Genomic DNA, 252,255 nt, shown 5'->3' with positions numbered 1-252,255 from the left:
TTCTACCTACCCATTAGTTATTAATTACAAGAGATAAAATAGTCAAAACACACTGGAGAAACTGGACAACACAGTAAGTGATCACAATTCACATCACCAATAAGGGGCAGATGAATTTCACAAACTTTCAGATATGATTTCCCTAATAAGAGTAGCTAACTTATGTATTATTCTAGCCAAATACGCACAAACTAAATCCAGTCACCAGGAAATATTATCAAAACCCACAGTGAAGGACATTCTATAAAATATCTGGTCTGTATTCTTCAAAAGTATTAATGACTAGAAAGATGAAGACAGATTGAGGGACTGTTCCAGAATCAAGGTGACCAAAAAGGCATGACAACCAAGTGAAATACTGATACCCAGATCAATCCTGCATAGGGAAAAAAATTGCTAAGAAGAACATTACTGAGTCAACTGCAAAAATCAGAATGTGTATTATAGATTAGATCAAAGTAATATATCAATGTTAAATTTCTTTAATTTGGGGACACCTGGGTGGTACAGTCAGTTAAGTGTCCAACTCTCTGTTTCAGCTCAGGTTGTGATCTTGGGGTCCTGAGATCAAGCCCCAAGTTAGGCTCGGTGCTGAGTGTGCTGAGTGTGGTGAGTGCGGAGTCTGCTTTCCCTCTCCCTCTCTCCCGCCATGCTGGAGCACACAATGTCGTGCTTTCGCTCTCTCTCTCTGATAGATAAATAAATAAATCTTTTTAAAAATTCCTTCAATTTGATCACCATAGTATGGAACCAGAAGAGCATATCCATATTTAGGAAATACTCTGTAAAGTATTTAGGAGTAAAGGAACATGATGTATGCAACATTCTCTCAAACTGTTTAGAAAAATACTATGTGTATATATATATGTACATATGCATACATATATGCCTATAATATATACATACATAGATAGATGTAGCTGGATACATAGCTATGTATATAATATATACATATATAGATAAATACACAAACTGTGTATTTACGAATTAAGTATTAATTATTTATGAATTAAGTATTAAGTATTCTGAGTTCCTTGCACCATTGTTGCAACTTGAATGTAAGTTTGAAATTTTTTCAAATAAAATGTCTTTCAGACCTCAAAAAATAAGATATAATGGCAAGCCAAGGCCACTGCAAATCCAAGTGGCACAGGAGTAGAACTTAAGGGCCAGCGAGAGGCCTGTGAGCACAGAGATCGCTGTGGGCTCCTTGAGGGGACGTGGAGGCGGGGGCTCTGAGGGAGAGGGGTGCTTGGGCGGGGCAGAGGGCATGGGGACTTCTGAGGCCTGGGCTCCCCCAGCGAGGTTGACCATTTCTGCTTCTTGTGTGGCGAAGCCAGGAGAACCTGGGTTGCGACAATCTGGGAACAACTGTCTTGCTTTCTCTTTAGTTGTTCCCTTTAGTTGCTGGGCTGGACATGGGGTCTCAATCTGGGGCCTGGGCACTTGAATGGGGAAAAAAATCTTTTTCTGATTAGCACCTGAAAATCAGCAGTATCTCCAGCTATAAATGTAGGCAACAAGTCTGATAGAAATCACAGCTTTGTCAGGTCACCTGCAAATATCTAGAAATATCTAGAAATACTTAGGTTCATTGCCCCTTGCAACCAAGGCTTCCGGATCTGAACAGCTCAGAACTGACCCCCTTGAGGGCTTGTGCTGTTTTCTGCTTCATCCCCGGGCACACGGTGTGACACCTGATAGGGGTTCAGAATTGTTTGTTGAAGTGAGTTGATTTCCATACCTCTGTTAATGTCTCACTCTCTGGAAATCCAAAGACCCAAAAAAGATATTTAAAAAACAAAACAACTTTTTGGAAACAGAGGTTATTTTGTTCCTCTCTTGGCTCTCCAGAAAGGCCACCCCTTGACCTCTTCTATCCACCATTGTGTCTCCCCTTGGCTTGCCAAATTCCTGCCAAAGTCAGGTGGGGAGATACCAGTCACTGGGGAAGATGCCCTTCTTTGATGTCAATGTCAGACGTCCTGTTTCCCTGTGACAATTGTCCTTTCAGACAGGTGTTTAATTTTCTAACTTGGGAGCTCATTCCCATGCTGGGCATGCATTCTTAGCAGTCGTGTGGCTGGTGGCCCAAAAAGACAGCTGAGTGGACTCTCTCCCCTGGGGCTGGTGGCCCTAAGCTGGGGACACCTGGAGCAAAGGTCACTAGAAAAATATTTTACTATTACAAGGGAAGAAAATCTCTGGGTAAGTGTAGAGCAAAAGCACTCAATAAAGCGACTTCTGTGGTCAGTGTATGGGTTACCCACCATACAATAAGCCACCCCAAACTCAGTAGCTTCAAACACCAGCAGTTTATTATTTCTCAGTCATTCTGTGGGTTACAAGGGTAGTTCTTAGGCTGGTCTTTCCTGGCACTGCTCCCGCAACTAGATTCTGGCTGGAAGGCACAGGGTGGTTGGGGGGTCGGTTGAGTCAGGTGGAGTATCAGATAGCTGGGCTGGTCTCTCCCCTAGCTCTCCTGTCCTGGGTGTCCTCTCAGCATCATGGCCTCAGGGCAGAATCCCAAGAGGACCAAAGTGAGAGCGGCTAAGTCTCGGGAGCCTGGCTTAGAAGTCACACATCCTCTGCCATGTTCTATTAGCCAAAACAAATAAGAACGCCAGCCTAGATTCAAGGGGTGGAGGAAAAGCCTCCATTTCTTGGCGGGAAGAGCAGAAAGAGTCTGTGGCCATTTTCAATCCACCACAAGATGGGAACAAAGTAGAACCCCCAAACATTATAAAAGAAAGTGTCAGCATTGGGGCGCCTGGGGTTTGGGCTCAAGTCATGATCTCAAGGTGATGGGGCTACACTCAGCATGGAGTCCGCTTCGGACTCTCTTTCTCCCTCTCCCTCTCCTCCCTGCATTCTCTCTCTCTTGTTCAAATAAATAAATAAAATCCTTAAAAAAAAAAAAAGAAAGAAAGAAAATGTCAGTATAGAGATAAAGAATGGGTGGGGACACATATGGATTAAAAGTTGGTTTTGGGTTTTTTTTGGCTGTGGGGCACCTGGGTTATTTTATTTTTCTTTTATTTTTAAATTTTATTTATTTATTTGACACAAAGAGAGCACACAAGGAGGGGAGCAGCAGGCAGAGGGAGAGGGAGAAGCAGACTCCCCGCTGAGCAAAGAGCCCAACCTGGGACTTGATCCCAGGTCCCCAGAATTATGACCCAAGCTGAAGGTAGATGCTTAACCAACTGAGCCACCCAGGTGCCCCTTTATTTCATTTCTTGAAATGAGAAGGTCAAGAGAAGAAACAGGAGGATGTTGGAAAGAGTTCAGAGCATATCACTGAAACACAACAGGAGCAGCTAGGGCTGTTGGTGCTGGAGAAGAGAAGGGGGGTGGGGAATTGATTTAAAATGTCTACAAGACTAGTATGTGTTATTAGACTGGGTTGTGTGTTACCAGAGACTAGAACTAGAACCCATGGGTAGGCATTCCAGGAAAGCAGATTTTCCTTAAATTAAGAGATGGACATGAATAAAACTAACCACCGTGAGACCTAAGAAGCCGCTTTTCTCTGGGGTATGCAGGCAGACATTGATGACCACTGTTCTAGAACGTGGAAGCTATTCATGCATCTGGCAGGGCCTCTGGGATGCCTCTCCTTGTGTTGTTACCTCGGGCTTCTGTGATGTGGGGATTATCAACTGTCAGTCCATTAGACCATTTCCAGAGTCTCCCTTTCCCCAGCCACTCCCTGGGGTCTGCAAAACCCCCAAATGTTAGCTAGGTGGCACAACCCAGTACCTATCCTTCCTGGAAGCCCCTGACACTTTTGTTTTTTCACTTCAGTTGTGTTCTAAGATTTCTTTCTGATCTTTTTCAGGGGGTGGAAAAGATTTGTCTTCCCCTCTCCAGGATGGGTCTGTTTCTTGAGGCCCAGAGACAACAGACAACACTGATTCTTCTGTTCCATTCCATTGTGGGATCATCATTGCCTTGGCAAAGTAGCCCTCTATCCCGCTTCACCTGGTACCTGGCTCACAGTTACCACCAGGAGGACCGCTGACAGCGAACAGTGTCACATGGCCCTTCTACTTTGCTTTCCTTAAGAATGCCCAAGTTCAAAAATTTTTAAGAAAAAAAGAAAGAAAGAAAGAAAGAAAGAAAGAAAGAAAGAAAGAAAGAGAGGAAGGAAGGAAGGAAGGAAGGAAGGAAGGAAGGAAGGAAGGAAGGAGCGGGGGTGCACCTGGGTGGCTCAGTTGTTAAGCGTCTGCCTTTGGCTCAGGTCATGATCTCAGGGACCTTAAATTGAGCCCTGCATTGGGCTTGGTGAGAAGCCTGCTTCTCCCTCTCTCACTCCCCCTGCTTGTGTTCCTTCTCTTGCTGTGTTTTGCTCTGTGAAATAAGTAAATAAAATCTTATTTAAAAAAAAAAAGAAGAATGCCCAAGTTCTTCACCTAGAGACTCATACTGCCACTGAAGCCCAGGGAGAGGAAGGTATGTGCCCTCTGATTCAGGGACCCACTCCCACTGCCCAAACAACACGTTGGCGTTTTCTCTGGGCCAAGGCATCTGTGTATTATCTCACTTAATCTTAATAACACAGTCCCGTGTGGTAGGCACAGAGGAGAAAATGCAGGTGAAGAGAAGTCAGGGAACCCAGCTCAAGATCACAGGTGCCAAGGGGCAGAAGGGAACCCGGACAAGTGCACCCCCTCACCCCATCACCTATTCTGCCCATCCTCCCACCACGTCCATTCTCTACAGTTAGAATCTATTTCTTGGTTTGCCCCCCTCTCTCTCTTTTTGCTTTGGCAGCAGAAAGAGAAATTAAGGTACCCATCCTAATTATAATTGCACCAGAAACAATAAGATACCCAGGAGGAAACTTAACCAAAGAGGTGAAAGCCCTATATTCTGAAAATTTAAAAATGCTGATGAAAGAAATTGAAGTTGACACAAAGAAATGCAAAGACATTCCATGCTTGTGGATTGGAAGAACAAATATTGTTAAAAGGTCTACACTACTCAAAGCGACCTACACATTTAATGTAATCTTTTCTCTCTTCTTAAAACTGGCCTCTGGTTGCCTTCACTGACAATCAAGGACAAGCCAAAAGGATGGTATCTGAGTTCCAGACCCCGACCTTTTTATTTAAAAAAGATTTTAATACATTTATGTATTCATTTATTTAAAGAGAGCATGAGCATGCGAGGGACGCCTGGGTGGCTCAGTCTGTTAAGGGTCTGCCTTTGGCTCAGGTCATGATCCTGGGGTCCTGGGATCAAGCCCCACATCGGGCTCCCTGCTCAGCAGGGAGCTTGCTTCTCCCTCTGCCTGCTCTGCCTGCTGCTCCCCCTGCTGGTCTCTCTCTCTCTCTCTCTCTCCCTTTCTAACAAAGAAATAAAATCTTTTAAAAAATAAATAAATAAAGAGAGCATGCGAGGGAAAGAGCAGAAGGAGGGAGAGAGAGCAGACTCCGAGCTGAGCTCCGAGCCTGACGTGGGGCTCCATCTCATGACCCTGTTTTCATGACCTGAGCCAACATCTAGAGTCGGGTGCTCAACTAACTGAGCCACCCAGGCGCCCCCAGAAACAGACTTCGAAAGGACTGACATCTTGGTCTCTCAGAGCACTGGCTGCCGTACGAGAAATCCAACACCCTGCTGGAAAGACCACACGGGGGCGGGGGGGGGGGGGGCAGCGAACACATGGAAAGAGGGAAGGGCCCAGCTGCGCCCAGCCTTCCAGTTGACTCTTCAATGCACCAGATGTGTACATGAAGCCATCTCGGACCCTTCAGACCCGTGCATTTGCCAGCTGAATACCACCGAGTCACCTCAGGTGATGCCATGTGGACACAAGAATCATCCAGCCAAGTCTGGATTCCCATTTTAGGAAAGCTTGCCATATAATAAAATGGTTGCCACAATGCTTCAAGAGAGTCTGTTACAGAGAAACAGATACCGGGAGTAGTAGCGAGGCTTGGAGATGACCCCACGCCATCTGGTTTCAGAGCACATTCACTTACGTTCCAGGCTACTCAGGTGATGTCAGCGGCCATCCTCAGGCCAACAACACAAATTCAAACCACCCATCGGCATCTTTCATGTTTTTCTCAAATTCCTGAACTGGGCCTACCTTACCAGGCTGACTCTGTGGCTTCTGTTTGGGGGCTCTGCCCACAGCTCTCTCCACAGTTCCAGACATATCTCACAGGTGCCGATACGGGGGAAGCCTTGATGGACTCTAGAACAGCAGCAGGGGACACATAACGCCAGCGAAGATCCAGGGTCAGAGCAGGAGAGAGTCCCTCACAAATGCCCAGAAGGAAAGGGAGCCAAGACATCTGGATGTTAAGCCGCCTCTGCAGAGATCCAACAGATCACACCCCCCAAAAGAACAGGGTCAAGTAGCAAAACACAAAATGTACAGCAGGCCTTGAGCATCCCCACCAAGAGATGACAAGATAAGAGAAAGAGCTGGAGACAGGCAGCCTTGACTAGTTCTGCTGGATCCTGCTGTGCAACCTTAAGAAAGTTACTTAACTTTTCTGACCACCAAGAAATCTGCCTGACATACTGTTGAGGACATAGTAGGAACTCAGTAGGTGTTTGTTTTCCTTGATCCTTACCCAGGGGTTCAGAATATCACTTCATTCTTTTTATTTCTCAAACATTTCATAGTCTCTGATCATTGAGCATTTGTCGTAACTTAAAGGGAGTAGGGGAGAGGGGGAGAGAGAGAAGGGAAAAAGGTGAAATTGGAACCATATCCCTTTTGGCAGCTAAGCAAGGCAACTTACTCCCCGGTGACAGTGACCAGCTGGGCCTCAGACCTTCACAGTTGCCGGCTGGGCTCTGAGGCTACCAGCTCTGCCCAGCCGCCTTCTGGGAGTGCGTGGAGGTAGGTGGAGGCTCACAGCTGCTCCTGCTCGGGCCTCCCATCTCTGGCCACGGTTGCCCTGGACTTGGGTTGAGCAGGCCACTGGGCCGTGCACTCTGTCAGGGGACACCTGCTCTGACGTGGTCTGCTTTGTTGTGCTGCTGCTGTGTCAGAAAGACTCCTAGAGATCGGGGGGGGGGGAGGGGGAGGGGGCTCCTGGCAGCTGCAGGGGAGCCAGGCCCTGACTCGGGTCTGGGCTCTTGCTGCTGCAGCTAACAGCAAATGGCGGCTGTGGGCCCCGCCATCTGTCGGGGCGGGCCGGAAGGAGGAGGGGCCCCGGGAGCTCCTTCCTGTTCCATCTTTTTAAGGGCAAGAATTTGCGAGTGGTTTCCATCGTCTCTTACAAATCGTTGGCTAGAACCTTGTCACAGTTGCCTCTGGCTGCAAAATGCCAGAGGACGTGGGTTTACCTGGGTGACCTCTGTCATTCTGGAGGCAGGGAGGACGGATTTTGGGGGACAGTAAGAGTCTGCTCCTCCGCACTCCCCCCCTTCCTGCTCATGTCTAACATCAAAGCATAAATGTGCAAATTTTTGCTGGCAAAAAACAACAACAAAGTGGTACATGGCAGAGCAGGACTTTAAAAATATAAAGATCGGCTGCTGGGAGTGCCAGAAAGCAAGGAGGTGCTCAGAAAACAGAAGGGTATCAAAGAGACACGGGAACCAACTTGAAAAATCTCCCAGTGGCCAAAGCTGGAACACTCTGTGCAACAAAACAAATGGGTGTGGGTTTGGATTACAATCCAAAATATAGAATACGCTTACGTCCCTATTGATATAAATTAATGATTCAGCAAGTAGATGGAGGACAAAGGACAAATCTTCCTTATAGAAAAATTCTGAATAATATCAGTAGACACTCCACCCTTAGGAGGTAAAGCTGATTTTCCACACCCCACACTACCCCCCCCAACCCCGAGTGTGGGCTGAACTTAGTGACTCACATCCAACAAATACCATATGTAAAGGGAAAAACAGTCACTTCAGAGTGGAGGAACTTGGCAAACAGAACTTAAACCAAATAATCAAGGTTACCATCCCATCAACATCCCATACCTCCAACAGGATGTGATAAAGAGGGCACTTGACCTCTGTGGGATTCTTCCTAAGACTTATAACAACACTCTGAGAAAAACACCAGATGAACCCTCCAAGTCTCTGGGGGGTTTTGTAGATGGAGGGACTGTCTACAAAACACCATATACCAATACTCCTTAAAATTGTCAAGGTCATGAAAAGCAAGGAGAGCCTGAAACTAGCCCAGACCAGAGATGCTAAGGCAACAGGACACCAACATGCAACACAGCATCCTGGGGGCATCCTGGACCTGGAAAACTGCAAAAATGACGGATAGTGATGTACCACTATTGGTTTCTTAGTTTTCACAAATCTGCTGTGGGTAATGCAAGATGCTAACATTGCCGGAAACTGGGCGAGAGGCATATGGGAACTGTCTGTACTTTATCTTTACAACTTTTCTATAAATTGTCTTTTCTAAAATTATTCCCAAATAAAAAGTTGGTCACTGTGTATGTGTACAGCTGACCCTTGAACATGGATTTGAACTGTGTGGCTCTGCTTATAAGAGAATTTTTTTTGGATACATATAGTATATACTGTAAATATATTTTCTCTTCCTTATGATTTTCTTAGTAAGATTTGGTTTTCTCTAGCTGGCTTTATGGTGAGAATACAGTATATAATACATAGGATATATACATATGTGTTAATCAACTATGTTAGTAAGACTTCTAGTCAACCATACACCAGTAGTAGTTAACTTTTAAGTATTTTTGTTATACCTGGATAGGGGTTGGCACCCCTAAACCCTGTGTTGTTGAGGGGTCAACCATATATGTATATTATATAGATTTGTGTGTGTGTGTGTGTGTGTGTGTGTGCGTGTAAAGACGATCCAGGTCCAGATTAAGTAACTTTGCATCAGTGGCTTTCAAACTTTCTGTCTTGGAAACCTAGTGTAAGAAATATTGTGTATGTTATGACTTGATGAATGTACACATATGTATTTGGAACAAATATTTCCCACGATGATACTTACTGGAAGTCTCATAGTGCCCTCTGATGTTTTCCTTCCTGTTGTACTGCATTTTGGTGTTTTACATGTCAATCTCCCCACACTACTGAGCCCAGGGCTCCGCTCACATGACCAGTCCCCAACCTCATTTCCCTCCAAGCCCAGCACTTGGTCACGTGTGTGGTCACTCTTCCCTGGGACACTTTCTTATGCAGATACTGGAACAGTTCAGTCCCTTCTCTGGCTACACTATCTAAAGTCATCTCCCCCCCTAATCCTGCCAGTCTCTCTCCCCCTTCCCTGCTTTCTGTATCTCTGTAGCAGGGATCGTAACCCAGGATCACATCACATCTATTTGCCATGCATTTGCGTGTAGTCTTTCTCCCAGACTAGAAACTCAGTGCCATGAAACAGGCACTCGATCTATTTTGCTCACTGCTGTGTCCTCCTGCCTGATACAGAGCAGCTCCTGAATAAAAATCACTTTGTTGCATTCTCTAGGTTTTTATTTTTATTTTTTTAAAGATTTTATTTATTTCGGAGAGAGAGAAAGAAAGAGAGAACAGAGGGAAAGTGAGAAGCGGACTCCCCGCCTAGTGGAGATCTCAATGCGGGACTCTATCCCAGGACCCTGGGATCATGACCTGAGCCAAAGGCAGACGCTTAACCGACTGAGCCACCCGAGGGCCCACCTAGGTTTTTAGATGCAAACAGAAAAAACACTACGAAGCCTTGGATTTTCTTCTTTCCTCCCTTAACTATGGACTTAAGGCCCATCTGTCTGATCTGGTGCATCAGAGTCCAGCTCCTTGCAGCCCCACTGTGACCAGGCCCTCCAACCCCCCACTGCCTGCTCTGCCTTTATTGAATCCCTGGCCTCTCCTTGCTCCATGAGGCTATCCTTCCAGACTTCTTGGCAATCTTTTCCATCTCTAGCAAGAGTAAGAAAAGAAAGAAAGGAGGAGGAAGAAGACAAGGAGGCAAAGGAGAAGGATCCTCATCACTGTCTCTCTTGCAAATTAAAAAATGCTCATGCTTGACCATCAGGCCTCTCTGGAACTCACTCCCGCATCTTCTGTGTCCTGTAGTCTATGTTGTTTCGGCATAAAATGACTTGAGCTTTTTTTTTTCCTTAAGATTTTACTTATTTGTATGAGAGAGAGAGAGTGAGAGAGAGAGAGCATGAGAGGGGGAAGGTCAGAGGGAGAAGCAGACTCCCTGCCAAGTGGGGAGCATGATGTGGGACCCGATCCCAGGACTCCAGGATCGTGACCAGTCACTCAAGTAACTGAGCCAGACAAGTGCCCTGACTTGGGTTCTTTTTAACTACATTCTGTAGCTCAGTGTTTTCTGACTAGATGGAAACTTCTTCTGCCTCCTGAAGGGCTCTACATGTTTCTCCCTTCTTCGGACCATTTTTGGGGGAGAGCTGCTAGTACTTTCTTCCCAACTATGGGTTTTGAGAAGGAGATTCGGGGCACCTGAGTGACTGACTCAGCTGGACATCTGACTCTTGATTTCAGCTCAGGTTGTGGTCTCAGGGTCCTGAGATAGAGCCCCCCTCCCCCACCCCCGTCGGGCTCCTCACTCAGCAGGGAGTCTGCTTGAGAGTCCCTCTCTCTCTCTGTGTCTGCTCCTCCCCACTCTCTAAAATAAATAAATAAATCTTTTTAAAAAGGAGGATATTCAACTGTTAAGTAGAAAGGACAAGGAACGTGGTGGTGTAAGAAATTAACAGCTATGGAAACGGGAAAGGTGGAGAACATGTATCCAGTTTTGGTTTGTAAATGCAGGTAAGAAATTGATGACACTTGGAAACAGGGAAACGTCTCAGTCATCTATTCCAAGCATTTAATCGCCCAGTTAGTTGTAAGGGATGGGCCCATACAGGTGGACGAGAAGGTAAATTTGCCTTTAGAGAAGCCAGCAGCTTCTCTGAAGCTTTTTAGAGAAGCCGGCAGCAGGCAAAGCCTGTGATGTCATCGGGAGGGAAATTGAAGGGGGTGAATGAAATCGATCTTTGATAGGGCCATTTAAAAACTTTGTAAGCCCCAGGGGCTCCTACTTTTATTATGTCAAATATATTAAAAAGTGCTCATATCCTACAATAAATACAATTTTGCCCTGGAAATTTGAAAGGAGTTTTTATGATTTTGCTTTGGAAATTCTTTGGTTATGAGTAATATTTGATTTGCAATTGGTGACGAGTTCTAAGGAGTCACTGTCTCTACTCAGGTATCCTACCTAAAAAGTGAGAAAATCTAACCCACAAGTCCTTTTCATATAGAATGAATACTTAAAAGGATAAATTTAGCAATTAATGATATTGACATAATGTTATGTTTTACTGACATGTAATTAAGTATTTATTAATTTTGTTTTACTGGGTTTTTTGTTGCTTTTTTTATTTTTTTAAAAGATTTTTATTTATTTATTTATTTGACAGACAGAGATCACAAGTAGGCAGAGAGGCAGGCAGAGAGAGAGAGAGAGAGAGGGAAGCAGGCTCCCTGCGGAGCAGAGAGCCCGATGTGGGGCTCGATCCCAGGACCCTGAGATCATGACCTGAGCCGAAGGCAGCGGCTTAACCCACTGAGCCACCCAGGTGCCCCTGTTTTACTGTTTTCTTTTGGCATTTTGATCCAATGATCTCATGTTACCATTATGCAATGGCCCCGCTGACATGTGTCCCACTCCTGTCTCTCCCGGGGTGAGTGCCTAGGAGCACTTTCTGCTTCCCTCTAATGCCCCAACCTCTCCCCAGCCTTACCCAGGCAACTGTCTTCAGAGGTGCCCCATGCTCAATGCTCTCCTCCTTTATTCATTACCTTTTCCTTTCCTCCCCTCTTTGCCATCAGAAAACATCTCCCATAATACCATGGCTCTGAGATCCTGGCTCTGTTAGTGTGCTAATGCCGTAAGTGGTTAATGACGCACAGAACAAGCAACATGTTTACATTTTGTCATAGATATGTTTTAACTGGGTCTTTTTTGGAGATGCATTTGAATTCAAGTGACTGTCTTTTTTTTTTTTTTTTTAAAGATTTTACTTATTTGTCGGGGCAGAGGGAGAGAGCACAAGCAGGGGGAGCAGCAGGAAGAGGAAGAAGCACACTCCCCGCCAAGCAGGGAGCCCAATCTGGGACTTGATCCTAGGACTCTGGGATCATCACCTGAGCTGAAGGCAGATGCTTAACCAACTGAGCCACTCAGGCATCCCTCAAGAGTCTGTCTTTGTTTTGTTTGTTTGTTTGTTTGTTTGTTTTAAAGATTTTATTTATTTACTTGACAGACACAGATCACAAGTAGGCAGAGAGGCAGGGAGAAAGAGAGAGGAGGAAGCAGACTCCCCATGGAACAGAGAGCCCGATGTGGGGCTCCATCCCAAGACCCTGGGATCATGACCTGAGCCGAAGGCAGAGGCTTTAACCCACTGAGCCACCCAGGCGCCCCCAAGAGTCTGTCTTTAATGGTGTAAATTCAGGGTTTAGTTGTCAGAGACATTTCTGGCAATCACTCCTTTGGGAGTAAACTTCAAAAAAAAAAAAAATCCTTTCCCCATGGGGAAATTAATCAGGGAAATAACATATAAACTGTATAACCATTATATGACATAAGACAGCACCTTACAAACACCTGTCTCTGCAAGATAGACAGGTAGAGAAGTGTAAATTAAGGTCTGGTGAGAGCTTACAGGAAAGAACTTGCTTCTGGCTGCAAGAACCAGGGGAGGCTTCCCAGAGGAGATTGAGTTTAAGTTGGACCCTGAAGGATGAGTAGGATGTGAGTAGAATTCTGGAATCTCCTTTGGCTCCATCCCACCAGACATGAGTCTCTCCAGCAGAGGGCAGGCTGAGCAAAGTTGGGACAGATAGTCTGGACAAATTTCTTGGTCTCCATGCCCTGAACCCTCTAGACAGCTTTCTAGGCTTGCTGTAAACGGTGAGTCCTCTCGGTGTGAGTTTTGAAGTTATTTTCCCCAAGTCTGGGCTCCAGATTTAGACCCTTGGTTTTGCCTGGAATTGATACTGCATTTGCATTTTCCATTAGTTTCCCGGACTTCGGGGCAATTTGAACACTGGCACGACTCCTCCTTGGGCACTAGCAATGTCCTTTCTAGACAACCCAGACCAGGCAGGTTTGGGCAGTTCAGGCTGGGGGCAGGGAGAAGAATGCTTTTCCGGGCTGCCGTGGAAACAGTTCAGCTTTTCTTCCCCACTTCTCACTCTGTCCCGTCTTCCGAAGCACTGTGACCCAGAGTGCAGGTTGCTTTGGTATTTGAATTGTCTCTCTGTTTTTGGTCAGATGGGACAAAGCTTCATGTGCAGGCTCAAACATTATGTCAAGGAGCCCGGTCAAGGACATGTCGTGAAGGTGGGCCTTTCTTGGGACTGTGCAGGGATTTTTCCCTTTTTCACACCTATACCAGGAAGCAGACCCTCGGCATGGACCCAGCTGAGCCTGCTCTGTAATTTGTCTACTTGGTGTAGATCCGACTTCTCCTTAAATGTCGTCATACCCAATCATATAGTTCTGGGTTAATGCTGCCTCAGAGTCGGGCCATGTGTTCATTTAACAAAGTTAATGAGCATCTCTTGTGCACTTTCTTGGGAATATGAAAATGGACATGATAGAGTGGGGTCCTGTCTTCAAGGCGTTTATGGTCCAGCCTCATTACAGAACATTTGGGGACTGGCATGTATAGGATTCTTCCAGGACAACCCATTCCACAGGCAGGCAGGGGAAAGAGAGGATCATGGAGTAAAGATAACAGATGTGTGGGTGAGAAGCTCCTACGTAGGGTCAGCTCTGCCCTTTGAACCCACTGCTGCAGACCCAGAGGGACCTCCTGTGGCTTGCCTGGGGCACTGGAGAGCTGCTTGAGCAAGGCTGCCTTCTGAGAGAAAGAGCAACCAGGAAACATCAATGCTGAGTCCGTGTTTATGCATCAGACATGTATGCGGCAGCTACTGTGAGCCAAGCACGGCTTCAGGCACTTTCTAGATATCAGCCAACCACTACCCCTCGATGCAGCTGGAAGCTCCCAGCTCCCTGATGCCCGGTGCACTGTATGTCTCGGGGAGAGCAGCAGACAGCACTCGCTCTGCCCCCGAAGCCCCTTCCAGATCAAGATTTCCTATTCTCACGTGCCCACCAGCTTAGTCCTCCATGCCAGGCTCACATCATCCTTGGCCTCTCTCTAACTGGTCCCTTTGCATCTGTCCTTAGGGAACCCCTCTCTTTTCAGAATATACTTCCCTATATTCTTTTCTGCACTATTATTTTATTAGAATTATTATATAATTAGAATTATTATTTTCTACTTAATGCTTCTGGCACTTTCTTCCACAGAAGCCGGGCTTTCCCCAGATACCCTGATTCCCAGCTCAGGTAATCACTGAGCCAGGGACAGAATCGGTCTGAAGTCTGAGACAGCAGTGATTCAGATGGAATTGGTCTGAAGTGTGAAGCTAGGGCAGAGATGAAGGGGGAAACAGGGATTCAGCGGCGGGTCACAAGGTCCCAGAGTCACATTTCAGTGGGTGAGGAGAGGTGAGGAACTCTAAGACACATGCCAAGGGATGATGGACCAAGGGGGTGACGGGAGGAATTGCAGGCACTTGGGAAACCCAGAGCCACTGTTAGCCTGTAGGGTATCTTTGTACAAATCTGAAAAAGGTGTTCTTACTCCCGCCCAAACACAGCGGTGTTAGGGCGCAGTTGTGTGCATTAGCGTGGCGAGTGGAGTTCCAACTCGCATTCCCCCTTTCAGTGGGCACCTTCCAGAGCCACAGAGTGGCCCTGGGGAGTCCCAGGGCAGTAGAGGTAGCCCCGTTTCTGTTCTCCTCCCCAGGAGAGACCAGCAGACCCTATGAAGGGGGGGGGCTGGTAAACTTATCTACCCCCAGTACCCCATTCCAGGAGGCAGGGCAGACACAGCAGTAGAATTTAGGCTGCCGTTGTTTTCAGAGTCTGGTGGCCCTCAGAGCAGTGCCCTGCAAGGGTTCTACCAGGAAAGGAAGACCTTGGGGCCACGTCCCAGAACTAGCAAGAATGAAGAAGGTGTAGGGTTCCAGCCTAATGCTGGGGTCCCATGGCTGCTGGGAGCCAAGAATAAGGGAGCCAGGCTGGCAGATCTCCATGTCATTACTTTTGGTCTCCCCCTTCCCCTGCTCAGCCCACCCTCCTTGGGACCTAAGCCCCACACCGCCAGCTCCTCAGATTCTCTTACTCTACAGGCTTTCTGTCTCTCTGGACTCAGCATCGGCTCCGCTCACACCCGGTCAATGTTTATGGATTGAACGCACAGACCCGTTCTCTCTGTGGATGGCATTGCATGATATTTACATACTGCAAAATCAACTATAAATACAGATCACGTACGTCATGTTGTAGTAGAGTAATTTCAAAAGTATTATAAAGCAATAGGGACAGAGATGACCTTAAACTCGTTGAAATGCAGCATCTTCTCTTTCCAGAGAAGGAAACTGATGCCCAAGTAGGGAAGTGTCTTAGCCAGGGTCATGCAGCTGGTGAGCGGCAGAGCTTGGACGGAGAGCTGGGGTGACAGCAAGACGGGGAGTAGAGTCCGGGCCTGGCATGCAGGGAGAAGACGCACTAGTGTTCCATGCCAGGCCCTTGTCCGTGACTCGGGTGACTGAAGTGCAGAAGCACAAGGGACAGCGCTGAGTATGAAATACTAGAGAAAGCATATTGGTTTCTGCCCCCAGTTCTTGGCACAGAGCTCTTAAAACCTTATCATTTCTGGAGCCAGAGAAGCAACTGATACACTTCTCCTAAATCCCTTGGCATTTCCCAGGTGACTGGAGCATGTTTTGTTTCTAATGAGTTGGCTCTGGTGGGTCCTGGAGGGCTCCTGCATGGGGGGTGGTCACCAGAGAGACTGAGCCACGATTAGAAGCTGGGATCTTTCAGCCCCACCCCCATCCTATAGAACGGGGAGTGGGGCTGGAAATGGAGTTAATAATTGATCGTGGCTAAGTGATGAAGCCTCCGTAAAAATCCCCAAAGTACAGGTTCATAGAACTTCCAGGCTGTGAACACATTCATCTCCTGGGAGGGACGCACCCCTCAAATCCATAGGGACATTAGCTGCACATGGCTAATGGACAGGCTCTTCCAGACCTTACCCTGTGGCTGTTCCTTTGTATCCTTCAAAATAAATTGGCTATAGTAAGTAAACTGCTTTCCCGGTTCTAGGAGCTACTCTAGCAAATTATCAAACCTGAAAGAGGAGCTCATGGGAGCCTCTGGTTTATAGCCGAGTTGGACAGAAGTTGTGGGTAACCTGGGGACCCACTACTTGACCAGTGGCATCTGAGGTGTGTGTTGGGAACGGGGGGTTGAGGGCAGTCCTGTGGGACTGAGCCCTTAACCATGGTGTCTGTGCTAACTCCAGGCATTCCGAATTGTTGTTGTGGAAAACCCGCACATCTACTGTCCGGAGCATTGCGACTTTGAATAGAAAAACAGAAGAGCTTTCCCTATTCACCAACATGCTTGGTACTGGCCAGAAAGTAGCCTCTCTTCTCTGTCATGTGAATCTCAAGAGAGAAGGGGGAAGCTGCCCTCCAATAAAATGGTAGGTGGGGTGGGAGGGTGTTCTCTGAAACATGAAGACATCCCTCAGAATCTGGGCACAGATTTTCTAGATTTCAAAATATTTCTTGAGCTTGCCATTGACCTGCACCTGCACTGTGCTCAAACTGCCGGTAAAACGCTGACTGCTATCAGCTTCTCCAGCCTGGAGAAAACTTGTGCTTTTTGGTAAAGTTTCTGTTCAAGTCCTGGGGGCTAATGCAGGATCTGGGATACCCCTACCTGTTTTGAAGGAGGTGATCAGTCTGGTGGTATCACTGAGCCAGAGATCCTGCAGTCCTGCCCACGGAGGCTAAACCATCTCAACTGGACCAAAATCAAGAGGTCCCAAACCATGACCCACACAGCAAATGGGCACGCGCGCCCCCTGCTGGGGGCATATCAGTTGGTATGCTTGGGGAAAGCAGTTGTATCAAGAGTCTTAAAAATTACAAGTGTGCCTGGGGTCTCAGTGGGTTAAGCCTCTGCCTTCAGCTCAGGTCGTGATCTTGGGGTCCTGGGATCGAGCCCCGCGATTGAGCCCCGCATTGGCCTCTCTGCTCGGTGGGGACCGTCCCTCTCTCTCTGCCTACTTGTGATCCCTCTCTGTCAAATAAATAAATAAATAAATAAATAATTTTTAAAATATTTTATTTATTCATTTGACAGAGATCGATCACAAGTAGGCAGAGAGACAGGCAGAGAGATAAGGGGAAGCAGGCTCCCCGCTGAGCAGAGAGGCTGATCCCAGGACACTGAGACCACCACCGCAGCCAAAGGCAGAGGCCTAACCCACTGTGCCACCCAGGCGCCCCAAATAAATAAAATCTTAAAAAAAAAAAAAAAAGAGTCTTACAAATCGCTATACCGTTTAAGCTAATAATTTCCTTTGTCAAATCTATTCTAAACAAATAATGAGACATACAGAAAAAAATATGCAAAAAATGTATGTCACAGCTTTGATAGTATTAGGTAAAAAATTAACAATGTATTTGTCTAGCAGTAGGGAATTGGTTACATAATCATAAATATATCTGTGGTAGGGGATTATCCAGATTATCCACTCATTAACGATGTTTGCACTGACTTTCTCATTATGTAATAGTGGTAAAAACAAAACAAAACAAAAACAAGTTCAAATTGTACATACAGCATGATTTTAGTAGTATGAAAAGAACCATGCTCAGAAAAGACTGGAAGGAGATATATAACAGTGTTAGCAATGGTTCCCTTCAGTGGCAGAGTTATGGATTTATTGAGTTTTTGTCTTTTCGTCCTCGTTCATTTTATCTGTCTTTTCATACTATTGCACTTGATTGTAGTGAGCAGAATCATCAGATGGTCCCTGGGATTCCTGCCCCCGGTATCCACATTTTTGTACAATCCCCTGTCTTTGAGTGTGGGTAGAAGCCGTGAGATTAGGGGCAAGTGATTCTGACCAACGAACTATTGCAAAAGTGAGGGGATGTCACTCTGTGATTATGTGACATTACACAGCGAAGTTTAAGAATTGCTCAGATGTATTTAAAGTTGACTAATCAGTTGGCTTTAAGGTAATCAGAAGGGAAGTTGCTCTGGGTGGGCCTGACCTAATCAGGTGAGCTCTTTCAAAAGAGTTCTAGAGGGACGAGCTGCTTTCCTGCAGAACTTAAAGGCACAGTGCATCATGTTGTAAAGTGCCTGTGGAGATGAGTAGCATCTAGGAGCTGAGGGCCACCGTGAACAGCAAGGGACTCGATTCTCCAAACCATTTGAATGATCTTGGAGGAAGACGATCTTGGAGGAGGAGCTGAGCCTCAGATGGGACAGAAACCTTGACCAACACTCCAGTTACAGCCTGTGGAGGCCCTGGGCAGAGGACCAGATGGCTGTGCCCAGACTCCTGATCCACAGAAACTGAGTTAAGAAACGTTATTTAAGTCACTAAAGTTGTAGTAACTCGTTGCACAGCAATTGTAAGTGAATATATTTATACTCCTATGTGACTTTATCATTTTCTGTACCTTCTAAATATTCGGTACCAGCGTTGTAAAATGGGGCTTTCTGCAATGATGGAAATGCTATCCTCTGTGTTGTCCAGTGCACTCGTTGCTGGCTGCGTATGGCTAGGGAGCACCTGAGAAGTGGGAGGTGTGACTGAGGGACTGAATTTTTAAATTTTTAATTTTAATTACGTTTAAATAGCCGCACATGGCAAATGGACAGCATCTTTGACAATACAGTTCTGTGATTTCCTTTCATGGTATATTTTTAAGATCTGACTCATGAAACAAACTGCAGGTAAAGGTCCACTCTGAAAAGACAGGGTGTGAAATTGTATGGACCTGGGCAGGAGGCAGCAAGGAAAGCATTAGCGGGCCCTAGAGCCCATTCAGAACATTCATTCTCATCTCTAAAAAAGAAAATAGGAATAATTGCTCACAGGAAGCTTTGAGGATCAAATAAGACGCCGTCTGCAAAGAGACTGCTGTGAAGAAGGCTGCTGGGCCGATCGGTTCCCTCTAGTGCAGGACAAGCCGAGTGGAAAAAGAGCTGCTCTCTGGGGAACTCGAACTCTTTCTGACCCAGATGGCCCAAGCAAAGGAGAAAGGAAGGACAGGCTCTGTTCCTGCCGTGGATCCCCAGGGGCTGTTCTTGTGTGCTTCTGCTCATTCCAGCCCAGACACACCTGGGCTTCCCAACCTAAGGAACTGGCAGAAATCCTTTCTGGATTCACTCTTCTGGCTGAGTGTAAGGGAGTTTGGGCCCTTCCCTAAATGGTATCACGCCACTCCAAGGTAGCTCATGGCCCTGGGAACCTGGGGTCCGGGTGGTAAGAATGCCTTCCTATGAATATGCCCAGCCTCCCTGGGTGGGGGGCAAGCAGGGGACAGAATACAGAGTAGAAAAAAACATGTTTAGTATTATGAAATAATTTCATATCTGGATAACAAGCGTCAGTTTAAAAGGCTTAAGAAAGGCTCCTTCAGAGGTTCTGGGTGATAGATCAATGAAGCAGAAAAAGAAAAGTGCTTCAGAGTCACATCTGACACCTAATAGCTGGGCGACATTGGGGAAATTACTAAGCATCTTGGAGCTTCGGTTTCTTTATCTATAAAATAGGAATAATTATCCCTACTATACAGTGCACCCGAAGGTATGTTTCACTTGAAACTGCCTACAGCCCAACAGCATCCATCTACCTCACCCGGCTTTAATTCTCCCATGAGGCCAAGAGCAGGAGGTAGAGGGGAGGGGAGCTGGAGGCAGGAGAGGGCCCTGCTGGGCTTGCACTGTGAGCGTCCACGGGAGCAGGAGCCAAGTGAGACCTGGAGCTGGAGGTTGAAGAGGATGAGGCCCCTTGGTGTTCTCAGAGACATGACAGCCCTTGGCATGTTTGCCCCGTGTGAGGGGAGCCATGGGTGGGGAGAATGAGGTTGGCGGTGTGGGGAGATGTGGTGCTGGAGGAGAAGGGGACGGGCAGGACGAGACCGGAACCAGGTAAATGGACGTGCTGGATCAGTGTGGTCAATGCACATGGATGTGATTTTGAGGGGCACCTGGGTGGCTGCCTTCAGTTCCGGTCATGTTCCCAGTGTCCCGGGGTCAAATCCCAGATTAGGCTCCCTGCTCGGCAAGAAGCCTGCTTCTCTCTCTCCTACTCCCCATGCTTGTGTTCCCTCTCTTGCTGTCTCTCTCTCTGCCAAATAAATAAATAAAATCTTGGGGGAAAAAATGATGTGGATTTCAGCATGAATGTGCTTTGGATTCAGAAAGACCTAGGTCAGAATCCTAGCTCTGCCATCTACAGGTTATACGTCATCAGGCAAATCATTTAACTTTCTTAACCTCAGTTTCCAGACCTGTAAAAAAGGAATAACAATGCTTGCTCAAAGAGCTGTTGTGAGAGTTCAATGAACAGTACATTTAAAGGACTTGGCCCACCATTTGACATATGCTAAGCACTCAAGGTATGATAGCTTCTTACGTTAGGGGATACTTCATGAGCCCAGATGCCTGCTCTACCCATCCCTCCTGCTAGGAGCAACTCCCACTCATGGCCTCTGCTGCCTGCATGACCTTGATATTGCACATCACTGGTCGGACCAGGGTCAGGAATTGGTAGTAGAGGGCAACGTGTTCCATCCTCTTCTTTGGGGAGACATGGGCTTCCAGGTAGGTGCCACCTTGTAACAAACTCTTTTCTTCTGGCACACTGGAAGAGCCAAAGCAACCAGCCAGCTTTGGGAATCCATCGGCAGAGGGTGCCTTGACGCTGGGAGAAAGGGCTCCTTAGCCTGGCTCAGGATGGATAGCCCGGCTCAGCATTGCTGCCCAGAGGGCCCTGGTGGGCCAAGGCCATCAGCACATTGCGGGGGTGCAGCATGCATGGGCACAGCATGTCGGCAGCAGGTGACGGAGGCAGCAGCAGTGGCAGGGTCTCGCTCAGCAGTAGGCATGGCACAGAGAGCTGGAACCAGGGCGTGGGATACAGAGGTTAACACTGAGGTCACCAAGTTCACAAGCAGACAGAACTGGGCTCTGGGACCTTTTAAGAGAGCCTGGAGGTCCTATCATAGCAGGTGGGGGGGGGGCAGGGGACAGTCAGAAAAGTCTCCTCTTATGTCATTCTGGAACCTGATTTTTTTTTAACCTAGACCCAGACCTATGTAACCTGGGACCCACATAACCCAAAGATGCAGCGGGGACTCCCAGTGCTGAGGCCCCAGCCTCATGCTCAGCCTCAGAAGCAGACAACCGCCTCCCACTCACTCTCCTCCCTGCACCGTTCCCTCTGTCTACTCGACTCAGACATCTGTTCCCCACCCACTCCTTCATCACCCCCCTCCCATCGCCCAGCCTCCTCCCAGGTAACGTCGTCTGTCTGAAGCTCGCGCCCTGTCCCTGTGGCAGCATCGTAGGCCCTCGTGTCCACCCTCCCACACCTGCAGCTCTCTTGCACATGGTCCCCCTTCACCAGCGCTGGGCAGCAATCACCATCCCGCCCCGCTACAGCTCCTGGGGCAGTGAGTTTCAGTCTTGGACAGCTTTCCCTCTAAGTCCTATCACTGAGCCCAAATCAGCCTCCTTGGAAGAGAGGTTGTCCTGCTTGTGTCCTCTGAAGCTCAGTCAGGCACATCCTCTTTGTCCCACATGACAGCTTTTCTCTCAGACATGTGACTTTAGAGAGGTGTTCACCCAGCCTGTGTCCCCCTGTCCCCAGTCAGTGATTTCTGTTCCTTGAGTTCATCTCCCTGGTCTGCCCTTCCTCCGTCACCACTGCCCTGGCCCTGGTCTGGAGCCTCAGCGCCTTGGGCCTGGAGCCCTTCCTTGCTGCCAAAGCAAGCAGGATTAAGTCCTCCGCACCACAGCACCACGGGCATTTCCCTCTTGATAGGAAGCCTATAGGAACCCCTCGCTCCTTACCCCAGGCATTTAAGGTCTTCTTGCCTGTGTCTCCAATTTTCCGTACAATTGCTTCGGTACACAAAACCCTTCACTGAAGCAGACCAGCCAAATTCGCTGTCTGCAGAACATTCCATCAGTACTCCTGCCTCTGGGATCCCGTCTACACCCTCTTCTTTCTCTCTTCCATACTGTTCCGTCTTTGGAGGCATCCCTGGCTTCCAAGGCTCTGCAAGGGTGCCTTCCTTGTCCCACAGAACCCATGGTCCTCACCACTGTGCTTTACATGTGCTGCCTTGTTTTCTAGACGGGGCCAATCGTAGGTCCTCTGAGAACTTTTATACCCACACAACCTTCCTAGGACAATGATGAGACAAGCCCAGCTGCCAGTCTCCCCGAGCCTCTTTCCCATGTCTTCCAGTGTCCCTCTCAAGGGCATGCTTTGGGCATCTCTGTTTTCTAGCAGCGTCTGAAGAGGGCACGGTCCTCTCCTTGGGACCGGGTACACGGAAACCACAGCTTGCTTGCACCAAATGCAGGCGGGGGGCTGCAGGAAACTCCACCCAGACGATCTTACCACCAGCAGCTGTTTATGCCAGTTCCTGGTAGAGCTGATCAGTTCCAACCCTTCACATCTTCACAACGCACCCTGTAAACTTTCCTGGGATTGCCCAGGAGTGGTTACAACTGCCCTTGGTCATTCATTTAAAAAAAACTTGTGTCCCTGGCCACGTTGAGGCACTCTAGCCGGAACACTGAGTTCATCTTCTCAACCACCATTTACAAGTGATGTAACTGTTATGTTCTCTAATTTCCTATTTCTCGAATGCTTTTTTCAGTAAGCCTGCTTACTTTTCTGTACTCGTGAAGGTGTGGGTTTTAGACACGGAGCCCATGGACAAGAACCTTCTGCATCTGGCAGAGTGGAAACTGAGGGCACAAGGCTCAAAATCAGCGCTAGAATCATAGAGCCCGAAGTTACTAGAAAACTTTTGATTTTGCCTGGATAGTCGAGACCTGGGCATCTTCTCTTTATCCACTGCATCTATTAAGGAAATTGGGTGATTATAATTCATTCTGTAAGTTCTGAGGGTGGGAGGAGGCATTGGAGACTATGGTAATAATAAAGACATAGCCATTACCCTTAGGGGCTTGGGAACATCCTGGTCACTCTTGTCTCTCCTCTCTGGACCTAGGGAGTTTGTACCCAAACAAGACTGATCAAGCATTTTGATCACTGGGCAAATACTGCAAAACCCCAGATGAAAGGCTCAGGTGGGAGTTGGACTAGAGAACAAGGCTTAGGTTAGGAAGCCCAGTGAAGCCTCTTTCTTCCTAGGAGTTAATACCTATAAAACACCCAGACAAAGGTTACAGTGCTGGGACTCCTTTACCCTTGGTCCCAGGACACCATTCTACCACCAAGCTGCCCAGCCAAGGCCTGGAGGAGCAAGTAGAGAGAGGGCCAGCCTCCCCCTGCTTGGGAATTCATTTGGCCCTCCCCACTGGCCCTATGAAGTAGGTGGCATTATGGCTGCCATTCTGCAGCAAAGAAACTGAGGCACAGATGAAGCAAGTTGCCCAAGGTCACACAGCTCTCAAGGCGGAGCTAGGACTTGAACCCAGGCAGCCTTGTTCCTGGTTTAGCTGTGTGGACACTGCTGCCTGCTAAGAGCCTCGGTCACACCCCCTTAGCCTCCTGCCAGCAGCTCTGTGCTTCCCTCCATCCGTGAGCAGTGGACCAAGGAGACCATGGGGACTGTGCTCAGCTAGGGACATCTGGGGCAGTAGGGAAGAAGGGAGTGGTACACTAACTTGCACTTTTTTTCTTGCAAACATGTGCCTGTGTGTCCTTGTTATGAAACACAACCACGGGGTAAGAGGGGTGAATTTGTGGCCAGGTCTGTAACCTAGGGATCAGCCTCTGGACATCACTAAGATGTCCAACATGTCAATTCCTGTGTCTCCATGGCCCTTGTCTCCTTCTAAGAGGGACTGACAAGTCACAGTCTACGCTGAAGGGACTGCCCTTGACTGCCATACCTTTTACTGCTTGCATTTCATGCCCTCCCGGTTGGCCCAGGCGTGGCTCCAGACTGAGAGACCCCAATCAATAAGCCGGTCAGGGACCTACAATGTGGCTGGCCAAGGGACCAATCACGTTCTCGATCTTGAGAATCCGATTTTGGAACCAGAGAGGCAGTGAGGGTGAATGAATGTAGAGGTGGCTAATGCTGTGGCAGGTCAGGCACAGAGACACTAATGTGGCTGAAGGGCTACGGCGCGGAAGAGCATTTACACCATCAAGGCTGAGGAGCAGCCGGCCGGAAGTGGCTCAGACACTGAAGAGCAGAGTCAGGCCAAGCGGACGAAGCGTTTCAGTGGGTCCTCCACCCTGCCTGTGTGTAAGAACCAACCGGAGACAATGTAACAGATATTAGTGCCCGCACTTGTCCGCAGAGACTTGATTTAGTTGGTGTAGAGTGGGGACCAGGCACCAGCAGGTTCAACATCTCCCCTGAATGAAGCTCTGGTCAAGGCAGGTGGAGAACCACTGACCTTTGGCGAGGTTCTGGCTGCTGCTGTGCCCGGTTCCTGCTGCGCTCAGGGCCGCTGGTTCGGCTGCTCCCGCATCTGCAGCCCACACCTGGGATATTTAATCACTTCTAGCTCCTGCCTTATTCCCTGCTAGCAGAATCCTAGTTCTGTACAAGAATTAGAGCACCAGTACAGTCAGGGAAGATGGCCCACCCCCAAGAACAAAACCTCATTGATCCAAGCCGAACAAGGTCATCCCTTCCTTGTTTCCCCATGTTACAGATGGGAGGTGGCTCAGTTCTCCACTGACATCGCTGGGGTGGGGGTGGGAGGTTCTCTGGGAATCATTTTCCCCTTCAAAAGAAATGCCCTTCTCTCTTCCTGCATTCAGCTGATGTGATGCCCGGAGCTTCTGGAGCCATCTTGTGACAGCTAGGAGGGGAAAACCCAGGGAGCTGCATAAACTGTGACCAGAGTCCTGGAGTCCTGATGTGATGATGGCTGCCGAACTTACTGCTCCAGGAACCCCTCCCTCCAGATGCCTCGTTGCTTAACTGTGTGCTCACTGCATGCCAGGTACCATTCTAAGTACTTTCCACCTATTATTTAATGGGATCCTTCAGAGCCCCGAGGCCAGTCCTCTGGACGTGAGAGTGCTCAGTGCTCCCCCACATCAGAACCAGCCCATGCCCGCATGAACAGCTTTCCCGTCCACTACCGCCAACTAAATACAACCTAAGCATGTTTTTCTGAGACAAAGTGGCATTTCATGTCTACGATCAGGATATTTGAAAAAATAGCCCAAAGATAACAAAAGTCCTCAGAGCTAGTGAGTTCTAGGTCTACAGCCCAGCCGGGCCTAGTTCTCCTTGATAAAATATCCACACTGCGGTCCATGTTCAGGGTGTTTTCGGGTGATGCCTTTCTAGGAACTCCATGAGGCTTGCTGACTGCCTCTCCCTGCGCCCCTGCCTTCCCCCGCTCACTGGCCTCTTCACTCTTACTCCATTCCCTCTCTCTTCCCCTTTTCTCCAACCTTCCAAGAGACAGATTTGGGAAGAAGATAAATAGGCAACCCCCCCCAACCCCGCCAAACCCAAGATACTCCTGGCTGAGCAATTTTTAAAATCTGCCTGCTAGCAGAATCCTAGTTCTGTACAAGAATTAGAGCACCAGTACAGTCAGGGAAGATGGACCCACTCCCTTTTTTAAACTTTAAAACTTATTTTAAAGTTTATTTTTAAGTAATCTCTACATTCAGCATGGGGCTTGAACTCATGACCCTGAGATGAAGCGTCACATGCTCTCCCAACTGAGCCAGCCAGGGGCCCCTGAAATTTGGGCTTCTAGGCAGTAGAGAGTCCTTCAGTGTTAGCAATGGCTCTCAATAGTCTGGTTGTATCTCCAAAATGGGCTCTTTTCCTGCTGTCCTGAACCCCCACCCAGACAGACATCCATGCAGTCCCTCTCTTTGGCAAGGACTGTGCAGCGCAGCACACGTGCCCCTCCCAGGGCCAGCCCAGCGGACAGCCCACTCCTCCTCCCAACTGTCTTCATGACTCCTCTTCACTCTTCTTCCACGTTCTGAAGCTGATCCGCATTGGCTCGGCCCCTTGGTTCAAGCTCAAAAAATACCACAGGTGTGAACAGTTTACACAGACTTTATTTGTCCCCTTGAGCACAGGAAGGTCTGGGCAGGCAGAGGCGCCTCAGTCACCTCCCCTGGTTCGCAGATGCGGACCGTGAGACTCGGTGGCAAGGGAGAGGGTCCTGTTCCTACCACAGATTGCTATGGGATTCTCACAACACGTTTGTTTTCGGTTCTATTTACACCGTGAAGTGTGGAGAGGGTACATTTCTTACACTAAAAATATATATTTTGGAATCTCTAAAACAAAAATATCTCTATCTCTACATGAGACCTACTAGAAAGAAGAACATAGAAAACCAGGGAAATGTACCAGCACCTCAAGCTGCCCCCTTCTGTGGGAAGGTGCTCTGCTCTCCAGCTGACACCTTTAGCTTCGGGCAGCCATAGCTCACCAATCACATAGATGGACACAGATCCACGTGAGGGAGGCTTATCATCTTGGAGGAGTGAATATGGGAGGAAGGAGTGGGGAGGAGGGTTTTGGCCTCTTTTGCAAAAGGAGTAATTGCACATTCAGTTTGGTACTTCTGTCTCCTACATTGTTGCGTGTGTGAGAACCTGCCCGCTGGCGTCAGTCGTGAACCTGCTAAGAGAAGCCCAAGATCTGCTGTCTGTGGGGCGTGAAAGAGTGCCCCGAAGGGGGGGGGGGGGTCTGTCTCTCTCAGGAAATGTCAATGCCATCAGCTAGAAGAAAAAGTTCTGTGTTCTCCAACGCTGAAAGTGGGTTAGGCTTAAGAAAAATGCTATCTTTTCTTTTCAGAAGATCAGAAACCATTCCATTCCCTTTGAGCACAGAATGTCCTAAAGGAATTATGCCTGTGGATGAATCATTCTGCTTTCTGACTTTTCCTGTTGAAGAGATCCACATAACGCTCCTTTCCCTTTCTCATGCTTCACGCAGGGATATGGACCCTTCACACCTCTTTCGGTTATGAAAATTAGCCTCCTTTCCAGTAAAGAAGTGTTAACTGAGTCAACCGCCCATTCTCTACGATTAAGGTACGAGAACAAGGGCACCAAATCAAAAGAACCAAAAAGAACAGGTTTGATAGAAAAAGCACTTTGATTTGCTTTGGGGGTCTCTTTTCCTGTTGACCCTGAAAGATGGATGAGCTGGGGACTAAGTCCCAGCTTATTTCAAGATTTCAATATTTCAGTATTTCAAGAATCCTTAGTCCCTCACACCAAGTCAGGAATAATCACCAAAACGTCCCCTTCCCAAGGAGCCCCAGAACGGTCCATCCTCCTCACCCCTCTCACCACCCCTGACTGGTGGTCATTTTGAGGACCCCTGACCAAGAACAGTCGGCTCTCCGAGGAGAACGTGAAAGGCCAGGCACAAAGGAGAAGAAAGACTGCCGGAGGAAGCTGAGTCAGTAAAAGGGGCGGAACTTGGAGGAGGTCTCATTTGGCCGGTCGGGCCCCGCAGGAAGGATTTTTACGTCATGCAGGTCTGACAGCTGCAACCCAAAGAAAGTCAGGAAGGCCAAGAACATTCAATGCAGGGTTCCTGAATGTCCTGCCAGGATGTGGCTTGGAAACCTGAGAAGTCTGAAGAAAATGCGGTGACAAATAGAAAGATTGCTTTAAAGTCCTAGGAAGAGGTGCAAATACTGTTGCAGAAGAAGATATTTAGAGAAGCTGATACAGTAGCAGAGAGAACAGAGTGGATGGGACTTCTGATGCCAATTAAAAGGAAAGCCAGGAGCCCAGGAGTCACACCTTCTATGTCTCAGGAAAACATAGAGCTCAGGACATGGACAGGGAAGTCGATAGAGAAGATGCAGGGAGAACTGCTGATTCCTCCACTAAGAGGGAAGTCTAGAGATATGAGTAAGTCGAAAATTAAGTAAAAGTGGGAATTATCTTCTTTGGATGACCAGAAAGCACAGATTCCTAAAATCAGAGACCTCTTGAACAGCTGTCATAGCCTGAGATGTCAGCCCCGCCTGAGACTTTTGAGCATTTACCAGATTTTTATCAAACATTTATGACTAGTTTAAAAGCCAGTTGCATCCCAAACAAAGAGAAAGAGCAACTATTCGTGTCATCTTTTGGAATAAATGGTTCCTTACTTCTCTATTCCAAAGGCAAATTTCTATAACTAAGGAGGTGCAGACAGGAGCCGTACACGTAAAGACCAGATCTCCTGATGATCCCATCATCAGAAGTTGGAAATCACATATCATCACAAAGGGCTAGTCTGGGTTTTACGCAACTGAACAGATCTGGCATGTTCATGGCATACCGCTGGTGTCCCCCTTCTCTCTGGACCAAACCTTCCCCTCAAAGTCATGAGCTAGAAGTAACCCAACCACCCCACAACGCCCACTCCTACCACTAGAACCAGGTTTTCACCTACTATCACTTTCTTAACCTCCTGGCCTCCTTCCCTTCCTACCTTGACGCAACCAGCCCGTCAGGGCACTGGCCTGCCAACATTCCCGCAATCTCTACCCCTAAGTCAGTTTCTTCTTAACATTGAGTTTAAACACCTTTTCCTATAGACTAATCTGCCTATATTTGTCGTCAAGCTATTCTATCAGAGAACTCTGAGAAACCCTAGTTAGGAGAACGATGGTATTTTTTAATGTCCCCCCAGCTTAGGTACACAAAGCTACTTAATAGCAGCAAGGACATCTATGGACACACTTGCATTTGTCGATGATCATACATGCACACACACACACACACACACACATATTCACCTCCACTCACAGTTCCCTACCCCAAACACTGCCCAGCTTGCCTCTGCCACCATGGCCACCAGCCGTGAGAAAGGAAGCATTCGGGTAGGACTGGGGTTGAGCATTTGGTGGGAGTTGGGAAAAGAGAGACAAGAAGAGTAGGGAATGGTTTCCACCACAGAGATGCAGCAGAAACGAGGCTCGCTACTGTTTGAGAAAAGACGTAATGGCCTTAACGGTTTGGCACGGGCTTCCAAAGTAAATAACATTCCTACGGCGCAGGAACCTGGAGGGTCTGGTTCTAGAAGGACCAGATGTATACACGTGGTCCAGTGATTGACTGCACACAGTTAACAAGGACAGGTTTTCTGTTCTCGAGAGGCCTAGCGTATATAAGGCATCAGGAGACACCGATCATTAGGAGATTTTTCTGAGTGATGTTGTCACCTAACTTGTTGTACAATAGGCTTTTCTGCGCCACATTCCTCACAGCTGTGCTGAGGCTCGGGGAACAGGAGAAGCAGTCACCAACCTGCCTCTACAGTGATGGCCAGAAATGATAGGAGGAGCAGGTTGGAAGAGGAAAGCAGGAGTGCTCTCAGGGAACAAGGAAGACGAAGAAAGAGGCAAGCTCAAGGAAGCAGCTGAAGAGAGACAGGGCAAGTCAGCAGGAAAGCTTTTCCCACTGACAGGTTGCCTTTTGATTTTTCTACATTAAGTAGGTAAATGGGTACAATCATTACATTTCGCCCAAAGTGATAAAATGTGAAGCTTTGGCTCGCAGAGATTTTAATGCCCATATAGTTCAAAGATGTGTGCCTGTTCCTGTCTGCACCATATAAAGGGAAGCCAAGGCTATCCCTGAAACAGCCTTGTGAGCAGAAATCAGGCAAGCCAGGAACAATACCACAATTTCAAGGGATGTGGTTTTAACGTTTGAAAGCAACATGGCGCCCAGCCCACAGGCAGCGGCTACGCCACACATACCTGCTTGTTTACAGCCGGCATCCGTTCTGAGTGGTTGGCGTCCATCCTGTGCCAGCTGTTCAGTAGTCTGACAATCGTCTGCGTATTGAAATAGGCATGGTTCTGGGGGATGGGACAATGTTAAAGAAATGCAGGATTCCTTCAATTTCAAAGGACTTCAGAGTAAGACTAGACTACACTGATTTATTTTAAGAGTCGAAGGAATGCAAAATTCCACAAAGTTTTGTCACCAACTCTTCACCTACAAAAGGAGAGCAACCCGTAGGAACATACCACTGAACAAAGATTTTCCAAGATGGAAAACTGATGTGATCGAATTCCCTGGGTACCAACACGCTGACTTGTCACATTCTGCGCACAAAAGAAAGGAAAACCTAGACGCACTTGATATTCATCACATTAGAGAAGAGAAAAAACTATAAATATAGTTTTCAACTAAATACCAAAATTAATTTCATCACTCATGGTTCATTTCCCAGTGTGGCTTTTTACATCTGAGAGCCAAAACACTTGTCAATCAAAAGAAATTCACAATGATGAAGAAACCACCCGGTTGAAGGTGGTTTGGGTCCATTGAGTTGAGGATGGTTTGCTACTAAGGCAGCTAAGGAGACATTACGTAAGCATTTGGATCTCTCCTGGAGTAGAATCAGAATGTATCCTTAAGAGACAGCAGCAAAATATGGATGTTTCCACATGTCCAATAAAAACACCGTATCTCCCTTTCTACTCACAAACAACTATTATCGAACCTTTCTCAGATGTCTAGAAAGCAGACACTAGGACAAATCTTCAGGCTAGGAAGCCCTTCCTGGTGTCTAAACCAACTCCTTCTGGAACAACTGAAGCTCGTTCTCTTAGTCCATCCTCAATGAAACCAAGAGAAGCTACTTGTCCTCACTTATCATTGCTGATCTTCCCCCAAGCTTTCTCCTGTCTGAGCTGAACAACTCCAGTGTCCCTCATGGCCCTGTCATCACCCACGGTTCTTGCCGAGTTATGTAGGCTGCTGCTAGGAAGCGACACAGATGTGTCTGGGGCAGAGGCATCTTCTGGCTGTGGTGGTGAGCCCTGCCAATGCCCAGGTCACTGATCCTCCTAGTGGCGGACATCCCTGACAGCCTCTGGGGATGACCAGCCTCCCCCAGAGGAGGCATCAAACGAAGGCCCAGGACTGCCTCAGAGCCTGCGGATTCTATGGGACTGGAGAGCCTTCCCTTTTCTCTCTGCTCTCCTCTGACTCCCCGGCCCCATCCTTCAGGAAGAGGGAGCTCATCGAAGGAATCCTCAGGGGAAGGGTGGATCCATATGGCTCTGCAGGCCAGCAGAGAGTTTCAGAGAAAATGTCTGGAAGATGGGAAGCTGGGTCTTCACGGGTGGCAGTTCTGAAGAGAAAGAGAAAGGAAGAAGAGAAGTACCAGCAAGAGGTGGTCTTCTGCTTCCCCGTTCACCTCTGGTGATGGGCTGCTGGTATGGGGATGGCTGGCTGCCCTCCAGCGCACAGCACGGGTAACTGGATGCTTCAGCATGGCTTTGACATGATGGCGGACAGGCCAGACTTGGTCTTGCTTCTTCTCTGAGAGACTCACCATCTTCTCTGTAACCAGAACTTCCCTGAGGCACCTCACAGCCCAAATCTTCCTTCCCAGCAAAGACTTTTAGTTGAAGAGACTGAATAAAAGTGTTACAATTAGACAAAAAGGGAACACATGATTCATTCCTGCTTTTAACACAATACTTTGAAGATGTCACCACAATTTGGATCTGGCTATATTTTAAGTTCATTTACAAGTAGACTAGTTCTCGACTAAAAATAACCACGTGCGTTATACATTTCGACAGCTGCCTGGATTTTCCTCTGAAGGAAACAAGATTCTATATTTCACTCACATTCAGCACAGATTTATTTTAACCCATTCGATGAAGAAAGAGCCTACCACTACCACCCACTGGTGACTTTTCAAAGTACTTCAGCTCCTCCTCAGAACACTCGTTTGAGTGAGGCAGTCAGTCATTATTATCCCCATTTTAATGCTGAATAAACTGAGTCCCAGAAACAACGGCCTGCCAGTCTATACAAGGAATGAATGGCTAGACCAAGTACCCTAATTTCTAGCCTACTGCTTTTTTTCCTTAACTAGAAAAGTTGCCTTTAGTATAGACCTAAGATTTTGCTTTTAGTTTTCTGACTTCTTAAATTAAAGTGGTGTTTGGACTAAATTATTCAAGTAATTTGGGTGCATAGCCTACCTCCGTGAAGGCAAAGATGCCTCAAGTCCTTCCATTTTCTTCAGTAACCTGATGAAAATTGATCTATCTATTGGCAAGTGATATACAGAATTTCGTTTCTCAAATAAGAAAACTGTGATAATATTTCAAAACCTTTTCTTCACAATAATTCTCATTATGGAACGAGTTAAATGTCTGTATCAATACTATTGACACTCTCTGTACATTTTAGCCATTTTCCAGTTTGCACAGTTCCAGTAACCAGGGAGATTTTGAAATGGGTACTTTTAATGGTTCTTTTCTTTTCTTCTCTTTTCTTTTCTTTGAAAGAGAGAGTACATGCACGAGCTGGGGGACAGGCAGAGGGAGAGGGAGAGAATCAGTCCTAAACAGGTTCTCCGGGCTATGTGGAGCTGACCTCACCACCCTGAGCTCATGACCTGAGCTGAAATCTATAGAGTTGGAAGGTTAGCTTTAACACACTGAGCCACCCAGGTACCCCTGAAATGGGAACTTTTAGAAAGAGGATTAAGGTGACTAAATAGATAAAGCAAATTTACATTCCCAGATAATCCCATCCTGACTTTGGGGCTGTGTAAATGGGCAGCTCCAGACTGCACATCTGTTCAAATAGTTAGAAAACCTGTTTTCCTTTTCTTAGGCTTCTAGCAAGTCTCATGGGGTTAGCAGCAGTCCCAGAAGTGATATTTTTTAGACAATTCAATTTTGCAACTATGATATATTTCACTGTCAACATGATTGCTATTTTTAAAAGCCAGAAATAAATAAAAATCAGCAATTATATTCTTCTTTACCTCTTTTCCTTTGTATTGCCAGAGTTCATACTGAGAGCTTTCCAGACCGTGGTTTTCGGCATCTCATCAGATATGTTAATCTCAGAGGGGTCACATCTGAAATCAATGCTCAGGACAGTAAATGGAGGACATGCAAATATAAGACACATCTCCATCTGTAACGATCACCAGGCCACCGGACGGGAGAGAGTCAGTCTGAGGGACCTCAGCTGACAGCTCTCAGCAATGCCAGGAGCCAGGTGGTTGGAGTGTAGTGAGGTGAGGTGGCCCATGAGGGGCAGCTGAGGATGGGGCTGGGGTGTCAGGTGTGGGCAGCTCTGCCCCCACAATTGTGCCCCTTCAAAGGCCCCTCTGTGGGTGCTGGTGACAGCTTAGGGAGCTACCACCTACTGAGTGTTCCCCAGTGCCAGGCTCACCATGTGCCAGGCATGGTGCTCAGAAGCATTCTTCATGTGTTTTCTCACTTACATGGCCAATGGTTTCCATTTGTAGTTTATTTTTTTTTTTTAAAGATTTTATTTTATTTATTTGACAGAGAGAAATCACAAGTAGTTGGAGAGGCAGGCAGAGAGAGAGAGAGGAGGAAGCAGGCTCCCTGCCAAGCAGAGAGCCCCATGTGGGACTCGATCCCAGGACCCTGAGATCATGACCTGAGCCGAAGGCAGCGGCTTAACCCACTGAGCCACCCAGGCGCCCCTCCATTTGTAGTTTATAAAGAATGCTTACAATCTATTATCTTAACTACCAAATCAGGGGTTATTCACATCCTCATTTTGAAAGGGCAGAACCCAAGGCTCCCAGAGCTAAGTGATCACCAAGGTCAAACCTCAGTAAGTGGAGAGTCACGGCCTTGAATCCAGTCCTTGGTTGGTCTCCTAGCACCCCAGAGGACTGGGAAATTTTCTACCAGCCAGAAAGTCTCACTTTAAAAGGCCGGAAAAGGAGGCAGCATCCCAGTAGAAAGGGAACATTGCTCCTTCTTTGCTGCCAGAGAATTCAAAGCCTGCGGCTACTTCCTTGACAACTTGTAGACAGCTTATTAAGGTCCAAAGATTCCATTTCTTTTTTTTTTTTAAAGATTTTATTTATTTATTTGACAGAGATCACAAGTAGGCAGAGAGGCAGGCAGAGAGAGAGAAAGGGAAGCAGGCTCCCCACTGAGCAGAGAGCCTGATGCGGGGCTTGATCCCAGGACCCTGAGATCATGGCCTGAGCCGAAGGCAGCGGCTTTAACCCACTGAGCCACAGGGCCCCTAAAGATTCCATTTCTTTGGGGTCAGTCACACACAAAAAGTCAAACTCATAGGAACAGAGGCTGGGGGGTGAGGGAAAAGGGGAGATGTGGATCAAAGGTTACAAACTTGTAGTTGTAAGATGAATATGTTCTCAAGATGTATAGACAGCATGACTACAGCTAACAGTAATATATTGTACACTTTAAGTCTGCTAAGAAAGTAGATCTCAAGTGTTCTCACCACACAAAAAAAGAACAGTAGCTATAGGAGGTAACAAATATGGTATTAGTTTGACTGTAACCATCATCTCACAATATGTACCTATATTCAAAACATCACATTGTGCTCCTTAAGTATATATTTTTATTTATAAAAATAAATAAATCTAATTTTTTAAAATACCAAAGATGTCCTTCATCTCCCCCTCAGTATAAACCACTATCGATTCAATGATTCGGCAATAATTATCCAGGATCTAGATGATCCAGACCCCCTCTCTCTTCCTTTTCTCCCCCGTCTCAGCCTCTGGGCTTCTTCCAGCTTATGTGTACTTCTTCCACAGTGGAAACAAAATGCTGGCACCGAAGCCACAGATGGACCAATTCAGCATCCTGTGATCTGTGGTGAGCAGTAACTTTGCCGGAGGTGGCCAAGATCAGTGGCAGAAGTAAGGAATTTGGGGAACCCAAGTTCAGTTCTCACTTGGCTCCTAGGCCCCCAGATGCCATGAAATCAAACTGGAGGGGCTGCCTCGTCCCTTCCCCAAAGTCTGGCCCAAGCATTCGAATTCCACACCCCCAAGCTGAGACCCTCTGGAAACAAAGGCCATACCCTAGTCATCTCTGGAAAATGGCAGAGAAAGGAGAGGGAGTGCTGACCTGAAGAATACAAAGACTAGGGCCAACTCTTAAACTTCCTACTTAGAAGCGTTGTGACCTTGGGCAAATTACCTAAAACCCTTCAAGCCTCAGTTTTCTCATTGTACAAACATGGATAATGAGACTTATATCAGAGAGTTATTGTAAACATTAAAGGATACTACCTAAATCAAGCTTCTAACACCTTCCTAGCACAGAGAAGGCGCTGAGTACATAGGCTGCCTTACCTCTGTTCTTGTGATTCCTGGCACCTGGTGTGGTGCCTGGCTCATAGCAGGTGCTCAGGAAACCATGGAAGGTAAAGGTATTTTCCCAGATTGGAGCCGGAAGGCTGAATGTTAGCTCTTCATGCCAGCAGCTGTGTTTGTGACCACCCCCCACCACAACGCCACATGTTTACAGAATAACCGAAACAGTAATCTCCCTGGTGTGCAGGGAGTTTTTTTACCTGAAGCTGCTGTTCTTTCCAGGACTACTTAGTAACTTCCTGCTCTCCAAGGGGAACTTGTCTCCCCCGATTTCTAACATTTTCTCAGCCTCCTGCAAGAGAAGAACACATTATTCTATCTTAGACCATGTAAAACCGTGAGTCTACACCACCCATCTCTCCCCACAATTTCTACCTAATTCCTCTCACATTTATTTTGAAAGAGTGCACTTATGTTCTTGCATAGGTTTGGCTCATCGCCAAAAAAGACAACCAGATCTTTGTATCTATGGAATAGTATTTTTGTTTTAAAGAAAGAAAATGAATCTGAATAAAACTCTAGAGCCAACTACCAATTTACTAGAAATATAGAGGACAGAAGAACATGTGTTAAGTGACACCAAGGGACACAGTAAAATCTAAATGGTGGAAAATCCTACAGGTCACAGACTTAGTTTCTTCAACAAAAAGAAAAAAAAAAAGATACAAAGGGAACCCTGAAGAGATTTAAGAAACGTATCAACCAGGGTGCCTGGGTGGCTCAGTGGGTTAAAGCCTCTGCCTTCGGATCAGGTCATGATCCCAGGGTCCTGGGATCAAGCCCCACATCAGGCTGTCTCCTGAGCAGAGAGCCTGCTTCCTCCTTTCTCTCTCTGCCTGCCTCTCTGCCTACTTGTGATCTATCAAATAAACAAATAAAAACTCCTAAAAAAAAAAAAAATCAACCATTGTAATATATAGGTCTTACTTGGATCCTGATTCAAACAAACAGATTGTTAAAAATAATGATAATAGGGGCGCCTGGGTGGTTCAGTGGGTTAAAGCCTCTGCCTTCAGCTCAGGTCATGATCCCAGGAGCCTGGGATCGAGTCCTGCATCGGGCTCTCTGCTCAGCAGGGAGCCTGCTTCCTCCTCTCTCTCTCTCTCTCTGCCTGCCTCTCTGCCTGCTTGCGATCTCTGTCTGTCAAATAAATAAATAAAATCTTAAAAAAAAAACTTAAAAAAAATGATAATAATAAGGCAATCAAGGAAATAACTTTCTACATTTGGATATGTTTGAATATTCCATAACAAAATGTTTTTTAAAAAAATTCTCTCGGGCGCCTGGGTGGCTCAGTGGGTTAAGCCGCTGCCTTCGGCTCAGGTCATGATCTCAGGATCCTGGGATCGAGTCCCACATCGGGCTCTCTGCTCAGCAGGGAGCCTGTTTCCTCCTCTCTCTCTCTGCCTGCCTCTCTGCCTACTTGTGATCTCTCTCTGTCAAATAAATAAATAAAATCTTTAAAAAAAAAAAAATTCTCTCAAGTTAAAGAAAACAATTACAGAAAAAAAGAGTATGTACAAAGATGTTTAAAGTAGTATATTAGTAATAAATCCTAAAACAACTATAAATTTTTAAAAGAAAGTTTAAATTAATTATGAGAAAACACTATAGAATATTATGCAGTCATTAAAACAATAAATATGATTTTTTATTATATAGACATATAGAAATACGATAGTGTCGTATGAACTCAAATTGAGGGGGAAAATCAGAAGAAAAATACTTGCCCCTCAAATAAACAATTACTACACTTGTACGAAAACTATGTTAGGGACTTGAAGAGAACATAAAGTAATGAACATAAATATTGGATGCTGATATGAAATTTTGGGGTGAAGTCTTCATTATTTTTCTTTCATTTAGTCTTCAAAATAACTTTATAAAGTAAAACATGTATTCACAAATACATGTTTACTTGAGAAATTCTGGAAAATAAGGAGTATGTTTACCACCCATCCCCAAATTAACATCCAAAAGAGATGCTTTGAGTCTCCTCCCCAAAACTGCTTACTAAACAGCACAACTACTCATCCAATTGTTCACTCCAAAAATCTAAGACTCACCCTTGATTCCTCTCTTTCACCCATGCCCATTCTGCATTAGCAAAACCTGTCTACTTGCTCTTCAGAGGAAGTCTCCGATCCTCTCCCTTAGCCTCGACCACCTCCACCTCTTGCCTAAACCATAGCCACAGACTGCTGACTAGTCTCTCGCCACCTCTCTCCCTTCCAGGCTCTCTGGCTTTCTCATGTTCTTTAACAACACCAAGCTCATTTCTGCTTCAAAACCTTGGCGCTTGCTGTGCCCCAGGCCTGGAATGTCCCGACTCCCAGATAGTCTCATGACTTGCCCTCACTTTATCCAGATTTCGGATGAGATGTCTCCTTCCAGTCATCCCTGGATCACCCTAAATAAAGTAACTCCCTCACTCCTTGTGTTATTCTTCAAACATATCACTACCTAAAATTTTATATAAATCAGTAAATAAATGTATGTATGTATGTATGTGTGTACGAATGTACAGGCATACCTTGGAGACATTACGAGTTTGGTTCCAGACTATCACAATAAGGCAAGTCAAATGAATTTTTTGGCTTCCCAGTGCGTATCAAAGTTCTGTTTACGCTATACTCTAGTCTGTTTAGTGTCTAAAAGAGCATTAGATTTAAAACAATGTACATGCCTTAATTAAAACATGCCCTGGGGCGCCTGGGTGGCTCAGTGGGTTGAGCTGCTGCCTTCGGCTCGGGTCATGATCTCAGGGTCCTGGGATCGAGTCCCGCATCGGGCTCTCTGCTCAGCAGGGAGCCTACTTCCCTCTCTCTCTCTCTGCCTGCCTCTCCATCTACTTGTGATTTCTCTCTGTCAAATAAATAAATAAAACCTTAAAAAAATAATAAAATAAATAAAAATAAAAATAAAACATGCCCTATTGCTAGAAAATGCTATCACCTGAGCTTTCAATGAATCATAAACTCTAATCACAAATCACCATAACAAGTAATAATGAAAAAGCTTGAAATATTGCCAGAGTTGTCAAAGGATGACACAGAGACACAAAGAAAGCCAGTGCTGCTGGGAAAATGGTGCTGACAGATTCACTTGACACAGGGTTGCCACAAATCTTCACTTTGTAAAGGATATAATATTTATGAAGTACAATAAAGGGAAGCACAATCAAATGAAGTATGCTTCTGTGTGCATTCACACACATGCACATATGTATATATGATTTTTAAATTTTGTTTATAGAGTCTTTGGACCCTTGAAAACTTTACATTTTATGTAGTGATTTCTATCAATCTTCTATTTAAAGTTTTCCTCCAATGTTTTTGTGCTTATAATTGTTAAAACTCATTTAATAATAGAAAAAAGACACATGTGACAGACTTAGAAGCCCAGAAATATGCCCAAGCATATATGGTTAACTAATATTTGACAAGGGAGCCAAGAATATTCAGTGGAGAAAGGATAGTCTCTTCAAAAAATGTCGCTGGGAAAACTGGATATTCGCAAGCAAAAGAATGAAACCGGAACTCCATCTGACACCATTCACAAAAATCACCTCGAAATGTTATTAGACGTGAATATAAAACCTGAAACACTAAAACTCTTAGAAGAAAATATAGGGGAAATGTCCTTTGACATTGTTCTTGGCGATGATTTTGTGGATATGACACCAAAACCACAAGCAACAAAAGCAAAAATAAACAAGTGGGATGGTATCAAACTAAAAAGCTTCTGCACAGCAAAAGAAATAAGCAACAAAATGAAAAGGGAAACTATGGAATAGGAGGAAATATCTGTAAACCACATCTCTGGTAAGTAGTTAATATCCAAAATATATAAGCGATCCATATAACTCAACAACAATCATCATCATCATCCAATTTTAAAACAGCCATTTTTCCAAAGAAGATATACAAATGGCTGGAAGATACATGAAAAGGTGTGCAACATCACTAATAATTAGTGAAATTTAAATCAAAACCACAATGAGATAACATCCCACACCTATCAGAGTGGCTATTACCAAAAAGAGAAGAGGTAAGTGCTGGCAAGAATGCAGAGAAAAGGGGAACTCTGTTGTACTCCTGGTGGAAATGCAATTTGGTACAGCCACTCTGGAAAACAACATGGAGGTCTCAAAAAGTTAAAAAACAGAACTACCGTACGATCCAGCCACTGCACTATACTGGGCATATATCCAACGGAAAGTGAAATTACCATCTCAAAGAGCTCTCCACACCCCCATGCTCTCTGCAGCATTAGTTACCATAGCCAAGACATGGAAACAACCTAAGAGTCCATCAGGTGATGAATGGACAAAGAAAAGGTAATATATGTTGTGTGTTTATATATACACAATTGAATTGAATTGAATATCATGTGGCCATAAAAAAGAAGGAAATCTTGCCATTTGCAACAACATGAATGAAACTTAAGACATTAAGCTAAGAGAAATAAGTCTGACAGAGAAAGATAAACACTATGTGATCTCATTTATTTGTGGAACCTAAGAAACATCTGAAGTTCTAGAATCGAGAGAACAGATTGGTTGTTGCTGGGGGTGGGGGAAATGGGTGAAGGTAGTCAAAGGATACAAACTTTCAGTTATAAGATAAATAAATTCTGGGGACGTAATGTTCAGCATGATGACTATAGTTAACAATGCTGTACTGTGTATTTGAAAATTGCTGAGAGAGTAATTTTTAAAATTCTTATCACAAAAAAAATGTGACTATGTGAGGTGATGAATGTGTTAACGAACCTTACTGTGATCATTTCACAATATATACATATAGCAAATCATTATGTCAGTGTTATATAGGTCAATTATATCTCAATAGAACTGGGACAAAATAATACAAGATTTTTAAAAATTCAAGATATTAAGGAAAAACGTCATTTAAAATATATTTCAAAGGATACTATTTCAGGCACTAACTGTATTTGGAAACACTTTCCGGCTCATTCATTTCTTGGTCTGGTATTTTCATTTTGTTACACATCCATTCTTGGCACGCATAGACCATTGATTGAGCGTCCATTGTGCGGACAGCAGATGCTAAGTGCTGAGGGAAATGAGGAAGGACAGAAAGTCCTGTGCAAGTTATCTTTGCATGGTGCCAACCTCGACACCATCTGCAATTAGGTACATAACAAATGATAGGTTTTGTATGGTTGTCAAATTAGGCGTTTTGGGAGAACACGAACCATGAGATCTGATAATAAGAGCAGACTCTATGTTCATATTCTAAGTAGACTGTAGACAAACAAAGGGAAAAAAGACCTGATTATTGGGACCAAAAATAAAGGACAATAGGGACAAGAATCCTTCATCCATTCTCAGCTAAGAACACCTTTGGAGTAATCTTCCCAACTCCTGAATACAACCCTTGGGATTCCTGACATGCTGACTTCTCCTGTGGCCCTTCCTATGTTCTGTAACTTGAGGCTGCCCGAAATGTACAGTTGGTGCAAGAACCATGACCTCTTCCTCCTTGGCCTTCTTTTTGGCATCATCCAACTTCTTCTTTTTACTTTCAGGCATGAGGTCATCTAACCAGCTCAGCTCTCGTTTAGAGAAACAGAGATCCATGACTTTCCTGACAAAGACCAACGCCAATACCTGAAGAAAAATAAAGAAAGGGAATTAAAGGAGTTCATTTCCTTCCTGGAGTTAAACACTAGGACATCTCAAGGAAAAGCAAATGCTGAGTAATCATAATAGTCGCCTATTATGGAGTGCTTTCTTTGTATCAGATACTAAGGAGAGGGCTTTCTGTATAGCATTTTATGTAACTATCGTCATAACAGCCCTACAACTTGGAGAGCAACTGATTTAATTCCTTCATTGAAAAGAGATACCGCTCATCCTCAGAGGGCCCAGAGTTGCCTTTTCCTGTGGTGGGACCAGCAGGAAGGGCTGCAGGGCAGTCCTAGGGGAGAGAGCTTTTGCCAGAGCCCAGCTATGGCAAGACCAGGCACGCCCAGCCCAAGCACACCTCACCATGGCAGGAAGGACTTTGAAGGACCATCAGAATTCCCCCTGATCCTTCACCTTTTACATTTCCCCACAAAATCCTTGCTATATGCCTGCATCATGAATCGCTAGTGTTTTGTGGTTCTGCCCCCTGGACTGGCCCGACACTCTTTTTGTAATTGACGAAACTGAGGCCCAGGGAGAGAAAGTAACTTGCCTAAAACCTGACAGCTAATTTCCTCATCTATACATAGGATAGGCTGCCTCAGCTGCTGCTCCACTTTTTTTTCCCATAAAAGGCCATTTTTGCCAAAGGGGAATTAATAATAACCCAGAATGACCAGCTTGGAGTGACTGGTATTCAGCGGCTATGTCTGGTGGCTGGACAGCAATGAGGCAAATCAGGCTTATGTTCAACCACATTTCTCCCTCATGTCCACAACTACTCTCTCAATAAATCCAAAATAATAGTGTCCCTTCCAAGGGGTTGTCAGGCATTTGCTGTTAATTTAACCAAACAGTCAACCCCTGAATGTAACACCCAAATGCAGAAATCTACATGAACTCGGACAAAACTGAGAGATCTATCAGGAGGTACACGTGTAAGAGAGGAAGGGAGAAGAGCACCACCCCCGACCCCCGTTTTCCTCACCCTTGAATATTCTCCCAAAAAGTCCTGAAATATGCACCAAACATTACCCTCACTGCCTTTTCACCCTAGAGGCCCACCCTTTGGTCACTTTCAAACAGCCCACGGTATGCTCCACAGCCTCATGACCCAGGGTAAGCCAGAGAGGAGAAGGTAACAGGAGGAGATGATGAGATTGGGAGGATGTCTGGTGGCAAGAATTTCGCCCTCAGCCTAGTGGCAGGAAGCCCCTTGTCATCTGCGGTACCACACACAGCTGAGCTTCCCTACTCCCTTTTCCAAAGTCTCTGCTTCCGTTCAAGAGGAGGTGAGGATGTCCCAGTCACTTCTCAGTGCTGGGCCAACTTTGTCCCCTCTCCCAGAGGCTGAAAACAGTGCATTTCCACCACTCCAAGCACTTCTGATCTCAATGAATTCTAAACCGGATCTCTGTTGAAGTAACATGCAAATTATTGCGAACATGAAGAATGCTCTCCGTGTCAGAGTCATGAGACACAGAGAAAAGAAAGGAAGTTAGGAAGGGAGGGAGGGAGGGAAGGAGGGAGACAGACCAATAGACTTGGAAGTATAAAGAGGCTAAGCTGCCTCACATGTGCACCCACACCTCAAGGTCCACAAATAACGCTGCTCCTGCAAAAGCCGACCAGAAGACTCGCCACTGATAAGGGGTTAATATCCAGAATGATAGAGAACTCCTGAAACTCAACACCAACAACCAAAAACAAACAATCTGATTTAAAAATGGGCAAGGGCTTGAACAGACAGGTCTTAAGATATACAGTCAATAAGCACATGAAAATGGGCTCAAGTTCACTAGTCATTAGGGAGATGCAAATCAAAACCACAAGCTTCACACGCTTTAGGGTGGCTGATTGCCAGAAAACAACAAACAAAACTAAAAGGCCCAAAGCAGAAAACAAGTGTTGCCAAAGATGTGGACCAATTGGAACCCCATGTACTTATAACATCGCGCAGCCATTCCTCAAAAAATTAAAAATGGAATCACCATATGATCCAGCAATCCACTTTTAGGTATACACAGCAAAGAACTTAAAGTGGAACACATTTATTTGTACAATTCATGTTTATGGCAGCATTATTCACAATAGCCAAAAAGTGGAAGCAATCCAAGTGTGTACGAGCGAATGTACAGATAACCAAAAGGTGGCACGTGTGTATATATATATATATATAAAAACACACACACAGGAATATTATTCAGTCTTTCATAAGGACATTCTGACACATGTTACAACATAGATGAGCCTCTTGGAGACATTATGCTAATAAATAAAATAAAACCAGATACAAAACACAAATACTTCATGGATCCACTCACATGAGGCACCTGGAGTAGTCAAATTCATGGAGACCAAAATAGAATAGTGGTTGCCAGGGCCTAGGGGAGGGGCAGTAGGGAGTCCTTGTTTAATGGGTACAGAGTTTCAGTTTTGCAAGGTAAAATAGTTCTGGAAATGTATGGTAGCAAGAGTTGTACCACAACACAAAGTGTACCCTTACAAAATGGTTAAGATGATAAACTTTCTGTTATGTACATTTTATCGTGCTTTTAAAAAATAAAACATAATGCTGGAAACTCACCATCATCGGAAAGACAATGGCAGCTGGAGATGCCTTGATGACCCAGAGCAGAACGAGGCAGGTGAGCTGGATGAGGGTGAAGAGGTGCACCTTGCGCAGGGGCACGTGCCGAAGGTAGATGAAGTCCGGCTGGTGCTTTGCAGGCATCCCGAAGAGCTTCAGACGGTCAAAGAACTGGAAGGAGGGAACTGGCATTTATTTCCAGGAGGCTTCTCTGGGTCAGAAGCCTTGTGAGGCCCTTTCAGGTCTCTTACATCACCTGCTCTGATGAGCAGGCAGTAAGTTACCTACTGTCTCCACTGGACAAAAATGGAAATTGAGTCTCAGAGAAACAAAGGTAATTTCCCTAAGGTTGTTATATTACAGAGGCAACATTTAAATCCATCTTTCTTTTCTTTTCTTAAGATTTGTTTCTTTATTTGAGGGAGAGAGATAGAGAGAGTGAGCACGAGCAGGGGGAGCAACAGGCAGAGAGAGAAAGAGAAGCAGTTTCCCCACCGAGCAGAGAGTCCGCTGTGGGGCTGGATCCCAGGACCCCAGGATCATGACCTGAGCTGAAAACAGCCACTTAACTGATTGAGCCACCCAGGTGCCCCTCTTTTCTTTTCCTTTTTTTAAAGATTTTTTTAAAAAGTAATCTCTGTATCCAACACGGCGCTCGAATTCATAACCCCAAGATCAAGAGTCACATGTTCTATCCACTGAGCCAGCCAGGTGCCCCTAAATCCATCTTTTCTAATTCTAGGTTCAAATTTCTTTCTTCTCTCTCACACTGGCTCCTGAGAGATCTTTCTCGGGGATTGTTGAGAACAAAATAAGCCAGTTCCACCTTTCTGCTTATTATCAAAACCTTATCTCTTACTTATTCTTTGAACAGTTTGGAGCTTTTCATTGATTATTTATAGTAAAAAGATAAAACTTCATGACATTCTGGATATAGAACATATAACCATCCTTATATTATAAAAAGGAAAACAGGGGCACCTGGGTGGCTCAGTCAGTTAATTGTCTGCTTTAGGCTCAGGTCATAATCCCAGAGTCCTGGGATCAAATCCCCGAGTCAGGATTCCTGCTCAGCAGGAAGTCTGCTTCTCCCTCTGCCTCTCCCCACTGCTTGTGCTTTCTCTCTCTCATTCCCTCTCTGAAATAAATAAAATATTAATTAACTAATTAATTAAAAATAAATAAAAGGGAAACCAGAGACCCAGAGGGATTCAATACCTGCCCAAGTCACATTAAAACTCAGTGGGTAAGAGTGACCCCTGGATATTCATCTGGGGTGCCCACATGATCTGTGGCATGCTCCTGATTTTCTATGTTCAAAGGACTCAGAAGAATGAGTTGACAGATGGGCAAAGGCAGAGCACGACAGGAAGTAGTACCCGCTGACCCGGAGCAACCCGCACTACAGCCAGTGTCGTCTGCCCGGCTCACACCGTAGCCTGGTGCAACAGCTAGTGTGATGCATGCGTGGAAGCCTGCTATCTGTCTGCTACATAACTAATGAAGGACTGGTACCATGGCATCAAGCCAGGCCACCCCAAAAGTCTCTGTCCTCTCATGCCAGCTTGACTGTCCAAATGACTTGCCCAGTGCCCAAAGAAACATGAGCAGACAGTAGGTGACCTACGGTCTCTACTGGACAAAAATGGAAACTGAGTCTCAGAGAAACACAGGTAATTTCCCTAAGGTTGGTATGTGACAGAGGCAACATTTAAATCCTCAAATAGCTTTAAGCGGCAAGCCTAGGAAAGGGACTCCCACAAGAACGGGTTCATGCACCCCTGGGGGAGCCCTCCATCTCTGGTCAGGATGGATGAGCTCATGGTGCAAAGTCGTTGCCCAGGCCAAACCATGCAATACCTGAATTCCTTGTAGGGAGGAAACTCCCATGTAGAGGAAAACTCCATAGAGTACTGGCATCGGGATAAACTGAGGACAAAAGGACAGGAAGACCAGAAATTAAATTAGCTATCATAAACTTGTAAATCTCCAAGAAGGAAACCAAGTCCCCCAACCATGGCATAAACACCTCATTAGCTCCTGCTGCCTCTGGCATGATTTAGAAGGAGAAGCAAAATCAGAAGCTGACAATGATCAAATATCCTTTCATTCTGAGATGAAATGACTATACATAAGAGTAATCTGGTCCTAGTTAAATCACAGGCCTCACATTTTACCCTTGTCTGGATCTTCCTCCTCCATAGAGATGGGCAGACACACACACACACACACACACACACACACACACATACACACACATCTTTTGACACTAATTACATAATCAATCATCTCAGGGATTTGGTGTGTTTTAACATGGACTAAAAAGTTTCCTTTCTGCTAACCAGAGACTTGAGGGCAGGAATGGGGAGGTATCGGGGAATGATTTGGGGAGAAAAATCAATATCATTCTATTGCACTTGAATATGCATACACACCTATCAGATCACATCTATCAATCTCAGCTATCTTCAGGGCAACTCTATGAGGTAGGGAAATGAGGCCTGCAGAATTAAGGCAAGGGAAGTCTTGTAGCTGAAGACTGAACTTGGCTTGCTTTTATTCTGAAGCTAAAGAAAATTTCCAAACATAATTCCTCTCAGAACTAGAAAATCCCCATGAGATTTTATGTTGTTTCAACTGTAGAGTGAGCAGACATCTCAGTTTGTTGCTAACCTTGCTTGTAGAACTACTGAATGGTGTCCTGAAAGAAGCCTTCTGAGACAGTTCTAGGAAGACCAGGCAATGCCCACTGCCATGCCTTCGTGGTTAGTTTCCTGGAGGAGCAGCAACCTGTGGGCTCCTCCAGATGATGGCTAGACCAGAGGAGGGAGTGGGGGCAAGGCTGGGGACAGAGAGTAGAAGTGGGGAGGAGGCGTGAGGAGAGGTGGACTGGGTGGAAAGTAAGGGGCCAGGAAGATGGTGCCAAGTCCTCTCCCATTTCTCTCAACTATCGCCCTTAAATAGCACTCACAGGGCAGGCTGGGGTGGCTGAAGAGTCACCAAAAAGAGGGGGAAAGGAGGCAAGGGAGCCTCATTTCCAGAATGCTCTGGAGTGTTTGGGACTTGGCAATACAGCCAGAGAACTTTCCTTTTCACCCCATTTTTCCAAAAGCAAGTCTTATACCCACAAAACTAAAAAAATTTTTTTCTCACATTCAAGGCATCTTCTGGCTTTCCAAAAATCCTCTTTAACCCCACATCCCACACCAGCCACTGCCCATTTTCCGTCCCATTTAATATAAAAAATCTCTTGAAAGAGCTGTGTGCCCATGCTCTCCTTGCTTCTCACCTCCTATTTGCTCTTCACTTCCCTGAAATTCAACTTCAGCCTTATCATTCCACTGAATCTGTTCTTGTCGAGGCACGTTAGGCCTCCATGTTGCCAAATCTAATGGCTTGGTTTAGTCTTTATCATTCTAGACAGACAGATTCTAACCAATCCCTCTTTCTGGAAACATTCCCCTTGCTTGGCTTCCCTGATACCACGCCCTCTTGGTTTCCATCCTACCTCTCTGGCAGCTCCTTCTGAGTCTCTGTTGCTATCGCCTCCTCTACCCGACTTCTAAATATTAGAGCTCCTTGGACTCTGTTCCTGCCTCTCGGCCTATTTTTCTGTTATATCTACCTTTCTCCCTGAATGATCTTATCTACTCCCAGGGCTTTCAATACCACTAAGTGCTGTTGACTCCCACATTTATATTTTTAATCCAGAACCTTCCTCTAGCTTCTTCACACAGTTGCCTGCTGAGTGTCTCACCCAAATCTGACCATAGTCCCACCACCTCTCACAAAATCACTCCCTCTGTCACGCAGTCTTCTCCATCTTAAATGTCTCTACTCTCCACCCAGATGGTCAAATCAGAAACCTAGCAGGCATTTTGATTTTTCCATTTTCCACACTTCATCCCACATCCAGTCAACCAACAAGACTTTGGATCTGCTTCCTGCTCAGCGAGGAGTCTGCTTCTTTCTCTCTCTCTCTCTCTCTCTCTCTCTTCCTCTGCCCCTCCCCACTGTTCATTCTCTCTCTCTAATAAATAAAAAAATCTTAAAAATAAAAATACTAAATGGATCATGTCCCTTGCCTGAAATCTAACCCTTCAGAGGTGAACTTTACCAGAGTCCATGAGGCCCTGCATGAGCTGCCTGAGCCTACCTGCTCTTCACTCTCATTTCACTATACTGTTGCCTTGACTCAATGCTCTTGAGCCACATGGCCCTCATATTTCTAAGAACACATATCATCTTTCCCATCTCGGGCCTGACTAGATTGCTATTCTCACTTCCCCCATGCCATCTCTCTTCATCCATGGTACAGCTGGCTCCATCTCATCTTTTCTTTTTTTTAGAAGATTTTATTTATTTATTTGACAGACAGAGATCACAAGTAGACAGAGGCGGGCAGAGAGAGGGGGAAGCAGGCTCCCCGCTGAGCAGGGAGCCCAATGCGGGGCTCGATCCCAGGACCCTGAGATCATGACCTGAGCTGAAGGCAGAGGCTTAACCCACTGAGCCACCAAGGCACCCCTGGCTCCATCTCATCTTAAACACCATCTCCGTAGAAGCCTTCTCTGATCACATGAATGAAAACAGCACTCCCTTCATTCTCTAGCACCATGGAACACTATTTCCTTTTATCATTTTCATATTCTGTATTCATCATGTTTGCTTTCTTCCTTCCTTTTTTTTGTACACTCCTCTCCCTTCTCCTCTTTCTTTTTTTTTTTTAAGTAGGCTCCATGCCCAGAGTAGAGCCCAGTGAGGGGCCTGAATCCAAGATCCCAAGCTGAGATCAGGAGTTGGAAGCTTAACCAACTGTGTCACCCAGGAACCCCTCTTTTTTTTTTTAAGATTTTATTTTTAAGTGATCTCCATACTCATCAACTTGGGGTTGATCACAACCCCAAGATCAAGAGTTGCATGCTCCACTGACAGAGCCAGCTGGGTGCCCCTCATGTTTGTTTTCTTGACTAACGTCTTTAACTACATCTTATCCATCTTACCTGGCTAGAGTAAGCTCTTCCAGGACAGGAATTTGTATGTGTATCTCTTTGGTATATCACTGTATTCCCAGGACCTAACAGAATTTCTGACATAAATCAGGCACTAAATATTTATCTAATGTGGGAATGAATGGTTACCTTTAATATGGCCGTCATGAAGACTGAGCAGCCCATCAGCACAAAGATCATAAGGCCTGTCACTCTCTGTTCTCTGATTCCCAAGAACTTGGGTTGTTCTCCAGGAGCAGAGCACTCAGATTCTAGCTTGAGGCTGTTCACGTGCGTGATGGAGAGGACGGTTGCAGCCACAAACCAAGGCAGGCCCATGATGGAGCAGACACCCAGCATGATGGCCACCATCAGCAGGTCCAGGTGGTAGCCACAGCCTTTCTGTGGGGAAACACAGTCTCTGTCACCACCCATGGGCTTGTGGTAGTGGGGCATAGAACAGTGAGCTAAGAGTCCCAGGCCCAAAGTATGAAGGACTGTATAGGTAAGGAAGAAGGGGTCCAGGGATCCCAGACGAGTCTTCCAGCCCCTCCTGGTTTGGAGGGAACAGAGAAGAAAAATAGGAAACTTTAGCCTGTCCTATATATGCTATATCCATTTTTTATTCAAGCACACCCCAGATCTCACCTGGAGTCTCATCCATTCAAAGATTCACCTCTTCTTGGCAGAGTAACCAGAGACCAAGACACACCTTGACCATCCTAGTGTCTAGATGATCAACAATAGAGGATTTGGAAATTAATGGCTTCTTACAAAAACCCCCAGATTCTTGACAAATATGGATTTGTCTACTCCACATAACAAGAGAACAGAGATGAAGGCATGGAGCCTTTCACTAGTAAATGTGCTAAAATCAACCCTATATCCTTAGAACCTTTGGGCTCAAAGTTCAGTCTGAAAACCCCAGTAATGCACACCATAAGGGAGACTATCTGACTCTAGGAAACAGCACCTCAAGCCCTGAACTGAACCTCAGAAGGATAAGCCTGTATAGGGACTATAAGGAACTGTGCCCACCCCCTTCCCCAAAGGTTTGCGAGGACAATGATGGAGTCCAATCTCCCTTCGCATCTTCCCATCATGCTCTATTCTGGTTTCATCTCCAAACCAATCTTTGTCACTAGTGGAGGGATTGGAAGCCCCTGAAAACCCTTTATGAGCTCCTTCCATGACTGTTTTTGTCCAGGTTCTATAGTTTGTGGTCTAAATGGGCTGATCCTAAAATAAAAAAAATAAAAAAGTAACAGCCTGCTATTTGTTCTTCTAGGTCAGAACTTTTATTACCTTGAGCTTGTGTTCCTTCCTGTTAATGATGACAGCTGTGATCTGTTGGTCCATGAATATTAAGATAGTGCAGAGAAGAGCCGGGATAACCGCAGCTATCACAGTCCACCAGGGATTGGGGCCAATGGGACTAATAATCCACCCTCGATCATCCCTTGTTGGCTGAAAAGGAAAAAAACAAAGTTTTATTCTTTTTTTTTTTTTTTAAGATTTTATTTATTTATTTGACAGAGAGAGATCACAAGTAGGCATAGAGGCAGGCAGAGAGAGAAGAGGAAGCAGGCTCCCTGCTGAGCAGAGAGCCCGATGCGGGACTCGATCCCAGGACCCTGAGATCATGACCTGAGCCGAAGGCAGCGGCTTAACCCACTGAGCCACCCAGGCGCCCCCAAAGTTTTATTCTTGTATTTTAACTGTAGTCATTAGGCCAAAGCAGATCAAAATAAATCAGAATATTCACATTATTCTTAAATGAGAATCCTTAAAAAAAAAAAAAAAAAGTCATGTGGGGCATCTGGGTGGCTCAGTTGGTTAAATGTCTGCCTTCAGCTCAAGTCATGGTCCCAGGGTCCTGGGATCGAGCCCCACATCGGGCTCTCTGCTCAGCAGGCCGTCTGCTTCTCCTTCTTCCTCTACCCCTCTCCCCTGCTCTTGTTCTTTATCTCACTTGCTTTCTCTTTCTCTCAAGTAAATGAATCTTTTAAAAAAAAAAAGTCATAAAATACAGCAACTCCTTAGGAAATCTATGACCTTGTTCCAAATTCCCTTTGAGTCAATCCTCAATTATCAACTTCCTGTGAAATATTCATCAATCCTTCACTTCCTTCTCTTACTCTCCAAACCCACATACAGAGAAAGCAGCTTTATCTGAACATTAACCCAAGTAAAATAACAAAATCCACTGTCAAAAAAGAATTTTAATACAATTATAATTAAGGCAAATATAAATAATTTTTACTATCTACCTCCAGATTTCAGACTCATCCCCCCAGAAGCCATACAATACATGTCACGGCACAAATAAAGGCAAAATAGAGCTCATGGGCTCAGATTGTGTTGGTTCAGAGGCCTTCTCCCATCAGCAGTGAAACTGGAGCCCAAGTACTAGAGACTTGAGAGAAGAACCCAAGACTATTATTAGGTCGAGGACCCTCTCCAATATCCCTGTAAGACCACTACTGTTCATAAATCTTGTTTAGGTGTTTTTGACATACTTAAACTCTCCTAGATCCTCAAACCCCCTCCAGCGTATTCTGGGGAAGAAAAGTTCCCCTTGTCTAGCAAGTAGTAATGGAAGATAAAAGGCCAGGGATACAAACTGGCCCAGAACTGACCCAAACTCAATGAACAAAGCAAAGACTACAGGGTGCCTGGGTGGCTCAGTCATTAAGCATCTGCCTTCGGCTCAGGTCATGATCTCAGGGTCCTGGGATCCAGCCCCACATCGGGCTCCCTGCTCAGCAGGAGGCCTGCTTCTCCCTCTCCCACTCCCCCTGCTTGTGTTCCCTCTCTTGCTGTGTCTCTGTCAAATAAATAAATAATAAAAAAAAAAATCTTCAAAGAAAAGACTGCTACATCCAAAGTAGTTGGGTCCATATGGGTCATGACTATAGGATTCAAATGTTAATCAATAATGCCACCAAATCCCAAATTATGAATAGGTTAAGTTCTGAAAGTTTATAGAATCCATGTCTCCTTAGTAACAATGTTCTAAGTTAAATTCTCAAGTCAGCATAAAAATTCATTAAACTCTGGCTGACATGGGGCGCCTGGGTGGCTTAGTCGATTAAGCATCTGCCTTTGGCTCAGGTCATGATCCTGGGGTCCTGGGATCCAGCCCCATGTCATTGGGCTCCCTGCTCTGCCAGGAGTCTGTTTCTCCCTATCCCCTCTGACCTCCAACCCCTGGTCATGCTCTCACTCGCTTGCACTCACTCTCTCTCAAATAAATAAAATTTTTTTAATCTTAAAAAAATAAACAAAAACAAACCTCTGACTGACATTAACACATTAGTAACAGTACTAGACTTCAGACCAGGTCTTAATCACTAGGGGCCATGTGGCATAATAGAGAAGGAAAGAAGGAAGAAAATTTCTTCTTTGGTTCCTGAAAGGGAGGCCTGCCAATGAGCAACATTTTCCTTGACATTCTCCAATTTTCCCTTCTCATCTCTCTCCTACCTCCCAGAGGCCTTCTTCCCAGATGTCCCAGAAATTCAGTACCTTCTGATTATCTTAAGCCTACCCATCAGGGAACCTTTCCAAGGACTGCTTAATGTTCTCGAATTACTTATTTTTACACCAAATCCATTCCTCCTGGAGGGTTGACCTTAGCTAGGTATTAGAGAGAAAGCTGACTGCACTCATTCAAACATGGTGAGAATGACATATTCTCAGAGGAATTATATTTTTAAAGAGGCTGTTTTTTTAATCCACAAATTTCTAACTGATGGCATTACAGTGCATTTAATAAAGTAAAAATTTTTCAGGCACTATGGAAAAAGATATTTTTACCTAGGTCTATTTCAGGGAGGGAGAGAGAAAGGGAAGACAAAAGCGTGTGGTATAGAGATGTTTGTAAGTCAAGGGGCTGCCTTTATTCCTGTCTTCCTTCTTTCCAGCTTCTCCTGTCTTCTCATTGTATGATTCCTCCTAGGTCACTGAGTACACCAGGGCTTTCCCTCCCCTCCACTTCCCATCCTCTGTGTTACTCAGTGCCCCTAAACAGATCTAGAGTCCCCACATATGATCATTTGTTTGCTTTTTTTGTATACATTTTGGACAAAATATTATAGATTATAGGGAGTTAAACAAAGAAACACTGAAACAGGGCTGAAGAGCTGTGCCAGTAGGAGCGCTACCCTGTGGGAAAGGCCCTCTGGCCCGCTCGCCTCTTCCCATAGCACCATCCTTGAGAACAGGTGCCAAGTCCTAATCCAGCTTCTTAATCCCTCCTAGTGCCCTTAGAGAGTTGATGCTCCATGAAAGCGCTGTTAACAAGACTTGTTCCAGGGACCCCACATTTCCACAGAATGTGGTATGTATTTAAGCAAACATGTGAATTCCATTGTTTTAAATCTTAAGACCTTCCGTTCTCTTAACCACTTTAGGGTTCTGTTCTCGGACTTTTGGGGCTTGAACTCAGCTAACCCTGCAGAGTTTGCTCTTCTAAAAGGTAAGGCATGAGGAGCAAAGTTTAGATGGAAGGCACTGAGGAACACAGGATTCAGGTATGGTACGGCCTTGGGGAGTAACTTATCTGGGAAACCACGCGAGGGCACCAAGTGCCCTGAAAGCTGTTTACCTTGAACACACTGGGAACTTGAAGTTTTGGGGATGGGACTCCAATCAAAAAGTCGATGATCACCATCGTGAAGATAGTGAGGAAGACAGCAAAGTCACTCACCATGGAGCGTACCTGGCGTGAGAAAGGATCGGAAAAGCGTTTTTTTAGGTTAAATGCAGTAGAAAAAGAGCAGTAGAAAAGGATTTAGTATTATACAAGTTTTAAAAGTCCTCAGAAGCATGCTTTCATTTTATAACTGAATTAATATAAGCATATTTCAACAATAGGAATATGTTACTATGCCCAGGCTAACACCCTAAAAGCGTGGATATGATGGGGGAGAAGAAACTATTCACCAAGCTCTCACGTCACCGCCCTGACTGGGAAGAATTTTATTCAGAGGATTTATGCCCAGGCGGAGACAATAGTTCTGAGAACTTGGAATAAGATTTTCTACGACCAATCAAGGTCCCTTTGTGCCGGCCAAGAACCTAGGCAGCAGCTTCGACTCCTCTTCTTCCTTAGTCTAACAGCTCATCTACCTGCACACAAGTCCTATTGGTTCCCCCTTAGAACAGAGCTCGGATCTGAGCACCTGTCTCCACCTCCACTGTTCCTACCCGGATCGACATGACCATTGGCTCTTGTCCCAGTAAGTACAGCAGACCCTTAATCTTGTTCTGCCCTTCTCGAAAGCGGCCAGGCTGATCACTGAAAATAGAAGTTGGAACAGGTCACTCCTCCATGAAAACCCTGAAATGGTGTCTCATTTCACTGAGGCAAATACCCAAAAGGCCTTGGCCACTGAGGCCCCCACAGTCATCACGTCCCTGAGCCCAGCTTCTAGGACTTCCCTGCTCACTCACTCTGCTCTAGTCCCGCAGACCACTGTGTCATTTCTTACTCGGGCCAGACTCACTCCCAGCTCAGGGGCTCTGTGCTTGCTCATGCCTCCACCTGGAATGCTTTTCCTCTGGGTAACCTGTCAGGCAGCTCCCTCACCCACTTTGTGTTCATGCAGGCATCCCCTGCCCCTGGGGGTCTTCACCGATGATGCTACTTGACACTAGTCACCACCCTCTACTCCAGCACCTCCTCTACACCTTTCCTGCTTCATTTTCTCTATAACACTTCTCACCGCTTTGTGCCCCAGAGGGCTTTATAGTTTAGTGTAGCTATAATAAAATAAAATGTCTCGGGGCGCGTGGGTGGCTCAGTGGGTTAAAGCCTCTGCCTGCAGCTCAGGTCATGATCCCGGGGTCCTGGGATGAAACCCAGTCGAGCTCTCTGCTTGGCCGGCAGCCTGCTTCCCTTCCTCTCTCTCTGCCTACTTGTGATCTCTGTCTGTCAAATAAATAAATTAAATTTTTAAAAAATCTGATCTCTAAAAAATAAACAAAATAAAATAAAATAAAACATCTCTAAAGTGCCCAGTGCCTGCCTTAATCTGAACTTCCAACAGAAGTCGAGCAAAATATATCTTGGCCAAAATATATCTTAACCTGACTTTGAAACGTGAACTTTCCAGCTCCCTGCCCCTGGTTGTATTCGTTCTTTTCTGAATGTTACACATATTCTCTGTACCTGTACCTGCCCGTCCTCATAGCAAGCCATCTTGGGTTCATCTGACCAGCCTGGCGTCCAGTGGCCCTTCTCCCCTCTGAATGTCTATGGCCCTGACACCCAACTCTCTATTACTGTCTCATAGGGGCCTGTATGTTTCATATGTTTCCCTTCCCTAGATGATGGCAGAAACCATGTTCTAAACTTCTTTTGGGGCTCCTGGATGGCTTGGTCGATTGTCTGCTTTTGGCTCAGGTCATGATCCCAAGGTCCTGGGATTGTGCCCCACATCGGGCTCCCTGCCCAGCAGGGAGTCTGCTTCTCCCTCTGCCCCTCCCCTGCTCCTGCACTATCTTTCTTTCAAATGAATAAAATCTTAAAAAAAAAAAAATCTTTTTTTTATCCCTGCTAGCACTTAACCCAGGCCTGGGCAAATAGCTAGTAGAGAACCACCACTTACTAACTATTGTCCAGACCAGAAACAGTGACCCGGAGCTTATATGATCTATGTTTCCCTTAACAACTATGTGGTCTTGCTGATACCTAAGAATGTGTTTTAGTCATGCTTGTGTGTACTGTAAATATCTAATCAACTGAGCTCCCCACCCATGTAGACTTCCTGCTCTGCAAATATACCTGATTGAACCCTCCCTTAACAGAAAAACCACCATTTCTCCTGATCTGAACTCCCTTTCGAAGCAAAAGTGGCCCCTTTCAGCCACTCTACACCCAGCCTCTAATTCTGTCCTACTAAAGCTGGTCGCGATCAAACAATGCCATATGCATCAGGAAAGACTGCTGAGCCTTCAAACAGTCACGCTAAACAACTCAGGAGCATTTTGCCTACTGCAGTCAATGTCACCGCTGATTTCACAAGCTGCCACAAGGGCCATCCCTGGGAAGAGACTTTGGGGTCCTTTATATATCCAAAGTGATCATCCCAATTTATTATATTTAGGAGCCATCTCTAAGCTACATGTCCCAACATTCTGGAAATGAAACTTAACAGCATTCTGGAAATGAGAATTACCACCGACACTTTTTTTTTTTTTTTTAAAGTAATCTCTAACCCCAATGTGGGGCTTGAACTCATGGCCCTGAGATCAAGAGTCTCATGCCTGGGGGGCAAGAATTGCTTAGTTTGTTAGATGTCTTACTCTTGATCTCACCTGTAGTCTTGATCTCAGGGTTGTGAGTTCAAACCCTGGGTTGGGCTCCACGTTGAGCGTAGAACCTACTTAATAAAACAAAGAAAGGGTCGCATGTTCTACTGAATGAGCCAGCAAGGTACCTGTCACCTGGCACTTTTAAACAAAATTTTTAAGTATTAATCCCTCATCCCCCACCACATGTTGAGGAAAGGTTGCCAGACACTAAGAGAGGAGAATGTCATAGTGTGGCTTATGGGGACGTGTGGGGCTGGCCACCTGCCGCTCCACTCAGCACACAGAGAATCAACTGTTACATTATAATTCTATCGCAAAAGACATGCGCGAGCATGCTACCTACTCTGGTTGGGAAGTAGCGGCTTGTCTTAAATGTCTTTAAGGTGCTTGAGAGGATGAAGGTGGTGAAGAAGAGAATGCAGGACCAGAAGAGCACATCGGGAGTATAGGGTCCGTGATGGCCACATGCAGATCCCGTGAACTCTCCATGCATCTCCTGGCATTCCTGGAGGGACAAGCATTCTGGGTGATGAGAGGCAGGCACAAGGGAAACGACAGCTCTGGCCTTCAAAGCCTGCCACTCGCTGGCACCACACAGTGGCCAGGGATGCGCGGGGGAGCGCAGGCCACCAGCCACATCTGCCTGACCCCCGGGGGGCTGTGGTGCTCCCACTTCTAGGGGCCCCTTCCAACAACCTCTTGTCCTTAGGCACTTTTGGAAATGAAACCAGGATGATCCCAAGCAAGCACGCAGTTCTGGGAGGGCCTGGCAGTTTGTTTCTATTACAGAGCACTTGCCATTCTGAATGTTCTTCAAGCTTCACCACACTGGGTGTGCCCCCTGCCCTGCCTGGTGTCATGCCCCATATTTCCTTAGAGTGGGCACCGGATATGGGGTGTGTGGGAGAGAAGAGAAAGGCAATCTTCTTTTCCCTTTATAGACAACAGAACTTCTGAAGGGGGAAAGGGTCAGCAAGAATAGTTTAAATAAAAAAGAACTTTCTTTTTGAAAACACCAGACCTTGCTGAAGGGCTGCCGTGCTTCCCCCGTCCACCACCCCCCGGCAGTCACAGTGCCTTAACACAGCTCCCAGACTTACACTAACAGTCAGGTTGGCCCAGTGGACTTCTGTTGCCACAATATTGTGGTCCTTCCAGTACTGTAGGGTATGATTGTTGGGATTCTCTGGGAAAGTACACCTGCAGCTAAGGGGGAAAGAAAAAAGATTCCTGAAGAAAGTAGCCAAGTATTCCATTAAATACTTTTAGCCATGCATGGGCTAACAGTTTTGTCAGAGCCTGCCTTGCTGCTCTTTTGCCCCTTCAGTTCCCTGAGATTGGTCCTGTTGCTTGAGGCCCATTCGTGAGCCCAACCACATCCTTATTTTCCAGTCAGCCATTACTAAAGACAGACACAAATCAGCATGTGGGTCTTGAATTAAATTGTGCCAACAACCAAGCTCGGCACCTCACATGCCCAGAATGAGCCCTGGTGGCTTCCTGCTTAGTTTCTTCCTCTCAGACCCTTCCCATGAAATTCAATCTACAGAGCAGGGAGGACCTGATACCCCAGTCAGTTCTCAACAGTCTCCTCCAAGCCTGGATATCTCCTGCTCCTTATATCCCATCACATTCTTGTCCTAAAAATCAGAGTCTCAGGATGCCTGGGTGGCGCAGTCGGTTGAGCATCTGCCTTCATCTCAGGTCATGATCCCAGAGTCCTTCTCACTCAGTGGGGAGCCTACCTGTCCCCCTGTTTATACTCTTTCTCTGTCAAATAAACAAATAGAATCTTTGGGGAAAAAAAAAAATAAATAAAAATCAGTCTCCTGAAATTGTGATGCAAGCTCTTCCTGACACTGCTTTATTCCCAGAAATATCCCACCACAGCAGCCTCCACTTCCATCTAACTAGACCGGATCTGCCCACCCACTGGTCACCATGTTGCCTCCCAGTCCCAACATGCTTCATGCTTGAACTGGCTCCCAGGATACACAATGAACACAGCCATTCCCACCAACTTTGTATCATCTGTAAATTTAATGAGCATGCCTTCTAAGGATATAGTGTGACAAAATCAAAATACAAAAAGATCTCAACAGACTGTAAGAGGTGGAAACCAACAAAGTGAAAAATAATAGGGAGAGCTATAAAGTCCTATATTTACGTATGAAAAATCAATTCCAGCTGTGCCTGGATGGCACAGTTGATTGAGCATCAGACTCTTGGCTTCTGCTTAGGTTGTCATCTAGGGGTCATGGATCTGCATTCGGAACAGAATCTGCTTGGGACTCTCTCTCTCCCTCTCCCTTTGCTCCCCCACCCCAATCCGCGCACTCCTTCTCTCTCTCTCTCTCTCAAGTAAATAAATAAATCTTCTGAAAAATCAATTCCAGGGGTGCCTGGGTGGCCCACTGGTTTAAAGCCTCTGCCTTCTGCTCAGGTCATGATCTCAGGGTCCTGGGATCAAGCCCTGCATAGGGCTCTCTACTCAGCAGGAAGCCTGTTTCCCTTCCTCTCTCTCTGCCTGCCTCTCTGCCTACTTGTGATCTCTGTCTGTCAAATAAATAAATAAATAAATAAATAAAATCTTATAAAAAATAATAATAAAAATAAATAAAAATTAAAAATCAATTCTAAATTTGGAAGCAACGAAGATGTCCTTCAGTAAATGAATGCAGGAGCTATACTATACCTAGACAATGGACTATTATCCAGCACTAAAAAGAAATAAACTATCAAGGCATTAAAAAGACATAAAAGACCTTTAAGGAGATAATAGTATGTGAACAAAGGCAGTCTGAAAAGACTCTATACTGCATGATTACAACTATGTGACATTGTGGAAAAGACAAAACTATGAAGATGCTAAAAAGACCAGTGATTACCAGGGCTCGGAGTATTAGCAAGGGATAAGTAGGCAGAGCACAGAGGATTTTTTTTTTTTTTTTTTTTTGACAGACAGAGATCACAAGTAGGCAGAGAAGCAGGCAGAGAGAGGGAAGCAGGCTCCCGCCAAGCAGAGAGCCTGACGTGGGGCTCGATCCCAGGACCCTGGGATCATGACCTGAGCCAAAGGCAGAGGCTTTAACCCTCTGAGCCACCCAGGAGCCCCCACAGAGGATTTTTAAAGCAGTGAAACTATTCTGTATGATACTATAACGGGGGGTATATCATCAAAGATTACAGATTACAGATTCATCAAAACTCACAGAATGTGTATTACCAAGAGTGAAACCGAATGTAAACTATGGTTTTTGGGTGATAATGATGTATCAATGTAAATTCACTGCTTCAACAAGCTTAACACTGGTATATGGGATGGTGATAGCAGGGAAACTGCTCATACGTGGGAGTAGAGGGTAGATGGGAACTCACTGTACCTTCTGCTCAATTTTGCTATGAACCTAAACTGCTCTTAACAAATCAGTCCAGGGATGCCTGGGGAACTCAGTCAGTGAAGGATCTGCCTTCAGCTTAGGTCATGATCCCAGGGTCTTTGGGTCAAGCCCCAGGTCAGGCTCCCTGCTCAGCGAGGGGTCTGCTCTCTCTCTCCTTCTGTCCCCTACCCCAGCTTGTGCTCTTTCTCCATCTCCAAGAAATAAATAAATAAAATCTTTTTAAAAATAAAATAAAATAAAAAATAATCAATTAAAAATTTAAAAATCAGTTCCACAAATACCAACATAAAATAATTTAAAGAATTGGAGAGTTCTAGCTGCAAACAATGGAAGACAAATATGGAAAATACCATCTTGAGCTTTATTAACACAGAATTACAGTATCCAGATCCAAAGCCTACTCAATCCAAGACTGGGTACTTTTGTTTGTCTTCTCTCATTAGGATATAAGCCTCATAAAGGTAGATCCTTTATCTGTCATGCCCTATGACAGGGCCTAAAAAAGTACTTGGCACATAGTAGGTGCTCAACAAATTTTGTTAAATGAATATATGATTTTTTAAAAGGTCAAAGAATGAACGTTACCCCAATGCCAATCAGCAATCCACAAGGCTTTAAAGACCATACTTCCTAATGGTTGTTATTTTGTAATTATTAAAATAATTTCATGTTACAGCTTATGTTCCACATATGAGTGAAACCATATGATAACTGTTTCTCTGTTTGACTTATCTCACTTAGCATAATCCCTCCCTCCAGGTACATCCATGCCGATGCAAATGGTGGGTGTTCACCATTTCTGATGGCTGAGTAATATTCCATTGTATATATGGACCACATCTTCTGTATCCATTCATCTGTTGAAGGGCATCTCAGCTCCTACTACAGTTTGGCTATTGTGGACATCACTGCTATGAACATTGGGGTGCATGTGCCCTTTCTTTTCACTACATCTGTATCTTTGGGGTAAATACCTGGTAGTGCAATTGCTGGGTTGTAGGGTAGCTCTGTTCTTAACATCTTGAGGAACCTCCATACTGTTTTCCAAAGTGGCTGCACCAGCTTACATTTCTACCAACAGTGTGAGAGGGTTCCCCTTGCTCTGCATCCTCACCAACACTTGTTGTTTCCTGTTTTGTTAATTTTTGCCATTCTAACTGGTGTAAGTTGATATATCATTGTGGTTTTGATTTGAATTTCCCTGATGGCTAATGATGTCGAGTATTTTTTCATGTATCTCTGAGCCACTTGTAGGTCTTTTTTGGAGAAGTGTCTGTGCCCATTTTTTGACTAGGTTATTAGTTTTTTGAGTGTTGAGTTTGAGAAGTTCTTTATAGATCTTGGATATCAGCCCTTTATCTACAATGTCATTTACAAATATCTTCTCCCTTTCTGTGGGTTGCCTCTTAGCTTTGTTGACTGTTTCCTTTGCTGTGTAGAAGCTTTTTATCTGATGAAATCCCAAACAAGCAATAGCACAAAGAACCATAGGGGAAGGGAGGGAAATGCAAAGGGGGAAAAATCAGAGAGAGAGATGAACCATGAGAGAGTGTGGACCCCGAGAAACAATCGGGTGTTTCAGAGGGGAGGTGGGTGGGAGGAGGGGATAATAGAGTGATAGGTATTGAGGAGGGCATGTGCTGTGAAGAGCATGTTATACCTAACTAATGAATCACTGAACACTCCATCAAAGGCCAATTATTTACTATACAGTAGCTAACTGAACATAAAAAATTTAAAAAGCAAAAAAAAAAAAAGGAGTAATTTCAAAAATCTAACAAATTTTTTATAAATTCAGACCTTTAAAAGGTTAATAAATCCATAAGCAAAATCTATAGAAGTGTATCCATAGCTAGGTGGCAGACACCTCCTGGCAGTGTGCTCTCTCTGCTCAGATACTTTCAGGTTGAAATTGTTTGTTTCACAACCAGACCCACCACATCAGAAAGGTACAGCCAGCAGGGAGTGAACTGGATGGACAGAGCTAAAGGTTGAGGGTCTCTAGTCATAATTTGGAGAATATTATTCCAGATAAGAAATGTTTTATAGGACTAGACTCTCCTAGATGGTTGAGAGCACAGACAAATACTATGCTTCTTTTCCAGCTGATCTGAACTGTCTTAAACATGCAAAGAATAGAGTCTCTTGGGTTGAAATCTAGGTAAGTAAATAGATTATTAGATCTTTAGGAAACAAAGTAAGAGGCTTGTGGATCTCTAAGGAATTATTATTATATCTCTACTTAATGATTCCGAAGAATAGTCTATATATATTTTCAGAAAATCTTGAAAACATGCTCCAAGGACTCTCAAATCCTTGTAAAAAGTTCTTCCCAACAACTAACTTGAATTCCCCCCACCCCACCTTTGCAGCCCATTTTTGTCTCGTGCCTGAACCAAAAGCCATACTCCTGACTGTTCTGCTCTCTTAGTCCATCCTCTCCATCATCACTCCTGACTGTTCTCCTCTCCAGGTCTCCACATCCCCAGCCCTATTTCCCAGCAAGAGGGCCAAGACACTTCCTTATTCCTTAACACAAGCTACAAGTACTCTCTGGTACACTGCATTCAGCCCATAAAGTCAGGTTCCCTGCACAATTTTAAAAAAAGGAAGAAAAAAAGAAAAGACAAGTAGAAACCATACTTACTAATACAGGCTAAGGTGGTCCAGCTGGCTGTGCATGTGGATGGGGTAGGTCTCTGCCAGGTGAATCAGCTTTTCTATGGCTTCATAGATAAAAATAATGCAAATCAGGGAGGCAAATGCTTCTTCTGTGAAGCGGGTAATGTAACAGACAAGGGAACTGGCATCAGTTGCCACAAGGACGATACACAGGAAGGCGGTCCACAGTCCAATACAAGCTCGCAGGGAGAGGTATGAAAGAGCGTAGTCTCTGAAACAAGACCAAGGTTCATCAGAAAGTATGGATGGATGAATTATAAGACAAAGGGTCAGAAATGTAATTAGTTTGTCTCATAGTACCCATTCTGGTATTGCAACCCAGTTTGTCCCTAATTCTAACTGTACTTCCCTCCTCAATGCTGCCCAGGGACAGCTGTGACAAAAGATTTGCTCTGCAAGCTGGTATTTGCCACAGCAAGGACATGGGAAGTGGAGAAGGAGGGAAGAGCCCTCACGCATTCCTGTCATTTTTGGCCAACGTGATTCAGATCTTATTCTTGCAGTTAGGAAAATGGAGCTGGCCCTTGTTCTACATATTCCCACTCCTAATACAAAATGGAGAAAAGATTTTATAGGAAAAGTAGGGAGATAAGGGTTCTGCCAAGTCTCCACACATCACTAGCAACCAGAATATGAAGAGGGTGTATTAGGCCAAATTAAAAGTGAACTTGAAATAAAAATAGAGGAATTTGAATTAGCTAGGAAAGTTTTTTTGTTTGTTTGTTTGTTTGTTTGTTTTAAAGATAAAAAGCCAAGACTTCAATAATGGCTGAGGGCCATTAATAAAGCTCTTTAAGACTGGGAGATGCACTATTTTAAGTACAGTACTACCTGGGGGACAGGACAACAAACCAAATGATATTCGTCCTTCTGGTTTTTACAATCCAGTAAAATTCAGTAATATTTGCCTGCTTACCCTCACCTAGGATCCTGGCATTCAATTCTAAGAGCACAATTAACACATTGAGTTAGAGTTTTCAGAAAACCAAATGTCTTACTTGCAGAATTTGAACAAAATCTTTTCAAACACAAGCACTGGCCCCGTACTTCCTAGGATGGTGAGAGCCTGTCCCGCAAACAAGGAATAGGCAATCCCAGTCATGGAGGCTCCAAACAAGGATTCAATTGCACTCTAAGGGGGGAAAAGAAATCATCAGAGTCCATAACCCGTCTGTAACCAGTAATGTGGGCTTCTGTACATTCCTGACTTAGATCTCTTGTGTGCCCTGACAAGCCATTTGCTTGTGTTTCATCTTAGCAAGAGTGAAGAGTACACACTGTCTAATACCCCTGTAAACGGGTACCACTGTGATGATTCAGGTGCCCAAATCCAACCATGTATGATTCCTTAACTAAGTCCTGTTCTTCGGTGACTCCATTCAGTATATGGAAATATACACAGAAAACACAATGACACCATTCACACAACGAGCCATCACTGAGTCACCTCAAATGTCAAATGACATTGATGTATCATTTTCCATCCTTTGAGCACCAGGTAATTCAACTGGGCCATCAACCACTGAAATTGATATTCAAGTGGAAGAGAGTCTATTCTAAAGGGGAAACTGTGTTGCTTCACTGTATGAAGTCAGAAGACCACAGTAATTCAGTGGAAAGGATTTAATCTCCTTGGTTCTAGCCTGGGAGCTTTCCTCTTCAGCAGACTTGACTGGCAACACAGTACTTTAAGTCTTGTGTAGGGACCCACAGAAGTGGTTAAAAGTCCTTACTATGCGTCCCTCAGTGGCTTCTCCGAGCAATCCCCCAAAGGTGATGACAGGCGACATGCAGGCACAGTACAGGAACAGAAAGGAGGCCAAACACTGTAAGCTGAGTGCATCCCGGTAGTCGCTCCAGTACCAGGGGGCCTTCCGCTTGATGTCCAACACCAAGCCCCCAAAGAGCCTGTGGAAACATGGCAGACAGACCGCTGACATGGTCCCGCTTCCATGAAAGGATCTGAACAGCACCCATTTGAAAAGCCCTTCAGATGTGTTCTGTACTAAGACATACTTTGGCTTCAATTTGACTCCAAGTACAAGAGATCTCTCGGGGGTCAGCACAGATTCTATTTGTAGCTAAGGGTGTGAGTTTGACTGATTATCCCAAGCCTAAAAAGGATGAATTTGGGTATGCATGTTACCCATTCCAAAAAATTAACGTGAAATTAAGTAATAGCTTCAAATTTCAAATCCTGAGCTGTTAGGAAGAAATGTACAAAACCAACTCAAGGTATTAAAGTTGTTAGTTTTAGTATATGTAGTCTACATTAAAAGCCCCATCACATGCACTTTCCTGCTCTGAACAGCCACCCACCTTCCTGTTGAGAAATTAGCATAATAATTCATTCAGGCAGTTGACAAGTAATAGCAGATAACTTCGTGCCAGGCCTTATGCCAGGGGCTAGAGAGGCAGCAGTGAGCAAGACAACACAGCCCTTCTCTCCAGGACCCACAGTCTAGTGCAGGAGATAGGCAGTGCAGTGAGGGTGCCCCCGCAGACAGCATAAGACAGGGAGGGACATTTCAGCAGGGACTCAGAGAACAGATCAGGGGTCAGCCAGATGAGGGAGAGGGGCTAGCACGGGCGCCACCTAGAGGTGAGAGCGCATGGCTGCCCGAACTATGGGGAGAGTGGGGTGGGGGGAGACTGAGGAGCCAATGCCAACAGGCGAGGATGGAAAAGCTGGAGAAGCTGGAGAAGCCAAGTCACGAAGAGCCTTATAAATTGTTTTACAGAATTAGAACCTTATGCTAATGGCATGTCACATCACTGAAGGATTGTAAACAGGAGAACAACATAAACATGAATTCTGGAAGGATCTGTCTGGCAGAGATATAATGAATGGAATGTGGGCAAGACTGGAGGCAGTGGATTGGGACGAGGAGAAGTGGACGGATTCAAGGGCTTAATCGGGAAGTAGAATCAACAGGACTCGGTGGCAGGACTTTGGGGACCCTTCTCCACTTCCCAAGGATGAGACGGATCAAGAGCAAGATATCCCACACCAAGGAGGAGTAGTGTTCTCAAATGGGGTTACTTTTTCTGAGAGTGGAGTCCCTATATCAGAGTGAAAGCTGGTAGGAGAGTCGCAAAAAGAGTCACTCGGCATTCTACAGGACAAATGGCCTGGTCTCCTCTACAAATCAGTGGCACAGAGAAAAAGGAAGGAAAGCTGTTATAAAATAGGATCATAATAACCAAATGCAACTCCTGATTGGATCTTATGTTAAGCAAATAACTCTAAAAAGATGTTGCTAAGACAATCACAAAAAGTTGAATATGAACTGAGCATTAGACAATTTAAAGAATTAGTGTTAATTGCGTTAGATATCTTAATGGCATGAGAGTTGTTTTTTAAAATGTCCTCATCAAACAGAGATACATACTGAAGTAGTTACAGGTAAAATGACATGATACCGGTGATTTGGTTTTAAATAATCTAGAAAACATAAAAATAAAACAATTAAGTGGGGAGAAATAGATGAAACATAATTGGCAAAGTGTTCATCACTCTTGATGGGCACACAGGGGTTCATTGTACCATTCTCTCTTCTGTCTTATGTGGTTGAAATTTTCCATAATAAAAAGCTAAAAACAAAAAATGAGCTATTCTTTCATGAAAGGAGGCTTGGCCAGCTCTTTCTTTCTCTCTGCCTGAGAGCCTGGAGGAGAACCAGGAGGCCTGGAACGTGGGCGCCAGGGGAGAAGGCCCAGCCAGCTCTCGCTCTCTCTCCATGTGAATGCCTTCTCTCCCCTAGCCAGGTGCACTGAGGGCACAGGTAGACACAGGGCAGATGCTATTCTGTCTTGCCCGTTTGCTCTTTTCCTCTGGTTTGGCTGGGTGTAGTTGGGATTTACCATTTTTTTATTTATATCAGTAACATCACAATCTAGGTCTTGGCTTAGGGAAGAGAGGCAAAGATAAGTTTGCTTCTCGTCTATCTGGCAATCTATCTAGCTTAGGTAAGGAGCTATCTATAGGATCTAACTCAGAATGTGAGAATTCCACCTCAGGGTTTGGAACCAAGGCTCCAATTTGTAATAAAGTGTCACTCTGTTTTGCTTTGTCCTCTAGGTAAATAAGACCTTATAGGCAACTGTGACTAGTCTAGGGCACGATATAAGCATTTCTGGGTCTTTACCAACACAGAATCTTGGTTCCGTATAAATATCACCTCTTAATCATTGATGACCTTCCTCGGAAGGGTATTGTTCTGGGAAAATAATCTCCTTCTGCAATAATGAGCCTCACCCCACTAGGCAACGGGAGATGCTGCCATGACTGCTCAGCACCCCCTTGGATGCAGGAGGCACCTTCAGTGAGGAATGTCTGTGAGTAACAGGCAAAGGATTTATGTGAAATGGATTCCTAAGAAGCCAATGGAAAGGGAGGACATCTGTTTGCCTAGTGGTGATTAAAAAGGGAAAGAAGGGGTGCCTGGGTGGCTCAGCTGGTTAAGTGTCTGCCTTTGGCTCATGTCATGGTCTTGGGGTCTTGGGCTTGGGCTCTGTGTGGCACTCCTTGCTCAGCTTTTCCCTCTCCCTCTGCCCCTCACCCCTGCTCCTACACTCTCTCTCTCTCTCAAATATATAATAAAATCTTTTTAAAAAAATAAATAAGAGGCGGGCGCCTGGGTGGCTCAGTCATTAGGTGTCTCCCTTCAGCTCCAATCATGAACACTGCGTCCTGGGATTGAGCCCTGCATTGGACTCCCTGCTCAGCAGGAAGCCTGCTTCTCCCTCTCCCACTCCCCTTGCTTGTGTTCCCTCTCTCGCTGTGTCTTTCTCTGTCAAATAAGTAAAATCTTTAATAAATAAATAATTAAGGACAGAAAAGACCTGAAGCTCTTATTGGTAATATAACTATAAATTAATAATTTCTGAACACTGTTTACAAAGTCAACCTTATATCTCATTCATGCATAAAAATCAGACCATAATCACACATCTACCACAAGATCAGGCACAGGTGCTTCTCGTCACATCTGAGACTTCCTTTCCCTTTCAAAACTACCCTTGATGTTCAAGTTTTGCTGGGATAGGAGGTACACAGGGTTATGAATTTAAGCTTGATGCAAGACAGGACTTACCCGTGTAGAGGGTCACTAGGCTCTGGAGCACTGACTTAAGGAGCCCTTCTCTGGAGGGCTCTAAGGACAGGACAGCCATCCTCTGTCTGGTATGCTTTGGAAGAAACCTGTTTGAAGTGTGGGGGGTGGGGATCATCGAGATAGCAGCTCCTGATTCTTTTTCTTCATTAACCCTTCCCCAAAGCGGCAATACCCCAATAAGGTACATAAATACACCTTGAAAAAGCCATTTCAGAGTATCCTCCTTGTGGTGAGGCTTCTGGCCTAGGAATACTCTAGTCAGACATTTTTTTTTTTTAAGATTTATTTATTTATTTGACAGACAGAGATCACAAGTAGGCAGAGGCAGGCAGAGAGAGATGAAGCAGGCTCCCTGTGAGCAGGGAGTCCAATGTGAGGCTTGATCCCAGGACCCCGAGATCATGACCTGAGCCGAAGGCAGAGGCTTTAACCCACTGAGCCACCCAGGTGCCCCTAGTCAGACTTTCCTCATTACTATGTACGGGAATTCATCAGCATCATTGCCTGCATCAACATCAGGGAGGTCCAAAGACACTGTCTTTAGCCTTGGCACAGTGGGCCATGTAATAAAGAACTCAGACTACTCCTTTCCACCTGTCTCTTTCCCACCTTCTTAGAGTCTACACTCCCCCATATTCATATACCTCACCATCCAACAAGTAGAACATCCCTGAAGTCTCCAAGTGTTGCCCAAGGCCATACAACATGATAGGCATAAAGCAGATTCTCCACCTCAAAGAAACACAACTAACGGTATGAAGAACTCCAAAACCGAGGCTGCTAATGTATTTTTAGTCTGTGTAGTCCAGGCAGGTCCAGAAAGTTCTAGGATGTCCATCTGCGTGGGTGGGTTTATGTTCACTCTTTGAGAGTGATCTCATTACTCTGAGATTGGGAAAGGGGCAAGAGTTGGCACAGAACCATAATTTCTGATGCAGGCATTAAGTCCCCTTGTAGTAGCCACTACAAGTCTACAATGGGAGAAAGGCCATGTGTCTTGAGGTCTTCTACAAAGGGTTCTAAGGAAAACTTTAGTAGGAGTTCAGGAAGAGAAAATATCTCCCTCACCAAGCTGACTAGGCTCTGAGCCTAGATAACTCTTCCTTTCAGTCTCATCAACTCCATAACTTCCTGACAAGACACAAAGAGAGAACTTCCTCAAACCCTATGTGAATTTGTGAGTAAGAGTACTTTGATGCCATGAGAAAGCATGTGATGATTCTGGCTGTATGAGATTTTCTTTTGGGATGTCCGGCACCATTGTCGAGAATCTATAATTGTTGAGATCCGATCTAATGCTCTCCTCAACCCCCACGTGGAATTGATGATAAATGACCCCCTCAAAAAGCCTGAGACTCTAGTTTGTTCTCATCTGACACCAAAAGAACCCTGAAATCTCACTCCTGCATGGATATCATTTGGAGGAAATCCTGTTGCCCTCATTTCCACTACCTTCAAACTTTAAATCCTAGGGTATGGACACCATTTATATTCAAAAAATAAATCACAAGTCTGAAATACTATCAAAGCCATTCCTAAGACTGTTCTCTCCAAAACCACCACCTCTTCCAGAACAGCCTCAATCCTGGAACCTATTCTAAGGACAGATGTTTCCCTTGAACTACCTCTCAAAACCAGGCCTCCCACCCAATTCAGGCTTCTCCCAACTGTAAAGAAAATGTTTAACTCACTTTTGGAGGTTGCTTCCTCATTTTAGTGACTCCCTTCCATCAAAGGACTGTTCCTTTCCTCCATGATCCCTCCCCAGAACCCAATTATCTTTCCCCAACCTCAAATACCTTCCTCCAGCCAGGAAACACACTTCCCCTCTGGAAACTGCTAGTTAGGTGTCTCTTCCGCTGCTTCTCAGTCTCCTTTTCCAGCTCTTCCCTGAATTTCCAAGAATGGAAAAATAGATGACTGTCTATAATTCTAAAAAAAAAACCCTGAGTTTCCACTGCATAGAGTACTGAGGAGAGAAAACTAAGGAAAACAACTTGAAGCAAAGAGGGAAAAAATAAGGTGAAAGTGAGGAAGTAGAGGATGTAACAAAGCTTTTCTCCGTGATCAGAGTCCTGTCCTGAGAATCTCCACCGACGTGTCCTGCTTAGACAATTTACAGAGACAGAACTATGGTCTCAACCCTCTCCCACAATCTGGGGGAAACCCTAGATGTCACTCCAACCCAAAATATCACCCTCTTGGGGCACCTGGGTCGCTCAGTGGGTTAAAGCCTCTGCCTTTGGCTCACGTCATGATCCCAGAGTCCTGGGATCAAGCCCCCGCATCGGGCTCTCTGCTCAGCAGGGATCCTGCTTCCTCTTCTCTCTCTCTCTCTGCCTGTCTCTCTGCCTACTTGTGATCTCTGTCTGTCAAATAAAAAAATAAAATCTTAAAAAAAAAAAATCCTCTTTACCACCTTCTCACCTGACAAATAAAACCAAGTCTGGAGACCTGCTTCCCTAACCTTCCATAGAGAACCTTCTCCTTGGGCATCTGTCCATAGAATCCTGGCCTAGAAGAGTAGGTTGACTATTGAGAAACACACACACCTCTCAAGTACTACCTATATTCCTACTCTAAGGGAGTTTCTTAAGTTCAAATAATTACTCGGTATTTATCTATACTTAGTCCACTCATGCTACAGAACAGGAATCATTCTAAAAGTATTCATTCATAAGTTCTTCAGATATTAAGTGCCTAGTCTGTGCAGGGCACGGTGCTGGGTGCTAGGAATAGAGTGGGCACCCCGTCCTCTAGCGGCAAACGTTCCAGCGGGAAGACAACAAATTAAGCAATGATAATAAAGTATGAGAAGGGCTGGAACCTGGGGCAGGGCGGGGCAGGGCGGGGCAGGGCGGGGGCGGGGTGGGGGCGGGGTGGGGGGCGCAGGGGCCGGGGGAGGGGAGGCGGGTGGCAGACGAATGAAGACAGAACTCAAAGCTGTGGCACCACATAGCGGGAATACCGAACCTCATCTGTAGTCTTAGAAGGCTTTCCAAAGGAAGTGACACCTAAGCCGAGACAAAGGACAAGTGGCAGCCAGGAGATGAGGAAGAGAATGAGTGTTCAAATCGGGGAATAATGTGTGGAAAGGAGGGGAGGGGAGACAAACTTTGGTAGGTAGTTTGAGAAACTTGAATGAATGAATACAATATCTGATATATTTGCAATACTTATTATAGTCAGTGGTTCCATCTGGAAAGTCATTCCCAGGCAGTATACTAGGGAGACGAAAGCTGAAAGCAAAAAGTCCGACTCGTTCCTTTGCACACCTTCAGCCCGGTAAGCAGTACGAGCTGTGAAATGTCCGCGGACTTACCGCCCGGTGCGCTGAAGTTCCGGCCCGCTGTGGCCCCCGTGTGGTTCCGGTTCTATGTGGCAAACATTTCCGTTTGGAACTCCAGGCATTTTCCTTTTCTCCTTTTAACAAAGGACCCCCAGATTAGTAAAGTCAGCCATCTATTCTGTCCTTCCTGCTAACAGGGGGTAGTGGTAAGGAGAGAATCCAAAAGCAGCCCCCAAATACCCAAGGGTTTGTCGTTTTCAAATGCATTTACTGATTTGGGGCAGTTTATTTGATTTTGCTGAAAAACAAACAAGTACACAGAATTTCTCCCCCTCTCTACTAGTACCTGACTCCTAACTCTGCCTTGTCCAGAAACAGAAAAATGGAAGCTTTGGCGTCAGCTCTGTCCTAAGTTCCCTTTTCAAATCTCTCTCTGTGTAATCTTACTTTCCCTTAAAACTTTGAAGATAGTTTTATCTATTTGTAAAACTAAGGATAAAAATACAGATTTGGGGATGCTGCCAGCAAGGCTGAGCTAGGATTTGTAAAGCACCAAGTGCAGTGGCTAATGTGCAGGTGCTCCCTTTCCACTCTAGTCAGGCCACAAGCCTGGGTGACTGGCTGTGACTCTGCGCCTTGCTCCTTTCATTGCATGGCCTCATCTACAATCTCCTCCCAAGAAATGTCCTTCCCTCCCCTCTCTGCCGTTGGGAAGCCTTGGGGATGCTAATGTGCATACATTACCTGGGAGGGGACATTTTTGGGTGGCTCGATTCTAATGGAGGGGTCCCACTCCCCTGGAGGCAGCACAGTGACCTGATCCAGGAACTCATCAATTCCCGCCAGGAGATCATCTCGTTCTTTTGCCTTATATGCCACGTCATGAAAAATCTACAGGGAAGAAAAAATCCTCAGGAAAGTTGAAAATAACTTAAAACAATCACCAGTGACTATGGTGAAGGACAGATACACCCTCATGATTTTTATCTGTCATAGGGATCTGAAATGTGGAAAACTTTAGCATTTAAAAAAATGCAAAAATAAGAGGCCCCTGGGTGGCTCAATTGTTACACATCTGGCTTCAGCTCAGGTCATAATCCCCGGGTCCCGGGATTCTCCCACTCCCCCTGCTTGTGTTCCCTCTCTAGCTGGGTCTCTCTCTGTCAAATAAATAAAATCTTTACAAAAAAAAAAAAAGTAGAGATAAACTGATAAAAAACATAAACCCGAAGATGAGATGGGTCAAGAAGGACTAGCTATGTGTCTGTTAGTACAAGAAGAGATAAGACTCTAACATTGTATCGTTGTCATCCCTCCAAAGAGTGGAACAAAAGGCAAAAGGCATGGGAAAATTTCCTGATCATAATAGTTGGAAAAACTGGATGGAATTACTAATGAAGTTCTCTCCAAGAAATAAGTTTCCCAGTCAAAGAGAGATAAGAAAACACAACCCCCACTTCACTCTACCTGCTAAGACATGCCTTAAAAACATTACACTGAAGCTTACATGAGCAGTGCAGGCCTTACTAAGGTATATAGTGGGGATCCAGCACCATGGCAGCCAAAATATCCAGTTTTCTTGGGACATTCACATTACAGTGCCCAAGTTCATACCCCTGACCTTTATGCAAACTATTCTCGTTTACATGGAATAAGAGTGAGGTTTCTTTATGTAAATAGCCTTTATGTACGGAATTAACCATCCTCTCTAGAAAGTTGTCAGCCTTTGTGTCTTTCTCTCTAGGTATCCTAATTGGCAATAATAATTTTCCCAGAAAAGGAATTCTCTGAATCCTTGATTTCTCAAAAAGGGAGAGATAACATAGGAAGAAATACCTCCAAGAAGGTTTGGTCCTCCTACAAAAGGCATTCAGAGAAGTGACCTGAACTGCTTCCCTGAAGATAATTACCCAGGATGGTAATTATTTTATCTCCAAAAAATAGCATAGGACTTGGCACAGAGTAGATACTCAGTAAGTGTCTGTAGCATGAATGGGAAGAAGTGGCTCATACCTCATCTGTCATGATGGTAGCCATGGATCTGCCAATCTCATGGTACTGCTGACCTTTCCCTACTGGACCCAATAGGATAAACAAAAATCTGGCAAGACATACAGAGGATGAAATTATAAATTATGTCAGTAAACATAAAGAAGTGTCATCATATTCCTCTCTAAACAACAAAACATTTCTCTTTCCTATCAAACAGAAATCACTGTCATAACTTCAATAAAACAAGACAGGCTAATGATGGGGCAATAGAAGTTGCCTTGACCTAAAAGCTCCGCTATGAGCATTGAAAGCTATTTCAATACTCCATTCAATAATATGGTTACCATTCTTAGGGTTTCCATAGACACAATTCCTTACAATAGAAAAAAATGCTTTTTTCAAAACATACCATTGTAGTGCAAACTCAAGGTTTTCTGAATCTCTTTCATTGCTCTAATAAGAAAATCATGGGGAGAGGAGAGGGATAAGGAAGTTGAAATGATGAAGCCCAATAGAGGGGTCTAAACTGTGTTCTGGACATCTGGGTACTCTGTAATTAACGGGGCTCTGAATCACCTGAGTCACCACTTTCAGAGTGCGTGAATAGCCTTATGAAGAAATGTGGACATATTTGCAAACCATTACAAATCCTGCCAGAACTGTGGAAAAAGACATCAATACCTTTGCTCAGAGACATTTCCCCAAGACACAGCTCTGTGGAACTGGGAGACTAAGACTCAGGCTTCCCATCCTAACAAGTGATTAGCCCATGGTCTGCCCTTTGGATGCTCTTCAGTTCTCCATTCCCAAGCCTGTAGGTACTGTATAGTCACAGCCTTAAAACTCTTAAGAGTCCTTCTGCATGGAATTAATCAAATATACCCCCAGTGAGAGCACTGCTGAATTTTAAATAGCATTCCCCAGTTAATCCTAGATTTTGGCATTAGCTACTTTCTTCCACCAGCGCTCACACAAATTTGTACTGGAGTTTTGCAGTCCTTGTCTTTACCTGGTAGGGATGGGCACTTCTGTCAGGCCTGAAAGAAGAACAGCAGGAGACAGCCTCACAAAGGCAACAATGGGGCGGTCCAGAGTATCCACCTCTCCAACCAGGACATTTGAGGCCTCTGCCCCCGTGGGAATTTTTTTCATGAAATGAAGATCCACCTGCAAGTCCAAAAGAACGCTCTGACAACCTAGGAGCATCCCCTCAAACATCATTCACCCTCTCGTACCTGACGTTCATCTGCTATTTTATGATTTAACAAGTGTTTTCTTACACTAGTTCACATAATCCTTACAATAACTCTGTAAAGTGGATAAAACAGGCCTTGTCAGCCCCATTTTTTTATTTTAAAAATGAAGCAGCTGAGACCCAGAGAAGCTGACTTGCCCAGTGGAGCTTTGAAAAGAGGGAATTTAAATCCAGGTGTTCTGATTTGAATCCCATTACCCCACTCTTTCTCAAAGACTGTTGTTGAAGCGCTAGGCCACATTATTTTCCATTTTAAAATACTTGAATGCTTTGTCAGAGATTTCAGCTTTTCTGAATAAAACAGGGAGCCTTACAGGCAGAGGAGCACCATGACACCATGCGTATTCTAGCTCGTGTCAAGAATAGACCCAGCCAGCAAGAGGCTGGAGGCGGGGAGATCGACGCTTATGTCAGCAGCTGCAAGGAGGCACCCAAGTCACAGTCCCGAAGAAGAGTCCCAACTGCCAAGTAGTTTTAGGAGACAAGAGCAAAAATTATCGTCCTAACAAAACCCTTGGAGGTAAGAAGGAGCTGCTGAAGAGCAAGTACCCCCCAAAAATGGTGGAAAAATCAGGAAGTCTGCATCAGTAAGGATTAGCAAGTGCTCCTCTCAGTCCAGCATGCTGAACCTGGTGGAACAGAGTGGGCCCCGCCCAGGCTGGAGAGAAAGGGAGAAGACCTGAGCAGAGGGGCCTCCTCTCCTGCAGAGGGGGTTCTGGTCTTAGACAAAGACCGAGGAAATACCAAAGCTTACCAGCTTCCAGCAAGAGGACTTTCATTTCCACTACGGCTGCACATAGGCCTCTAAGGCAAGTTCCCATGTCTGTGCTCACCTTGCTTAAATCCACAGGACTGTGTTCACAATTCACTCCATTTTTTACTTCAAGACTTGTCGTGGGAACAGACTGAGGAGACACAGTTTGACCTATTCAGAGGAAACAATTCCCTGAGTGTCTGCCCTTTGCCCCTTTGACACACCCCATCCATCACGGGTTGGCTAAGGCCATGTCTCCAGCAAAGCCCATATAGAGAAGTCCAGATGACTATGAAGCTAAGACCCACACATACATATCACCTTACCCACTAGTTAGCGGTAAAGGGAGGACAGACGTCTTACTACTTCTGCACCTTCTTCCTGAACATATTTCTGATCATCTTTCCTTCCTCTAGTAAGGTAGTGACTCTTAACCAGCAGTACACCTCAGAACTTTTCAAGTGTGTGGATTCCCAGGCACATCCCTGAACGCTGGGATTCAGTGTATGCAGGGGCAGGGAGACCTACAGGTTAGGCCCTGCCTGGCCAGAGAAAAGGAAACCAATCAGCAGCTGAAGTTCATTGAGTGTTTATAATCTACCATGCACCTGGTTAAGGGATTTACATGGATTATCGCATTGAAGGCTCACAATAAATTTGCTATTCGATGCTATTATTATCCTTATTCCACAGAGGAGAAAGGGAGACATAAAGAGATTTAGGAGGGTGCCCAAGATCACACACTTTGCAAGTAATGAAGTCTGATTCTCAAGCCTGGAAGTCTGACTCAAGAACCTATGCTACTGTACTTGGCCTCCCTGATCTAAGACCTATCTGCGGTCTTTCTGAGGCTTGCATCCCTAGGTCCACAAGAGATCAATGTCATCAGCCCCAGCCCGCCATCTTCCCTGTCAGCACGGAAGCTTGTTAGGCAATTACAGCCTGTACCCTCTAGTCACTTAGCACCTCCAACTAGTTCTTAAATGTCTAATTAATGAGAAAACAGTCACTCCTGATAATCTTACCGTTCTTATCCATCGAATGTGGATCAGACTGCTTCTTGCCAACCTCAGCAAAGGAGCGAACAATGGGAATGAGGTTATTTCTCTTTTTCTCGTTCTGATGGTGATGCTTTTTGAGCAGAGCTTCTCGCACTTTAACCCTCATGCTGTCATTCAGGTCACTGAACAGTTCTTGCTGGTCCAGGATCAGATCTGGAAAGCAGGCGCTAACATGAACACTCCAACTGACAGTCCGTGAACTCAAAGAGGCCAGCATCAGGTGGGGTGGGGGGTGAAGGGCACAGAGTAGGGGAAAGCAGTTCCATCAGGTACAACTTATGCTTCAGTGCCCCAAAGAGTTATCTGAGGACAGCAACCATGGCAAGTTATACTTGATTCATGCAACAAATTGGTTTTATTAGAAACTATTGAGCACTTAATAGTGCCAGAATGGTACTATGAACTTTCCACTGATAATTCAATCTAATCCAAATAAATACTCTAGACTTAGGTGACACTGTAACAATTTGTACAGATCAGGAAACTGAGGCCCAAACATTACAGAATTCCCCAGAATGTCTCATCTAGTAAAGTTGCAGGACAGTTCAAAACCAAGGCTGTCTGACTCAAAAGCCCACATTAATAGCTACTTTATTTTTTCATTAGCCGAAGTTCCTCTGCAGTCCCTTCCTCCAAGATTTCAACATTGCTCTGGTTGTCAAGAGGAGCTATAACTGTAGAACACTCCAAATGACCACTTGAAGGTAGAAGCTAAGCACATGGTTAAGCTAACTAAGCACCCCAGCAACTGCCGCCAAGCATCAACCTATAACCTGTCAAGTCCAGCGCAGTCTGAGGGGGAGGCAATCCCCATACCTGCTATTAATTGTGTGTTCTAGAGCTAAAGGCCCACATTCTACCCCACTTCTACCACCTTCTGTGTGATCTTGGGTAAGTTCCCCAAACTTTCCATACCCCAGTTTCATTATCTGTAATACAGAGCTAATATTACGAGCCATCCTCAAAGCTTGTTATGGAAAATTAATGAAATGATAAACACAAAATGCTGATTCTCAGCTGATACACGAGCCAATTTACCTAACTTTATCACTGACAAGAATCTATCAGGTCCCTAACGGAAAGAATGAGAGGAGTTATACTGCAATCCTACATACCTATCCTTGAGCCTCCCCAAAACTTCAACCTATTCTCAACCCCAACTCCATCCACAACTATCCAAGTACTAGAAACACTAAATAAAGAAAATATATTTTGAATATTCAAGCTGAGGATCCATGGTTTCTTTCTCTATCTTTAACCTTTATATTGATTGGCTCACTGCCCCCACATTGTAAACATGCTTCAAGATCCTGTATCTTGAAAAAAAAAATTTAATAAGAAAAAGAATGTTGGGGGGCACCTGGGTGGCTCAGCGGGTTAAGCCACTGCCTTCGGCTCAGGTCATGATCTCAGGGACCTGGGATCCAGTTCCGCATCGGGCTCTCTGCTCAGCAGGGAGCCTGCTTCCTCCCTCTCTCTCTGCCTGCCTCTCTGCCTACTTATGACCTCTGTCTGTCAAATAAATAAATAAAATCTTTTTTTAAAAAAGAAAGAAAAAGAATGTTCACCCCAGGTCCTCCCTTATTTAACCCTCTCTCTCTCTCCTATCATTTAAAGTTCTCAAAAGAAAAATTTCTCAGTGCCCTACAATTTGGCTATCTAATTGGAATTGCTTTTTTCTTTTAAGTTTTTATTTATTTATTTATTTATTTGAGAGAGAGAGCACTAGAGAGAAAACACAAGCAGGAGGAGCAACAGGCAGAGGGAAAAGCAGGCTCCCCGCTGAGCAGAGAGCCCGATGCAGGGCTTGATTCCAGGACCCTGAAATCATGACCTGAGTCGAAGGGGGACACATAACTGACTGAGCCACCCAGGCATCCCTGAAATTGTTTTTGATAAAAATCATCAATAACTTTCCTGTTGCTAAATCCGATGTTTACCTGACCTCTCTGCAGCATCCAACACTGATGAGTTGAAACTCTCTCTCCTCTTGGCTTTTGTAATGGTTTGGATGGTATCCCCCTCCCAAAGATACATCTATGTACTAATCCCCTGGAACCTGTCACTGTGATCTTATTTGTAAAAAGGTCTTTGCATACGTCAGTAAGCTAAGCATCTCAAGATAAGATCATCTTGGATGATACTGACAAATACCCTTAAAAGGGAGACAAAAATGAGAAGTCCACATGAAGACAGAGACAGACTGGAGTTAGGCATTCATGAGAAGGAACACCTAGAGCAGCTAGAAGCTGAAAGAAGCAGAAAACAGCTTTCCCCTAGAGCCTTCAGAGGGGCCACTGGATCTCATCAGAGCTGATCCCTCCCCTGTTTCCCCACATGATCCCAGAGAGGCAGAATAACTTGGATACTTGAAGAAAAGTCTGAAGAAATCTATTCAACCAGTGAAAGCTTAGCTGAGGGACGAACCCTCACGTGCTCCCAGGTGTTTCTCAAACTTCGTTCCAAAACATGGTAGCAATACTCAACTATGTCAGGAAATCCCATCAGACATCGCCCTTCACACCCTGCTGAAGCCTGGGGTGCCTTTGGCTCAATTTCTTATGGTGTCTTCCCTAGTGACCATGTTTAAAAATCTTTCCTTAACACCTTTTTCTCTGCACAATTCCCACTTGCCCCTTTCTCTAGTTATTACTGAGACATATTTCTGTGGTTGTACTTATTTAAATTGTCCCGTGGCTATTTCCCCACTAGAAGGTGAGTTTCTTGAAGGTAGGAATTGTATCTTATCTTTATTCCCCTGTGTTTAGCACACTATCAAGCATAAATAGGTACAAAATAAACGTGTGCTAAATGAACAGGCAGATGGAAGACTGAACATCTTGCTGTTTGAATAAGAAGGCTGCGAAATAGGTAGAGTAGTTTCTTAGTTTAAAACCCAACGCCCCTAACTGAAGACACTGAGGTCGGGAACTTTCAGTGACAGACCTGAGTCAACACAGCTCCTTTATTCTTTCCTCCACACCACATTTAACTTACACAAACATTCCTTTGTTTTTCCGTACCTAACCATACCTGAGATTTCTTCTATGCTATTTGCACGCATATCCAGAAGGACTGTTCCATTAATAAGGCAGCTCCTTAGCTCAAAGAGACTGTGCAGTGAAAGGGTTGCCACATAAGGTTTGCTCCAGCGTTCACCTCCATCCTCAACATCCTCTTCAAACTTCAGCCACCTGAAAGCATTTACAAACAACAAGATGTCAAAGGGAGAAAATGAGGAAGTTCCACGAGAGAATTTTTAATATAAGCCACAATGAGAGATACCTTAATAATCACACTGAACGTTATCATTTCATCATATGCTCAGGGTTCATTGATAAGCGAAAAAACAGGTTATAAAACAGCACAAAGTTGAGTACAGTTTGATCCCATTTCTATTTAAAGAAAATTTTAAAAATGCAAACACATGTATAAGACACCAAATGGTGTCTTCTTCATTATCCTTGAGGTAGTAGATTTATACATAATTTACATCTTCTTTTTGCTTATCTTCCTTTTCTTTTTTTTATTAAAGATTTTATTTATTTATTTAACAGAAAGAGACACAGCGAGAGAGGGAACACAAGCAGGGGGAGTGGGAGAGGGAGAAGCAGGCTCTCCGCTGAGCAGGGAGCCCGATGCGGGGCTCGATCCCAGGACCCTGGGATCATAACCTGAGTCAAAGGCAGATGCTCAATGACTGAGCCACCCAGGCAGCCCTTATCTTTCTTTTCTATTTCATATAAAGAGCACATATTATTTATGCAATTAAAAAGATAGATCTAATCAATATCATTTGGATAGATTAATAAAACAATAACATTTTTCTTTTTAAAAAAGCCTCTATGCATTTATAAGTTGGCAAAGACGGAATAACAAGACTAACTGCCTTTTCACTTGACATCAGAGTGATTGGCTTGCCTAATCCTCTCCACCCATGGCAAACATCCAAGGATATAGCAAGGATCCAGAAAGAGATGTTCCAGTGAGAGCTAGAGCCACACTTTGCTAGTTACCCACCTTGCCTTCTTCCCTGAAGCTCAGGCATGCTAGCTTTCTATCACCCATAAGACTCACTAGTCAATTACTGGAGGAGCCCAGACATGGTCTTAGCTAATCTGAGGGCTCTTCTGGGGTTTGAGCCTCGGGCAAACATGGTCACTCCACAGGTACCCCAGGAAATCCACCATTAGGCTACCTATACCCATGGGTCTCCATGAGGTAGGGCTGTCCCATAGGACATCTCAAAAATTATGAAAACATCCAATGAATCAAAATCCAAATGAATTAAAACACTATGGTTCACCTTCAGAAAATTCTTCACCTATCCTACATTCACCTATGCTTGGTTGCATGGTTCCAAACCAAGATGGCCCCATCAGGCATCTTCTAAGCCAGACTTATAATAGCAAGATGATCCATGAGCAACTCTTGGCCCTAAAGAAATGAGAGGACTCCGTAAAGCTTCTGTTTCTGTCACCTATCCCAGGCTCAAGGTCAATGGTATAGTGTCACCAGAGACAACACAAAAAGGCCAAGATCAAGACTTCCCACAGAAGGCTCTGGAACATCAATCCCCATGTCAGTCATCACTTCTGCCATGAAGAAATAAAAGACAAGCAGACCTGTCACTTGCTGAAAGGTAGACGTTTGCCTACCCGAGCAAATCATGACCCAGGATAGATTAGGGCCCACCTAGCTGTCTCCTTCCACTCAGCATCTTCTCCCTCCTTCATGCAGATCTCATCCAGCTCTGTGAACAGCTCATGAGGAACATGCTCTTCATCTTCCTCAGTGCCAAGAATGAACTGAACACGCTGAGATGGTGTATCTGGAAAATTGACCACAGAGAAAGGTAGATCAAAAAGATTTTAAAATGCTATTCTGTGGAAACAGTTAGTGGGAGGAAAAAACTAAGACCACTTGAAGAAAACCCACAATGAACTTGAAATCTGGTTAATCTGATCAAAAAGAATTAATTTGCTAATAAATGATTTCAGCTTATATGGTAATTGATTTGGGGGGCCAGAACTAAGAGTTTTTCAGGAAGATACTGTCCATTCTTAGAGGCATTTCTTGTTCATGGAAGCAAACTCTGGAAACTCTATTAAAGGGCTAGAGAATCAAAACTGCTTAATGGACATCACACATTCCCTCAGCCTCACCAAGGTCCCAGCCATGGACCCCTGCCCACCCTCTCTCCTGATAATGTTACCATGGGCCAGGGCCTCTGGGCCTTCTTCCCCCTGGCTGGCTCCTTTGCCCCGCCCTCGTCTCCGGTGCTTCTGGCCATGTGCTCGGTGATGGCGATGGCTCTGCCGGCCCAGCGGCATCCGAACCCCCACATACAGAGTTCTATGACCTGGAATGAAGCAGATGGACTTTGTTTTTGTTTTTGTTTTTTATGTTTTTATTTACTTATTTTTTAGTCATCTCTACACTGAATGCGGGGCTCAAACTAAGGATCCCGAAGTCAAGAGTTTCATTTCATGCTCTTCCAAATGAGCCAGCCAGGCACCCCAGAGAACACTTTCAGTAAAAGGAATCGAGCATATTTAAGAGAGGAAAAAATCATAGCTCTCTGGCCAGGTCACAACTCCGTAATGGCAAAACTTCAAAGACTCCAGGACTAAAGACGTAGAGATTGTGGAGTTGACGCACTCCTTCCTCCTGCATGGGGCTGCAAACCTCACAGGAGCATTGAGATCAAAGGAAATAATGTGCGTGGACTTGATTTGCAAACCATAAAGGCCAACAAGGATCCTAGTTGTTGTTACGACAATTTGAGCAATTGAAAAAAAGCAATATGGTCACTGTGCCAAGTCCTGGCAGGGAGGGGGTTTAGAGAAGTAGCTAAATGCTCAGGTCCTGCCTGGGTCCAAAACTTGGCCTCACCATTCACTTAACATGTGACCTTTAACAAGTTAGCTAATCTCTCTGTGTCTTTAAAAAATAATATCAAAAGCTTATTATTTAAACTCGGAGGGTTTTCATGAGTAGTACATAAGATAATGTATGTAAAATGCTTAACATGATGCCTGGAATAACTTTTAGCAGCCACTGCATTCTAGGACCAGTTTCTACTACTTTTCCTTCTGCACTGTAGAATACACAATCTAGAATAGTAGTGAGAGACTAGTGACAAATCCTAAGAAGCATGAGTCTGGGGTTACAGGGAGAGATAGTAAAAGTACAAAAAGAGAAGAATGTGGGAAGATAAGTGATCCAAGCATGTTCCTGCCCAATTCCTCCTTTTCTACTCATTTGTTCCTTCTAGAAGCCTTATTTTGTGCTGCTCAAGACTGCCAGGCTTCTCTCTTGCCTCCACCTGGCTTCCCTTGTCTTGCTGTCAGCCTGAAGCCTAGAATCAGGGGCTGCTACAACCCTGGTGCAGAGATACTCTGCCCCCACTACTGCCCAGTTCCTGCTGCTAGTGTCCTAGAACTCAGGCTGACTCCCCACTTTCTTCCACCACACATGCACTCCAGTCTTCAGTCACTGTCTTCAAATCCACAGTCCTGAGCCACACTTCCTCCCTCTGAGCAGGTGACCTCACTTCATATTTTACTAAGAAGACTTGGGCAATCTCATGTGACTTCCCTCCATCTCAGCCTGGCTTGCTTTCCTCCCCCAGCTGCCCCTCTTTTCCAGGCTAGTGAGTATGGCTTCCCATGACTCTGGAGTCCTCTTTTATCAGCTAGCCTCAGTCTCTCCTTTCCATTCACCACTTCCACAGCTTTCTCCTGATTATAAATCTCTCTTACCATTTTTTTTTTTTTTAAGTAAGCTCTAGGCCCAATGTGGGACTCATAACCCTGAGACCAAAGGGTCACATGCTCTACCAACTGACCCAGCCAGGTGCCCCATGTCTATCTCTTAAAAAGAAATTTTCCAATATACTGCTACTCTCTAAGCTTCTACCTGTCCATTCTCCTTCTCCATCAAACACTTTCAAGAACAATCTACCCACCTAGCTTCTGTTCCTCACCATCTCCTTGTTCCATAGCCTCTGCATGTGGTTACTTCCCACTCAAAGTGTTCTCATTAGGGACCACATAGTCACCAAATCTCTATAATCTTATGTCTCTCAGTTCAACTCCAAAACCTTTCCTGAGAGCCCACCACGTGCCAGACAGTATCCAAATCCCTTGACAACCTCCTCCCATTGGTGGTCCAGGGTCCCTTAGCTCCTATACCTTTGCCCTCCCTGGCTCATCTGCACACTTCTGACTTGTCTTCTCCACCCCTTTCACAGTCCACCAAAGGAAAGCTCCCAGGATTTTGGTCCTGGCCCCTTCTTTTTACTAGTATCTACTCTCATGATTTGAAAGTTTACTTCTACAAATGAACCCCAAACCTTTATCTATAGTGATTCAACATATCCCAAAGCAAACCCTATCCTCCATCTCAGATCAAGCTCATGCCCATTTCTTCCATGTTTTCATTCATGGCATCACCATTCTCTCAACTTTCCAGGCCTGAAACCTCAAGAGCTACTGTAGATTTCCAGCTCTCCCCATACCCCTCCAGTGCTACATCCTACAAATTATGGAGGTCAAGGATTTTTCTCCTTGCACTTTGACAACAGCAGGAGTCTCTTTCCTGCCTCCCACACCAGGTCAGTCCTACAGACAAATCCTCCTGAAGCACTGCTCTGATCACAGCTCACGTTTGTGCAGTCAGGACCCTTCATGTTCCTGCATGCCCAGGTCCAGCCTCCTTTCTAGTTTTTCTTCAGTAGGACAAATTGTACATCCAATAGGAAAACAAAGGGAAGGGCCTCTAAAAGAACGGAGCTATCAGCTCGAGCGAAACTGAAGTAGAAATTTCACATGTGCTCACACCAATTAAACATTCCAGGGGCAGAGAGAAATCTAGAGATGTACGCCTTTTGCATCCATCCCAGCAATGCTGTCTCCTCCCCACAGCCTCAGGTGCTGCACCCACCATCATCTTCTTTCCTCTACCCAAACCAACCCCGCTATTCCACAAATGTGCCAGTGTCTTCCAGACATGGACTTGGTTTGATCCCTCATGATTCACGGCAATGCACCATCCTTCTTGGTATTATGTCTGAGCTCCCTGATCAGAAGTGCCGCCTTCTACCTCTAACTCCCAAGAGCCCTTGGCTAGCATTCTCTTACGCACTTATTTCATGCTTTGCACTAAAATTAATACCTCCACTATTCATCTGCAAGTTTCTCAAGGTCCCAGGTCAGACTTTCTCCCTCTTGGAATCCCTCACACAAATCAGTGTTTTACCTATGGTCATCATTCCACAAATGTTCAGAAAATGGAACATCTCCTAAGAGCCTCCCTCGGGAACATAACACCTTTGAATCTCCTCAGGAGTTCCTTAATCTGACCTGAGAGGGCATCTCATTTGAAAGGAGCCACAAAAGGAATGTATAAACAAAGTGAACATGGTTAGGGCAGTTGACTCATCAAAGCATAAGACTCAGACAATCCAACCCAACCTGAGAATGGAAAGCTTAATCCAGGAAGACTTCCTGAATAAGGAGAATTTATGGAAAGAGTTGCCAACTCTTCCTGTTTCCATTGCAATGGGTTTTCCTAAGACTCTGCTCAACTTCTCTGAGGCTTCCTCAATAAGTGCTCTCCACTTACGAGTCAGTTAATTAATACAAACTGGAGTGCTGCTCTACATTCCTTTCTCTACTTCTCTCTCTTTTTCATTGTCCTCTCCCACCTTCCAAAGTCCCAAGTGATAAAGAAAAATAAAAAGAAAGGATTATATATACCACATCCTCTTTATCCATTCATCTATGGATGGACACTTGGGTGGCTTCTATATCTTGGCTATTGTAAATAATGCTGCAATAAACTTGGGGTGCATACATCTTTTTGAATTAGTGTTTTCATTTTCTTCAGGTAAATACCACTAGTGGAATTACTCGATCATATATATTTCTGGATCATACATATTTCACATGTAATTCTATTTTCCATTCTGGAGAGAACATTCATACTGGTTTCCAGGGTGGCTTTATCAATTTGCACACAAAAAATGAAATATTCCTCAGCCATCAAAAAGAATGAAATCTTGCCATTTGCAACAGCGTAAGTGGACCTAGAGTATATAATGCTAAGTGAAAAAAATCAGGTAGAGAAAGATTAAATACCATATAGTTTTATTCCTACGTGGAATTTAAGAAATAGAACAAATGAACAAAGAAGAGACCAAACACATACACACACACACACACACACACACACACACTCTTAAAATAGAGAGAACAAACTAGTGGTTCGCAAAAGTGAGGTAGTGGGGGTGAAGTAGATAAAGGGATTTAAGAGTATACTTATCATGATGAGCCCTGAGTACTGTACAGAATTGTTGAATCATTATATTGTATATCTGAAAATAATATAACACTATATGTTAATTATGCCTCAAGGGAGAAAAAGGAACAAGATTAGAGGGAAAGCTGATCAGAGATTTATTAGAATGTTGAGAGGCCAAAGGATAAAACATTTAGTATCTGGAGAAATCACACCTCCTATCCTCCTCACCCTGTCTTAGGGCAATCCTATATTGACTCACGCACATCTCAGGACATTACTGACAGGCAGATCTCTAAACATAATATAATCATGTTACAACTTTATGGAAACAGAAATATAGAGCCAGAAGAAGTCATCTGCTAAGAGGTAGGATTCCAAACCTCTGACATTATCAATGAAAACCATAAAGTGTGAAAATGACTAAATTGAATACTGTCTTAATAAAATACCATCTGTTAACTAATAATGTTCCACTATAGTATGTTAATTAGTTCCCTGTAGTACACCACTGAGACCAACCCAGGCTTGAGTCACCTAACTGTGCCAGGTCCTGCCCCAGGGGCTGAGGATACAGTAGTAAACAGCACAAGTTTCCTGTCCTCCAGACATATATTCTAATTAGGGGAGACAGGCATTATGAAAACAATAACATATTAGTTCAAGTAATGATAATTATTCTGAATAAAAACATGGTAGAGGCACCTGGGTGGCTTCATCAGTTAAGTGTCCAACTCTTGATTTCATCTCAAGTCATGATCTTAGGGTCGTGAGCTCAGCACTGGGCATGGAATCTGCTTAAGATTCTCTCTCTCTCTCCTATTGTAACCCCATGCCCCACTCTTGTGCACATGGTTCTCTCTCTTAAAAAAAAAAAAAAAAAAATGGTAGGGGACCTGAGTGGCTTAGTCGGTTAAGCATCTGCCTTCAGCTTAGGTCATGATCCTAGGATCCTAGGATCAAGCCCCCCCCTAGGGCTCTCTTCTCTATGGGGAGCCTGCTTCTCCCTCTGCCTCTGCCCCTCCCCCTGCTTATGCGCTCTTGCTCTCTCTCTCAAATAAATAAAATCTTTAAAAAAGGATAAAGTGTCTGGGGTAGAAGGTAGGGTGGAGAAGGGAGACTATAGCTAAGATGACAAGGGGCAACATCTAAGTGATGAAGAGAGGCCATGAGAAGAGCATTCCAGGACAAGGCAAGATCAATGCACAGGCCTTACAGTGGGAATGTGAGAGTTCCAAAGCAAAAGGATGGTCAGTAGGGCCAGAGCAAGGTAAAAGAGGAAAGAAGAGGAGGGGGGAAAGGTCAAAAAGACAGGCAGGGGCATATCATGAAAAACGCATGGGCAGTTAAAAGCATAAATTGTTCCCACAGAACCACTTCAGCCAGCCCTTAAAACAAGTGTTGTAAAATCAGGTATGTCTAGGTAGAGCTGAGACTTAGATAAAGAAAAACCTCACTGAGGAGTAACTTTTTTAGTCCTTCAACAGAGCCATCCCAACCATGAGCTTCCTCTTCCCAACAAATCCCTCAGGCAGTTATTGGCCAGGTTAAGGACCTCTATTTCTTCTTAAGCACATTCCAAATACTTCCACAGGGCTTTTGTTAGTATATTGCTAATATTATGTAATTTTAAGTATTTTCTAAATAGAAATTGAGGTACAGTGATTAGATATTAGAACCTGTGTTATTAGATCTCATTTTCTTGGTTAATTTGCTCGCTGTCACCATTAAAGTAAAACGAGGAGGTTGGGCTAAATGACTTCTCATGTCTAGCCCAGGTTCTATATACAAACTTAGGAAAGGCTCAGGCAAGATCATTATTTGGAGAAGACAAGATGGTTTGATTGTTCTCACTATTCTTTCTTACTGCTGCAGAAAGGGCTTATAGCATGGGCTCGGTAAATGTTGAGTGAATGACGTATGGTTTTGTCTCATACTAAAATTTCCACTAGGCCATTATCAATGGGGAAGACATCGTTCACCAAAGCCTTTGGTGGCTTTGTAGGAAGTAAGGTAAAGCTCAAATCCTAGGGAAAGAAGACTCTTTTTCTCTAAGAATTTTTTGGTCCAGTCAGTTCTCCCAAACACTAACCAACCAGAGTGCCTGCCTTTTGAAATGCTGGAGACAGGTAGAAATGAAAACAAGCCCCAGCAGGGGTCAGAGCTAAGAAGGACCAAAGTAGCTGGCAGAAAATTAGGCCTCAGTTTCTAAGCTGAGGACTCCAAAGCAGGGACTTGGATTTTCTGAGTGAAATCAGCAGAAACAATGACAAACAAATGGGCACCAGGAAATGAATATGGCATCAATAAAATCTAGTCCGTTGAACTAGATTCTGGCAGTCTGGGACTTCACTAAACTCTTCCTGTGGTCACTTTGCTGCTCTCCCACCAGGAGTCTTCTTCCCCCTCATCTACCTACCAGCTCACCCAGGTTCCGCCTTCTCCCCATCTAATTCCCTATTCTTTCTTTCCAGCCATTGTCAAACCTGCGCTTTGGGATCTATCTGTGTCCAAATACAAGTATTCATTCAGTAAAACTTATGGGAGAGATGTAATGTTTCTTTTAAAAATAAGTATATATACACATACAGAGAGCGACTGTTAGTGAACTGGGGCTGAATCTTCTCAATTAGGACAGAAATCACAGCTGCACCCTACCTGGCAGACGGAGACTGGGCCTACCAACATAGAGTGCCTGTCATAAACACTGTTTACCCAGCACACACGCAGAACTCATTAGCACACACTGAAAATTATTCCACCCCCCTGGGCAAAAGGTTAAACTCAAAGTCAATAACCAGAGGGGGGAGTCAAACACGCAGAGCAGATGCAAGCCTTTTTTTAATAACTTAAAAATAAGATCAAAAAGCTCTTACCTCTGTTAAAAACTTATTAGAAGGCATTAAACCTAGTCTAGGATTTTTAAAGCTAATAGTTAATCAGGAATAATGATCTGCCAAAAAACAAAAACAAAAAACAAAAAACAAACAAATTTAAAAAACAGAAAACAGCAGTTCTGTAACAAAAGCAACTGTTTCATATCCTTCTGGGAGCAGGAGAGTCCACCAAAGCACATCATGGACTGTTGCTCTTTGTGAGTTTATCTTTGGAAATCTGCTCTAATACTTGCTTTGGACTCCTCTCATACATAAAAAGAAGCCACGTCATGGTTTTATGCACCTTCTACTGATGGAATTCACTTATGCAAAAAGACTGCCATTTACAAAACTCTGTAACAATGTCCAGTTCTGAAAAGGGGGAGGGAGTGTGTTATGTGGAGCAGAGGGTACAGAATAAAGGGAAAAAAAGACCCTGAGATTCGCCCACAGCCACAGAACCCTCTGTCATGGCATACACTTTGAATCAGAATACAATTTACTTCCACCTTCTATCAAAGTGGGACTGACTTTATTTCACGCCTTCAAGAAATGACGTCACCCTAGGGGTAGCCTGAGTCCTAGGGCCTGCCTCACAGTGAGTCAGGGTACACTCTCCCAGCATGACCAGGCCTACAGAGAATCCCAACACTCTCTTCTCCTTTCTGGAGCTGCTCTAGAACCACATCAGGCCTGAGAAGTGGGCACCATTGGCCCTCCCTGTGCTGCCAATTGTGCTTTATTTAAAAAGTGCTCACCTAAGTAAGATTCAGTTTTCAAAAAGCTCTATGTGTGAAGGACAAGGCACTGTCCCCTCTAAACAACACTATAGATAGCTTTCCTTTATGGCGAAATGGTGAGAGCATAAAGAATAGATATGTCATCTTGAAAAGATGCTCTGGCTGCCTATTACTCAGCTGACCTCTGTGAATGGAACCCAATCCACAGGATCCAAAAGAGTCTGCCCGTGTTTATGATCCTACTCTCCAGCAGACAAAAGTGTTCCTAAGTCGTTACCTCCCTGCTGAGGGCAAAGGTCTAGTGGGCCAGACACCTAAACTGAGAGCAACAGTGAGAGGGTAAGAGGCACCAGGATTACCAGGGCAGAACGGAGGACAGGGCCACATGATAGATAATCACATGATGTTTATATCATAAAAATCTTTATGTGATGGAGCAAGAAGTTGAGGTTGGGTGGTTGATACTCAGGACTGTCTTCCCTGGCAGGCAGTGTGGTAGATTAGAAAGAGTGGAATTCCATCTCAGTCTCACCTATTAGGCTAAATGACCCCAAACAACTTCTCCACATGTAAAATAGCGAGGATACCTACCCCACCCCCAACCTCCACGCCAAGGCTGCTAGGAAGATGAAAAATGCGAAATGCCTAATCCAATGCTTATGGCACAGGGGGCATTCAACAAATGTTAGCCTCCCGCCTCCACACCCGTTCCTTCTCCACTTTCTCCCCGTTGCCGAAACCCACACTGGCTCCTCTTCCATCTGGTCAGAATAACCCAGAAAACTTGACCTTGAGATATCCAAACTCCTCTGACCTCCAGAAGCCACCCACATAAACTCTCATGGTAACAGACCTAGAGGCTGAGTCAGCCTCTACAGATTTCACTTTCCCCAACCAAAGGACAAGTTTTCTCTGGGGATTATACAACTTTGATGAAAAAAAAGTCACGGGAACAAGCAGTACAGACAGAACATTTTACATGCAGTCTCAGTCATTACAAAGTTGCTGTATCATAGCCTTCAACATTTCAGGGGCTGCAGAGATTTCACAAAGGCTTTGAGCCAAGTGTGGGTTCTTATTAAAGCTATGATGGACATGAACCTTTCTCTCACATCACCATTTATCAGGAAACCAGGCCCTATGGAAAAAAGGAAAGCAGAAGGACGTCATCAAGGATCATGTGGGGACCTAGGGGTGGGACGGGGAAAAAAGAAGGTTAAGGGAACCTAGATAGAGAAGGTCAATAAAAATGACTCTTCTTTCCCTTCCACTTTAGCTGGGTGTTTTTTTTAAATACAACTCTGTGCTATGAGATCTTAAAGAATATGTTACAGGTGTGTAGGTTTTCTCTTGTCTTGTGTAGATGAGAACACCAGGCAGAAATGGGTATAATTAGAACGGGAAGAGCAAATATTAGAGATGGGGCAAACCGAATAATACAACCAAACAACTGAATAATATAACCAAAACGAATATAACCACACTGAATTTTAAAAAGCTATTTGTATTTCTTTTTTTTCTAAATTATGTACATATTTACATTTATATTTGAAGGCAGTTGCCAAGAATTGACAAACTGATCAGAGTACTTTACATTCTCAAGGAATAGATCATTGGGCTTCACAGTGCTCAAAGCACTGTCTCACATGCTATTGGATCCTAATAATAAGGTATTAATACCTCTACTTTTTAAACTGAATTATAATTAACATCCAGTGCTGTGTTCATTTCAGGTGTACATGATGATTTAACAATTCTATGAGTTACTCAGTGCTCATCATGGTAAGTGTACTCACCATCTGTCACCAAACAACATTATGACAATATTATTGACTCTATTCCTTATGCCATACTTTTCATCTCCGTGACTTATTTATTTTATAACTGGAAGTCTGTACCTCTTAATCCCCTTTATCTATTTCCCCAATTCCCCCCACCTCCCTCCACTCTGGCAACCACTAGTATGTTCTCCGTATTAATATCCCTACTTTTGTTTAACAGATGAGGACATAGAGCCTAAGAGAAATGAAGTGACTTTTCCCCAAGGTCTTACAGCTAGAGTTAGAGAAAGAGTTAGAGAACTCAAACCCAGACCTCCTGATGGCAAAGCTCTCCTCCCACACCAGGCTGCCTCTCATTAATTCTACACACACACACACACACACACACACACACACACAAAACCACAGTTCTTACCTTCTAACTCCTCTTTCTCATAGTGAATGTTGAGAATTGTACTAGTCCCACCCTGGTCCACCACAGCCTCTTCATCTGGTCTCTGTTGAAATACAAAGTAGCAGCAATAGTAATATACATATGTTCATTCAAACATTCACTTAAGTCCGACCTGTATGTCTGACCCTTTTTTGCAACCCTTAGAGGAGAAAACACAATGGTTTACATACGTTTTTCATTGGAACTTCATCGTAACTTTGAGACACAAACATGACTGCCATTCTCTTTCTCATCGTATAAAAGAGCAGCCTGGGAGTCAGAGAAAATGAAGTAATTATTGCTCAAGGGCACAAATGTGGTAAAAGGCAGAGGTGGGACTGTAGTCCTATGGCTGCAGTTCTCATACAAGTGGATAATAGGTCTGCATTTTGTAAGTGGTGTCAACCACATCATTTCATTTAGGGTAAATTGGTCTCCTTGACCTCTCAACAGAGTTTGAGCCTCTTGTCCTTGAAATTCTCCATCCTGCTCCTCCGATGAGGTCTCCTCCCTCTCAACCTAAGGCTCAGCTTCTTCCTTTAACCATAATTCCCAAGCAGGAGCACTCTACCTTTTGTTTCCCTTGCTTGAGTCTTACAATGTCAACAGCAGCCTGAAACTGTTGTCTCGGTATTTGACAAACCATTGGGATGCTGACCACAAGATCCACATGTCTAAAACCAAACTAATCTTTCCAAAACTAGTACCTTGTGCTCGTTTACTTACACTCACCCATGGTACCACCATTTGAAATTTCAAATGTATTGACTTATCCATTCCACGTATATTGGGTGTCTATTGTATGTCTTCAGGGAAATCGTTTTCTCTCCTTTCTTATCAAGGCCTCCTTTGTCCTTTTTCTTGAATCCACTCTCATGTCTCATCCACTCTAGGCCAGACTCTCCAGCCCTTAAGGTCATACTGGACATGTTTTCAGTTCTGGAACCACACTTACTTTCTTTTTTGAGTGTTTCTCCCTCCCTGAACTATCAGCCTCTCCCGATCCTCACCACCAGCAGCCAATACTTATTCATCATTCCACAGATCTCAGCCTCAATGCACTTCCTTGAAAGGCATCCTTGACTACCTCTCATCTGAACTAAGCTAGGTCCCCCCATTTACATGCCCTCACAGCACACTGTAATTCTCCTTCGTAAGGAAATATCTCTGCTCAAGGGAGGGACCCTGTTTGTCTTCCTCACCACTGTTTCCCCAGCATCCTACACAGATTTTCACGTAATAGGTACTCAGTAATTCTTTGGTAAAATAATATAACAGCACCTATCTTACCAAGACCCTGAATTATTATTTTAAAAAAAAATCTGAACTCATTTTCCTGCCAATCTATTTCTCTTATCAAATCTGCAGCTCCAGCCAAGTTCACTGATCCGATGGGCATTGTGCACATTCACACTTTCATGCCTTTTCTCACATGTCCTGTCATCTAATGTGCCCCATCCCTAACTCTCAACCAAATCCTAAGCATCTTCTAGATCCTCCTCAAATTTCCAGCTTACTGTCCTAATTTTACTCTTTTCCTTTCCAGTTATCATCAATGTCCCTAAATAAGGCAACCCTGAATGTAAAGCAATTTATTTTCCTAATGAGAAGACTCAAAAAATGGGGGTTTTTTTGGAAAGATTTTATTTTATTTATTTGAGAGACAGAGAGAGAGAGAGAGAGACTGAGCACAAGCAGGGGGAGTGGCAGGCAGAGGGAGAGGACGAAGCAGGCTCCCCACAGAACAGGGAGCCAAGTACCAGGTGGGGCTCAATCCCAGGACCCTGGGATCATGACCTGAGCTGAAGGCAGAAGCTCAACTGACTGAGCCACCCACGTATCCTCAAAAAAGTTTTTGAGGACAACTTGAATAAACCAACTTTTAGGAAAGTAGATGAAAGTCAAATGTATACACACACAAATGTATACACACACACACACACACACACACACATATGCTATTTTTTTACTCAAGTGTATTTCTGCTATTTCTTTTTTTTACTCAAGTATAATTAACATACATGTTAAATTAGTTTCAAGTATACAATATAATGACTCAACACTTCCATACATTACTCAGTGCTCATCAAGGTAAGTGTATTCTTAATTCCCTTTATCTTTTTCACCCATCCCCCTGGCAAGCACCAATTTGTTCTCTGTATTTAAGAGTCTGGGGTTTGGGGATGCTTGGGTGGCTCCATCAGTTAAGCAGCTCCATTCAGCTCAGTTCATAATCCCAGGACCCCATATGTATGTGCATATATATGTAAAAAAAAATGTTGGAATATAAGCATCTGCTTATCCTTAAAAGCATATAAAGGAAGAATAAGCCATGAACAATTTTTTTTAATAAAAAATTGGATGAGGATACAAGGACAGAAAATTAGACTTCTTGGAATACACCTGATTTTATAAATACCTTACATAATTTTAAAACAAAACTAAAATTTTTTTTTAATTTTATTTATTTGACACAGAGAGCGAGAGATCACAGGTAAGCAGAGTGGCAGGCAGAGAGAGAGAGAGAGAAGGGAAGCAGACTTTCCGCTGAGCAGAGAGCCCGATGCGGGGCTCGATCCCAGGACCCTGAGATCATGACCCGAGCTGAAGGCAGAGGCTTAAACCACTGAGCCACCCAGGCGCCCTAAAACTAAAAATTTTTAAAGCAATTCCTAGAAATGAGAAACAAAATGAAAGCAAAGGTCGAATTGATGGCATAACTATTCCAAGAGAAATTATTCATGTAACTTTAAGATATAATAAATTGACTGAACATCCTTAGTGTATGCATATACCCTAAAGACAAAAAGAGTTTAAGAAGTTCTTAAACCGTAAAAAATAAAAATTAAATGGTCACCATTGGAGGATAATGCTAACAAACCAACTCATTATTTTGAAAACCATTAAAAATTTATCTTGGCTTTCCTATATAAATTGTACCATAGAGTGTATCATAGAAGAGATTAAAGAAGTTTCTTATTATAGAAAAGAATAAATGAAAAAGTTATGTTAGAATTAGGACATCACCATTTTGCAATCCCTAATGGATTGCATTGATTTTCAACAGCCAGTAACATCACAGAGAGAGACAACCAGACATTACATGTCTCCTAATGGGAGGCCATATCACCACCCATTAGGTAATCTTAACAAGTAAATTGTCCCAGAATCTGATCAAGCCTCTAAATTCAAATACCAATTTACTGAAAATACAGTGAAACACAGTTCCATGGAAAAACACCAGCATGAGAATACAGTCAACAAATCCAGACTGTGGGAAACTATAGAACAAATCCTCTCCCTCCCTGTACCCCTTTTCTAAGATAAATAATTGCAAGAAGAGAAAGACAGAAATGGAGACGGACAGAGAAAGAAGAACTTGAAAAGAGTAGTTTAAAAAAGACAACAAACCAATCTCAATGTGTGGATTTTATTTGAATCCTGATTCAAACAAGCTGAAATAATATTTTCAGGGTTTTTTAAATAATTTTTGAGACAATTGGAAATCTGAATATTGAATAGATCTTTTATCATATTAAAGAAATTGCTATTTTTTCTTTAGGCGATACTATACTCATTTTCTAAAGAATTCTTATCTTTTTTGTATGGAATTATTGAATTGCTGTCTTATATACCCGAAACTAATATAGCACTGTATGTTAACAATACTGAAATTAAAATAAAATTTTAAATTAGAAAAATAATTCTTATCTCTTAGTGTTACACACAGAAATATTTACAGATAAAACTGAAAGATTACAGACATGGAAAATAATATATTAACTTAGAAAGACTACTTTTTCACATTTTATAGTTATTTAAAAGTATTCAAAATCTTCAAATACATCTTTAACATCAATGTAAAAGACTCATATAAAGCAAAGGAATAGCTTTTAGACACAAAGACTTGTCTTTATTTCAGATTTGTTATTTATCTAGCTCATCTTTTAAACCATGGATTTCCTGATGGCAGCACCCACAATTTGTCATCTTTATGTTCTTAGAGCCCAATACAGTAGCTTACCACTATAAGTACTTTGCACTCTTGTAAGTCCCAGAAGGAGAGGTGCCGTGCCTATGTTCACCACTATGTTCATCTAACAGCTAGTATAATGTCCATTATGTGGTAAGTATCCAAAAATTGTGATGAATAAATATTTATTAGGGTCCTGAACTCTTTTATCATATGGTCATATTTTCCAATAAAACTTCATATATATGTATATTTATGAATACTTTTTCATGCTGGCTTCGCCACAGGTTTATAATATCCGAAGGATAGGATCAATTAGTTACATTGCTTAGCACTGTCCACAGATACCTGGCACAGCATAGAACACAGCAGGAATCTGGAGGAAGCAGGCAGCAGGAGGGTGGGATTGTTGATTTTATGATTCTAAGAACTATAAAAACTAAATATGGAGAGCAAGGTCAAAAATCTGAAATATTCAGGTTGAAAAATCGACTTGTTTCCTCAGTTTAGATTAGTTAACCACAGGCTAAATTCATTGAATAATCGTTCATCCACTTCCTTTGTCTTGCCAAAGAAAACAGAGCCACAGTCAAACCCCATTAGCCAAAGCATTTGAAATGTCAGGCTTGAAAGTGAATGTGCAAGCTTTGTTTGGATCCCTGTTCAAAGAAACCAAATATTTAAAAAAAATTACAAGGCACCCACATCAACTTAAACAACTAAATGGATATTTATTATATTAAGGAGTTATTGTTAATTTTTTAAAAATAATAATATTATGATTTGGTAGTTACGTCATTTTAAAAAGTCCTTAATCTTTAGTGATACATACTGAAGTTTTTACTGATGAAATTATATGATGTCTGGGATTTGGAGAATGGGCAAGGACATAATGAAACAAAATAGATATGTGTTCACTGTTGAAGCCAGGTCACGGGTGCATGACGAGTCAATTTAACAAGTCTTTTTATTTTGTTATCTGCTTGAAATGTTCCATAAATTTTAAGTATATACAAACCTTATTTAAAATCATAAAAAAAAAAAAAAAAAAGAATAGCAAGTCTTCTTGGTCTGTACTTGCTGCCGAGGCCTCACTAGCTGGCTGTTATTTCCTCTGATACCATCATTTTTTCTGGCAGAGAGGACTTCTTATCATAGATTTCTAAGGTTCTCCTGAAGGGCCTTCAGGATTATGTGTGAATACGCATTTTTCTTGAGAGGGTCCATAACTTTCATCAGATTCTCAGGGAAGCTGTGACTCAGAAAAGATTGGAATCATGAGAACCACATTATGTAATTTTAGGAGAAAAGGGAAAGAAAGGAGGGAAGGAAAGAAGAGTGAACTAGAGAAAAGGTGGTGTTTCTAAGTCTCCTCTTTTCTATACTTCCTCCCAGCTCACTGACAATGACCCCCTATGTAAATGTGAATTGATCTGGGTGCCTACCTCAAGGACTAGAGAAGAGAAAAAGAACTAAGGAGGTTAAATACACATTAAAACACTGAAATTGCAAGGCATATCTTGTAAAGAGTCTTGAAAAATGAATGAATTATACCTGAGTAGCAGACCAGATTCTGACTTACAGTTAATGGACAAATGAAAAGGCAGGGGCAGGGCTGAGCCTTCCATAATGGCTCCAGCTCCTGGAAACAGCCCCAGAGGCTGCAGGGGTGGGGGAAGGCCGCAGACAATGGAGCCCACCTTGAGCACTCTCCCTGACTCATGCCTCCTAGAGCACCACTCTGGACCTGTGGGGTGGTGGACCAGTCAAACTCAACTCCTTCTCCTTTCCTGCAGTTAGTCTCAGACTTTTCACCTCCAAAGACCCCTTTTATCTTTTTTCCTAAGGATCCAATGTTTTTAGAGATTGTGAATAACACCCTTCTACCCCTCCTCTCTCCCATCCTCACCCCCAACAAAAAAGAGTCAATAAAACAACAAATATAGAAGTGACTTCCAGGGTTCTAATCAGCAAACCGAGTTGATACAATGAGTATCAGGTACAAATATTTACTGAGTACTTCCTATATACCTAGTATTGTGCCTTACATATACATTACCCAAATTAATCCTTACAGCAGTCTTAAAACAAGGCTAAGTAAGGTCTCACAAGAGCTAAGTGGGACAGGAGAAACTCAAATTCAAGCCTTTCTCTATTCTTATTAACCTTGTATGCTAATATTGCCAAAAGCAAACAACCCAGTCATTTCAGAGAGCTCAGGTCACCTAATCAGGACATTAATCCACAGCTCAAGATCCGCATTATTACCATCTTAAATCCTTAGTGTGCCAGACCCTGGTACTTGACACTTGTACTTCGCCCTTTTAGTGACCAGACTTCCAATAGTTCTCCATCTCATTCACTTCCATCTTCCTCTTCAGCCAGCGAAGTATCTCAATTCTGGCCCCTTGTACACCCTTGTCAGTGAATCTGGCCCACAGAAGCCATTTGTCTAATGCCCTCTATTTAATATCCTCACTGAATTCAGACTGCTTTAGTGAGAAAAAAAAAGGTTCCATAAGGACTTGTACAGCTGTTCCAGACCTCCTCTCTGTGGCCGTGAACTCCTGAACACCCGGTAGCTTCCTATTCCAACTCTTCAGCAGCCTGAGGGGACCTCCAGAAGCTACCTCCAGTAGCTCTGGCTTCTTTCTCAGTGATTCTTTTCTTGAACCTCACCTACAGTCACTCCTGTTCAGTATACAGATTACTAATTAGTTAGTACATGGTGGTAGGCCGAATAATGCCCCCTCCCCCCAAGTAAGGTTGTGGTAGAAGAAGTAAGGTTCCTAATCAGCTGAATTTAAAATGAGATTATCCTGGATTATCTGGTGGGCTCAACGTAATTACAAGGATCCCTAAAAAGTAGAAGAGGGGGGTGGAAGACTAGAGTCCGAGAAAGAGATGTGATGCCAAAAGTGGGGTTGGAGACATGCTGTGCTGCTAGCTTTGAGTGGAGGGAGAGAACTAGGCACCAAGGAATGCAGGTAGCCTTTGGAAGCTGCAGAAGTCAAGGAAGCAGTTTCTTCCTTAGAGCCTCCAGAAAGAAACACAGCCCTGTCAGCATTTTTGATATAGCTCAGTGAGAGCTGTGTTGGACTTGCAAAGTACAGAGCTATAAGATAATCAGTTTGTGTTGTTTTAAGCCACCAAATGAATGGTCATTTGTTATGGCAGCAACAGAAACTAATACACACATTATGGTTCCCTAACTACCAAGACCAGAGTAAACTTATTACTACTTATAGGAAACAACCAACCTCTCCGTTATCTAAGATTTGTTGCTGTTACCTAGCAGCAGATCTAAAATAAACATGGCTGCTTTCTGTGTCCTGATTAGCACTATGGCAGTCTTGACTAAGAGCCCTGTCTACCCTGCCAAGACAAATCTGAGCCATGGCAATTATCTACAGATTTTGAAGGAATTAATTTGCAACCTGAATCATCCCACAGACTACCTCAATTTCTCTGCTTGGCAGGACAGCCTGCACTGCTCCTACTGAAGCTCCCCAGTAGAGCTGGGAAAACCGGGACAGAGGATGCTCACACTTTCCCCCACTCCCACATAGGAAAACACCTAGTGGATGTCAGGAGAGGGTGAAGGGATATGGATTGTACGCTGTAGTGTGGCGAAAGGAGAAATCGGTAACATCCAGCCAATGTTATCTGGGCTCCAACGCATGCCTGTCATTAGGTGCTAGCATTCAGGTCTCCCTCAGGAAGTCTTGGTTTGGACGAGTTTTTCCAGGTCCACAGAAGATATGGAATGTGATTGCTTTCTCATCAGTCCTTCTCATCAGCCATCCTTTCCAATTATCACCCATTTCCCAGGGCTTGGTATTCTGAAGATTTCTGCAGAATTTTCCGTTCTGAGCAGTCCTGACTCACATAAAAGCCTTGGTAATTACCCAAACTCACTTGCTCGCCTGCCACTTATTCTGAAAGAGGTGATCAGGAGAACTTTGAAGACACAAGATGTCCTCAGTTCCAGTCCAAACTAGAGGCTCTCCCTAAAGCTTTCTGCTCTTCCTCCTCCCTTACTACCCAACCCCTTTAAGAGCTCATTGACTCAAAAGATCAGTAACCACCTCCAGAGATCTCATTAAAATTCCATAATGCAGACCTTCGTTAGGTCATCGTACATTACAAAAAAAAAAAATTGTCATCCTAAACTATAGCCTCCTAGCTGGCCTCCCTCAGTCCAGTCTCTTCCCAATCCAACATATCCTTTGTATACCTTGCCACGTATCTTCTCAAACACTTATTAAGTGCACTCCAAGCCAGGCACTGGTGTAGGTTTCAAAGACACAAGCTACCGTAATACAGAGTGATTAAAAGCACATACTTTGGAGATAGTAATAGCACTTGGTGGGCATTGTGAGCAGAGAAGACCGAATGATGAATTCTGATAGTGATATAGAGCCAGACCTTGAAAGTTAAATGGAATATTCCAGGTGAAGAGGACGGGAAAGATTTCACAGCAGGAACACCCAAGCAAAGGCACAGCAGCACACGAGGGAGAGATTTGTATAATCAAGCAACGGACACCTGATGCTCTGTGCTAATCCTGACAAGACCAGGAGCTCCTTGAGGAGAAGCACATTAGCTTTGGATATAAGAAAATCATTCATTCACTCATGCAACTAAGCACCAATTTTATACCAGGAACTGTGCTGTATAATAAGATTTCCGCCTGGTCCTTGTCCCCATGAAGCTTCCCTTCAAAAAGATAATATAGAAGTCAAACAAGAACACTTCAGATGAGTTGTAAGTGCTATTAAGAACTTAAAATAGGGGGCGCCTGGATGGCTCAGTGGTTTAAGCCTCTGCCTTCGGCTCGGGTCATGATCTCAGGGTCCTGGGATCAAGCCCCACATCGGGCTCTCTGCTCAGTGGGGAGCCTGCTTCCCCCTGCCTCTCTGCCTACTTGTGATCTCTCTCTGTCTATCAAATAAATAAATAAAAATCTTTAATTAAAAAAAAAAGAACATAAAATAGGATCATATGAAAGAGAGTGACTGTGGATGGAGGTCAGGGAAAGGCACTCTGAGGAGGTAGCATTTGAGTTGAGTCACCAAAAAACCTGGGTAGAATCATATCCTACACAGAGAAAAGGACAGGAACGAAGGTCCTAAAGCATGAAGGAGCTTGCCATATCAAAGAAACAGAAAGAAAGCCAGTATAGGGTTCCATGGTGAGAGAATGGAGGAGACGCAGTCAGTGCTGAGCACATTGAAGCTTGGTAAGCCATGATGAGTTTGGATCTTATTCGAAAATGCACCGGGAAGCCACTGAAGAGTCTCAAGATAGGATCAGGCATGATTTGTATTTTTAAAAGCTCTCTCTGGCTGCCATGTGGAAAGTGGACTGTAGAAGGGCGAGAAAGAGAGAGCAGAGGGAAGTGTAGGAGGACAGTGCAGTAGTCCAAACCAAAGAAACAGCCTAGACTTATGACATTTAGATGTGATGCCTAGAATCTCTGTTTACACCAAGTTACACAATCTCCTCGCTCTGCAACGTCCATCCCCTTGCCCAATACACACACACAGCCTAACTAGGACATAGGAGCCTTCATTGGTAATTTTCAATCGGTTGACTCCAGGTCATCTCTATTTCCTTTCCTCCCCCTACCCTCATTTCTCTTCCTCCCTATATCTCAAGTGCCCATTTGCCCATCACCTGACTCAGGTTTCATGAGGTCCTACTGTTTCTGCTCTATTCCTTTTCCTCTCCTCACCCCACCACTCATGAAAGTTACATGAACTAGATATAAAGGAGATAATTATTTTCTATTCTACCCAAGAAGTACTCAGGAATTATCAATTTCACAGAGCACTAACAGAGGCTTATGGGTTATTATGATCTTGACAATATAAACAGTACACATTCTGCATGTTAAGGACCCTGTCTCCTCACACTCGTTCCAGTCTATTCTATTCCCCCACTGCAGCCAGAGAAATCTTTCAATAGGAAAATCTGATCATGATCTCATTGGTGCTTGCTCTCTCATCCCCCCTCCCTCTCTCTCACGCACTTGTGCTCTCTCTTGAACTCTCTCTCTCCCTCTCCTTCCCCTCCCTGCTTAAACCCCTTCAGCGGCTTCCCCTTGTTCCTTAAATAAATCCCAACTTTCTTGGGATGGGCCATAACTCCCCCCATTGCTCTCTCTGTCTCCAGCCACACTGGCCTCCTTTCAGGCCCTCTAACTAGATGTGTCTCATTTCTGCTATTCTCTTTGTCTCCAAGGTCCTTTGATCTCCCTCTTCTCTCAGTTGACACTTTCTCTTTAGATCTTTTATTTTCTTCCTTAGCAAACTCTTCTCTCATCTAAAACCAAGGCTGGAACCACTCAGAGCACTGCCTATCTTTCTTTTGAAATACTTATCACAGTTCATAATAATTCATTTACTTATGGGATTATTTGCTTACAAATGGTTATTTCTCCCCACACCAGCCCCAAAACAGGAAGCTCCAGGGGGGCCAGGACATCGCCTATTTTTGCTCATCAGTGTATCCCCAACATACACTGAGTACACTTAGTAGGCCTTAGGAGGATCAGATACGGAAAGATTTTCCAAAAGCTTAGCTAGCATTCCTTTTATGATGGAGCAAGCAAACAAGGAATCGTGGATTGTCTAGTGGCAAACTATTACCAGGGAGAAGAAGAGTCAGTGTCTGATGCCCATTTTGCTACAAACTCAGACTGTTTCCCCTTGCCTCCTTACAGAAACCATCACTGACATCAACATGGTATTTATTTCCAAGACCCATCATCCTTCCCATCATCCTCTCCACACCCCTCCACTTCAGACTTGAACCACCTTCCTACAATCTCTTTCCAGAGCAGTAACTAGAACACCTGACTGCACAGGAAAGGGGGGAGTGAGAATTCATTGAGGTACTACCCACTTACTGGTTGTCACACACTAAAGCCTTTCACAAATAACACCTCCTTTAGCCCTCAAAGCAATCCTCTGAGGTAAGCTAAGCAGGTATTACCCATTCCCATTTTACTAGACGGAGAAACTGAGGTTCAAGGAAGCAAGTGACTTCAAGGTCACAAAGCCAGTGCAAAGCAATTGTAGAATTTGAGACTATAGTCTCTGACAGCTAGTCCAATGTTTTCCCTGACATTTGCCACCCCAAGAGATGAGTTATCACTTACTAAAATCTGGTTTCCTCATTCCCTTAATTAAACACCTGTTCCTGACCTCTCAACACTTCCCCAGCCCATTTCCCCTTCCCTTCCCAGAAGTTGCCAACTGTCTGCTTAATGGGATGGAGAAAGTCATCAAGCTGGCCACACTGACGGGGTCTGGTCCCAGCCTCCAGTCTTTCCAGCTTTCTCTGAGCCACGGAGGAAGCAGAAGTCTCCAGAAATAAAAACACAAAGAGGAAACCTGCCCCACCAGAGCAAGGTCCTTGGCCACCCTTCCTCCCACCCTCCCCCCACCCCCATTCCAACAAGACGCCGCCAGGCCAGAAGCCAGCCTCCCTCCCAAGAGGGAGTACCCGAGGAGAACAGAGGTCACCGCCCGCCGCCGTCCGGGCTCCCCGGGCCGGCCGCGCGAGGGATGCGGCAGTGATCCGCCGGATCCCGGGTTCGGCCCAAGGTCACCCTCTCGCGGCCCCGGCCCGATCCCCAGCCGCCCGGAGCGCCCCCTGGTGTCCCGGGAGGGCCTCCCCTCGCCCTCAGGGAGTGGCCTGCGGAGCCCTGCTCGGGGGCAGAGGCAGGAGGGTGGGCAGAGGATGAGGAGGCTGAGCCCCGGGGAGGGGCGGGAGGCGGGGCCCTACCTGATAGCTGAGGACGCCGTCCGGCTCGTTACTGCCGGCCGGCATGGCGGAACCCAGCCAGTTCTGGCGCGAGGGCTCGAGACCGAGCGGCAGCAGCTTGCGCGCTCCGGTCCGCTCTGAGCCGATGGCCCGAGCGGCGACCCCTACCCGGGAGCCAACGGTCAACCATCAACCGCCGCCGCCTCCATTGCCACCGGCCCGCGAGGCCTGGCCGCAGCCAATCAGCGTGCGGCCTGTGCGGCCAATCAGCGCGCGGAGCACGGGAGGACGCTGTCCGGCGGTACCCCGGGCTACCGAGAGGCGGAGGAGGAGGAGGGAGCCTGGGGAAGCTACCGCTCCGGGCCCGGTTGCCTTGGAAACCGCCTCCCTCCCTTCAGGGGCCTCTGGGCTTAAAGGTCCTTCCAACTGCTTGCTAGAAATTGAAAATCTCGTGCTTCTATTTGCGGCTGCACCTGACCCTGGAAAACTGAGAAGGCGTCGGTTTTGTCTAATTCTGATGTTATTACTTAGGTAATGGTTTTCAAATTCTGAGGAAAAGGCCCTTGGGATTGAAGAAGGAAGTACCAGAGGATGAGAGGGAAGGGCCTTCTAAAATTACCTGTTAATCTCTGAACTAGTGGCCAGATGAACGTGCGTTGAAGAGAAGCGGGCAGGCAGTGATCAGATTCCCTCCACAGACTCACTACGACTTCTTCTTCTCCCTGGGTCTTAGGTTGGCAGAAAAAAGCACAGAGTTGAGCCCAGGCTGATTGTTGAAATAATTCCACAAAAGCGCTTCCAACTTTTCCGAGAAATGGCTGAAGGCAAATTATTATTTAACAACAGTACTACTGATCTGAGGCAAGGTTAGATAATCATGAGTAATGCATTCAATTTGATTTGGGCTTCAAAGCAAAAGAGAGGTTGGCCACAATCCAACCAATCCTCTGTCCCCAAGAGGAGGCAAGGGGCCTTTTGCCTTTCATGCACCGTCACATCAGGCTATAGGTGAGTCCATATTATTAGAGGGGGAAAAAAACAGTCCAAATGATTCTTTGCCTCAAAAGAAACTACATTTGGAGAACATAGTTGGATTTATGTTAAATTCATACGTTCATACATACCACAACTTGCGTTGGCCCTGAAATTTGACAAAAGGTTGTGCTTTAGTGTCCCTGGGGCAGAACCATATTTCTGATCTAAGGCCTCTGGTCCTGTTTCTGAGCCTTAGCATTCTTTGCCATCGTCTCTGTTTATCTCCTGGCTAACCCTTGAATCCTTGAATTTGGAATTCACTGCCACCCATTTTCGCCCATCAAAAACCATCCTTCAAAGTCAAACTTAAAGGCTATCTCTTCCAAGAAACCTTTCTTTATCCCACTCTCTCCAACAGCTCTTAGAGATATCTCTCCCTTCTCTCAAGCCTCACAGTGCTTCATACCTTTCTTATATTAGTTACCATGCTGTAGTTATTCAAGTACTTTAATTGTATGTTGACTTAAACTTATTATAATGTTAAGTGTTTTGAAGACAATTTTTTTATGTCCTTCTGTACTCCACAGAACCTCAAAGAATTCTGGGCATATAGAAAGTAGTTAACATATATATGTGCTTTGATTTTTAAATTTTTTTTTAAGATTTTATTATTTGACAGAGACACAGCGAGAGAGGGAACACAAGCAGGGGGAGTGGGAGAGGGAGAAGCAGGCTTCCTGCCAAGAAGGGGGCCTGACGTGGGGCTCGAGCCCAGGACCCTGGAATCATGACCTGGGCAGAAGGTAGATGCTTAACAACTGAGCCACCCAGGAGCCCCTATATGTGCTTTTAATTCCATCAAAAACATAATCAACACCTACTATATACAGGCCCAAATGTCACTGAAGATGCAGACAAATTTAAAATATAATACAAATCTCCAAAGGGCTTATAGTCTAATCAGAGAAACAGAAGACATGTGAATATGATGACAAGATAATAAAACATAGAATAAGAACCATATGAGTCATGTAGTCAACAAAGATTATAATTCAGAAGAGAAAATGATTTTTATGACTTAGGACACTTCAGGACCCTGACACAGAGGACATGGGTTAAACCTGAATCTGCAAATAATTGAGCCAAGGTAAGGAGAACAAGCATCTCAACTACTGGGGGAAAATTTAATAATAGGAATGGGGGCACCTGGCTGATGCAGTCGGTTGAACATCCAGCTCTTGGTTTCAGCTCAGGTCATGATCTCATGGTCCTGGGATCAAGCCTGGTGTCCAGCTCCATGCTCAGCAGGGAATCTGTTTGAAGATTCTCTCCCTCCCCCCTTCCCCCAACTCGTGTGTGTGCATGGGAGTGCAAGCGTGCTCTCTCGCTCTCTCTCTCTCTCTCTCTCTCTCTCAAATAAATCTTTTTAAAAAATGGGCACCAGGGTGACCATCTGCCTTCAGCTCAGGTTGTGATCCCAGGGTCCTGGAATCGAGGCCTGTGTTGGGCTCCCTGCTCAGCACCTGCTTCTCCCTCTTCCCCCTCTCCTCCCACCTCATGCTCGCTCATGCTCTCTGTCATTATCTTTGTCTCTCTCTCTCTCTCTTTCAAATAAATAAAATCTTTTAAAAATAAAATCTTTTTGGGCGCCTGGGTGGCTCAGTGGGTTAAGCCTCTGCCTTCGGCTCAGGTCATGATCCCAGGGTCCTGGGATGGAGGCCCACATCGGGCTCTCTGCTCAGCAGGGAGCCTGCTTCCCTCTCTCTCTCTCTGTCTGCCTCTCTGTCTACTTGTGATCTCTCTCTGTCAAATAAATAAATAAAATCTTTTAAAAATTTTTAAAAAAATAAAAAGAAATAAAATCTTTAAATAATAATAGGAATACATATGGCCCATTCAGAATAGTCATGATTTGAGCCAAAGGCAAAAAGTTATAGAGAAGACCAGTAGTGAAGTACAAATAAGGTTTAAAAAAACAAACAGGGGTGCCTGGGTGACTCAGTTTCTTAAGGTTAAGCGTTCAACTCTTGATTTTGGCTCAGGTCATGATCTCAGGGTTGTGATACAGAGCCTCCCACCACCACCACTGGCTCCAAGCTGTGCCTAGAGCCTGCTGAAGATTCTCTTTTCCCCCTCTCCCTCCCACCCACTCAGGTGCACGCTGTCACTCTCTCTTTCTCTAAAAAACAAAAACCAAAAAACACCAATGGCCACATCCTGGAAAAACAGCTAATTAATTCAGATTTTACTTTTGTCCTATACTAGAAAGACACTGCTGAAAGTTTTGGAGAACACTTCCTTGTACCAGGAGCCGAGCCTTATTGTATAAATGCATTGTGTTATGTAATAGTTATAATACCTCCATTATTTCTCCATTTCACTGGTAAGAAAAAGGGGGCTTAGGAAAGTTTAGCATCTTAATGTCAGGCAGTCATGCAGCTGGGCTTTGGCAATTTATTAATTCAAAATACATTTACTGAGAACCTATGTATTCAGGTTGCATGTTGGGGAAAGAACAGTAAAACCTCTTGAGCCTCACAGGCTAGTGGGGAGATAGTAAACAAGTAAATAATTACAGATTATGATGGCTGCTAGGAAGTCAGTAGCAAGGTCATGTGATAGAGGTTAATTGGCATGGGGGGTGGGGTGAGCTCCTTTAGATGGGGTGATCTGGGAGAGCTCCTCTGAGGGGGTGAGTCGAGGCTGAGGCTGTCTGACTCTAGAGTTCTTGGCCATTATTGCAATCCTGCCAAAATCTGCCACTGGGGCAAGGTGGGATACAGGGAGGAAAGCCGGGCAGGGGGTTCAGAAAGAATGACTCTGGCAACATGGTAATTCAGGAGAGGCCAAGGATGGTGTTCAGAGAATTCCCCAGTCCCCAGAAAGATAGCTCCTAGCCATGGGAGTGGGCATGAGTGGGCAGAGGAGGGAGTGGGCTAAGGAGATAAAGAATTCCGGGGAGTTCGGGTGGGTCTATTTTCCACCACTTCAAACGTAGAGAAAGTCAGAACTTCCGGCCCTTGACTCCAAAGTCGAGAGCCCCATCTTCTGGTCTATTGTGCAAATTACAAAAGGAATTAGGCTGCAGAACCGGCCTCTGAGGCTGCCTGAGGCAGCCATTGGAGGTGCAGCAGAAGACAGGCTCTCCCCTCACAGCACAGTTTTGGTCTCTCCTTCCCAAAGGAGGCTGGCTCACTTGGCTCCATGCTCCAGCCTCTGATGCTCTCTAGATGGCTTGGAAACTTGCAAATATGCAGCTCTCGATCTAGCCAGCAAGCAGGCCCTGGAAGAGCTGGAAGGAGGATACCCAGCTGAGGACACTGCCTCACAATGATTATTCTTCTAAAGAAAGCAGAAAAAACAGATAGTGGAATAGAATGCAGAGCCCCTTGATGCCTGTACAGGATGCTTGGCCCAGAAGGAGGCATAAAATGCACAGGAAAATGCAAAGAACCCGTAGAAACAGAGACTGTACTCGCGTGCACACGTCAACAGGGAGGCAGGGAGGCATGGTACGTGGGTGACCCCAATCCTTGTAACAACTTTATGAGGTAGGTTTCATCATCGCATCCCAAATTAAAGATGTAACTTGCCCTTGTCACACAGTCGGCACAGTTAATAAATGACCACTCTGATTCCAGGGGACGCATGGTTAACCACTCACTGCCTCCCATGGGTCTGTCTGGGGCTTCCATCCTTCCCTAAATTTTATAAGCTCCGTCCTGTCCTCATAGCTTCCAAATGTGGCTATCCTTCCAGATTTTGTCTCCAGATCTTTCTCTAATACCAGTGGTTCTTAAACTTTGGGGGAAGAGTGTCTGTCTTGAACCGACTGGGGACACGATAAAAATCAACTCTCTTTTCAGATAAGTACGCAAAGCCCCAAATTTTGCATTGAATTGTAAGGGAGTGTTCACAGCCTTCCCAGGGAAGCACAGGCACCTTATATATATTATCCTTAAATATTGGCTAAAAACCATTGAAATTCTTTTATTCAGCTACAAGAAGGCGAAAACACAAGAAACTCAAAATGTCTGAGCAAATGTTCTCATATAATTGCAACCAATCTTTTCATCAAAAGCATCTTAATTTCTCCATTTTACCGTATCCTTTGCTCCATTTAAACTGTCAAAAGAGCCGCCAGAACAGAGATTCTAGTCTTTCCTTGCTATTAAGTAGCTCCCAATTCCCAGCTGCGTCGTATACCTGATTTTGTTCTCCCCCACCCTTCCTCTTAATTACACATCTAAACCCAAGGAAAGGTTAGAGGAAAAGGCTTCAAAATCCGAGGGAAGACTTAATTAGGGCTTGTTGGTGCTGCCTTCTGGGAGCATTTCCTGTGAAGGGAGGGAGAGAGCCAAGATTCTTTGTCAAGCTAACAAGGTTGTGCAGGTGCATGATTTGCCTTCAGCCCTTTGCCAAGTGACAGCATATCCAAAGAGAATACCACATGCAATTTCTTTGGGCACAGCAGGCTGAAACACTACACATCACAGGAAAGAACAACAATGTGTCACAAAAACCGACTCCTGGCTGGGAAAATCACTCCCCCTCCATTTGTCCTCACCAACATCACCCACAGAAATTCCCTAGACTGTACTCATCCACACCTTGTTCCGGACTAAGGAAGGCTGTAGTAGATGGAACCCACATACGATGGCAAAAACCCACACTCTGTCTTCTCTGGAATCACAAGGAAGATATTTAGACAGAGGCAGAGGTAAGGGGAAGGACCTACAGAGGAAGCAGAATGCAAGAGAAAAGCAGCCCTTTGAGGAAAGAAGCCTTCACACTTTTTAAATCCAGGAAGGCAATCATTCAGGAATTTGGAAGAAGTGGGTGTTAACCAAGAACCATTTGCCAAGCCCTTGGTATCAGATCCAAACACCATTTGTATTAATTAAATATACCTATCTTATCCGTTTCTAACCAAACCTAGTCCTGCCCCGAGATCAGGTGGTTTCATTCCATGTCTTACCTGCTTGGGCATAAAGACCTCTTGAACTTGTTAAGTGATGTATGGAAATCTTTCCTTCACTTTTAGCTGTTATGCCTAGGATATTCTTAAGGGGGCAGCACATTCAACACCTCACATTTATATAATCCATATCCCCTCAACTTTTTTTTTTATCACTTTATCTCATTTCCCTTCAACGGATCTGTAAATGTACACAGAACATTTGTTAGACTAGGAAGCTGAACTGTGGATGGAACAGGGACTTGCCCAGGCCAGTTAATAGCAGAGCCGGGTCAAGAACTACTAACACTTTCCACTTCGTGGTGTGGCTTCCAAGAAACATAATTCCACTCAGCCACTTCCTACATAAAATTGATTTCAATTGAAAATGTGCCTCTCCTTTAGAATTGACATGAACTCCCCATAGCAAAATCCCAGAGTTCCTCCTCTGTTACCCTTTCCCCTCAGATGACAGTTTCATATAATTTCCACTTTGGAAAGCATGTCAGTGATACCCAGTCATTAGTTTACTGAACAAACTTCCGTGAAAATAACTTACTGCTTCTTATCTCTAGAAGCACGTTATGTGGCATAGATATAAATTCAGTCCAAGCTACTCTTACTCCCTGGGAAACATCCCTTGAGGTCTTTCATTTCAGTTAATAAAAAAGAAACCCATTCAGACATTTGGGCTGGCGCAAAAGGGAACAGACATAGAATTTGAATGTATTTCCCTGGTTTATCTTTTTACCTCTAATCTTTTGCCAAATTGAAAAGGCCAGCCTCCTCTCTGGTCTTTACTTACAAAACTAAGAGAATATTTGCTAGATTTACCAAGAACAACCAGAGCTATGAGATGGGCAGCCAATGAATAACAGAAAAAAGAGTCCAACCTTAAAACAGATATAGAAACAGTCAGCTTTGTTTGGGATAGGCAAAATGAGCTAAGGCTGGGACCCCTGGGTGGCTTGGTTGGTTGAGCAGCTGTTTTCCGCTCGGGTTGTGGTCTTGGGGTCCTGGGATTGAGCCCCATGGCAGGCTCCCTGCTCAGCGGGGAGTCTGCTTCTCCCTCTCCCTTTATCCCTCCCCCCCCTTCATGCTTTCTCTCTCTCTTTCTCTCAAATGAATAAAATATTTTTTAAAAAAGAATTGTCAGAAGTGACTTAAAAGACCATAGACCAGTTTTCTAGCCAGTACAATCCTTCTTCACAACATTTCAGAGAAAGGGCCATCCAATTTCCCTGGATACTTCCAGTGACAGGCAATTCACCACTGAACGAGGCCACCTGTCCCATTCCAGATTTAGTTTTCCTCCTTGAAACATCCATTTTTTTATTCCAGGTGTTCACTTCTGTACTTCCAAAGGGAAATCTGCTTACTTTCCCCCACGACAGCCCTTCAAATACTTGCAGTTTGTGATATCTCCCCTTGTTCTTGTCTTCCTTAAAGGGCACGAGCAGGATGGGATTACTGTCTCCAGCAACCTATTTGCATCCCTCTAATTTTAGACTACTAGGAGAACTTCCAGCAAAGAAATACAGAATTTAAAGAGACTTCCACCATGGTTAATGTTTGTATGCGGTAATGGTTTGTGGGTTATGTAAGAGATAATTCTTAGTCTTAGAAGATGCATGGTTCAGTGTTTGGGGTAGAATATATCATGGTGTCTACAGATTACTTTTAAATAATAAATCAGTATAGGCATAGAAACAGATATGTCTAGGTAGAGAGGAATAACGTAAATATGGCAAGACGTTAACAGTTGTGGAATCTAGTAAAGGCTTTACAGATGTTCATTGTCCTTGTTTTTCATATTCTCTCTGTATTTGAAAGTTTTCATAATTAGAAGTTGGGAAGTAATTATATAATTGTTGAATCACTATGTTGTACACCTGAAACTAATATAATATAGCCACTATACTTCAGTTTTTAAAAATATTAAAATCACACTGTTCTCTCTCTCTTTTTTTTTTAAAGATTTTATTTTTAAGTCATTTCTACATCCAATCTGGGGCTCAAGCCCACAACCCTTAGATCAAGAAAACAGTCACACGCTCCCCTGACTGAGACAACCAAGTGCCCCCAACACACTGTTATCTCTTACAACAAAACAAAACAAAACTTTTTCCAGAAAAAAAGAGAGAGAGAGAGAGAAACAGAGAAACAAAAAAAGGTGGGGGAGACCTCCATCGGGGCGCCCGGGTGGCTCAGTCGGTTAAACATCTGCATTCTGCTCAGGTTATGATCCCAGGGTCCTAAGATCAAGCCCCAGCAGGGAGTCTGCTTCTCCCTCTTCCTCTACTGCTCCCCCACCCCACCCAGCCTGTGCTCTGTCACTCTCACTCTCTCTCAAATAAATAAATAAATAAAATATTAAACAGAAAAGAAAAAAAAAGACCACTATCAAACAGGCAAACTCCCAGGCCAGTAGACACTACTTTAGGACATTTCTGCCCCGAGCTGGTCAAATGCCAAAAGTACAGATTGGCCCCAAAATATAAGAATCATGCCTAAAGGAAGATGACTCCGTTTTAAAGAAAAAGGAAGGGTGAAAGCATGCCACATAAGTGAAAGAAAGAAAGGGGTGAGGGGAAGAGGAAGGAATAAAGAAAGGAGAGAATAAAGGAAGGAAGGAAAGCAGGAAAGCATGATCTTACCTTCTGGTAATACAGATTTCAAGGCAAAAATTACAGGCACTTCATAACAGTAAAGATTCAAGCCCTTGAAAACATATATTTTTTGTTTTCAACAGAGTTCAATATATATTGATTAGATCAATCGTATCAGTTGTATTACTCAAGTATTTATCCTTGTGTTTTCTCTTGTTCTGTCACAAACTGAGAGGAGTAAAAGAAACTCTTATTATAATAATGTGTTGATTCTTATATTTCCAGAGAACTTCATTGTTATGTAATTTGGTTGCACAGGTATTCGTTAGATCCCCAGAGTAAAGTACATCTTTCTCTCTCTCTCAAAATGAATAAATAAAGGGCGCCTGGGTGGCTCAGTCATTAGGCATCTGTCTTCAGCTCTGGTCATGATCCTGGAGTCCTGGGGATTAAACTGAGTGGGATGGAGTCACGGGGAGCCTGCTTCTCCCTCTCCCACTCCCCCGCTTGTGTTGCCTCTGTCCCTGTGTCTCTCTCTGTCAAATAAATAAATAAATATGAATAAATAAATAATAAATAAAATAAATATAAATAAATAAATAAGTCCCTCTCTCCATCTGCCTCTGCCCCTCACTTTCCCTCTCTAAATAGTAATAATATAAAAAAATGAAGCTACAAAAGCTTAGAATCAGAAATATTTTATTGATTTAAACAATAACACATATAAATGTGAAAATGAAAATAAACGAATTACACATCCCACTCAAAAAGTTTAAAAAGATGGGGGGCACCTGGGTGGCTGAGTCAGTTAAGCATCTGCCCTCAGCTCAGGTCATGATCCTGGAGTCCTGGGGATTAAACTGAGTGGCCAGCTTCCGGCCCAGCAGGGGGTCTGCTTTTCCCTCTGCTCCTTCCCTGCCCCCAGACTTGTGTTCTCTCTCTGTCTCTCAAATTAATAAATAAGAGTCTTTGTTTTTTATTTAAAAAAAGAACCACAGAAAAGCTAAATATTTCCTAAAAGATAAAAAAAAGTAGAAGCTATCAGATGAGAAAACAGAAAAACAATAGAGCTTATAAATATATTCTAGAACTTTTCAAACTATATCGCAAAGCTATAGCAATCAAAACAGTATGGTGCTGGCATAAAAACAGATACATAGACCAATGCAACAGAATCAGGAACCCAGAAATAGGGGTGCGTGGATGGCTCAGTGGGTTAAAGCCTCTGCCTTCGGCTCAGGTCATGATCCCAGGGTCCTTGGATCTAGCCCCACATCAGGCTTTCTACTCAGCAGGGAGCCTGCTTCCTCCTCTCTCTCTGCCTGCCTCTCTGCCTACTTGTGATCTCTGTCTGTCAAATAAATAAAATCTTAAAAAAAAAAAAAAAAGAATATGTAATGGGCACACACACACAGAGAAGCATATTATTTACAATATTATTAAATATTTATATATTTATTAAATAATATATAAATATATAATATATATTTGTATATATTATATATTACATAAATATATAAATATTATATTGTATATTATATTGTATACTATATTTTATATTATATATCATATTATTATATTTTATTATATAATAAATATTATTTAGGAATATTAGAATATTGTTGTTTATAACAAATAATATTTATTATATAAAAAAGAAAGAAATCCTGCCATTTGTGACAACATGGATGGACCATGAAGGTATTACACTGATTGAAATAAATCAAACAGAAAAAGAAAAATACTGTATAGTATCACTTATATGTGGAATCTAAAAAAGCCAAACTCATAGAAACAGAGTAGAATGGTGGTTGCCAAGGGCTGGGGGTGAGGAAAATGGGGATAAGTTAGTCAAAGTGTACAAACTTCCAGTATAAAGTAAATAAGTTCTGGGGATCTAATGTACAGCATGGTGACTACAGTTAACAATACTGTATTACATATTATATACTTGAAAATTACTCTACCTCTGAAACCAGTAATACATCATATGTTCATTAATTGAATTTAAATTTTAAAAAAGAAAAAAAGTTATGTGAAGTGACAGATACACTTGTTAACTAACCTTATCATGGTAACAATATCTCTTTGATGCAAAGGAAATTTGCTCAGAGAAGAGATATTGTTATTTACATGTCCTCATTTACTATTTCTTGCATTTATGCTTTTTCTCTTTACCTGCCCTTCCCCCCTGCTATGATTTGGTTAGCTGATGATTTATCTTTTTTTTTTCCCTAAAGATTAGTTTTGACTCTATTTTTCCCAGCTTTTTTGAGATATAATTGACATACACCTTTTTGCAAGTTTAAGGTATAGGATGTGATGGTTTGATACATGTGTATTTCAAAATGCTTACCATGAAAAGGTAAGCAGAAAAGTGGCAGGGCACAAGATTATTATACAAAAATAATAGCTTTCCTATAACACAAAGCTTAATTGATTGGACCATAGAACAAGAGAAGATTTCTGTTACAGTAATAAGCAAAGAGATAAAAGGTTTCGGCAAACAAGTAATATGCAAAAACTATATGAAAAAAAAAAAAACAACTAAGGCTCAGTGGCACAAAAGCCTAGAGTAAATCGAAAGACACACCCCGTGTTTGGTAGGACAAACTATTTTATTAAAGATGTTAATTCTCTGTTTACTCATCTATAAATCTGAGGACAATAAAATTACCCTTTGCATTCATGTATTTGAAGGGCAAGCAAAAATATTCAGGGAAACTCAGGAAAAAAAAAACAAAACCCTGGTGGCTGATTAGATCCCTTCCTCACTCCTTACCTGTTCTGGGAAGGAATATGCTCCAGAATGAGCTTTACGCTGGGAGCCTCTTTCACCGAAAAACAGCTGAGAAAGGGCCTTGCAATGGCTCCCTTGACAGGAACTCAAGTCTACCCCCTCCCTCCAGACCCACACCACTTGTCTGGCTCTGGCAGCCCCAGCTCCCTGTGCAGCCCACACCTTCCCACGGACACAATCCTGGGCAGCCTTGGGTCTCTAAACAGAGATGGAAACTCCAAGTTCCTGAGCGGCCACTCCCCAAGGGGCACTTCAGAGCCCTGGGGGCTCCGGTCCTTACACCGTCTGAGAGCTCTGCGACATGTTTGAGAGATGCTGTAAGGGATTTCATTGTGCCCTCCAGGCCCTCCCCCAAATATGTTGAAGTCCTAACCCCCAGTAGCTCAGAAAGGGACTTTATTTGAACAGAGTCGTTGCAGGTATAATTACTTAAGATGACGTCATATTATAGTAGAGTGGGTCCCTGAGCCAATATGACTGTTGTCCTGAGAAGACAGCCATATTGAAGACACAGACAGAAACAAGGAGGCGGCCATGTGAACACAGACAATTGGACTGTCCTGTCTACTGTCCTAGGAGCCACCAAGATTGCTGGCAAGCCACCAGAAGCCAGGAAGAGCCAAGGAAGTGTTCCCCTACACAGGTTTTCAAGGGAGCGTGGCCCTGAAGATCTCTCCAGGCCTATGTGACAATGCATTTCTGTTTGAAGGCACCTCGTTCATGGTGTTTTGTCATCACAGCCCTTGGAAACTAACACAGACATCTATGATCAGAATCTGTGCCCTGCACATCAATGGGACAGGAAACCGAGCGCCTGGGGAGAAAAAGAAGGGGGCTTCCTCAGAGGATTCTCACCAGTTCAGCTAGGAGTAGGCTTTCCCAAGCAAGGAGCCCAGCCTGGAGAGACATACCCTCAGAGCCCGGCACCGCCCCAGCATCTTTGTCCTTTCAAATGCCTCCAATTCTCCCAGCCTCTGCCTAAGGGCTGACTGGTCTGGGCTCCCAGTCCTGTGGGGCCACAAGCCTGTGGAGCCAGCCCCGCAAGGGCTCTGTGCTTCCTCAGCACTCCTGAGGATAGGGGTCCTGGCGAGGGGGTGGAGCCTCAGGGGACCACAGACCAGACTTCTGGATTGGATTTCGCTGCACACAGGGCCCCAAGCACAAAATCCTGAGGGCCAGCTGGACACATTATTTGTACTCCAAATTGTGAGGGCCACCTGGGTCACACTTATGCCCCTCACTCTCCCTGCGTCTCTCCCACTCACCCACCTGGCAAACTTCTCATTCCTCACCAACCAGGTCATGTCGCCTTCTCCACCAGCAGGTGAAGTTAAGGCCTCCCTCCTTTGTGCTTACCCCCCGACCCCCGGAACTCCGACATATGTTCCTCTGTGACTGTTGTAATTCTGTAATGTTGTATATACTCCAGGGTAAAAGGCAAGAGGAATAAAACCAAGAATCAAGTCCGACGAGGTTCTGTCCTGCAGAAAGGCTTACACAAAGAAAGGGGCCGGCTAACGAACCTGGTGGGGAAGGACCACTTGGACAAATAGGGGAGAAAAGCCCCAGGACCAAGACACTAAGGACAAGGAAGAAACAGTTTTTAAGGAGAAAGAGTCCAGTGGGATCACTGCAGCAGATGCTGCCGAGGCCACAGGACGGCCCTGTGGTCTCTGTGGCTTGCCTCATTCTCTTTCTTGGACACTGTAAAGAAATCACAACAGAACAAAAAGAAATGGTTCAGTAGATAGGGACTTCTGTCTTCCAACCCTTCCATGGAGGGGGACCAGGTCTTCCATCTCGGCCTCCCTAGCACATGGCACTGTGCTCCGCACTGACAACACTCTCTGCCCTCCACCGTGTTTTCAAATGCACTAAGCTCTCCAACCACAGGTAGAAGTTTAGAATGTTCTTGCTGGTTCCAGGACGAAATCTCTCTCCTGAGGTCATTTTATTTGTAGCTGGTGATCTCATTAAATGAAGAGTTCCCTGGGAGAAACGTCTTGCTCTTTGCCTTCCTCTGGCCCTAACCCCCTTTAACACTGAACTTGCCCTCCATAAATGCAACCTTAGCAGCTGCCCCCGCCACAGTTCCTACTTTCAAGGAAGCACGCTGATAACCCCATTACTTCTCTCTGGTGCTTTCTGGCCCATGTCTCCCGGGAACCAGGCCACCCAATTTGTTGAATGCCACATGATTGGCTGCATCCACAGCACATTTTATGGTCTTAACTTAATTTATTATAGACATTGTGACATGAGTCTGTTTTTCAGAAAAACAGGTCACCTCTTAACGTTACTTATTTAGCCATCGGCCCTCTCCTCGTGGACAAGGGTGGAACCGTTTTATGTCTCTTTTCTGGTAATTGATAATATTTCCTCTTGGAATAAGAATCAAAAACCTTAATAAGGTTCATAGCTTTTGACCCAGCAAGTTCCACTTCTAGAAGGTTACCCTAGGAAAATGGCCAGAGCTGTGCACGAAGGGGGTTTCCAGCAGCACTACTGACATGTGACAGTGGAGGCCCTACAGGGGAATACGGGTGTAACCTTTCCAAAGCAAACATGAGGGACATGTTCAGCCACAATGGGCCTGGGCCGAAGGTTGTCACGAAGTGAAGAAATGGTGATGTCCCCAGCTGAGCCGGCGCTAACAGGGACTGGGGTGCAGCATGCCCTGAAAGGCTTGGAGATAGACCAGACAATTGGCCAGGCTCTTGCCTCTCTAGGCTTGGGGTCACCTCGCCTCCCAAGGGCAAGTCCACCAGTTCCCCTGGTTTCCCATGTATCTCTAAGCCTTACCAGGGAGATGGCCTGGTTCAAGGGCATCTCATAGATGAGATAGTCTAGAAGAACAGGTGATCCATTCCTCCCAATCCAATATGTCCTCACCTCCCCCACTATGAGTCACCACTCGGCTCCCCTTCTGTACTCCCTAGAGATCCAAAGGCACCATCTTCTAAGTTTTTCTTGGAGGTTTCTCTCTGCCTTCTCCCTGACAGTCCCGGTTTTCAGTGACAGCCCTTTTACTTGCTCCCACTCACAATAAGTTAATTCAGTGCACATACTATCTGTTGGTCAGATTCTTTGGGTTGCAAGTAACAAAAACACACAAAAAATTTCAACAAAAGGGGCACCTGGGTGGCTCAGTGGGTCAAGCCTCTGCCTTCAGCTCAGGTCACTATCTCAGGTCCAGGGATCGAGCCCCGCGTCAGGCTCTCTGCTCAGCAGAGAACCTGCTCCCTGCCCCCCCACCCCGCCCAACCCCGCCTGCCTCTCTACCTACTTATGATCTCTGTCAAATAGTAAATAAAATCTTTAAAAAAAAAAATTCAACCAAAATAAGAAGGAGAAAAGGAAGAAGGAAGGCAGGAAGGAAGAGAGAGGAAAGAAAAGAAAGTTATAAAAGCGAGATATCCAGGAATTAATGACTTCAGGCACAGCAGGATCCAGGAGTCCAAGATACATCACTGGAGTCCTCTTGCTCTTTACCTTTATTCTCTGCTTTCTCAGTGTTGGCTTACACTCAGGCTAACTCTCCTTCCTCGTGCTATGGCCAAGCTAGCCATTAGCAGCTCGCAACTGACATCCCTTTCCCAGCTAACGATTCCATAGTAGTCCTGGGGGTGGGAGATAGGAAGTGTGGGGAGGGGGAGGCGTCCTTTTTTTCCCCCATTCTAGTTCTAAGAAATATCTCAGAGAAGGCTCTGAGGAGTCTGGCTGGGGATGGTGCCTAACCCTGAACTGCTTGTGGCTGAAGGATCACAGGTGCACTCTTGGTGCTGGGGAGTGCATTGGGCCTCATCTGAACTTCATGGATGAAGAACCAAAGGGAGGTAGTCCCCTGATGCTCTGCTAGATAAGGAAGGTGGTTCTTTACACTTGACCGTCCCCATCCCTGTGTGTCCTCTTGCCTAGTTAAGCTCCCCAGTCTCTCCAACATCTGGTCTGGAGTCAACTTCCAGAGACTGACAATGTTAAACTCAGCAGACAGCCCGAGGTTCCAAAGCTGTCCTCAAGTTCCAGGCAGCTCCCGACACCAGCTTTGGGTCTGTTCTTAGAGACACAGCAACAGTGGCTAAGCAGCAAGAGTCCTGACTTTCGTCCATAAGTCAGGCTTCACCCTGAGTCAAGTCCTTCTCCCTTATCTACCGGAAGGCCTATGGCAGGCCCTGGGCAGAAAGGGGGACTCCCAGGCCCTGCAGCTGTGGCTGGCATGCGTCATCATGTAGCCTGTGTCCTGACCCGGGTCTGCATCTGCCCAGAGGAAGGGGGCCCTTTGGACGATTTTGACAGCTTTCAAGAATTCCTCAGGCTTCTGACAGGCTAACAGCCCTTCACATGCGGCACAGGGATACATAAGGGGTGCTTGCCGCAAGGCTGACACAGGAAGAATTTCAAAGCTTGGACTTAGACCCAAGTGGAATGGACTGGGTATCAGCATGATTGCTTTATGAGATCTTTGCTGTTCCTGGGTGTGATGTGGCTGGGGTAGCAAGGTAATGAACCCACAGTCCCGTGCTGCTCTGGTCTGGACACCTTGCTCCCGGTCGACTGCCAATGCCTTCAGACTCTGGAGTGGGGTGTTTCTCTGTGAACTGACGCCCAAGGCTGCAGGGAGTGGCAGTCACCGCCCTCCCCACACCCCGACACCCGGCTTGTGCCTTTGTCTCATTTCCATCCTGGGCCCAGCCTTCGGCAGGTTTAGGATTCAGCAGCTTTAGGAGTAAACCAAAATGAAAGAACTTTGAACTGGATCCAAATGATCATTCTTGCCCATCCTCAAGCCCAGACCAGACTTTGTGGTTCAGTCAAGTTCACGGAGCTGCAAGGCTCCTGCCCAAGCTCTGAAAGTGAGTAAATAAAACTTTCAGGTGGAGTTACAGGCTCACACCAAGAAAGCTACACGTGGGCTCCACTCACCTTTCTACTCAAGCTTGTAGAATGCTTTAGTAGAGTTCGGTGGCTCTCCTTGGTGGCAGACAGGTGTGGCCGTAGGGGCCTCTGTTGTTGCTGTTGAACCTGGAGTGTCTTCCTCTCTGAGCAAGTTAGTGATCTGTATATGTAATCTCATCTCGATTTCCCAGCTGACCCTCCATCATCTCTGAGGTGAAGCAGGGTGCCTGCTTTATAGAATTGCCGGCTACTGAGGGACCTCGTGCAATCACTCTCGGAATCTGTCCTTTGACTGGAGGGAGTTCTATGAGGGCCTCTGCGCCCCGTATACTGAGATGTCCCTCTTCACAACAGATTTGTGGGGTGACCCAGGCAAAGTGACTTGGCTCCTCTAGACCATTCCCTGGACTCGAACTCCCTGCTTCCAAGGGCAAGAAGTGCATGAGCTCCAGCTGCGGGACCTATCCCTCTGCAAGGTCTCAGAGAAGCTGCTCACGTGGGCAGCAGGCCACAGTTCCCATTCAGACACGGCTTTCTGGGTCACTTCTAAGGTTCTTTGACTCCCCGGGTAGGATTGTTTCCCCTGTTGCATTCTGAGTTCTGTAGAAAATTCTAGTTCTGGTAGACTCAAAGCAAAATCTTAAAGCCCTTAGAGAAATTCCGAGCCCCTGTACGCTGGTGCCCCGTTTTCCCCTGATCCAGTCAGCCCACTGAGCTCTGTCCCATTAAGAGACACCAGCGTGGGGTGGACCTCGTGAGAAGTAGAAGCTTTAACTCAGCACTGTGCCCAGGTTTTGATGTCCTTCTGCTCCATCCTGTCCCTGTGTGGGCTTTATATTCTCAGGGAGGCTTCTGAGGGGCTTATTCTTGAATCTGGTTTTTGTTTTGTTTTGTTTTGAAGGAGTGAGAGCTTTCTCAGAGGTCCCCAGCAGACACTCTTCTTTGCCCATGTCTGGCAAGGCGAATGGGATCACCATGTTGAACTTCGACTAATCACCCAGGGACCAATAAATGCCAAGGGGTAAGCACCCCTGACCACTCCAGCCTTATGAGATGTTATGATTTATAAAAAAATATATATATTTGGTGTTCACCCATGGTTCCTGGCTCACAGCTCCCCAAACCCTTGCCATTTCTGGAAGTGTGGAGAGCTTAAAGGTGTCTCTTGTGTTATGTTAATAAGATGACTTTTGGACTGCACCTAAAAATGGGGGCTGGTTGCCAGGGGAGCCAACCATGTGATCAGGAGGGTTAGAACCATCAGTCCTACCTTATGACCTCCAGGGAGCAGGGGATGAACCAGAGATTAAATCATTTCGTCAAGGGTTGGTGATTTTCAATGAATCATGCCTGTGTAATGAAGCCTACATAGGAACTCAAAAGGACAAGGTTCAGAGAGCTTCCACGTTGCCAAACACATGATTTGGGGAGAGGGACATGCCTGGAAAGGACTTGGAAGCTCCACATCTCTTCCCACATACATTTCTCTATGCATCTCTTCCTTCTGGCTATTCCTAAATTAGATCCTTTTACCATAAACCAGTAATCTAGTAAGCAAAATGATTTTCTGTGAGTTGTTCTAGCAAATTAATCGAATCCAAAAAGGGGGTCTTGGGAACCTCTGAATTATAACCAGTCTATCAGAAGCATAGGTAACCATATGGGCTTACAACTGGTATTTGAATTGGAGGCGGGGCCTTCACACATGCACACATATATGCAAGCATGTCAGAAGTGGGTCCAGAACTTAACTTACCTTGAACTTTAGAACATGAGTGTTCCTCAGAGTACTGAATGCCAGGACAGGACAGCACATGATAGAGCCTGTCGGGGTCCTAAAACTCCATCCCCAGTTCCCTACAGAGGTGATGCTTCTATTCTCGAGACGTCCTTGTTTTGTACCTGGTAAGCCTGGAGTGGTTTTCATACACCTCTGAGAAGAGCTGAACCCCAGGATATTTTAAGTCTTGATAATTCATGAGTGGAGCCAGTATCTTTTCGAAGTTCAATTTCACCCTTTGTTGTGGCAAAAATACCTGTCACTTCTTACTGTAATATGGCAGAATGGGGAGACCTCAAGTCACCACTTTGGGTGTGCCTTCTCCTGATAGCTAAGATATGAAGGAGTTCATTCCTGTTCCTCTAAGGTTCTGGTAACATCATTAGGTCATGAAAATGAACTAGATAATCCACATCCCACACTGCCTTTACCATGGAGTAGTTAAAGGGATCAGGGGTCCCCAAGATGTTCTGGAGTGTTCCTTCAAGTTGTTAAGACACCATGGACAAGTAAGAATATGTTTTTTCTTTCCCTCACTAAGCATAGATTTTTTTGGTACCATGCCTCATCAAATACCAATTCCCGGCTGGAAGTAGGTCCCATCTCTCAGAAAACCTATGCACCCCCCGACTGTGTCCAACTGTTACACCCACTACTTCTGGGGAGTTTCTAGAGCCCATATTGCTCATCAGTAGTTCTTCAAAGAGCTTCTGTAAATCTCTAATTTTTAACAATAAAAGCTATTTTAACCTGCTATCAGCAAATATGAGCCACAGTCCTGTCATAGAGAGAGAAAACATTACTCTGGTTTAGGGCTTTCTTTTCAGTCTCTCCTCCTGATCTCTGGGTGGTTAGAAATCGCTGGAACCAAAGACCTCTGGATTCATCTGCTGGTCCAGGTAGAGCAAACCCAGGTGAGAGCAGGAAGGTGGTGCTTGGCTCCGTGTGTCCTCTGTCCCCTCTACCCACCACATCTGGGAAGGAAGGACCACTTCATACCTACACACTGCCTTTGGAGGGTGCTACATTTTGTAAAGGCTGGATTTAAAAATCAGACACCTGGTAGCTGGAAGAGCCAGGATTCAGCCTAGGTCTCGCTCCAAAACCGTTTTCACTTTGCCACAATTATATGTTGCTGATATGTTTGTCCACTTAGAAAACTCAAGAGAATCAATTAAAAACCTATCAGAGGGACACCTAGGTGGCTCAGTGGGTTAAGCCTCTGCCTTGAGCTCAGGTCATGATCTCAGGGTCCTGGGATCAGCCCCACATCAGGCTTTCTACTCAGTAGGGAACCTGCTTCCCTCTCCTTCTCTGCCTGCCTCTCTGCCTTCTTGCGATCTCTGTCAAGTAAGTAAACAAAATCTTTAAAATAAAAAAAATCTATCAGAGCCACAAAGGTAGTTGACTGTTGTTGACTGCTTTTAAAATAACTTTAACCATTTCAGACAATATAATGAAATAATTTGCTACTTAAGGTACCCACTAAAATCAGGGTGACTCCTTCTCTGGGCTATGTTTCTAGAAAGAATCAAAATAAACCAGTAACAAGGATGCCTGGGTGGCTCACTCGGCTCAGGTTATAATCCCAGAGTCCTGGTATTGAGCCCAGCATCCAGCTCCTTGCTCAGCGGGAAGCCTGCTTCTCCCTCTGCCTGCCACTGCCCCTGCTTGTGCTCTCTCACTCTCTGATAAATAAATAAATAATAAATAAATAAATAAAATCTTTAAAAAAAGAGAGAGAGAGAGAAGAAAAGAAACCAGTAACAGTGGCTGGCCCTGGGGAGGTAAAAAACTAAGCGACCAGAAATGGGAGTAGGAGGAAGACTTACACCTCACTAGTCAACATTTGATTGTTTTGCCATATGTATGTGCTGCTATCTATTGAAAATCAAAATTCTGTGGGATTAATAAGCAGTGAGGCAAAAATTTCAGGATATCGGGGCACCTGGTTGGCTTAGTCCAAGGAGTATGCAACTCTGGATCTCAGGGTCCTAGGTTCAAGCTCCACCTTAGGTGCAGAGATTACTAAAAAAAATAAAATAAATATTTTTAAAAATTTTTAGAAAGTTCAGTATATTAACAGGACATGAAATATCAAGACATTAGAACAAGTCTCAATCATTTTCAACCTAAAATAATATTAAACAACTCTCAAATGCTATCGGGTAGCATTTCAACCTCCTTAATGAAATTCACTGTTTTTTCAAATATCTATGAAGATAGAAACCTCTTCTCCTATTTTTTAGAGATAGATTAACAAAGGTTTTACTGTTACCTAGAGGATAGTTTGTGCTGGGGGATAGTTTATTACTCCTGTTACTCCTTTACTCTGGGTAAAATGACTGTCAGATTACAATTACCTCTGTCTTACACCAATACCTCTGTATCATAAGGTTCAAGGTGCATATCTCTCTCTCTCTTTTTTTTTTTTTTAAGAAAAGCTGTTAAATAATAAGATAATATTAATTTGGGGCAGAAAGAGTTATTGCAGTAAAACCTTATGAGCAGGGGCGCCTGGGTGGCTCAGTGGGTTAAAGCCTCTGCCTTTGGCTCAGGTCATGATCCCAGGGTCCTGGGATCGAGCCCCGCATCGGGCTCTCTGCTCAGCAGGGAGCCTGCTTCCTCCTCTCTCTCTGCCTGCCTCTCTGCCTACTTGTGATCTCTCTCTGTCAAATAAATAAATAAAATCTTAAAAAAAAAAAAAACACCTCATGAGCATTTAGGTGCTTTATTCTTTCCAATTATTAAAGTTCTCTCTTGCAAAAGGTACACATAGATCCTGGACATCCCGAGTGCTTTTAAAGAGAAGAGTCCATAGTCACAGTTTGCCAATCCTACGTGATTTTCCAAGGAAGGAAAAACTATTCATTGTAACATAGAAGGTGGCTTCTGTTATACAAAAGGAAACTGACCAAGCGTCCCCTGGAATAGATAATATGTATATCAGCAACTAAAATATAAAAGACCAAGAAATCATTTTAAGAACTGTGCAGACTGGGGTGGGAAAACACCAGAGAAAAAAATCTGAGTGTCATAAAATAGGGCCTTGAATAAATGGAGGGACTTGCAGAAAGTAATGGCAAAGGGGCACCTGCGTGGCTCAGTGGGTTAAAGCCTCTGCCTTCACTCAGGTCATGATCCCAGGGACCTGGGATCAAGCCCCCACATCGGCCTCTCTGCTCAGCGGGGAGCCTGCTTCCTCCTCTCTCTGCCTGCCTCTCTGCCTACTTGTGATCTCTATCTGTCAAATAAATAAATAAATAAATAAATGAAGATAATGTCAAAGACCTCAGACCCCGGCATCACAGGCACCTGTTGAGCTTATGAACTGCTCACTTGTAAAAATGAGGGGGTTCCTAGTACCCTCTACAGCAAGGGACAGAGAGGGGACACCGTTACCTGTGATATAGTCTGTGGTGTGCTAGGCTTCACAGAGGCTAAAGATGCCAGCATTTTCTGCAGTAAATGGAGCAGAGCAGAAGCCTGGACAAGTTGGGTCTAAACCTGGAACAAGCTGTATTTTCTTCCTTTTTTTTTTTTTTTAAAGATTTTATTTATTGGGGCACCTGGGTGGCTCAGTGGGTTAAGCCGCTGCCTTCAGCTCGGGTCATGATCCCAGGGTCCTGGGATTGAGCCCCGCGTCGGGCTCTCTGCTCAGCGGGGAGCCTGCTTCCTCCCCTCTCTCTGCCTGCCTCTCTGCCTGCTTGTCATCTCTCTCTGTCAAATAAATAAATAAATAAATCTTTAAAAAAAAAAAGATTTTATTTATTTATTTGACAGACAGAGATGACAAGTAGGCAGAGAGGCAGGCAGAGAGAGGGGAGGAAGCAGGCTCCCCGCTGAGCAGAGAGCCCAATGTGGGGCTCAATCCCAGGACCCCGAGATCATGACCCGAGCCGAAGGCAGAGGCTTAATCCACTGAGCCACCCAGGCACCCTAAGCTGTATTTTCTAGCAGATTCTTCATACTTGCCCAATGTCCACAGTCTCACCTCATGCATGGCTGACATATTAGTCAGCTTCTCTAGAGAAGCAGAACGAGATATACAAAAAGAGAGAGAGATTTATTTTAAGGAACTGGCTCATGTAACTGTGGGGGCAGACAAGTCAGAAACCCACAGGGCAGGCCAGCAGACTGGCAACTCAGGCAAGGTTTCTGGAGGGAGAGCTGATTCTTCCCAGGAAAACCTCGGCTTTGCATTTACAGCCTTCAACTGATTGGATGAAACCCACTCATATCAGAGAGGAGAATCTGCTTTACTTAATAGATGTTAATGACATCCATAAATACCTTCACAGCAACATCTAAACTAGTGTTTGACTGAACAGTTGGGCACCACAGCCCAGTCAGGTTGACACAGAAAGTAGTCATCACAGCCTCTTCTCAATACAAGTGGGTCTCCTGGACCCACCACTCAGCCATCACCTCATTCAAATTATGACATCATCAACTTAAGATACATCCTGGTTTACGGGCATCTGGGTGGCTCAGTTGGTTAAGCATCTGATTCTTGATTTCAGCTCAGGTCATAATCTCAGGATCAGGAGATCAAGCCCTACATCGGGCTTGCGGTTGGCTGGGAGTCTGCTTGAGATTATCTCCCTTTCCCTCTGCCCCTCACCACCCAGCTCTCTCTCTCTCTCTCTCGCTCTCTCTCTATCTTAAAAAAAAGTACATCCTGATCTCAGAAATGTTAAAAAGTGAAAAAAACGTGCATCTCAGAATTGATAAAAAATACATATGTGCATGTGAATTATATATACATAGAAAAAAACAGAACATTTTACATTTAGGTATCCTGAATAGCTTATTTTTTGCCTTTGTAATTTCTCTGCGTTTTCAAAATTTTATATGTTGGACATTCGACATTTGAATAATTAGAGAAAACAATACATACTATATTACCCACCACTACAGCTCTTCTAATCCTTCTCTCTCATATGCCCTGCTCCATTGTCATCGGGTTCTTTGCCCAGTCCCCAGTCTCAGGCCATGCTGAGCGAATGGGAGCCTGAGGGGAAAGGAAACTGGCTTTGGTGCAAGCAAACTTATCAGTGATGTTTTCAAAATCTAATGTTTTGCCTATTCCACTTCCCCCTGAGAGAATGTCTTTTTTTTTTTAAGATTTTATTTATTAATTTGACAGAGAGAGATCACAAGTAGGCAGAGAGGAGGGCAGAGAGAGAGAGGGAGAAGCAGGCTCCCTGCCGAGCAGAGAGCCTGACACGGGGCTCTGAGCCCCGCTTGATCCCAGGACCTCGAGATCATGACCTACCTGAAGGCAGAGGCTTTAACCCATTAGCCAACAAGGCAGAGGCTTTAACTCACTGAGCCACCCAGGAACCCCGAGACTATGTCATGTATGACAATTTCTTTTGACCAGGGAATCATCTCAAATAAATTTTAATTAACCTCCACTGAAGTGAGATCATAGTAAATTCTCTTGGTATAAATTAAATATTTAAACTGAAAATTATGTGAGTTTTAATACACTACTTCTCAATTTTTCAATGATTTTAATGTTCTAGAAAAAATAACACTGAAAAACATATTTAAAAATGTGTATGGGGCACATGCGCTTTTTCCTTCTTCCGCATGAGCAAAGAGTCTCTTAGGATCTGGATAGTGAAAAGAAGCCTGGGCAGACACCATCTCTACAGCCATGGGCAGCATTTTATAGCAAGATATACACAGGTCTTTGGCTTTATTTGATAAAATTTTATACAGAAGAGAGAAGATAGGGTATCTTTTCTTTAAGAGCTTTTTATCAAGAATTTGGTTGGGAGTGGGAAGAAGGGGTTGTTAAAGGATAAACTGAAATTTTCTGCAATATTAAGCTGGTGCTTTGGGGCTCCTGGGTGGCTCAGTCACTGGGCGTCTGCCTTCGGCTCAGGTCATGATCCCAGGGTCCTGGAATCGAGCCCCGCACTGGGCTCCCTGCTGGGCAGGAATCCTGCTTCTCTCTCTCCCACTCCCCCTACATGTGTTCCCTCTCTTGCTGTGTCTCTCTCTGTCAAATAAATAAATAAAATATTTTTTTAAAAATCTGGTGCTTAATAAGAATAAATAATTATTAAAAAATTTCTAATGTTTCAAAAAAAACAATTGTTGATATTTTGTCCAAGACACAGCTTTTGCATTACTTTGGGTATATTAAAATATTACACTAAATATTACTTGATTACTGAGATTTTCAGTGTCCCCTTCAATTCTGCACTTAAGGCTAATACCTCACTCACTTTACCCTAGTCCTGGATCTTTTTACATTTTTTTCCTGTCTCACTAACAAAGATCATTTTTTATAAAACTGTTTTGTAAAATGGATTGTGTACATGTGTACATTTATCAGCCTCCCTTCCCATACTGTGGGTGTCTTGAACAGAGAGATGGGTTTATTTACCATCGTATCTCTGTGTCCTACCCCATACGGATGCTGGCATGTGGATAAGCTTCCCCGTCGTTTCGCTAATGGTAGAACAAGAAGAAGGAAAACAGCTAATGATAATGGCTAACATTCTAATATTGATTGAGCACTTATTGTGTGCCAAGCATTGGGTTAAACATTTTACTTATTTAATCTAACAGCTCAATAATAAAAATAATATTTATACCCATTTTACAGGTAAGGAAATTGAGGCATACCGAGGTGAGTGAATTGTAATGTATGAGGTAGATTATGGCAGAACTTGGGTCAGCTCTTCTTGGGTTCCTAAAACATTTTTTGCCTTGAGGGTTTCTCTTTGGGGCCTGAGAGAAATTCGATGAGAAGGAGGAAGGGGAAATGTGGGTAAAGAAAAGAAACAGATGTCATAGGAGAACCAAATTATCGCACTGACACATCAGTTATCTGCTCGTGCTTTACAACAACACTAGGCATCATTAACCTCACTTTCCAGATAAGAAAGGGGACAGAGAGAAGCTCAAGGAAAGCATTCAGTTCCTTCTGCTGGCCAGCCACCTGCGGGTGGCGGAGGTGGGGCGGCATGATAGCTAGGGTGGGCAGGCTATCGGGCAGGCCAGCTGTATCCCCACAACCACCTGCCTGGAAAACTCACAGCAGCTTCCTCTATAAACTCTGTCTACTCAGCGGAGGCAGCATCTCAGCCTAATGGGCAAGTCTCCCTCCTTCTGCCCCATCTAGAGTTGGGCGTCCCCTCCTCTGGGACTACATGCGGCAGGAAGAGACTTGATAAGGACCAAAGCTGATGTCAATAGCCTTACAGAGCGGCCCTTGTCTCACGTGCTTCAACCGATCTGCTCCCCGCCATGTTTCCTGCCTTATGGGGAAACCCCCTAAAGCACACTGATGTAAAAGGCGAGACTCAGAACACCGAGACACAAAATCTAAAACAACCAAGAAATAAAAATAAGACTTTGAGAAAACATTGAAATGCACAGGACTTCTCGAGGAGAAAGGAATTCAGGCATGTTCTGCAGAAGAACTTAATGATGGGAGAGGTTTGGGTCATACATATGCACAGATGATTTCTGGAGAGCACTAAACGTCTAGGGAGGGAGAAAATGTCTCTTCCTTTTTACAGTGCTTGAAAAAAATTTTGACCACATGCCGATATAACTTCTTCAATTCAAGAAAACTATTATTTTTAAGTGGCTTGCCGTCAGTGACAGGCTGAGGTCACCATTGTGCTGTGGTTCACCTCCAGACCTTCCTGGAGTGGAGGGCAGGGAGCCCAAACTGTCCTTCCAGCTATCAGACAGCCCGGTGTATGACACATCAGGGGCAGGTCACATATCCTACACTTCATATAACCCCTCCAAATTAGGAAACTAATTATTCTAAGGACTCAACGTCATGTTTAAAATTTGAGTCAGCTGAAGTGAAATGAGATGAGTAATTTGCTTCCGGAACGTGAGCACACAACCCAGACAGATGCAGCTTCCTTGAGAAGCCGGACACCACCCTCTCAGGAACCCCAGGCTAGGGTTGGTGGTCATGACTCTGCCATGACCTGGGGAAGATCGGAGGCTGTGAGTCCAGCCTCCCCTGTCACCCTCAGGTCAAGCTGGGTCCTGACTAAAGCTCAAGGGCCCGGTGGGGATCACACAACCCCAAGGGTCCTAGTGGGGAGCTGGAGAAAGGGCGGAGCAAAGACTGGAAGGCTCAGACCATACAGGAGTGTCTAGCCCCCAGGAAGCGAAAACAGGTGCAGCAGCCCACAATCTTCCATAGGAAATGCCCTTGGTCTGAGTAAGACAGCTGTTGAAAAGGCCAGCGACAAGAATGGAAGCAGCTGGAGCTGTGAGGGTCTGTAACCGGGCTAAAAGGGATGATCCGGGTAAATTCTGGAGAAGGTCTCTCTCTTCAGGAGTTTACACCCCAGAGAGTCTAGTGTGAATGCAAGGGAGCTGGGCGTGGCGTGGAGGGATTGGTGTTACAGACACCTGTCTTTTCTCCTCCTTTGAGGAGAGTCCGTCCTTCTAGGCCCCTTGATCTAAGGTAGCCAGGCAAGGTCTTCTCCAGGCTCCGCTGGCCTGCCTCCTCTCTCCAGACTCCGTCACCAGAAAACCTCTGGCTTTCTGAATAAACAGCTCAATCCAACCTCGGGGTCCCAGATTAGAAAATAAGATTACTTCCCTGAAGCCAACTGTGGAGCCCCCAGTTGGTTTCTCTGCCCTTCCCAGTTCATGTGAGGGCAGTCTCCTGGCTCAGATTTACCCACCCACACACGTGCTCCCTCGTCTTAGAGACTTAGAAATACACGCGCATTTAATAACGCAAAAAGGAAAACCGAGTCAGTGGTCTAAGCTTCTACCATAGAAAATTTCCAAATTGCCATCTACTTGTAGTCACCCCCATTACTCCTCGAGGGCTGAGATAAGGACCTAAAAGATGACATCCCAGAACTGTAGAGTCGGAGAGAAGCGGTGGGCAGCCCGGGGCTATGGCGGGAGACTTCAGAGCCCGGGCTTCGGCACTGGATTTACTGATTCTAATTCTAGCCCTGCCACTACCCGTTCAGTGGTTCTCAAAGTTGAGCAGGTACCAGGATCACTCGGAGCTCTTTTAACAATGCACATTCCTGGACCCCATCCCCAGAGTTTCGTGTTATTCAGATCTGGGTTGGGGCCCAACCATTTACGGTTCTAGCAAAGTATCAGTTGGTAATGATGCCGCTGCTGGCCCGGGAACCACACCTAAAGCCATACTCTAGCTGTGCGCTCAGCCGTCCCCCATGCATATTCTGGCTAACAACCGTAGTGTTTGCTGGGCCCGGGGGTATACTCGAGACCTGGCGGACGAAGCCCTTCTTTGGGTCCGCGGCACGCAGGTGCCACCTGCTCTCGTCTTCGGATGGGTGGGGAGGAGTCATTTGCCCAAGACCACCCCGCCAGTGAGAAGCAAACTTGGGACGGAGCCCCGGGGCTTCTCACCCGCCGGCCGCCTTCCTCCCCTCCATCGCCGCTGCCCTGCGGCTCCCAGCGCTCTGAGCCCACGCGCCGCCCGCCGCGGTTCCCTGCACACGCTGCTCCGCGCCGCCCGCGGCTGGGCTTAAAAGCTCTCGTCTTTGGGGTGACGACGTCGCTCCAATCTCCTTCGGCGCGGAAAGCCTGGCCGCCCAGACTGCACCCCGGGTGGGCTGAGATCTGGAGAAGCTGGAGAGGCCCGGCTCCTAGCCGCGGTGGGGTGGAGGATGCCTGGGTCCGGGGGCCCCCTCCGCCCGGCCGCCAGCCTCCCGGCGGCCCTAGGCGTAGTCCGGAGTTCCGCCGCCTGCAGCAGCGCTCGGGGGCGCGCCGGGTGGCCGCCCGCACCTCGCCGGGGAGGGGCGCGAAGGGCGCGCCCCAGTGGCTGTGCAGGGCCCGCCCCGGCCCCGCCCTCGCCCTCCAGGACGTCCCGTCGGGAAACCCGCGAGCCGCGCGGCCGAGCGGCTGCGGCTCTGTCTTGGCGCGACAGGTAAGTGACCGAAGCAGCCGGCGACCCTCGCAGGCCCCCTCGACCGACCTCCCCCCGCCCCGGGCCTGGAACGCTGAGCTCTCTCGCTTCTCGGGACTTCCCCCTCCTCGAGCTCGCGTCTGCCAGGTCCTTGCTCCCCACCTCACTCCTCCGCCGACCTTCTCTTCCACTTCCTCCTCACCACCCCCCGTAGTGAAATGAAGGGGTTGGGCCAGACTGCTCCTAATCCGTCGTGGTGGCCTCTAGCTCCTCCCTCGGTAGGACCCCCGCCCCCTCCATCTTTGAAGATGAATGAAGGACTCAGACCTCTGGGACTTGGAGGAGTAGGTAGGAGAGGGACAAGCCGTAGCCATCCCTCCAGGGTTCTACAGCCTTTTCCCTTTACCCATCCGTGCTCCCGCATCCCTTCTGTTCCCCGTCTTCCCAGATTGGGCCACTCCATGTGCTCCGTACAGGAAATCTTTCATAGAGATATGCTCCTGCCAGTGCCACGTTGCTCCTGAGTAGAGGTGGGGTCTCAGATGACCTCTCTCTAGTGTCGTGGGCCTTTTGGGAGTGGGAGCTGTGTGGCATTGTGGGAAGGGAGTCTCATGGGTATTCATGACTGTGACTGTCACCAACTTCCCGATTTCCCCGTCACTTGTTCCGACAAGCCCCAGGCTAACTGAAAGGAGAAACCGTTCCTTACTTGCCCCCAGAGCAAGTCATCCCAGACTCTGACTTCTGCAGAGGGTAGGACAGGGCTCTTCTGTGCGTCTGGCTGAAAGGGGGGCTCAGTTTATCAGCAGAGCTTAAAACGGACCCCTCTATTAGCTGACGCCCATTGCAACAGCCCCAGGGTTTTAACACTGTCCCTCCGGACCCCACAAATGCAGTTTACAGGCACTGGATGAGGTTAGCAACTCTAGACCACTAAAGAGATGTGTAGGCTTCTGCTCATTTTACCAAAGATGTGTATGCACTGCACAGGCGCTTTTCACCTCTCCAACACATGAGCCCCATCCCTACCCATCAGAGGAAGGGTGAAAAGGATGAGACAGACAAATTCACGGACAAGGTAAGGTGAGGGGTTTGAAATATACTTTGGTTCCTATTATCCTGCAGAAGCCAGTATCACGGCACGCAGAAAACTACTTCCAGGGGCATCGGGACGGAAAGGGCAGGACTGTCAAAGAAAGAGGGAGTCTGGAGCCAGTAGAACCATGAAGGAACCCCCGGCTGCCCGAAATGGCCTCGTTCTTGGTAATCACTGCCCGCAGTTGACAGGACAGCTCATACCCATCCAGAGCAGCATGGAATAACTCACGCCTGGAAAGGGGAGGTGCTGATGCATGTTGGATTCCTTCTGAGATCAGAAACATCTTAGCCCAAGTTCAGGTGTCCGGTTCAGGCCGTAGGACCATAGGCTTAGTCCTGGTAGCCATTGCCTAGAACGGAAGTCAGGAATAGGAGGGGTAGCTAACCCTAGGAACTTGGGAGGCAGTTGGATATCGTAAATCGAGGCAGCTGACTTAGCTCTGTCTCTCATTTAGCTGTCTAACTTTGGCCAAATCACATAAACATTCCCTGGTTGGGGAGCAGATGAGAAGGTGTCCATGAAAATGCTTTGGTAAAGCTCCAAGCAACAGCCAAGTAAGAGGCAGCATGGTGTCATGGTTGAGAGGGGGCTTTGGACAGACCTGGGACTGAGTGCAAATCTGACCTTTGCTACTTCCTTGCTATGTGACCTTGATTAAGTTGCTTAACCTCCCTGTGCTTCGGTTTCCTTACCTGTAGAATGGAAAAGATAATGGTCACTTGATTTGCCAGGGTGAGTAGTGATATCAAACGTGGTGGTGGTATTGCCCCAAGCCTCCTTCAGCTCACACAGAACTCCTCAGCTCTGGAAGTGAAGCTGAGGGTCAGAGGCCGTGTCTGTGTACCAGAGGGAGCCAGCAAGGGGCCGTGCCAAAGACATGCGGGTGAACTTGGTCCTTCACACGGCATTCTGTCCCACTCTGGGAAAGCCCAAAATGTCCGCTCTCATTCAATGAGAATGAGAGTGAGGGTTTGAATAAATGAGAGGTCAAGTGCAGGGCAGTGCCTGTCTCTGTGTTGAGCTCAATGCTGTAATTGTGCTGTGTAAAAAGGCTCACACAGTGAACAAGGTTGGGTTCAGTCTGGGGAGAAAGAGGACGGTTAGAAGACTCTTTTGTAGCACCTGAGAGCCCCATGGGGCCAGGTTATTCTCCTGTATTCCGTGCAATCTGGTCCTGAGCCCTAGGTAGGTTTGAAGGAAGGAAGAAACCCAATCCTCATCCTCAGCTCTACCTCTAACAGAGAACAAAGGACAGACGGACCAAGGCAGTGGAATAGCAGGCCCAAATTCCTCAGGGCTGTAGGATGCTGTGGGGCTGAGAAGGCTAGGTGGGTTGGTCGGAAAAAGCGTTCTGGAGGCCAAAGATGGAGGATGAGGAAATTTAAAGACAGGGAAGGAGAAGGCGAACAGGATCTAGGTAATCTGAGTCTAGACCTGTTGGTTCTCCCGGTCTCACAAAATCTCGTGGGGAAGTCCCACACAGGGGGGAAGTGTGGGCGGTGAAACTTAGTAACAAATACACGGGGGGATCCTGAGGACAGGACCTATGCACCTTAGTCTAAGAAGGCTTCTTGGAGGAGGGGAGGAGTCTGAGGAAGAATTTGAAAGAGAAAAGAACACTGCTTGTTTAGCAAGAATATAAGGGAAAGGTGGTAAGGAGGAAAAGGTAAGGCAGGGAGGGTGAGTGACAACCTGAAGTCCGTTGCTTAGGCCAGGGTTCTGCTACGGATCAAATACAGACCCTTTCAGATTGTGGAAGGGAGAGGGGCAGGAGGCAGAGGAGGCTGGCAGGCAGCTTCTGCTGAGCCTCCAGATGTGGGGAGATAAGGATGCGGTCTGGGATGACGGTTTTGAGAGAGAGAAGAAGAGGAGGATCCAGGAGGCAGGGAATGAATCAGCAGGACCTGGGAGTGGGCGTGGAGTGAACCTGACCTTGAGAAGGCACTGAAAACTACCCGAGGTGCCTGGGAGTGGGGCAGGGGCAGAAGCTTTTTCAAGGATTTCCGGGCTGGGGACAGGGGCGCGGGAAGGGGGGAGGATTGGGAAGACCCACCAACTTAGGGGGCGGAGTGGAGACCCTAAGCTCCAGGGCTTGGCAAGTTGAGTGTGGGTGGTCCTGGGTAGCTGTCCTACCGCGGGGAGCAAACTATGGGATAAGGAGAGAAGGAAAACCACTGTTCTGCCCTACCCCCTCACCACCCCCTCCTCAAATCTGGGGCCCTGCCTTCAGGAATACGGTTGGGGCCACTCCTCCCCGCTTCCGTTCTTCCCCTCCCCCACTTGGGCACGGAGGAGCCAGCAGTCTCTGAGCCTTCCTTTGGAGAACAGTTACCCATCTCTGCCGCACCCGACCCAACGGGTCTGGGGTCCTCCAGTGAAAAACCTGTGAGCTGCTGAACTTTGTTTGGTCCCGTATTATTTTGATTTTCAGTGGTCTTTGCGGACTTGGAATAAATGAGCAAACCTTTGTCGAGCACTGACTACATGCCAAGCACTGTTCTAGGCGTACCTTGTGAGCAAATTTGGGCTGCGTTTTTCAATGGAATATCCGTGGGTAACTTTGGCTTAAAATGTTATGCAAACATAAAATGAACCTAGATACCAAGGTCGGGGGGGGGGGGAGGAGAACTGGAGAGACTAGCTACAGAAATAACTTTCAGTACATCTTTCTGGGGAAATAGGCCACAGTCCTGCTGCCTGAATCTTGAGGAAAAGTTGAAGTGTCTTGAAGGTGTAATTAAAAGGAAAGTGAAAACCTCCCAGCATTCTGTAATCAAAAGGGTGAGAGGGTGGGAGGAGGGGTTTGCAGGAGAGAACTCACTAAGCTTGAGAACAGAGGAAGTGAAATGAGTGTTGTGTTTGATGGAGAAGTGCTGGTCACAGAAAGAATCCTCTGGCCCCAAAGGGCCTCTCGGTGCCTCCCCTCCTTCCCCAGACCAGTGGCTTGAAATTGACCTGCCCCTCCCCAGCATGATGTCTCGCTCCACACACCTGCGCCCTCAGTGAGATCGGTCTGACAGTCATCACTTTTTCGAAGAACCTGTAATTGAGCTGTAGTCTGAGTAACTTGAGCAGACATCCCCGTGGTGGTGTCGGCTGCTTACTTCCTGGCTGCCACGTCTCCCGGAGGTGAGCGGCTTAGCAGATAAACAGAAACTTTGTTACAAAAAGGCCACCTGGCTGGCAAGGGCGTGTTCTGGGGTGGCTGACTCGGGTTGTCACGGAAGCTGAAACTTTGCCTGGGACTTACAATTTTGTCATTGTTAAAGCATTTGTCCTATGTAGGCTCTGGGGAAGGGCAGGCGCCAGGGAGGGGCGGGGCCGTGTAAGAGTGGCATGGTGGGTGGTGGGGAGACTGGGGAAAAGAGCCTGGCCCCAGGCTCACAGGAGCCTAACCCAGTCCCCACCCACCCAGGTGACCTCCAAGAGGGAGGTAAGAATATGAGAACAGAGCAGTGTCCTGGGAATTGGGAGACTGGCATCTGCTTCTGGGAGCCACAAGCTGTGTGATACTAGGGAAGTCACCTAACCCCTCTGGCCTGTCCTGTAAGAGGAGGGCGCTGGACTCATGGACAGACCCAGTCAAAGGGGCCTGCCGAGGGTGTGACAACAGAGTGTCACGGAACTCAAATGCTTGCTGCTCTAAGAGCATTCAAAATATCGTCTAGTGAAGCCAGCGTTTACCCCTGTAGCTTGGAACAGCTCACTTGAACCGCTTGGGCTTCATCTCCTTGAACAAGCATTTATGGAATATCTACTCCCTGAAAAACCTGGGCTAGACTTTGCAAGAGACAAAACGGGTAAAACACCCTGCCTCTCTGGCCAGGCGCTCACAAAGGGGTGAGAGAGAACAGACTCCTTTGAACCCGAGGCGGGCAGTGAGGAGCCCAGTGTGGAAGCACTGGCACAGGAGGGACAGGAGGGTGGAGAGAGGAATTCTGGGAGATCTGAAGGGGCTTCTTGGAGGAGGCTATAATGTAAAAAGGAGGGACAGCACTGGGTCACTGGCTTTCAAACTTCTGTGACTGGGCCAAAATAAGAAAGACCTTTTACAGCAAGACGTGGTGACAACTCACCTACAAGGGTATCCCAAAAATCTTAGGGCGCTTTTACACTTGACTCCCATCAGAGGTATGAATTCTACAATCAGACAGAAAAGCATCATTTGAAAATGTAGGAATTTACATTTCTTTCACTTTTATTGAGTTTTATGAATTTTATTTTACTTTATTTTTAAAGATTTTTATTCATTTATTTGACAGAGACACAGCGAGAGAGGGAACATAAGCAGGGGGAGTGGGAGAGGGAGATGCAGGCTTCCCATCAAGCAGGGAGCCATAGAGGGAGCCCAATCCCAGGACCCTGTGATCATGACCTGACCTGAAGGCAGATGCATAATGACTGAGCCACCCAGGTGCCCCAGTTTTACAAATTTTAAACAACAAAATTTTCCTTTTCATTTTGTATCAGGACATGTTTATCATCTCTAATTGGCAGAGACAAGCATAAAATAAAAATTTGTTCATCAGAATTCATAAAAATCAGGTAAAAGAAATTTTAATAAAATTTTCAAGTGATGTTCTTGAGTCTATAGTGTTTACACTTCTGAAGTTATTAATGCTTAAAACTGCTAAGACTTTTGGTACACTCTACATATGTATATCTAATAACTGATATGAAATTTAAAAAAAAAACACCCATATTGCATGCGATCCACTTTGGCATTTTCTTTTTTGTTCTATTCTATTCTGATCTTTTTTTTTTTTTAAGATTTTATTTATTTATTTGAGAGAGGGAGAGTGTGGGCATGGGCAAGAGCCAGGGGAGGGGCAGAGGGAGAAAGAGAAGCAGGCTCCCTGCTGAGTGGGGAGCCCCGATGCTGGGCTCAATCCCAGGACCCCAGGACCTAAGCTGTAGGCAGACACTTAACCAACTGAGACACCCACGTACCCCTCTATTCTCATCTTTTAAAGAATATTTTCATGCTGATTTGCAGCACTTTAAATTTAGTACACAATCCTACAGTGAGTTGTAATCAGTGGTTTGATAGACCCTGGGGCTGGGTGAAACCTCAATGACAGAAAGTAAGCTTGTGTTCTGGCTAGTGAGGCCAGAGGGGCAGGTCCCATTTGTTCAATCTAAGAAAGCTTCCTGGAGGAAGAGGATTTCTGGCATCATCTCGGTACTGAAACAAGATGGTTCATGTGTAGCAATGCCAAGCATGGCTGGAGGAAAAAGCATTGGGAATTCCCCTCACCAGTAGCAGGAGGGGAATGAGTGGGTGAGGGCTATGGACACGTTTGCCAGTGGTCCTGGAGGCCAGGTGTGGGAGCTCAAATGTGGAGGAGCTGTACAAGACACTGCGGGGGAGAATCCTGTGAACTTGACCAAGTAATACATACAACAGGGACTACTCCTTGACCAGGCTGGTGGAGGCCTGATTCCCCACTCTTGCTAACCACACTTCTGGGACTCTCCCATGCAGAGGCCAGAAATCCTGAATCCCAAAGTCTTCTGGATTCCATCCGATTATGTGTCCCTTCTGCTGGGCTCTTTCTTTTTTTTTTTTTTTTTAATATTTTATTTATTCATTGGGCAGACAGAGATCACAAGTAGGCAGAGAAGCAGGCAGAGAGAGGAGGAAGCAGACTCCCTGCTGAGCAGAGAGCCCAATGCGGGGCTCGATCCCAGGACCCTGGGATCATGACCTGAGCTGAAGGCAGAGGCTTAACCCACTGAGCCACCCAGGCGCCCTGCTGGGCTCTTTCTTATTGCTCACATGTTGAGCAAACAGAGACCTCGTTCCTTACCGCCACAGCTAATCACAGGTATCTCATTTCATTTCAGGATGTGGTTAGTACCTTGAGGAACTGCAGTCTCCAGAGAGCAAGGCTTAGACAGGCAGGCTGGATTGAGAGAGCAGAAGCTTGGAAGGATTCAATTTAACCCTAGGTCTCTTTGTCCAGGGGAAATAAAAGGAGCAGAGGTGAACCCCACTGCAAAGGACCACGAGGCAATGCCCGGACAAGGGAATTGGAGTGATCTGGGTGATTCTAAGTGAATCAATCAGGGAGGACTTCTTAGAGGAGGTGAGTCGCGAACACTTGGCAGCAGCTGGTAACTAAACTCTTACCAGGTCTTTGTTTCTGACTGTGCTCCCTTTCTTGCTGGAGTGGGAAGGTAGACAGAAAGTATCAGGGAAGGTGCAGCCTGCAGGATGGTTCAACACTGTCATGGCAAACACCCCCCACTTTTCAGACTCTGTTATTTGTGCTTAGCTGACGCAGTTCCAGAATTGAGGAGGTGTCTAGCTCAACGCCTTGTGCTGGCCCAGCATAGCTCAACCTCTAGGGCAAAAATCTGCCTCTCCACTGTATCCTCATTCCCTCCCTGAAGGCTTCTTCCAGCCCAGAGAGATCTACCTCTTTCAACTTAGCACTTCCCATCTGTGCTGTTATTAAGTTTTAATTTTATTAATTCTTGAAGAAGTAATGTCATCAGGGCTCAAAGTGCAAAAGGGTGTTGGGTGAGAGCTCTTTTTCCTGCTCCCATCTTCTCCTTGGACAGGTGCTACCTGGAGCCAGCGCTAGCAGTTCTTATTCTCCAACTAGATTTTAAACTCTCTTGGGAAAAGGAATTCTCTCCTATTGCTCCCTGTCCCTCTGTGTCCCAGCTGTTCTCCCACCCCATCACCCATGGGACTTTTCCTAGCACCATATCCTCCCTCCTGATCCACACCGCTACTATCTTGGGTCAGGCACACCCCCCACCCAACCCCTCTCCATTAGCCATCCAGTTGCCAGTCCGATCCATCTCCTAGACACCCTCCACCAGCTGGCCTACTGTCTTCCTGTAATGCTGGGCTCTGGCTAAGCTTTTGTTGCTCCCATACCTCAGGTCAAGGCAAACTCCTTGGCATGATGACCCAGTTGCAGCCACCTCTCCAGGCCCGTCCTCAACGATTCCTGTCTTCATGCTCCCACCATACCAAACCACGGGCAGTTCTCTGCTTGGCCGTGCTATCTCCTGCCTCTAGACCTTAGTCTGTGCCATTCCCTCTGCCTGAAATGCACTCACCTTGCCTGGCCAGCTCCTTCCTGTGGGTGAGTGCTCAGCTCAGGCTCCTCCCACCAAGGGACTTCTTCACTGCCAACACTCTTCTGCACTTGTTGAGTTTCCTGTGTCCTCTTTTCCTGGGCATCAAGGATGCCTGTCTCCCTAGGCGATTTCCATTTAAAAATCTGACTTCCCCGGGGAACCTGGGTGGCTCAGACATCAGGCATCTGCCTTTGGCTCAGGTCATGATCCCAGGGTCCTGGTATTCAGCCCCACATGGGGATCCCTGCTCCACAGGAAGCCTGCTTCTCCCTCTCCCACTCCCCCACTTGTGTTCCCTCTCTCACTGTCTCTCTCTCTGTCAAATGGATAAAGAACATCTTAAATAAATAAATAAATAAATAAATAAATAAATAAATAAATAAAATTTGACTTCTCAGGTCAATTATACTCCAATTGAAAAAATATCTGACTTTTCCAATTGAGTCTATGGTCCTTGAGGGCTGTACTTGCTCATCTCTGTCTACCCCCCTTGTGATAAGGAAAACAAGTTTTGAGAAAGACAACTTTGTTCTTCGGAGTTGCTGCCTTGGCATTTTATCAAGTATGATTATCCTACTCACATCTAGAGTCTGGACGTTTCAATAAGGACTTGAGTTTAGAACACCTGCCAAAAGTTTCCACTTCGCTTTTAGCGGGGCACCTTTTTAAAATAATCACTTAGGAGTTAAGCCCAAGCAAAGTTACTGACCTCTGTCCCAATCACCTTTGAGTATAGGTGCTCTCTGTCTCCCGCTTGCAGGTGGCCCCAAACTGAGGACAGCCTTTCCCCCGGCTCATTGCGCCCCCTCCCTTCTGGAACTGGTAAGTACAAATCAGTCTTGTACCTCTGCTTCTTCCTTTGTGTGGGTGTGTTGAAACTGGGCCTTCAAGTCAGAATGACCCCATGGGTTTCACTTCCCCTAAGTGGGACCTCAGATGCTGGGGGAGCGACCTGCCAATCCCGTGGGGGTGGCTTGTGCCTCCTTGCTCAGCAGGTCGTAACCTGAATATTCTTAATTCTGTATATAAGCTCCCACTTAACACACCTGTCTGGCAGAGTACCTGGCACGTAGCAGGTGTTCCCAGTGCTGGCAGAACAAATACATTTCCTCTCCCGACTCCTGATACAAAATAGTGGCTCAGAGAGATTTTGTTTTGACTTTTGATGATGCTACTGAATCCACTGTTATAAAAGAAAACCCTTTGTCTAGCCCTGTTCCCTCTTGAGATCACAGTGGGCCCATCTCCCCCAGATCCAAGTGACTCCAGACACCAGGCTTCTCTCCACAGGCAGGAAGGAGCTTGTGTGTTTAAATGACAGCATTAAGTAGCTCAACCGGCATTACTTTTAAACAAGACATGCCACCAGTAATGAATGTGGCTTTGGCCAAGGACCAGGTACTCGAGGATAATTGCTGGGAAGCTGAGCAGGGATTTATTAATTATAATAATAGGAATAATTGATAGCATTTATCAAGGGCTTATTATGTGCCCAGCACGCTGCTGAGTATTTTGCAGACATCATCTCGAATTTCACCTCACTGTAACCCTGTGCATTAAGTATTTGTTACCCCCACTTTCTAGAGGAGGAAATGGAGCCTTAGAAAGATGACCTGCTCTGTCCCAGGGACACACAGATGCTAACAATGGAAACTAACACTTTTTGAGAACTTACTATGTACACAGACTGCTAAAGTTTTTCCATGAATTATTTCATTGAGCTTTAATCCTTACAACAACCCTAAGAGTAGATGCTATTGTTACTAGAACGGGCAAAACTGGGATTTGTACCCAGGTGTCTTGCCACCAACATCTAGTGTTTAACCAATAAGCTTTATTCTTCCAGGGGCGCCTGGGTGGCTCAGTTAGTGTCTGCCTTCAGCTCAGGTCGTAATCCCAGGGTCCTGGGATCAAGTCCCAAAATGGGCTCCCTGCTCAGTGGGCTCCCTGCTCAGTGGGGAGCCTGCTTCTCCCTCTGCCGTTGCCTCTCCCCCTTGACCCCCACGTGCACACACACTCTCTCTCACATAAATAAATAAAAGCTTTAACAAAAAAAAAAAAAAAAAAAAAAAAAAAAGCACCTTATGCTCCCAGAGTTCTCCACAGAAAGTTTTGCACTCGTCCTTTGAGCTATGCGACTATGGGCCTAAGGGTAGAAGCTGGTGAACACGTAATCCCATTTCTGCCTGAAAGATGTTGTCATAGAACCTCAGGTATTTTTTTTTCTTTAATTAAATATGAGTAGATAGAGAAAAATATTTGCAAAATACATGTAAGGGTGTAGAGAATACCATTTCCACCAGCAGCCACCATTCCCACACATTTTCTTCCCTCCCCAGAAATTTTGGTTTTATTATTCCTTCAGGGTTTCCCCACCGCCTTCATTTTTCTTTATAGCTTGACCACCCATTCATTTTTGTGTTCATAAACAGTATCATTAGTTTCCCAGGTTTCTGAATTTTCTGCAAGTGGGTGCATCCTGTTTGTATCTTTTTTTTTTTAATTTTTATTTATTTATTTGACAGAGAGAGATCACAAGTAGGCAAAGAGACAGGCAGAGAGAGAGGAAGGGAAGCAGGCTCCCTGCTGAGCAGAGAGCCCGATGTGGGGCTCGATCCCAGGACCCCGAGATCATGATCTGAGCTGAAGGCAGAGGCTTTAACCCACTGAGTCACCCAGGCACCCCATCCTGTTTGTATCTTGTCACGGCCTCCTGTCTGGTCCTGGCGACTGCCCCATGCAGCTGCTTGTCAAGGTAGCTCATGCTTTGTCACTGCTGTAGAGTTCTCCGTGCTGTGGGTATTTCTCACTTGTTCATTCTGTCGGTGGACATGGAGTGTTTCTAACTTGGACTGTTGCAGTCGGTGCTGCTCAGAGCTTTCCTGTACGCGCCTCCTGGCTCATAGATCCAGGAGTTTCTCTGGGATATAAAACTGGGCGTAAAATTGCAGGGTCATTGGGTGTGTATTTTTTTTTCTTCTTCATAATTTTTCTAATAGATTTGTTTATTTGGGAGGCTCAGTGCATTAAAGCCTCTGCCTTCGGCTCAGGTCGTGATCCCAGGGTCCTGGGATCGAGCCCCACATCGGGCTCTCTGCTCCGCAGGGAGCCTGCTTCCTCTTCTCTCTCTCTCTCTGCCTGTGTCTCTGCCTACTTGTGATCTCTGTCTGTCAAATAAATAAATAATTTTTTTTTTTTTTAAGATTTGTTTATTTGTTATTTGAGAGAGAGAGAGAGCAGGGAAAGGGGCAGAGGGAGAGAGAATTCCAAGCAGGCTCCCCACTGAGCATGGAGCCCAACCCGGGACTCCATCCGGGGACCCTGAGATCATGATCTGAGCCGAAACCAAGAGGCAGAGGCTTAACCGACTGCACCACCCAGGCACCCCTGGGTGGGCACATTTTAAAATTTTGCTTGATAATGTCACATTATTTCCCAAAGCCGTTATGTCGATTAAACCTCTTCACGCAGAGTTTCGGCATTTGGTAATCCCAGATCCGTGGGTGTCAGTCTCAGAGTAGGAGAGCAATGCTGAGTCTGGTTCCTCATCTTGTGGCTAGAGGAAACTGAGGCACAGAAGAGTGATGTGATGGGGCCGAGGTGTGGTCACCATTCAGGGACAGAGCCTGGACTCAAACCCCAAGCCCCCAGAGTTCCTCCACACTGCTGCCTTAGCTCATTTCTCTCTCTCCTCTTCCCTTCTCAGGCTGAGGCCCCAAGGAGTGGCTGCTACAACCTATCGAGCTATTTCCAGGGTTGGGCACAGCACTCGGGCTAACCTGGCCAGGGTCCCCTTTGGGTCCTGAGGATGCGGCTTTTCCGCAGACGCCACATGCCCCTGCGCCTGGCCATGGTGGGCAGTGCCTTCGTGCTCTTCCTCTTCATCCTGCACAGGGATGTGAGCAGCACGGAGCAGGCCACTGAGAAACCATGGCTGAAGTCCTTGGTGAGCCAGAAGGATCATGTGCTGGACCTCATGCTGGGGGCTGTGAACAACCTTCGAGATTCGATGCCCAAGCTCCAGATCAGGGCTCCCGAGCCCCAGGAGACGTCCATCTCCACAAACCAGTCCTGCCTTCCTGGGTTCTACACTCCAGCTGAGCTGAAGCCCTTCTGGGAACGGCCACCCCAGGATCCCAATAGCCCCGGGGCAGATGGGAAGGCATTTCAGAAGGACAAGTGGACACGCCTGGAGACCCAGGAAAAGGAAGAAGGCTATAAGAAGCACTGTTTCAATGCCTTTGCCAGTGACCGGATTTCCCTGCAGAGGGCCCTGGGGCCAGACACCCGACCCCCTGAGTAAGTAGCTCCCAGAGTCCTGGGGGGAGGCCAGGGTTCTGTCCTAGGTGTGGCTGGTGCGGTCATGGCCATGGGCCAAATGCCAGGTAGAGAGCTGCTGGTGATTGTATGATATGGGCAAGGATTTCCTCTAAGCCCTCCCTTCTTTTCCTGACCAGTGCCCTTATCCTCGGCCTTGGTATTGTGGTCAGGCCAGAGGCCCAGGGAGACCGTGACAGTAAAATGACCAAGGTGATGGGATACAGAAGGAGGAGTTCAGGTCCCAGGACCTGGCCCCAGGGTAAATGGGAGGGATGATTCCAGATTGCAGACTCGATGGCCCGCCCTCTGCGGAGGCCTGCCCAAGAAGAGCCTGTGGGACTCTGCCATTGAGCTGTTGAGAAAGGGCTGTTTCCGGACAGGAGCCTGGATAGTCAGGACCATCCCTCCACCTCCTGGCTTCCCTCTGTGAAGGGCCACAGAACCAGGAATTCACTCCAGCCTCCATGTGGAGCCATTTTTACTTACCGCCCCGGGCAGTGAACCAACACAGAGATCTCTGAGCTCTGAGCTGCCAGGGCCTGCTCACGTTGTCCTCAAGTCATAGATTTTGTCTGTCCCAGCTCAAGAGTTAGATCCTTTCTCGCCTTTTTTCACATGGCAACCCCCTTGTTGAGTTCATGAGTACTTAGTGCTGGAACCTAGGGGTCCTCAGACTTGGACCAAGTATCAAAGTCCTAGATGGTGGGGCCTCTCGGAGTTGTCAAGAGCTCCTCAGCAGAGAGGGGTGTCAGGCAGGAGGGCAGCCAGGGGAGGAAGTTGGGGAATCACTTCTGGAGGATTCATAAGAAATCTGACAGCAGAGGGGGGATAAGAAAGGCCGTCAGGGGGTGCCTGCATGGCTCAGTCAGTTAAACACCTGCCTTCAGCTCAGGTCAGGGCTCCAGGTCCTGGGATGGAGACCCGCATCCGCATTCGACTCCCTGCTCAGCGGGAAGACTGCTTCTCCCTCTCCCTCTGCCGCTCCCCCTGCTTCTTCTTCTCTCTCTCTCTCTCTAACAAGTAAAATAAAATCTTAAAAAGAAGAGAGAGGGGAAAAAATAGACTGTCAGCCCAAATGATTCCCTGAGGTCTAGTATTCCCAGCATCCTACCCCCAGCCAAGGCGGAGTGTCAAGAGTGTGGCGGTGTGGCCACGTCCTCAGGGTAGCTGGAGCCGATGAAGACACAGAAAAGGTCACAGGAAATCGTGTGTGATGATAGTATCAGATTACAGGGAATTAATGAGGAAATGGGTTAGAGAAGCACTGTAAATTGTAAAGAAAAGAGCCTTTTTCTCTCCTGGATTACGGAAATTGTAGTCACTTTTCTCAGATGTCGAATTTGCCCTTTATTACATCCCCTTGGGGACCTCCAGATTGGATTACACTTTTTGCAGCGCACACATTACTGAGGAAGAGAGAGTCAGCCCTGGGAACTCCTGGAGCAGACAAGAGAAGTCAAGGGGAGGGCAAGGGAGCCCTCTGCCTCAAGCTGGGGCACCGAGCCAGCGGTGGGGCAGATGGGGTTTGGAATGGGTTCGCTAGGACCTGTGCAGAGGCTCAGGGTTGGTGGAAAATCAGAGTGAGCCAGGAACAGGGAGCAGCTCCTCCCAGCCGCATGGGAGAGCAGAGGACAGTGATGGCAACCTGTGGACAGGGCCCTCCTACCCCCAGAGCTCCTGAGGACCTGGAGAGCTGTATCAATGCTTCCATCCTCCTAGATGTGTCGACCAGAAGTTCCGCCGCTGCCCTCCACTGCCCACCACCAGCGTCATCATTGTGTTTCACAACGAGGCCTGGTCCACACTGCTGCGAACTGTGTACAGTGTGCTGCACACTGCCCCTGCCATCCTGCTGAAGGAGATCATACTGGTGGATGACGCCAGCACTGATGGTGAGGCTGGAGGGGGTCCCGGTGGGGGAGCCATTGTCTCCCCTGGTACTCCGGAAGGAGGGCGGGTCCTCTGGGGAGAGCACGCACCCCCACTACCTGTGGCCTGGTACCACTGCTCATCATAAAGGCCAGGAGCAGGGAGAAGAAAGGGGAGGGAGAGGAAGGTAGGAGCAGGGGCCACATAGACCACATTCCCAGAGCCGAATCTTATTCCCATGTCAGCCGGTGAGCTCCCAAAGCTTTGCAGTTCTGGTTTCTGAGACTCTTAGAGCTGCCCAGCGCAACCCCCCGTCAGAAATAGTGGGAGAAGGCAGGGCAGTGGGTGGCGACGCGCCTTCTTCTCCATTTCCTACCTGCTAGAGCGCTCTTCTGCTCTCCGAAGAGTCTGCCTCAGAAGATCTCTTTGCTGTAGTTGGTGAGAGGTAAATGAGGTTGCTACCCAAGCTTCCACCCTTTAAAGAAATTCCACAAATTTCTACTGAATACCCCACCTGGCATCGACCTAGGTGGAGGGGATACCATGACAAATGACAAATGGGACAGAGCTGCCCTGTAAAGGCCAACAATGTGCATAGGTCAGAGGGCCACTTACGACACCGAGGAACTCAAATCCTAGCCCTGACTCTTCCGAGCTCTGTGACCTTGGGCAAGATCCTTACCCTCTCTGAACCTCAGCTTCCTCTTCTGAAAATGAAGACAACTGACCCCCTCACATGATGGGCGAGGGCTCAGAGATGGGGATAAAGGGAATAATTCACACGCCACGGAGTACTTAGCATTGAGTAAGCGCTCCATTAGCATTTGTTCCAATTTATTCTTTGTATGGGAGCGATGCACCGGCAGGGTCCCTAGCCAGGTGTTATTTCTGCATGGTGTGCCCAGGGTGGCCCACGGTGGCGGCCGGATGGAAGCACGCTTGTCTGGGGGAGAGAAGAGGCTCACCAGGGCATTCCCAGAGGAGAGAATGGCACAAGCAGAGTTCTAGAGACATAGGTGTGTTTGTGAACTATTGAGAGGTTGGATTCGGCTGAAGCTGAGGTTTGTTGTAGGAAATGACACTAAAAAGATGTTGAATTGAAATTCACACCGTGCTCAGAGTATTTATTGAGGACAAAAGTGAGTCATTGAAAGTGTTTAAGCTGGAGAATGATCTTTTCTCAGAAGGGTGGCATCTCTGGGAGAGGGTGAATATCAGGAAGGGAGGCAGAGGACCCCAACTCTGGAGAGGAAGTTCTTAGAGTCACCCGAGAGTGGGACAGTGGGCCAGAACGGGGACAGGGGCCGTGAGACCAATGCGTTCCCCTTAGGCTTGGCACGGCCTTCTCCTTGTAGCACATGGCATCTGTGTCTCCCCTGGCATATCCTCCGGGGCCTGTGCTCCCTTCTCAAGGGCAGGACCTGACCCCACACTTCCCAGTGTATGCCCCGAGGCCCCTCCAGTGTCCTGCTACCTTCTGACCTTCCCTAGTCTCCCTCCTGCCCTAGAGTAAGGCTGATGCCAAAACAATAGATTGGGACGAGGCAAGGGGTGGAAGGAGGAGCTGAGTGTGAGAACCGTGTCTTCAGGGTGGTCACATTTCCCCCTGCAGAACAGACACCCAGCAGGGCCACTTACAGAGCAAGGGCAAATCAGCATCAGGGATGCAATCATAGGGTCTGTGGATAAGAAGCTAGAGATTGGTCTTCTGGAAGGGAGGAACAGAGAGTTTGCCAGACATGGGAGGGGCGTGGGAGGGCCTGCAGGGAATCTCGGTAGCAATGGGATGTTTGGAATGAGAGCAAGGGTATCAGCTGTCCTTCCTCTCAAACTGGGTTCTCTGGAGACCCTTCTCCCCGCAGATCTTGGCTGCCCACCTGGGCGATGGGAGTTCTAAACTGTTTCGGCTTGCCACCTGTCAGAATTTTGAGCATCCGAAAGGGAGAGGTCTTCTGACCAGGCAAGACAAGTGACATAAGGCGAGGCCGGCATGGGTGGCCTCTCAAGGGCACGGCAGCCTGTGCCTAGTGGGATGGACTTGGCAGTGGCCTCCACGGCTCCTCCAAAGGGCCTGCCCCTAGCCAGCCCCCAGACATGTGCTTCCATTCTCTCTGGCTCTCTGAGAGCCAGTTCTAGTTACCCTCAGTCACCTGCCTAAAAAACCTAAAGCAGTCCTTCCAATTCTCCTTCCTATTCTTCTGCAGCCTGGCCTCTTTGAGAATCTGTTACAACTCTGGTCCCTCCCTAGAAGAGTGTACACTTGTTACACCAAGGTGCACACACCTACGTTTTTTGCATGTAATTCCAGGGGATTTGTTGACCCTATGATAACCCCGCCTCGAGACCTTTCGGACCCTAGAGGTATTTCAGTAGTGGTCAGTTCCTCGGGGGAAAGGGGAAAAACTCAGATCCGTGGCCAGAAATTGCCGTGGTCCACAGCGGGATAAAATTGCCCGCATGTTTGACCGTTGGATCCAATTAACTGGCTCCCATTACGCACAAAACAGGGGCTGTGTCTCTGCGGAAACACAATGTCCACGCTCTTGTGCCCTCCTCCCCTGGTGCCCAGCAGTAGAGGTATGACCATGAGGACACAGACGTTTGATACTGGCCTGAGAGGCCTGATGCCAGGCTGGGGATCTTTCTCTTTCCCGCTTTGGAGTCCAAAGCCCAGGCACAGATTTCATTCCTGCATGGCCCATTCAGCAGCCTGGTACGCTTCTAGTCTGGCACACTCTTCGAACTTCTCGAAACTGACCCTTGAGGCCCACCGGTCCACCGTGCCCCCAACAGGGTGTCCCTGTGTTGAAAGCCCTTCCCAGCCCCTTGGGGAGTCTGAGGGGGAGGGAACCTAGACCTCCCTCCTGTGGGAGTTTGCTAGATGGATGGAAGGAAACCAGATACACCTGCGACCCAGAGAGTCAGGAAGTGAACAGGATCCTCAGTGAGCAAGTTCCTCAGGGAGAGAGGGGTGAGGAGGAGGTGGTGGCCACTGTGGGGGGGGGGGGGACGGTGCTGTAGGAAGGGAAGGAGGGAAGGGCAGCCCTAAGGACACACACTGTGAAACCCAGGGAGGAGACCTTTTGGGGAGCACTTGGGATTAGCTCAAGATTTCCATGCCCCCCCTTCCATCTCCCCATGCTGCTCAGAATTGGAGTGACAGGTCCTCTCGTGGCCTCCTAAACTCTTAGTAATACAGGTCGGGAACTGTTCAAAGCCTCTAATTTTAGCTGAATTACAACCTCCAGGGTGGATTTCAACAGGTAAAGTTGCTTTATCACTTCTCTCTCCTACCTCTGTACATGTTTTATAATATAAGAAGGCTTCTCGATTGTAACTCGGGGTCCCAGATTTTCCAGGAAAGCTTCCATTTTGCTGTTTCCTTCTGTTTCTGCCCATAGAGAAATTCCATTTCCACATGTTAATTGCATCTGCCTGTCTCCTCCTTACACCTGGAAGTGGAAAGTGGCCGACAAGGAATCTTGATTTAAGTTTGAAAATTCGGCCCCGTGTTCGTATGTTCTATCTGGACCAGTGAATCGTAGAACATTCCCAAAGGGTGTCATACTTGTTTATTTCTCCTTTTATCCTTCCAAATGGATTCATCAAGAAAAAATTTCCCAGTTGCAGTTAGATTCAAGACTGAAAAGAACACAGATGGGCATGAAAACAGAATAAACACAAACAAAACAAGAAAAATGAGTGAGGAAGTCCTGCCTACAAAAAAGGCTTTTCTGTTGTTCTTTTCTAGCTTTTTCGGAAGCCAAGGAAGAGAGGGGGGAGCCCGCAAGAGAAGAGTAAACAAAGGCAGTAGTTCACTGATTTGCTTAATAAGTATTCTTTTTTAGTTACCTAAAGGGCACCACACCCTGGGCCGGCCCCTGGGGCTACAGCAGTGAACCTGCTGGGCAAGGTCTCTGTCTTCATACAGTTTACTTTTTTAATGGAAAAGACAGAAAATATATAATTTCAGATAATAAGTGCTCTGAAGAAATTAGAGGAAAAAGAAAAAGAATGCAGGATGCAGGATGATGGGCTAGTGAGTAATCAGGGAGCTGCTGTAGTCATGGTAACCAGGAAAGGCTTCTCTAGCTGGTCGCTGCTAAGTGGAAAGCCCCTGAGGTTAGGTGTGTTAATGGGGCAGAAATAAGGCAGCGAGGCTGTAGCGAGCAAACAGACAAAAAGACCACTGGTACAAAGTGAGTTGAAGAGATGAGCAAAACTGAATCCAAGACCTTTGTAAGCAGTGGTCAGTTTTGGCTTTTCCCTGTGTGTGTATCTGTGTGTGGTAAAATAGGCATAACATAAAATTTACCATCTTAACCATTTTTAAGCGTGCCCTTCGGTGACATTTAATACCTTCAAATTGTTGTGAAACCATCCATCATCACCAGAACTCCCTCATCTTCCCAAACTGAAACTCTGTACCTTTTAAACAATGACTCCCTCTTCCCTCCTTTCCCCAGCCCCTGTCAACCCCCATTCTACTTTCCTGTCTGTATGAATTTGACTAAGTATCTCATATAAGTGGAATTATTCAGTGTTTGTCCTTTTGTTTCTGGTTTATTCTACTTTACATAATGTCTTCAGTGTCCTCCAACTTTGATTTCAGCTCAAGTCATGATCTCAGGGTTGTAGGATCAAGCCCCACATCAAGCTCTACGCTCAGGTGGGAGTCTGCTTGTCCCTCTTCCTCTGCTCCTCCCCCCACTCATGCTTGCTCTCTCTTGCTCTCTTTAAAATAAATAAATAAAATCTTTGGATTCCACATATGAGTGAAATCATACAGTATTTATCTTTCTCTGACTGACTTACCTCACTTGGCATTATACCTTCTAACTCCAGCTGTGTTGTCGTGAATGGCAAGATCTCATTATTTTTCGTGGCTGAGTAATATTCCATTGTATATATACACCACATCTTCTTTATGCATTCATCAATTGATGGACACTGAGGTTGCTTTCATATGTTGGATGTTATAAATAATGCTGCAATGGGGCGCCTGGGTGGCTCAGTGGGTTAAGCCGCTGCCTTCGGCTCAGGTCATGATCTCAGGGTCCTGGGATCGAGTACCGCTTCGGGCTCTCTGCTCAGCAGGGAGCCTGCTTCCTCATCTCTCTCTCTCTCTCTGCCTGCCTCTCTGCCTACTTGTGATCTCTCTCTGTCAAGTAAATAAATAAAATCTTTTAAAAAAAATAATAATGCTGCAATGTACATAGGGGTGCATATATCTTTTCAAATAAGATTTTTTGTTTTCTTCAGGTAGGTATTCAGAAATGGAATTGATGGATTGTTTGGTATTTCTATTTTTAGTTTTTTGAGGAACCTCCATACTGTTTTCCACAGTGGCAACCTCAATGTACATTCCCACCAACAGTGCACAGGTTTCCCTTTTCTCCACATCCTCTACCAGCACTTATTTCTTGTCTTTTTGATACTAGCCATTATGACAGGTGTGAGGTAATATCTCATTGTGGTTTTGATTGGCATTTTCCTGATGATGAGTGATGTTGAGCATCTTTTATTCATGGGTCTGTTGGCCATCTGGATGTCTTTTTTTTTTTTTTTTAAGATTTTATTTATTTATTTGACAAAGACAGTGAGAGAGGGAACACAAGCAGGGGGAGTGGTAGAGAGAGAGGGAAAAGCAGGCCTCCTGCCAAGCAGGGAGCCTGATATGGGGCTCCATCTCAGAACCCTGGGATCATGACCTGAGCCAAATACAGACACTTAATGACTGAGCCACCCAGGCACCCCCATCTGTATGTCTTCTTTAGAAAATTGTCTATTCAGGTCGTTGGCCCATTTTTTAATCAGATTATTTGATTTTTGGTGTTGAGTTGTATGAGTTCTTTACATATTTTGGATATTAGCCCTTTATTGGATATATGATTTGCAAATATCGTCTCCTTTCCAGTGGGTTGCCTTTTCATTTTGTTGATCGTTTCCTTCTCTGTGTAAAAGCCTTGTGGTTTGTTGTAGTCCCAATTATTTATTTTTGCTTTTGTTTCCCTTGCTGGGGGAGACATATCCAGAAAAAGTATATTGCTGAAGTTGATGTCCAAGAGATTACTGCTTACTTTTTTTTCTTTTAAGGAATTTTATGGTTTCAGGTCTTATATTTGGGCCTTTAACAAACCATTTTGAGTTTATTTTTGTGTACAGTGTAAGAAAGGGGTCCAGCTTTACCCTTTTGCATGTTGCTGTCCAGTTTTCCCTACACCGTTTATTGAAGAGACCATTTTTTTTCCTGCATTGTATATTTTTGCCTCCTTTGTCATAGATTGGCCCTACAGGTATGGGTTTATTTCTGGGCTCTGTATTCTGTTCCGTTGATCTATGTGTCTGTTTTGGGGCTTTGAACACTATGACTTGCAGTTTGAAATCTGGAATTTTGATACCTCTCTCTTTGTTTTTCTTTCTCAAGATTGGTTTGGCTATTTGGGATCTTTTGTGGTTCCACGTGAATTTTGGAACTATTTGTTCTAGTTCTGTGACAAATGCTATTGATATTTGCACTGAATCTGTAGATTGCTTTGGGTAGTAAGGACATTTTAGCAATATTAGCTCTTCCCCTCCAAAGCATGGTATATCTTTCAATTTATTTGTGATTTGCTTATTTATTTATTTGTGATTTATTATTGTGATTTCCATTTATCTGTGATTTATTTCGACAATGTCTTATAGTTTTCAGGTCTTTCACCTCTTTGGTTACATTTATTCCTAAGTATTTTATTCTTTTTTTTTTTTCTAAGTATTTTATTCTTTAAAAAAAAGAGAGAGAGATTTTGTTTATTATTTATTTATTTATTTATTTATTTGAGAGCACATAAGTACTGGCTGATGGACTGATTGTGGTAGGATCCAGCATGACTCCTGGGTTAAAGCCACTGGAGGGATGCTGGTAACACATCCTGACACTGGGAGACTAGAAGCAGGCAGGTTGGGAGGCAATCTGGATCCATTTTGAGCATGTTAGGTTTGTGGTGCTGTTAGACTCCCAAGTGGAGATGGCAAGGCCAGGAGAAAAGACTTAGGAGCCACCTGCATATCGATGCTAGTTCAGACTGTGGGACTGAGTAGTGCGTGTGTGTTCAAGGTCACAGGAGTCTCACAGACGCCAGTCATGAGGAATGGAGCTGGGCTGGGGTTGTTGAACCTGAATTAGGAGGCAAGCGTCTGGGGAACCTAAGAGAGTATAGATGGGCTCACCTGTGTCTCCACAGTCAGCTCCACTCATATCTTGGACAGATGTCCGGTGGGTCCAAGGGTGTGACAGGAAGGAGAGGCGTTCCTTAGGGGAGTTGTCTCACTCCCCTAGAAGGGTGGAGGGCTCATGCTCCGAAGCCCCGGGTCCAGCCTAACCATCTGAGACTGGAAGGAAGGCGTGGGAGAAGGGCTTTGTAGAGCTTAGCACCCCCTGGGGTTCACAGCTCAGTGCTTCTCAGTCTCTCACCACAAAACCCACTTCCTATGATGCTTTGTCCTTGGGTTATCTCCACCACCATGAACTTCCTCTGCGCACAGTTAGGTAAGTTCTCAGGGGAAACATCAGCCATGCTGAGAAGGTGAGGCTCCCGGTTGACGTTCCCCCCTCCTCCTTCCTGTTAGAGCCAGCACATGGGGCGCTAGTTGGATTATGAGCCCCGGAGCTTCCTGAGGGCAAGACCCAGACCAGGCCCGTCCCTGCCCTGGATAACGTCTGGCACCTGGGCAGTGTGTGAGCACATGTTTGGAGAGCACTGGACTGCTGAAGCCAAATGAGTCCTAAATATCAGGGAATATACCCAGATTTCAGAGCATTTTAATCTCCATAGAAAAGATTAAGTAAGAAAGTCGACATGTAAGCACCCAGTTCAATGGTGGACACTTGGTAGGTGCTCAAGTATTTGGGCATTGTGTGTGGGCAGGAGGAGAAATCAATCATACTCCCCCAAAATTAATTGAGTTCAGGCCCCACAATTTGTATAACACTGCATTTGAAGCAAGATCTAAGCACTGGGCTGATCCCACAGCCCCACACAGAAAGGTCACACTTCTTTTTTTTTTTTTTTTAAATTATTATTATTATTTTTTTAAGTTTTTTTGTTTATTATTTATTTGACAGACAGAGATCACAAGTAGGCAGAGAGGCAGGCAGGGAGAGAGGGGGAAGCAGGCTCCCCGCCTAGCAGAGAGCCCGATGCGGGGCTCGATCCCAGGACCCTGGGATCATGACCCGAGCCGAAAGCAGAGGCTTTAACCCACTGAGCCACCCAGGTGCCCCTAATTTTTTTTTTTTAAGATTTTATTTATTTACCCGACAGACAGAGATTACAAGTAGGCAGAGAGGCAGGCAGAGAGAGAGGAGGAAGCAGGCTCCCTGCTGAGCAGAGAGCCCAATGTGGGGCTCGATCCCAGGACTCTGAGATCATGACCTGAACCAAAGGCAGAGGCTTTAACCCACTGAGCCACCCAGGCGCCCCAGAAAGGTCACACTTCTGTCATGCCTGCCCTCTGCCTCTTCTGAAACACTAGGCCACTCCATTCTGCACAGTCGGGAGCAGAACCGTGGCACAGATGAACCGTAGAGCGGTGAATAAACCATAAATAAGATTCAGAGTGGGTTTCAACATGGATTGTTTCAGAAGAGAGCTATTTTGAAAGCCTTGAGGATTTCAGAATGAATAGCAGTGTTATGAAGTAAACCCTCGTCGCAGAAGGAGCTGGAGATCTCAGCAGAGCTATCCTCCCCCCCACACACCCCCAAATTCAGGATGGTTGTACCCATTACAGGCTCCCCAACCCTGCACAACCCCGGCGGGGTGGGGGTGGTCACTGATCTCCCTGCAGTCGCCACTTCTCTGAGCGGCAGACTCACCCTGCGACCGCCACAGGGCCAACACTTGGTACCTGGGTTTTTAAAATTTAATTAAAAAGCTGCTCAGTATCTTTTCATCTTCTTAAAGATTTCTCCATGCAGAGGGGTTAATAAAGAGGATTAGAGCACGACTGCTTATGGCTGACCCAGCAAGCCAGAAATCAGTCTTTGTGTGCTCTACCTGTGCACTCACTTGGGAGGGCCCCGGAGACAGGGAGTCGGGGTCCTGAGAAAGGACTGCCGCAGCCCCCCAGATGTGGGGAAGAGAGGAGACTGGAATCCCGATTAGGAAAGATGGTGGCTGAGAAGATGCAGAGACCCAGGGGCAGCTGAGTGCCTTTGGCAGAAGTTTATCCTTGACTAGAGACCAAAGAACCACGACTCCGAGGTCCTGACTTGGAGACATGGCGGCGGGGGGGGGGGGGTTGGGGGGCAGTTCCTAGGTAAACTGGCGCAGGATCGGCCCAGTGGGCTTGGTGGACACAGGCGCTGGCCACACCCAGGGAATTGCCTCCTTCAGTAGGTGTCCGGGCCGGTGGGAGCCCCAGCGCACCCAGCTTGGTTGCTCACCGTGGGGGAGGGGGGCGCGGGGTTCACCACCCAGCGGTGAGCCAGCACCAAGGAGGCTGTCCCTTCCAGACTACTTAAAGGAGCAACTGGAGCAGTACGTGAAGAAGATGCAGGTCGTGAGGGTCGTGCGGCAGGAGGAGCGGAAGGGCTTGATCACTGCCCGGCTGCTGGGGGCCAGCGTGGCCCAGGCGGAGGTGCTCACCTTCCTGGACGCCCACTGTGAGTACAAGGGGACCAGCCTCGAACCCGGGAGGCCTGAGGGTGCGCCCGTCCCGCCCCCCTCCCGCACCCAGGGGGAGCGAAGAGCAGGAGGGGCCAGGGCATCACCAAGGTCCCTGCTATTTCTGGGAGTAAAGGTGGCTTGGGACTCACTTTTGCTAGCTTCACATGCCCTCTGCTCATCCCAGCCCAAGGATGTGCTCTGGAGCCCCCAGACTCCCCTCTCTCTTCCTTGCTTGCTGGGTACCTCATTCTGAGCACAGCCCGCAGAGAGGCCTCCTGTCACCCATGGGAACTAGTTTGTATGGAGCTCTCGCATAGGGCCACACAGAGTGCAAAAGGCCTCCTCTTTGCCCCAAACCCAGACACCTCCCCGCCGTTGTCCGGAAAGAAATTGTTCCCTGAAAGTGGTGATACGTATTAGGGAAAACTCTAGACTCGGAGTCAGGAGACCTGGGTTGGCCTTCTGGCTCTGCCAGTAACTGAACCTCAGTTCCCATTTGTAAAGTGGGAATGAAGATACCAACCTTACTGACCAACGGCCAGATAAAGTAATCTCTACCATTAACTGAAAATCTCAAAGGGCTAGATGAGCGAAGTGGATTATTATTCCAGAACCAGAGCTGAAGCTTGAGGTGCGGTCCCTCTGGAAGAGGGAACACCCCCTTCCGAATCCACACTTGGAGGGCTGATTCAGCCGAGAGGCTGGAAACTCTGAAAGGTCACCCATCCGGGTCCTTCCCTGTGCTTTGGATCCTTTGAGTTGACCATGTTACTCCCCTCAGACCTCCATTCTTCCCTTCAAAGTTACCTCCACCTTTTGGTTGGGTGAGGGGGTTAGGTAGGAGGGCTTCGGGAGATCTTTCTATGCTTTCTACAATTGTGGCACTTGCCTCCATTTCTCTAACACTAGGGAGTATCGGGAAGGTTCTCTTGCCCCCCTGAGTCTCCCTATGGGTGTGGGGCCTAGGCTCTCCTGGGGCACAACCCTGACTGCTGTCTTCTGGTCCCGACCTGCAGGTGAGTGCTTCCATGGCTGGCTGGAGCCCCTCCTGGCTCGCATTGCTGAGGAGGAGACAGCGGTGGTAAGCCCAGACATCGTCACCATCGACCTGAACACTTTCGAGTTCTCCAAGCCCGTCCCGAGGGGCAGAGTCCACAGCCGTGGCAACTTTGACTGGAGTCTGACCTTTGGCTGGGAGGCTCTCCCTGCCCATGAGAAGCAGAGGCGCAAAGATGAGACCTACCCCATCAAGTAAGGACCGTAGCCTACTGAGCCCTCAGCTGGCTTCCAGGGACCCGGGCCATCTTAGGTCCACGTGTATTAGGCACGCCACGAAATATGTGGTAGAGCTTCCTTACTCCTCATCCCCTCTGAGGCGGGTACTAGGATTAGCCTGCTTTACAAGGGAGAACCCAGCCTCCTAGGGAGAAGCAGTCAGCCTCAGACAATGCACCTGGTGGAATGAAGATCCAAAGCCCAAGCCCCTAACTGGGGCCCTGCGCTGCCTCCCACTATGACCCTCCGCTCTTCGTCACCACTTACTTTGTGCCAGGCAGTGACTGAGGGCTTTACATAGCTTGTCTCCTTATTGCTACCCACATGTAGAAGTTCATGACAGATACATACAGAGGTGCAGAGAGATGGGGGGTAGAGGCCACTGTCAAATTGCCCTTGTAATAGCGGGCCTTATACTCCCAGGTCACTGTCTTTGAAAGGCCTGGAAACATATTGAAGGAAACTAGATCTGTGTTTAGTTGTTTGCAGTGTGTTACCAAAGCCGTGAACTTTTCCTGTAGAGGGGTAGACAGCAAGTCATTGGGGTCCTCCAGCCACGTACAGTCTGTTGCACGTTCTTCCTTGTTGGTTTGTTTTCATTTAACCACCATTGAAAAGTGTAAAACTCATTCTTTGCCCAGCACCTTATGAGGTCAGGCCCGCTCTGACCTGTAGGCTGTACTAGTGTGCCCGTCCCTGAGCTATGGCGTGGATACTTGAAAGTTTACCCACTGTTTTGTTTTGGTTTTTAAATATTTTATTTATTTATTTGACAGAGACACAGTGAGAGAAGGAACACAAGAAGGGGGAGTGGGAGAGGGAGAAGCAGGCTTTCCTGCTTCGTGCAGGTCGTGCAGGGGGCCTGATTCGGGGCTCGATCCCGGGACTCTGGGATCATGACCTGAGCTGAAGTCAGATGTTTAATGACTGAGCCACCCTAGTGCCCCAGTTGACCCACTGTTTCATGCCCAGCTGGGTCTGCCCCGCATTCACCCACCTTGTCCTTCCCTCTCCAGATTGCCCTCTGGCATTGTTAGGGACCACAAGTTTATTTTATTTAATGTATTTATTAAGTAGGCTCCACACCCAACACGGGGCTTGAATTCATGACCCTGAGACCGAGAGTCATGAGCTCTGCTGACTGAGCCAGCCAGGCGCCCCCACAAGTTTATTTTACCAGATGCCTCAACCAAACGGAGCTGGGGAGTGACTTATAGAGAGTGCTCTGGTTTGGGATTGTCTGTGCCATTTTTTCCCATACTGACCAGGAAACCTAACTGAATATATATCAGGGATGGAGGGAGCAAAGGTTTGGGATCGGTAAGCAGAGAGGTTAAGAGGGAAGGATTGAAAGGAGGAGAGGGTTGCAGTTCCTTCCCCTCCACAGGCCCAGATCCTAAGAAATGCCACCCAGAGCTTCAGTAGACCCCGTGGGTGCACAGGGAGGCATCCCATGGTCCCGACCAGCCAACTTGCTCTGTCTCCATTAGAAGGAGGAAAAGAAGCAACCGAAGAGGGAAAGAAGAAAAGAGAGGGCAGGAGAGAGGAAAGGAATTAGAAGTCCCTCCCGACCCAGCACTTCTTTCATGGATGTCTTTTGTTTGGTGTGCACGGCAACAAAGCCCCCCTCCCCCAAACTGGGGGCCAGGCACACAGTGGCAGAGTCAGGGACAGGGCACCTGGCCCTCGCCCATCACTGCTGTCCCCTGCTCCAGTGTCTGAGGACCATGCCACTAGAAGACAAAGCTCCAGTGTTTGAGGAATGGATTTGTTTCCTGGTGTAGGCGCCCTGGCCGTGTGCATGGCTTACCCCAGGCGTTTTGCGTGGTAGCCCACCAGGAGGCCTGTGGGCAGTAGCCTCCCATCCTCCACTCTCAAAGCTGGCAGGTGCCTAAGAGGAGAGGAAAAGGGCCCAGGAAGTACAGGGAGTTGTCAGAGGGTATTGGGTGTGGGTCTACATTGAAGTCCGCAGGTAAGGTCTATCCTCAGAGGTAATTTGTCAGCGCCTTCTAGCTCAGAGAGACCTCTCAGGGCCAAGAGACAGCCCAGGTCAGGGAGACCCTCAAGAAGAAGCAGATTAGCTCCAAAGTAATCATCTGGAGTCCCAGGGCTCTCTGAGCCTTGCCAGGACTTATGGTGGAGGAGGGCTTAGAATGCCTGGGAGAGGCCAGAACCAGGGACGGAAAGCCTGCCTGAGCATGAGAGTCTCCTGAGTGAAATTCCTTCCAGAAAGTGGCTCTGGGAGCTAGCTCCTACTTCGGGAACCACAGGGGGACGCCAAGGTCAGGCTCCTGGACCCATCAGTCCAGTCTGGTGAGCACTGATGGAGCGCCTGCTGTGTGTAAAGCACTTTGTTAGGTTCTAGAATTACCCAGAAGGTTTCAGTCTCTTTCTGCTTGAGTGTAGCACCTGGAGCCACCCACTGAGGGCAGCAAAACCCCATCCAAGCCAGGCTGGCCAGGGCGCAGCCGCCAACAGCTAATGGTTCTATAGAGACTCCTTGCCCCAGTCTTCCTCAGTCTCTGACCCTGCACTCAACTCTTAGCCCAGCCTCTATTATGAGCAACATGGTATGTGAGGTCTAGGAATGAGACTTTTTTTTTTGCCCATTTCACTTACAGTATATCTACACCTCCCTGCCTTCGTCGGAAAGCCAGAAGCTCCTTGGAACCTCCAGATTTACCCATTAGTCCAAATTGAGCTGAATTTCCCCTCACTTCCTCCTCTGTTTCCAGGAGCATCTCTTATCAGTTTTCTTGGCTCAGAGCAGCTGGCAGCTTTCCCCCAAAGCTAAAATTTCTAGTGCAGCAAGACTTTGCCCTTCTAACACCATGGCTTTCTAGTCCCTAGAAAAGGACCAGGGGTTTCAAAACAGAATGGGGTCCATCCGGGTCATACCATTCATTTGTTCATGGTTTGCACCCTCTTTTGAAGACCGCTTCACACAGCTTCTGATAACTGAGTATCGCCAGTGCTCTAGGAACTTTGCTGCCAAAAATAAGAGGATGGTGTGCCTCTCCCATCGGCTGCTAGACTGAGCTCTCAGCCAACGAGAATTTTCTCGGCTGCCTGCCTCACGTGCAGCATGGGTCCCGGCGGGCCGTGTTTGACGTAACATGCCAGGAACAAATGAATGAGTGGCTTTTCAAGAGGGATGATAATACCTCTTTTCTTGGCCTGGTCCCAGAAGGTGGGAAGAACACAATAAGGCCCCGCGCACGTTTGCTGAATGAATAAGTTAACAGAAGTGGGGCTGCACCTCCCAGGAAAGAAGAAAGGAGGTGGGGGGAGGGGGATGGACAGGGAGGAGGAGGTAATCGAGGTGGTGGGTGGTAGGCTAGCACCAAGGCCACAGCTTTCCACACCAGGCTTCTGCTTGTTTTCCCCCACAAAGATGCACGTGCTTCTCCCTCTGTCTCCACAGATCCCCGACGTTTGCCGGCGGCCTCTTCTCCATTTCCAAGTCCTACTTTGAGCACATCGGTACCTATGATAATCAGATGGAGATCTGGGGAGGGGAGAACGTGGAAATGTCCTTCCGGGTGAGAGTGAAGAGGGCTTCATGGGGGAGCCACCGTGGCCCAGGGGACAGCCTAAGCCCCTGTCTCTAAGGCTGTGGCAGCCTCAGGGTTATCACAGCTGGAAATGGACTTAAAAGGTTGTTTGTTTCCCGTCCTGGTGGCACCTTTCCTCTGCTGCTCCACCCCCCCCCCCCCCCGTCTGTGCAGGGAGGGCTTTGGGAATCAGATTGGACAACTCAGAACAAATTACTGAGCTCCTCAGAGGGAAGGGATGATAGTGGTAAAGCAACTGGACATGTGGGGCCTGGTGATGTCTTTCATGAGGTCTGTGGGAAAAGTGTTAGGGTGAAGGTGGAACAGGTCAGTCAGCAGTCGCTGTCCTTCCTCAGGAAAAGTCGGATTTCCCCCTTCCAGGTTAGAGGACACAGGCCCTGGTGGCCTTTGAAGTTTTCCTACTCTCTGCTCACCAAATTCAGCATCACTGAAGATGGCAGCCCAAACTCTGAGGGATTCCGGGAATAAGGCAAATCAGGATTAGGTTAGGAAGAAAGAATTTCCTCTTCACGAAGTCCGCACACATCCCCCACGCTAAGGGGAGAGGTAATTAGCAAGTAGATGAGTTCGTGTGTGAAGTCACTTCTCACAGTGCCTAGCACGTATCAAGCATGTCCACCAATGCCTGTGTTACTATGACTACGACCGTGTATTTCTGTTGCTGCCCTACTAAAATGAATAACAACATGCCTACTAAACATAAAACCTAAGAAAGAGAGAACCCAGGTGGGAGGGATGTCTTAAATCATCCCACTAGCCTAGAGAAGGGTCCCCAGGTCAGTTCCTGTAGCTCCCAGGGTTCTCATTCTAGGCTCGTTCATGGGCCTCTGCCCTCCATTCAGTGTCCTGGGAAGGTAGAGTGCTGAAGGTTCAGGTGACGGGGCCAGCCCACCTGGAAATGGACTAGCCTTACTACAAGTGATGCAGTAATGTTCTAATTGGATCACGAGTGTATCTTGATTCGAGGGAGCTTGAATTTCCCATAACACCTGGGTGAGCTGACAAAAATCCCAATTACACGTCAACAAACCAAGGGACCAAAGCTCTGAGTAGGTATACAGACACAAAGTTAGCGAACCGTCTTTTCTCTAAAATGGGCCCTGACAACCCTTAGGATCCTGCAAACCTCCATTTGTGTAAATCAGAGTTGAACTAACATCATAGAACATAGTCATGGCCTAGGAAGACTCCTGGTCCATGTCCTTTTTTCTAGGAGAGAGAGCAGCATTTCCCTGACCCTAGCACCTGGGATTAGAACAGCTGCTTGGGAGGGGTGGGCAGTGACCAGTGACCCACGACCCCCCTGAAAGCCCTATCTTGTGTCCTCTTGTGGCAGGTGTGGCAGTGCGGGGGCCAGCTGGAGATCATCCCTTGCTCTGTGGTAGGCCACGTGTTCCGTACCAAGAGCCCTCACACCTTCCCCAAGGGCATCAGCGTCATTGCTCGCAACCAGGTGCGCCTGGCTGAGGTCTGGATGGATAGCTACAAGGAGATTTTCTATCGGAGAAATATGCAGGCAGCGAAGATGGCCCAAGAGGTGAGAGGAAATGGTACTCGGGAGGGGTTTGGGTGAAGAAAAGTGCAGCAACCCAGACCCTAGTCAAGGGGTTCATGGTAGAGGCCCGCCCATCTCTACCCCCGCAACACCGGTGCCTCCCTTTACCCCTCAGACCCTGTGAGCTAGAGCCCAGGGAGGCTGGAGTTTGAAGACGGGCGATGAGGAGAGATTTGTCGTCCCCGCCTGGAGAGTCCTGGCATCTTTTAGGAGGGGAGGGAGAACTGATTTGAAGAACCTCTCACAGGAGGAAGGGGTCTGCCCTGAGAGGCTCAGAATTGAGGTCTGGGTGAAAACTGACAGGGGAGTCACAGGAGATGCCGGAGGGAGGAGGCTATGGGCTGGGGTCCTAAAGCCAAAGCGGGGGCGGCAGGGGCGCTTAGATGTGGGGCTAAGCCAGTAGCCCCAACAGGTCCCAAGCAGGAGACCCATTCTGGAAGAAGGGGACCCCAGAAACTGGGCTACTTCTGTACGAGCAGGTCAAGGCCGGGTGGGACTGACTCTTTGGGGGCTGGCTTGGTTGACAGAAATCCTTTGGGGACATTTCGGAACGACTGAAGCTGAGGGAACAACTACATTGTCACAACTTTTCCTGGTTCCTGAACAACATCTACCCAGAGATGTTTGTTCCCGACCTGAAGCCCACCTTCTACGGAGCTGTAAGTCTCCCAAGCCAACTTGCCCACCCATCATCGTAAGAAACCCCCACCCCCAAGAGCGGTTCAGGACCACTTACCCCACCCAGGGATGGCAAACAGGAATCAGTTTCTACTCCCTACACTCCTTTACCGGAAGGAAGACTGGCAGGCTCCTTTGGGGCTTCTAGAGATAACTAAAACCTGATAAGGGGGAAACAACCCCTAGGCAGTGGTTCTCATTCACCTGCATCAGAATCACCTGGAAGGCATGTTGAAACACGGGCTCCTGATTCAGTAGGACTGGAATGGGGCTGGAGAATTTGCGTTTCTAACAAGTCCTCAGGGGAGACTGACAGTCTGGGGATCACACTTGGAGAATCATTGCTCGGAAGGAAATTCCCGTGTGTCGAGGACTTCTCCCAGAGACCTGGCAGCCTGGGAGGTTCCCCATCCTGCCCATGCCCAGCCTCTGGGCTCAGCACCTCACTTTGCTGTTATCTCTAGGGGTGTGGGTTAAGGAGCAGAGGAGAATTCGAGCCACACAGATTTATTCTAGTTGAGCCCCACACGACAAACCACACCACTCCTAACGGTGCCATTCTGGTTCCCCTCTCTGCTCGCCGCTCTGCAGATCCGGAACCTCGGCACTAACCAGTGTCTGGATGTGGGTGAGAACAACCACGGGGGGAAGCCCCTCATCATGTACACCTGCCACGGCCTGGGTGGCAACCAGGTATGCGGCCCCCCCGGACCCCCACCGTACCGGGCAGGCCCCACTGAAGCCTGCTTCTGGAACAACTCCTTTCTCCACAGGCCTCTTTTATCCACTCAAGATAGTCCTTTCCTGGGGCGCCTGGGTGGCTCTATCGGTTAAGCATCTACCTTCGGCTCAGGTCATGATCCCGGGGTCCTGGGATTGAGCCCCATATGGTGGCAGGGGGGCGGGGGTCCCGGTTCAATGGGGAGTCTGCTTCTGCTGCTCCCCCTGCTTGTGCTTTCTCTCTCTCTCTGTCAAATAAGTAAAATCTTTATATATATATATATATATATATATATATATATATATATATATTAACATTATTCCAGAAAAACCTAGATCTGGTAAAAATTCTGAAGGCGGCGCATGAATTACTGAGGTGTGGCACCCCCTCACATGCTTCCCCCAGAAGCAAGATTCCTGGTTGGAATCTCAGGGCGCTTGGCTCTGGCAGGCAGCAGGCAAACTCTCCACCTCCTCTTGTCTTGACTTCTAGTACTTTGAGTACACAACCCAGAGGGACCTTCGCCACAACATTGCGAAGCAGCTGTGTCTACACGCCGGTGCCAGCACCCTGGGCCTGAGGAGCTGTCACTTCACTGGCAAAAACAGCCAAGTCCCCAAGGATGAGGAATGGGAACTGACCCAGGTGAGTCAGCTGCCCAGAAAGCTCAGAATCAAGAGCCTGCGACCACAGCTGCCCCCCACCCCTTCCTTCTTTTCTGCATCTTTAGCCAATCGAGAAGATCAAGACACTGTGGAGAGGATAGAGACAGTGGGCTTGGTCCCGGGCAGGGCTCTTGGGGCATAAGGAACGTCTAGTGAGGTCCGGCTCTGCTGATAGGAAGCTGAGGTTGGGAGTTAGGGTCCCCGGCCATCGCTGTCGTGGCTCACGGACTTTTAGGCTGAAGCCAAGGAGATGCAGGTGAAGATTCACGCACGGTTCCTGCTGGCATGTGTGCGCTGCGCACAAATCTCACACTCACCTACAACGGTTACTCTTCCAGAGGCTTTTCCCGTGGAGGGAGTGCCATCCCCGGTGGAGATGAGCCCGCTGAAGCTGGCAAGGCTGGTCGCTAGTAAATGGCAGGCCTGGGATTCAGACCTAAATCATTCTGACTTAAAAGCCTAGGGTCTTTCTAGTATACCATACTGCCTCAGGATACAGAATGTAACTTCTAGAATACTGGACCCAGACTAGCAGTACCCATGGGCCTCCACACCCCACCATACCCCAGTCTCCAAGGCAGATACGGGCCATAAGAAAGGCTGTAAATATGATCAAAGGCAGGAGGTGGGAGTAGGCGGCAGGGGCTCAGGCCTTTGAGCCTGGCCATTCAGAAGAGGGGTCCCTGAGAGCATTAGCCCCATGGTCCCGCCTTCCTCTATTCCAGCTGCTCGGGCTAAAGCCGGAAGTGGGAGATTGACTCTGGACCCAGGTGGAAGCTCAGGAATGTATCCTCTTAGGGGAGCTGGCATGCAAAGAAAGAAATTTAGAAATGTCCCCTTTGTGTCTTCTTGCATTTCCTTTGCTTTTTCCTTATTGTTCCCCATCTCACTGTCCCCTAGTAGCACTGTTAGAGATCTGAAGCCCAGGTTGATCTTTTACTGTATCCTCTTTTAGGACCGGCTAATCAGGAACTTGGGATCTGGTACCTGCCTGACATCTGAGGACAAAAAGCCAGCCATGGCCCCTTGCAACCCCAGTGACCGCCACCAGCACTGGCTCTTCAACTAAGTCCTCAATCACCCCCATGGAGGTTCCCATGGGGATCCAAGCCTCTCAGGAAATAGGATTTTGGGGAACCTGATATTTGAGAACCTGTTGATCAGCTTCTCTGTAGGCCTTAAAGATGGATTTCTAAACCCAATGGATATCAAGGCAGGATCTTTCTACTCCTTGCAACAACGCAGGGCCCGTTTTCCGTCCTTCACGTTGATGAAAGAAACCACTGGAACATATGATACTAGCTCTAGAGCTTACCTCCTGTTCTTGAAACAGAGTTCCAAGCACAAGGCAACTTGGGTAGAGCCCAAGGCAGCAATTCTGAATTCCAGAAAAATACCTCTGCAGTCACGTCCTGAGTCCCTGGTCATTTGGGCACCCACAGAACTAGTGAGGCAGTACCTTCGAACAGAGAGACTACAGGTCTACAGGAGTCTCCCTGCTGATATTGCCTGAAATTTCTAGAGCCAATTAGTTTATAGAAAGCACCCTGACGGAAATCCTTTATCTTCTTTCGTTTGCACAGTAACCCTGTGAGAAAGACAGGCCGGGAACAACCAGGCCCATTTTACAGATAAGAAAGCAGAGGCAGAGAAAGAATAAGGTGCTTGTCTGTAGTCCCACAGCTAGTGGATGGCGGGAGCCAAGACTGAGACTTGATTTCGAATGCTGAACCAGCGCTCCTGCCACCACACCATAAGAACACTAAACACCTAGCCATCAGCCTTCCCATTCTCTCCTCCCTCCGTGCTGATCACTACTGGCTGGCCGACCTCTGCAGAGCCTAGAACAGCGGCATCAGGTAGCCATGAGGGAGACCACAGTTGGGGACCCTGGGATGTTAGTCTGAAAGCAAGCTCATGCAGACCGTGAGTCTCAGGCCTCAGTCCCAGAAGCCTTTTTCCGATGCCCCGTATATAACGTAGGTGAAAAGCCAACTGGCAGTGGGCAAAGTTGAGGTCAAGTGAAGACAGAGCCCAACAGCCCCTGAACCCCTAAAGGTCGGTGAGCACCATTTGAAACTGTTGCTGTAGTCCAACCCTCTCGTTTTTGTATCGTAAACCCGAGGCCAGATGACTAATTTGTCCAACACCACACAGCAAGGTATTGGCAACCTGAGACCAGAACCCGGATGAAACTATCAAGAGCCCTGGGCTGTCTGAGGCAGCAGAGACCATGTAGAGAATCGAGCATGATCGTGGAAATGGCCTCATCTGCTGTGCCTACGTGGAGTCCCCACATGGCGCAGACCCGACATGCATATCAGCTCTTCTCCAAGCTAGATGGACCCCACTACGCCTGGCCGCTTTGCCTGAACTAGAGAGCCCAGCTGCCCAAAGGAGGTGTCCCATTCCTTCCAGAAGGGCTTCAGACTTTTGGCAGCAGGCTGTCATCTCGAACATCACCACATGATGGCGCCGTGGGACCATAGCCTCCTCTCCCCGCACAAGTGCGTAAATTCCTTCAGAGCCGTCAGGACCCTGTAGGGGAAACATTCTGGGGTAGCCCAGACAGGGAGAGGAGAGAGTGGCCAGGATATGGCCAGGGGTGGGGAAAGGAAAGGAGAAATTCTTTCCTGGAAAGAGAATTGGACCTGAGATCCCAGTGAAAATAAAGGTCTTATGGCATTGATAAAGGAGACTTGCCTTTTGTTCCTTCTCCCCCCACATTGTCTCTTAGCCAACCCATTGGCAAATCTGTTGATTCAGGCTGTGGAGAGCCAAACACGTCTAGAAAGTTCTGTCACATCACTATCTCTTGTCCCCTGACATCCTCTGGCCCCCGATCTAACCACCATACTGTGTGTCAAGCCCACATAGACATAAGGAGATGTAAGATGAGACTCTTGCCCCGTGGAACTCACTCTCGCTGGAGAAGCAGGTGGAAGCAAGTCAGGACAAGCCTGGAGATGTTCAGAGCCGTGCTAGGTGACATGGAAAGAACAATCCTTCCGTCTAGGGGACTGGGGGAAGGCCTCACAAAGATGGTGACATTTGACCTTCAGCCTCAGGGATGAGTCCTGAGGGGGCATCTCACACAAGCACCCATCTAGAGTGAGAAAAGTCATAGGGAGACAACGCTGCAAGTGGCTCTGAAAAACCAAGGGGACATGAGGGTGAAGGAGCAGTGGATACAGAAGCTGGAGGGTTGGGGCCACACCATGACTTTTATGGGACCTAGTTCTTTCTGTCTTCACGAAAAATTTCTTAAATTACATTTTACAACTGCATTGGTATAAAGATGAAAATAATCCAGGCTGATGGTATTCATTTGATTTCTTCTGGTTTTTAAAGAAACAAAAACTGTGGGCCCTTGGCTCTGTACCAGCTGTGTAAGTCGACCCTGTAGAACAGTGGGTCGGGGCCTAATTGAGAAGGCTTTGAAGGCCATCCCAATGTGGGTACACCACAGGGAGCCATAGTTCCTACCTCTGGTCCTAGCCCTACTCTTGGTTGCACTAAGTATCCAAACGTTTATCAGGTGTTGATAGTTTGCCATTTATCCCAATATCCCTCCTCCTCCCCATGGCATCACTCAACAGCTCTTCAACCCAATCTTAGCTTATACGCCCAAAGAAGGGGCACTGTTGCGGTGCCAAGATTCCTCACCCCTACACAAAAACAGCATAACATCTCCTGGGGGTAGTCAGCTAAGAGTGACTCACAGGGAGTGAGAGGGGCAGAAGAAGAGAGGAAAAAACCACACACCACACCTAGAGAGTAGGCCCAGATTTGGGGGTGAAGGGAAGCCTAGGGAAGGTAGGTGGTCAAGAAGAGGGAGAAGGCACTGATGGGGTGGTAGAAAGGTTCATGGCCTCCCCTTAGCTAAGGTTGGGCTCACCCCAACCTAGTATTTATACTATTGCTTAAAATTCACCCCTCTAACCATTCTTAGTGTTAACCTAAAACCTTACATCTTGCTTAAAACCTTGGTGCTGCCCCTGTGCCACTATCTCTAGAAGCCTTACCTTGGCATTGAATGGCTGTTCCCGCCTAGGGATCTGTTTCCCACCTGCAGAGTATTGGCACCATTGCCAAAAATAGCCAATATCCTAGAAGATATTCTTATTTTTAATTACAAAAGTAACACCGTAGAGAAGCCAAATAATACCGAACAATATGTATTTAAAAGTGAAATCGGTCCTCACAATGCCTCCACACCTATTGATTCATTCTCCAGAAGTAATAACTTCTGTGTAGAAACCCTGCCATCCCCTTCTTCTATGAATGTACAAATAGACACATACCCAGGACCATATCATCTGCAATTTGATGTCTTCATTTACTATCTCAAGGACATCTTTTCATGTCAGTTCCTTTAAGTCTAACTTGTTCTTTAAAAGCTAGAGAGTAGTCCATAATATGGTTAATCCCAAGTTCTTTAACCTTTCCCTGCTGATGAATACTTGGGTTTTTCCCCAATTTTGCAAAAACTTGGTGACAAAAAGGCATAACCCACATCCTCGTACATTTATTTTTGTGCTAGTGTTTATTTCAAAAGGATGCATTTCTAGAATTAGAATTGCAGAGTTAGAAGAAACGCAGTGCCTTGAAATGCAGATCAAAACCACTGTCTACATCTAACCCTGAGAGTGAGAACAGAAGAGTCAGACCAGGGGCCCCTGGGTGGCTCAGTGGGTTAAAGCCTCTGCCTTAGGCTCAGGTCATGATCTCCGGGTCCTGGGATTGAGCCCGGAATCTGGCTCTCTGCTCAGTGGGGAGCCTGCTTCCTCCTCTCTCTCTGCCTGCCTCTCCGCCTATTTGTGACCTCAGTCTGTTAAATAAATAAATTTAAAAAGTAATAATAAAAGACCAGCAGGGGAGATGAGGCTGGGCACGTAGTTCAGGCAAGGCTGTGAGGGCCTTAAGTGCCCTCCTAAAGAGTTTGGTTTTTATGCAAATACAAATTGTGCTCCTCTGAGCTAGGCCAAGGGTGTGCAGTGGGTGGGACATGGGCCCTGCCCCTAGAGCTCACTTTGGAGTGAATATGGAGTACGCTTTAGGTGGGCTCCTAGTCCTGGGGCGAGAGCTGTCTCCTTAAGTCCAGAGCAGGCAGGGAGGTGGGGGGAGGATGGACAAAGAGGCCCTGGTCCCCTACCCAAGCTCAGTCTTCTTCCCCACCTACTTCTGCTAGAATGCTGGGGGTGGGACTGGAAAGGGGGCCCTTCATGTGACCCAAGCGCCATAATGTGATTGCCCTGAACACCTCAGTGACGTAGAGAACAGAACTCCTTCCAACAATTCAGGCCTCTTCTGCGCCTGCAGGCACAAAACTTGAATTCCAGGGGCATCTGGGTGGCTCAGATGGTTCAGCATCTGACTCCTGATTTTGGCTCAGGTCCTGATCTTAGGGTGGTAAGATCGAGCCCCATGTCTGGCTCCGAGCTCATCGAGAGTCTGCTTGGGATTCTCTCTCTCTTCCTCTTCCCCTCCCCCTGCTCATCTCTCTCTCTCTCTCTCTCTCATAAATAAATAAAATCATAGAGAGAAAGAGGAAGGGAAGAAAAAGGAAGAAGAAAGAGAGAGAGAGGAAGGAAGAAAGGAAGGAGGGAGAGAGGAAGGGAAGGAAAGAAAGAAGTTTGAATTCTGGAAAGCATCTAGGCCACAAAGACCTTCGGGTGAACCAGGTGACTTTCCTGCCTCTTTGCAGGCTTCCTGGCTTCTCTCTGCCTAAATCAGAACCCCACTCATAGCCTTCCTCTGGGGCCTCCCAACCCAAAGTCCTCTGCCCCTGCCCCCTGGCAGAGCACCCTGCGCCTCCTTCCTTCTTCCCCTCCTGACTTTGATGGACAGAGCCCTTCCTCTTCCGCATCACACGCCTGGCTCTCACCTGTTCCCTCGGCCCTCTGTGCTCACATCCCTCAAACTATCTCCCTATGCGGCAAGCCCCCCTTCTAACCTGTCTCACGCTCTCCTTCTCTGGGAGCTCTCTTTGTGGCTTTCCACGGAGTCTCCCCAAACCTGTTTCTTAACACCTTCCTCCACCAGAATGCTCTCCAGGGGCGTCTACCCTGCTTTAGCTCCCTGCCTTTAGTAGGTGTCCTGGGGGCGTGTCCCACCTCCCTGCTTGGGCAGGGGGAGCTTGCTAAACATGCTTCCCTCCTCCACAGTCCACACCGACAGACCCTTGCCTCCAACTCCTCCTACACAAAACGGATGTCTGCACTTACAGTGCCACTGAGGACAAGGAAGGCAGAAGGCAGGGACAGACCCGAAGGGGAGCATCCTGCGGGCAAGGCCGGTCCTGGCTCCCCATCTGATTTCTGAAAAAGTTTATTGGATGCCTTTCAACTGAAGGCAGATGATTAACTTAGCTCTCAGCCGACCTTGTTCTGTCTTTGAACAACAGACAAATTAGTTCACTTGCAAATCGATCTTTTCGTTTGTATTTCCATGTCACCTGTGATTTTTCCCGCCTTCCAGCGGCAGCCCAGCAGGCTGGCAGCAAGGTCTGCAAAGCTGCTGATAAGAGGAATATTAAAGAGGGCTTGGCTCCTGGCAAGGGGTCAGTGGTCCACTCAGCCGGCGACATGCTCCGCTTCCTGGTCTTCACCACCCTGGTCCTTTATGGTAAGTGGGTCATCTGGCCTGAGTTCTAGAAGGAGGAGGATTTGAGCAGGCGGGTCAAAAGCTATCCTTAAGTCCAGTCTCGTTCTCCATCCCTGAGCGGGATGGAACACTCCATGAGTCTAGCAGAAACTTTCCCCTCCCCCCTCCTGGAGCCCATGTGAGAGGGACAGTCAGGGTCACTCGCCATGCAGAACCCTCTGGTTGCCAGGACCTTGAACCATGAAGCAGATAAGTCCCTTTCCGGGGCCTGGGCTTTCTCACCACCCCCACTGACAGGAAGACACCCTGAGCAGATGCCTGGCTGGGATGTTCACTGCTGCCCTTGCCCCTTGGAGAATGCTGCCAAAGCACTGTGTGTGTGGGTAGAGGTGGGAGGTGACCTCAGGCCATAGGATGACCCCAAGCAAGGCTGAGACCACAGGGAGCCTCTGGGCCCTAGCCTAGGGATGTGAGATTCGTCCTTCACTGGCTGCCAGAGCTCTGAGGACACCTGGGGAAGCAGAAGTCTAAAGATTCCCCTGGTTTCAAAAGGAGCTCCCATAACTCTCAGCAGGGGCCCTCATTTGCTAGGGAGGAACTGTGAATTCACAGACAAAGCACACTGCCTCCCTGCCCCCCACCCTGAGCTGACCCCATGCTTAGTCATCACTCACTTTTCTTCTGCCCCACAAAGGACACAGCACCCAGGACTTTCCAGAAACCAATGCCCGGGTAGTTGGAGGGACTGAGGCCCGGAGGAATTCCTGGCCCTCCCAGGTAGGTGTTCCTTCGCAGCCCCCCGCTTCTAACAAAACAAGAGTTGCCTGTGGGCAGGTACATGTGTGTTTGTGAACGTCCTTATCCACAAGAAGCTCATCAGTATCAACAAGCTTGCCAACCCTCTGGCTTGCAGATTTAGGTGAAGGGGACCAGGCACAGCTGGGGAAGGCAGGCGAAGGGCTTGGAGGAGGGGATGTGAACTCCAGCCCCACTCCCTTCCCCAGGCACACACCCGAACACAAACCACGTTTACATTCCTGGAGACACCACACACACTCGTAAGACTTGGCGTGAAACGCAAACCCCGGACTCTTCACACATGCGCACACGCACACATGCACACGCACACCACGCCACACCGTGCACCTCTGCATTCATGCATGCCCCCACCCCCAAGGGGAGCATGCTGCTTATTTGGCTATTTAGAGTTTCTGGTTTTGTAACAGGGCTTTGATTTAAGCAATTCTAAATGTGTAAACCTAGCACATTAACTGGGAAAGGGCCACACTTTCAGAGGAATCACAACACTTAGAATGAAATTCAGGGGGCGCCTGGGTGGCTCAGTGGTTTAAGCCTCTGCCTTGGGCTCAGGTCATGGTTCTGGGGTCCTGGGATCGAGCCCCACATCGAGCTCTCTGCTCAGCGGGAAGCCTGCTTCCCCCTCTCTATCTGCCTACTTGTGACCTCTGCCTGTCAAATAAATGAATAAAATCTTAAAAAAAAAGAAAGAATGAATGAATGAAATTCAGTTCACGACAGTTTGGAGCCCAATTTTCAGAAGTAGGGTTGTTTTGGAATATGGGAGCTGCTGAAGACGATGTGAGTTTTCCGATGGTCCTTCTGAGTATTCCCTGAGAGATGGGGACAGGTTATGTCTGGGAGACCTTGGAGGGGGCTCTGGAGACCTGAGCCAGAGGGTTAGATGATGGAGCAATTCCATGGCCACATTTCCTACCAAGAGGAAATGGAGGTAACGACCGAGTTCATGGCCCTTTGCAACAACCCAGGTTAGGGATGTCAAATACACGATTTGTGTGTCTTTCCTCCCCCTGCCCACGGACAAAGCAAGCATCACCCAACAATTGAGCACTCTTTGCTGCTGATCCCAAGGCCATCTGCACACCCCTTCTCACCATCACCCCAGGGAGTCTCCAGCAACAGATCAGTAGCAATGGATAGGACCAATGAAACCCACTGGCCAGCTCTAGCCCACAAAGTTGGAGAAGATTTTGAAGGATGGCAGGAATTGAAGGAAGTATAACAGGCTGTTTGGGGCAGAGCCTTTTTTTTTTTTTATATTTTATTTATTTATTTGACACAGAGAGAGAGAGATCACAAGTAGGCACAGAGGCAGGCAGAGAAAGAGGGAGAAGCAGGCTCCCCACTGAGCAGGGAGCCCGATTCGGGGCTTGATCCCAGGACCCTGAGATCATGACCTGAGCTGAAGGCAGAGGCTGAAACCACTGAACCACCCAGGCACCCCTGGGGCAGAGCCTTTTAAGAAACACCACCCTCTTCCTCTTTTCTCCCCTCCCCTTCTAGATTTCCCTCCAGTACCTGTCTGGGGGCAGATGGTACCACACCTGTGGAGGGACCCTCATCAAACAGAACTGGGTGATGACGGCTGCTCACTGCGTGGACAGGTGAGAAAAACAAAACCCAGCTCTGCTGAGCCCTTGGAAGGGGAGAAGTCTGGCCTTTCTGGAGGAATATGTGTCTTTTAGCACTCGGGGCAGTACTCTAATGGAGTGTTGGGGGCCTGCAGGGAGGCTGTAGGATATAATGAAAAGTAAAGATTTTTGGCATCAGGCAAGCCTAAGTTCAAATCCCAGTCCACCTTCTTCCACCTTTGTGACCTTGGATGGCTTGCTTAGCTTTTCTAAGCTCTCATTTTCTTACTTCTTTTTTTTTTTTTAAGGTTTTATTTATTTATTTGACAGAGAGAAATCACTAGTAGATGGAGAGGCAGGTAGAGAGAGAGACAGAGAGAGAGGGAAGCAGGCTCCCTGCTGAGCAGAGAGCCCGATGCGGGACTCGATCCCAGGACTCTGAGATCATGACCCGAGCCGAAGGCAGCGGCCCAACCCACTGAGCCACCCAGGCGCCCCTCATTTTCTTACTTCTAACACAGGGTAAAAATACCTACTTCTTAAGAGTTATTGGGAGGATTAATGGCTGGTAATCTCTCCCCCCACCCATATTTGTCTTGAGCCATTGTTTTCAAATCTGAGCTTGAATCAGAATCACCCAGAAGGCACAGATTGCTGGGTCTTGCCCAGCAGAGCTTCTGCCTTAGTGGGTTCAAACTGAACCTGATAATTGGCATTTCTAACAAGTTTCCAAGTTATACTGATGCTGCTGGTCCAGGGGTCATGCTTTAAGAACTATTGGTTTGTAACCTCCCTCAAATCCCTCTGTGGGCTGAGAGCCATTAGATCATCTGTGCCCATCATCCCTCTCCCAGGTTATGAGATTTTCAGTCTGTGAATTTTAGCTTCATTAAACTGGGCAATGAAGTTGATGGTAGTTTTTGTCACTGCCCCCAAGTTAGTAAATTAGAAAAGGAGAGAGCTTATTACTTCCTCATCTTCTAGGGTCTTTGTCTGTCCTCTGCCTGGGCCAGTTAAGATGGCTTCCTGTACTAAAGATAGGACGAGAGATGGTTTCCCAGCTTCTCTCTGAGGGGAAAGAGCCCCCTGGATCCCTCAGGGTTTCCTTCTCTTCTGTCACTCCAGAGCAATGACCTTCCGCGTGGTGGCTGGAGAACACAACCTGAACCAAAACGACGGCACGGAGCAGCCTGTGAGTGTGCAGAAGATCGTGGTACATCCATCCTGGAACAGCAATAATGTGGCTGCCGGGTAGGGCCAAGGTTGGGCTGGCCTCGGGCTAATTGGCCAGCAACAGGGTCTGGGCGTCCCTCAGGTTCATTCAGAAGGATTCTGAGAATTTGGATTTTAGAAGGCTTGGGAACTTTTATTTTAAGATTTTATTTATTTATTTAAGAGAGAGAGAGAGCGCTCTAGTGAGAGAGCAGAAGCAGAAGGATCAGTGGAGAGAGAGGGAGAAGCAGGCTCCCCACTGAGCAGGGAGCCCGATGTGGGACTTGATCCCAGGATCCTGGGATCAAGACCTGAGCTGAAGGCATCCACTTAACGACTGAGCCACCCAGACGCTCCTCATCTTTCTTCTTTGAGAATTCTTCTCTGCTACCAAGATCATACCACTCTGCTCCTTTCTGATCCCCCTTCATAACTGAAAGAGTAAGCTCCACTCCCCTGGGTTGCAGAGGTCCCAGCTAGACTACAACACCAAGACCTCACCAGCAGGTGCTGCTGTTAAACAAGGAATATCCTCCTGTCCAACTGTCAAGTTTGAGCCCCAGCAAGTCAGTCCCTTCCTCCTTCAAAATCGTTCTTCTTTTCCTTTTTTTCCTTTAAAAAGTTATTCATTTGATTTATTTATTTAGAGAGATTGAGATCACGAGTAGGGGAAAGAGAGGAAGAGAAAATCTCAAGCAGACTCCCCGCTGAGCACAGAGCCCCATGTGGGGCTCGATCTCACAACTGTGAGATCATGACCTAATCCAAAATCAAGAGTTGGACATTTAAAGAACTGAGCCACCCAGGTGGCCCAAAATTGTTCTTTTTTTTTTTTTTAAGATTTTATTTATTTATTTATTTGAAAAAGCAAGCACAAATGTGGGGGAGGGGCAGAGGGAGAAGCAGATTCTTCGCTGAGCAGGGAGCCTGATGCGGGACTTGATGCCAGGACCCCAGGATCATGACTGAGCTGAAGATAGATGCTTAAGCAACTGAGCCACCCAGGTGCCCCTATAGCTGTTTCTGACTCTGTGGGGACACAAAAGCTTAGTGAGGGCCAGCCCCTATGCTGACCTGAAGAAAGGCTGAGCTGGCTCCTTTGTTCCCACAGTTATGACATTGCCCTGCTGCGCCTGGCCCAGAAAGTTACCCTCAACAGCTACGTCCAGCTGGGTGTTCTGCCACCAGAGGGAACCGTCCTGGCCAACAACAGCCCCTGCTACATCACAGGCTGGGGCAGGACCAAGAGTAAGTCACCTGCATGGGCACCATCTACCTCATGGATCTTGAGTAGGTAGCAGAGCTTCTGGGCACATTTTTCTGTGGTCCTAGGTGTTTATAGCCAGAATCAAGGAACCAGAGATAAAATAACTGGTCCATGAAATCAAGCTAAGAACGGACCACAGAATGGTCAAGTCACATAGACTCATAACTAAAAAATAGCAACAACAAAAAAACCTTGCCTCAGAGAATATTTTGTATCTGCCTCTCATTTAATTTTATTTTATTTTAAAAGATTTTATTTATTTGAGAGAGCACACACAAGGGAGCATGTTGGGGAGGGCAGAGGGAGAGCGAAAAAGTCTCAAGCAGACTCCCCACTGGGCATGGAGCCCCACCATGGGGCTCAATCTCAGGCTCCTGAGATTACAACCTGAATGGAAATCAAGAGTCGATGCTTAACCAACTGAACCACCCCGCCTCTCATTTTATACATGAGGAAACTAAGGCCCAACAAAAGTAAAAACCTTGTGTAAGATCACATGACTAGTTAGTAACTAGTTAGCTGGGGCCAGGTATCCTGGCTCCCATTTTGGTGGTCATCACACCACCTGCTACCACCATAGATAGTCACTGGGCTGTGGGTTGGAGTCAGTAAACCAGAGGTAGCTGGAGGTCCAGAGAAGTGAAGGCAGAAGAGGCCTCAGCTCTCTTCCGCTCACCATGGGAAGATTTCTGGTAGGGAATGCCACCCAGACAACATGGAAAGGCAGGAGGGCTATGAGCAGAGATGGTCAAGAAGGGCAGAGCCATTAGGCCTGACTGAAGTCTGTCAGCCATGCGCAGTGTTTGAGCTCTGGAAGAGAGGTGACTAGTCTACTGGGAGAACCTGGAGCTAAGAGAGAGAGAGAGAGAGAGGCTTCTAATGCAGCTGCTCTTACTTGACTTAATGTTGTTGTGGTTCAGCCTCCTGATCTGTAAAAGGAAGGGGTTGCTATAAGGATACAAAGAAATAATGTATGTGCCAAGGCTTTGGAAAGTCAAAAGAGCCAGATAAAGGAAAACTGCACCAAGCTCTTGTGAAATGAAAATAAGGGTGTACAGTCCCAGTTCTGCTTAGTACGGTTGGCTATGCAAGGTGAAAGCAGTAGAGTCATCCACAAATAAGACCATTTTGGTCGCTTTAATTTTTTTTTTTTAAGATTTTATTTATTTGACAGAGAAAGACACAACAAGAGAGGGAACACAAGCAGGGGGAGTGGGAGAGGGAGAAGGGAGCCTAATGTGGGGTTTGAACCCAGGACCCTGGGAATCAGAAACTGAGCAGAAGGCAGACGCTTAACAACTGAGCCACTCAGGCACCCCCTTTTTTTCCTTTTTTAAAGCAGGAGTAGGAGATTGGAGGTTAGTGGTCTGAAGCTGGGGAACAATGATGAGGATGACCCCTGCAGGGAGGGGCCTGTAGCTTCCACAGAAAGAAGGGATGGGGGAGGAACCATGGCATGGGAGGCACAGAGAGAAGGAGCTTGCCCTGAGTTCAGCTTCCATCAGAGCTTGGGATGGTTGGGCAGGGTACGGGAGGGTTCTCCCCCTGGAGAGGGTGTGGGGCTGACCTCCAACTCTGTGTGTCCTGTTCAGCCAATGGGCAGCTGGCCCAGAGCCTGCAGCAGGCTTACCTGCCCACTGTGGACTACGCCACCTGCTCCAGCTCCTCCTACTGGGGCTCCACCGTGAAGAAAACCATGGTGTGCGCGGGAGGAGACGGAGTTCGCTCTGGATGCCAGGTGAATACATGCTGGAAATGTCAGAAAAACCACACGAGGTCCCTCCCCTCTCCGCCTCCCATCCCCCACCATTTCCTCATGCCCTTTTCCACACCTACTCCCACCCACACGTGCGGACCCGACTTGCCACTCTGGCGTCTGAGGGAGAATGAGTCTGTGCTAGGAACTCTAGTCTCACAGAATCTCAGAGCTGAAAGGAACCCTAGAAGTCATCATGCCTGATGCCCTGACCTTCCTGGTGGGTGGCCCAGCATCTGTGTGTTGGTGTATGTGTGTGGTCCTCAGAAGCTGTCAACCGCCTAGACTTTTCACAGCCCCAGAGTGGTCATTGCAACTGTGTGTGCGGAAGCTCTCTTCCCATCAACCCCAGATCTCCATCACCACGCCTTTACCTCAGTAGTATTTCGAGGAGGACAGACAGGTGACTATGGCAGGAGAAAGTGCAGAAAATAGTGTCATAATCATTTATATATATAATACTTAGACTCTTCTATTTAGACAGGGTCAGTCAGCAATATACCATCTTACAGATTTCTTAATGCGGTTCAACAAATGTTCTTGATTTCCTATTAAATGCCAGCCACAGTGCTAAGTGTGAGGGATACAAAGATGACTCAAACTGAGGGTTTAGTGGAGGAAGGGCAGTAGCAGGCATGTGGTAGGACATTGTCAAACAATGTGGGTAAGTGTGATTAAAAAAAAAAATGCAGAGGGCAATATAAGAGACTCAAAGATAGGCACTTACTTGTACCTTTTGGGGTAAAAAAAAGACTTGGAATCTGTAAGGGAGTTCTGATGCTTATGTAGGAGAAAGCCAGGCAATAGGGGAAAAGCTATTCAGAAAGACCAACAGGAATGAGGGCCTGGGCCAAGAAACCACCTAGAACTCTTACAGAATTACAGGGCGTTCCCTACAGCTAGAGCAGAGGTCAGAGCCCACAAACTTCCAAATCCTGCCGCCCGTTTCTCTATAGTCTATGAGCTAAGAATGATTTTTACATTTCTTAAGTTGTTTTTTAAGATTTGTTTATTTATTTTGAGAGAGAGAAAGAGAGAGCTCAAATGGGAGGAGCAGCAGAAGGAAAGAGAATCTCAAGCTGATTCTAAGCTCAGTGAGGAGCAAGAAATGGTGCTTGATCTTACCACCCTGAGATCACGACCTGAGCCCAAACCAAGAGTGGCTGCTTGATAGACTGAGCCACCCAGGCACCCTGATTTTTACATTTTTAAATGGTTGGAAATAAATTTTAAAAAGATTTAAAACTTAAATCAAAATGGGTGGCTCAGTCCATTAAGCCTCTGCCTTCGGATTGAGAGAGTCCTGGGATTGAGCCCCACATCGGGCTCCCTGCTCCCTTTCCCTCTGCCTGCTGCTCCGCCTGCTTGTGCTCTGTTTATATCTCTGTCAAATAAGTAAATAAAATCTTTAAAAAAAAAAAAAGATGTCATGACATATGAAAAATATAAAATTCCAATGTTCATGAAAAAGCATTAAGTTGGAAAGAATACAGCCATGCTTGCTTACTTGTATATTGTCCATGGCTCCTTTCATAGAGTTGGATAGTTGCAACAGAGACTCTATAGTCTGCAAAATCTAAAATACTTATTATTTGGCCCTTTATAGAAAAAGTTTGCTGATGTCTGGGCTAGAATATAAACTATTAACCTATCAGGGAATGTCAGGAGATGATGCTAGAGGCCAGTAGGAGCCTCTTGACTTAGGGCTGCAAGGGCCATGTGCAGGGGAAGAAAATTTTTCCCTTCTTCCCTTCTAGGTTTTTTGGCTCATCTAATAATTAAATTGGTGTAAGACAAATTAACATGAGAAAAACAGATTTAATTTCATACATGCAGAAGCTCATAAAAATATGACACTCAAAGGCAAAGACCTTTTAGACAAAGAAATAGATTTGTGAAGAATTGACATGACAAAGAAGTTCGGCTTGGGGTAAATGAGTGAAGGAGCAACAGAGTGAGGCAATAGCGTTTGTTATACAGCCCTAAATACCCTATCTCCGGTGGTAAAGATGTCTCCTTACAAGAAGGATACCTTTCACATGGCATGTTTATTTTCTGCTTTCAGAGGAACAAAGTAGGGTTAGAATATCCTTCTTACGCTGTCTGTTCTTAAATAATTCAAAATAACCAATATCCCAAAGTGGTATATTTGGGGGCAGCCTGCCCTGAACCTCCATCATATGCTTAGGCTCATGAACTTTATCTCTTAGCCTGAGAAACCACACAAGAGTTATGAACAGGAGAATAGAGTGATCAGATTTGCCTTTTAGAGGCATCATCTGATGACAAAGTAAGCTTGCTTGAAAGAAGGTGAGGTTGACCAAGAGACAGGTTAGGAGACTGTTGTAATTATCTAGGCAATAGATTTGAGGGCTTGAACTAGGGCAGCAGAGAGAAAGCAGAAAGAAGTAGGATCTGGAATGACTTTTACGCATCTGGTATAAGTGACCTGGGAAGTGTTTTGCTACCTCCATTGAGAGAAGGTTTATAGAACGTAGAAGGTGATGAATTTGGTTCTAACAAGTTTATTCTAAAATCCCAGTGGGACATTCAAGTATAATTACCCAATGAGTAATTAGATATAAGGAAGTAGAACTTTCGGGGAGAGCCAGACTAGAGATACAGCAGGCAAGATCCACCCCTGGATCCCAACCCACCCCCATCCCACAGGGGAGAATTTTTTTTTTTTAAAGGTTTTATTTATTAATTTGACAGAGACACAGCAAGGGGAGTGGGAGAGGGAGAAGCAGGCTTCCCGCCGAGCAGGGAGTCCCATGGAGGACTCAATCCCAGGACCCCAGGATCATGACCCAAGCCAAAGACAGATGCCTAATGACTGAGCCACCCAAGCACCCCAAGAATTTGTAGAATGAGAAAAGAACAGTGAGTTGAGGAAAGAACTGTGATAACATGAATACTTGAGCGTTTCAGGGGTAGGTGGAGGACAGAGAACCCATAAAACTAGAAAGGGTTTAGAGATCATAAGGGTTTTCCAGAATCTCGGGAAATACTGACGTGTCCTACACAGTATACAGTGCATCCAGGAGTCACAGGAGATAACTGGAAGGGCCCACTTGGGCAGTTGGTGGGTCACCAGTAACTGTGGCAAGAACAGTGTCAAGAGAGATGAGGGGGAGAAGCTTTACTAAAGGTAAGAAATGGAAGAGGCAATGAGAAACTAAGGAATGGAGAATCCCTTTCAAGAATCTTGGATGAAACAAAGGGACCAAAAAATATCTGGTAGCTTTCAGGAGGATGACCGGTCACAAAGCGGGTGACTGTAGTACTACTGAGTGGGTTAATAGGGAGAGAGGAAAGGATCTTGTAGGGTCAGAGAGAGGAAGGAGTGGATGGCACAAGATCCCAGAGGAGGAGAGATGGAACCAAGGGTCAGGTGCAGCCGGAGCGGGAAGGGAGTCAGCAAAGTACCAAAATGTGCACGATCTGAAAGAGCATGTAAGCTGGGTGGCTGGAGGACGGCGGGTGTTCTGCATTGCTTTTTCCATTTACTTATAAACTAGGAGTCAGTTTGAACGCTGAGAATGAAAGAACAAGTGTTGTATGGTCTGGATTAATTAAAGCAAGTGGGACAATGATCCTCCGAGATGTTCCTGATAGGGTGAGGATGGAGACCATGCAATGACTGAGTATAGAATTCACTCCCTTTGACTCAAGACTCAGTTGCAGGGAGTGGGTTAATCCCAGAGCTGGGCTTTCCTGCCTTAACCAGAGCCAAAGGACAAGAATGCAGACCAAAGGCAAGGTCTGTGCTGGGTGGAAGAAGAGAAGCCAGCAGGAGGCTGGCAGGCTGACTGAAATGGTAGAATCAAATGAGCAAAGATTTCTGGTGAGCACTTAGAACCATGGAAGCAAGGCGACCAGCTCCTCCCAGTTTGCCCAGTCTCCTGCATGGTGGGAGCCCTACACACAGAGCCTGATACACAAGGCAGTCTCTGCTAGGTCCCTACTGGCTACCTTCCCCCTTTACCCTGAGGTTTAACCTTTCTGAATTAATTCACTTTCCCTCTGCTCCCTCAGCGTCTGGAACTCCAACAAAGCAGAATACTTTTCTTCTGACAGTGGTTCCAATTTGACAATTCTCTGAAGCAGTTGGGTATCCAAGGCCTTTCCCACTGCAGTTTTTCCAAGACCGTGTCTTCTGGGTTTTCAGACTGCTGGGTCCCAGCCCTTCATCTCAGGCGGGGTTCACCGAGCCCTTCTCACCTCAAGTCAATCCATTCATTCCCACTGAGCTCTTTCCCAGCTCTTCCCTCTACCCTCAAATCCTCAGCCACTCCTTCCAGCTCTCGAGGGCCAGTGTTTCTTTTTAGTTCAATTAGCCTAAGACAATAGTATTACAGACAATTTAATTACCTTCCATTCCTCTAGTCCGGAGATATTCTCAAACCCCTCCTAGAATTTGGGTGGAAGAGGGGCGCCTGTGTGGGACAGTCAGTTGAGCGACTTGGTTTAGACTCAGATCATGATATCATGGTTGTGATCTTGAAGTCAGGGGATCAAGCCCCACCTGTGTCCACTTGAGATTTTCTCTCTCTCTCTGAAATGAGTAAGTAAATCTTACAAAAACAAAAACAAAAACAAACAAACAAAAAAGCTTGCTTCTCCTTTAAAAAAAAAAAACCCCTCACTTTTGATCAGATTCTCAGCTTAACTTTGAGGTCCAATGGAAACATAAGGCATTAGCGCCTCTCTCAGCTCCTGCTCTAACATTCTCACAGCTTCTTTTGTGAAATTTTGTTGATCCTTTTTGTGCTATTCACAGGTCAGGAGGGTTTTTTGGCTTAACCTCTATGATAATCACAGGCCACGTGACATCAGATTCACGGTCTTTACATTGCTCATTCTCTTCATTCCTTTTTTGGTGTTTCCGGTTTGGGGCAATCCTTTGCTAGGTGGTCAGTGGCTGTGAACGTGCATTTGGAGCTGTTGAGAGGGTAACAATGGACCAGGGAGACTATGATGATTACTCTAAGCAGGATTAATTCCTGATGTTTGGAATGCACATTGGAGCCCTGGTCTGCAACACCCAAACCAATCAAAATCAAAGAAGTCTAAGAGAGACCCCACTGTAGGAGACACCCTTTCAAGCCAAGTGGCTTGCTCGGTGATCTTATGTGAGTGAGTCTCAACTCCTCCAGAAATGTTAATGCAGGTCCAGCACTGGTGTTGACCATAGCACGGACATCACCTTGCTCAGTTAAGTATAATTAAGGACTACCCTACCATTGAGAACAGCATTGGCTGGAGTCTGTCTAAGGATCTTGGTGGCACAGCTCTTGTCTTGGCACTGGATTCTACCATATCTTCCAGAGTTAAGGAAAGGTTTCTGATCAGATTCTGATGTACCTCTACTCCTACCCAGGGAGGGGTGGGCCCTATCGAAGGAAGTGAATCCACATCATAAATATCAATGACTCCTTTCTAACTCAGTTCTTCCTCCAGCTCAATGATGTAAATCCAGGGGAGCTGTTCATCTGTGGAGAGCGGCTGGCACACTTGGATAGCCTAAAAGGCACTTCCTGGCTGTGTACCAGCTATCTAGTCCTTTGTAGACCCAGGGAGGGTGATAGCAACCATGGATAAAGACAAATTCTCTCAGGGCACAAACCACTCCTTGAGCAGGTGCTCCTGTTAGGTAGAGGCATTCCCAGGGATTGTTGCATTTGCCCATTCAAGCCAGGGTACAGTTAGGTCCTCTCTTAGCCTCTTAGTAAAAGGTTGTTCTAAGTTCCAGGCATTACCCACCTCCACACCTTGTCCATGACCCAGGAAATGTGGATGATGGTGTTAGCTTTCCAGGCCAGCACCAGAGTAAAAGAAAGAAAAGGAAGAAAAGGCTTCCTATTTTGTTAAAGTATGAAGACTTCATCTGGCAGCTTGGGAGGAAGCAGTCTACTGCGATGTCAGCTACTCTGTGCCTGGTCACTTTGACTGGGAGGTCTCTAACATTTGTGTGGGACCAGCTACCAGGTGGGGCCTTCTCTCCAAATTTAAGTCCCTGGAGTCTGGCTGCCCTCTGGGTGGTGAGGAGGACCTGGTGTCCTCCCTTCCAAGGAGATTCAAGGGCAGTCTTTGTTCTTATTGATTCTAAATCAAAAGAGTGAGAGAAAATTCGAAGTGTTAGTTTGAAGAGTCATAGCCAGATTTTTTTGGAAACTAGAAGAATTCGGGATCCAGTCCAATTTACGGGCATATAATAGAACCTCAAAGACAACGAATGGGATTAGAATCTAATACACATGAAAGTGTAAACATAATTTCTTCTCTCTACAATTACCTTCATTTTTTATAGTAAAACTAATTTATTTGCCTTAAAATTTGCCTGATTCTTTACACATGTGCAGCAAGAATAGTGATTGACCACATAAGGTCTTTTTAAAAATCTTTATTTTAACTTTATTTGGATCTAGTTAATTAACAGACAGTATACTATTAGTTTCGTTGTAAGGTCTTTTTAAGACTGCTTTGCTGGAACCTTGTAAGCAAAGTACCAGGTCAGTCTTTCCACGAGGCTTTATTGGGTCTGTAAAGTCAACCTTAGTTCCTTGAAACTGTCTGGTCATATCCGAGTCTATGCACAACTTTCTCAAATACGATATTCTAATCAGAGCTTTCGTAACATAACCAGTGTTTCCAATGCATCTTGTTATACAAGGAGATCAGATTCTCACTGAATGGCTGTAAATAACTAACTGCAGTTCCCCCGGAACAACATGGGTTTGAACTGTGTGAGTCCACTTATATGGGGATCTTTTTCTGTAAAAATAGAGAACAATAAGAGTGTGTTCTCTTCCTTATGAATTTTAAATAACATTTTCTTTTATCTAGGTTACTTTACTATAAGAATACAGTATAGAACACATATAAAATAAGATATGTGTTAATTGACTATTTATATTATCAGTAAGGCTTTGGTCAGTGGTAGGCAACTAATAGTTACATTTTCTCTCTCTTGTTTTTTTTAAAGTTTTATTTATTTATTTGTCAGGGAGAGAGAGAGAAAGAGGGCACAAACAGGGGAAGCAGCAGAGGGAGAAGGAGAAGCAAGCTCCCCCTGAGCAGGGAGCCCCATGCAGGACTCAAACCCAGAGCCTAGGATCATGGCCTGAGCTGAAGGCAGCTGCTTAACCCACTGAGCCACCCTAGTTACATTTTTGAGGAGTTACATTTTCGAGGAGTAAAAAGTTACAAGGGCATTTTTAATTATGCAGGGAGAGGCGGTCAGTGTCCCTAACCCCCATGTTGTTCAGGGGTCAACTATATATTGTCACAAAAAGCATACTTGAGAGTTTTTGAACTCTGGAGAGATCAGGTAGGGAGAAAAAGCAAATGTTTTATCTTGGTTACAAAGATATAGCTCACAAATTGTTGATAGCTGAAGAGAGAAGAAGAAAAAGTTTCCTAAAATCTGGAAAAAACAAAACATTGGAGAACCAGCCATGTTTTAAACAAGAAGTCAGACAAATTATAATTATCCACCTCAATTCACACAGGCCCATGAAATTAATATTCGTCCTACTTGAATCCATTTCTTCCATCAGTCCTAGAAATTTACAGCCATTTCAGTTGCTTGATCTGAAAGTATCAGAAATCTGAACTCTATAGAGTACTTGCCAGATTCTTTTCCATGAATTTCTCTGAAGATAAAACACATCTGCAGGGGCACCTGGGTGGCTCAGTGAGTTAAAGCCTCTGCCTTCATCTCAGGTCATGATCTCAGGGTCCTGGGATCAAGCCCCGAATTGGGCTCTCTGCTCAGCAGGGAGCCTGCTTCCCCCACTCTCACTCTGCCTGCCTCTCTGCCTACTTGTGATCTTTGCCTGTCAAATAAATAAAATCTTAAAAAAAAAAAAAACCACACACACATGCAGGAGGCTTTTGTAAAATCATCTGAGTAAAACAGTAACTCCATAAATGATAAAAGACTTTATTTTTTTTTTTTAAAGATTTTATTTATTTATTTGACAGAGAGAAATCACAAGTAGACGGAGAGGCAGGCAGAGAGAGAGAGAGGGAAGCAGGCTCTCTGCCGAGCAGAGAGCCCAATGCGGGACCCGATCCCAGGACCCTGAGATCATGACCTGAGCCGAAGTCAGCGGCTTAAACCACTGAGCCACCCAGGCGCCCTGATAAAAGACTTTAAAATGCCCATTTTTAAAAAAGATCTGATGGGAGTTTATTATAATGGAACTAATAAGGGGACTTACCCATGGCCCTTGGAAATGGCGAGAAAGACTGTAAATTCAGTATTCGCAAAATGCCACCCACACCTGTTTCTTGGTATCCCCAGTGCTGTCAGAAGTATCCTTTGATCTGGTCTCTGCCAGCAAATCTGTTACGTAACAAAAATTCAGCTGAATAAATTTAGAGATCAAAGTGGCTTCAATGATTCATGAGTCAGATAGCATCTCATCTAGAAAATAGAAAGGAAGTTAATTAAGCTATAGGAAAGAAAAGGGTGTTAAAGGCAAAGAGAGAATGGAAAAAGGAAATTATTAGCAAAGAATGCCTTGTTTTAGGCAAGGTTGCCCTCCTAAGAGGTCTATCAGATTACCTCCCAGGGCTGACTGAGAAATTCCAGGTTGGCTGGTTAAAGGTCACATTTCTGGGAGAAGCTGAAGCTACAGTTGGGTTAGGTATTAAGTCTCGGTAGAGCTTGGCATAAGTGACTTTATTTTGGGCCTGCTGTCATTTTTTAATAGTTGGAACATTCTGGAAGAGTGCTTTATGATCAAAAGCACCTTATAAGTGAATTATATATATCTTCATGGAGTCAATAGAAGCTCTTAGCTGTCTCTGTCCTTCCAGAAACATCCTTGGCACACCCAAGTATATGTTTTATTATGGGTCCGTAGGCATGTTTTCCTCTATTTCTCTTTCTTGTCTTAAACACTATTTGATGTTGCAAATCCTTCAGTGAGTTCATGAAAAATGGAAGCAGTTTGGGGCGTTTTTTTGCATTTCTTCCCCCACCCCCACCGCCCCACCTCTGGCTACCACCAGTCTGTCCTCTGTACCTATGAGCTGGTTTTGTTTTATGTTTAGATTTCACATAGAAGAGAGATCACAATGTATCTTTCTCTGACTTGTTTCACTGAGCATAGGTCCCTCTAGGTCCATCCATGTCCTTGCAAACGGCAAAATTACCTCTTTTTTCATGCCTGACCTCTCATCCATATTATGTTCTAAAATTACTTTTCATTTCCTGCAGAACTTGGTTTGCCCTGGAGTTAATATCTGTCTTTTTAATTTGCATAACATATACTCCACTTACCGCTAACTCAGCCCTACACTGTCCACTAGTTTGTAAGTGACCTATATTATCCTCTCGACCTCAGTGTTTTGTGTCTTGGTGTGGGTTTATTTGCATTCATTGTGAAAGAGACTTGGTGGGTTTTCTCATTTTAGAAGCTCTAGAACTTTGGTCCTGAAAATATTAATTGGATGATGATTTCCTCCCCTCCATTGTTGTAGTCTCTCTAGAATTTCTGTTATTCACCTACTTACCTCCTAAGATAGTCCTCTTATTTTCCTGGTCTCTCTATATTTTGTTCTACTTTATCTTCCAAGCCTTCTTCTTCTTCTTCTTCTTTTTGTTTAAAGATTTTATTTGACAGAGATCACAAGTAGGCAGAGAGGCAGGCAGAGAGAGGGGGCAGGGGAAGCAGGCTCCCTGCTGAGCAGAGAGGCCCATGCGGGACTTGATCCCAGGACCCTGAGACCATGACCCGAGCTGAAGGCAGTGGCTTAACCCACTGAGCCACCCAGGCACCTTCTTCCAAGCCTTCTGATCTTTCATTTCTATTATCACAGTAATAATTCCCAAACGCTGTGTTTTCTGAATGTTCAATTTACTAGCAAGCTGTTCTTGTATCATGGATGCAATATTAATCATGGTTTTTTACTGCTTGTTTCCTTTTACCTGCAAATCTTGGTTGCCTTCATTTTTTTATTTCTTTAACTCTTTATTTTGAACTTCATTGGTACATTAGAGGCTTTCTTCAGATGCTTGGTACTTCTTCACCATCTGCTCTTAATTTCAGAGTGAGAGTACTAAAAAGCTGATCAGTAGCTCTGAGACTTCGGTGGGATTCATCCATGGTAAACTGGTCTGTTGAGTGATCTAGTGAGGCCACTGCGGCAGGGGACCTCCAATGGCAGTATGGTCTGGTATTCCTTTGTATGCTGGTCAGATTTTCCAGAGAAATATCTTTCCATTTTCTGTCTGGAATTACATATGTGCTGCCGAAGCGAGCACTCTGTCTGGAATTATAGAACCGGCAGCCTGGGAGCTGAATAAGGAGGAGAGTGTCAAGGTCATACTCTATCAACCCAATTTTCTCTGATTCTAAGCCTGAGCATGTAACCACTACCCAATACGTCACTTTCATTCCTCTTTACCCCAGTGTTTTTTTCCCCTACCCCAGTTTAGTTTAATGTGTTGACTACCCACCCTGCGTCTAATCACTAAGTCTAATGAGAACCATTGGTCTAAATGCTGGGGATGAAAAATCATTACAACACTCTACACCCCCCCAGGTTCAATGTAAGTCAATAAAAGCTATTGAGCTTTCGATGTTCAAAGTTCTATGCTAGCCTTGTGGAGAGGAAATGTGTCAGTAAGACACAATTCCTGTCTCAAGAAGTTCATAGATAGACGTGGCAGGTAGAAACAAATTATGAAACCAAACTACAAGGCAGAACATGACATGAGGGCAGCAAAAGAAAGGAAGAGGTACTACGGTTGTTCTGCAAGGAAGAAGAGATTTCATCTGCATTGTGGAGATGTGAAGGAAGGAGGGATTTGAATCGGAGCTTTAAAACTGCCCCAGATTTAGCAAGCAGAAATGGAAAGGGGGTATAAGCAAAAGCAAAGGTTCAGAGATTTAAAAATGGAGTTTTAGGGGCGCCTGGGTGGCTCAGTGGGTTAAGCCACTGCCTTCGGCTCAGGTCGTGATCTCAGGGTCCCGGGATCAAGTCCCGCATCGGGCTCTCTGCTCAGCAGGGAGCCTGCTTCCCTTCCTCTCTCACTCTGCCTGCCTCTCTGCCTACTTGTGATCTCTCTCTCTCTCTCTCTCTGTCAAATAAATAAATAAATAAATCTTAAAAAAAAAAAAAAAAGGAATTTTAGGCCCTTCCTTCTCCTCCCTGCAGGGTGATTCTGGGGGCCCCCTCCATTGCTCGGTGAACGGCAAGTACACTGTCCATGGAGTGACCAGCTTTGTGTCCAGCCTGGGCTGTAATGTCTCCAGGAAGCCCACAGTCTTCACACGGGTCTCTGCTTACATCTCCTGGATGAACAAAGTGAGTCTTTGCACATGATGGGTTGAAACAGGGTCACCTGAAGATCCCTTGCCCTGGCTGGGTCGGGCAGCAGAAGCTGGCCAGGGGAGCCCATCATTTTCCTCACCACATTCGTTTACTCCTCTCCCTTGCCTCCGTGGTGCACTTTCCCTCGATAATGCTGCCGTCCTGGGTTCCTCTCCACACAACCACCAGGCTTCACCAAAGTGTTTATCACTTAAGTTGAGATGGTGACAACAGCAGACCTTAACCAGGCACGTATCAGTGCTGACCTACGTCAAAGCCAAGAGAAAAATGGCTGCAGCTAGGGCCCCCAGGCCACTGGGCAATGGAAGGGTCACTGACACCCAGGCGTTCTTTCTGAGCACAATATGAGAAGTTGCTCTACCCTTCAGCAAGACGTTTTACCACTCTAGACAATGCCTGACGGTTAGGTGAGACTTTACCTACACGGTGACCTAACGGTAGAGCTTCACCACCATCCCACCTATGCCCTCCAACTTTCAAACACACTCTGGAGTCTTGTGGCATGAACTTTCATTAACAACCGTTTCCAGGCCTGTCCTTGCCACTAAGTGCTGGGTATGTGCCTGTAACAGTGAATTGTCCTGACACGACTGAAATCTCCTTCCTCCCCACCCATCTCCCAATTCCCCCAGAAACCCAGTACAGGGCCACACTCAACCAGGATTCCTGGAAGAAAACAGAAGGGAGGTGGGCAGAAGTTGCTTACTGTGGGCATATCGACTTTTCCTTCAGGTCATTGCCTCCAATTGAACATCTTCCTGAATCCAATGGCATCCTGCCCAGGAGGACGCTTAAATCCATAGTAGCACTTGAGGCCACCAAGGAAAGAACACGAGACCAGCAAGCCTGATACAGAAAAGCAAATAAAACTGAATATACATGATCATCCTGAGTCTTTTTATCTGTGATAGAACCCTCTAAAGGAAATGTAGTTCTAGGATCCACAGTTGATGCCACCACATTTCTGTGCTGGTTCTTTCATTTACCGCCACCTCTCCCAGGTCCCAAACGAAGCCAAGTGGAAGTGGTTTTACATTATCCTTTTTGCATTATTTTCAGATCTACACATCTATCCATCTGCCCCTCTGCTCTCCCTTCCATGTGTATTTGCTATATTCAAAGGCACAGAGTGCTTTCAAATGTTCGTGAGTCCCTAAATGCACCTGGATTCTCCCAGGCAGACTGTGGGCTCATCCTTCTTTTGTTCCCCCCTTCAGTGCCTAGAACAGGTGCTCCAGGATACACTAGAGATAGGAATACAGGACTCTGTGGTAGGTCAGATACCAGCTGACAAAGAAAGTGACAAATTACAAAGGAGACGAGGGAGGCAAGAATAGAAACAAGGAGAAAAGAAGATACTGGACAAAGAGAGGGAAAGGTTGAGCAGAACAAAAAGGAAGAAGAGACAACAATATAGGCCTCCAACTACGGGTGAGTCAGCATTTCAAGGCTGGGACTAAAATAGACAACCGGATCCGGGGTTCTATAAACCACAGAGAACTGGGAAGCTGATAATTCTGCCCGATTCTGGCCTGGACTCAGTCTTTTGGAGTGGCCTACAAGAGACTGAGGAGGGAACTGAAAGAAGGCAAAGTAGATGAGAAGCAGCTGTTCATAGTGATCCCTGAGGACCAGACAAGAGAGAATAGGTAGTTAAAGTCATAACTGGAGAAACTGGCTAAGACCGGTCCTGGCTTTGTAGGCTGCAACGTCAGCAGAAGCCTCTGGAACAGCGTCTGCACTGTAAAAAGCTGGGTCAGGATGTCTGTATTCCCATCCCGGTTCCAACGCTGAGCAACTGGGTAATCCTGGGAAGTCACCAGCTTTTTCTGGGACTTAATTTCCTCACCTAGTTAACTTCTAAAGATTGTCCCTACTTTAAAACTACAGGATTTGGTGATCACTGATTTCAGTTCCTAAGAGACTGGCACAGAAGAGGGTTTCTTAGGAGGCAGTGGCTGGCCTGCATTGCTAAGGACGCTGTGGACGGCCGAGAGTGACACAAGTGTTGGCCCCCTTCTGCTAGTTACAGACTTACTATCATGACCATCTCTCAGTTTGCCACAGTACCATCATCCCCTGGGCTTCTCAACTCTTCTTCCCATCCAACATCAAGTCTTTCCATTTTCTGCACTCTGCCCCTTCTAGACTATCCCCACAGCTCATATCCAGCATAAATCCCAACGACCTAGGACCTAACAATTTTGTATCCATCTCTATAAATGCCTTAAGCACATAATATTATAACCATTTGATTACCAACCTCTCTCCACCTCCAGACTTAAAGTACCTTGAGGTCAGAGATCTGTCTCTCTCTCTCTTTTTAATTTATCCTTGGTTGCTCAACACGGAGCCATGTCTGTCACACAGCTGACCCTGAGTGCAGTAAGCCTGTTTCAGGGAATGGCCTGGGAAACAGCATACAAGGGCCTCCAGCTTCCCTCTCCACTCCTCAGGAAGTCATCTTGACCCTCTTCCCCTCTTGGAGGAAGGTTACAGCACGGTAAAAATCTGTAAGTAAATGACACCTCCCAACCCAGTGTCCTAATCTCCAGCTATCCCCTCAAAGCCATCAGCTTCCAGTAGAAGACCTCGATGGGAGCAACGGGTGTGATCTGGGCAGCCTCATCCCCACTTTCCCAGCCTGTGCCTGTCTTCACACTCTGCCTCCATGGAGTACACGCACCAGTCCATCCCGCTATAGACCTGTGCCCTCCTCCCCAGCGCGGGTTTCCATTCTCTCCTCCTCTGTCGTTTTCCAGTAAGATCCTCCCTTTTCCTAAGGACCCCCATTTCGAGCGCTGGCTCAGTTGTTCCTCCCTTTCAAATCCCGATGTGGAGTCCTGCGCCTTCCCACACTTGGTCCCTACCAGTTCAGGCTTACAGCAGAGGCTTTCCATCCTTAAAAACAGTAACCTGGAATAAGACGAGCATTCCACCCGGCAACCCCGAAGACATGGCCATGCAGTGAAACGTTTCCCAATACTCCTGCTAAGCGGAAATCGCAATCTTTCTACCCCATCGTTCCAGTTTACGCTGATGTTTATGGCGAATTGGCTGCGGGCACGAATGAGTCTTGACCCACATTAGAAAACTGTTCTTTGGGGCTGGTGCTCCCATCCCTCCGGGCGGCACAGCTTCAAGGCTGGTTTTGAGCGAGCACCACCTGAGGGCAGTCCCAAATTTCCAGCCTCCTCCTCGGAACAGGTATGGCCCCCGCTCCAGACGTCCCCCTCGGAGCCCGGGGCTGAGCGGTGCTGGGCCTGGGGCCTCGGGACCACCGCGGCTGCGCGGGGAGCCCACCTCGGGAGGAGCCTGGGCGGCCGCGGGGGTCTCGAGCAACGTGGGGCGGGGCCGCCACGGCCACGGCCGGATGCGAGGCATGCCGGGAACCGCACTTCCTCCTCGGGGGCCTCCAGAAAACCACAGGCCGCCGGGCCAGGCCTCCCGGAGCAGGCAGGATGGCGGAGGGCAAGGCGGGAGGCGCCGCCGGCTTGTTCGCCAAGCAGGTGCAGAAAAAGTTCAGCAGGGCCCAGGAGAAGGTAGGTGCCCGCCCCCCCCCCACCCACCCGCCGGTCCCGCCAGCCGGATGCCGTGAGAGGGGCGTACAGGGTCCCCGGGGGGCCTGGGCCGAACCGATGGGTCCCCGGCTTCTCCTGCAAACAGGAGTGGGACCGGGTCCGGGTTTCCCTTAAAATAGAACGATTTGAGAGAACGGAGGAAATCACCCGATCTCGGAGGACGCCGAGGAGACCACTCAGGAACCCTAAACAAGGCTCGGGCCGACCCAGGACAGGTGGGAGAAAGGAACCAACGTTGGCAGTTTTTGTCATAGCCATCCAGCAACGATGGTATTTTACAGATGATGAAATTGAAGGTTCGAAAGGGAGAATCTCCGCAAACTCATAAGGCAGCCGTGACCGGCTGTGCTACCAGCGAGGACCACCTAGTCCACAAGGACTAGAGTAGTTCTGCAGGGTTCTCTCTCTGTACCCACCCCTGCCTGGCCTCTGCCCGTTGTTGAAGCTGATGTAAGCGGTAGCCCGTATCTGCCTTCTGTGCGATCTCTCTGGTGTTGGAAAGTACCCGGCCCGGGGTGATGAAGGAGCATCTCTTTCTAGATTGTGTCCTCCGTTTAGCTCTGGGTGGCCCTACTCCAGCACTAGCATGTAGGTAAGCTGTCCCCCTGTAACACCTCTCTACACATTTTAATGACATTCTTATTTCTGCCTGTCCAGAGTTTGCCCTTGCCTTGTAACCTGAAGCTCTCAGCTCTCAACCTATCAGCTCCTGGTCCATGAACGTCCTTTTGTCTTTGAGGAAGCCAGGGTCATGTGAAAGAGTGGAGGAAAAGGAAAGATTTTGTGTGGCTAGACTTACTCTAACTTCACCTTGATCGTGGTTTCAGCGTCTTGAAAGGCTGTCTAGTTAAAATCTGATTGCGATCAGAGCCTGTGGGCAGATCTAGTTAGAAACCGTGTGGAGGAACAGGAGGGACCAGCTTTGCTATCATTTGGAAAAACAAAAAAAATCCAGAAGACCAAAAACTCATGGATAGTAGTTATTTTAAAAATACACAGCAATTGGTTTTACCTCCCTCTTTCACCTTCTGTCCTCATCCAGCCAGTCATCAACACTGTGCCCCTGGCTTGGGATTCTCTCCTTTTCAAAGCATGGACTCGAAAGCCTTAGATAAATAATGTCCCGGCTGGGGGCTTCAGGTTCTGCATCTGTAAAAATGAGAAAGTCGATGTTAAGTGATTTGGAAATTAGACGTGGTAAGGATATACCAAAATGAGAGAAGGGGCGAGGGTGCCTCGAACCTCAGAGGCAAATATTTCCCAAAGGGAGAACCAGCCACCCAGCTACAACCTGTTCTTCCTGGTCTGAACCCCGAGAAAACAGAGAGCCCCCTCACATTTGTCTGCCTTAGGGAACTTGCAGGTTAAGGCAGAAAACAGGAAGATGCCCTGAACCCAGACATAAACAAACAGGCAGGCAGACCCTGAACTTGGAGCAGTACCTCTGGCCCCCTGGAGGTCCTGATGCACTTGGATAGGGTGGGAATGGCCTGGAATGTGGGAAGGAGCTCAACTCAGCCTGCCAGAGTCCTTGAGTCCTGAGAGGTTTTTGAAGGCAAGACAGAGAGAGAGAAAGTTACCATCAAAAGAAAGGACTCCCTGGTACACTTTACAGTTGTTGTATTTTTCTTTATAAGCAGTTGGCTGTAATATTCTAAGTAAATGTAGTAACTCAGGTGTCACGTAGTCAAATGGGTCAAATATTAAGCGCCTATGATTGACGAGGCACAGGAAATTAAGAAAGACACCATCTCTCTCTCTATGAGGCCAGCACTCTCATGATATGGTCTCACTTCGTCTTTGCAACACTTTGAGCATGTTATTAACAGCCCAATTTTAGAAATGAAGAAATGAGACTTCAAAGCGATTGGCAAATGGCAGAACTATCACTGAAGGCCAGGTGTTCCACCTTTGGATCCCAACCCCAGACCGCTGTCCTTACAAGGCTCCAGATAAACCATGCTCACATCTGTGTCTGCCCCCTTCCGCTGCTCTCTCAGGAGCCAAAGGAGGAGAAACCCCTTTTTCTCAGGCCTCCTCTGGAGAGCCAGGGGTTGAAGGTCCAGTGAGTGTCACACACAGTGGAGATGAAGCATTCTTTTTGTTTTATTTTCCAGTTTCCACCCAGACTCAACATGAGACCGAATTGTGTTTTTACAGCAAGATCCTTCTTCACATTTCAAATGAATGCTTTCACCATCTGTTTGTGATTTCTCTGTGGCAAATCTCTCAGTTCTCCCCTGAGAAGCGGCATTGTTTACCACCTCTTTGTCGGTCTTTTCCTCTACTGACTTTTATTCAACTTGTCTTCTAGAGGATTCTGTCAACAATACTTACAGAAAAATTCCTTTGTCCAGGATCCTGGGCTGGACCCAGGAAGGAATTTAGAGATGAGTAAGAGGTACTCTCACCTGCCAGAGGCTTCCAGTCTAATTAAAAAAAAAAAAAAAAAAGTGAAATGAGTCATCTGAGAGGTCTGCACTCTGTGGGAATTCAGAGGAGAGAAAGACTGAGGAGAATCGAGGGAGGTTTTATAGTAGAGGTGGAATTTGAGATGGGAATTATGGCTGATTAGTAGTTCCTCAGGCAACTGGTGGGGGAGCATTCGAGCTGAGGAATGCCAGCATGAGCAAGGCCTGGAGTGTGGAAATCCTTTGAGGCCAGATAGTGAGAAATGCAGCTCAGCTGGAACGCAGGGAGTGGTGGCAGAAACCGCTGTTAAGTATATTAAGAGCATCTTCAGGAAGAGCTTACTTTAGCATATATTCTGAAAGTGAGGATTTCTCACATTAACTACGGTATGGTTGTCCCGCCTAAGGAAAAAATTTTAACAAAATTCCATAATATCTTACCCGGGTCCTGTTCAAATTTCCCCAGTGGAGAGAGTAAACTAAAATATAATAAATGATTATAGGGGGAGGGTCCTGGTAAAGAACCGTAGCCACCAAACATATCTGCAATGATTTCTTTTTTTAAGCTTTGTCTTCATACCCCAATGTACATAAACGTTAAAATAGGCCAGTGAACCCTGGAACATTCTCGACCTTTTTCACCAAGCTTTCACATTTTTCACATCCACTTTGTCTCCTGTTCCTATTCTTTCTCTCTAAATGTCTCCTGTTCTGCCAGGGGGCAAATTCTTAATGTAGAACTTTAGGGACCAGCATTGGGTGGGCTTTCATCGGCAAGTGACCCAAAGGTAAAATCTACTTATTCTTTCAGATGTTTGCTGAGCACGTACCTTCTGTTCTGTCAGGGAACTCTGGATAAGGAAGAATGTCTGCAGCATAGGTCTTGTGTCCTGATACACAGTCTGTTGCCAAGGGCAACAAGTGACTTAGGGCCCAGGGCACTGGGTGATGCTTTCAGGGTGATATCACACTCCTTTTTTCAGTTTCGGAATTAAAGACAGGAGTGTTCAGCACACATACTCACAGCCCTTCGAAGCCTTTTGCCTTGAACCCTGTGGGGGCTGGAGAAATCGGGTGTGTCCCATTAACTCAAGACTGAGCTGACCATCCTTTCTGCCCCTTCCACCTAAAAAATGAACCATGCCCCCCGGGGCAAAGGAAGGGAGGAGTAGCAGGAAGGAAGTGAGAGAGGCACTTACCACTAAAATAAGGTGGTTTTGCAACTTTCTGGTAGAGGATGGTGTTTTGTTGGTGGGGGAGGGAGGGTTGGGTCGGGGAAGCCGGTGGACTCCGCATACCCAGGGCCAGGTGTTCGGTGCGGTGAAGTTAGACACATAGACCCATGGCTGAACTGAGAAGGAAATAGACAGGTGCTCCTCAGGAAGGGAGTGCAACCAGACGAACAACAGTGGGTTTGTATTGAGTGCTCCCTGCAGGGTAGCACTGGGAAAGCATGTCACTTAATCCTCCCAACTTCAGGAGATGCTGTCATCTTAGTGGGAGAAGGGGAGTTCTCTAACCGGAGGCTCAAGAAACGCATAGCTTTATTTGCCCAAAGGCTTACAGCAGTAAGTGGAAAGGCCAAAGCAAGGCATATTCTGTTTGAGCCCTTGATCGTAACCACCCCAGAGAGAGCTCCGGAAGTGAGAGATGCCAACCCCGGGATTAAGAACAGAGACACATGGGTCCGAGGCTCTACATAGGGCCTCCCCCAGGACCTGGGCACTTTTGCCTGTGATTCAGAGCCCTTCGCAGTGAGAAGGCAGTCTCCCTTTCTAGCTCCTTTACCCACCACTCCCCATAACACACTCTAAACCAGCCACATGGAGCCATCTCAAAAAGCCGTGTGAAAATGGGTACTTCTCTGACTTTGTCTCTTTCCATTCTCCCGCTTTATACTCTATTCCAGTCTAGCAAAATCTTTGTGTTTTTTTTAAGGCCTCATTTATTTATTTGAGAGAGGAGAGCATGAGCGAGAGGAGGGGCAGAGGGAGAGAGAGGAAGAGACTCCCTGCTCAGCAGGGAACCCAAGGCGGGGCTTAATTTCAGGACCCTGGGATCATGACGGGAGCCAAAGGCAGACGCTTAACCAGCTAAGGTACCCAGGCGCCCTGTAGTTTAGCAAAATCTTAATTCAAGGCCCAGCCTGTTGATACTCTCCTGTATCAGTCCCACTCTCCTTCCTGGTAGAAGTGTTAAGTATCTCTTTATTGGATACTGAGAAATCTAGGTGAATAAGGCAAGTATTTATTGGATACTGAGAAATCTAGGTGAATAAGGCAAGTACCCAATTCTCAAGGAGCCCACAGTTTAGAAGGACACACAGCTAGATAAATACAAATAATAAAACAGTAATAGAAGTGTATGCAAGGTGGAGAGGTTGTAAGTACTTAGGAGGGAGTGATTAACTCAACAGGGTGAAGTAGATGTGGTTAAGCGTCATAAAAGGATGTGGAATATGAGTTAGGGTTTTTACATCTTTTTTTGTTTGTTTGTTTGAGTCCTCTCTACAGCCAACCTGGGGCTCTGAGCCAACCCTGAGATCAAGAGTTGCCTGCTCTTCTGACTGAGCCAGCCGGGTGCCCCTGTTTTTTTGTTTTTGTTTTTTTAATAGTTGCCTGAGAGACACGGAGGGGACGAACATTCCAGAAAGAGGGCACATCATCTACAACAAGCAACAGTATGGCTTATTCGGGAAACTAAAAAAGTGTTAGGGAGGGGACCTACAGGAAGGAGGACTAGTGCGAGGTGAGGCTTCCTGAGGAGTCAGGTCATTGAGACCTGTCTGCATGCTGGACTTTGAACTACAACTGATAGATATGCATGGGCATTTCATACAAATCCGTGGAGCAGACGAGTGGAGAATCGTGAGAAGGCGTTAGGCAGTTGCATGAGAGGCTTGTCGGCAGACAAGAAACAGCGAGACCGGAGAACAAAGCGATGACAGACTTGAAGGCATGGGATGGTTTTCAGAAATGGACACAGTGCGGATTCGATGAAGGAAATGAGAGAGAGGTAGTTGAGGGCAACCCCCGAGATTCTTCCTTGGACCTGGGTGGAGGGGTGTTAGTGGTGCCTCCTTCCAAACTGGGGGCTCCAGGTAGTAGAGCCTGGGCTTACTTTCTTGTTTATAGGTGAGTGTCTCCTGGGAGAACAGGCGCTGTATCTTTTTCATTTCCCTGTCCTTTGCTTTACCACTGAGACTAGAGTGGTAGCTAGCTCTCAGGTTCACAGGGGAGAGTAGATAGACGGAGAGCCTTCATTTCGAGCTGAGTTTCAAGTGCGTTTTATCAGTGTTCCTCACAGTTTTCCACAAGGGTCCTCCCAAGAAAAGAGTCACCTTCCTACCTGCCTCTCTCACCTCATCTATCTAGAGGAATCTGTGGCTGTGGCTGGAAGAGGGTCTTGCAAGCGAAAAGTCTTCAAGGCTCCTGTTTTACCTTTAAAATTAAGCAGTGCTTGGGTGCCTGGGTGGCTCAGTGGGTTAAGCCTCTGCCTTCGGCTCAGGTCATGATCTCAGGGTTTTGGGATCGAGCCCTGCATTGGGCTCTCTCTGTTCACTGGGGAGCCTGCTTCTCTCTCTCTCTCTCTCTGTCTCTCTCTCTGCCTGTCTCTCTGCCTACTTGTGATCTTTCTGTCAAATAAATAAATAAAATGTTTTTTAAAAAATTAATCAACGCACATTTTACATTCTTCTTATTAATCCTTATTTTAATGTAATACCACCCCCCCCCAAAAAAAAACCCCACTCTAAATAACAAGTCATTCCTGGCTTATATGCCCTATTTATTCCAGGCTTTATATATACCCCCAGCACACTACTATGTATCCCCAGGTGATCCCCAATTTGAGAAGAACCACAAAATGTGATTTTTTTTTCGTGATGTGCTATATTTTTTATTCCATTGGACTGATAGGAATACAGCCCTTTAACTGCATCTGAGACTCTGAGAAGCCAGAGTCCCATGAGGCCAACGGATGACAAAGACTTGACTCTAACCTGATGGACCTTTCCAACTCATATTCCCAGGTACTGCAGAAGTTGGGGAAAACTGTGGAAACCAAAGATGAACGGTTTGAACAAAGTGCCAACAACTTCTACCATCAGCAGGTAATCTGGGGCAAGTGGGGGGTGGGGAAGGGCGGCTTGGAGGAGGCAAGGAGACAGGAGGGCTGAATGGCAGAAGAAACAGCAGGTTCTGCAAATCAGCAGGTGCCCCTACTAAGCCATCCTCCCACCTCATCCCCCTGCCCAGGGCTAAGGGCTACAGGGTGACCTGCTGCTTACCACTTTCCCTGGCAACCAGAGAAACGTCCCTTTCCCGTTTTGGGAGAGAGACAAGTGCTCTTATTTTCTCTTAATGGTCCCCCTGGCTACAGTGGGATCCCCAGGTCCTTAAGACAAAGTTGCAGTGAACCCCTGCCCCCTCTGTTTTTGGCTTACCACTTCCCCAGGGTGCCTGTTTCCTGCCCTCTGGCTCTTCTCATCAGGGTAGCACCCTCTTTTCCTTGTTGCCTCTTTGTCTACTCCCTCTGCCTCACCTGAGCCCTCATTTCTAAAGAATCCCTCCGTCTTTCACCTGTCATTCTCCCCAGCACACCTCCTATTCTCCCTGGGCCTTCTGTCTTCGCTGGGTCATTTTATGTAGAAATTTCCATTCAGAAGTGGATGACAGGTTTGGCCTCCCAGGGGATATTTCACTTCCCGTCTCCACCTGCCAGGCATTGTGCTTGGTGCTTTATGCACGTGATCTCATTTAACCATCACCTCAGTCCCAGAGGTTGCCGTCCCCTCTTTATCATAGAAGGGGGTCATTCACTTACATTACTATGCAGTTGTCATGCCCTTCAGCCGTGTCACTCTGGGTTAGGTCCCAGCTCACAGGTTAGGACAGAGTTGCCCGCTAGACTGCTTCTCCTCAGACACCAGTCACATGTGCCTGAGCTCCCATGCCCCCCTGCACTCCTGACCATCGCTACAAATTTGGGGGTTCCTACTGGCCACTCAGCTTCCACAATCCATGAGGACAACTGACAGAACTCAGGAAAACGCTCTAGTTACAATCATTGCGTTATTACAAACGATACACATCAGGACCAGACAAGTGAAGAGACACATAAGGTGAGGCCCGGGAGAGCTCTGAACAAGAAGTTTCTGTGTCCTCAAGACATGTCACCTTCCCAGCATGCTGCTAGAGGAACCGGGGGAAGCTTACCAAAACGTCAGTAGTCTAGAGCTTTTTTTATTGTGATTTCCTTACCTAGTGAATCCCCGGCCACATGATTGAATATAATCTCTAGTTCCCATTCTCTCCCCTCTGCTGGAGGTCAGGCTGATATCACCTGTCTCAAAGCCCCAGCCCTCTAATCACATGGTTCATCTTTCCGGCCTGACCAGCCACCAGCTGAGTCATTTGTTTAGCATAAACTGAGTCTGATCCGAGAGGCCCACCATGAATAACAAACACATTCCTACCGCTCAGGAAATTCCAAGGAGTTAGAAGTTACTTCCCAGGAACTGGGGACAAAGGCCAGCTAAATTCTTTATTGGACGGTATCAGTAAATTGAATTATATGGAAAATAATTCTCTCAAATTATATTAAAAGGACATTCACTATAATTCAGCAGTTGATTATATATTAGAATCACTTGGGAAACATATATGTATAATTTAGAGATTTTATTTATTTATTTGAGAGAGAGCATGAGCTGGGGGAGAGGTAGACAGGGAGAGGCAGACTCCCTGCTGAGCAGGGAGCCCCATTTGGATGTAGGGCAGGGCTCGATCCTTGGAGCCTGGGATCATCAACTTGTATTATTAATCCATCTGTACATACCCATCTCTTAGCTTTAATAATTAGTCAACTCATTTCTGTCTCCACCTACTTTCCCTCATCCTTGATTACTGTGAAGCAAATTCTATATATCCTATCGTTTTATCCAGAAAAATTTCATTATCGATCTCTAAAGATAAGGACTCTTTTAAAATATAACCACAAAGCCATTATCACACCTAAAAATATTTTCTCTGAGATATTTACTCCTTTCCAACAAACCGGAAAGGAGAAGAAAAACATGAATTAAAAAAATCCTGCTTTCGGGGCACCTGCACGGCTCAGTCATGATCCTGGGATGGAGCCAAAGCAGACCCCTTACCCGCCAGGAGCCTGCTTCTCCCTCTCTGTCTGCCCGCTACCCCCACCCCGCCATGTGTTCTCTCTGTCAAATAAATGAATAAAATCTTAAAAAAAAAATTATTTCACACCCTCCCATGCTACCACCGCCGTTGTTTTATATTCTTACAATCACCTGGCTATGAATGTGTATGATCTCTTAAGTAAATCTACAATAAATAGATAGTTTACCAAAGTGAGACTATTCCGTTGATACTGGTTTTATAACTTGCCGTTTTCAGTTAGCAATGTAATATATCCTTTCTGATACTCCACTAAAATGTAAGACTAAGTGATATTTTCAAAAAGTAGCACTAATTTTTTAAAAATTCTATTTATTTATTTGACAGAGACAGAGGGATCACAAGTAGGCAGAGAGGCAGGGGGGAGGGGGGAAGCAGGCTCCCCGCTGAGCAGAGAGCCCTATGCGGGGCTCCATCCTAGGACCCTGAGATCATGACCTGAGCCGAAGGCAAAGGCTTAAACCACTGAGCCACCCAGCTGCCCCAGTAGCACTAATTTCTTGATATAAAATATCCAGTTAATGTTCACATTCTCCTAATGATGTCTTTTTTTTTTTTTTTTTTTTTAGTTTGTTTAAATCAGCAACTTGTTGGCGTGTTTAAGTCTCTTAGGAAGAAAGTTAAATCTCTTCACCTGCTACTTTCTGATTCCTCCCTCTTTGCAGTTTGTTTGTCGCTGACACTAGATTGTCCTCCCACAGTTTCCTGCAGCCTCAACTTGATCGATTAGGTCCTCAGAGTACGGTTTAGCCTGCTCGCTTGGTTCTGGTATTTTCTATAAATTCATAGTTGTGTTTAGAGGCTTGATGAGATTCAGATTTTTTTTTTTTAAAGATTTTATTTATTTTATTTGACAGACAGAGATCACAAGTAGGCAGAGAGGCAGGCAGAGAGAGAAAGAGAGAGAGAGATTCAGATTTTTGTTTGTGTTTGTTTGGGTGGTAAGAATACTTGGTATTTTTATAGGCCTGAGAGTTTACCATCTGGAAGCACATGATGGCTGCGTGTCTCCTCGTTTTGTGGGACAGGAACAGCCTTGGTTGATTATTAACTAGGGAGGCTGTGTTTTATATTAACTTTCCAGGTAGTGAGGACGTAGTAGCGAGTCTGAGAACAGCATTGGCAACCTGCGGTTGAGTCAAACTAGGGGGGAAATAGGTTCTGAGAAGGAGGTGGTTTAATCAAGGTAAAAGCCGAAGAGCTGCCAAGCTGGGATTCCAACTTAAACCCTTTGCTTTTCCCCCTGCACCTCACTAGGAGGCCTCCGTGGGCCTCCGCTCAGTGACTGCTCTGTTCTGCTTCTAACTGCAGCGTGAAAAGAATAGGAATTAGTAAGTCAACACCCACATCGAGAGCTTTCTGACTCTTGACTCGTTCTGCACCTCAGTCTTTCGTCTTCCTCTCTGCCTTAAAGGATGGATCTGCCAATGGCAGGTGTGTGGGCAGAAAGGATAGGAAATGAAGGAAAGCCCATCAAGAGGAGGATAGGATGGGGCGCCTGGGTGGCTCAGAGGGCTAAGCCTCTGCCTTCGGCTCAGGTCATGATCTCAGGGTCTTGGGATCGAGCCCCGCATCGGGCTTTCTGCTCAGCGGGGAGCCTGCTTCCTCCTCTCTCTCTGCCTGCTTCTCTGCCTACTTGTGGTCTCTGTCTGTCAAATAAGTAAATAAAATCTTTAAAAAAAAAAAAAAAAAGAGGAGGATAGGATGTTGACAGTCCCCTCAGAATTTCCTGGGCGAGCCCACCACCTGAAAACACTGGAAGGGGGCGGAGATGGATTTAAGAAATGAAATAGAGGTCGAATAGGAATCAGAGAGAGTTTTCTTCTGAGTGAAGGATTTTCCTCAAGTAACTGGTATTTGAGCTTGTGGAAAGGTCACTTCACAGGCGTGTCACGGGGGCCTGCTACACACCAGGGACTGGGCTAGATTCTGGGACTCCACTGTGAATAAGATAACACACCTGCCCTCAGGCTCTCACAGTTTAGGAACAAAGACAACAACAATACGACCCAGTCTGAGACTGGACCTGGGGTGGCTAAGACAAACAGAAGGGGAAAAGACAAGATCAAGGAGATTGAAAATGAAGTATTCCAGAAGGTGGACCAGTTAGTTGGTCATGTGCCCAGGGCCTTACTGCAATCAGCTTGTAGGTAAACTTTTCGTTAATAAGTAAATATCACTCCCAAACTTCCCAGCCTGATTTCAAGACCTTGCCATTTGCCTGGGTTTCTAACCAAATTTCTATAGGTAAGTTTTCCTTGTGGGCTCTGCTTGGCTACTTCTTCAAACCATATTAAATAGGAAGAATAGTTTTCCACAAGCAGCATTTTACTCTCTTATTTTTGGTAGTGACAGCTGCTTCCAAGTCATTGCATTCAAAATCAAACCTAGGGCGCCTGGGTGGCTCAGACCGTTAAGCGTCTGCCTTTGGCTCTGGTCATGATCCCAGTATTCTGGGATTGAGTCCCACATCGGGCCCCTTGCTCAATGGGAACCTGTTTCTCCCTCTCCCTCTGCCTCCCCCTGCTTGTACTCTCTCTCTCTTTGTCAAATAAATAAATAAAGTCTTTTTAAAAATAACAAAATAAAATAAAACCTAATGGGGCACCTGGGTGGCTCAGTCGGTTAAACCTCTGACTCAGTTTTGGCTCAGGTCATGATCTCAGGGTCTTGAGATCAAGCCCCACATTGGGCTTCATGCTCAGTGGGGAGTCTGTTGGAGATTCTCTCTCTCATTCTGCCCCTCCCCCAGCTTGTACATGCTCTCTCTCTCTTTCTCTATCAAATAAATAAGAAATAAAATCAAACCAGCTTCTTGCCTCCCTTTTGGACCTCCATCAAATCAAGCACTTTCAGCTCTCACTCAGAATTGGTCATACTACTTGCTGTTTTTCTGAGTGTTTGGATTTTTCTGAGTCTGTTTCTCTCCAGCAAGTGGGGGAACCCCAGGCCAAGGACTCTCTTAGCATGTTGCTTTGTCTGCCTAAGTGCTTAGGACAAGCTTCCAGAGGGAGCGGTCCATTAACTGAGGGCTGAGGCTGTCTGCGTAAGAGGGAGGAAGGTCCAACTCAGACTCTTCATGGGGCTGCCAAGAATTTGGCAAGGATTCAGAGAGCCAAAGTGATAAAATCATAAGCTACAGGCATAGAAATGGTCTTACCCAACATTTATAGGAAAATAAAGCCAGAAAAATGGAATAACTTGCAGGGTTTTGACTACCAGACAAGTGGGAACATAAGACTGGGAAAGTTGTATCTGTCAAGAAAGAAGAGAGATGCTGGGCAACCTGGAGCCATTTTGGGGCCGAGAGACAGGGACAGAGAGGCCAGCAAAATAAGAAGAAACCCAGTGGTGCCCCACTTCCTGCTACCACTACACACACACTCACACTTCATCTCTTCAAAGGAAAGAGCAAGAACATAAAGAACTTGGACCTACAGGTTTGATCCAAAAACAGAAATACAGTTGGGCTTCTGTGAGTGCGGGGGAAGGCAGAAGGCATTCACGTTTTATGGAATCTGGTATTGATAGAACCCCCTGGTTTTGCACAGCGGACACACAACCTCCATAGTCATGCACGATAGCCTTGATTACCGATCCAGTTTTTCAGGCCACATAATATCTAATGGGAGAAAAACAATTTTGATTTCATTTGTAGAAATCACGCGAAATGGTTTAACAGCTTTTATTAGTTAAATGTGTATTTTGGAGACCAAATCTTCATGGTGAAGTAAAAATGGCGCCTACATTCTTTTCTTTCAAAAAAGCACTTCAAGGGGCGCCTGAGTGGCTCAGTGCTTTAAAGCCTCTGCCTTTGGCTCGGGTCGTGGTGCCAGGGTCCCAGGGTCCTAGGGTTCTGGGATCGAGCCCTGCATTGTCCGGCTCTCTGCTCAGCGGGGAGCCTGCTTCCTCCTCTCTCTCTGCCTGCCTCTCTGCCTACTTGTGATCTCTGTCTGTCAAATAAATAAATAAAATCTTTTAAAGAAAGAAAGAACTTCAAATCCTTGTTAATTTTTATAATCCTCAGAACTCTCTCAAACTTTGGCTATCAGATTTTTAAAACTCTTAAACTTATACCCACCTACCAGATCCAGGTTTAAAAGATTTTGTGTACATTGAACATCTTAGACTGTTTAAACTTTTTTCCCATGAATGAACAAGCAAAGAGGAAATTAAACATCCTTCCTGGCAAATGCTGAGTGTTTCTGAATTTTGGTGACTGACTATCTCCGTTGTGCTATTGAAAGCACTTCCTTAAGGTCACCGGAAACCTCCAGTTACCAAGTCCAGTGACTGTGACTGGTTCTTCCTGGACTCTAACCTCTCTGTAGCATCTGGTCCCTCCTTGGTCATTCTCCGACGCTCTCCGGGTCCCCACTTGCTGTGACACCCTACACAACATCGGTTCTTCTCCCACCTCTCTGACAGTGTCTTCAACTCCCTTGAGTCCACCGAAGGGTTGTGTTTCTTGAGCCCTTGCATTCAGCCCCAAGGACTTTTAACCTGAGATATGGTCAAGTGTTTGGACTGGCTTAGAAGTGAGGCAAAAGATGGACAAAATAATTGTTCCAATTTTCTGTGACCTAGTTGACCTAGATTTTCTGCCACTGAATTTACATAATAATGATCTTTCCCGCCAAGATTTCCACAGGGGAAAACAATACATATTTTTAAGATTTATTTATTTGAGGGGCACCCGGGTGGCTCAGATGGTTAAGCGTCTGCCTTCAGCTCGGGTCATGATCCGATCGGGTCCTGGAATCAAGCTCTGCGTCGGGCTCCCTGCTTTGGTGGAGAGCCTGCTTCTCCCTCTCTCTCTGCTATTACCCCTGCTTGTGCTCTCTGCTCTCTCTGTCAAATAAATAAATAAAATCCTTTAAAAAAAAAAAAAAGATGTATTTATATGAGAGAGCTGCAGGGGAGGGGCAGAGGGAGAGAGAGAACCCCAAGCAGACTCCCCACTGAGTACGGAGCCCAATGTGGGGCCAATCCCACGGCCTACGACCTGACCTGAACCAAAATCAAGAGTCAGACACTTAACCAACTGAGCCCCCCAGGTGCCATCCCACAGATAAAAAAAAAATCTTAAGTTGTTAGGTAGAATTTTCTGATTTTCAGTTTTTCACCCATAAATTTTTTTAAACTGTTTGTTTGCTTACTGAACCTATCTAGTGCTGAACACAAGCAAATAAAACAAATGAACAAGTTCTTAAGTGCTTTATGGTACATGCATAATACATCTTAACTTAAGTACTCCTTCACCAGAACTGGTGTGAGGATCACTGTTCGGCCCCATAAGCCCTGCCCTGTGGTTTACCTTTCAGTGGGCTGCCTCTTTCAGTCCAGGCCCACACTCCAGAAGTCACGCTCCAAATGTCAGTGGTCTGGCCTCAAACTCCCTTCTCATACAACTTCTAGAAACTGGAGTCCTCGCAGAGGAAAGAGAATCAGAAAAGGCTTTAAATAATGCTAGGAGCAACAACAGAGGGAGCCTATGAAAGATAGGACTCGGTGCAGGATCTGGGAAAGATGTCTTCCAACATGTGCGAGAGATACCAGATCTGCTCTGAGTACAGAAGGCCAGCCTGAGAGCAGTGGGCCAGAGTTGTAGAAGAGCTATTTTTTTTTTTTAAGATTTTATTTATTTATTTGACAGAGAGAAATCACAAGTAGATGGAGAGGCAGGCAGAGAGAGAGAGAGGGAAGCAGGCTCCCTTCTGAGCAGAGAGCCCGATGTGGGACCCGATCCCAGGACCCTGAGATCATGACCCGAGCCGAAGGCAGCGGCTTAACCCACTGAGCCACCCAGGCACCCTAGAATAGCTATTTAAAATAGAAGCACAGGGATGCTGCCTGGGTGTCTCAGTCGGTTAACTGTCTGCCTTCAGCTCAGGTCATGATCCCAGGGTCCTAGGATCAAGTCCCTCATCGGGCTCCTTGCTCAGGGGAGAACCTGCTTCTCCCTCCACCTACTGCTCCCCCTGCTTGTGTGCTCTCCCTCTCTCTCTCCCTCTCACACATGAATTAAATAAATAAATAAATAAAATATCTATGAATAAATAAAATCGAAGCACAACCTTCACAAGAGGTCATGAGTTTCTGGTCGCTGGCGGTATTCAAGAAACAGAAGCTAAATGGACATTTATTTGTTAGAGTTAAAACAAAAGTGGTTCATCTGTTGGGTTGGAGATTTGAATGTCCAAACTTGAGTGATACCTTCCTCTTCTTTTCTCCCTTCTTCGTTTTCCAGGGAGGAGAGCTAGGCTGTGCTTGTGAGGCCCAGCCTTAAAAAAATTGAGAATTGAAACACAGGAACGAAGATAAGGTTGGGTAGACAGAGCTATAGATGAGGCCATCGGAGTGGAAACAGGAGGAGAATCAGTGATGAGCCATTTGGAAGAGAAGTGTAAAGCACGTGACTGATGGAAGGGGAAGGTAAAGGGAGGCAAGGCAGAGAAGGATGTCAGGGGAGGAGAAGAATGGCCCGTATGGGGGTTCAGAGGAGGAGAAGGCTGAGTGTCTGCAGAAGATAGTGGCAGATTACTTACCCAGAGAGGAAGGTGTAAGCCAGAGGATCACATAGACACAGTCATGTAGGACACTTAAATTTCAGCGGAGGACCTGGGGTATAGGCTTCTGTTCACTAGGAGAGAGAACAGAGGCAAGAAGGCCTGCCAATGCCATAGGAACAATCTCCGAACAGAAACTGCCCCCAAAAAGACAACCTACAACTTCTGGGTAAAGAGAACAGAGGCTGATTTATACCATTTGCAAATTCCAGGACTGATTTCTGCTTCTAACCTAACTTCTCTACCTTGACCTCTAAAGCATCTCTCCAAATGTATCTCTTTGGTCACCAAAAACACTTCTCCCTTCCAGGCAGAAGGCCAGAAGCTCTACAAAGACCTGAAGAACTTCCTTAATGCAGTCAAAGGTGGGTAGTGTGTCACACAGGAGAAGCGAGCCTCTGAGGGCTCTGGGGATGGAAAGAAAACCAACCATTCTCAGGCATTTTATCACTTGCCTGCCCCTGATGCCCACAACTCGTGGGCATAGGAAGAGCGGCCTTTCCTGTCCCAGCCCCCCCAGTTTTCCTCACGGATCACCCAAACCTTCTGGGTATGCATCCTTTGGAGTGGACCAGCTGGTCTGCCCGTTCACCCGGATGGTTACAGCAGCCTCCCTGGGGGGAAGGTATGGTAGGACCAACTTCTGTCCTTTCAGTGATGCATGAAAGCTCGAAGAGAGTGTCAGAAACCCTGCAGGAGATCTACAGCAGCGAGTGGGACGGTCACGAGGAGCTGAAGGCCATTGCAGGGGTAAGAGCGTCCTGGCTTTAGAGGTCTTCTGCACTCACCCCTGCCCTCATTTCAGCCTTCTCTTATCTTCTCCATCTGAGCAAACAGGAAAGCAAAGGAGCCAGTCTGAACCCCTCATGTGTATAGCCTCAGTCATGGGTGGTAGCACAAAGCAACAACCGTGAAGGTAAAGACCAGTGTTCCCTGGTCTGCGGATGCCTCTGCGGTCAGCCATCTTCCCCTCCTTAAAACCTTACAGAAGCTGTACCTACATAAAACCCAACTGGTTGTCTTGGAAAACTAACTTCATGCAGTTTTTTCTTTCCAGATTTCCCTGTCCTTCAAGCTCTAGAGTCCAGGACTCTGGCTGCCTTCTCCTGTTCTTGTCCCTGAATGTATGGCCAGGCTGTTACAGGGCAGTTCCTAGGGGTAGGGCTGGTTCTTCATCTGACCCTTTGCCGGAACCCAACGTGACATTCTAAACACAGCACTCCAAAAAGGCAGTTTGCTACAGAAAGGATTTGGGTTTTCCCTGGTATACAGTTGTTGCCGAGAAGCGGGGCCCTCACCTCTGTCCTCTGCCCTCTGCCCCACAGAATAATGATCTTCTTTGGGAAGACTATGAAGAGAAACTAGCCGACCAGGCTTTGAGGACCATGGAAAACTACGTAGCCCAGTTCAGCGAGATTAAGGTAATCAGTTTCAGAGTCAAGGGGGGCCCCCAGAGGTAAAAGGACATATGGGGTCAACATCCTAAATAGAGTTCAAGCCCACGGTTAGGAATGAAGCTTAGGAAAAATATTTAGAAATCAGGGACTGGATAGGAGGGTTAGGGTAGAGGGTTAAAGGTGTGAAGGGCATGTATGTTTATTTATTTACTTATTTTATATATTTGTATATATACATATATATTTTTAGTGATGTTCAACAAGTTTATTTTATTTATTTATTTTTAAGATTGTATTTATTACTATTTGACAGAAATAGCAAGGGAGGAAACACAAGCAGGGGAAGTGGGAGAGGGAGAAGCAGGCTTCTTGCTGGGCAGGGAGCCTGATGGGGGGCTTGATTCCAGGAGCCAGGGATCATAACCTGAGCCCAAGAAAGACACTTAATGACTGAGCCACCCAGGAGCCCCAAGGGCATGTTTAGAATTAAGTTTCAGTGAACTAGATCCGAGTGGGTTTTGAATTAGATCCAGGTCAAGGCATCCATTTAAGTGATGAAAAGAAAAAATAGCTAATAGGGATGCCTGGGTGGCTCAGCTGGTTAAGCGGCTGCCTTCGGCTTAGGTCCTGATCCCAGAGTCCTGGAATCGATTCCCACATGGGGCTCCTTGCTCAGCAGACAGCCTGCTTCTCCCTCTCCCTCTGCCATTCCCCCTGCTTGTGCTCTCTCTCTCTCTGACAAATTAGTAAGTAAAATTTTTTTTAAAAAAACTAGCTGATATATGGGGCACCTAGATGGCTCAGTGGGTTAAAGCCTCTGCCTTCATCTCAGGTCATGATCTCAGGGTCCTGGGATCAAGCCCTGCATGGGGCTCTCTGCTCAGCAGGGAGCCTGCTTCCTCCTCTCTCTCTGCCTGCCTCTCTGCCTACTTGTGATCTCTGTCTGTCAAATAAATAAAATAAAATCTTAAAAAAAAAAAACACAGCTGATATGTTTATTGTAGAGAAGAGGAAACTTGGAGGAATCATGAGTCATAACAATTATCTTCCAGTACTGGGAGGTCTGTTAGGTGAAAGAGGGATGCAGCCTGTTCTAAATAGTTTCAGAGAGCAAAGTTAGAATTCATTGATTCATTCAACTCAGATTTATGAAGCTTCTACCCTGTCAGGCACTGCGCTGCTTATAGATTCATACGGAGAAATTAGAGGGATCCTGATTTAAGTTTCTCATAGAGCTTTCAAACACTGAAATATACTGTGAAGTTGGGAGTTGAAATTCAACTTCAAGCAAAAGTTGAACTACTGATTTTGAGTATTACAGAGAAGCTCCATGTCTGAAATAGGAAGTTGGACCAGACAATCACTAAGATCCTAGCAAAATCTAGGATTGGATTTGTAGTTCGGATGAGACTGCGTAGATGCTCTCTCGGTGTACACCATAATTTACTACTTTTATTACACTTTAGGGTTTTCAAAGCACTTTGTAGTCAGTGTTTGATCTTTAAAATAACACTGTAGAGCAGATGAGGCTGCTGAAGTTCTAGATGTGACTTGCCCTCCGGCACAAGGCTAATAGGTGGCAGCACTGGGAGTAAGACCCCCATCTCCTGACTTTGAATTCAGCTGGATCCTCAAGGCCATTGCTCCTGGAGCCTGAACCCAGTTTTTTAGTGGGTTCATAGGAAATATTAACATTTAGTGCAGGCTTCCACGAGCTCTGTAGGATTTCCCTCTCTCTTCCCATCCCCGCTGCCATCCGCAATGAGAATCCCCATTCTTTCCAAATAGCGACAGAAATTCCATGGGCTCCAAGCTGTTAGAAAGTGAAATTTGGTAATAGGACCCAGTTTGTTTGCTACTCTGTTAACCTGCATCCCATCCGCTGAAAAGTGAGTATCAAGGCCCTCTCTCCTGACTCTGGTTTAGGAAAGAATTGCCAAGCGGGGTCGGAAACTTGTGGACTATGACAGTGCCCGACACCACCTAGAGGCGGTTCAAAATGCCAAGAAGAAAGATGAGGCCAAGACTGCCAAGGTAAAAAAAAAAAACAAAAAACCACAAAACAAAACGGTGAAACCTTCCTGCCCTCTCTCCCCTCCGTAACAGTGGCAAGTCACTGGGCCAAGCCGGGTTTAGGAAATGATAAATTCAGCATCCAGCATCCCAAAGGAAATCCCATTTTCCCTGACACCAGTGCTCAAAGGGTAGTCAGAGATGCCAAGGCTGGGGAGGGCACGGGTCTGGGGAAGGAGAGGTGTGGTTCCAGGTAAGCCAAGTCCCTAAAAAGAATGCAGGGAAGATATGCAGCCGCCTCAAGCCTCAGATTCCAGATTGAGGGACTCTGTCCTGTCTCTTTTACCCCCCAGGCAGAAGAAGAGTTCAACAAAGCCCAGAGTGTGTTTGAAGACTTGAACCAGGAACTGCTGGAGGAGCTGCCTGTTCTTTATCACAGGTAATGGTTGACAATCAGGAAAGGCCTAGATTTCTGGGCCTAAGGAGGCCCAGGTTACCTGGCAACCCAAGCATGTCGCCTCAAGAAAAGAGCTCTGTCCCCAGAGCAGGATGTTGCCTCAGCCCTGCTACTGGCTGGCTGGGCGATATTAGGCAAATGGCCTTATCACCCCAGATGCTGGTTTCTTCGTCTGCAATACAGAGATAACCCTGCTTGGCCTGCCAGCTTTTCCGGTTTCAAGGCAAGATGCTTATCGGCTAGGAGTGATCTTGGCAAGTCAATTACTGTCATCATAGGAGCTAGGAATATCTGGTTTCATGCTTCAGTGTCTATTGTTTTAAACGAGCTTGGTTCTTGAACATCCAGATTGATCTAGAAGATAAACCACGGGATGATTATTTCTATTAATGATGTCTTTGCTGCACAGAAGGTGAAAGTGTTTTAGATGTATCTGGGTAGAAATTCTCTTTGTATCCTATTTTCATTGTACAAGATATGCTGCAATGTAGCTATAGTCAGTATTTTATGTTGCCACTTAATATTATTCTGTGTATGATGGAGCCTTTTAAATAACTACATGTATATTCAAACACTATTTATGTGACTCGTAATTTAAATAGCACTGAAATTTAATACAGTTTCTTTAAATGTAAACTGCCCCAATTCAATTATAGTAGAATTCCACTAATGTGCACACCACTCCATAGCAGTCCAAGTAGTGCGTAACAAGAAAGAGTAATTATTTATTATAATAATTATTATCACATGACCTTATATTTAGAGCGCACTTTAAAAAGGCCTCACTGGGGCGCCTGGGTGGCTCAGTGGTTTAGGCCGCTGCCTTCGGCTCAGGTCATGATCTCAGGGTCCTGGGATCGAGTCCCGCATCGGGCTCTCTGCTCAGCAAGGAGCCTGCTTCCCCCTCTCTCTCTCTCTCTCTGCCTGCCTCTCCATCTACTGTCAAATAAATAAATAAAATCTTTAAAAAAAAAAAAATAAATAAAAAAATAAAAAAAAAAAAAATAAAAATAAAAAATAAAAAGGCCTCACAGTACTTTCATTCATATCTACTTTAATACCTAAAGAGCCTGAATCAAGAGAGCTTCATGCAACTAGAGGTCTCTCCTACTTTGATGTCAGACTGGACTGATAAGTGTCTCCTCTGACCTTCCCACCCTCTGCCAAGAGTCAAGTGTACTCCTGGCCTGACAAGTCCAGATTCCAGAACATCCACAGTCTAGGGTATGGGGTGCTTTTCTCTGAGGATCTTGGTGTTGGCAGGTGTTGGCTTAAGCTTCCACCTTGTATTTCAAAAGGTTTCCTTTACTAACCTTACCCAGATGTGTTGTTGTGGGGTTTTTTGTTATTGTTTTATTTTTTGATGTTGTTTTTTGTTTTTTTGCCTCCTGACAGTCGTATTGGATGTTATGTGACCATCTTCCAAAACATTTCCAACCTGAGGGACGTCTTCTACAGGGAGATGAGCAAGGTGAGAAACCTCCACCCAAGGTAGACACCTAGGTGGGTTTTTCTAGGAAATAGGAAAGTAGCCCTAAATGTACATAATCACATTAAATATTGATCGTAGCACCCCAGGTTTGAGCCCTCAACTGACTGTGTTGAACTGTGTTAAAGCACAGGTGTACACATCAGAGGGCCCTCCTTGTCTCCATGAACAACTGAATAATGGCAACCAGATTTGACCTTCAGATAAATAAAGGAGGTTAGCCTGTGGAAGGAAGAGCTGAAATGCGGAACCAAGCTGTGAAACCTTTATCTTGTGTTGCTAGGGAGCAAAGGGGGCAGTGTTTAAATACAGGTCAGTCTCTCAGGTAGCTGGGTATGAATGGAGAAGGCCAGTCCTGTTCAGTGAGAGGCAGCCCCAGAACACTACCTCATGGGGCCTTTTCTAGTCCCAGGTTTCTGAGACTTGGTTCTGTCACAATGTTAATTAAATCCATGTACACATTCACATATTCCTCTCCACACTTGCTTTAGCTAAATGATGGTTTGCCTCGTTAGTATTTCTTCCCTGGATTACCTGAGAGAAGCTAGAACCTCAACTTAAACATCAAACATCAAGGACCCAGCCTTGAGAGAGCTGCCCTTCTGACAGAAGAGGCAGAACTTAGACACAGTCCAGGAAGAAGGGGCATCAGGCAGGGTCCTGGACGCTAGTGCCAAAGAGATGAGGGGGAATTCTATAGTTAAGGGTGGGGAGGGTATTGTTTTGGGAACTGTGTGAAAGGGAGAGGAGAAGGGATATGTCTGTCTCAGGTCCCTACTAGCTAGCCACCCATCTCTCTTGCTGGCTGTAGCTGAACCACAGTCTCTACGAGGTGATGAGCAAACTGGAGAAGCAGCATTCCAACAAAGTCTTTGTGGTGAAGGGAGTATCCAGGTGAGCAACTCCTCTGAGACTCCTTGCTCCTTCCCGTCTCCTGTCAACATACGCAGCACTCTCGCTGTACCCGATCCTGGCCTTCCCTTCGTGTTCACGCCCATGATATTGTTAGTTATTTGTATTATGGCTCTATATAAATCCTTTTTCTTTGTGTGAACTATTTCAGCGATCACTAAAGGTATAAAGAACGATGCACTAAAAAAGAATACAATAAGTAGCCATACAGCTATCACCCAATCTATGAAATCAACTATCCTATGTACTATTGAAGTCCCCAGTATCCCCCTCCCCACCCATCCTGCCCCCTCATCTAAGGTAACCACTGTCTTAAATTCAGTATCTGCTTTTCCCATGCTTTTCTTTTTACTTTTTGGCACACATATATACCCACAGAAACTACCATTTTGCATGTTTTAAAAATTTATAAAATGGAATTATACTACGTATGTACCTCTGCAACTCCTTTTGCTCTCTCTGTACTCTTTGTGAGGGTAATGGGCCCTGCTGCTGCACGTTGCCAGCTATGGTCTTTCCTTTCCTGGTTACGGATGCTGTTGTGGAGCTAGTCTACAATTTATGTATCCGTCCTCCTGCTCATATTTCCAGTTTCCTGCTCTTACAAATAATGTTGCAGTGGACACATTTTACATGGCTCCTGTGACTGTTACCAAGAGTGTCTTTAGGGTGTGTACTGGGAGTGGAGTTGCCGAGTCACAGGCCATGCATCTGGGCCTCTTCAGCCTTACCAGACATTGGCATTGTCCTGCCGCTTTCTAAAGTGCCCAGTTTATAACCCACTAGCAGCAGATAAAAGCCCCTGTTGCTCCATATTCTTGCTACATGTGACCTTGTCAGACTCACTAATTTTTCCAAACTAACAGATATGAAATGGATTTTTTTTTGCAACTTTAATTCATATCTCCACAATTGCTAGCTAGCTTGAACTTCTTTCCATGTTATTGGCCATTTAAGGTTCCTTCCTGGGGCCTCCCTGTTTATCCTTATTTTCACATTTTTCATTTAGATTGTTTATCTTTTTAAATTTTTTTAAAGATTTTATTTATTTATTTGTCAGAGAGAGCAAGCACAGGCAGAGGGAGCAACAGGCTCCCTGCTGAGCAAGGAGCCCAATGCAGGGCTTGATCCAAGGACTCTGGGATCATGACCTGAGCTGAAGGCAGAAGCTTAACCAACTGAGCCATCTGGTCATCTCTAGATTATTTACGTTTTTTTAAAAATTTGACTTGTAGAACAATTCAGCTGTCCTTTAGAATGTGATCACTTTCTCATTCTGAGGCCTTTGCTCAGGAGGATTTAAGTTCCCACTACGTACAGGGTTTTATGCTGAGAGTTAGGGATCCAAAGACATAGGAGACGTGTCCTTTGGGTGATTTACCAAAAGTTGGAAGGGCAGGAAGTGTACCTAAGGAGACGAGGAACAATATAAGTTTGCCCATACTAAGTACCTGATGAGACCAGCAGGAATTCCAGAGAAGAAGGTACTTGCCATCATATGGATGGTCAGGGAGTACTTTAAAAGGAGGTGGTGAAACTGACCTTGGGACTTGAAGGAAGAATCAGGCTCATATTTGTTATTAGTACTATTCATTTAGCAATTTGTTATAGACTGTTAAAAATCATCGCTAAAGGGTCAATGTAGATTTTCTAGATGAATTCCCTTTTGCTCTAAAAAATTCTGTTTCTTCTTTTCCCAGCATTAAAAGCCAGAGTTCTTTCTGTCTCTTCATCTGAAACCTACTATCATTTAAACCAAGATGTCCCAGAACCTTGTAGGGAAATCTGGTTTTTTTCTTGCTATGTCCTGGGCCTTCTAAACCTGCTGACTCCAAGAGTGCTAGTGCTAGAAGGAACCTCTGTCACTCAGCTTATCTCACGTCAGAAACTCCCACAAGGCAGAAACTAAGTTTCTCTCACTCTCTTCCTATGCCTGTCTCCCATCCTTGTGCCTACATAATTGGTACCTGTCAAGTAAATATTTGTGGATTGCTTAATCCGCTTGTGGACAGTACGTAGGAGGCACCTGAGCAGGCGAGAAGGAGTCAAACTGATGTTGACTGTAGAAGCACTCAGCCCGGTATCCAGCGTACTTGATAAACGTTACAGTCAATTTCATTATCCGTGGTGCTCGTGTTCTATAAAGTAACGGCGAGCACCAGATTCGTGAATACTGAACCATTGCTGCTAAGGTAAACACAGCATTAGATTCCTGTGAGTTTCTGCTCCCAGCGTCTTCATCAGCCAATCAATACATAACCTCATCTGCTGTGTGTTTCTGTTTAAAGACACCTTATTTGCTACATATTGCTGGGGTGCCTGCCTGGTTCAGTCGGTTACGCATCTGACTCTTGATTTCCACTCAGGTCATGATCTCAGGGTTGTGGAATTGAGCCCCAGGTCAGGCTCTGTGCTCAGCGTTGAGTCTGCTTGAGATTCTCCTCTGCCTCAGCTTCTCCCCCATCTTGTGCTCACTCTCTAAATAAGCAAATAATATATATCATTGATTCCTTCATATTGAACTTCTAGCCAACAGCACCATAATTCATGCTGGAGGGAAGCTTCTCTAACGTGTTCTTTCTCTGTAAGGCATGTCACAGTTTTCTGGCCCTGAGCACTTTAGTTCTATACTTGGAGACCATTTAAAACAAGAGAATCACCAACAAAAAGCACAACAATGTGAAAAACATGGCAAGATGGACACATTTGCAGTGTAAGAGCCAAAACACAGCAGAGGATTGCCTTCTTAGACCTCAGCTGGGAAAGTGCTCGTCTAGGCACTCAACTTTCAAAGCTCATGTATGTCCGCAGCTCACTGCAAAGGCGTCATGAGAATTAATTTTGGAGTTGCAAATAGGTTTTAGGGAGGAGGTGAACTTGCAAGTACAGAATCCGCAAGCACCAACTGTATACCTATCACCCAGGGAATCCTTCCCACAGAGAAAATATTTTGTCGGTATTTTGCTGTGTTTTTTTTCTAGTCTTGTTTTCTTTACATATTTTTGTATAATTGAGATCGTGATATGGATAAAATTTTATAGCCTCTTTCTCACCTTATGAAGGATGATTGCGAGGTACACAGACTTTCTCATACGTTGCTCTGTTGTGTCTTATTATTACATGCGTGCCTCGTTATTTATTAGGAGTGTTGGGTTGCTTCCAGTTTTGAGCTCTCCTGAATCCTAATGCTTGTGTTTTCTCAGCAGCAGCAGACGCTCTCTAGTCATTTCTTCCCCAGTTCATACATCTGCAGTCTCCAGCCCCCTGACCTCACCTACCAGTCCCTCTGCACTTTCTTTGAAGAATGAGAGGGATTCCGTCTCTGCAAGTGAAGAAGAGCTGGCATCCGATCTGGCCCCAGGAGAAAAGGATTCTGAGATTAAAGACAAGGAGACGGAGGAGGAAGAGTCGGAAACCAGCTCCTCTGAGGAGGAAGAGTCCCTGCCTGCTTGCAACGGTCCCTCCCAGGCCCAGCCCTCTCCCCCCACTGAGGGCGGCAGGTCCCAGGAGGAAGTTCTCCCTTGCTCGCCCTCTCCGTCACCAGGCAGTGCCCTTACCCCCTCAGAGCAGCCCTCATCTCTCCCAGAAGTAGTCCTCCGAACCCGCACCTCAAGTGAAGGAGCTGAACAACCAAAGAAGAGAGCCTCTATCCAGAGGACCTCAGCACCTCCAAATAGGCCTCCTCCACCCAGAGCCACTCCCAGCCCCCGGCACTCCTCAGGAAACATACCCTCCAGCCCTCTAGCCTCTGAGCAGGGCTCACCTGCCAGTCCCAGGGCCTTCTTGGAGGCTGGGACTCCAAGTCCTAGGACCTCTTTAGAGGTTTCTCCTGACCCACAGCCACCAGAAAAGCCAGTACGAACTTCTGAGGCCAGAGAAAAGGAAAGCATCAACAATCTGAATCCAGAAGAACTTTGTATTTCCCCTACCTTGATGTCTGAGGTGAGATTGGATCTCATTGAGTCCTTTTTTTTTCTTTCTTGAAGATATTTAGTTATTTATTTGAGAGAAAAAGCACAAGACGGGGGATGGTCAGAGGGAGAAGCAGACTTCCCACTGAGCGGGGAGCTCAATGTGGGGCTCAGTCTTGGGACTCTGGGATCATAACCTGGGCCCAAGGCAGACACTTAACCAACTGAGCCACCCAGGCTTCCCCAGGTTGAGCCTTTATTCCCTTTTAAAACCACCATATATATCATCCTTACTATATATAGTCAGCTTGTCCCAGGTGATAAGATCTTACGTCATTAGATTCCAGGTTTTTTTTTTTTAAGATTTTATTTATCTATTTATTTGAGAGAATGAGAGAGAGAGAGAGAGAGTATGAGAGGAGAGAGGGTCGGAAGGAGAAGAAGACTGCCCATTGAGCAGGGAGCCCGATGTGGGACTCAATCCTGGGACTCCAGGAGCATGACCTGAACTGAAGGCAGTTGCTTACCAACTGAGCCACCCAGGTATCCCTAGATTCCAGTTTTAAGGACATTCCTGGACCTCTTTTGGTTCTGGGGATTGTTTCATATATTCATAGCAACTAATTCAGTGCCATGTACTCTTAGGGTAGTTGACTTCTGCAAAGGATTATCTCTAATATTATTATTATGAGCAGAATCTTGCTAATTTCTTTCTTTCGCTCCAAATTCTGGGAGTTCCAATGTAAAGAATCCACAGCTGGCATCTAGAGCTTTACCTTCTTTAGTTGGGGGGGTGGGGAGGAGGGTCTCATTTTGGTTTGTCATATTTATGACTACGGTAAGCAAAATGGCATCTGGAAATTTCTGAGGTCTATCTTCTTTGATGAGAGAGGCATCCTAGAAGAAGGAACTCACGGGGGGAAGGTAAAGCAAAAGGGACGGGCTTTTGAAAGGTGAGGATATGGATGAGAAAAGGATTGTGTTAAAATAGAGACAGAGATCCCGTGAAGAGCAACCAGTTCTGTGAAGGATCAGGAAATCAAGTCGTATTCTATTCAAATTACATGGAAAGGCTTATTGTATAGGAGAGAGGTATCACTTGCTCTATGAAATCCCTGAAGGCAGAACTATATTTAAAGATTTTTTTTTTCAAGTACATTTTGGGTCAGTATAAGAGGAACTTTCAGCAATTAGTTCTGTTTTTAAAAAAATGATATGGAAAACCAATTTGAAATATAGGGGAAAGGGGACACAGGGATTTCTGAAAACAAAAACAGGATGGGCATCTGTCAGGTGCCCTGTAGAGAAGATTATGGTAAGACATTTAACTAGATGGCACCAAGATTCATTCATTCATTCATTTATTCATTCATTCCCTAATTATTTACTGACCCCCTGCTATGTGCTGAGCACTTTTCTAGGAGGTAGGCTACTACATTGAACAAAATGTAAAATTCTCTGCCTTCCTGCATCTTACATTCTAGTGGATGGGGAATAGGAGGAATAAGGACGATAAGCAAAAAACAATAAGTAAAATGACAATTTAGTCATGATAGGAGATAGAAAAATTAAGTACGGAGTACATTTAAGTACAGGGAGTAAAGGCTAAATTGCAGGTTTTTGGGGTTTTTTTTCCTAAAGATTTTATTTATTTATTTAACAGAGAGAGATCACAAGTAGGCAAAGAGGCAGGCAGAGAGAGGAAGAAGCAGACTCCCTGCTGAGCAGAGAGCCCGATGTGGGACTTGATCCCAGGACCCTGAGATCACGACCTGAGCCGAAGGCCAGAGGCTTAACCCACTGAGCCTCCCAGGTGCCCTAAATTGCAGTTTTAAACAGAGTGGTCAGAGGAAACGTTTAGCCACTGAAGGAGATCGGGGCCCATGCTGTACAGATAGCGGGAGTCTGAGACTTCTGGGACCCCTCAGTTCACACCACCCAGTTCACACCACTGAAGGCTGACCGGGCTCTGTTGAGATCCTCCTGTTCTCTGGACATGGGTCCCCTGCTGCTCCCATAGGCACCATCTAGTGTGCACAGGGGGTCCAGGGCTGGCAGCCAGGGCGGGAAGGTGTGGAATTCTACATTGTCCACTTTGATCCACAGGTCTTTTCAGAGTCTGATGCGGCCAAGAAGATGGAGGGCAAGGAAGAGAACAGTCAGCTCACCTCCGCTGACTCCCCTGAGGTACTGACACCCGAGTTGGCGGCTGTATTATGCTCTCAGTCTTGATTCACGTGAGGCACAGAAGCTCCTCACGGAGCAAGATGTGAAACTTTCTACCCTCGCCAGCTTCTAGGCTGAGGAAGCTCTACCGATGGGGAGAGATGTGCAGGGCGAGTAGACAGTAAATAAGCACACAGAAATGTGGGATTTTGTGTAGGTACAGTGTAGCCACTTTTCACTGCCCTGCACTAAAAAGAGCAATTCAACAGCTTGGAAAATTCAAAATTCATTTAAATGTGACTTTGTAACATAGTATATGATTTTAGTATGGGGTCAGCAAAACAGTGCATAAAACAGGTTTGCCTCTTGGGCATCATCTTATTAAAGGGGAGATGATAGGGGCCTACATACAATTCTTGAGGAAAAGGCCAGTAACACTGTCCTCTTTGGGAAAGAGATACAGGGTGCAGCCTCCTTCCCCCTGAAGCTACCTCCCTGTATTGGAGATTTATAGTGTTTTCTTACTCCCAGCCTCTGCTCTAGGATTACTTGGTCATCAGCTAAGGAGATATGTTTTTCCTTTCGAATTAAGCAGCTAGAGCGTCTCAGATCGTAGCCTATAAGAGTCATCAGTCTCCAGAGGCCTGTGTCCTGCAAGATCAGTTCCCTTCCCTTACAGATGCACCGTAAGGCACATTTTCACTCAAGCAGAATTATGAACGTATCACATATAAAAATGGGTACATAAAAAGAAAACTGTGAGCAGATCTGTTCTTGCTCAGCATTTGAATCACCTGAGAGAGAATGAAGGTCCTCTTAAAGAATGGTAACTTTCTGGAAGGTGGTATTACCTTTGGGGCAGTTCATAGCCTGGAATTGAAGGAAGGAATAAGAAGAAGGAAAATTCCTTCAAGGAGAAGGCCCCTTAGAGTGCCAAGGTCTTCTTCCCCTGGCTTCCACGCCTCGGGTTCCCATCTCAGAACCCAGAACTTTTCCCAAAGAAACCATCACACCACTTGCCTTTCCTAACCACCCCAGTGGAGGGACATCTCAGTGTGAGAGCTGCTATGCATTCCCGGAGGAGGGCTGGTCTAGAAGTGATAGGTAGTGGTTTTAAAACCTATATTTATACCCTCACTGCCTCCCACATAGATTTATATACAGATGTGTGTCACACAGATCACACAGTGTCTGATCATGGAAACAATGGGAGTCCAAAGATCTGGTTTCCTGTCCCAGCAGGTCATTTGACCCTTGGAATCTCAGTCTCTTGATCTGTGATAGAAAATGACAGTAAAGCCTCCCATGATGCTCTCAGGTCATAGTAAAACAACACTGTATGTTGTTCATAATATCTGTGACCCTTGTGAAGTGTAAGGCACAGAAGACCCTTGTGAGCTGAGAGACTAGAGGTTGAGCCGCCTCTCACGGGCAGAACTCTTCTTTTTGTAGAGCCAAGATCTTCAGCTTCATGTCTCTGCCGTTCCAGAAGAGAGCAATGTCATGCCTCAAGAAGAGGTAAGGATGCCAGATAGCATGGAGTGGTAAGACTGGGCATTGGGGGTGCACAGAGGTTTGGCTAGAGTCTGGAAACCTCACCGTGGGCTACAAGGGGAACCTGGCAGTGAACAATATCCTCAAGGCAAAGTCAAGCGAAGTCCGTCTGGGAGCCAGAGGACCCAAGAGTAACCTGGGACTTTGTGGCTCCTGTGCTCATTTCCCAGTGCTTGTCCTTGAACCTCTTGACCTCTCACCATAGCCTTATCTCCTAATTTTTGACACACAGAAGGGGAGAACAAGCAGGGGAGGGGCAGGCAGAGGGAGAGGGAGTAACAGGCTTCCCCTACCCCCACCCCAAGCAGAGAGCCTGACATGGGGCTCGATCCCAGGAGTCTGGGACCATGACCTGTGCCAATGGCAGATGCTTAACTGACTGAGCTACCCAGGTACCCCCTAAATATTTTTATCTGAACTTATTTCAAAAAGGAGTTAAGTGGGGTGCCTGGGTGGCTCAGTCAGTTAAGTGTCTGACGCTTGATTTTGGATCAGGTCATGATCTCAGGTTTGTGAGATCAACCCCCATATGGGCCTCTTGCTGGGCATGGAACCTGCGTAAGATTCTCTCTCCCTCTGCCCCTCCCCTTCCCCACTTAAGACGCGCGTGCATGCGTGGGCGCGCGCGCACACACACACACACACACAATCTTTAAGAAAAAAAAGCTGTATAAAAGGCACACAAAAAGGTAAGTACACAGACACACAAAATATACTCAGAAGTAAATTAGCAGGTGCCTGGGTGGCTCAGTTGGTTTAGCGACTGCCTTCTGCTCGGGTCATCATCCCAGAGTCCCGGGATCCAACCCCACATTAGGCTCCCAGCTCCATGGGGAGTCACCTTCTCCCTCTGACCTCTCTTCTCCATGCTTTCTCTCTCTCTCTCAAATAAATAAATAAAATCTTAAAATAAAAAAGAAGAAGTGAATTAATGATATAAAATAGAGCTATGAGTTAGGCAAGTACAGAAACACATTCTTAAAATAAAATTACGGAGGATGGACCACAAAGTTGGTTCCATACTCCCTAACATCCAAGAGGAAGGTGCAGACCTGGTCAGTTCACCCAGTTCACGATGCCCAGTCCTTAAGAGTAACAATTCCAGATACTAAGATGAAAAAGAACTTTCTCCTGTGAACCCTCCTAAAGAGATGACAGTGAACAAATCTTTACAGTAATTCCAACAACCAGTTTCACACCGCCTCCCTCCACAGAGGCCAGTGCCTTACAAGAAATATAATTCGACAGAAGCGAAATGAGCCCTTTCCCCATGCCCTACTGTGTGGTTGGTGGGAGTGCAGGTCAGCATCTAACCCAAACCTGTTTCCTTTCTAGGTATCTACAGTTCAAACTGACTACCTCTGAAGAGGGACTACCGAGACCTCCACACACACCTCCCCAGAGAAGCTTCTCAGCTAGAGGGTATATAGGTCAGAGGGACTTAAGATCTAGCATTCCTTTGTAGGTTCTCGAACCGTTTGAATGCTGGTGGTCTCGAAAGATCTAGCATTAATGGAGGCTGAGGAGCAGACTTGGGGGAGGGAGGGTGGCAGGCTGGGGAGAAGAAACTCTTAGTTCCCGGGAATATTTAATTCAGGCTTTTAGTACTGTTAGAATAAGAAGACTTCATATATTAAGTAAAGTGGGCCTAAAGTGATTATAAAAAGCGTAAGCATCTGTAGACGGAGATACGTCTGCATAGAGACACAGTACCACAAATACTCAGAGAATAGTGAACAAATCTTTGACTTACCACTCATTTTGCAAGACTTAGAGCCAAAAGAACAGATTTTCAGATTGTTAAATAAAGGATTACTCTGACTGTGTATGGATTGCTTTTCTTTTTTTGACACAAGGAGTTGTCCCTGCCCTGCACACTGTTCTCCACTTAGGTAAGGTCATCGATTCTACCCCATGTTCAGAAAGTTCTAGTCACATCCTTGACCCCCAGTTGGAATGATGCCAGGGGCCATAAGTTCCTTTGCTCAATCCAGATGCCCTAAGGCAGGCCCCTGCCCCCACTTTTCAGCCAACAAGCAAGTACCCGGGGAAAGGGGTTACATTTTAGAGCCATAGCCCATGTTTACAGCCTGCTACTTGGTGTACATGAGTATATGAGCAGGCTGGAGGGAGAAAAGGAGCTCCCAAATGAAGAGAGAGAATACAACCGGAATGATCGGGTGGAAATGGCACGGAATTTAGAATCCAAAATCCTGGATTCAAGTCCTCTCATTTACTTCTGGGAAAAAGTTAAAAATGTACTTTGACGTCCTGCCACCCTAATAAACACACACATGCCGGTGCTTCTCCCTCTTTGCTTCTATTTGTGGGGTTATGGGCAATGTCCCAACTCACGCAGCCACCCTGCAAGCATTTGCCAGCCCCTGCTCTGTACCAAGTACCATATGAGGTACCAGAGAAACAATGACAAGGAAAGAAAGTGACAACTTTATGGAGACAGACTATTGAGCAGGGAGCAGAATGGACAGGATTTAGGAATGGGTTAGAAGAGGACACATGACCAAAGTTGTAAGGAATTACTCTAGGTTGGGCTTGAGAGACTAGGGTTTGGGGGTGCCATTCTCTGAAATGGTGACGACAGGCTGACGGGTGTCACTGCATGAGGGTTCTCTGCTTGCAAACAACAAACTTCCCTGATCAAGCAACAAAGAATACGTTGGAAGGACACTGTGCAGCTCTTAGAGCTGAAAGAACCGGGATGTCTATTGCAGGAATGTGTTGGGCTGCCCTCCAAGTAAGAGACTTCCACCACCTTCCTCTGTGTCCCCTCCAGATCCAGATGCCCTGGAGAAAGAATGAGACTGGCCCCGTTTATAGAGATGCATGGTAGTGTCTACAGTGACCGACCAGTGGTGGTGGTGGGAGGGTGTGCACAAGGAAGCTTTCAGAGAGATGGGACTATTCATAATGCTATAGTGATTGTTTAATGAGGACACTGTTGAACGACACATACCTATGTGTCAAACCGATCACATTACATACTTACTGTGTAGTTGACTGCATGTCCTGTATAAACACTGGATACAAGGAGCTTAAGAACTTGCAGGATTTTCCAGTAGATGCGTCCGTCAGGGAGCTAGAAATAAATGACCGTATTTTGGAATCATTCTTCCAAGATCTTTTTTTTTTTTTTAAGATTTTATTTATTTATTTGAGAGAGAGAGAGCATGAGAAGGGAGAGGTCAGAGGGAGAAGCAGACTCCCTGTTGAGCAGGGAGCCTGATGTGGGACTCGATCCCGGGACTCCAGGATCATGACCTAAGACGAAAGCAGTTGCTTAACCAACTGAGCCACCCAGGCACCCCATTCTTCCAAGATCTAATCCTACTAGTCTTCCTTAAAAGCCTTCAGAAGATTTCTACTGCTGAAATGGAGAAGAGGTTGCATGCTTCCCTGTGAAAGCCCTACTGCCTACATTTTAATACATTTAATACATTTTAATACCGTTCTCTCCCACCCATTCCCTTGGTGCTCAGAACCGTGGCTGGGAGTGCTACTCCAGGGGCATTGGCAGGGTGGGCGAAATGCTGGCAATCAGGCCCCCAGCTGTCTAAGGCCTTCCGGGACCTGCTTGGAATCACCCTTCCACATTCATCCAGCAAAATCCAATTCAAGCCTTTTCTCCGCAGGACTTTCCCTCCTAGGAAAGGAGTATGCCAGGGAGGACTTCTAGGGACTTACAGTCTGATGGGGGTCGGGGGAGACAAGCACCCAAGGTAACTGCTAGGACAGAGGCACAACAAAAGTGGAAACATTTACTAAACTGTGAGACTGATGCTTCATGTGCATATGGCCCCGCGGAAGATTCTGGGAAGGCAGGGGAAGGGTCCTGTATGCTGGGCATAACTAGTAATTTTGCATATTTAGTGTAGAGCGTATTTAGTGTAGATAGTTTTGGCTAGGAACCAAGTTGTTTACCCTGATTTACAAGGTGGTGAAGTTGCGGCTCCTCGGTGGCTCCGTCAGTTAAGCATCATGCCTTCATGCTCAGGTCACGATCCTGGGGTCCTGGGATGGAGCCCACATGGGGCTCCCTGCTCAGCAGGGAATCTGGTTGGATTCTTTCTCTCCGTCTTCCTCTGCCCCTCCCTCTGCTTGTTCTCTCTCTCTTCTAAATAAATCAGATGCTCTGTTCATTAGGGAGCCTGCTCTCCCTCTGCTCCTTCTCCTGTTCTCTCTTTCTCTCTCAAATAAATAAATAAATAAATAAATATATTTTTTTAATGGTAAAGTTATTCAGGGGAAAAGCGACGATTTAGAAGGCTGCCATCCTGTGGCTAGCACAAGAAAGAGCTAGAAGCCAATAAATTGGACAGAGATGAGTATCTCTTATTTCCTGCCCTGAGGGCCCTGAGGTCTGTTGACAGAAGGATGGCTGCTCCAGTTTCTGAAGTTCAGCACTGAAACCTTGGAGAACACTGCTAGTCCACCACCATGGAGCCTCTATTCATCATCTGTCTGTATGCACCTCCTTATAAAATTAATTGCAAGAACATCCTCAAGTCCCTGCCTTCTGGCAGTCTGAAGGACAATATTGATAGCTAGAGAAAACTGGAAAGATGACACAGCCAGGATATATAGGATACACCAAAGAACAGCATACACACACTGCCAACAGTATTGCTATTCTATGCTAAATTAGGTCCTGAGCGTATGCATACTGGATCTTACTTGTCTGCATATTTACATTTTTAAATTTACATTTTTAAATGAGTGGTATGTGCCAACAGGGATAAAATCATTGTGCCAGCATACCTTTAAAGGTCATATTTTAAAGATTTATTTATTTATTTATTTATTTGACAGAGATCACAAGTAGGCAGAGAGGCTGGCAGAGAGAGAGGAGGAAGCAGGCTCCACCCTGAGCAGAGAGCCAGATGCCGGGCTCCATCCCAGGATACTGGGATCACGACCTGAGCCAAAGGCAGAGGCTTTAACCCACTGAGCCACCCAGGCACCCTTAAAGGTTATATTTTAAAGAGAAAAACGTTACTTGTGAGTGATTAACCATCAAATTGTGAAAGTAACAGGACAGTAGCCAGTGGAGCTGGATGGCCTTGGTTTTTACCAACCAAATATCTGGATGGCCTTGAAGAGTATGCAAGGGGTCATGACAATCTTTAGTACATAATGGAATATCCTATGGGGACAATAACCAGATAACAAAAAAATCTCAACCTTTCCTGGAATTCAGGATCAGCTTGTCAGTAAATGCAAGCATTTGTCCACCTTTGGAATTTAACTCTTAGGATTTGAATTTCCTTTTATCTTGGATATTCTTTTATCTGAGAACTGGCCAGCCTAACCTCTTTTCTTAACTTGCATACATCTTGCCTACACGTTACTTTCTTTGCCTTTTCTTGGTTGGATTGGTAGTTTTCCCACATATGGGCTTCCTTCCTCCTCATTGATAACTACTATGCCTTTAAAAAAATACATTTTAAAATGATGAATTTCATGAACTTACTCTGTTTTTCCCCTCTGGTTTTTACCAACCAAATATCTTTAAGAATGAAAACAACCATGCTTTTATTTATTTTTATTTATTTATTTCAAGATTTTATTTATTTGACAGAGAGAGACAGAAGGAGAGAGGGAACACAATCAGGGTAGTGGGAAAGGGAGAAGCAGGCTTCCCACCAAACAGGGAGCCCGATGCTGGGCTCGAGATCCTGGATCATGCTTAATGACTGAGCAACCCAGGCAACCCCACGTTTGCTTACTTTATGTTTTCTTTTTCTTCACGACACTATGCCTCTATTCTCTGAGATTTTCTGTCAGTCTTTGTTCCCCAAACAAACATGCACCAGACCTGTCTGTCTGTCAGTCTATATAAACATTGATTTCCAAAACTAGAGAGCTCCTCACAGGAATATGTAAGCAATGAAATCTGTATCACTGGCAGAATAACCACTTGAGTCCTAACCCTAAATAGGAAGCCAAGATAAAAACAGCCAGCCTTGGGCACATGGGTGGCTCAGTGGCTTAAAGTCTCTGCCTTTGGCTCAGGTCATGAACCCAGGGTCCTGAGATGGAGCCCCCCATTGGGCTCTCTGCTCAATGGGGAGCCTGCTTCCCCCTCTCTCTCTCTCTCTCTATGCCTGCCTCTCTGCCTACTTGTAATCTCTGTCAAATAAACAAATAAAATCTTTTTAAAATTAAAAAAAAAAACAAAAACAGCTAGGCTTTTTTTTTTTTTTTTAATTCATTTGATAGAAAGATGACAAGTAGACAGAGAGGGGGAACCAAGTCCCCTCTGTTGAGTACCATGACCTGAGCTGAAGGCAAAGGTCAACCCACTGCCTGGTGGCCTGGGCGCCACTCAGGCGCCCCAAAACAGCTAGCCTTTACTGAGCACTTATTATGTGCCAGGTAAGGTTCTAACGCTTTGGATGTATTAACTCATTCTCTCCCCCCACTAATTTCATGAGACAGCTACTGCCCTAGATAAAGAAATGAAACCCAAGTGGCTTGTCTGAGATCACACAGCAGAGCGGATTCCAGAGCCTGTGTTTATAGTATTGCATCCTTAGTCACGGAGTTCATTAATTTGGAAACATTTCCTGCCACGGAGAAGTGAGTCGAGATAGTTCAAGTACGGCACGTTTAGCAGTTAAAACTGAGGTGCTCACCACGTGCTAAACGTGTGGCTGTGACATGGCTTCATTCCAGGGATGAGGGAACAGATTTTAGAGATGTTAAGTCATTATTAGCCCAAAGCACCGCGCTAACGAGCGGCGGGGCTGGGACTGTTTGAATCAAAAGGCCAAGCCGCTCAGTGACCTCTATACTCCGCCTGAGAAGAACTTCAGACGAGGAAGATCCGGATGTGGCCCCGGTCCCCTCCCCACCAACCCGCCCGGCTTCCCCGCTGCGGTGCGCCTATTGAGTTAACTTACGCTCCAAGCTTCTGGACACCGACCTATCTACCTAAATGACATGCAAACGCACGTAAATGTACTTTCCACCTTTGCTGGAAATTCAGATTACGTCTATGGGGAGCCAGCGGACAGATCCCAGTTATCCCAGTTCCGATGCCACGCCGTCTGCCGCCTCGGCGCGAGGGAGGAAGCGGCTCCGGATGGAGAGTGAAGTGACAATCGGACAAGGAAAAGCAGCCTTTCCTCCCGGGGGAGCAGAGGCGGCCGGCCGGGCAGAGGGAACCTGCAGAGGGCGGTTTCTCTCCTCTTTTCCTGTCCCACCCAGTCGGCCGGTCCCTCCACCCCCACTCTCGGCCGGCCTCCGCAGCTTGCTCCGCGCGTCCGCCCGCCGCTTCCTCCCGCTCCGCGTCCCCCGGCGGCTCTCCGCCGTTCCCGCCCCCGGCCGGTTCAAAAGGCCGCGTGGAGTGGCGCCGGGCCCTCCCCCGGCTGCCCGTCCGACTGGTAAGGTGAGCACGCGGAGGAGGGCACCTGGGGAGGGCGAGGCCCGCACGCACACCGCAGTCCCCTCGGCCACGGGAGCCACGCGAGCCCACAGCCTCCCGTCGCGGCCGCTCGGAGCCGGCTGCCCGGACGGACGGACGGACGGCCGCGCGCGCGCCGCGGGCTGCCCCGGGAGCTGGGTGCCGGTAAACGCCGGAGGGCCGGGGCGGGGGCGGGGCCGAGACCGGGTCTCCCGGTCCTGGCCGCGCCAGCCCCGACGTCCGCGCGGGCCGCCGAGTCTCCGGCCGGGCCCAGTGGGGTCGGCGCTGCTGGCCGGCCGGTGGGGTTCGGCGGGCGGTACGCGGGCGGCGCGGCGGGCAGGGAAGGGAGAACCGGGGGATTGGGTGGGGGGAACGGGCCGGGGCCGGACAGCGGCTGCTCAGGGACTAGCTTGAAGGGGACGGAGGCCCCTCGCCTCCCTTTCCCGTGTCTGGCTCCCCGCCCCCAGACCCCGGCCCTGCCCCCGCGCGGGCACCGGAGTCGGCGGGTCCTGCCCTCCCGGGCCTCTCCTGACCCCTAGTGGACGGCTGCGCGCAGACGCCCGGCTCGGGAAGAGCGGGGTACCTGTGCCTGCGGCGGGGTGAAACTGGGTCCGCCGTTCGTTTGCATACCTTCGCCTACTTTCTCAGGTCGGGAGAAATGTCTTAGGTAAATGTGGGGGCCAGGTGAAAGGACCTTGGGGTAGGACGTTCAGAGGCAACGCCCTACCAAGAACCAGAGGTCTCGGCTCAGCTCTTGGCACCTGCAGCCGGAGGAGATTCTGAGGGAAACCAGAAGAGAAGGGTTTAGGGCTAGCCCCATGAGGGAAGGAATCCGAGCAAACCTGGCCCCAAAGGCCTTCCTGGGACTTCAGTGTCTCCAATCCCGGATAGGGGCCCACCCATCTCATGCCTGTCTTTGTCCCTCTTCCTACAGATCTGCCTCTCCCTGGTGCCCATCCATTTGCTGCAATGACTAGTCTGCTAACCACACCTTCTCCAAGAGGTAGGTGAAGGCCTTTCCCAATAGGAACGGTAGAGACTTGTTAACATTCCCCCACCTCCAGCCAGGGCCTGGAATTCCCTGAGGCCTCAGCCCAGATGGGGTGACCCTCCCATTTCCCTGTGCCCGCCTCACACCGGAAAAGGTCCTGGGAAGCTGCAGAGGGCAACCAAAATGCTTACTTTGGTTCAGTTTGAATCTGAAATCACATGGACCTGGGCTAGTTCCCAATACTCCCACTTAAAAAGCTTTGTGACCTTGAGCCAGTGATCCACTCTCTAAGCTGCAGTTTTGTTATTGGTAAAATGGGGAAAATGGTACCTATTTATGAGGTTATATGTGAAGACTAAATGAGATAACCCATATAAAACACCCAGCCCCAGTGTCTCATACCTAGGAAGCACTCAGTAACATTGGTTGTTACTATTAACTGGTGCTTGTTAGAGAGCCACCTTTTCCTGGAAAGGATTTCTACCTGCTTTTTAATTCCACTCCTCTGATGATACACTGCAGCATCAAAACCCGTTGTTATCTGGGGCTATGGTCAGGCAGGGATCCACCTCTCTCCACACTGAGAAAGAATTGCCACCTTTTGTTCAGTAACCAAGCTGAGCCAGACAGACCATCAGTCACTGATGGTTTTCGTTGTGTACTGTAGGGTAAGGGAGGAAAAAACCTTGGTTGGTGTATGCACCTGTGTTTTCATGTACAGCCTCATTCGTCATTCATTAGGACACACTTTATCTACTATATTGATGTGGAAACAGGTGAGTAACAAGCCCAGGGAAGTTGAAGACACTGTCCTCTATGACCGTGATGCACATCATTCAGAATGCCCATGGTCCAGTGAGAAACGAGAAGACGGAGAAGTGGATAGGAATCTAGATTGGTCAGCAAAGGCTTCATGAGTGGGGAATGGAATGGACTGGAGCACTTAACCCTTGAAGAATAGATGAGGTTTGTACAGACCAAGAAGGGTGCAGCGGCTGTTCTGGGTCAAGTTAGTGCCATGTGTGAGATCACACACACTGTCTTCCATGGAAGGTGTTCTGGAGAAGGCAAAGGAACTCTAGAATAAACCTACCCACAGGAAAAAGAGGGGATGCTTCAGCAGCTAACTGAGGAATTAGCACTTGGGCAGTTTCTTTTCTTTCTAGGACTTGGACAGTTTCTTTTCTTTCTTTTTTTAAATTTGTGGTGAAATATACATAATATAAATGTTACCATTTTAACCATGTTTTGGTAGTTCGGTGGCATGAATTATTAACATTCACACCGTTACCACCACATGTAACCAACCACCATTACCATCCATTTCCAGAACTTCATCATCTTTCCAGGCTGAAACTCTGTATGGATTAAACAATAACTCCCCATTCCCCCTCCCTCCAGCTCCTAATGACCAGCATTTCACTTTCTGTCTATATGAATTTGCCTGGGTACCTCATATAAGTGGAATCATACAGTATTTGTCAATTTGTGTCTCGCTTTTTCACTTAGCATCTCAAGTTCATCACTGTTGTAGCGTGTGTCAGAACGTCCTCTTTAAGACTGGATAATATCATACACACATCATTATATATACATGTACTACATCATTTTGTTTATCCATTCATCCACCAAGAAACTGCTTCCACCCTTTGGGTATTGTGAACAAGGCTGCTGGGAATATGGGTATACAAATTTCTTCTCGAGTACCTGCTTTCAGTTTTTTCGGAATTGCTGGATCACATGGTCATTCTGTTTAATTTTTTGAGGACCTGCCACACTGTTTTCCACGGCAGCTACACCATGTTCCAGGCCCACCAGCAGTGTACAAAGGTTCTGATTTCTCCTCATTCTCACCAACACTTCTGTTCTTTTTCTTCCTTTCTTTGATAGTAGTCATCCTCATGGGTGTGAAGTGCTCTTTGTGATTTTAATTTACATTTCCCTAATGATTAGTGATATTGAGCATCTTTTCATATGCCATCTGCATTATTTCTTCCTTCCCTTCCCCCTCCTCCCCCTCCTCTTCCTCCTCCTTTTTGTGTATCTCCTTTAGAGAACTCTCTATTCAAGTCCTTACCCACTTTTTAACTGGCCAGTTTTGTTGTTAATTGTTTCTCATTCTGCTTATTCCTTATCCCAACCTCACGAACAGATTTTAATCCTCATTTTACAGAAGCAAAAACTGAGTTTCGGGGCAATTAAGAAATTATCAGAGGTTAAATTCTCCCAAGATCATGTGGCTAATAAAGACCAAGGCAGGATTTTGTGCCCAGTCTCAATCTACTGCACAGTCTGTGTTCTTTCTGTCATGGCACACCGCTCTCAGTGGGCTCAGCACATGAAAGAGAAGGAAAGAGAAAGGAAGTAGAATTCCAGGGCGGGTTCCCATGGAAAGGAGAATTGAGGGAGCCACCCATTGTTGGGCAGGTCTAAAGCAAATAAGTAGGTTGGCAGACTCAGGTGGCAAAGGATCTGATGCCTCAATGATAAGAGATTTAGCCTGAAAACAAGGGCCTCAAAGAAACCAACAGGTATCTGGGTTAACAATGACCAAAAAGGTACATAAGCAAAATAGATCTTGAACTTCATTTGTTGTTGGTTAGGATTTGGGTGGAGCCTCAGATCTTGTTGTGGTCCTCTACCCCAAGCCCCCCACCTGAGAGAAAAATGGTGTTACAGTCCTTCCAAGCCTGAAGAGAGGGAAGGAAGAGAGTAACATTAGTATTCCTTTGTTTGAGCAGGAAGACAGGAGAGAAATGGTGTAGGAACACCATGTTTATGGTGTTCCTGATTTGTTGTTTATTTTTTCATTGAAAAGCTATTACATGGGGGCGCCTGGGTGGCTCAGTGGGTTAAAGCCTCTGTCTTCAGCTCAGGTCATGATCCCAGGGTCCTGGGATCGAGTCCCGCATCGGGCTCTCTGCTCAGCCTGGAGCCTGCTTCCTCTTCTCTTTCTGCCTCCCTCTCTCTGCCTACTTGTGATGTCTGTCAAATAAATAAAATCTTAAAAAAAAAAAAAAAAAGGCTATTATATGTCCCCTTAAGGAATAGACTTCTAGACCTTTTATATGTATATGCAGACATAATAAATGCGTGTATGCATGTGTTTATAGTTTCATCTTAATTTACTTTTTTTTCCCAAATATGTAATCTTACTACACATTGCTGCCCTAGTAATTTGCTTTTTTCATCTCACCATATATCCTGTGCCAGTAATTACAGATATACAACATTCCTTTTGACAACTGTATGGTGTTTCCAGAATGAATGGCCTGTAATTTATGTAATCATTCCTCTGCTGATGGACATTCAGATATGGGTGACTTTTGCAAACAGTGCTATAGTACTTTCCGCTCTACAGTAAAACTCAGGGAACCAAACCCAGTGGACACATAAACTAAAATGGTTAGCTGAGGCAGAGCAGAGATATTTCCAGAACATAAAGAGTTGATGCTGTGTGGTGGAAAACACCTTGGAATGAGGAGACAGATTCGAAGCCCAGCTCAGCCAGCAGCTTAGTGATCCTGGGCTGGCTGATGGCAGTTTTCTGAGCTTGTACATAATGATAATACCAACCCTGCTTACATCACCAGGATGGAGTAGAGATAAAATAATCTTTAAAAAAAAAAAAAAAGTGAGAAAATTAAAAAAAATATATTTATGTTGAGGAGAATTCTGATGGAACATTTTCAACTTATAAAAATTCTAATATTAAGGTTGAGGGTCAGCTGGTGGACAATTTATAAAAATTCCAAAACTAAGGCTGAGAAAGTTTCTGAGGGTCAGCTTACTGAACCACCCATTCCGTGCTAGAATTCTCCTTCCAGTACCCGGTGAAGGATTTTATCAGCTTTGCTTTTCCTTCTCTGGAGAGATCTCTCTCTCCCATTAGTTTCGGCCAGTGGCCCTCTTTTTTTTTTTTTTTTTAAGATTAATTTATTTGACAGAGACACAGCGAGAGAGGGAACAGAAGCAGAGGGAGAGGGAGAAGCAGGCTTCCCACTGACCAGGGAGCCTGACATGGGCTCAATCCCAGGACTCTGGGATCTTGACCTGAGCCCAGGGCAGACACTGAACAACTGAGACACCCAGGCACCCCATCACCACCACCACCAGTGGTCCTGATGCACAGGTCATCCATCAGCATATTTGAAGATAGATTCAAGCTCTAGGCTCTCCGTGAGTTTCTTCTCTGGGCTTTCTCTTGCCAGCTTTCCTTATCTGAACAATTTCCAAGCCATTCACTATGTTGGCAGCTCACCACAAAATTGTCATACCCAGATGTAGCTCAGCAGTCTAAGAGTGGCAGTGGCACAAAGTAGGGCCGCGCTGTTGTCTTCTTTATTAGAGACCATATTTATATTAATGGGGCCTAGAATAACAGCAAGTTTTAAATTCTTTAAGATTATAAAAGACGAGTCAACCCTTGAAAACTAGGGGTGCTGAGCACCCACACAGTCAGAATCCACGTATAACTTTTGATTCCCCCAAAACTTAACAACTAATAGCCTACTGTTGACCAAAAGCCTTACCAGTAACAGTCAATCAACACGTATTTTACATGGTTTGCATACTATATACTGCCTTGTTGCAATAAAGGAAGCTAGAGAAAAGAAAACGCATTTACAGTACTGCACTGTGTTTATGGGGGGAAATGCACGTTATAAGTGGACCCATGCACTTCAAACCCATGTTGTTCAAGGATCAACATACCATCATAAGAGATTTGGAAGATAAAGGAAAGCATATAGAAGAAAATAAAAGCTATCCAAAAGCCCACAGCCCAGCTGTCCCTCTTGTTGCCGTTTGCCATTCCAGTACCCATTGCTTTCTGGGGATCTCACTGTAAATCTTTTATATATGCTGCTGCCATGCCATGGCTTCCCCATTCTTTCTTTGGCGGTAGTTGAACAAGACCAAAGAATCTGTCAAATTCTTGCCCTGCTCAGGTTGGCCCATTTCTCTAGTCATTTTGAAATCTCTCCGTTCATCAGCTTATTAGCTGCCCCCTCTTGTTTGGAGACTTGCACAAATTTGCCACACCTTCCCTGGGCCTCTTGGAGTCTGCATTTACCCAAAAGGCACGAAGCGCTTGCACACTCGACTTATGTGGAAGGCTCCACCAAAGTGGACCACCAAAACAAAGATCTTGCAAAGAATTTAATAGGCAGTGGATTAGGAAAGTCAAGCGAAAAAGCCAGAGTTATTACCATCGGGAAATTGATATTGAACTTTCTTAGGCCCGTCTGGTGATGTAATACTTTTATTTATTTATTTGTAGTCTTTTATTAAGACCTAAGAAAGGTCTTAAATTTGGTCCTGGCATGGCTTGATGTAGTAGTATCAATCGAAAAGAACTAAAGTCAAATCCCAGAGGAGGAACCTGTGGTTGGACTTGCCCCCTTCTTCCCGTGGTGGTCATTTCCTGCTCCGCTTAGTCCTGATAGCTAGGCTCTGTTACTCCGCAGGATATTATAAAGAGTCTTTTTAAAAATATTTATTTATGGGGTACCTAGGTGGCTCAGTAGGTTTAAGCCTCTGCCTTCAGCTCAGGTCATGATCCCAGGACTCTGGGATCAAGCCTGGCATCGGGCTCTCTGCTCAGCCTGGAGTCTGCTTCCTCCTGCCTCTCTGCCTACTTGTGATCTCTGTCAAATAAATAAATAAAATCTTTTTAAAAAAAATTTATTTATTTATTCTGGAGAGTGAGCCCGAGCTGGGGGAGGGGCAAGGAAGAGGGAGAGACACAGACTCCCTGCTCGGAGCCAGACAGGGGCTGGATCCCAGGACCCTGAGATCAGGATCTGAGCCGAAACCAAGAGTCAGACGTTTTACTGACTGAGTCACCCAGGCGCCCCTAGTATAAACAGCCTTATCGGTGTTCTGTGATAAGACAAGATCTACTCCTGCAGCATCTTCAGCTCTTCTTAAACTCCGGCTCCCCCCCTCACTCTCCATTGATGACCTTGCACTCTGTTTTCTTGAGCAAATTAAAGTTCTCAGAAAGAACTGCCGAAGGCTCCCACTGTCCCCATCTTTCTGCCACCTGCCTGTGCGCCCACGTGCGTGTCCCTAGCTCTCTACTCTGTCTGCAGCCGGCCCCTCCCTCTCTGGGGCGCTGGATCCCCTCCCTGCAAGGACTCAGTTGCAGCCACTCTCCTCCCTCAGGCATCCCCAGCTGTTCCCTCTCATCCAAGTTCTTCTGTCCTTCCTATCTGTACATAAACATGTTGTCATTTCTCCCATCCTTGAAAAAACAAACAAAAAAACTTGAACTCCCTTCCCCCTCCAGCTGCAGCCCCATTGCTCTGCTCATGTTTACAGAAAAAAAGAGTTTTATCTATATTCTGCCTCCAGTTCCTCCTCTTCCTTTTTTTTTTTTTTTTTTTTTTTTTAATTCAGTGTCAGCTAGGGCCTTACATACAGCAGTTCACCAGAGCTGCTGTTTTCTGGGACCTTCATGAGCCCTGCATGGGGAAACCCAGTATCCTCGTACTTGGTCTGTTTGGCTGCTTGCTACTACTCCTCAGTCTCTTTTGCTCTTTCTTTTCTGGGCTCAGCCCTGGGCTTCTTTATCAGTACTTATTTCCCTTGGGGATTTCACCCATTCTCAGGAGCTTAAATATGCAGATTTTTTTTAAAAATCTCCATTTCAGACCTCTTACCAAAATTCCAGTCTTTTTTTTTTTTTTTAAAGATTTTATTTATTTATTTGACAGATCACAAGGAGGCAGAGAGTCAGGCAGAGAGAGAGGCGGAAGCAGGCTCCCTGCTGAGCAGAGAGCCCAACTCCGGGCTTGATCCCAGGACCCTGAGACCATGACCTAAGCCGGAGGCAGAGACTTAACCTTACACTGAGCCACCCAGGCGCCCCCCACCCCAAAATTCCAGTCTTCACAGCTGCACTTGGGTATCTAATAAGCAGTCATGTCCAAAACTGAACTCTGATCTTCCCTTCCAAATCTGTTCCTCCTGCAGGCTTCCCAGCTTGGGTAACACCATGCCTGCCTTCCTTCCAGTTACTCAAGCCCAAAACCTTGATGTCATCCTTGACTGCGCCCCATACATACCCTGTCAGTCTTAGTGTCAGAATGTCTCAGAATCCTACCGCTTTTTCACTGGGCTCCATTGGGCTTCCTCCCAATATGGTGGTCTCAGTGTTTCAAAAGCATGGTCTTTGGAATTTCAGGCCCTACCCCCGGCCCCCTGAATCCTTTTAACAAGATCCCTAGGAGGTTCTTATACACAACAGAGGTCGAGAAGCACTTCTTTGGAATATAAATCCAGTCTCTGCCCCAGAACCTCTAAGAGGTTCTCATTTCAGTCACTGAAAGAACCAAAGCCCTTCTGTGGCCTACAACACCTATAGTACACAGCCCCCTCGATTTCTTCTCCTCTTGCTTCTCCCTTGCTCTGTTCAGTGACCTCTGTGCTGTGCCTTAAGCGTGCCAAGCATGCATCAGTGCTTTTCAGTATTGTGGCTACCCCTGTCTCTCAGTTGCTGTTCCCTCTGCCCGGATCTCTGCCAGGCTGCCTTTCTCACCTTCTAGAGGCCTGTACTTAAGTCACCTCATCAGGGAGACTCCCTGAGCACCCCATCCACATGCCAACCCCCTACCCCACTTCCTGCTCCTTTTTTTCTACATAGTACTAATCAACATCTAATAACAGTTACAATACAATAATACTAATGCAATAATAATTCTACTTATTTATTTATTGTCCCTCTTCTCAGAATGTAAACTGTGTGAAGAGAAGGGGTTTTTTAATTATGGTAAAATTATACCTAGCATAAAATTTACAGTATTTAAGTATACAGTTCTGTGCCATTAATAAGCACATTCACACTGTTGTGCAACCATCAGCACCATCCATCTCCAGCACTTTCTCATCTTTCCAAACTGAACTCTGTACCCATTAAACAACAACTGCCATCCTCTGGCTGGCTCAGTTGGTAGAGCATGCATCTCTTGATCTCAGGGTTGTAAGTTCAAGCCCCACATTGGGTAGAGAGATTACTTAAAAATAAAATCTTTAGGGGTGCCTGGGTGGCTCAGAGGCTTAAGTCTCTGCCTTCGGCTCAGGTCATGATCTCGGGGTCCTGGGATCGAGCCCCTCATCAGGCTCTCTGCTCAGCAGGGGAGCCTGCTTCCTCCTCTCTCTCTGCCTACCTCTCTGCCTACTTGTGATATGTCTGTCAATAAATAAATAAAATCTTTTAAAAAAATAAATAAAATCTTTAAAAAAAAATGGTAACAACTGCTCATCCCCTCTCCCCATTTCCTAGCACCTGCCATTCTATGTCCTGTCCCTATGAATCTGACTATTCTAGGTACCTCACATAAGTGGTATCCATTGGGGAGCCTGGGTGGCTGAGTCGTTAAGCGTGTGCCTTGGTCTCAGGTCATGATCCCAGGGTCCTGGGATCAAGCCCCACATCGGGCTCCCTGCTCAACAGGAAGCCTGCTTCTCCTCTCCCACTCCCCCTGCTTGTGTTCCATCTCTTCCTGTGTCTTTGTCAAATAAATAAAATCTTAAAAAAATAAGTGGCATCCATCTTGTAGCATATGTCAGAACTTCCTTTGTTAATATTATTCAGCCTTAAAAACAAAGGAAATTCGGACACTGCTACAAAATGGATGAGCCTTTGTTCCTGAGGTGTGTGTTTCCTCCTTTTAGAAGCAGAGTCCAGAGAGCCTTTGCTTCCAGCAGAGACCATTTTCATCATAAGTAAAAATCTGATATGGGGTCTGCCTTCATCATTAATTCGTTGCCTTAATGTAGATGTAAATTTCTTTGTACCTCCTTCATTTGTGCTTAACTGCTTCGCCAGATGGCTTCATGTAAATAATAGGAAGGCACTCCTATTGAAGTGTATGTTTCTTTTCTTAATCTTTTTTTTTTTTTTTTTTTTTTTTTTTTAAAGATTTTATTTATTTATTTGACAGAGAGAGATCACAGGTAGGCAGAGAGACTGGCAGAGAGAGAGAGAGGGAAGCAGGCTCCCTGCTGAGCAGAGAGCCCGATGTGGGACTCGATCCCAGGACCCTGAGATCATGACCTGAGCCGAAGGCAGCGGCTTAACCCACTGAGCCACCCAGGCGCCCCTCTTAATCTTTTTTTAAAAAGATTTTATTTATTTGAAGAGAAAGAGATAGAGCACGAGTGGGAACGAGGATGGGGAGTGGAGGGGGAGAAGCAGACTCCCTGGTGAGCAGGGAGCCCAACTCAGGACAGGACCCTGGGATCATGACCTGAGTGGAAGGCAGACACCTAACCGACTGAGCCACCCAGGCGCCCCGAATTGTATGTCCCTGAAGGTCTTTCCACGTTGCCGACGTGCACTGTTTGGTTGTAGTGAGCTTGCCTCTGAGTGCATCAAAGGTTATAAAGTTAGGGAGGTTGCCTATGAAGCAACATGGCTTTCCTGTCACACTGATGTAGCTCCCCTGAGCCAGTCTGCATTAAGGACACACTCTTTTTTTTTTTTTTTAAGATTTTATTTATTTATGACAGAGAGAGAGTGAGGGAGAGGGAGCACAAGCAAGGGGAACTGGAGAGGGAGAAGCAGGCTCCCTACTGAGCAGGAAGCCCTATGCTGGGCTTGATCCCAGGACACCGGGACCATGACCTGAGCCAAAGGCAGATGCTTAACAACTGAGCCACCCAGGCACCATAAGGACAACTCTTTGTGGCACAGCAGTGATTGTGGTCGGTGGGTGTTTCTCTTCCCTTTACCCCAATTTTTTAAACCCTCAAGCTTTCCGGAAGGCTTTTTGTGCTGCCCCGTGGTAATCTTTCATGATCTCTTCCTCTTGTTCCCTATTGGAAAAAAAGAAAAGGACACAGTAGAAAGGATTAGTATAAATACCTAGCTTGGGATTTGGAGCGGGAAGTCCTGGATTCAGATCTCAGCTCCATGCACTGTTCCTTCATGTGCGACGTGAGCCGTTTCACTTAACTCTCTCCCAGGGCCTCCGAGTCCACATTAGCAAATAAAAATACCTACTTTGAAGTGATTGATGTAAGGTTAATGAGTATGGAGCCCCCAGCATGGAGCAGGGGCTTAGTAAATGGCAGCTGTTATAATCGGGATCACTTGCAGAATTTCCCAACTAGCAATCATCATCTGTCCTCGGGGAGTCATACGTATCTGTCCTCTGAACCCTCATTCTGATGGAGCTCCGTGGTCCTGCCCCTGGTTGACCTCAGCACTACCCCTTTCTCAACATGGTAGGGGCAAAGTAAACTGCTGTTGATTGACTTGAATCTTCTTATCCTTTATACTTAAACTTCATACATGAACTAGTCTTCTCAGTGCTTTGTATGTCTTACGTTTTCTAATGTTTAAGAAAGGCAAAACTAAGAGCATCTGTACAGAATTATAGGTCAGTGGTGGGAACATGGAGTGCAGTCCTGGGAGATTTGGGGGAGGAAAGTGTGCGTGATGGGGAGCTCTGCCTGCTGGAAGACTAGATCAGGCTTCCTTTGATGGAAGTCACTGCATAATCTCAGAAGTGACAGCCCATTACTTTTGCTGTACTCTCTTTGAGAGAAGCAAGTCCCTGGGTCCAGCCCACACACAGGGTCTCACATAGGGTGTAAATAAACACCAGGCAGTGGGGGCCATCCCGAGCCCCCTCACCAGCTGCCCACCATGCTCCCATTTTGCAGTTCAAGAAACGAAAACTCAGAGAGGTTTAGTAACTTCCTTAAGGTCACCTGGTAATCTGTGGGGGCAAGGTTCAAACCCAGAGTAGCTTTCTTTTTTAATCACTAAGCAGGTAAAGAGTGTCACTATGTGATTGCTTCCTGCTCTCCTTCAGGCCTCACCAGTGCCTTGCAGAGTTGCCTAAAGTCACCCCAGCGGCCCCAGGAGAGCACATTTGGGACGGCCTGGGAAAGGGCGGGGAGGAGCTCTAGGCAGCCCACCTCTGCTTTCTCTGTTGTGGGACCAGCTTCATCAGCCCTCTTATTGGCCTGTGTGAAAAGACCCCTCAACACCATTGGCCCCCTTCAGCACTGCTTCCAGGCTCCCAGGACCACGGCTGGTGACTTATCTCACTTGCCCTAGATGGAAACCTGAAGTCAGTTGGCGTTAGACAGGAGTCACGCTCATGCCCTGTGCTCCAGCTGTGCTGGCTCTTGTCCCTTTTACCCTGTAAACTCCTACCCCTGCTTCAGCTGCCAGCTCAAATCTCACTTCCTGTGGAGGCTGTGCCTGCTGGAAGACTAGATCAAACCCTCTGTCCCGTGCTCTCCTGCATGCCCAGGTTTCCTTGTCTCGTGTGTTGCAGTCATGAACTGCAAGCCTTGGCATGGTGGGGGACCAGCTCTGTGAAGGCGGGCCATGTGCTTTCTGTGATAGGCCCAGTACCTGGCGAAGGGGAGGCAGTTAATGAGTGCTGCTGCTATTTACTGAATGAATATTGAGTAAGGCCTCCTGTGGGCGATGTCAGGGTCAGCTGGCCTGTTTTCCCCAGGATACCTCTGTCCTACAGTAACCTTAACTCGGTGCCTTTCAAATCCTTACTCTAAAAGGCTAACTAGGGACAGAACTAAGGACTCCCTGACTGCCCATATAAATACTTTTATTTCTTTTTTAAGATTTTATTTATTTATTTATTTGAGAGCGACAGAGAGAGAGAACACAAGCAGGGTGAAGGGCAGAGGAAGAAGTAGATTCCCGCCGAGCAGGGAGCCAGATGCAGGGCTCAATCCCAGGACCCCAGGATCACGACCTGAGCCGAAGGCAGACGCTGAACCAACTGAGCCACCCAGTACCCGTGTGTGTTTACTTTTAAAAGGGACTTCTGGAGACCACAATTTTGAGTGTTGTGAACCTGGGTAGTGACTTTAGGGTGGGACTTTCAGGCTATAAAGGATGGATAGACCACTAGCAGGAGGAGGTATGAGATAATATTTTAGGGTAGGAGAGGTCTTCTTTCAGAATCTTTCAACTGCAGGGCCTACTCTGGTGGCATAGGAAAGGGTCTTAATAAGGGAGGGGTATTATTTTATTATTTGAAAATAATGTTGGGGTGTCTGGCTGGTGCAGTCAGCAGAATGTGTGAATCTCGATCTCAAGGTTGTGAGTTCAAACCCCATGTTGGGCATGGAGCCTACTTCTAAAAAATACAGTTAAAAAAACCGAATAAAAATAATGTTTACAAAGAGTTTGTAAGAGCATTAAAGAAATGCCTGTGCCAATATAATGTAAATATATATACACGTACACACTCATTTGATCTCATCTGTGTGAAAGTATGCATTCCTAATAATAGCTTACCCTTACTGAGTTACTTATTACCTGTCACAACAACCCTGTAAAGTAGGTACTGTTATCTCCATTTTGCAGAGGGGTTGCTAATGCACAGAGGGGTTAGGTAATTTTTTGAAGGTAACACAGCCAGTAAAGGACAGAGCTCAGATTCAAATCTTACAGTTAGGCTCCAAAGCCCATACTTTTAACCACTCTGTGAGGCAGAGAAAAATCCATCAAAGTGTTCATTGTCTTTGGATGGTAGTTTATTTTCTGTTTTGTCCTGCAGGTTTTTTCATATGGATTTACTATAGGAGTTGAAGGACAAATTCTTTATTAGGGAAGAGGTGGAGTGGTGAAATTTGAAGGACAAATGTACGTCTTAGAACAAAAGAACTCACCCCATTTCCTCTTCCACTTTTCTAAATTTTCTAGAAGAGCTGATGACCACCCCGTTTCTACAGGCCACTGAAGCCCTGTCCCCAGAAGCCGAGGCAAGCACAGCCCTCATTGCAGGTAACAAAGGCCCTGAGCCAAATCCAGAAGACTTCTTGAACTCAAGGGCTATCTCTCTCCATAGACTAGGAACCCAGTATGGTGATCGAGGACTTTCCCTATGCAGGAAAGCACCACAAATTGGAGACCAGATCCGTTAATGGGCTTATTTTGGCATGTAGGTTTTCTTCTACACACACACACGAGGCTACAAAAGACTTAGAGGCTTCACGCCTGAGACACTGCCAGTAAATGTGAGAAGTGGCCACAAATAGATATGTGTACGGGCCCTATGCTACAGTGTGCGGGTAACAGTGGGAATATGTGTGGCTCATCAAGTGGGTGAGGACAGGGATGGGAGGGATCAGAGAAATCCCTGCAGGAGGCCGTGGGTTTCAAAATGTCTTCCTGTTGGGATAAGCTATTTCCTCTTTCCCTCCTTCCTGTTTCTTCAGAATCATCAGGAACTGGTTGAGAGGGGGTTGTTTTGTTAGAAATCCAAAGTCGTGTGTGCTTAGCTTAAGCCCCAGGAGGCATCAGATATCCTGCACCATGGAAGTTGGGCTTGTGGGGGAATATGGATTTGGACGTGGACAGTGGTTAACTCGAACAAGAGGATCCTTATACAAAGTGAGGGAATCATTGAATTCAGGGGACCCCATGAATGACTGAGACATCCTCAATCCTGAAACATCTCTGCATTTTCCCTCTCCTTTCCAAGTTGTCATCACCGTGGTCTTCCTCACCCTGCTCTCGGTCGTGGTCTTGATCTTCTTTTACCTGTACAAGAACAAAGGCAGCTACGTCACCTACGAACCTGCAGAAGGCGAGCCCAGCGCCATCCTCCAAATGGAGAGTGATTCAGCCAAGGGCAGGGACAAGGAGGAATATTTCATCTAATGATTCCCGGGCCCCCAAGGAGCTTATCCAGGCTCCAGAGCTAACACACTCTTTAATTTATTAGGTGAAAGTTTTATCTGAAACCAGTGAGAAGCATTGATTGTTATGGGCAAACCTGAGCTCCTTCTAGGACACAGGCCCAAATGCCAACATCACTGATGCCAGGGACACAGAGAAAGCCGTTGTTGATGTCTTTAGCCAGGCCTTTGTATTATAGCTAGTTTCAGTGGCTGCCCAGCAAGGTCGAGCGAAGCCAGGCCACGTGAGTATGTGCCTGGTCATCTTCACTTTTTTCAAGGTCAAAGGGCAGGAGCATTAGGGTCTCTGGCTGCTCCTCTGTCCCCTACCTGGTCTACTAGTGACAGCTTGAACAAAGATAGTGTCGGTAGAAGTTCTTCCCAGGTGCTAGATACCATGGTAACAGGCTGAGCAGGAAGGGACAGGAGACTGGGGAGACCTCACCCCATGATGAACGTGCTTCATCTCCTAATCTGAGCCTGGCCTTTCTGTCTTCCTGAATAACCTTGTACTGATGCTATTTTTATCACAATTAAAAATGTTCATTGATACAGAAATCTGATTCCCATGTGCAAGAAATAACTACCTTTATATTTTGAATTACCCATCCTCAAACTTTTTCAACAGTTTCTTTTGCTTATTTAACTCATTTGGATATGTTCTCTCCCCAACAGAAAGAACCCTAGGGGAGTTTCACAAGTTCCCACAACAATCTCAGTAGTTTGAAACAAAGATGGTGGTGGGAAGCTTGTTCCGGGGGAGTGTCATTAGAAACATACCCTGAGGGGCGCCTGGATGGCTCAGTGGGTTAAAGCCTCTGCCTTTGGCTCGGGTCAGGGTCTCAGGGTCCTGGGATCCAGCCCCACATCAGACTCTCTGCTCAGCAGGGAGCCTGCTTCCTCATCTCTGCCTGCTTGTGATCTCTGTCTGTCAAATAAATAAATAGAATCTTAAAAAAAAAAAAAAAAGAAAGAAAGAAAGAAAAGAAACATACCCTGGGAGATGAAATGGTTTTACCTTCCATCCTGGCAAAAGCCAGAATTTCCCAGACCCATTCTTTTTTTTAAGATTTATTTGAGACTCTGCTCAAGAGAAAGCATGAGTGAGGTAGGGAAGGGTGGAGGAAGAGAGCAGCAAGCTCCCCACTGAGCAGGAATCCCAACTCGAGACTCCATCTCAAGACTCTGGGATCATGACCTGAGCTGAAGGCAGATGCTCAACCGACCTGAGTCACCCAGATGCCCCTTCCCAGACCCCTTTTGTATACACAGAGGGAACCAGGAACAATCTCCCTACCATTCTTCCCACCAGTGTCCTTTGAATCAAGCCCAGAGAAGCTTCTTGGATCTAACTTAGTACCCAAATGATATGTGTTCAAAAGACACAATGTTTTGATAGAAATCATAGCTCCCCAAATACTGTTTTACTTGGAAATTAAGTTAAATCTCCTTTGAGGTCTTAACTGCATTGCTCCATTGTCCAACCTCAATTCCTCCCAAGACTCAAGAGTTGAAGAATCAATTTTGGCAATTCTAGTTTTCATTATTTCCCCACACAGAACTTTGGAGAAACTGAAGGTCGCCTTGAACTTACAGACTGTCATACTAAAACATTTTTCTCAAGTCAAATTCTAGAGCAAGTTAGGAGAATCAATCCCCTTATTTCTAAGTTTATGTTCTGACTACCTCTGGCATAATAGGCTTTAAGGATCTGAAAGGGCTTAGGAAATAAAATGAAGAAAAGTAAAACCTCTAGAATGGGACTCATGAAAATAGTCAAGTCTTGGCCTTGTACTCCTCAATTTATTCCAAAGGCTTCATTTAAAAAAACAAAACAAAACCCCAGAATGACAGCAGGACTCATCTGAATTCTGGGTAGGACATAAGATATATGTGGAGAAAAAAATCTAAGAACGAGTTGAGTAAAGAATCCTTAAAGTGAGGTGTAATGCAACTTCATCACTTTATTCAAATCTTCAAAATAGTCTTTATTCTACATTTTTAGTATAAAAAATCCACAAGTTAAGTGCACCACAGTGTAGAGAGAGACATACAACGCTGAACTTCCATAACAGTCAATGGTACAGTCAAACATCACATGGACAGAACACAAAATTTAGATGAACTGAAATTATAAGATAAAATAAAATCCAATTCAGAAAACAAAAATCAAAATATTAAGGATCCCTGAAATATTCTTAACCCTAATGAGATTTTACTGGACTCAAGTCATTTTGTAGTGAGGGACTCATAATATGACCCCATTAAACTGGCTGAGGAATTCTCGGGAGCCATGAAGGCCTACATGAGATACTCTGACAATGAACGATAACCAGTTTTTGGGTGCGAAAACTTCCCCTAATTTGGCTCTGATGTCATCAGGCTTTTGAAATGCATCCTCCTCCTTGCCCCCACATTTTTAAACAAACCTGTTTATAGTTTGCATTGATACCCTTGGTTCAAATAGAGCTCTGTTTTTCTGGCACCGAAGCAAATTGGAGTTTGGTTCACAGATGAAAAAACAACCTGTAAGGAGGGTCCGAGGGGCACCCTCCACTTTTGCCTGAGGAGATGCAAAAGCAGAAGTAATGGGGCCTGTGCCTGGGGCACAGAGAGAGTTTCAGAGGATCCTTGTGAAAGACTAGTTAAAAGATGGCAAGTGGGGACAAGTGCAAGGAGAGAAGGAAGTTAGTCTGACTGGCTTTCTGTCCTGCACCATTGATTCAATGGAGATTGGCGGGAAGGAACTGGAAGACTAGGGGTGAGGGTGGGCCATGGGGCAAAGGAGGGAAAGGCAGACAACTAATGCATTTCATTTATAACAAGTAATAGAAATCAAAGACTTAAAGGAGATTAAAGACCAATCAGAATAATTTGGCAACTTTAATTCTTAGGAAGATCAAAGTTCCCTCCAAACCTAATTTGATGTTTTATTACTAAGAGCGAAGACCAGTATGGTACAGTAGTACTCCAGAGGAATTAAAGGAAGATCCTCAGGGCTGCTTTACCCACATTCATTTTATGAATGGATGCCTCCCCTACCTCAAAATGCTTTAAGGAGGTACTGCTACCATAACATGGTTCCTTATTAAGTTTGAAAAGTGCCTGAAAGTTTGGGCACCAGAAAGACACCCCAACAACATGTGTCTAAACTGCAACTTCAGGTTAATATGACTAAAGCAGTTACATTGTGAGAAGTGCTGAAGGTATGTGATGTCTTTCCCGGCACGGAGGTGGCCTTGGTTCTTCACCAGATGGTGTAGCCACCATCTGAGCCACCCATGAAGAAGTTTCCCTTCCGCTGAGTTACGAGGACATTGGCTCCCTGCATGACTGCAAGCTGAGCGGCGTTGGGAGGGCATCCAGGGGGTGGAGGCTGAAAGGAAAAGACAAGGTTGACTGGGCACAGTGCAGCTGAGACAAGGGAAGTGGACATGGGGACAACAAGATCCATCAGGAAGATGACAGTGTGCTCACCAATCGCATTGTTAAGCTAGTTCTGCCACCAATTTGGGTTGTAAAGCAGGTCTGTATTCTCTTTGAACCCAAAGATACAAACAGGAAAGAGAGGGCCTACCACTCATTCAAAGGCATTCTCATCTCATTTCAGGTATACGGTTTTGAGCGGATGGCCCTAGCAAGGACCCTTTGGGCTCCAAATCTTATACGTGGGGGAACTAAGCAGGAAAACAGAACTAAAATCTCTAGTATCTCTCCAAACGCTACTTAATAAGTATTGTGCTTTTCTCCATTTAATGATCATGTTTCCTGACGGAATGCCATGCTGATGGCACATGTTAAGTCAATGCTTTAAATGCTCGTGGAATGAGTAAGGAGTATTCCTAGACCAGTACCAAACTGGCAATGAAAAGGCAGCAGGCAGGACTCCTAAGATAGGAAAACAAAGAAATCTGGTTAACTCAGACCCCAGGGAATGTGCCAGATGCTGCTGACCTGCCACAGATCTCCTGCCTCCCCCAACTTGCTTTCTGCCTGACTACTGGGTATCAGTGGTTACACCAATATCACAGCAGCTGTTACCCTGGGACGGTGAAAGGATGACTACATAATCTCTTCCGGGAAGTGAAAATACACAAGAGCTGAGTGTTTCCGGTAAGGTCATACTCACAGGAATGTTACCAGCAGTAGCCCCAGCTCCAAATCTGGCACCTGCATCATACCCTCCTTCCACCAGCACGGCTGAGCCAGGCGGATAGATTGGACCAACTGGATAATAAGCCATAGGGATTGTGGAACCTAAAGGTCCAACAGCCACAGACTGGGCCATGGGAAGATACAGTGAGGCGCCAGGAAATGCAGCAGACATGGTGGGGACTGTGGCGGCCCCGGGGTGCACGAAGCTTGGACGATAGAGCTAGAAGAGGTAGAAGAGAAGGGAACAGGTTACTTTAAGACACTCCAATTTTAGATCCCTTTCCTGAGTCCATTCTTAACTCTCCTTGTGCAAATTACACCGTGAGTTCCACAAACTGCCTTTCCACTACCACTCGATGTTCTCCAGGGTCACTTCCTGCTATAGCTAATGTTAGGCTCAAGGAACGCAAACTCATCTTCTTCACCTCAGCCTATGCCAGAAAACCTAAAATGATCAGAGAATGCATTATCAACCCCGACAGAAATTGCTGAAGTACACAGTGTTTCAGATTAGTCATGTGAGCATGCTCTCCTCTTTGTGGAGAGTAAATAAAAATGTGGGGACGGGTTCAACTAAGGGCTGAAAATATGATCCAAGTTCAAGTCCAGTAAACTGGAAGCACCTCAGAGTAGGCAGGTGGAGCATCAGTATAGGGTGGAGCCTGAGGAAGATGCAAGGTCTGAGGGTACACAGGATTCCCAGGAGGCTGCACAGGGTAGGTTGGCTGCGTTGGATATTGACCTGGAAGACAAGACAAAAATGCACATCGCGTACCATACAGAGCCACCAGAATGGAACGTACTGGGTAGCTAACCTAATGACAGCAAGCCCATTTGGAAACTGACTGCTCTGGAGGGCCCGATTTCTAGGGCCAAGAAAATAAGCATTCTCTTTGCTCCTTTATCCCCACTTATGCCCGAAGATGTTAGATTCTAACTGGACAGAAAGGGAGCTCTTTCCATTAGCATACTGGTATAAAGTAATAGCCTGGACCCAAGTTTCTCCATCCATGCATGGTAGGTCTGGGCACCCGTTCCTGACAATGTACCAACGGTAGGGACATCCTGCCTCTGCTCTGGGTGGTCTTCACAAGCCTGGATGTAACTGCCCAAGACTTCGTTGGGTCACAGTAGTTACGATTATTTGCCCCACAGATTCCTGCTCAAGGTCGACTTCCAAATAAAATGAGTGGTGGAAGTGAACCTGCAGACTCGAGAGGAGATAAAGGGAAATGTCCTGAGAACCAGCTGAGACTCGTGCTCTGCCAAACACTAGTACAATCACAAGAACCAGGAGAACTTGGCGCCGCCATCGGAGGAAACGGGAGAGAGACCCTTCTGGCCCCCGGCCCGCCCACCAGCGCCGGCACTTCACTAGTTAAGCCCGAGCGCCAGCCTCCGGTTCCGGAGCGCGGCGCCCCGCCTCTACCGGCTCTCCATTGGCCTACCCGAATCCCTGCTCTAGCTCCCCATTTGCTTCTGCAGATGCCCATCATGACAAGCCTTTTCCACCCCCCCACCCTCCACCCGAGCCCGCAGCTCCAAACTGCGCCACAGAGTTTAAGGAGAAAAGGGCCGGAAAGGAGCGAGTAGCCGTAGTTCGGGGATGACGAAGGCGCCTGGCGCAGTCCCCGAGACTGCAGCTGGCCCAGGACCGAGGCGCAGCTCTCCCCGAGCCTGGCGCTTGGCGACCCTGGGCTCCCGGTCCACTCGCTCCAGGCTAGCACTAGTCCCCCCGACGGCCCCAGCCGCCCCGCGTCCTTGCCTTTGCTGTTCATGGTGGCTGCTGGTCCGGTTCAGCTCGGCGTCGCGGACGGTTATTTTTTTCGTCCTCTTCCTGTTCGTAGTCACTTCCGTGTCACGTGACGATTCGTCCTCCTAGCGTCACCCGACGCCCGAGAGCCGCTACCGCCGGAAACCCCGCCCCCTTGCCCGGCCTCCAGTAGCTAGAGGGAGGGCTCGCGTGGTCCCGCCTACTCGCTCGCGTTGGCCCCGCCCCTTGGGCCTCGTCTACCAACCCCCACCCGCGTCCCACGACGGGAAGAAAACCAAATACAGGTATTGTCTCAAAACTGGATTTTTTTTCTCTCTTGGGCGCTTGGAGGCAGAACCATTCAACTATTCCCCGGAACCTTTTTCCACCTACGCGCCGCAACTCAAGGTCACCTCACCTTGACAGCCTTTCCCCAAGGAGCGGAGATTTCTGATTACTTCTGTAACTGCCTGAAATACGCGCCCCAAACCTTGACCTTTCGCGCAGTTTCCCTCCTGCGAGGTCCGACTTAAGCCTCAGGTCCGTCCAGATTTATTTTGCCAGTCCGGCTATCCAGTGTCCTTCCCTGAAGTCGACCATCAGTGGAGTCTTCGCTGCCTTGTCCGTTGCACCGACAGGCTGTCCTGACTACTTGTGTCGCTGTCTTTCTTCGCAAAAGGCAGGACCTGCCGTGCTGTGTCCTCCAAGCGGCTAGCGCTAAAACCGGTACACTCGCGGTACCCAGGGAGTGCTTGTGGCCCTGCCTTTCCTTTGGCCCTTGTTGCAGGTGACCTGTGTGGTGCCTTGTGTATATTTTCTCTGTTTTCGCTTCTCCCCTAACCCCCTAATTGTCCTTAAGGGCAAAGATGCCATCCTTGAGGGCAGCAATTAAGGTTTTCCTTACATCCTTCATTTTAATATATGCCTCCTGTGTACAAGTACAGAGATGGAACTGAACAAGACATTTTTAATATGGTTCAGACTAATACTAGTATTGAAAATCCTATAACGTTTGCCTTTTCCTGTATGTCTGACTCTAATCTTCTCGAAGGCAGTATAGTGTTAGACATTCACTCATTCATCTTATTTGTGAAATACAGATGCCAAGCACTGTTCTAAAACAAAACAAAGCCGTTGCTCTCTTGAAGTTCACCTTCTAGAGCAGGGGCTTGCAAACTTTTTTACCACAGTCCACAATGCTGCGCTTTAAATCATGACCCATCACACACACACATTTGTAACAAAAATTTTTGACCTTATCCTTCTGTGTACAGTGCACTGTAGTATTTCCGATTCTCATGTTTGGTGGTTTTTTGTTTGTTTTGTTTTGTTTTCAAATCTGGTTATGGTTTCTCATCCCACTAACAAGTCAACACCCACAGCTTGAAAAACACTGTTTTTTAGTAGACTTGTATCTCCAGAGCCCTGTACTTTTCTTAGCATGAAGTTTGCAATCGGTAATTGGTCAGTAAAGGAGCGAATAAATCCTTGAAGGTCAGATCAGACAAGTCTTCCCTGTATCCTGACTTTTCCAAATTAGGTCATAAATTCATTCCACCCAAAACCTGAAACTGGAGAAGTCACTAATCTGTCCTAACCTGCATCCTATGCTCAAGGCTTCAGAAAAAAAAGGACTGAACCTAGGAAAGGTTTTAGTTCCTTATTTCTCTCTGTGGCCCTTGGGGACTCAAAATTGTGTTGACTAAAGCAGTCTGTGTCAATAAGAGTGTTGAGGGGGCCACTGAATCAAGGTACTAGTTTTGGGGGGTTTTTTAAAGATTTTATTTATTTCACAGAGAAATCACAAATAGGCAAAGAGGCAGGCAGAGAGGGAAAGGGGGAAGCAGGCTCCCCACTGAGCAGAGAGCCTGATGCAGGGTTTGATCCCAGCACCCGGAGATCATGAATTGAGCCGAAGGCAGAGGCTTAACCCACTGAGCCACCCAGACACCCCAAGGTACTAGTTCTTGTTCTCATTCTGTCACCAACTGACTTTGGTCCTCATCTATTCGGCTCCCACTTACCCCATACTCTTTATTAATCAGATACTGCACGGGTAACCTTGCAGATGTAATCCATTGTCCATTGCAGATTGAGGAAAGGTACAGATCAGGAAACTTTCAGAGAAGTAGTTTGAACTCAGTTTTGCAGCTGCAAAGCCAGTATTCAAACTCAGGTGTGTGACTTTGTAAGCATTGTTTTTAATTTGTTTACATTGCTTATTCTGTTTACATTGTTTTTAAATCTGTTGTCTCCCAAGGGTCTCAGTTTCTTCATCTGCCAAAAAGGTCACACAATCCTTGTGTCACCTCCAACTGTAGACTCTGTTTCCAGAAGGAAAGGAGCAAAGGGAAGCCTGAGAAGGCAGAGGGGAAGTGGGCAGAGCTGATAATCAGGTTGTAAATTTTGGTCAGGCCCTACCAGGTATTAAAAATTTAGATACTTCTGGGGCGCTTGGGTGGCTCAGTCATTAAGTTTCTGCCTTTGGATCAAGTCATGATCCCAGGATCCTAGGATCCAGCCCTACATCAGGCTCCCTGCTAGGCAGGATGCCTTCTTCTCCCTCTTGCATCCCCCCTACTTGTGTTCCCTCTCTTGCTGTGTCTCTCTCTGTCAGATAAAGAAAATAAAAATTTAGATACTTCTACTGGATTAAATAGCCATTACCCCAAACTGTGTCCCCAAGTACACCTCTCTGCTCTGGCTCTCCCTCCACTGGAACCCACCCCTGGCCCAGGACCTAGCTCTAGCTAAGGCAAATTGCCCTCAGTTTGGTCAGTGCCTCCTCTGCAGGATATTGGTTATTTTGCTTCCCACTCTGGGACCTGGGCGTAGAGCAAGCTAAGACAGAGGCAATTGAGGTTACCAAGAGAAATGGAAAGGTCACAAACCATTGTTTTCTCTGGCAAGTGGGATTAAGGAGCAACTGGCTACTTTCTTGGACAGGAGTCGAGAACCTTTCTGTTTTCTTCATTTCCTGGGGCCCCCAGCAAGATGAGATCTTCATTTAATCATTTATCAGACATCCTTACTTGAATTAATTTAGCAAGTATTTATTGAGCACCTATTACATGCCAGGCCCTGTGATAGGCACTAGGGAAACAGTAGTGAAGAAACAGGCTTAGTCCCTACCCTCCCAGAACTTAGTCTGCCTAATGGGAGAGACAGAGAAGTAAACAGATAATCATAATGTAATGTGACTAGTGTCGACATAAGGACAGTATGGGGCATTAGAACACATAGACGAGGTGCCTAATCTCTTACACTGGGCTCAGGGAGGGCTTCCTGCTGGCAGTGATGTTGGATAGGAAATCTGAAAGCTAAGTGGCAGTTTAGCAAGTGAAGGGAATTCCTCAAAGAAGGAACAACTTATGTAAAGGCCTGAAAGTGAGAGAGCTTGTGGAAAGGGAGGATGATAAAATAGTTCAGTATGGGGCGCCTGGGTGTCTCAGTGGGTTAAAGCCTTTGCCTTCGGCTCTGGTCCTGTTCCGGGCGTCCTGAGATTGAGTCCCGCATCGGGCTCTCTGCTCAGCAGGGAGCCTGCTTCCTCCTCTCTCTCTGCCTGCCTCTTGGCCTACTTGCGATCTCTGTCTGTCAAATAAATACGTAAAAAATCTTAAAAACAAAAAACAAAAAAACAGTTCAGTATGGCAGGAGCATGGAACAGGAGGTGAATTCTAGTAAGACATGACTCTAAAGAGGGAAACAGGAGCCAGACCACACAGGGGACCTTGGAGCTCATAGAGGATCTGATCTTAAGACATTGGATTCTAAGTAAGGGGACTGGTTAGCCACTGAAGAGTTTTAAGCAGAAAAGTAACATGACCCTGTTTTTAGTTTAGAAATAGCTTTCTGGCTACAAAACATAGGAGAGATTAGAAGGGGGCAAGAATGGAAATATGACTGGGAGAGCAGTTAGAATACCAAGTAGTAATTTTAGTGAATGATGATGGCAGACTGACCCAGGGAAGTGGCAGGGGGTAGAAAGAAGGAGGGCAGCATTCCAGAACTATTTAGGAGGCAGAAACAACTGGACTAACACTCAGGATTAATGTGTCCAGAATTAATTAAGAGAATTAACGCCAGGATGAAAACTACATAAAGTGAAAAGACAAATGACAAATTGGAGAAAAGATATTTGCAAGATATTTGCAAAAAGATATTGCAAAGAGCTAATCTCCTGTCCCAGAACTTATAGACATCTGTAAGTCCATGAGTAGCCATTAGAAAAAGTAGCAAATGACATTTATAGACAGTGTAGAGAAAAGAAAATACAAATGGCTTTTAAACATATTAAAGGAGGGCGCCTGGGTGGCTCAGTGGGTTAAGCCGCTGCCTTCAGCTCAGGTCGTGATCCCAGGGACCTGGGATCGAGCCCCACATCGGGCTCTCTGCTCAGCAGGGAGCCTGCTTCCTCCTCTC

At 46.2% G+C, this 252,255-nt stretch overlaps 6 protein-coding genes and 1 long non-coding RNA gene across 35 annotated transcripts; 4 read left to right on the top strand and 3 right to left on the bottom strand.

The window, feature by feature from the left end:
* Positions 1-26,106: 26,106 nt before the first annotated feature.
* SLC4A8 (solute carrier family 4 member 8) lies at positions 26,107-129,971 on the bottom strand. Of its 7 annotated transcripts, none has more exons than XR_004286955.1 (26): positions 102,199-102,351; positions 90,414-90,495; positions 80,514-80,660; positions 79,994-80,129; positions 78,332-78,492; positions 75,263-75,451; positions 74,317-74,408; positions 73,238-73,395; positions 72,250-72,337; positions 70,981-71,127; positions 70,270-70,370; positions 63,564-63,738; positions 62,829-62,962; positions 61,796-62,041; positions 56,848-56,953; positions 56,091-56,252; positions 53,037-53,150; positions 49,733-49,894; positions 48,578-48,829; positions 45,297-45,365; positions 43,434-43,607; positions 40,691-40,828; positions 35,394-35,485; positions 32,833-32,928; positions 32,039-32,105; positions 26,107-31,459 (listed from the first exon to the last, which is right to left on the bottom strand). XR_004286955.1 is itself a non-coding variant. In XM_032348236.1 (26 exons), exons 2-26 carry the CDS (start codon positions 95,435-95,437, stop codon positions 31,447-31,449), a joined length of 3,249 nt encoding a protein of 1,082 aa, XP_032204127.1. In that variant the 5' UTR covers positions 95,438-95,656; positions 102,199-102,476; the 3' UTR covers positions 26,107-31,446. The 7 variants fall into 7 exon arrangements, 6 of the variants coding, with proteins under 6 accessions (XP_032204127.1, XP_032204125.1, XP_032204126.1 ...); XM_032348236.1 differs by lacking the exon at positions 32,039-32,105 and adding an exon at positions 95,423-95,656 and having other exon boundaries at positions 102,199-102,476; XM_032348234.1 differs by lacking the exons at positions 32,039-32,105; positions 102,199-102,351 and adding an exon at positions 129,591-129,971.
* A 38-nt stretch (positions 129,972-130,009) lies between these two features.
* On the top strand, positions 130,010-165,290 carry GALNT6 (polypeptide N-acetylgalactosaminyltransferase 6). Of its 12 annotated transcripts, XM_032348241.1 has the most exons (15): positions 130,028-130,110; positions 131,080-131,167; positions 135,659-135,733; positions 137,155-137,277; positions 139,023-139,108; positions 141,993-142,585; positions 144,326-144,498; positions 153,975-154,124; positions 155,145-155,379; positions 158,828-158,945; positions 160,315-160,515; positions 161,061-161,192; positions 161,803-161,904; positions 162,425-162,577; positions 163,553-163,666. In XM_032348241.1, the coding sequence occupies exons 6-15, from the start codon at positions 142,095-142,097 to the stop codon at positions 163,664-163,666; spliced, it is 1,869 nt and encodes a 622-aa protein (XP_032204132.1). In that variant the 5' UTR covers positions 130,028-130,110; positions 131,080-131,167; positions 135,659-135,733; positions 137,155-137,277; positions 139,023-139,108; positions 141,993-142,094. The 12 variants fall into 12 exon arrangements, 11 of the variants coding, with proteins under 11 accessions (XP_032204130.1, XP_032204141.1, XP_032204139.1 ...); XM_032348243.1 differs by lacking the exon at positions 131,080-131,167 and having other exon boundaries at positions 130,023-130,110; XM_032348242.1 differs by lacking the exon at positions 135,659-135,733.
* A 3,826-nt stretch (positions 165,291-169,116) lies between these two features.
* On the top strand, positions 169,117-188,066 carry CELA1 (chymotrypsin like elastase 1). Of its 2 annotated transcripts, none has more exons than XM_032348229.1 (8): positions 169,117-169,224; positions 169,898-169,980; positions 171,526-171,626; positions 172,719-172,844; positions 173,917-174,053; positions 175,665-175,810; positions 187,004-187,153; positions 187,913-188,066. In XM_032348229.1, exons 1-8 carry the CDS (start codon positions 169,185-169,187, stop codon positions 187,928-187,930), a joined length of 801 nt encoding a protein of 266 aa, XP_032204120.1. In that variant the 5' UTR covers positions 169,117-169,184; the 3' UTR covers positions 187,931-188,066. The 2 variants fall into 2 exon arrangements, with proteins under 2 accessions (XP_032204120.1, XP_032204118.1); XM_032348227.1 differs by having other exon boundaries at positions 173,917-174,095.
* A 2,495-nt stretch (positions 188,067-190,561) lies between these two features.
* BIN2 (bridging integrator 2) lies at positions 190,562-221,663 on the top strand. Of its 9 annotated transcripts, none has more exons than XM_032348217.1 (15): positions 190,562-190,722; positions 190,881-190,976; positions 197,203-197,283; positions 206,249-206,303; positions 206,594-206,688; positions 207,264-207,359; positions 209,262-209,369; positions 209,530-209,601; positions 209,702-209,787; positions 211,201-211,276; positions 212,106-212,188; positions 215,410-216,148; positions 218,224-218,304; positions 219,736-219,801; positions 221,173-221,663. In XM_032348217.1, the coding sequence occupies exons 1-15, from the start codon at positions 190,642-190,644 to the stop codon at positions 221,200-221,202; spliced, it is 1,845 nt and encodes a 614-aa protein (XP_032204108.1). In that variant the 5' UTR covers positions 190,562-190,641; the 3' UTR covers positions 221,203-221,663. The 9 variants fall into 9 exon arrangements, with proteins under 9 accessions (XP_032204108.1, XP_032204109.1, XP_032204110.1 ...); XM_032348218.1 differs by having other exon boundaries at positions 190,563-190,722; positions 215,413-216,148; XM_032348219.1 differs by having other exon boundaries at positions 190,563-190,722; positions 218,224-218,293; positions 219,734-219,801.
* On the bottom strand, positions 191,692-194,288 carry LOC116593776. Of its 2 annotated transcripts, XR_004286954.1 has the most exons (4): positions 194,003-194,288; positions 193,099-193,190; positions 192,204-192,299; positions 191,692-191,910 (listed from the first exon to the last, which is right to left on the bottom strand). It is a non-coding gene; the product is annotated as an uncharacterized LOC116593776 (long non-coding RNA). The 2 variants fall into 2 exon arrangements; XR_004286953.1 differs by having other exon boundaries at positions 193,099-194,288.
* Positions 221,664-227,439: 5,776 nt separating the features above from the next.
* On the top strand, positions 227,440-242,483 carry SMAGP (small cell adhesion glycoprotein). Its single transcript, XM_032348232.1, has 4 exons — positions 227,440-227,559; positions 228,195-228,263; positions 240,949-241,029; positions 241,730-242,483. Exons 2-4 carry the CDS (start codon positions 228,230-228,232, stop codon positions 241,906-241,908), a joined length of 294 nt encoding a protein of 97 aa, XP_032204123.1. The 5' UTR covers positions 227,440-227,559; positions 228,195-228,229; the 3' UTR covers positions 241,909-242,483.
* A 1,381-nt stretch (positions 242,484-243,864) lies between these two features.
* On the bottom strand, positions 243,865-248,117 carry DAZAP2 (DAZ associated protein 2). 2 transcript variants are annotated; one of them, XM_032348231.1, is made up of 4 exons: positions 247,846-248,117; positions 246,704-246,822; positions 246,132-246,300; positions 243,865-245,301 (listed from the first exon to the last, which is right to left on the bottom strand). In XM_032348231.1, exons 1-4 carry the CDS (start codon positions 247,856-247,858, stop codon positions 244,979-244,981), a joined length of 624 nt encoding a protein of 207 aa, XP_032204122.1. In that variant the 5' UTR covers positions 247,859-248,117; the 3' UTR covers positions 243,865-244,978. The 2 variants fall into 2 exon arrangements, with proteins under 2 accessions (XP_032204122.1, XP_032204121.1); XM_032348230.1 differs by having other exon boundaries at positions 246,055-246,300; positions 247,846-247,974.
* Positions 248,118-252,255: the final 4,138 nt, after the last annotated feature.

This window comes from Mustela erminea, chromosome 6, assembly GCF_009829155.1.
Source record: "Mustela erminea isolate mMusErm1 chromosome 6, mMusErm1.Pri, whole genome shotgun sequence".
Classification (NCBI taxonomy): Eukaryota; Metazoa; Chordata; class Mammalia; order Carnivora; family Mustelidae; genus Mustela; species Mustela erminea.
The sequence above is the reverse complement of the archived record's forward strand: the minus strand, read 5'-3'. Positions and strand labels throughout refer to the sequence as shown.

Bases quoted from the DNA above. Each gene is read 5' to 3' on its own strand.
- SMAGP (XM_032348232.1), top strand. From the start codon at position 228,230: ATGACTAGTCTGCTAACCACACCTTCTCCAAGAG. The intron at 228,264-240,948 runs GTAGGTGAAGGC...TAAATTTTCTAG, and splicing joins AACCACACCTTCTCCAAGAG to AAGAGCTGATGACCACCCCG. The intron at 241,030-241,729 runs GTAACAAAGGCC...CTCCTTTCCAAG, and splicing joins AAGCACAGCCCTCATTGCAG to TTGTCATCACCGTGGTCTTC.
- GALNT6 (XM_032348239.1), top strand. From the start codon at position 142,095: ATGCGGCTTTTCCGCAGACGCCACATGCCCCTGCGCCTGGCCATGGTG. The intron at 144,499-153,974 runs GTGAGGCTGGAG...TGTCCCTTCCAG, and splicing joins GGATGACGCCAGCACTGATG to ACTACTTAAAGGAGCAACTG. The intron at 161,905-162,424 runs GTATGCGGCCCC...CTTGACTTCTAG, and splicing joins ACGGCCTGGGTGGCAACCAG to TACTTTGAGTACACAACCCA.
- SLC4A8 (XM_032348235.1), bottom strand. From the start codon at position 102,243: ATGCCGGCCGGCAGTAACGAGCCGGACGGCGTCCTCAGCTATCAG. The intron at 63,739-70,269 runs GTAAGTCCGCGG...ATGTTTCCACAG, and splicing joins GAACTTCAGCGCACCGGGCG to GCTCTTTGGGGGCTTGGTGT. The intron at 56,253-56,847 runs GTAAGTCTGGGA...TTGTCCCTCCAG, and splicing joins GGGCCAACCTGACTGTTAGT to GAATGCCAGGAGATGCATGG.
- CELA1 (XM_032348227.1), top strand. From the start codon at position 169,185: ATGCTCCGCTTCCTGGTCTTCACCACCCTGGTCCTTTATG. The intron at 171,627-172,718 runs GTGAGAAAAACA...CTGTCACTCCAG, and splicing joins GCTGCTCACTGCGTGGACAG to AGCAATGACCTTCCGCGTGG. The intron at 175,811-187,003 runs GTGAATACATGC...TCCTCCCTGCAG, and splicing joins GAGTTCGCTCTGGATGCCAG to GGTGATTCTGGGGGCCCCCT.
- BIN2 (XM_032348217.1), top strand. From the start codon at position 190,642: ATGGCGGAGGGCAAGGCGGGAGGCGCCGCCGGCTTGTTCGCCAAGCAG. The intron at 206,689-207,263 runs GTAAGAGCGTCC...TCTGCCCCACAG, and splicing joins AGCTGAAGGCCATTGCAGGG to AATAATGATCTTCTTTGGGA. The intron at 209,602-209,701 runs GTAAGCCAAGTC...TTTACCCCCCAG, and splicing joins AAGGAGAGGTGTGGTTCCAG to GCAGAAGAAGAGTTCAACAA.
- DAZAP2 (XM_032348231.1), bottom strand. The intron at 246,301-246,703 runs GTGCTTCCAGTT...TACCTCTTCTAG, and splicing joins CTCCACCTGCCTACTCTGAG to CTCTATCGTCCAAGCTTCGT. The intron at 245,302-246,131 runs GCTCAGCCGTGC...TTTTCCTTTCAG, and splicing joins TGGTCCAATCTATCCGCCTG to CCTCCACCCCCTGGATGCCC.